Source organism: Panthera uncia (assembly GCF_023721935.1).
Source record: "Panthera uncia isolate 11264 chromosome B3 unlocalized genomic scaffold, Puncia_PCG_1.0 HiC_scaffold_1, whole genome shotgun sequence".
Lineage (NCBI taxonomy): Eukaryota > Metazoa > Chordata > Mammalia > Carnivora > Felidae > Panthera > Panthera uncia.
This window is the reverse complement of record NW_026057582.1, coordinates 125,209,200-125,464,196: the sequence shown is the minus strand read 5'-3', so window position 1 is coordinate 125,464,196 and position 254,997 is coordinate 125,209,200. Positions and strand designations below refer to the sequence as shown.

The window sequence follows — 254,997 nt, the reverse complement described above, 5'->3', positions numbered from 1 at the left end:
TTTATTTATTTATTTATTTATTTATTTATTTATTTATTTATTTATTTATTTTATTTAGGGATATAAGCCCTTTGTTATAGGCTATGAATATTTTCTCCCAATTTGTCAGTTGGCTTTTTGTGATACTTTTGTCAGGCAAAATTTTATTATTTTATATAGTCAAATTTATCAAGCTTTTATTATGAATTTTGAGTTAAATTTAGGATCCTTTTCCCTACACCAAAGTTAGAGAGGAATCACCAATGTTTTCTTCTAGTATTAGTATAGTTTCATCTTTTATATTTAGATTCCTAAAAACCCATTTGGAGTTTATTCTTAGGTATGGGTCTTATATTCTCCAAATGGCTATCTAGTTGTCCAACAGCCATTTATTAAAAAGTTCATCTTTATCCCATTGATTTGAGATGCTACATTGACAGCATATATTAAATTTCTTTATGTATTTGGGTTTAATTCTGTGTTTCCTATTTTTATTCTATCATGACCACAAATTTTAAAAGGCTCTCAACACTGCCCCAAAATGCAACTACAATCCCCTAGTATTGTTGACGTCCTCATTTTCTGACATCACTACATTTGACCCTTGAATAACATGAGTTTGAACTCAAGGAGGTCCACTTCTACATGGACTTTTCTCAATAAATACAGTACAATGATGTAATTGTATTTTCTCTTCATGATTTTCTTAACATTTTCTCAAGCTTACTTTATTGTAAGAATACAGTGTATATACTAATACATATACAAAATATGTGTTAATCAACTGTGTTATCAGTAAGGCTTCTAGTCAACAGTAGGCTATTAGTAGTTAAGTTTTGGGGTAGTCATGTTCTACAAGGATTTTCGACTTGCTGGGGGTCAGTGCCCCTAATCCCCATGTTCAAGGATCAACTGTATTTTACTCTTTCTCTATTCGAACCTCCAAGACTACCTCTTTTTCTTGCCAGCTTATTACTTCCTGTCACATTTTCCATTGAAAACATAGATGCAATCAAATGAGACCTACCTGATCTTCCCACCATGAAATCCAGGAATCTACCTGCATCTGTACCCATGTGCTCTGCCTTCCCTCCAGGTGCAATGGATGGACTCTCTGCTCTTATCTATGGCCAAGACTTTCATGTTGTATATTGGAACCCATCACCTCTCTCCCCCTCAATGTCTTCACCCCTGAAACTATCCCCTCTCTGGTAGCAGCAATTTCTACCTCCCTCCTACATCTTTCTCATCAGCATAAAAGCATGCCTTTTGATCACCCATTTCAAAAACCTGACAGAACCAAACTCCTCAGTTATTACCCCTCTGTCTATCTGTAACACTTATTAGAGCCCACAAAGATCATCAAATCCCCTCCACAGTGCTGTACATAATTTTTATTATTTTATCTATATGATAATGACCTCAAAAACATGGGAAGGCGCTGATCTACATGGATCCAAGAATGAGAACAGGTGCTGAAGTCTTTAGTGGATGAGAGGGAGAGACCAGAAGATCTGTAGATAATGCAATAAAAAAAGGGTAAGTAGATTATGGAGTTTTGAAAGGATTTAGGGAAGAAGGGTTGAATAATGATCTCAAAGTGGCAATAAGGAACAAGGATAACACCGTAACTGCCTGGACTACTGATAAATGGGCTGTCTCTCTTTTCCAACTACTCAGCTGAGATAACACACTGAAAACCAGGGAGCCTAGCACTTGACACATAAGGGAAGGTAATGTTTGTTGAACCAGATCAACTACAGGCCTCACATACAGCTGTCTTGCAGCATATGGAATTTAGTGGACTTATTTCCAAGCCCCTGCAAGAAAATCTGCCTCTTCTGACTTCCTGTCCCATGACTGATTCCAGTTCACAAATTTGGAGTCCACCAACAGCCCCGCTCCCTTGAATCTGCCTGTAAACCAATCTTGCCCCCGCATGCCACCATTTTGGCTGCCCCTCTTCTAACTCTGGCCTATGAACTTCTGCTCTGGCCATAATGGAATAACAGAGACCAGATGTATTCTTTCACCTCAAACAAAGAATTACACAAAAGATAGAAGACACTGGACAAAAGAGTGCAGGAGAGTGATTCCTGGGGAAAGAGAAATAAACCAAGTATAACTGGGAAGTGCCCTACCTCATTGCCTGAAAAGTTTCCAGACCAGAGCACAGAGCACAGTGATCTTGCCAAGTTGAAGAGAGAGAGTCTGAAGTTCAAGGAGGCCAAGGCATCTAGAATTGTGGGGACAGAATATGGGGAAAGGAGGAGAAGAGAGATCCCCTAAGTCTCTGGCTGAGTACTGAGCTGCACTAGCATGTGAGAAAATCACAGAGACTAGGAAAAGAACCAACAGAGGAAAGTAGGTGGAACCATTCCCATGCTTATGCAGGGCTAGGAATAACCTGCTTTTCCACCAGCCAGAACAGTGAGACCTCTTACACCACAGCATTGAGTAGAGTCTTCACAAGTATCTCATCATACTAGTGGGGTTGAATTAGCCCTAGACTAAAGGCTGCTCTAGACTTGCCCTAATGGAGTATAAAAGCAAGTCTCAAAAGGATCAAACTGATTTCAAACCCCAAAGCCAAAAAATATTTAAAGGAAGACAACAAGATCTAGCACCCAGCAACATATACTTCACCATGTGAAGCATCCAGCCGAAAATTACCTAACATGCAGGAAAACAAGAAAATACAATCCATAACCAGAAAAAAAAAAAAAAATCTACAAATAGACCCAGAATGAAACACATGATAGAATTATCAGATAAGGACTTTAAAACAGCTATTATAAATACACTCCACATGTTTGAAAATATGAGAAATGATGAAAAATGGAAGTCATAAAAGAAAACCCAAATAGAACTTCTACAGATGAAAAATACCTCTAGTACAAGATGTACTGAATATCCCAATTAGATATTATAAAGGAAATGGCAACAGAAATTGTCCAAGATAAAACAGAAAGACAAAGAAAAATGTATAAGCATCAGTTAGTTGTGAGACATCAAATGACCTAATATATGGGTAATTGGACTGGAATAATCAGAAAAAAATATTTGCAGAAATAATGGCTTGAATTTTTCCAAATTACATGAAACCATATAAACCTGCAGATCCAAGAAGCTTGATTAACCCCCAATAAAGAATTATGAAAACAACTATACCCAAGCTCCTCATGATCAAATTACATCACCTCTTTAAGGCCTCTCCTCTCCCAAACTAGGAGATTACTATTCTTAAAGTCAGTGCTCAACTATACTATCTCTACCATCCAAAGATTTTCAATAGCTTCCCACTGTCCATCAAATAATCGTCCATCCAAGTCACTTGTCCATCCAAGCCACTTACAGAATTCAAGGTTGTCTATAACCTAGCTCCAACTATTACTGCAGCATTTTCCCACATTTCTGTTTGCTTGCACTTCTTCACTCCAGGCTACTAGGCTACTCATAGTTCCCTGTTCACAAGATCTCCCTGGCTTCCAGCCTCCACTGGAGAGCATATTATGAAATCCCTCCCTCCTTTCAGGTGTCAACTAAGGAAATGCCACCTTCTCTAGAAAACTTTTCTTATCACCCATGTATCATCTTATCCCTTTTCTTCTCATGGGGTCAGCATGTTCTCCCCTATCACCACCTTAATATAAGTTTTATCTTTCCCACTAGATTATAAGTACCTTAAGGGTATTAAGTACCTTGAGGGCCGGGTCTTGTTTTCACATAGCCTCTTGGCTCTGAAAGGTTTGGGAATAAATGCATGGTAGCACATGTTCCTTACTCAGGGTGGTGAATGTGTTTTAAAATAACCTGGTATTTCCTGAAGATGTAGGAAGACCCCCTCCCAGATCACTACTGTAGGAGTCCCTCAGGGCTCTTGCACAACAGAAGCAGGGATGGAAGAGGGCAGAGGGCACAAATTGGAGCTGCACATCACCATCATGCCATCCTTCCCAGGGCTGTGGGGCCTGACCGTGCCGGGGGGCAGGGAGGGTGACCCCAAGTCTCCTCAGCAGCTCCACTGTACCCAGGAGCTGTTCTCCTGGAGAACAGGCAAAAATGGATCCTGTCCCCTACCCCACCCTCATGCCTCTGCTTGGCCTGGTGATGCCAGAAGTACCTCCTCTCCAGAAATAAGCTTGGAGGAACCCTACCCAAGGTGTTCAGTACTGCAAGGAATTGGCTAAGGAAGGCTACTTTACTGATGCAAATGAGGCTTATTTCTCACAGTCAAGGCTCACTGGCACCACTGGCTCGCTAGCACCACCCAGAAAACAGGCAGGTAAATGCATAGGGTTCTTATCACTGCATGGCCAGTACCCTATTGTGGACCAGAAGAAATCTTCTCAATCTTCTCTTCTCTCAATTCTGTCCCCTACTAAAACCCTGCCTTGGGAAGCACAGAGCAGCAAGGCCCCAAGCAAAGGGGTTAAAGAGCACAGGGTCCCAAGCCAGTCAGCCTGGGTGGGACTCCCAGCCTTCCCATTTAAAAGTTATGTGATCTTAGCTTAGTTTTTCCATTAGTAAGACAGGAATAGGAAGTGCCAACCTCCCGAGGATATTGTAAGGATGAAATGGATTGATGTATAAAGCTCTTGGAACATTGTCTGGCATCTAATGAGTGCCATGAATTAAATGATGATTGTTTTTATTCTGTGCTGCATCCTAGTCTTTTCCCAAAGAGAAATCTTCACATCTGTTTGGGTCCTTCCTATAGCCAGGCTCAGCCTCCCACCTTATCAACCCAAGTGGAAACTGTCTCAATTCAATGACTTTAGACATGTGCCCTCCCACCTCTCCCTATCCACACTGCATTCTACTAGGCCTTACACGAAGCTGTGGCCATCTCCCAGGTGATCTCTTCCAGATCAGCCTTCCTCACCTCTGCGGGGCACCCCAACCAGCACCTGGCAGAGGCAGTGCTCCATATATGTCACTTGAATAAATGGATGAATTAGTCCACTGGGATGAATTAGTCCATCCCATTGCCTTCTCTTGACACTCCCTCCAGGACACCAGATGTCCTGCCAAAATACAGGGACAGATACCCTGATCTGCTAGGGAAAACAAACATTTTTAAACCCCATCTCACACACAAATGGTTATAACTCTTTCAAGACAACCATTTCCACAGAGAGCTCCTGGCTTGTGTCAGAAGGAAGCTTTGAAGGAATGGTAGAAAACAGGCCAGGAGGGGGAAGTAGAAGCTTCTCTGCTCCTCATTTAAAAAGTGACATGAAAGCAGACTACTATGAACAACTAAGTCAACAAATGGACAAATTAGAATAAATGGAAAAAAAAGTAAAAACATATAACCTACCAATACTGAATCAGGAAGAAACAGAAAATCTGAACTGATCAATTATTAGTAAAGAGATTGAATCAGTAAAAATCTGCCAAAGAAGAAAAACCCAGGACCAGGTGGCTTCAGAGTGAATTTTACCAAACATTTAAAGAATTAACACCAATCCTTCTCAAATTTAAAAAAAAAAAAAGAAAAAATCAAAGAGGAGGGAGCATTTCCAAACTTACTTTACAAGGCCAGCATTACCTGACCAAAGCCAGAAAAGGACACCATACGAACCAATATCCCTATGAATATAGGTGCAAAATTTCTCAATAAAATACTAAGAAACCAAATTTAGCAGCACATTTTGGGATCGCTCACCATGATCAAGTGGGATTTATTTCAGGGATGGAAGGTGGTTCAACATACGCAAATCAATCAGTGTGATACACCTTATTAACAAAATGAAGGATAAAAATCATATGATCATCTCAATAGATGGAGAAAAAACATTTGATAAAATTCAACATCCATTCAAGATAAAAACTCTTAACAATTTAGGTGTAGAAGGAATGTACCTCAGCATAATAAGGGCATATATAACAAGCCCACAGCTAACATTATGCCTAGTGATAAAAGGGTGAAAGCTTTTTCTCTAAGATCAGGAATAAAACAAGGGTGCCCACTCTTGCTACTCTTATTTAACGTAGTACTGGAAGCTCTAGCCAGAGCAATCAGGGAAGAAAAAAATTAAATAAAAAGCATGAAATTGAAAGAAAAAAAAAGTAAAATTGTCTCTATTTGTAGATGACATGATTTTCTATACATAAAATCCTAAAGACTCCATCAAAAAAACTGTTAGATCTAATCAGTGAATTCAGTAAAGTTCCAAGATACAAAATTAACACATGGTAACATATTTATACACTAACAAGGAATTATATGAAAAGAAATAAAATTATCCCATTTACAATAACATTAAAAACAAAGAATAAATTCAACCAAGGAGGTGAAAGATCTCTACACTTAACACAAAACATTGATGAAAGAAACAGAAGATAAAAATAAATGGAAAGGTATCCTGTGTCCATGAATTGGAAGATTTAATACTGTTTACATTTCCATATTATTCAAAGCCGTCTAGAGATTCAATACTATCCCTATCAAGATTCCAATGGCAAATTTTACAGAAGCAGAAAAAAAATCCTACAATTTATATGGAAGCACAAAAGACTTAATAGCCAAAGGAATCCTGAAAAAGAAGTATAAAGCAGGGGCATCACACTTCCCGATTTCAAGCTATATTATAAAACGACAGTAATTAAAATAGTATGGTAAACGCATGAAAACAGATACAGACCAACAGAACAGAAGCGAAAACCCAGAAATCCACCCCTGTATATACAGCCAAGTAATATTTGAGAAGGGAGCCAAGAATACTCAATGGTGAAAAGATAGTCTCCTTAATAAATGGTGCTGAGAAACCTGGATATTTACATGTAAAAGAATAAAGGTAGATCCCTATCTTGTTCCACTCACAAAAATTAACTCAAAACGGATTAAAGACTTGAACGTAAGAGCAGAATCCATAAAACTACTAGAAGAATACATAGGTGGTAAGCTCCTTGACACTGGTCATGGCACTGGTTTTCTGGATATGACATCAAGAGCATATGCAACAGAAGCAAAAATAAATAAGTGGGACTATATCAAACTAAAAAGCTTCTGCACAGCAAAAGAAAATAGATCAACAAAATGAAAAGACAACCTACAGAATGAGAAAAAATATTTGCAAGCCATATATCCAATAAGGAGTTAGTAGCCAAAATATGTAAAGAACTCACACAACTCAGTTGCAAAATATATTTAAGTACATATATATATATATATATATGACATATTATATATACACCCTTACATATTATAATATATATGCTATTATATATTACATGTCATATATATAATCATAATATATATATATATATATATGACAGTTAAAAATGGGCAAAGCACCTGAATAGACATTTTTCTAAATAAGGTATACAAGTGGCCAACAGGTACATGAAAAGGTCCTCAACATCGCTAATCATTGGAGAGATGCAAATCAAAACCACAATGAGATACCACTCCATATCTGTGAGAACAGCTATCATCAAAAAGATAAGAGACCATAAATAAGAGATGTAGAGAAAAAAGAATCTTTATCATTCTCCCTCAACCCCAGGCAGACTTCACTATTAACAGAGGCAGTTTAAAGAACTGTTGTTTCAGAGGAAGGACTGTGACCCTTCCTCGGCTGGGCAGTCCTGCTCGGAGCGACCCTGAGGCTTCTGCTGAGTCTCCACAGCCTTGTTGCCCCAGAGTAAAACGGGAGCATCATTTGCCTGATGACGTAGTTTCCCTAGGTGCCCACAATGTTGGGCACTATTGTTCAACCAAAAGGACTGAAGACTACCTATCAAATCTGTTTCTTTAAAATACTAACACACTAAAAATGTAGTAAAATGTGTACAAAATGAGCTTCATGGTCTCTCTTATGCATACTTAATAAAGGCACTCTAAAGCACATTGTGCAGACCAATCAGTGAGACTGTGCTGGTTTACCACTTCTGTTTTTCACCTGTTGGGATAACCTTGAACACAAGCCCTGGGCACGTCTCGCCCCCTAGACACGGACACCTCCACCTTCTCCAACACTGTTGTACCATCTCTTCATTCTGAATCACCACCCCCAAAATTAAAAAACAAAGAGAGGAATCAATTTTCCTTCACAGAAGAAATTATTTTATTCCATTTGAAAAAAGTAAAGGATACAGATAATTATTCTTTGCCTGGCAAAAGCCATTTTCCCATGGGACTCAGCTCTGCCTGGTGAAGTTAATGGTGACACATTAGAGAAACCTGTGGCCTCCAGGGGCACAGTGAGCACAGACATTTGGCTGGAAGAGCATTCACATGATCAAAACATTTCCTGGAGCAAAGACTCACAAGCTCATTTTATCGTGAAGACCACTGTGGTTTTGAAGAAAACATTTAACTTTGAAGATACTTTAAATTTACTAATTGAACCCAGGGCAAATCATTTTTCACATAGCTGAGAGGAGAAAAATTAGAAGCCCATCTCAAGTATTCTTCTGCTACACTTCCCTCCTCTTACACAATGAAATCTTCTCAACTTATCTCTAGGTCTGATGTGTCAAATGACATAAATCACACTCAAAGCTCCCTATCTGTGCAGTGGGTCTTCCTCCCTGGTGGCAGGCTTCTCCGAGGTTAAGCCACCAGCCACGTAAGCCCATTTCCACTCTTCCTTGGGACCGAGATGGATTCTGGCCACGCAGGCTCTGAACCCTCACCCCACACACCCCTGCTGCACCTGCAAGGCCTCAGAGGCTGACCCGGACCTTTCCAGAGCCTCCACATTGAGCACAACTGCTGCTGTGTAGAAGAGACAGGAAAACCTCAGGCTGATGGGTGCCTGACCCCTCTTTAATGGCCTCCACAGCAAGGGTCACCATGAGGCCCTCCATTAAGTGTTTGGTCTTTAACATCATAAGCTGCACTATACAGAGAGCGTATTTACCCAAAGAAAAACACTGAGTCCCTTTCTAGTGCAATGGTTCTAGAATTCCTTAGAATCAAGGAAGCTGCAGGAAGCATACCCGTCCTCCCTGCACTTCCTTTCCAGGTACACACAGGGGCTGCTGCTCTCAGCAACACTGGACTGGTGACTGTTCACCCTTAGAAGCATCACACGTTGGGACCTCGGTGATAGGCACTCATTCTTCTCTCTGCACCTACTCAGCTCCAGACACTGGCAACAATTCCTTCTAAGAATGCTAACTTAGGGAATCTGGTTAGCCACTGCAGTGAGAATACACCCCAGGTGAAACTGAGCAACAGCCCCAAGTGTTCCAGCCAAGACGTGCTGGACACAGCATGCAGCAGCTTAAAACAGGCCTGTGCGTCACTAAGTTAGTTCTGGAACTACAAAGAACAGAACTGCCGTTTACTCAATATTAGAGCAATTTGGATTTAGGGCATTTTCAATTCTAGAAAGGACACTGCCTCAAAAAAGCTAACTGGTGGGGCAAATATGAAGTAGGGCCAGTTATAATGGTTATCTGTCAGACTCCAAAACAGGGTGATATTCAAAGCTACTGGACAGCTCCTTTGCCAGGGAGACAAAGAACATCATTTGTCAGTTGGTCATCCCTTCACAGCAGGCAGGGGACACCGCACACAGCCAAGTGACCAAAGCTGACCCCAGAGGCTCCCACACTGAAGGTCCAAGGCCGCTCTTCAACTTCCGAACACATCCAACTTGGGGGCCCACACAGTGCCAGTCCACAACATACCTTCAAGAAGTGGCACCTGCCACGTGAAAATGTTTCTCTTGCTGTTAACTTCTGGATGTAGGAGGCTGAGGGTGCTGGTGTTTTCGCTCCCACAGCCTTGGGTTAGGCGAGCCTACTCCCCAAGGTGAGTGTTACTGAGAACACAATGGTGTTTTCTGAAACGTGTCCGTATGTCACAGAAAAGGAAATGCGGCCCCCAAGGCTCTGGCTGATGGCAGGTGATGCATGTTAGGAGGTCAAATGCTGACACTGGCCGGATACTTTAGGAACAACGATGGCTAGTTCCCTGCCCGGGTGGTGTGACTGAACTGGCTGTCTGAAGAGGGGATGGTTGGCACTGGGACGGCTAATCTGGGGGCTTGCCCTGGAACTGCACTCACGGTCATCGAGCCATTGGGGACAGTAGTTGTGTTCAAGCTGCTGGGGATCTCGCCAGTAGCCTGTATTTTAAAATAGACCAAATAAAACACTGGTAAAACAATCCCAATTAGAAGCATGATAAAAACAGCATTCCACCACTGAATCCCACAGTCTGCACCGTTTGTTGGTGTCTTCGGAGGCGCTGGAAGCAGCGGCTGACTGGAGGTCTCTCCACAGCAACTTTCATTTAAAAAGATTTCTGACTGCACGGCGCGCTCAATATTCTGGTCAATGCCCTTAAAGAAATCCGTCAGTGGGCTGGACAGGGCACTGGCGCCTACAGCTGCCCTGTCTGGGTCTGGCAGCTCCTCGAAGGTCACTCTAGTCTCTGAGGATGGGCTTGGGACGGGTCTGAGTTCTTTGTGGGTCTCTGTTAGGATCCCATGATTTTTCACTGGGATCTTAATAGATTTCAAAGCATATAAATCTTGTTCTCTGATGAAGTTGTTGACTTTCTTGATATCTGCGACCTAGGGAAGTCATGAAGACAAACATCATGAACTATGTAAACTCCTTAGAACTAATATCCAAAAAGTAGCTCTTTCCGAAAGAGGATCCAAGCCCACCCCCCCTTTAGGACCCTGATGAATACTGGAAAACTGCACCAGCACACATAATGAGTTTAGGCTGAATAACTGTTTTTTCGCTTTAACTCAGCCTTATCACAGTTCTGAGCAGATTTACAAGTTTGAATAACGTACAATCGGTTTTTGGAAAAGCGTTTTTTGTTTGTGTACAGTGTGACTGCAACAAAATGTTTTTAGGTGAAACCCAGTCATGGTACTAAAAATGCTATAGTAGCCCTTTCTACTTCTTCTAACTTCTGAGGCAACAATGCCCCCGTCTGGCTGACTTCCCTCCCACATCAGAACCCAGTACAGTAGCTGATTACATTAGCGATCGCCAAACCAAACCTCAGCCAGCTTGACACTCAGAACCGACTTTAACTGTAATTTTGTTTTAAGAGGTTAAGTCCTCATGATTCTACCATGTTTTCATGCCCAGAAGTACTGTATGGTATATAAACTTATTTTGTAAATAAAAGCAATCGAGAGTTAATTCACTTTGAGGGTTTCCTAACACTTATGATACTTAGTAACACGTAGGGAATCACACGGATCTAGCTGGAAAGTACGGACTGAAATCTCCTATTCAATATTAGGACTCCAGGAGAAGAGGCAGCACTGTGGGTTTCACAAAGTAACAAAGAGCAAGACAAATCTTAAGGGAGGGGTGGTGCAAAATTTAAGTCAAACCCTCCCTCAAGCTAATGTCTGGAACTTAATGAAAGTGTCAGAGATGGACTTTAAGGTTTTAACTCCTAAGTCCACTTTAACTAGAGTGTAACTACGGCCAACAGACCTTTAGACAGCACCTTTTTCAAATCAATCATCTCCATTATTTTACTTATTAAGCAATTGTTTTTATCATCTAGTTGAACTGGGGCCCTGGACATGTTTAATTTACCATGTCCTGAAACTAAAGCATAAGGTGCTTGAGACCTTTTTGTCTTTGCCCTTCATAAACTAAACACCAAAATTTATTTACTTTCAATAGGAAAACTGATTACTTATTGGAGGCATTATATGTACAGTCTTCATGGCTTAATTAAGCCCACTTTTCTAAGAAGCCCACTGCATCCACTCAGATCTTTGTAGGGTAGGATTCATTTGCGGCCCATGTTCAATAAACCATACAGTATGCCTACTAGAAGCTGGTTAGAGAGTCAAATATAAATCTCAGTACAATTGAGAGACCACTATGTGTCCCTAGGAGTTCAGCCTGTGTATTTCCTCTGGGAAATACCACAATATCCTATACAATGTGTTTAGCCATTTGAACCTTGTTAGATAAATAACAAGACACTTTAAGGAAGAAAAGATTTTTAAAACAAATTGGTTAGACAGCCTTAGAGGAGGCCATAGAAAGTTATAACACAGTGTTATTAGCAAAATGAAATAAAAAGTTTCAATCTAGGAGAAAATGCAGCAATTCTATAAATACTTTCCTACTTACTTTGCCATGTTAATCACTCTGAATGCTAAAAACATAATTAAAGAGAGAAACAGGGTTATACAGATACACAGCGCACACAGGCTAGATCATGCAGTTCTAAAACAGAGAACGTCAAACTTGACCAATCCAATAGGCTGCAACCAGCAAGAAAGGGTCAGAAAAAGAGAAGTAGCCAAAAAAAAAAAAAAAACCAATCCTACCAAACAAATCTTGGATAAATTCTGCATGGCATCTTTGGCCCTGGCAAGTCTTAAACAAAATATGCTCAAAAGAAAAACTATATAAAAAAGGTTTCCGAAAATACTTGGAGGGACAGGGAGAGAAGTGCTCTGCAGAGAGAGAACTGGCCCAACACCTGAGATTCCTAACCCTCACTTTTTATGACCCCAAGGTTCAGAACTCAAAGTATGTCACCTGCGTTCCATCTCGGGCCAGATGAGAAACCCCTTCACCAATACCACAGGCCTCTGGACACCACCCCTGGCGGGGGGGGGGGGGGTCATGAAGGGGCAGCAAGGGCCCCCACCCTTCAGTGAGGTCCTCTGTTCCTCTAACTACACAGGAGCCACCTTCACCCGGGGTTTCTTACTTTGCAGCCATACTGAAGAGCGAGCTTGTTGAGGCTGTCCTCCTGGGCCAGTTCCCGCTGAAGCAGCACCACGTCCCCCGCTCCTGGCTGGTGAGGGTGGGGGGCACCCTTCTTCTGGCGCTCCTTGCCCCGGGGCCGCAGAGCCACGCGGTGGGACTCTTCCTCAGAGGAGTCCCCTGAGTCCCCACCACCGTTCTCAAACATGTAAACGTGGCTGGTCGGAGTCCTACAGACAATGGCTGGGCCTTGGAAGGTCTTGGTTAACACTTCCTTCTGCCTCATTTTCTTAACTGAAAACCAAACCCCAGGGTTAATTCCACACAAGGCACATCCATTCCTCTTGCGGCTACAGTACAGGTAAAGGACTTATTGCTAGAGAAATTACTCCCATCCCCTTCCACTATAAATACTCGACATATACCGTCAGTACAAAAAAGGATGTGTTTTACGCTAGCTCAGATGGAGGGTGAGGGACAGGTAATTGCCTAATTGCACACTTTCTGCATAGAAAATGAAAAGAATCGCGGGGCACCTGGGTGGCTCAGTCGGTTAGGGGTCTGACTTCAGCTCAGGTCATGATCTTGAGGTCTGTGAGTTCCAGCCCCGTGTCGGGCTCTGTGCTGACAGCTCAGAGCCTGCAGCCTGCTTCCATTCTCTGTTTCCTTCTCTCTCTCTGCCCCTCCCCCGCTCGTGCTGTTTCTCTCTCTCAAAAATAAAAAAAAAAGAATAAAATAAAAAAAGAATCCCTCTTTCCCTCTTATTCCTCATCCAGAGCCGTGTCTCCCCAAAACCCATACAGATAAAGAAACTTCCATTTGGGTGTCAGAGGAGTAGAGAAGCTACCAAGATCCCCCCCCCCCCCCGCCCCCACCAAGCAGAGAGGTTCCCACCCTCCCTGTTCTGTGAATCTTAACTCGGAACTTTGGACAAAACAATTCTTGTTCATTACTTTACACATTCCAAAGTATCCTCACCAAGAAGGTCAAGACTTAGGGCTCTTGCTTATGAGATCTAGGAGAGCACAATACTCTCGATTTCAAGTGCTGAAAGCTTGAATTACACAGTATGCGGGGCAAGTTGGGGAGAAAATCCTTGTCGAGCTAAGAAATTCGTCCAGTTTCTCGCAGGTCCCTCTGCCTTCGTTACATCCCACGTCTGGTTTTTATTTTCACCTCCTGCCAAGTGCCAAAGCCACACTACCCCCTCTCCCCTCTCCAAACTGTCCGAATGAGGTTCCAGACACGAAATCTCAAACACGGGGAATGACAGCCTCCGAAAGAGCTGGCATCAGAGCCCGGGGGGGGGGGCTTCGGGGACAGCCGGTGGCCCCCCCGCGGCCGTGCCGCCCACCCCCTCCAACGCGCACCCTACAGACCCACGGGCCCGGAGGAGGGAGGCGGCGGGCGCCTGAGGACCGGCCGGCCTCCCCGTCAGAGCTCGGGGCCTGCGAGGGGCCCCGGCTGCTCCCAGGCCTCAGTTTCCCTCAGCGCTCCTTCCGTGCCAGGAGGGCGGTCCCCAAACGGGCGCTGACAAAAACAAAACGGGGCGCGGCCCGCTCCTAGGCTTAGATGGGCGGGACCCCAACATTCCCCAAAGACACGACCTCCGACCTCTGCCCTCCAACCCCGAACAACTTCCAGCCAGCCCCCGACGGTGGCGGTCACTGCCCCTCCAGAGGCAGGAAGCTGGCCCACCCGCGAGCCGACCAGCTGGGCGAAGCAGCCGCGCCACTGAGGGCCCGTGCTGTCCCCCACCCAGGACCGCGGCCCCTCCTGCAAACCCCGGTACCTCAGCGCCCGGGATCCGCCGAGACTCGCCGCCGCCGCCGCCGCCGCCGCCGTACCTGCTGATTGGCTGAGAAAATCAGCAGGTCTCCAGGGGGCGGGGACGGCGAGACAGCCAATGAAATCAGCGCCGCGCAGGCTCTGGAATGAGCCGGGTTGAGCTAAGTCGGTACCGGAAGCTCAGCCCGGGGGCGGGGCCTGGGCGGGGCGGGGCTCCAGCTGTCCGACACGACTCTGGCCCCGCCCTCCGGCCTGCCACGGCGGCACCAGCTGGTCCTAGCTGCAGGTTTTGCTTCTGCTGTAGGCTGTAAGACCCCTTACCACCCTCTCCCGGTCCTCTGCTGACCCTCAGCTTCCTCACCTGTAGAAGAGGCCTGTGTGTCAATGTTGTTTAACGAGGGGGTGGATTCCCAGGAGAGCGGGTGTCCCCTGCTGAGGCCTCCCGCTGCGAAGCGGCTCCTCTAGGCTGGAAGGACCCGGGGTCTCCACATCTTGAGTCCTTACCACCACAGGAGGCGTTTGCCCCGGCCCGCTCAGGAAGACACAAAGTCCACCAAAGTAAAACACCGAACCTCGACAACACGGACCAAAACAACACCATTTACCCAATGTCGATGGTGGAGGACTCCTTAAGCCTAATAGTGATGGGTGAACACTCTCATGCACGAAAGCACAAAGGTTTAAAACTTCAACCCCCCAAAAGGAAACCAAAATTAAAAATCAGACCGTAACCAGGGGTAAATAATTGCAACATACACCACTGAAGATTAATATCCTTAACTGAGACAAACCTCATCGAATTAATGAGAAAGTCATGAAGAGCCCAGTAGATAAATGGGTGGGGACAATTCACCAAAGAATACAAATGATTAATAGGGAAGAAAAATGAAACCTCAGTAGCAATCAAATTAAACTACAAAGCAAAAGGATGAAAACAAAAATATCTCTCCCTTTTTAGGCTTTCCATCCTAGTCAAAATAAAAGTGAAATTCCTTATCTTGGGAGACAAAGCCCAGGATGATGTGAGGGCTTCAGTCCATTCTGTGCCATTTACTCATTCTTTTTAGCCCGTCTCCCTTTTTCTGCTGGATTTTAAACACCCAGATCTCCCACCCCTGGTCCTTCACAGGAATGTCCTTCTTTCAGCTGCTGGTACAGTTGGACTTTCTGACCCCCAGGCCTCAGATTAGTCACTTTCTCAGCAGAGCCCTCCCTGTTCCCCCCATATACCAAGGCTCTCCCTCCATTTACTTGTTAATTGCCAGTTAATTTACTTGTTTAATTGCCAGAATCCTCCTGTCCCTAATTATCACCTGTTGCTCACCACAACCTGTGTCCAATTCAAAGCCTACACTCAGTAAAGACTGGTTCAACAGGAGAACCATTAAGTGACTTGACCTGGGCTACACAGGAGCTACACAGGAGGGCAGTGGCAGCAGCAAAATCCAAATCCTAATGTGTCTGACTCCAAAAGCCCAGCTGGCAGCCACAGCTGTACTCCTGGCCCAGAGGGCTTGGTCATGGCCCGGTGGATTTGGCAAGTCTAGGTATCAGAATCTAAGAGTGTGATTACCGGAGAGAGAAGTCAGAGCAGAATCTGCAAAGCTGAATTAACATAGCCACTCCCTGATCAGTTACACGTGTTTCTTTCCTTCAGCAGTCTAATAAAAAACAAATCCAAACCCCACTCCCAACCTCCCTCCCCCCCCAAATCCAGGTTCAAGAGAGATTTTATTTGAAAAGATTATTGCAAAGGGAGAAGAAGATTGTTGCAGGAGGGAGAACCCTCTGATTATAAGGTCTGTAAGCATCTCAGGAGTTAGGCAGAAAAGGGCTTTTCTTTTATAGAGAGAGATGAACAAGGCTAGAAGGAGCCAGGTGCAAGGAAGTAGAATAAAAGGGTGGCAGAATTGGGTATTAGACATGAAAACATTCTCCCCGAGGCCAGCCTATTCTCGAGAGGGATTGTATGCTGGCTCAGGCTGAATGTGGGCTAAAGTCCATTCGGGCACCTGGATGAAGGAGAGAGGCTTAATGGAATTTCAGTTAACAAGCATTTTGTTCTGATTGATCAGAGGGGACAAGGGGCTCAGCTAATCATTTATGAGGCAAAGAAACAGAATTTAGAGGGTCTGTGTCTCACCTTGTCACAGGTAAACAAGGATGGCATCCATGAGTCTTAATTTAAGTCATATGGGGAAAGAAGGGTTCTTTGCAATAAGCCGTTTTCCAGAACACAATGGGTGGGTGGGGATGGGGAGATCTTAACCTTCTCCGTTTTCCAGGAGCACAGGGCGTGGTGAAGTCAAGCTTCTGTCTGTGGATCTATCTCCCCATCTCAAGCCCTGGAGCACAGTGGTGAGTAAAACTCTGCAGCCTCTCATGGGGCTTACACTTCTTAAGATGAGCCACAACAAAGACATACTTAGAAAGAGCATGACAGATTATGCTAGATCCTTGAAAAAAGAAAAACTAGGTCATATGCGTTAACGAAAATTACCCAAACTTCATAAAGGCCAAAGGATGGTTGTGTGTTCTTCCGGTATCACGCTGGAGCTTGGGTAGTGAGTCTGCCCAAGAATAATCTGATTCTCTAAAGCAACAGTTCTCAAAAATGTGGTCCATCTGATCCGGGGGACCCCCGAGACCTTCTCACTGGGTCTATGAGGTCAAAACTATCTTCATAGCAATGCCAACATTATTTTCCTTTTCTACTTCATTCTCTGTTGATAGACAAGTAATTTAGCTAACATATATTGAGTCCATACTGGATATAAGGCCACACAACACTCCTGCCAGGTAAGTATTATTACAATCCCCAAATTACAGATGGACAAACTGAGTGCAACAGAAATCGCAAGATGCCTACCCGATACCCATTCTAGCCTTTTGCTTCGGAAAAGAACCCCAATATTATTTGGGGCAGCAATGTGCCACGCTGACAGCTTCTTGCAGTGGGGTGTGACTGTGAAGAAGTTTCAGACAATGGATCCTAAGAGGAAAATGTTGGGTGGGACTTCTGACAAAGCTTTTCAAAGGCAGACATCGGGAAAAGCTCTGTATAGTATGGGTGTTCTTTCTACCCTCTTCCCGCTGCCTGGGATGAAGATGTGATGGTAAGGGCACCTGCACTCATATCGGACATTGAAGCAACTTTGGAGGTGGAGCCCATGTGCTCAGGACAGCAAAGCAGAAAAGATGGAAAGTGTGTAGGAAAGAACTAAATGTCCCCATTGTTTAAGAGATTAAGATTTCTGTTAGGGGCAGCGATGCAATTCCTGAGTTAGATATTTGGGCACAGAGGTTTTATGTCCTAGATGTCATGGCTAGCAAGTACAAGAGGCAGAATTCAACCCCAGACGGTGACTACAAAAGCCCACGTTCTTATAAAGGCTTCTGGGCAGAACTCCGTTTTGCTTTCTCCGCTGGCCCAGCTCAGCCAGGATGCCTACTGACTTGATTCTGAAGGAACTAACAGTTCCTTCAGAAACATACTCTAGTTTTCTCTCCAGGCCCTTGGCTAGGTTGGCTGAGATGCAGGTGAGGTCAGAGAGGAGGTGCTCGAGCCACACGGCTCCCCCTCTGCACTGCGTCAGGGTCACATCCACCAAGGACAGTCCCATGGCTCCGTCGCTGAGACAGCTGCGATCCATCCTCCACAAGCCGGCAGGCCTACTCAGATGCCCCTCAAACTCCTGCCAAACCTAGAGCATCCTGTCTGTCCCCTGTGACAGCCTGCTGTGGACTGAATTGTGTCTCCACTAAATTCAGATGTTGAAATCCTAACCCCCGATGTAACTGTATTTGGACATAGGGCCTATAAGGAGGTAATTAAGGTTAAACAGGGTCATAAGGGTGGGGCCCTGATCCAACAGAATTAGTGTCCTTGTAAAAAGAGACACCAGAGAGCTTGCTCTCACTGTCTCTCCTTCCCTGCTCACGCCCAGAGGAAAGACCATGCAAGGATGCAGCAAGAAGGTGGCCGGATCTGAACCAGAATCTGAACCCTGATGGACCTTGGTCTTGGAATTCCAGATTCCAGAACTGTAAGAAATAAATTGCTGTTGTGTAAGCCATCCAGTCTGTTGTGTAAGCCATCCAGTCTATGGCAGCCCGAACTAAGACACCGACCTTCTCCCTGGAAGGGCAGAGGATGGAAGGGAACAGATGCTGAGTGGCTGACTTCTACTAGATATTGCAAAACTCCACTGGGCAGAGAGCAGAGATTTGTACTGGCAAAGTCATTAGAATTTCTTAGGCCGCAACTTCTCATTTTAGAGAGAGGAATTTAAGACCCAGAGACATAGGGGACTTGCCTGACAGTGCACAGCAGGTTAGCTGTAGCCTTGAAGCCCGGGGGAAGATGAATGTGTTTATTTTTTATTTTTATTTTTTAATTTTTTTAATTTTTTTACATTTTATTTATTTTTCAGAGACAGAGCACAAGTGGGAGAGGGGCAGAGAGAGAGAGGGAGACACAGAATCTGAAGCAGGTTCCAGGCCTGAGCTGATAGCACACAGCCCGATGCGGGGCTCGAACTCACAAACCATGAGATCATGACCCGAGCCGAAGTCGGATGCTTAACCAACTGAGCCACCCGGGCACCCCAAGATGAATGTGTTTAAAACTAGCGCTGCACTTACCAGCTGTGTGACCTCGATCCAGACCTGTAAGCCTTCTGGGCCTCGGTCCCCTCCTCTATGGTCTCGCTCCCTATGCTTGGAACATTTTCAGTTTATGTCTGTTGTCTTAGCACAATTATGAACACCCCTTCGCTTTTCATAGTTTGGACACACCCTCTACCTCTCTTGAGGGCAGTCTGCAAGGCAAAGGCTCCCCACCCACCCCTTAGAAGATGCTGCTAGCTCATCACAGAGGCCCAGGCAGTTGTCAGACCTCTGTGTGGAGTCCCCCAAGACAGCCTTAGGAGTTCGTTGGAGAGTGGTAGGGAAGAAGAGTCTGAAAAATATATTGCATTTAGAACAGCAAAAAAAAAAAAAAATCATTAAAAAGTAAAAAAGCTTAGGGGTGCCCAGACGGCTCAGTTGTTTGGGCATCTGACTGTTTGTTGGTTTGGCTCAGGTCATGATCTTGTGGTTTGTGGGTTCAAGCCCCACATCGGGCTTTGAGCTGGTGGTGCAGAGCTTGTTTGGGATTCTCTTTCTCTCCCTTTCTCTGTTCCTCCCCTGCTTGTGTTCTCTCTCTGTCTCTCAAAATAAATAAACTTTAAAAATAAGTTAAAACATATATAATAAATATAATAAATTGGATAAAAATATTTGCTCTCTTTGATATATTAGTATCCTTAATAAAAAAAAAAGGCATTCAGATCTCAATATGAAAAAAAAAAAAACCAGTCCATAGAAAAATTGCCAAATGATGCAAACAATTTACTAAAGAAATGCACATAGAGAAAAGGTGATGGGGCACCTGGGTGGCTCAGTTGGTTAAGCGTCCGACTCTTGATTTCAGCTCAGGTCATGATCTTGCGGTTTGTGTGATAGAGCCTCGTGTTGGGCTCTGTGCTGGCAACGAGGGGAGGGGTCTGCTTGGGATTCCCTCTTTCCCTCTCCCTCTGCCCCTCCCCCACTCATGCTGTCTTTCTGGCTCAAAATAAAATTTAAAAAGTTCAAACAAAAAAAAAAAAGAAAAAGGTGTTAATTTGACAGATGGTCAAATAGTGGAAATTCACATAGCTGAAAGAAGCTGGAAAAAGTCAAATCTAAACGCATGTGTTTGCATAGGTGAGGAAAGAGTGCTCTCAGCACCTGTAGGTGGGAGTTTCAATTGGGACATTGGTAGCATTATGCAGCAATAACTTTTACATTGTGCATATTCTTTGATCTTGTCTCTCATGTTTTGGAATTTGCCAAGAAATAAGTAGGACATGTAAAAAGATTCCTTACAAGGCTGTTCTTAATGGTGAGAGGTGAAACAACAACATCAACAACAAATGTCCAACAGGAGGGGATTAGGTTGAATTCATGTAGCTCATTTATGAAATGAAATAAAGCATACTTGTTTAAAATGAGTACTTCTTGTAGAAGTAACAGTTATTCACATGGAAGGATGTTTATGAATAACAAGCACTTTAAAAAATCTCTAGAAAACAGGGGATGCTGGATAGCTCAGTCCGTTGAGTGTCCCAACTCTTGGCTTCCGCTCAGGTCACCATCTCGCCATTCCTGAGTTTGAGCCCCTCATCAGGCTATGTGCGGACGGTGCAGGGCTTGCTTTGGATTCTCTGTCTTTCTCTCTCTCTCTGCCCCTCCCTTTCTCTCTCTTTCTCAAAAAATAAATAAACATTAAAAAAATAAAAATCTCTAGAAAAAAGAGTAAGGGACATACATCACCCCACACACATCTGAAGGTTGTAAAGCAGAATGCTCAATAGTGGTTATTCCTGGGTGATGTAATAATTGCCTTATTTATGCGTGCTTGCATTTTTGTCATTCTTTTTTTTAATTTTTCTTTAGTTATTTTTGAGAAAGAGAGCGCACACAGGTGGGGTAGGAACAGAGAGAGAGAGAGAGAGAGAGAGAGAGAAATGGAATCTGAAGCAGGCTCCAAGCTCTGAGCCATCAGCACAGAGCCCAACCCGGGGCTCGAAGCCACGAATTGTGAGATCATGACCTGAGCCCAAATCAGATGTTTAATCGACTGAACCACCCAGGTGCCCCGAGTGCTTGCATTTTTAAACTTGTCTCTGCCACACGTGTTTACTCCTGTTATGAGGAGGTGGTACACCAAACAGTGGTTAAAGCTGCAGGTTCGTGCTGAAGTTGGACATCAAACTTTGTTACAGCCAAATGTTCTACCCTTGCACTAGACCCCCTCAGATGTCCAGTTCTGAAGCCAGCACCGGCCCTTAGGATTAACAGGAAAATTCTGTGACCTCTGTAAGCCCCAGTTTTTTTGTCTATAAAATGAGATCAGAGATAGATAGATCCTGCTACTCACCAGGTGCTTGGCATACAATGAACATTCTGGGAATGTGAGATATTATTACTATGACAGGGGAAACCATAAAGGTATAAAAGTCAATTTTTCTTTATTTTTTTTTTCAACGTTTTTTTATTTTTGGGACAGAGAGAGACAGAGCATGAACGGGGGAGGGGCAGAGAGAGAGGGAGACACAGAATCAGAAACAGGCTCCAGGCTCCGAGCCATCAGCCTAGAGCCTGACACGGGGCTCGAACTCACGGACCGCGAGATCGTGACCTGGCTGAAGTCGGACGCTTAACCGACTGCGCCATCCAGGCGCCCCTCAATTTTTCTTTAAATAATACATTCCTAACTTAGGGAGCTGGAGGTGGTTTGTGAGGATCGGATCTGTTCTGATTTGGGAACAGGTTTCTCGGGTGAGTTTTAAACATGTTTGTCAGGAGCTTTATTTGTATCGGATACAGTCTCCCCCTGGACTAAAGTATGAGGAGTTGCCCAAGAACAGGAGCCTGATGAGCCAGGCAAGCTGTCCTAGGCAATGTGGGGTGGGGTGGGGTGGGGTGGGGGGAACACTGAGTGCCTGACCTGAGCTCCCGGGTCATCCCAGGCTGACTTTCCCCCTGGCCCTCCCCTTCCCTCCCACCTGGAGCCTGGGTCTGCTTTGTCACTGCCGCCTTGGTGGGAACTCAGGGTCCATTCTGGTTTCCCTAAAGAGCCACATCTACAAGACCTAGGTATATACAGCAGAGTGTTTAAAGATTTCATAAATGTGTCTTACTTTCATTTTGCCCCTCTCAGTAGCAAAACCTCAGCCACCCCCTCCCCCTGCAATTTTCCAATCCTTTGCTTCCTCCCTTGCCAAACTTTAAGCTCAGTTCTGGTTTTCCTGGCCACACCCGGGAATTAGGCCCAGGTTCAGAGAACCCGATGCAACAGTTCCATGGTCTCCAGCTCTTCCCAGTGCCCTGGAGTCATGCAGGGGACAGAAATTTTATCATTTTTATAAGAATTACATGCTGGGACAGCTGGATGGCTCAGTTGGTTAAGCGTCTGACTCTTTCAACGTTTTTTTTTTTTTTTTTTTTTTTTTTTTGGGACAGAGAGAGACAGAGCATGAACGGGGGAGGGTCACAGAGAGAGGGAGACACAGAATCGGAAACAGGCTCCAGGCTCCGGGCCATCAGCCCAGAGCCTGGCGTCTGACTCTTGATTTCAGCTCAGGTCATGATCTCATAGTTCGTGGGATCAAGCTCCACGTCAGGCTCTGGGCAATGACAACGTGGAGCCTGCTTGGGATTCTCTTTCTCTGTCTCTTTCTGCCCCTCCCCTGCTTGCATGCTCTCTCTCTCTCTCTCTCTCTCAAAATAAATAAACATTTTTAAAAAATTGTTTAGGGGCACCTGGGTGGCTCAGTCAGTTAAGCGTCTGACTTCAGCTCAGGTCATGATCTCGCAGTCCGTGAGTTCCAGCCCCACATTGGGCTCTGTGCTGACAGCTCTGAGCCTGGAGCCTGTTTCTGATTCTGTGTCTCCCCCTCTCTCTGCCCCTCCCCTGCTTGTGGTCTCTCTCTGTCTCTCAAAAAGTGAATAAATGTTAAAAAAATTATAAAAAATTGTTTACAAAAAGAACTGCATGCTAAAGCAATACAATTTTAGATATATTAGGTTACAGAAAATATTACTAAAATCAATTTCACTTTTTCTTTGGTTATTTAAAAAAATTTTTTTAAATGCTTATTTATTTCTGAGAGAGACAGAGTACAAGCAGGAGAAGAGCAGAGAGGGAGGGAGACCTAGAATCAGAAGCAGGCTCCAGGCTCTGAGCTGTCAGCACAGAGCCCAGCATGGGGCTTGAACTCATGAACCATAAGATCAGGACCTGTGCTGAAGTTGGATGCTTAACCTACTGAGCCACCCAGGCACACCTCTTTTGGCTATTTTCTCATGTGGCTACTAGAAATTTAAAAATTGCATCAGGTTCACATTACATTCCCACTGCCTGTGGTGTCTGAAATCCACGGTTCAGAGCCTGCCTTGATCTGAGGGCCACCTTGTTCTTTCTCCAAATGGTCCCGTTTAACAGCAAATATCCTGAACATTTGCATCAGGTCGTAGCTCTGCCAGGAGGTTGATAGCTAGGGAGGGGATGTAGAGAGGCAGGCATGGTGCCAAAGAGACTCTTTTTTTTGCACCCCCTTCTTCTGCCTTCCCAGACACTCCAGCTGGGACCCTTGGAGCTGAAGGCAGCCCACAGGTGGTGTGGGTCTACTGAGTAGGTGGGAAGTCTCTCAGCTAAAGACTCAGGGGCACCATTCCAGGGGCAGGTCTAAGGGAAAGCTACATCCGGTGATATTTCAGAGAGCAGAGGGTGAATTCTCCACGCCAGGAGCCTCAGCTGGAAGCAGCACCCCGAACCAGGGTCTGAGGAGGGAGGGAAACTAGAGACCACGGGAAAGGAGGGGCCCTGGGCTCCTCAGCCAAGCATCCTCCAGAGGAAGATTTGCCATCACGGTTTGCTGGCTGGAAGGACGTTTTGGTTGAAGTTCTGTGTCGTTTCAGATCAGGGTACAAATCTGTGAAACTCCAGGTACCTCTGGTAATGCCACTCATTGGGACCCCCATGCTGCACAAGATTTGATTACATACACAAGTAGGTCTGGGTCCCTCAGTGGGACTGTTCTAGACTGAAAACAGACTTCAAGCTGATGCGTCCTATATGCGCATAGTAGGTGTTCAATGCCAGGTTGTAAACATCTTGTTAACCCCATGCTTAGAACCCAGAAGGGGCTCAACAAAACATATTTAACTGATTTGAATATGTACTCAACTAAACCTCCTGAAGCACAAAGCTGCTGCTGACTGAGGGTTCTGCTATGTCTCTAACCTTTTCAGCATTATTTCCAGCCTCCAACCTTTTCAGGGAAAAGTACTCCTGTATTAGTTGGGATTTAACCAAGAAACTACTCAGAATACTCACATTGCAGGGAACTGCATGCTGAGATTGGGGTCACAGGTGATGGATAAGCAAAGGGGGGAGGGCATTAGGACAACCCAGAGGGTACCACCACTTCTCTAGGCTGGGGCCAGAAGACGGGCTGATGTCATGGGAGTCCAGGGAACCACAAGGAGCCTGTTCAGTGGAAGCTGAAAGCTTAGAGGAGACGGAATTGGCTGTGGAGCTACCTTGTGAGGCAGGAAGGAAGGGAGGGGACATGTTCAGACCTCTTACCTCCGCCCAGGGTCAGCCTTGCTGCTGCTATGCAAAGCAAAATGAGAGAGGGCAAGGGGTGGCTTGGGGGTGTTCTGGCCCAAGGCCAGTATGACCTCCAATTGTCCTAACTTTTGAAAGGGTCTTGGAGGAACTGAACAGCCTGTTACAGGCTGAATTGTGCCTCCTATTAAATTCATGTGTTGAAGAACAAACCCTAGAGCCTCAGAATGTAACCTTATTTGGAGATAAGGTCTTTAAAAAGGTGATTCATTGAAAGGAGACAATTAGGGTGGGTCCTAATCCAATCTGACTTGTGTCCTTATAAGAAGAGGAAATTTGGACACACAGACAGGGGTGTGTACACGGAGGAAAGACCTTGTGAAGACACAGGAAAAAAAAAATTCAGCCATCTACAAACCAAAGAAACCAGCACTGCAGATCTCAGACTTCCAGCTTCCAGAACTGTGAGGAGATAAATCTGTTGTTGAAGCCACCCTGTGTGTTATGTTTGTCATGGCAGCCTGAGCTGACGAAAATTGCCCAAGATTCCGTGTTGCCAGAGGAGTCAGAATTCAGCACAAATCCATCCCCAGAGTGCAGGGAACCCACTTTTTTAACTGACAGCAGTACAAAAATGCCACCCAGATGTCCAAAGGAACCTCTCCTGCCTCCCCCACTCATCCCTGCTGGGAGGAATCACAGACTGGTGTGTGTGTGTGTGTGTGTGTGTGTACATGTGCACACTACTGGTATCTATGAAGCTTGTTAAACATCCTACATTGCACAGGAATGCTCCCCGCCCAACAAAAAAATTATCCAGCTCACAATGTTAATAGTGCCACCCCCAGAGACCTGTGTTACAGTAAAGCTCCATGTCTATAAGCCCACCATGTGCTTGAGACATCCCAGTAGGCTTTTGGTCTTTTACATTTTAACATGAACAGATAGATAATCATCAATTAGCAAACATTTGAAGAAAGTCTCTGACATGAATGGCAGTGATCGGAACTACAGAGAAAAAGCAACGTGGGTAAAACAGATTATACAGGGAGAAGAATATTGAAGAACTGTTAAAAGAAATGAAGGGAAGGAAGGAGGGAAATAAAGACAGACAGGCAACCTGAGGGAAAGAAAGGAGGAAATGAAAGAAGGTGCCAGATCCATGGGACGAGAACAGGATACCGTTAAAAATGGATATTCCAAAAACAAGCAAGAACTTTTGAGAATTAAAAATGTGACAGTGGAAATAATAAACTCTAAATAGTTTAGAATACAAAGTTAAGAAATTCTTCCAGGGGCGCCTGGGTGGCTCAGTCGGTTGTGACCAACTTCGGCTCAGGTCATGATCTCATGATTTGTGAGTTCAAGCCTTGCGTCGGGCTCTGTGCTGGAGCCTGGAGCCTGCTTCTGAATCTGTGTCTCCCTCTCTCTCTGCCCCTCCCCCATTCATGCTCTGTATCTCTCTGTCTCAGAAATAAATAAACATTAAAAAAAAAAAAAGAAATTCTTCCAGAAAGGAAAGCAAAAATCAGAGTTGGAAGATAAGAGGGAAAAAATGTAAGAAAACTAGGGGGCCAGTCCAGGAAGTTTAATATCAAAATAAGAGCAGTTTCATAAAGACAGGACAGGTAAAATGGAGGGGAAGAAATCATCAAAAATATATTCTAAGAAAACCTCCAAATAAAGAATACGAGTATTCAGCTTGAAAGGATGAAAGAGATCCACATCCAGGTACTTCATGGAGACATTTTCAAATACTGGTGACTAAGTATGATATTGTGATTTATACTAAGAAATAGGGGCGCTTGGGTGGTGGTTAAACGTCTGACTCTTGATCTCGGCTCAGGTCATGATCTCACAGTTCGTAAGTTTGAGCCCTATGACAGGCTCTGTGCTAATAGCACCGAGCCTGCTTGAGATTCTCTCTCTCCCCCTCTCTCTGCCCCTCCCTACCTCTCTCTCTCTCTCTCAAAATAAATAGGTAAACTTAAAAAAAATTGTTATAATAAGAAATATGTATTTGGTCTTCAACCCTGTTCCTGGCTCAGAGCCTCCAAAACGCTTGGGATTTCTCAAGTATTGAGAGTAACAGTTTGTTATGTTAATGAGGTGGATTTTGGGAAAGATGGAGCCTGTTTTCCAGGAGAACCAAACATGTGACTAGAAGGTTGGAACTTTCAGTCCCATTCCCCTGACCTCTGGGAAGAGGAGAGGGGCTGGAGGCTAAATCAATACCGAACGACCACTGATTTAATCAATCATGCCTATGTAATGACCTCCATCGAAACGCAAAAGGGTTCAGAGAGCTTCCAGGTTGGTGAACATGGGGAGATTTGGGGACAGTGGTGGGCTGGGAGAGGAAATGAAAGCTCTGTGCCCATTCCCTACACCTTGCCCTGTGCACCTCTTCCATCTGGCTGTTCCTGAGTGATGTCCTTTTATAATAAACTGCTAATCTAGTAGGTAAAAAATTTATCTGAATTCTGTGAGTCACTCCAATAAATTAACCTAACCTGAGGAGGAGGTCTTCGGAACCTCTGATTTATAGCCTGTCAGACATACAGGTAACAACATGGACTTGCAACTGGCACCTGAAGTTCAAGAAGGAGGTCATGGGAACCTCCAGTCTGTAGCTGGTCAGTCAGAAGCACAGGTAACAACCTGGCTTACAACTGATGTCTCTGGCAGTCTTGTAGGACTGAACCCTTACCTATGGAATCTGATGCTGCTATCCCTAGGTAGATAGTGTCAGAATTGAACTGAATTCTAGGACACCCAGCTGGTGTCCTGAGAATTGTTGTGTGGGGACTGCCTCCCTTGTGCTCCCCACCCCTGGTCCCCATCCTCATACATTGAAATTGGGTCCAGGAACCTAACTTACAATGAGACTATCTTATGGGCCTCAAAAGGGCAATGAAAAAAAACCACAGCATATTCAAAGAATGGGGATAAGAATGGCTTCAGACTTCTCACTATCACACTGTAAGAAGACAATTAAAACAGTTTCTTCAAAATTATGAAGAGAAATGATTTTCAATCTAGAATTTTTAGATCCAAAGTATCAATAAGTGATAATATGGAATAAAAGCATTTTTAGACATGTAGGATCCTCTAGAATTTACCTCCCAGATACCTTTTCGTAGGATGATACTGAAGGATAGGCTCCTGTAAAACAAGGGAATAAAACAAAAGCAGTGAAAGGACATCCAGGAAACAGAGACTCCATCACAGGAGAGAAGATGTGGTGAAGGGTGTATATGAGATGTTGGGGGGCAAGTCAAATGTGTCTGAATGTATTAAAAGACACTAGCAGAGAGTTTAGAATTAGATTTTTGACAGAAACATTGAAAACTAAGCAAAAATTTAAAACCTCAACTATTATGATTCCAGGATAAACAAAAACTAGTGCAGAATCTAATATTCAGAGTGTTCTGCTATATGACTCAGTTGTGAAGACCATGCTGATCTAACCCAGTCATAACTCTATAGGGGACACACAAAGGGGGTGTCAGTGGTGCCGTGGGGCACGAGATCCCCATATTGCACAACCTTAACTGCAATTTGTGGCAGCTAGTGGACAAGGTATGTTGTAGGTTGCATTGTGTTCCCCCCACCACTAAAAAAAAGAAACTTTTTGGAGTCCTAACTCCCAGAATCTCAGAATGTGACCTTATTTGGAAATAGGGTCTTTATAGGGATAATCCAATTAAAATGAGCTCATCAGGGTGGGCCCTGATCCAATATGACTGGTGTCCTTACAAAAAGGGGAAATATGGACACAGAGATAGATGTACACAGAAGGAAGACAATGTGAAGAGACACCAGGAGAAAATGACCATCTACAAGCCAAGGAGAGAGGCCTGGAACAGATCCTTCCCTCAGGGCCCTCAAAAGGAATCAACCCTACTGACACCTTGACCTTGGACTTCCAGTCTCCAGAACAGTGAGACAATAAATTTCTTTTGTTTAAGCCCCTCCAGGCTGTGGTGCCCTAGGAAATGAATACATAGTATGAATAAAAATAATCCTCATCTTCTGAACTGGGAAGTTGCTATAGACTGAATGATTGTGTTGCCCCAAAATTCATATTCTGAAACCTAATCCCTAGTATGATGGTATTTAGAGGTGGAGCATCTGGGAGGTGATTAGGTCATGAGGGGGAAGCCCTCATGAATGGGATTAGTGCTTTTATTAAAAAAACGAGAAAGAAAGAGAGAGAAATGATCTATCAGGTGAGGACATAGAAGGAAGGTGTCTATCTGCAAATCAAGGAGAGGGCTCTCACCAGGAATTGAATTGGTGAGCACCTTAATCTTGGACATCCTAGCCCCAGAATTGTGAAAAATCAATGTCTGTATTTTTAAGCCTCCTAGTTTATGGTATTTTTGTTATAGCAGCCTGAGCTGACTAATACCCCACCCTGGTTTCTCACCCATGACGTTGACATAGTACCATGGCAACATGCCAGAGATTATTAGTGCCTCACTTCCCACCAGTGATGGGGTCTTCACTGCTGGTCAACAGGTGATCCAGCTCCAAAATCTCAGGAAAAGAGACCCACCAGAATCTTGAAGCAGCTCATCCCAGATGAAGTGAATTTATCAAATCAAGTGGACCCAAGTGGCTCAACGGGTGGACAGTTGTGGGTGTTGTGGTAAAACACACCCTCCTAGCTGCCAAGATGATCACTGATGGGTCAGAGCTGAGTCTGCCTGAGGTTAGGTCCCATCCTGGGGGGCATCACAATGACTGATTAATGTTGAAGTACAAAGGCCTGTCCCTTGAGCTCAATTCTGGACAACTCTGAAAAGCCTATCAGGCCCCAGTTCTCCAAGGGTTGGCCGAGGCCTCCTTATGAGATAATTCCCAAGAGCATTTTCCAATAACCCTCCTGTTCACCAATTTCAACCTTAGCGTTTTGTTTCTCAAAAATTCAGACCTGAAACACTGCTGTTCAAGGTGTGAATAAAACATAATTCATCTAACCTGTCAATGGCATTCATTTTGTTTCCTAGTTTTCAAATATAAAAACTGCTATAGTTAACGTCCATGTAAATATAGTCTCCCACAGGTATGGGTTCTTTTATTATAGAGTCCCAGGAATGGGAATGCTAGATTTAAGAGTATGTGTAGATTTCATTATACAAGGTATTGCCAGGTTGTTTTCCAAAAAGGGGGGAAACAATTCACATTTCAGCAATGATCTTCAGAGAACCCCTTTCCCTGCATCTTTGCCCAAAATACATATTAACACTTACAGTGTTTGTTGTTGTTAGAGAGAGAGAGAGAGAAATGAGTAGGGGAGAGGAGCAGATTGAGAGGGAGAGAGAGAGAATCTTAAGCAGGCTCCATGTTCAGCACAGAGCCCAACTCGGGGCTCAATCATGGAATCGTGACCTGAGCTGAAATCAAGAGAGTGACGCTCAACTGACTGAGCCACCCAGGCTCCCCAGCACTAATATTGTTTTTAATGAGTCTTATGGGTATTAAGTGATATGTTGTTCCTTTAATGTAAATTTTTCTAGCAACTCACAAGTTTGAACACCTTTTTATATTAATCATTTAAATTTATTCTTCTGTGAATTGCTGTGTTAATTGGGTTAGGTTCAGCTACATATAGTAGAAAACCCCGAAATAATAGAGGCTTAAATTGAATAGAGGTTTGTGCATCTCCTGTAAAAGGATTCTGGAGGTAGGAACTGCAAGGTTGATATTGTGGCGTTAAAAACTTGTTCAGTGACTCAGAACTGGAATTTATTTTTGTATATGGTATAAAATAGGGTCCAGCTTGATAATGTTCCAGATAGATGACCAACTGTGCCAGAACCATTTGTTAAGTCGCTCGTCCTTTTCCTGCTGAGTTGAAATTCCATCTTTGGTGAGCATTAAAGTAATACACACAATGGGATCTATTTGGGGACATTTTTGGTAAGATGAACTTTTAAACTTCATGACTTAACTTGAAACAAATGAGTTTCACACCCTCTTTCTCTGCCTCTTCAAAGGGTGACTTGTGTACGACTGGTAACAATCTGGAAAAGACCAGATGTGAAGCATGTGGCTATCTTACTGAGGCATTCATGCTTTGCTTTTTGGATAACCTGATACAAGGCCTTGGCCTGTGTCACAGATAGTTTTGTAGCTGGCCCAACATCAGTTTGGGTGATGAATGGTCCATTGATGAGCAGGCCACTCACATGTTCAAGTGAGTCACGCTCTAGCTTCCTGGCCATATGCCCAAAGGCCACCTTCAGGCTCCAGTGTTAGAGGGTAGATTTTGGATCCTGCCCACACCACCCACACCCAGAGTGGTGTTCCCCTGGCAGTGGTAGTGAGCACCAAATTCTTCTACCCTCGTAACTGCCCCCCAAGACTGCTGTTATGAGGTGCTCTTGTTGTGATCTCCATGTTACAAATGAGGAATGTGGAGAGTAGAAAGACAGAGTACCTCACATGGCACACCCAGTAGCAGAGGTGGACAGCTAACGGCAGAGCACCCCCCGCCTCAGTTAACTCCAGGCTGTGTCCGCCCACTCACTTGAGTGTGAAGACAGATGGACAGCATGGGCATTCTTGTCGCATGTGCTCCAAAAAAACTCAGGCCCAATCTGATCTTGGGTCAGGCTGCCATGTGGCAAAAGAAGGGGCAGAAGGGTTCCAGGGCTCTGAAGGAGCCTCTGTATTGGCTTCCCGTGCTGCAGTGTGGATGAAAAGTGGGGGGCCAAAATAAAGAGGGTGACCAGCCTGCCCCATGGCCAAGCTCAGCTCAGGCCTGAGCTGCACCATGTAGGGTGGGAGAGAGTGGCCCCAAACATCCTGGGTCTGAAGTGGCCACTTGCAACTGGAAGTAAATGTAAAATCTTGCTCACTGGTATAGAGCATCTCTCCCTCCATGCCCCCCCCCCCCATCCTCCTGTCCTCTCTGCCCCTTTAAGGAAAAAGGTGAGTGTTCTGGAAAACTTCAGGAATGGGAGGGAGAAATTTTTGTGGCTCTGTTGAATAAAGGTGCCCAATTCACCATCATACCTGGTCCTGTGGGTGAAGGAGGTGCCATATTCAACTAATGGGGTTTGGAATCTTCCTCATTAAGGAAAATGCCCTGCCCTGGTGTGGCTGTCCCAAGTGCCTTAAATTTAACTGATGCTGAGTGTGCCATCCCTTGCCGGACTGCTCTGCCCATGATCTGATCGCTGTTCCTCCTCGCCCTTGTCCATTGTCAACAGCAGATGATCATCCAGCTCCTGCGCTTCTATGTAGTGAAGGGTTAACTCATCAGGCCTGGCTTGTCCAAATGCCACACCCCCCAAAGGTCTTCAGAACTGGCCCTTGACCAGCTCCTGGGGTGTAACATCTGAGTGTCTGAATACCCTGCCTGAAGAGTGTCTTTGATTACCTGGGGCCTTGGGCCACAGCACATATTTGATGTTAACAATGTGATTTATGGTGGGGGGCTTGGGTCATGATGTATTAGTTTGACCTTTGAGGCTGAAGACTGAGTAAAGTCAGTCACATGGACATCCCATGCCTACATAACTGGACCCCAGCAAAACCTCTGGACACCATGGTTAAGGTGAGCTTCCCTTTGCACATGTTGTCACATGTCACTGCTAGAAGAATTTAGCACTATCCACATGACTCCACTGGGTGAGGACAACAGGAAGCTTGCACCTGGTTCCTCCTGGACTCTGCCTTATGTGTCTTTTCATTTGTGGATTCTAATCTATATCCTTTTGCTGTAAAAACCTGTCACCATGAGTATAACAGCTTTTGTGAGTTCTGTGGGTCATTCTAGCAAATTATTGCCACTGAGGGTGGTCATGGGGATACCCTGGCATAACCCCCCACACTAACCACCTGTTAATCCCTCTGGATGACTTCCTTACACACTCCATCATTCTGTGGCTTGGACAAATGTCATCTGGCTGGTGGTGTGGACAAACAAGACACATAAGACAGGTGGCCTGAGGCCAGTCATCCCTGCAGAAACAAGGGCTAGACTGAATTATTCAAACTGAACTGAACTGGAGAGTCATGTCAGAAGCTCTGTCAGCCTGTGCCCAGGCTGATGGAGGATTTGGGTTGAACTTTTGATAACAATTGTAAACAGATTTTCTTTTCAGGAACACCCTGCCTTGGAATCCTACTTCTTCGTGGAGGCCAGGTAGGCATTAACTTCTCCGTCTTCCCCAAACACAGATACTTGGACCCTAGAGGTGTTCATGAGAGACCTCAAATATTTAAGGAAATACCACCAGTAGACCATGTAGCCCTCCAATGACTTCCGAGATCTTTCTAAAATGAGATGACCCTTGGTTACTCAAGGAAGTTTCCTGGAGGGATAACAGACTCATTATTTTAGGTACAGCATGCAGGCAGTTTTCCCTACAAGCGAGGTCATCTAGTAGAAAGGGTGGTACAAAATTTGTCCCTGGCTTCAGCTGAAGTGATCAGTGATACGACTTTTGGTCCTAAAAGTGTTTAGTCTCAACACATATGTGTCCGGCATGGCTCTAAGTGACGGGTAACTTCTCACAGAACTTGCACTAAGGTCCTTGAGAAGGGCCTCCAAGACCACCCCTGAAATCCTTGGGGCCAGATAGAATTTGGAATCCCAAAGTTTTGTTTATTTTAGACACGATTTTAGAAGTTTGTATTATATAAAACCCTGGCAGGATTTGGAAGAGCATCTTGTTATTTTTTTAATGTTTATTTATTTATTTTGAGAGCAAGAGTGAGCGGAGGGGGGGACAGAGAGAGGGAGAGAGAGAATCCCAAGCAGGCTTCTCACTGTCAGCACAGAGCCCAGTGTGGGGCTTGAGCCCACGAGTGGTGAGATCATGATCTGAGCTGAAATCAAGAGCTGCACGAGCAACTGACCGAGCCACCCCGGTGCCCTGAACATCTTGTTATTAAGCACATTTATATTTTTGTAGCAAAACATATGAATCGCCCTACAAGTGAAAGTAAATGAGGGATATGAATGACCTCAGGTCAATATAGAAGGTCTTGCCCTCAATTTATTATACTTTTCTCCCTTTCTTTGGATCTTTCTGGATTGTGAGGTTGTGGACCTGTTTTATCACCCCCATTTTACAGATGAGGAAACGAAGACACAGAGAGGTGAAGTAACCTGCCTGAGGTCACAGCTAAGGTCTGAATCAGGATTCAAAGGCAGCAGTCTGGCCCCAAGTCCCAGATCTGTGCTCTTGTGACCCACTGTCACAGCAATGGCAAGATCGGTGGTATGCCTATTCACTGGCTGGAGATGTCCTCTGGGCCCCCTCTGGCCTGGAGTGAGCCCTCTGTCCCATTTTGCACATCCCAGGCTCTGGGCTACAGGCCCCCTTAGCCGACTGGCTCCTGGGGAACCCTGTCCCCCCAGAAAGAACTAGCCAGGCCCAAGGCCTCAGGGCTTCCAGGTGTCTAAGCCAGCGCATCAGCAGCCCCTTCCCAGACTCTGTGTTCTGCTGCTGGAATACAGATCCATGGTGATCCCAGCACCAAGCCTGGGCCATTTGCTTTGAACGAGGCAAATATGATTTACTTAGATCAGGCTGCTTGGGCTTTTTTTTTTTTTTTTTAAGTTTATTTATTTTGCGAGAGACAGAGATGGTGTGAGTGGAGTAGGGGTAGAAAGAGTGAGGGAGAGAGAAAACCCCAACTAGGCTCCGTGCTGTCAGCCCAGAGCCCCATGTGGGGCTTGAACTCACCCAGGCGCCCAGGCTGCCTGGGCTTTTAAAACCACTTCAGGGGCTCCTGGGTGGCTCAGTTGGTTAAGCGTCCGACTCTTGGTTTTGGCTCAGGTCATGATCTCATGGGTTTGTGGGTTCGAGCCCCATGTCAGGCTGACATGGAGCCTGCTTGGGATTCTCTGTCTCCCTCTCTATCTGCCTCTCCCCACTCATGCTGTCTCTGTCTCTCTCTCAAAAAAGAAAGAAACAAACAAACCCCAAAAAACAAAAAAAATCTTATAAAACACTTCACATTCCCATGCCCTCTTGGCCTTTTCCTCTGCAGCTTTTAGGTAGACGAAGGCAATGGAAAGGATGAGTAGACATTTGCTCTGTGGAGGTCGGGGCCACCCCTGTGTTCCCCCTCTCCTGTACCAAATGTCATTCCTCTTCTGTCCCCTCCTCACAATGGACACAGGAGTGCCCGGGTTTCCATCCACCCCCAGGGGAACCATGTCGGCTCTCACCTAGGCCATCCTATGAGCTCTCTCCATTTTATTCCCCTGACACCTAAAATGATTTTTTTTTTTCTGGAAATCTGGGTGCCAAAACTGGCCAGGGTGTTGCTAAAGTACAGCATGGCAGTGATGGGGGTTGGGAGGAATTTTTTTATGCCTCCCCCCAAACTGTGCCCCAAGCTGGGGTCTACTTTTTTAAGGGTAGCTGTGGAAATCAAGAGAAAAAAAATCCTGGGAATATTGCTTTGGAAACCTAACCTGGTGCTGTCTTGTGGAAACTTAAGGGACAGTCTTTCATGGAGGAGTGCCAGGGGCACTGAGGCAGGCTGTGGCCTCTCTCTCTCCTGAGTCTCCTAAGCACCCGCTTGAAGTACCAACCCAGGGTCTCCCCTACTGGACCAGTGTTTTCCAGACTTCTATGACCATGTTTGTCACCTGGGGCTCATGTCCATACCTACAGCTGAGATCCATTTTAATTTTCTTTTTAATGTTTGTATTTATTTATTTATTTATTTATTTATGAGAGAGAGAGAGAGAGAGAGAGAGAGAGAGAGAACACAAGCAGGGGAGAAGCAGAGAGAGAGAGGGAGACCCAGAATCTGAAGCAGGCTCCAGGCTCTGAGCTGTCAGCACAGAGCCCCACGCAGGGCTCAAACTCATGAACCGCAAGATCATGACCTGAGCTAAAGTTGGATGCTTCACTGAGCCGAGATCCATTTAAATGGACTACCCCTGGGGGCATCTGGGTGGCTCAGTGGGTTAAGTGTCTGACTTCCACTCAGGTTATGATGTCATGGTTTTGTGGGTTTGAGCCCCACACCACCCTCTGCGCAGGCAGCTTGGGGCTTGCTTGAGATTCTCTCACTCCGTCCCCTTTTTGCCCTTCCCCCACTCGCACTATCTCTGCCTCTCTCAAATTTAAAAAATAAAAAAATAAAAAAAAACTTAAGAAAAGAAAGAAAAGAAAAGCAAGCTTTAGCACATAATCTTACCCTGGATGCCAGTTACATTTTTTATGTAATCATTTCAGCTGCATTCAGCATTTCTCTGCTCCCCAGATGGCTGGGGTCAAGAGGCCAGTGTGATGAGCCCCGTACTTACCCCCTGGATCGGGCTCCTTCTCTAGCAAATTCTTCCCTGGCTGTTGGCCTGGCTTCTTCCTTGGGGCGGTCCTATACAGCCTTTCTTCCTTTTTGCCCCCAGGAGAAGTAAATCTTCATTGTTTTCCCCCCAGGGAGATCTGCACTTACTCCCTAATGGAAATTTAAGCATCCTAAAGTTCCTCCTGGCTTCTGCTTTATTACCTTAGGGTAAAATGCTCATCTGTTTTTAAGGAAGACCTTTCAATTTTGTTTAAGGGCTTGAACCCAGTCCCAGCCCAATCCAGAATGATTTGATCACATTAGGATTGCAGCCAGACAAGACATTAGCATCCCCCCTCTGCTTTTTGTTGATAAAGAAAACTCCTTTGTACCCTATGCCTGACATATAGGCTTGGATCTGAGTTTCTGGGACCTGGAACTCATAACTTTGGGGAGAGGGATCCTCCTGATGAAAAATAAATAAAGTGAGAAGGACGGGATTTGATGTGGGGCCTCCGGCAAGTGAGGGTCCCTGAAGCTTCAGTGTCACTGTAAGTCTATCTATGCTGACATGTGTGTTTTATATATTCTTTTGGACCCTTTCTTCACTCTGTATCATCATTTCATGACAAGAAGAGCAGTAAATATTTGCTGAAGGTCTGCCCCCTACAGCCGGCACTTTGCCTACGCTACCCTGTGTGATCTCCCCACCACCAGCCAGAAGGTAGCGATACTTCTGTTTTATAGTATCTGTACATTAGATAGATCCTTACCTTCCCTACGGGTTAAAAAAAAAAAAAAAGGTTATCTTTCCCAGTAATTCCAGAAACAGGTCTGGAAGGGCTCTGAGTGGCTTGAGCTGGGCCATGCTGAGCTGCCTTAACCCCATGGCTTGATGGTGGGGGTGATGGGTGGGTGGTTCCCCCAGGGGACATTAGAATGTTGTCATCAGAAGGGAGTGGCCATAGAGTGGACAGAAACTGTGACTGTGGTCCCCAAGGGTTCCTGGCCATGATGCACTTCATGTGCTCTGGAGGGTAGATCATAAGAGGGTGCAAAAGTGCTCAGCTTGGGTGACCTGGCTCAAATGCAGAAGGGCAGGGTTGGGGTCCAAGATAGTAAGTTCCAAATAACTCCATTGTAGGTGGGGTGGAAGGAGCACTGTGTTCACCCCAACCACCTGTGTGAACTTGAACAAAGTTCATAATCTCTCTGGTCCTCAGTTTGCCCAATAGAGAAAAAGAGCCAATAATATCTGTTGGCCAGCAAGGGGGAGGTGAGGGCCCTCCGTTCCCCAGCTCCCACTGCAGGAAACTCCATTAAAGTCTTCCACCTGGGAGGCACGGGTGGCTCAGTGGGTTAAGTGTCCGACTCTCTGTTTTGGCTCAGGTCGTGATCTCAAGGTTCGTGAGTGCAAGCCCCACACTGGGCTCTGTGCTGACAGTGTGAAGCCTGCTTGAGATTCTCTCTCTCTGCCTCTCCCCTACTCACTCTCTCTTTCTCTCAAAATAAATAAATACACTTAAAAAAAAAAAAAAGTTAAAGTCTCACCCCTGGCTTCTCTTCACTGTTCCCCCCATCCTTCCCCACCTCAAGCCGGTGGCTCATCTCACTGCCAAGTGTGGGGGAAGAAGTTAGGCATGCTTGTGCTGCCTCTCTCCTCTGTTGGGGGGATGGCCCACTATGTATCTCTGGCCTCTAAACCAGACAGGGCTTGGGCCATCTGTCTCAGTCTGGGATGTGGTATTAGGACCACCTGTCTGCAGATGTAAGCCACATTTTACAATTATGGGATATCTTAACTTCCAGTTGGGTGACTCCTGTCTAGCTTCCAGTAGGCTCTAGGAGGAGGGTCTCCCTTCAGCCCCAGCTCCCTGTGGGCTGTGGAAAGGAGCAAGTCTAGCATGTAGTAGCTGCTCAGCAAATATTATCCTGCTGTATGTGGTTCTCCCCACGCAGGTCCCACTTCTGGTGGAATCAGAAGCTCCCCTTTCTTCTCAAGGGTCCCAGATGACACTCAGGGGTCCCTGTGATTCTGTTGGAATGGCGTCTTCTGGCTGGGAAGAAGGCCAAGGAGAGGCCCCTGGCTGTCCCCTCTCATTGGCCCAAGAAAGCACTTACAATGTGAAGGCCCTGGGTGTGGGGTCTAAAGGGTCAGCAGGGCAGGGGTCCTGGAGGGACCATGTGCCCCCCCTCTATAGCCAGGCGGGGTGGGCAGAGGGACCCTGAGTGATGACTGTTAAGGGGAAGGAAAGCAGACCAGGGTAGTTGCCATCACCTGGCCCTGTGTAGAGAGGCCCCATGCAGGCGAGTGCATCATGAGAATCACCCTTGGGGCACCTGTCAAGGCAGCAGAGGGGGGCACCATCCTCCTCAATGATGTTACCGAGCACTTACATGTGCCAGGGTGGCTCTGGGGCCACTGTATGAGTTCCTTCATTTTGCATGTGAGGTCAGCATGATTCTCCCCAATTTACAGATGAAGAAGCTGAGATTCAGTGGCTTGCTCCTGCCCAGCTCCTCCACGACTGTGTCTTTGGCCCACAGCCTAAGGCCTTGGAGAAAGAAATGAGTGTCTGTGGGTCAGGGCACTTGTGTAATACATGCAGACTGTCCCACAAAATGCTTTGTGAACATCCTAATTTGTTCCCATAACTGGGGACTTCCCAGAGAAAAGCCATGTGATGTTGAGGCCCAGGTTTTATAACACCTTCTCTACTTCTGCTCGGGACAAGTGTTGTGGAGCATGTGTCCAAAAAGACCATCTGGCCTGGATCCAAGTTCTCCTGGTAAAATGACTTCCCAGACCCTCCCATCACTGTGATGGGTTGAACTGTGCCCTTCAAGCAGGTATATGTGTTGAAATCCTGACCCCCAGCACCTCAAAATGTGGCCCCAGTTGGAAATAGGGTCATTGAAGATGTAGTTAGTTGAGTGGAGTCATAGGGTGGGCCCCTAATTCAGTATGAACTGGCATCCTTATGAAAAGGGGGAATTTGGACACAGAGACAGACATACACAGAGACAGAACACTGTGTGAACATAAAGGCAGAGGTTGGGGTGATGCTCCTACAAGCTGAGGAACCCCAAAGTTGCCAGCAAACTACCAGAAGGTAAGCAACAGGCCTGGAACGGAAGCTCCCTTCCCCAGAAGGGATCGGCACAGCCAGCACCTTGGCCCCAGCCTTCCAGCCTCCAGAGCAGTGAGACAAGACATTTCTTTTGGTTGAGGCCCCCAGTCTGTGGTACCTTGTTACAGCACTGCTCACAAATGGACAGTAATCTCACCACCACTCAGTGGCCTCAGTGGGCCCCCAGGCTCCGTTCAGAGGGGTTCTCTGCTGCGGACTAGAAATACCCTGTTGCTGCTCTGAGCAGATGCCGACAAGGCCTCACAGGCCGTCATTAGCCTCCTGTTTGCTCTGGCTGACATTCCCCCTTTCTCTTTTCCCAAAACAAACTTGGCTTCTCTGAGGCTCGTTAATTTCTGTTTACAGAGAAGCTCAGTGTATAAATACTCTCCTAGCTGTTAAAAGGGCTGCTTCTTTTACCTCAGGGTCTTTGTGTCAAGTTAATTATCCTGAGGAAATTTCCAGGCCCTCCCTTTCCAAATGACTTCCTGGCAGCATCTGTGAACAGCCAGCCCTCCCCGAGGCCCCGACAAAGAGAGGGGTGGGAGGTGCCCTCCTCCTTGCTAACAAACAGAATCTTGGAGAACATGGTATGTTTCAGGGGGCTGCTTGAACAAACTATTCAACTGTTGTAAAGAGTCCTGAATTGGTGGAAGGGATTCCCCAGCTTTGAGACAGATCTAGGGGATCCTTCCCACAGGCATCGTAAGAAACAATGCACACAGGTCATGATTGATTAGTGTCCCTCCGCGGGGGGCTGGTTTAATGAACTGTACATCCATGCGTCGCAGCTGTATAAACTGTGTAAGTGCTTCAGGAGTAGATAAGGAAAGGTCAGCTGGTGTATTGTGACATGAACAAACAGTGAAAAACAGTGGCGAGAGTGTGCTATTGTGTGAGAAAGAGAGAAAGTTCAGGTATGAATTTGTATTTCCTTCTGTTATGGCCACACCAAAAAGCAGTAAAAGGGGCTGTGAAGGTTAATTTTACACCATGGTGATACTCATCATTTGTTCAAACGCCAGTCTAGATATCGCTGCGAAGCCATTTTTTTTAGATGAGATTACCATTTATATCCATAGACTTTGAGAAAACAGGTTACCATCCACAATGTGGGTGGGCCTCATCCAATCAGTTGAAGGCACTGAGAACAAAGACTGAGGTTCCCTGGAGAAAAGAGAATTCTGCTTCTGGACTGCCTTTTGAGTCAAGCTGTGACACCACCTCTTTCCTGGGTCTCTACCCTGCTGGTCTACCTTGTACAATTTGGACTTGACAGCCCCCACGAGCACATGAGCCAAGTCCTTACTCTCTCTGTCTCCTCTCCACGTTGGTTCATGTTTCTCTGAGGAAACCAGACTAAGACAACGGTTACCCAGGGTAAACTATTAGGATCAGGACAAAAGTAGGAGTGAGATCAAGGAGGATAGGACTGGAGCAAGATTGTTTGATGTACTCCTTTTTATATCATGATTTAAAAAAATTTTTTTTAAATGTTTATTTTTGAGAGAGAGAGAGCGCGCGAGTGAGCACAAGCAGGGGAGGGGCAGAGAGAGAGGGAGGGACAGAATCCGAAGCAGGCTCCAGGCTCTGAGCTGTCAGCACAGAGCCCGACTTGGGGCTTGAGCTCACGAACCGTGAGATCATGACCTGAGCCAAAGTCCAATGCTCAACTGACTGAGCCACCCAAGCACCCCTATAGATCATTACTTTTGAAGCATATAAATGTATTACATATTAAAAATGTATAAAATAACTAAATAGATAAATGGATAAATACATACACACAGAGAAATATTATTCACCCGTAAAAGGAAGAAAATCTTGCCATTTATGATGATATGGATGGCACTTGAGGGCATTGCAACCAGTGAAATAAGTCAGAGAAAGACAATACTGCGTGATCTCACCAATATGTGGAATCTAAAAAAGCCAGACTCATAAACACAGCAAACAGACGTGGTTGTCAGAGGTAGGTGGGATGGGTGAAGGTAGTGAAGGTACAAACTTTCAGTTATAAGATGAATAAGCCACGGGGATGTAATGTACAGCAAGGTGTGTATAGTTAATAATACTGTATTGCAGGGGTACCTGGGTGGCTTAGTCAGTTAAGCATCTGACTTCAGCTCAGGTCATGACCTCACGGTTTGTGAGCTGGACCCCCGCATCGGGCTCTGTGCTGACAGCTCGGAGCCTGGAGCCTGCTTCGGATTCTGTGTCTCCCTCTCTCTCTGCCCCTCCCCCTCTTGTGCTCTGTCTTGCTCTCTCTCAAAAATAAATAAACATTAAAAACACAATACTGTATTGCATATTTGAAAGCTGTTAAGATAACAAAGTTTTCATCACAAAAAATTGTAATTATGTATGGTGATGGATGTTAACTGAATGCATTGTGATCATTTTACAATGTACACACATATAAAATCATTGCATTGTATACCTAAAATGAATACAATATTATATGTCAATTACATCTCACTTAGGGAGCCAAAACATAAGAGACTCTTAAAAACTGAGAACAAACTGAGGGTTGATGGGGGGTGGGAGGGAGGGGAGGGTGGGTGATGGGTATTGAGGAGGCACCTGTTGGGATGAGCACTGGGTGTCGTATGGAAACCAATTTGACAATACATTTCACAGTAAAAAAAATTACATCTTAATTAAAGAGAAAAGCAAATAGAAGAACTTGAGGATGGGCACACGGCTGGTGTGGTTCTGGAACATGTCACGATTTTGCTCTAAAGCCAACGGTGACTAGTAGTGGACGGCTTGTAATTCTGTTTAGCAAAAGAGGCCCCTCCAGGGTGGACTCCGTGGAAGATCAAGAACCCCAGGTGTATAGCCCAGCTCATCTGGGGCTTCACATGGGCTCTGTTACCATCCATTTAGAGGAGACAGGACGTACCACCAAACCTGTCTTGAGTGTCTGCAGAGGTGCCAGCCACACTTCAAGTTCAGTTTCCAAACAACGGGGCATGACATTGGCTGGTGGCCATCACAAGGTGTTGTGCTGCCCAGACCCACGAGTGATGGGTCAGACTCTCCTGAGAAACTGCCATGGGCTAAGCCCACAACATACACGCTGAGCCCAGGGACACAGTGGCAATGAGAGAGACCACTTATCCTCACAGAGCTCATGTGGTGAAGGAGACAGGAGGTAATGTAAATACAGTCTGGGAGGACAAAGGGCTGCTGTCTCGCTCAGTGTGGAAGATGGAGCTCTTTTATAGAGGGGATGGGGGGGTGGCTTACCCGAGTGGGTGGCATGAGAGAATGAGAAGGAGCCGGCTGGGTGAGGAGTCGGTGCAGGAGGGACCCCCTTGCTGGGTGCAGAGGAGATACAGCACAGCTCACCTGTTTTCGTTCTGCCTTTCACGTGCCAAGGGCGCTGAGGAGGAAACCAAGTCCAGGAGGGAGAAGTGAGCTGTTCAAGGTTTGCACACCCAGCTGTGCGTGCTTCTAATCTCAGCGGGGGAGCGGTTCTCTGATTGCTTCTGGTTGTAGCTTCTGGAAGCTGTCAGAAGCCGCAGCTGTGCACAGTTGAGTGGCGAGGCACGGGCTCTGGGGTCAGAGCTGCCCGGGGTTCAAACCCGGCTCTGCCACTTCCTAGCTGCGTACCCTTGAGTCAGCTGTGGGACTTCTCCGAGTCTCCTCTCTTGAGGATTAGATATGATACTTTGGTGCTCTCTATGTGACAGTTACTCTACACTTTGTTCGTGTCATTTATGTAGAAAAGAGAATGAAACAGGGCAGGGAGTACATGTAGCAGAAGGGCACAGGAGAGGTTTCACAGGCAGAATTTTGAAGGGATTTCAACTGGTCCTTTGGAACCTCTGGAATGAGGGTTCTACCCCATGGACAGTCCCTGGGCCGGCATCCTTGGCATCCCCCAGGAAGCTAGAAATGCAGGACCTAAGGCCACACCTGGGAACACTGAACCAGAATTTACATTTGGACACTTGGGTTGGTGTGTACCCCGATTTCAACCAAGAAGCACTGCTCTACTGCTGGGGCCACTACCCATGTCCTTTGGCCTCAGCCAGTCTGGCTCCTGTCCCTCCCTCCACCAAGCTAGCATCCCCAGCTTCCCTCTGGTTCCCTCTGAGGAGTCCTCCTGTGCTTTGCTTTGCTGTCACCTCATGCACGCCCTACTTCATCAGACACCTCCCTCTCTAAGCGATATGAGTTGGAGAACAGGCAAAGAAGGAAGGACTCCAGCCGTAGGAACCATGGTGGGTGCAAGGAGACCCCATTTCTTCCTCTTCTGGTGACAAGAGAGTGGGGGGAGATGTGTCCCCTGAATGGACCTAGAGGCAAGGAGACTCAGACCCTCCTTGGTCCAGAGTTCTGTAAGGAGGCCCTTAGGGGGCTCATAGCCTCAGAGCTGAAGAAATGGGGCATGGCATGACTGGGAAGGAAATGGGAGCCCCCCACCCCAGCCCTCTGAAGCCCTCAGAAAGTGCAGAAGAACTCCTCATGGAGGAACTTTGGTGGACAGACAGAAGCCATAGGGCCATTTGAGCAATGGGCATGTGCCTGGAGAGTCATGTTGTGTCCCATACCTTGGCCAGGCTGAGGGGACTTGGGAGAGGTGGTCCTTAGCAAGATAAGGGCTGGAGTAACACTACACTCTGCCTCCAGAGGAGGCATCTCCCAAGGGAGATGTGAGCAGAGGCCACCAAAATTGCTTAGAGGCAGCTCCCTGTGGACCTTCTGTCTCCCCATGTCCTTACCCTGGACTCAGGATAAGCACCCAGGAGAGGGGAAAGAGTAGCTCAGACAAACCTCAGCCCCCTCCCCACCTTCAGGTGGCTGGGTCCTGTCTCTGGCTGGCACTACGGGAGGGAGAGGAGTTTTTTGTTTTTTGTTTTTTTAATTTTTTTTAACGTTTATTTATTTTTGAGACAGAGAGAGACAGAGCATGAATGGGGGAGGGTCAGAGAGAGAGGGAGACACAGAATCTGAAACAGGCTCCAGGCTCTGAGCTGTCAGCACAGAGCCCGACGCGGGGCTCAAACTCACAGACCGCGAGATCATGACCTGAGCTGAAGTCGGACGCTCAACCGACTGAGCCACCCAGGCGCCCCTAGAGAGGAGTTTTTTATGGAATTTGAGAGTAAAGATTCGACACACGAACAAAACCAAAAGAGAAAAAAAAACTTTTCTCTAACTGTGACTTCCTGCCAGACTCTTTTCCTTTCTTCTTCTGGTCCCTATCAAGCTTCTGGAAAGGTTTTCTGCCCTTGCTCCTTCACTTCTTCATCTCTCACAGTTTCTCAGCCCAAAGGAGATTCAGATTACTAAAATCAGGGATGAAAGAGGTGATATGGTTACCAGCCTTACAAAAATAAAACAGAGCAGAAGGGAAGAGATAAACAATTGTATGCCAGCAAATTATATATGTAACTACAGGAAGTAGACAAATTCCTAGGAAGACACAAACTGTTGAAACTGACTGAAGAAGAAATAGAAAATTGAAAAGACCTATAACAAGTAAAGCAATAGTCAGTAATAAAGAAACTTCCTACAACAACCCAAGGCCAAGTGGCTTCCCTGGTGAATTCTATCAAATGTTTAAAGGATAAACAACACAAACCTTTTACAGATTCTACCTGAAAATAGAGGACAAAACTATTCTTAACTCATTCTGTGAAGTCAGTATTACCCTGATACCAAAACCAAAGCTGTAATAAGAAAACTGTAAACCCCACACTATGGAGAGATCCCAAATGTCCATTGACTGATGAATGGATAATGAGGTATTCAATGGAATATTACTCAGCCTTTAAAAAGAAGGAAATCTTGCCATTTGCAATGGCATGGATAGAGCTAAGATGTATTATGCTAAGCAAAATAAGTCAATCAGAGAAAGACAAATACCATATGATTTCACTCATGTAGAATTTAAGAAATAAAACAGATGAGCATATGGGAAGGCAGGGAGAGAAGAGAAAGAAACAAACTGCAAGAGACTCTTAATGATAGAGAACACACTATGGGTTGATGGAGGGAGGTGGGTGAGAGATGGGCTAGATGGGTGATGGATACTAAGGGGGGTGCTTGTTGTGATGAGCACCGGGTTGTATGTAAGTGATGGATCACTGAATTCTCCTGACCAATATTGCACTGTATGTTAACTAAAATTTAAATTTAAAAAAGGAAAAAAAAGAGAAAACTACAAACCAATGACACTTAAAAGTATAGATACAAAAATCCTCAACAGAATATTAGCAAACTGAATCCAGCAGCTTATAAAAAGGATTAGAGAACATGACACAATGAGATTTGTCCCAGGAATCAACATATAAAAGGTTGGCTCAACACACGAAAATCAATCAACATAACACAACATATTAATTAACACACATGATCATTTCAATAGACACAGCAGAAGCATTTAACAAAATCCAACATCCTTTCACAATAAACACATTCAACAAACTAGAAATTCAAGGGAAATTTATCAGCCTTATAAATAGCATCTGTGGAGACTCCATATCTAACATCATACTTAATGATGAAAGACTGACAGCTACCCCTTAAGATAAGAAACAAGACAAGAATATCTGCTCTTGGGGCACCATATTCCTATCTCCGTTACTTCACCTGCATGATTTTTGACAGAGCACTTATCACCATCTAAAATATCATATATTTTGGGGGAGGGGAAGGGGTAAAAAAAGTTACAGAGAGGGAGGGAGGCAAACCATAAGAGACTTTTAAATACCGAGAACAAAATGAGGGTTGATGGGGGGTGGGGGAGAGGGGAAAGTGGGGGGTGGGCATTGAAGAGGTCACCTGTTGGGATGAGCACTGGGTGTTGTATGGAGACCAATTTGACAATAAATTATATTTAATATTTAAAAAATCATATATTTTACTCAAGTTTGGGGGCACCTGGGTGGCTCAGTTGGTTAAGCAATTGATTTTGGCTCAGGTCATGATCTCATGGTTCGTGGGTGTAAGCCCTGCATTGGGCTCTGCGTTGACAGTGCAGAGCCTTCTTGGGAGTCTCTCTCTCTCTCTCTCTCTCTCTCTGCTCCACGCTCTCTCTCTCTCTCATATTCTCAAAATAAATAAATAAACTTTTAAAAAAATCTTAAAAAAAAGAATATCTTCTCTTGCCACTTCTGTTCAACATTGTAGTGGAGGTTCTGGCTAGGGAAACTAGGCAAGAAGATGAAATAAAAGGCATTCAGATTGACAATAACGAAGTAAAACTATCTCTGTTTGCTGATGATAGGATTTTGTACATAAAAAAATCTCTTCTCAATATCCATGAAGAAACTATTAGAGTTTAGGCAATGTTGCATAATACAAGATCAGTATATAAAAATCAGTTGTATTGAAGATACACTAGCAATGAACATTCCAAAAATGAAATTAAGAAACAATCACACAATAGCATCAAAAAGAATAAAGCACTTATGAAGAAAATTAACAAAAGAAGCACAAGACTTATACACCAAAAAAATAGAGAATTAAAAAGGATCTAAATAAATGAAAAGGTATCTCATGTTCATTGATATGAATATTTAACATTTCTTAAGATAGCAACTCCCCAAATTGGTCTATGGATTCAATGCAACCCTCTTAAAATTCCACCTCTCTTCTTACTGCAAATATAGACAACCTGATCTTAGAATTCATACAGAAATTCAAGGGACCCAGAAGATCCAAAACAATACTGAAAAATAAGAACACGATTGGAGGACTCAAGAATTCCTGATTTCAAAACCTTCTACAAAGCTACAATAATCAAAACTGGCATAAGAATAGACATGCAGATCAACGGAATAGAAGTGACAGTCCAGAAAAGTCCTCACATTAAAAGTCAATTCATTTTTGACAAGGATATCAAGGCTATTCAGTGGACAAAAGAACAGTCCTTTCTAAAAATAGTGTTGGGACAACTGCTTATCCACATTTAAAAAAATATGAATTTTCATCTGTACTGCACACCATAGACAGAAACATTAACTGAAAATGGATCTGAAATCTAAATCTAAGAGCTAAAGTTATAAAATTCTTAGAAGAAAACATAGTTTTAAAAATTTGTGATCTTGGATTAGGCAAAGTTTTCTTGGATATGACACTAAAAGCATAAGCAATCAAAGAAATCAAAGAAAAAATGTACAAATTGGATTTCATCAAAACTGAAAACACTGTACCTAACCTAGCACCACCAAGAAAGTGAAAAGATAGCTCATACACTAGAAGAAAATATTTGCAATTCATATATCCATATATCCAGGTATATATCCATATATGCATATATCCAGAATAATGTATAAGGAATTCATACAATAAAAAGACAAAAAAAATCACTAAAAATAGAGAATTTGAATAGACATTTTCCCAAAGAATATAAGGAGCCAATAAGGATGTGGAGAAATTGGACCTCTCATAAATCCCTGATGTGAATATAAAATGGTGTAGCTGTTCTGAAAAAGTTTGGCAGTTCCTAAAAAAGTCAGACATCTAGTGTAATAATATGATCCAGCAATTCCACTTCTAGGTATATACACAAGAGAATTTATAACATATGTTTATGTGCATATGTACATATGTACAAAAATGTGTATATAAGTACTCATAGCAGCATTATTCATAATAGCCAAAAACAAAGAAACAATCCAAATGTCCATCAACTGATGAATGTGTAAACATAATGTGGTAAACCCACAGAATAGAATATTATTGAGCCATAAAAAGCATTAACACATGCTACAACCTGGATGAATCTTGGAAACAGTAATGAAATGTTAGTGAAAAAGAAGGGAAAGAAGCCGGACACAAAAAGCCATGCATTGTATGGTTCCATTTACATGAAATGTCAAGAATAGGCAAACCCATAGAGGCGTAAAGTAGATTAGTGGTTGGCAGAGGCTATGACGAGTGTGGAACAGGAATTGACTTCTTAATGGGTACAGGTTTATTTTTGTGGAGGGGTGATAAAAACGTTCTGGGATTAGACAGTGGTGATCGTTGGATAACTTGGCAAATATACTGAAAGAAACATTGGGTTTTATCCTTTAAAATGGTGACTTTTATACTATCTGGATTATGCATCAAAAAAAAAAGTCTGGAATCCAATCTAGGGTCACACATTGCATTCACTTGTTATGTCTCTTTAATCTTAGTTTAAAACAACTCTCTCCTTACCCTTCTCTCATTTTCCCCTCCATAACATTGACATTTTTGAAGAGTCCAGGCCAGTTACCTTGTAGAACGTCCTACAGTCTAGATTTGGCTTGTTTCCTCATGAGTGGTTTCAGTTTATACATTTTTGGGGGGGTAAGATTCTTGTCTTAATATTTGTTATTGGTAACACACAAATACAATAGATTTTTATAGTGATCTTGTAGCCAGTGGCCTTGGCAAAGTCTTTTATTAATTTTAATGTCCTGTCTGTTTTTATTACATTTGTATGCACACAATCATGTTATCTGTGAATAATGACAGTTTTATTTCTTCCTTTTCAGTCCTTATCCTTTGATTATTTTTCTTGCCTTATTGCAACAGCTATTTCCCCAATCTCCTAACACTAACCACAGTGTTTTCCATCTCTGTAATTTCATTATTTCAAGAATATTATATAAACTGAATCAAACAATATATAATCTTTGATATTTTTTTTCTTACTCAGCATACTTCCCTTGAGGTCCATCCAAGTCCTTGCATGCCAATATCCATATGATTTTTAGAATCATATTGCATAGATCTATTTGAGGAGAACTGACATCTTCCAACATCGAGTATACCAATGAGTTTAGCATATCCTTTAACCTATTTATATCTTTAAGTTTTTCTTTCAATATTATCATATGATTTTCTTCTTTTTTTCTCTGCTAATATAGTAAATAACTCTGCTTTTAAGTCCCTCTTTTCCTATGCTTTGGAAGAATTTGTTGAAGATTAGTGATATTTCTTTCTTAATTGGGATAATTCACTGGAAAAACTATTTGCATCTGGTTTTGGGGCAGTTTTTTAATTAGAATATAGGTATTTTTAAGTTTCTATTGGTAATGAGTTTCTCAGTGCTGTTTGTCTTTAAACCTCCCTATCTCTCCTTCACTTTTTGAAGGATACTTCACTGGGTATAGAATTCCAGCTTGCCAGTTATTTTTAATAATGCCAGTCCTTGTTTCCTGATTTCCTGGTGTCCATTGTTTCTGTTTCAAAGTCAGTTATCACTTTAATGTTGCTCATTTGAAGGTATTTTTTTTTCCTGAATGGTTTTATGTTTTTTTTTCTCTTTATCTGTTTTTCATCAGTTCATTTGCTTTTATTCTTCTTGGGAATTACAGTGCTGCCTTAACCTGTGACTTGATTTTTTTTAATCAGTTTTTGCAAATTCTCTGCTTTTATTTTTTTCAAATAGTATTTCTGCCCTACTCTCTCTTCTCCTTTACTTCTGGGACTCGAAAATACAAATATGCTAGATATTTTCACCATATCCTAGATACCTCTTAAATTCTTTTCTCTATTTTCCAACCTTTTGTCTTCCTGTGCCTTTGTGTGGACATTTTCCTCTGATCCATCTTCCAATTCACTAATTCTTTCTTCAGTTAAATTCAAGCTCTTATTAAACCCATCTGTTGCGTTCATATTTTTTATTATTTTTTAATTTTAGAATTTCTATTTTGAATCCTTTTTATGCTTTCTCATTTGCTGCTGAAATTGTATTTTAATTAATTGAACCAATTAATTATAGCTATATTGAGGTTTGTTTCTGATAACTTCAAATCCTGGATGTTCCATAAGTCTGTTTTGGCTGTTCATTGATTTTTTAAAATATTTTTTAATTTATTTAGAGATGGAGAGAGAGTGTACTGGGGGAGAAGCAGAGAGAGAGGGAGAGAGAGAATCCTAAGCAGGCTCTGCACTGTTAGTGCCCAGAGCCCAGCATAGGGCTGGATCTCAGGAACCATGAGATCATGACCTGAGCTGAAATCAGACACTTAACTGACTGAGCCACACAGGCAATCTGTGTTCATTGATTATTTTGAATTTTGCTAATATCCTCAGTTACTCCTGGCTATTTTTGATTGAATGCTGGACATTATAAGTAAAAAAACTTAAGAGATAATTCGAGGCTCTGGATTATTGCATCTACATTTTAAGAGGATTACTTTTCTGCACTCAGCTAGACTACAGTCACTGGAAATTCCAGGGTGTATTAATCTAATCAGGGATTGATATGATTTTGAAGCTGGGCTTCAGTTCCTCTGAAGGGTGGTATCTTTTTAATATTCTGTGGTCAAGATGGCCTCAAATTATGGGCTAACTTCTCTGGGATTTCCTTCCTACCCCACAATTTCTCACTGGTTTGTTAGCTCTCAATGTCAGGCTTTCCTATTGTTATAGGGAGGTAAGTGGTCTGATCCACAGAGTCATTACTGGGCACAGAACCTACCTCACAGCAGCTTGTTTCTTGGCATGTTCTGTGACTTTTGATTACAAAGTTAGGTCCTTGTAACTATCTTTGAGAATTTTTTAAGGCCTGGGGTTAAGTCTTTCCCAGAGAATTTATGTTTGCTTTTGGTAGGTGCCAGAATTACCAACATTATTTATTTATTTATTTATTTATTTATTTATTTATTTTAATATGAAATTTATTGTCAAATTGGTTTCCATACAACAGCCAGTGCTCATCCCAACGGGTGCCCTCCTCAATACCCATCACCCACCCATCCCTCCCTCCCACCCTCCATAAACCCTGTTTGTTCTCAGTTTTTAGGAGTCTCTTATGTTTTGGCTCCCTCCCTAACCATTTTTTTTCCTTCCCGTCCCCCCATGGTCTTCCGCTAAGTTTCTCAGGATCCACACAGGGGAGAAAACATATGGAATCTGTCCTTCTCTGCATGACTTATTTCACTTAGTATAACACTCTCCAGTTCCATCCACGTTGCTGCAAAAGGCCATATTTCATTCTTTCTCATTGCCATGTAGTAAGAATGACCAACTTTAAATCACTTTAAACTAAAATTTCCATTTGGGATTCCTTTTGTTTTTGAAGAGAGTATGAATCCTCATTTCCTACCCTATGGACTAGGTAAGTGGTTAACATTTTTTTCAGGGAGAATGCATTACTCCTTTTCTTTTTCTGTGGTCACCAACTGAAAGTGTTGATCTTCAAGAGTCCTTGCTTTATGCAGGAGACTCTGATGGGAAGTTTTCCCCCAAACAACCAGCATCTTCTACTTTTGTCTCTTGTGCCCAGGATAGCCCAGTGTAAATGGGGCTCTAGGCTGTGTGGGGGAGTGGGCACTCAGCACCGGATTTAGAGTCAATAGACCTAGGTTTGCCTCTCAGCTCCACCATAAACCAATTGTTCCATGCAGACACTTGCAGTTTTATTTTTTTTAATTTTAATTTAATTTATTTATTTTTTAATTTACATGCAAGTTAGTTAGCATATAGTGCGACAATGATTTCAGGAGTAGATTCCTTAATGTCTCTTACCCACTTAGCCCATCCCCCCTCCCACAACCCCTCCAGCAACCCTCTGTTTGTTCTCCATATTTAAGAGTCTGTTATGTATTTGTCCCCCTCCCTGTTTTTATATTGTTTTTGCTTCTCTTCCCTTATGTTCATCTGTTTTGTATCTTAAAGTCTTCATATGCATGAACTCATATGATACTTGTCTTTCTCTGACTAATTTCGCTTAGCATAATACCCTCTGGTTCCTTCCACATAGTTGCAAATGGCAAGATTTCATTCTTTTTGATTACCGAATACTCCATTGTATATATATATATATATATATATATATATACCACATTCATCCATCGATGGACATTTGGGCTCTTTCCATACTTTGGCTATTGTCAATAGGGGTGTTATAAACAGTGAGGTGCATGTACCCCTTCGAAACAGCACACCTGTATCCCTTGGATAAATGCCTAGTAACACTTGCAGTTTTATAAAAAGGGATGTAAAAAGTCTTTGAGTCAATAAATATTAGCTAAGCACCTACTATGTGTAAGAAACTTTTCTAAGTGCTAGGAATACAACAAAAATCTCTACGTGCATATGCATGCCCATATGTATAGTAACCTAATAAAATAAGAAAAAATTGAGTGAAATACATTTTATTTTATTTTTTAAAGTTTATTTACTTATTTTGAGAGAGATAGAGACAGCATGAGCAAGGGAGGGGCAGAGAGAGAGGAAGAGAGAGAGTCCCAAGCAGGCTCTGCATAGTCAGCATGGAGCCCATAGTCAGCATGGGGCTTGAACTCACTAACCATGAGATCATGACCAGAGCTGAAACCAAGAGTTGGATGCTTAACTGACTGAGCCACCCAGGCGCCCCCAAAACTGAGTAAAATATATGATATTTTAGATGGTGATAAGTGCTCTGTCAAAAAATAATGCAGGGGAAGTCAAGGTGATAGGAATATCTGTGTGTGTATGGTGGGGGAGGGCTCATCGGTTCTTTATCCCAAACACCAGCATATGACCTGGCACAGAGTAGTTCGATAAACTTTTGACATAGGAATTAGCAGCTTAGGGGACACCTATCACCATGTATGGCAAATAATAGTAGCTTTTGATTTTAGAATGGCTGTAGTTGTTACTGGATTCTCCACTTTATGCCCAGTTGATGTCAGGTTCACACAGCTGTGCTTGGGCTCAGAAATTATCCGGATGAAAACTGGGATAGAAGTTCAACTCCCTTCCTCCTTCTGTACACCATATCTGCAAATCTACTGAAAAGTCCATACATCTCTTCTCCCCCAGGGAGTAGCATCCAGCTCTGTGGGGCTGACACCTTGCTGTCTGGGTTCTCCCTGATCTCCAAGGAGAGGCAGGGAGCCACAAGTCCAGGGTGACTGCTGCTGAAACCATGCTGGGTACTCAGGTGCGGGCCCAGGTGCCTGCCCAGGTGTGTGCCTCGTGCAGAAGGGGAGTAGCAATTGGCAATACGGCCTGACCATGTGAATAGAGTGAGTGCACCCGGCCGGCAGGGGGCGCTGTGGCGTCACCTTGGGTCCAGTTTGTGAGAGTGCTCCTTCCCGTGGGCTTTTGTCCAAGATCACACAGCTGTTGAGTGGCAGAGCTTGGTTTTAAGTTTGCATCTCTTTGACACCGATGGTTATGGTTTTCTCACTGTCCGGGGCTCAGTTTCCTTGAATGCAGGCTGCCGCTTCTCACTCAGAAAGCCCAGAAAGCCTGGAGTTCTGCCTTGTGACAAATGGCATTAAAATTGACAGAAGAAGCTCCACTGGGTTTTCCAGAGCTTCTATGCTCTCCCCCTCCCCTGGGTTTCAGCATTAACCTGGGGACTTTAAAGAGATGTATGGTTGTAAGCAAGCCTCTGATCCAGGGCCTCTGATTTCTAGGATGTCTCCAAGGCCTGTGCTGGTCAGAAGCTCATGGCGCAGCACACAGCCAGGTGGCAGTGCTGGAAGGCTCCAGGAGGGATTTAGGCATTCAGCTCCAAATATCTGGCGCTCAGAGTCTGAAGTCCCCCACTGTGTCCCTCCCCACGCCAAAAGCCTGGACTTAAATACGAAATCTCCATTGTGGATCAGATGAATCAGCCCTGAGCCAGAGAGACTTGTGATACTACGATGCTCCCGTGATGACAAGCAGTGGACTGGGGGGTATAATAGAAGGTCTGCTAAGGGACTCATCACTCTGCTTGCAGATCCACTTCTAAGTGCCCTGGGGCAGCCATGGGAATGCCCTTGCTTGTCTGCAATTGCTGGCCAGGCTCTTTCTCTTTTTTTCTCCTCTCTCTCTTTGTCCCTCTCCCTTTCTGGGGAGCAAGCTGCCCCCTACCACCCTAAGCCACTGGGTTCTGAATGTTGAAGGGGCCAGAGGGGGTTCTGGTCTCTACTTAGCCACTCTCCCCAGGCAAATCACCTCACCTGGAATGGAGGGTCTTCACATCCCGGTTATACAGGCTGCTGTTAGTACCAGATAAAGGCTTGGGGGAGGGGGAAGGATCTGAAGGTTTCCCTTGATGGTTCATCCAGGGCCAGAGCTTGTCTCTCTTCTGGCCCAAATGGCCTAAGTCACCATCCCTGTCCATCCACCCTCCCCCAGATGCCAAGTCTGTGGCTGGAGGCAGTGTAAGGGGATGGAGAAGTTTGAGGATGAGAATTCTGTCCACCAGAAGGACCCTGGGCTAGAAGAAGATGGGACAGGATGTCCATTTAGAAAGGGAAATGCCACCTTCCAGAAGATGAATGGTGAGAACAGATATCCTTGTTTTGTTCCTGATCTTAAGGAGAAAGCATTCAGTCTTTCACCATTAGTATGTTGCTAGTTTTGTGCTTTTCTTAGGTGCCCTTTGTCAGGCTGAAGAAGTTCCCTTCTGTTCCCAGTTTGTTGAGTGTTTTATCATGAGAGGGTGTTGTATTTTGTCACATGCTTATTTTCAATCTATTGAGATGATGGTATTTTTTTCTTTTATTCTATTAATATTTAAATCTATCAAATTGATTAATATCAATAACATCCTATTACTATATTATTAATATGTAGTATGCTAAATAATGACACCTCAAAGATGTCCAAGTCCTAATCTCTAGAACCGATGAATATATTATTTTACATGGTAAAAGGGAATTTATAGATGTGATTAGGTTAAGGATCCTGAGATGGGGAGATTTTCCAGGATTTTCTGGTTGGAACCAATTTAATCTCAAGGGTTCTTATAGAAGGAGGATAAGAGGATTAGAGTCAGACAGGGTGGCATGATGATGGAAGAGAGACAGATGTCTGAAGATACTAGCCAATTTGTGTTGCTTTTTAAGCCATTAAGTTTGTGGTGATTTGTAATAGCAGCAGTATGAATTAATACAATTACATTGGCTGATTTTTGTCTGTTGAACCAACCTTCCACTCCTGACATAAATCCCACTTGGCTATGGTGTAAAATCCTTTTAATATACTGCTGGAATCTGTTTGTTGGTGTTTTGTTGAGGACTATATTCATAAAGGATATTGATCTATAATTTTTGTTTTCTTGTCCGGTTTTGGTATCAAGGTTATACTGGCCTCCTGGAATGAGTTAGGAAATGTTTCCATCCTTTTCTGTTTTTTGGAAGACTTTGTGAAGGTTTAATGTTAATTTTTAAACATTGGGTAGAACTAACCAGGGGAGCCATCTGGTCCTGGCCTTTTCTTTGTTGGAAGTTTTTTGGTAGCTAGCTTGGTCTCTTTACTTGTTGTAGATGTATTCAGATTTTCTACTTCTTCTTGAATTAGTTTTGGTAGTTTGTGTCATTCTCAAAATTTGTCCATTTCATCTAGTTTACCTAATGTTTCATCATTCAATTATTCATAATATTGCTTATAATACTTTTTATTTCTGTAAGATTGATAATACTGTCACCTCTTTCATTCCTGGTTTTAGGAATTTGAGTCCTCCTTTTTTCTTCTTGATCATGGGAGTTAAAAATTCCTCAATTTTGTCCATCTTCTCAAAGAATTTTCAATTTTGTTCATTTTCTCTTGTTTTTCTATTTTTATTTTTGCTCTTGTTTTTATTATTCTCTACCTTATGCTTTCTTTTAAGCTTAGTTTGCTCATCATTTCTAGTTTCTTAAGGTTGAAGATTAGATTATTTGACATTTTTCTTCTTTTGTTTTTGATGTAGACACTTATAGCTTTGAATTTCTCTCTGGGAACTAGCTCAACTGCATCCCATAAGTTGTGGAATTTTGAGTTATTTTCATTCATTTCAAAGCATGCTCCAATCTCCCTTGTGATTTCTTCTTTAACTCATTGGTTATTTAGGAGTATGTTGTTTAATTTTCACTTACTTGTTGATTCCTCAAATTTCTCTCTGTTACTGATTTCTAATTTCATTTCATTGTGTTAAGAGAACATGCTTTGATTGGAATCCTTTTACATTTATTTAGACTTTTTTAGTGGCCTATATATGGTCCATCCTGGATGATGTTCCATATGTACTTGAGTAGAATGTGTATTCTGTTGTTGGGTAGGAGCTTCTACAGATAGTTGTTAGATCTAATTGGTTAATAGTGTTGTTCAACTCTTCTATTTTCTTGCTGATTTTCTGTCTAGTTGGTGTATTCATTCCTAAAAGTGGGATTTTTCAGTCTCCAACTATTAGTGTTAGTTTTTCTAGTTTTCTCTTATATTCTGTTCAGTTTTGCCTCATCTATGTTGAGACTCTGTTAGGTGTGAATATGTGTATAATGGTTAGATATTCTTGATGGATTGAACCTTTTATCATTATACAATTCCTTGTCTCTAGTAACAATTTTTGTTTTAAATGGTGTACAAAACTTTGCTTCTATATAACTCTGGTCCCTCTTACCTTCTGTAAGCTCCTACTTTCACAAATCACAGCTGTATACGTTGTGCACCCATTAACAGACTTATAATTATTGTTTTACACGGTTGCTTTTTAAATCATCTTCCTAAATGTCTCCTTCATCAATCCTCTGGGAGAAGAAAGGAGTTTCAAACAAAAAGATAAAATCATACTGTTATCTTACTCAGTTTAGGCTGGTATAACAAAATACCATAAGTTGAATGTCTTACACACCATTTAATTCTCACAGTTCTGCAGGTTGGGGAGAACAAGACCAAGATGTCAAGATGGTTGAGTTTTGGGGAACCCTTTTCTGGTTGCAGACAGCCACCTTCTTGCTCTATCCTTTCATGGTGGGGAAAGAGATCTCATGTCTCTTCCTTTTAAAAGTACGGGCATTAATACAACATGAGGGCTCCACCCTCAAGACCTAATTTGACCCCAATTACCACCTCCAAATGCCATCACATGGGGGATTAGGGCTTTGATATGTGACTTCTGGAAGGACACAAACACTCATTCCATGGTAACTGTCTTTTTAATTTACCTATGTAGTTACCTTTACCAGTGCTCTTTATTTTTTTTTTTTAATTTTTTATTCTTTATTTTTGAGAGAGAGACAGTGAAGCAGAGTGCAAGCAGGGGAGGAACAGAGAGAGAGGGAGACACAGAATCCGAAGCAGGATCCAGGCTCTGAGCTGTCAGCGCCGAGCCCGACACAGGGCTAGAACTCACGAACCGCGAGATCATGACCTGAGCTGAAGTCGGACGCCCAACCGACTGAGCCACCCAGGCACCCCAGAGCTCTTTATTTCTAATGTGGGTTCACATTTCTTTGCCACCTGCTTCTTCTGCCTTCTTATTTATTCCTCTTTATTGTCTAATTTATCTCCTTTCCCCACAGTTTCAGGCATCCTTTTATTTCATTCTGTGGGCCTGTAAGAATTTAACTTTCTATCTGCACAACCATTGACTTCTGCCAGTTTTCAAGGTCATGGTTCCCAAGTGTCTCCTCCCCCTGCCCTCATCCCAAGTACAATGTGAGGGCACCTATCTTCCAAGCCATAGAAACATAATTTACTTGAGGAAAAACTGACTTTTAAAAAATATCATATTTTCTATCTTGTCTCTAGAGGCTACGGTAGTAAGTTCTACATTTTCTATTCTACTCTTACCAATTGCTCATAATTAGCAGCCATTAAATAAAGCAGTTGTCCCCTTGAGTAGATATGGGGCTCCAGTAGAGATGTCGTAAAACGCAGGGTAGACTTAGTAATGGATATCTGGTAGGAGCAGACCACCAGGGGTGGCCATTAACACCACATTATTCAGGGCCATTGTTACAGGACTAATTAATTGTGAATTAGAGTTTGAGCCACGTATAACTTAATTGTGGCATGGTGTCACCATTAATCATGTTCTGGAATGCTGAGAAAAGACCAAAGTGAGCTAAAAGTCGAAGGTTTAAGGTTTCTTGAAACAAAGCTCATTTAATGGTATTCATGAGTGAATGACGTATTGTGGTAACCAGTCCTTGGTATTAGTCCAATTCCATTGGTGATCCCAGGGGCTAGATAGCTGCCCAGATGCTGAGCTTTCTGGAAAACAGCGATTAGTATTCAGCATGTGTCTGGGGAGAAACCATATACAGCACATCTTGTATTTTCAAAGATCCAAATGGAGACCAAATGAGAAGGAGAGGTTTAAGATTTCCACATAAAATTCAAAAGTTGTATTAGGCTGAAGAGAGGGGCCAGATTTCCTTGCAGTTGGGGACTTCCTCAGGGTCCCATAGGCCTGGAAAGTGACCTAAACATGAGAGTCAACTTTAGAGGGGCAGGAAACAAAGCAAGCTTGGGGTTGGGGAAACCGCTAAGGTGCTTTTTCATGCTATTGGTCCAGTTATTACCATGAACGGCAATAACACTGGCTTCCGTCTCTTTGGATTTATTATGTATCAGGCTCTGTCCTAGGTGTTTTGTGGACACTAAAGTATATAGTTTCGTTTTCAGGACACTCTTTCATGGTAGGTTGTATTATCTTTATTTTAAGATGAGAAAACCATGTACCACATGTACCTGTGGCACTGAGCACACACAAATTCTGGAGTTAGGGTGGTCATGAATCATCTTACTGCTGCCTCTTCACTGTTCCTGTAAATCCATATTGTGGGACTGGTTCTTTCCCTGGCCCTGGATGAAAACTTTGGCCCATGAATTTTCTGGTCTCTCCTAGGTAATAAAAACAGTTCTCTGGTCACATTCTCAAGTCAAGCAAATCTAAATATTCTCTCAATTCAGCAGTAAAAATATCTAGTTTCATTTAATAATCTAAATTCTGAACTTAGTTAAAATTGAGATTACTCCTTCTCTCACTTGGGCTGGAAACCTCCTTGGAAGAGGGGTCCATGATAAGCCTCCTGAGTTGTTCTCACTTGGCATTCTTCTTCCATTTGCTTGGGGAGGGTGGAGAGAAAAGGGGAGTACGAAAGTTCCCACTCGTCAGGTACTCATGTGGCTATTGAATATAAGCATTCTTTGGGCCTCGGGGGCACTAAAGGCTGACTTTCCTCCTAGATCACTTTAATAGGTTGCTTGGAGATACACACCCACTGTCCCATTATCTGCTGGGATCTCCCATCTGTAGGGCTATGTGGAAGACATCTTTCCTTCATCTGTGGCTGACTTGTGGCTCTTTCCTTAGCTCCTGGATATGGGCAGGTTAGAGTTGGGCCCTTGTGGTCCCCTCACCACATAATGTTCTTGGACAGGACCTGAGCCTCCCCCGTGACCACCCCCCTACCCCAAACTGGCTTTCTTTTACATAGAGCCCACACACTCTGCACACTCTGGAAACGTAGGCTGATCCTGGTGCATCAACCTCTCTTTCATTTTGTCGTCAAGGCAGCTAGGCAGCCTGCTATGAACTGAATTGTGTCCCTCTACCCCCATTTATATGTTGAAATCCTAAGCCCCAATGTGACTGTATTTGGAGATGGGGCCTGTAACAAGGTAATTAAGGTTAAATGAGGTCATAAGGGTGGGGCCCTGATCCAGTAGGATTAATACCATTATAAGACAAGATACCAGAGACTTGTTCTCTCTTCCACTCCCTTTCTCTCTCCTTCCCTCTCTCCCTGTCTCCCTCCCGGCTCAGCATCTAGAGGGAAGACCATGTAGGAACTATGGTGCTGTCTGTAAGCCAGGAAGAGGGCTATAGCCAGAAACCAAACCCTGTTGGGCCTTGACTTGGGGCTTCCAGCCTCCAGGACTGTGAGAAATACATCTCGATCATTTAAGCCACTTGGTCTGAGAGATTTTGTTATGGCAGCCTGCATGGACTGATACATCTCTCTCTCAAGGTTTTTACTTCTCTGGTGTGAGCTGGGCAGCAGTCTACTGTGCCACTCAAGCTTCTGGGTATGTGTTGAATCCTTGAGAGGTCCCCATTTGGCCTCTTTTCCTAGGCCTAAGGGGAGTAGGAGGTACCATCTCCCTCTCCCCATTGACAGGGCCAGAGTGAGGCTCACAGCAGTGTTCCCCAAAGAAATCCTTGAATTATTTACTCATTCATTCATTCATTCATTTATATTTGAAAGAGAGAGAGAGAACATGAACAGGGGAGGGGGCAGAGGGAGAGAGAGAGAAAGACAGAGAGAGAAAATCCCAAACAGGCTTCATTCTCAGCATGGAGCTCAATGTGAGGCTCAATCCCATGACCCTGGGATTGTGACCTGAACTGAAATTGAGTCAGGTGCTCAACTAACTGAGCCACCCAGCACCCCAGGCATCATCAGTATTTTTAGATCCATGAAGTAGGTATGTGGTTAAAAGATGTATAATGGGTTTGACAGTTTTGGCCAGGCACTATCTTAGGCACATGGCATCCAATCTTGATATGGATCCAAACTTCCACATTAATGCCATTTAATACACAGATGGGAAGAAGATCATCTCTGTATTGAATCCAGGTATCTTTAAGATTTGTGGTCTTTCCACAAAAATACTGCACCTGCCTTCTGAAATGGAAGGTTTCTGACTATAGGCTCATGAGGGCAGGGCTGTGTCTGTCACATTTACCACTGTGTCCCTTGACTTCTGGCATACTTAGCACAGAGCCTACGCTATCGTGCAGGTGGTAATTGCCACATGGACATCAACCAGTACAGTGCCAGGCACATAACAAGGGTTCAATAAATAATGTTAACATTGTTGAGTGGAACACTCTAGCACCAGAATGAGGGGTTGGGAATCAGGTAAAAATTCTGGGTTCCTCGGAAGGGTCCAAGGAACCTGTTCAGTGAAAGGAGCCTCCATGGGATGCAGCTGTGAAATATTACTGCCTGAACACTTTCCATGGGGCTAGAGCAGGCCCATTACCATTCGGGTCCAGCTTCTCCTTCTCCCCGCTTTCTCTCAGGCATACATGAGCCATCTCTGCTTCCTCAGGGGCTGTAGTTCCACCTGTCCCCCAAAGGAGACAATTGTCGGAGGACAGAACCACAACGCTGTGAACTGGCTGCAGCCGGTCTGAAGGAACTGGTATCTCAGCTACCCTGGAGGAGAGGAGGCCCTGCCTGGGCCCAGACCTCAGATAAGGCCTCAGTCCATGGTTTGGTGGGTCTTTTTGGCCCTTGGTCAAAGCAAGGACTGGGGGGCCCAGTTTAGGACAGGGGCCGAGGGTCATTGCTGCTTCCAGTTTCACCGCTACAGTGCTGTGTGACCTTGGCAAATATCATTACTCTCTAAACAACCTGGGGTGGGGTGGGGGAGTCTGCTGGCTAATGCGTTGCATGTGTATATTGCAAGGTATAATAAAACAGGCTCTACAAACCATATTTTGTCTTGGAGGGACAAACAGTACAAGCTATTTTAGAAGCATGGCTTAACCAGCTCTTCCAGCTCAGCTCAGAAACTGGCAATCCTGGCATAGTCTCTCAGAAGCAGCAAAGTCTAATTAGGTGTCCTTTTCTGCTTGGAGCCCAGTCTGATCCAAGCAGAAGACAAATATGCTGTTAGGCATCAAGGTCCTACCTCTTGTCCTCATTCATTCATCCAGAATCTTTATGGAGCCCTTCATCTGCACCAGGGCCAAGGGGCGTGAAACTGGAAACATACTGGTTTTTACCTCCAGCTTCAACTCCTGTCACTTCCACCACACTACATGCACCCTGTGTCCCAGCAACTTTTCATCCATCTCTGTTCTATGGCGCACTCTGTCCCTTCTACCAGGAATGCCCTTTTCTCTCTTCTGGCTGCCAAATCCTAACTCTTCCTTCAAGTACCCTCTCTATGAGGTTTTCCTGGGCTCTGTTAAGCAGAGCAAGTCACTCTGTGTTCTTGTCACTGCGAGACGCAAAGACAAGAGCACCTCCCTGGCTTCAGCCTTCCTGCTGCTGAACACAGCCGTGCCCAGTCTGTGCTGACGGATGGCCCTGGTTACTCTGAATTACTCAAAGCCAAATACGACCTCATCTTGAGGTGATTTCACCCATAAATCTGCCTCAGGACCTAGAACCTGTAGCCAGCATTCCTCCAGGCCTCTGTGGGAGCGGTTTTTAGTTCTGAGAAGGTAATGTGCATTGTAGGCTTACCGAAGGCTGGGGTCCAGGGTGGGTAGACCAAAGGTTTGAAAGACCCCAGGAAGCCTGCATGATAGTAAGATAAGAATATATATTTTGGAGTTTGATTTATTAGTGTTTTTTCTTTTCAAGGAGAGTCAGGCTGATTTCCCAACTTAAGAAGGAAGAACAGGCTATGGGTCAGCTGAGAGTGGGTGGGATGAACATGGCAAGGTGGTAAATGGCTGTTGACCATCTGCTTAAACACAACCTATTGACCCATCTGCTCCCCTCCCAGGGAACCCACCCAGCCAGGCAAACAGGCCCTAGAGTATCCACATGTGGGTCCTGCCTGAATCCTCCTGATATAATGTATTAATGGAATATTTAAAGTAGAGCAAGACCAGCAGACCAAGAGACAAAAAGAGAGTTTGTTATTCACAGTTCTCAAAAGGAGGGTGCAGGGCCACATGGGGAAGTGTTAGGGGGTGGATGTAGGCAAAAAGTCTTTACTGTGGTTTCTGCAGGAAGAAATGAGCAAGGCAGGGTAAGCAGAATTAAGATTGCCTAGTTTGAATGATACCAGTGGGCTCTGGAGCATTGGGGCTGTCCCTGGTTGTTCAATACCTGGTCCTTTGGTGATTAGGGCATGGGAGAGTGGCCTGGAGTATGAAAGTGAGAGCCTCACAAAGAAGGTGATTGGGTGTGTGGTGTAGTAGTTGGGGATTTGTTGGTTTGCATGCGGAAAGCACACTCTTGGATAGTCTATCCTGGGATATTCAGATGACCATCTAGGAATTGGCTAGCCCTGGGAGGAGATCTGTTCAACTACTCAGCTCTTTGTAGTGATCAAGCTGCCATAGACAATACATAAACAGGTGGGTGTGCTTGTTCCAATAAAACTTTAACAATAGGCGGTGGGAAGGAATTGGCTGATGGGCCATAGTTTGCAGATTCCTGGCTTAGAGACTTTGCTGTCCATAGGCAAGCATGGGCAGGAGGAGAATGGAAGGAGATGGAAGGACAGGGCTGGAGGGGCAACATGTTGCCTTGAGAGTGAGCCAGGGATGAGCTTTGAGCAGCGAAGCAGTAAAGAGAGTACCAATTAGACCTCAAAGGGTCATTTTGGTATTAGTATGGTGGCCAGAGGTGGAAAAGCTAATGGGGAGGCAACTGAAATGGGCCTGAACCAGAACAGTGTCCACTGCGGGGGGGGGGGGGGGAAAAAGGACAGACTGAAAGGAATTTAAGACAGAAAATGACAAGACTTGGGGATATTCTGTCTATGGGCTGGTTCTCAGGTTTCTGGCTTTTGCAAGAAGGTGTGGATGGTGGGGTCACTCATTGTGATGAGTAGGCTTGGAGAGGGACCATGAATGTGAGAATTGACTCCTGCCCATTGTAGGAGACTCTGGAGAAGGGCAAAGATGAGCTTCCCACTGTATGTTCCATGGGACACTTCTAAGCAGAAGTAGGTATTGGGGCTCTCAGCCCTTGAAGATATTATTCAATTTCCTTCTCACATCTGCCATCAGTTGGCTATTATTCCACAGGGGTTACCTGGCTTTTCTCTTTGGCCGCTTCCAAGATTTGCTCTTCATCCATGATTTCTGCAGTTTCACTACTATGTGTGAGGTACAGATTGATTTCTATTTATTTTGTTCACTATTTGCAGTGCCTTTTGATATAAAAACTCATGTCTTTCTTCAATTTTTGGCCATCCTGAGTATCTCCTCAAAGATGGCTCCTCTGCCATTTCTTCCATTCTCATCTTGGGAGCGCCTATCAGACAAAAGTTGATACCTCTCAAACTGTTTTCACTCTTTCTTAATGACATGTTCATTAAAAAAACAAAACAAAACAAAAAACCCAGAAAACCTTCATTTCTCAATATAGTCTTTTATGTGAAATTCTTCAATCCTACCTTCCAATCATGAATATTCTGATTCCTTCTTCTCTAGGGTTTATCCAGTGTTTTTCACTTTTTCATTCTGCTTGTCAATTATGAGTTTTCTTGTTGGTTCTTTTTCCTATCCTCTTGATTTTGTTTCATGACTTCCAGTTCCTTTAAAAATGTATGTTATTCCTTGATTTCTCTCTTTTGGCATCCTAAAATAGCCATGTAGGAGTCTAGCTCACATCTGCAACTGGCTGTGTGCAGAGAGATATGTCCATCTGCCATGGCCAGGCGGTGTGGTCTAGACAGATAAAACCCCACAGGACTATCCAGTGTAGTTTGACCTGTCAACAGCTTGAAAAGCACAGGTAATGTCATTATGAAGTGACATTTGTCATGAGTGCAATACTGGAGGTGCAGAATTTATTTGATGGGGCTTACAAGGGAGGCACTCAAACTTTGAGAACTTGGCTTCACTGAATTACAGCCATCCGAAAGACAGCAATCTGATTTCTTCTTGGGCAGAGGTTTGTTTATCCTAAATGCTGAGCCAACAGCCCTATTAGTTTTGAACTGACTTAAATATTTTTCCACATTTGGGCAGAGCCACTATTTGCCAAGAGAAGGGTACAACAACATATTGTTATGATTCTCCAAGGACAGGGGACTGTGTATCCTTTCCTCCACCCTACAGCTATCACACTGCTCCATAAAAGTTTATTGACTTACACTGTAAAATGGTCATTTAGCATAGAAGTCATGATATAAATAAATTTTATATTTCATGATCTGTACATTGAGATGGGTGTTGCTTCTGCCTTGGAAGCCTCTGTCCTGAGTGATGTGGCCACTGCTCCAGAGGACACAGGGATCCTGCTGAAATTGCTCTAGGGCCATTTCATAAGCCACAACAGACTGTCTCAAGTTTACCAACTGTGTGGTCACACTTCACATGTAAGCATTGTATTTATGCACGTATGTCTACTAGGTGCATACAGAATACAAATGAAGTATAATATAATATATGTGGATATGTCATATAATTATTTTATAAAAAACAACATTGGAAAAAATCATGAACACATCAAACCAATATTGTTGAACATTTGCAATACTCTCTCTTCCCTGTACTGTATTCCAATTTAATAAAACAGCATCTGGCTTCCACTGAAGTTTCAAAATTTTTCCATATTTGATAGGTCAACAATTACAATAGTATGTTGACCTTGCAATATACTGTTTTAATAACGTGTTAATACATAGCAATCCTTGGATGGAACTTCCAGAATTGCTATTTTATAATCATCCACTGGCATATTAAAACTAACCTCAGTGGCCAGAAAGCCAGTTGCTGATGTGTATCATTAGCTGAAGGATTGTTGCACGTGTGATTGGCACACATAGAATTAAGCTTGAAGTGAGCACCCAGAGACCTCTGAAACTTCTAAAGAACAGCTAGTTTGCAAGGATCCTGGGTGAGTGGTTTGAGAATGCATTTGTAAAGGGTACTTGGCAATCTAAAGACTCAGTGGAAACTCAGTCCCTGGAGGAGCTCGCTGTCCCTAGTGGGCCTTCAGTGAACATTTCTACATCAACAATGGGGTCAAAGTCAGAAATGGACAATCATCTGAAACTTGGGAATGGGAAAAATGTAGAAAGTGAAAAGGAAAAGAGGAATGATGGGTAGAGGAAGGGAGAGAGGGAATAAAAAAATAAAACCGAAGGAGAACATAAGCTAAAGAGGGGTGGAAAGCATGGAGAAGAGAACATTCTGAATGGAGAGAGAGACTTTGGAAGGAGCAGGGAGGAGCCTGTTGGAGACTGCAGGGACACTCCTTTTTCCTGAGCTTCATTTAGGCCAACCTATGTGTCTGTGCACATAATTTCTATGTGTTGGATTTTATGGAAGTGTTAGTCACTGGGTGGGTACCTGGACAGCCCTGGTAGTGTCCTGATCCACATCCTCATCACTCTGATGGAAAGGAGTTTTGTTTTGGCTTGACTAGGGTCTGTCTACCAAGGGACCCTTTGATTTACTGGGCCATTTACATTTTTCCTACAGAAGGATTGAGTCCCCCAGACCTGAATAGTCTTTTCCAAGGGAAACCCTAGCATTCTCCTAAGAAATTCCAGGAGGAGGACCACCTGGGTGGTTCAGTCGGTTACGTGTCAGACTTTGGCTCAGGTCATGATCTCACAGTTCGTGGGTTCGAGCCCTGCATTGGGCTCTGTGCTGTCAGCATGGAGCCTGCTTTGGATCCCCTGTACCTTTCTCTGCTCCTCCCCTGCTCGTGTTCTCTCTCTCTCTCTCTCAAAAATAAATAAACACTAAAAAGAAAAAGAAATTCCAGGAGGAAAACCTAATTTCTTGGTCATTTTTGAGAGTTATCCCCTGGAATGCTGAAGCTGCTCGGGTTCAAAAAGGGGTTGTTTTTCTGAGAAGGGCTTCAAAACCAAGGGGATGACAATGTCATAGTGCATGGGGGAGTAACAAGTGTCCCTGGTCAAGGAAACCCTACAGTGAGCACCCATGTTGCACTGGATCCTGCCAGTCATGGGGACCTGTCCTGACAACTCTATGAGCCTGATGGTTAAACTTTTATTCCAGAAACACCAGATGGTGGCGCCACGTCAAGCTTTACAAAGATCCTCACCAAACCTCAGACTCTGCCTCCTGAATCTGTCACTCTCCTGTTCCAAAGATAAAATGAAAAGGAGAGAAAACAGCTTTGAGATCACCATGGCAACCATCTGGAAACACCTGTCTCTGTTGGCAAAGGGTGGCTGACAAGGGGGAGAATTTGAAAAACTGCAAACATCTTGTTTTCATTGACTTACAGCTAGTTGTCCAAATATTTGTATCATTTGAGGTATATGCAAGAAAAAAAAAGTCATTGAATTCAGAGTGCACTCCTATTATCCAGTACAAACACCTTGTGGTACAATCTGAACTTTCCTGAAAATAATCTAAACAATATACATTGTGACTAGCAAAGGGGAAACATGTTCGCTTAGTGTCTGCATGTGTTGGGCATTAGGGATCTGATGATACATGAGGGGCATGGGTGTTTTGCCCTCGTGGCACTTACTTTCTAGGTGGGAAGACAGACTATATGGTAGTGCAACAGGTCAAGGGAGTCATGATAGGTTATGGCAAGGAATGAGGAAATATGATGAGGAATATGATGAGGAAATAAAGATGGCTGCCGTGACTGGGAAGTCACTTCAGATGGTGTTCAAGGAAAGTCTGAGGAATAAATAACATTTCAGCAGAGGCATTAAGGGTGTAGATAATCAGCCACGGGAAGGTCTGGGCTAGTTGGGGCAACACAAGCAATAGGACCTGCAAAGGCCCAAAGCGGGGAAGAGGGTGGGGGATGATAAGACAGAAAGGAGGCTGTGAGGCTGATGTATATGTGAGAATGACCACGTGGGAGGGAGGACAGCAGGGGCAGGATCACACAGGGCTGTGAGATGAGAAAACTCCAGAGGTGAGAAGCTATTGAAGGGTTTTAAGTGGGGAGGATGCCAGGGTTTATGTTTAGGAGATATTGCTCTGACTGGGTGTGGAGAACATATTGGAAGAAGCCGAAAGGAGGGAGGGGGATGGTCAGGAGGCAGGGTCCTGGTGGGGGTCTGTGACGTGGTGCACAGTGGTGGCAGAGTCAGAGGGAAAGGCAGACAGACTAGAGACATAATTTGGAGGCAGAACCAATGGTATTTATGGCTGCACTGGACTGGGGATAAAAAGGGAAACTGAGGAAACAAGGATGACTTTGAAGTTTTTTTTTCTTTTTTGCCTTTTCTTTTTCTTATCTATTATCTATCTACCATCTGCCTATCAATCTATCATCTATCATCTATGTATTTATGTATGTATGTATGTATGTATCTACTCATCCATCTATCTAAATATGAGTTACTTAACATAGAGTGTAGTCTGGGTTTTAGGAGTAGAATTTAGTGATTCATCACTTACATATAATACCCAGTGCTCATCCCAACAAGTGCCCTCCTAATGTTCACTGCCCATTTAGCCCACCCCCCCAACCACCTCATTAGTGGATAGTGGTGCCATTGAGACGAAGAAACCTCTGGAAGGAGTTTATAAGAGGGAGGAAATTGAGAATTTAATTTCGTAAGATCTAAGCTTGAGGCATGCAGTGGGAGTTGTGCTGTGCTACACAAATCTCCCTCCAGAATCGAGGCCCTCATTCTCCCAGCTCCCTCAGTCTTGGCTGACTCACAGCAGAGTACGTCCCCAGGCCTTGCCCTTGGCAGAAGGGAGGTAACTCTTTATGTTTTTTTAAATTTACTTTTTAGAGAAATAGAGCACAAGAGGGGCAGAGAGAGAGAGAGAGAGAGAGAGGATCTTAAGCAGGGTCCACACTCAGCATGAAGCCTGATGCGGGGCTCAATCTCAGGATCCTGAGATCATGACTTGAGCCGAAATCAAGAGTCAGATGCTTAACCGATTGAGCAACCCAGGCATCCCAGAAGGGAGCTAACTCTTAAGACTACACTTTCCCCAGGGCAGCTGGCAGCAAAATACACAGGCCCACCCCCTTGCATTAGTGTGGGACAACGTTGAAGGGCCATTCCAGCTTCAAAACTCCCTATGGCACCAGCTGAGCTCCTGTTGTGACTGTCAGGGTTCCCTATCTCTCTGTGCCCAACCAACCTTGATGCGCTCGCACCTTTGTTGTGTTCCTGAGGGCACCTCCCCGTGAACCTCCCTCCACAGATCTCCACCTCAGAGACTGGTTCCCAAACATGCAAACTAAGGCAGTTGGTGCCAGGAGCGATCCTAAGGAAGCAGGCCCTAAAATAGGATTTTGGAGTTGCATCTCCTGCCAGCTAGATCAAGGGACCTCATGCCCCTGACATCAGTACGAGTGGCATAATGTCTCAGTCATTTGAAAGACACAGGGAAACAGAAATTATAAAGTGAAGAAATTGAATGGCTATTGCTGAGTGTCCCTGATGCATTGGCAAAAAGCAGTAAGAGTGCTGAGGATGATTAATTTAATCCTTAGTCAATTACATGCTGCACATGGGATCCAAGTTGACAATGCTGCTGGGGACCCAGAGTGTTATCATGGTCCCATTCTAGAGTGAAGGGGGATGAGGTTCAGATAATGAATGGAGTCCTGGTCCAGGTTTGATTCATAGTGGGCCCAGTGGTTCCTTAAGACCACCCAGTGATCATTTCCCCTGTCCCTGAATGGGCACTTGGGGTAGATGAACTAAGTCCTCATCCTGTGGAATAAGGCACCATTATAGTATAGTGGGGAAGTCCAAGTGGAAGCCTGTGATCCTGCCTCCCTCTCTCCAGGCAAGAAAGTGAGTCAATAGCAATATCGCAAAATAGCAATATTGCAATGGTGAATTTCAGCATCATGCTTAAAGACCGAAAGAATGCAGGGGGAGGTTATTCCACCATCTCCCCATAAAAGTCATCAGTCTGGCCCCTGAGAAATTTAGATTTGGTCCTGTCACATGACAGTCTTAACCAAGAATTAGTCACCAATGAGTATGCTGTGCTAGATGTGGTATCCTTTCCAGAGCAGATTAACAAGCTTCAAGATACAAGGTATACAACTTTTAAGCTAGGAAATGCATCCTTTTCCAGTTCTATCAGAAAGGAAGGCCAGAGTAGGTCATGTTCGTGTGTGACAGACAACAGTAGCCATCATGTACTGTCTTCTCCAGGGCTACCTTAACACTCTGTTATAACATAGCCCCAGAGGGCCTGGACTATACAGGCCCTTCACAGAATCCACAGTGATCCACTGTATCCACGATGTCATGTTAATCAGGGCAGAGACATGTAAATTGGAGGCCTCATAAAGACACTTGTGCTCTAGCAGGTGGGAGATTAGCACTGTGAATATTCAAGGACACACCGGATCAGTGACGTTTTTAGGAGTCCAGAGGTCTGGAGCATGTTAGCATGTCCTCAGCAGAGGCAAGGGCCCTTGACTGCATTTTCTTCCCCTACCATTAGGAATGAATCACAGCAAATGGCAAGCATCTTTGGCTTCTGGAGGCAATTCTGGGAGAATCACTCCCAGGCAGTAGGGCTGGGTCTAATGGAACAGGCCACTTGTGCCATGCTGGACTTTAGAACTGCTACGGACAGTAGTTTCTATGGGCCTCCCTTTCCCCTCCTTTTTAAACAGAGAGTATCTACATCGGCTCTCCTGTGCCCATCCCACTCTTTTCTCTTGGGTGTTGGAGGTTGGAAGGAGATAATGTCCCTTCTGAGTTTCATGGTCTTTACATTGAGAGAAATAGTGCTCATGAAGCTGCCTACCTGTACCTGCACCTGACTTAGATGGTGAAATCCAGGGCCTTGAGCCTGAACATGACGTTGAAATGGGATGGAACACTGGGGGGAAGGTGAGCATATTCTGCATGTGGGAGTATATGGCTCTTCCCCCAAATGGCTGCACAAATTCTCATCTCAGTTGCTCTTCCAGGGTCTTGCTGTTGCCCCCAGCAAGACATAGAATCTTTGAACTTAGGTGAGCCTTTGTGACTTCCTCAACTATTAGAGGATGGTGGACGTGATGCTGTTAAATTTTGAGTAGTTACATGAGGTCAGGAGAGTCATGGTCTCTCTCAGAGTGTTTGCCACTGAAACCCTGCCATTGTGCCTCAGGGCTGCCAAGCAGCCCCTTGGAGAGGTCACTTGTAGGTGTTCTGGATAACAGTCCTGGGTGAGGTTCTTAGAGCCAGCATTGGTTGTCAGATATGCAAGCATGGGAGCCTTCTGATAACCCCAGCCTCTCCTCCTTTGAACCACCCCAGCTAAAGCCACATGGAGGGAGCCAGAGGTAAGCTATCCCCACCAAGTCTCAGATTTGGCACACCTCTGAAAGGCCATCCCAGTATCAGAGCTTCCTGTGGGCTTGCCTGTGCACATGGAGAGGTCGTGTATATATATGGAGGTCAAGGGAGAGGTCAGGGCCAAAGATGTTCATTTGGGAGATACCAGAATGTGCATGGTTGTCAAAGTCTCAGGTCTGGGTGACATAGCCTAGGGATAAAGTATATAGAGAGATGGAGGTTAGGGCTGAGCCCTGGGGCATTCCATCACATAGAGTTGGCAGGAAAGGAGATCTAGGAAGGAGTTGGAGGAGGACAAAAGTCAGGACACAGTGGGTCCATAGACAGAAGAGGATGACCCAAAGGAGAGGGCTGCTGAGGACAGGTGTGAAAACGTCTGTGCAATGGGATACCTGAAGGTCAGGTGACCTGAGAATAGTGTTAGTGCAGCACAGGGGGCAGTGCCAGTGGTCTGGAGAGTTCATGGAAATTCCAACCCTAACCCTTCTAGCCTGTGTCCAGAGGTCAATCAACGAACCCACAAAGGAAGTCCTGACCTTTCCCTCCTTGGAGTTCCTGCAGCTCTAGCTCATTCTCTGTTGTTCTGAACTCCAGGCTTGTCGGCTCAATGGGGCTGTGGGCTTCTGAGCTGGTCTTTTGTTCTTTTGTGTTCCATCAGTTCCAGGGAGTGCTTGGTTCCTACTAGAAACCCACTCAACACTTGCTGATTGAGCGCTTGTCAATTTCACCCAAGAAATTGAAATGGCTGAGGACCACCCCAGAGTCTAAGCGGCTTATGGAGAAATCACAAACCATCAGGGCTGTTAGAAGTTCTAGAGAGATCAGAACTCAGAGAAAGGAGGAGAAGATACAGGTGCCTGAGGTAGATGGCTGATCATCAATGAGAATTAAGACAAGCAACAGCTTTCCTAGCAACTGGGGGGCCGTGGGCAGTTTGTCATCTGTTAAACAGTCTTTATTTCACGAGATTTCTGGGGGCTGCTCCAATGTTAAAAGGAAATGCTGTCTGTCGAATGGAGTTCCAAGTTCTTGGCTGGGGAGCTCTTTCTCCTTGATGCCAGGAGGAGATGAGACCCTGTGTAAATTTTGAGTAGTTACATGAGGTCATGTAACTACTCCCATGAGAAGGAGAGGTGACATCCCTGCTCCTGGTCAGGCCAAGACAGGGTCCCAATAACTGCAGCAATCTCAGTTATGGTGGTGTAGTACCCTTGCTGTGTCCTCAGTCTGGGACGATGGTGGGGCCAGGACCCCTGCTCACACCTGCACGAAGAGGGGAGCTGTATGGACCATCAGCAGGGTTGAAGACGGGGGTGCTAAAGACAGACAAGCAGGGTTGCAGGGAGCAGGTGCCTATTCTGACACGACCAGGGCTGGAGCTCTGAGGGGTCCCCTGCAGCAGGGGTCACTGCACCCCCATGGTGCACGGGCGTCTCCGTGAGCGAGGTGGCTGCTGTTCTGCATCAGACACAGACTGACAGCACAGCTGCCAGACCCTCATGTCCCCACCCGCGGTTTTGCAACCACACAGGGGTGAGGCCTGGGACGGAATGATTTGTTAGTGCTCACGCAGGGAGACACAGCCACCCGCCAGAACTGCATTTACCAGCGACCTCTGACCCTGTCCACAGCTGTGGTCGGGACGCTGTTCCAGGCAAGCTATGTGACCACTCGCAGAAGGACAGGCCTCCCTCTGTCAGCCCCGGAGGACTGGTTTTTGTCTCGTACTCCACAGACAGCTTAAAATTGTTATGGAAAAACATTTTATTAACATGTTCAACTCACTTCCAATGAAATGATTAATTTTTCATTTACAGTGGTGTCCAATGTTTGTCTTCTGTTCTTTTTTTTTCTTTCAAAACCAGCACCAAAAAGTAAAACAAAAATACCATGGGTACAGTACGTAATGTAAGTTAACTAATGGAAAATATATACATTTGACTCTGAAATGGAGAAAAGAGAACAAAGCAATGAGATTATTGCTGCTGAGGATCTTTCCCTGTGTTCTGATAATGTCAAGCCATGGTCAGGTGAGAGGGCTTCATTCGCACCCACAAAAGTAGCACCATAAGGTCGTAAGACTCTGTCGTTAGTAACGCGTTTGTGCAATCAAAAAGGTACAGTACTTGAGTGACAGTACAGGGTATTGTGAATAAAGAAACGTCACTGTTGTGATCACAGGGTTTCAATGTCTTCTGTACAAAGTGGAACAAGAGTGCCATCATGGCTTCGCCAAAATCAATCATTGCTTGTGCCATGAACAGAAGGCGGGCTGGTGAATTTCAGAGCAGCAAGTGCCAGCATGAGCTAAAGGAGGTCAGAGAGACATGGACTCTGGGGGAACCAGTGGGTGTTCGATAATAATGAAATCAATTATTTGCATTTTGAGAGGGTGGGGCCCTTGCCAGATGCATCCAGTTGATATAGTCAAGGTAGCCAGTCGGGGGGAATATTCAGAGGCATCCGAGAAAGTGCTAGCCTAGGGGCATGTACATGCCCAGCTTGGGCGGGCCCCGTGGGTTCCTTAGCTGGCTGCCCTGGCTCAGCTCCTCAGCCCCCGAGGCTGCTATCTTTCTGACATTACATGGTGAAGCACAGCCCATTTTGGAACCCTAGCTCCCCAAGAATTTGAGAGTTTTGCAGAAATGGGGTTTGGGGGAGTCTGTCAGTGGCCAAGCCTGAGCTGGGGAGGACAGCGTTTTGCATAGGCTGTGCTGCAACACTGACGGGGTTTACACTGCAGGGTGGATCGCGCTATCCTGGCACTCTCTCAATCAGAGCACCCAAGCAAGCTTCTCAAATACTTCTCGTTGATTCAAGAGGAACCGCACAAATCTCTTGTCATCCCTACCACGTCTCTATCTCTGGAATATTAGAAATCATAAATTGAAACAGCCTGTAAGACGGGGTTGAGAAGGCAGGAGATTTTCTTTTTGTTTTCTTTCTGATTTAAGCTAATGGACCCTAAAGTTGTGACATCATCAAAAACCAAAGCAGATACATAAACACAGCACCAATAAATCAGGAAGAACTTGGAGATGATCCCTGGGACATTGGCATAAGTGAGATTCCCCCGTCTGCAATAAGGGAGAAGGTGGGTTTGTCATGGTAAAGTCCTTGAACATAAGCACCCATCAAACACCCACCAAGCTGGTGAGCAAAACAGGTCTCCTGGCATCTAGGGTCTTTCTCTCCCAGCTCCCAAAGCGGGCAGGGTCCTACCATCTTCTGTGTTCTTGTCATTTCCTCAGACTTCTAGACAGGGCACAGCTCTGTTTTGATAGGTTGCGGGAGGGAAAGACTTTCTTCGTGCTTTTCTGAGGGTCATCCTTGTCTTACTAAGAAGATGGGTCAATACCGACAGCATGACAATAATGGGTCCCCCAAGGTCTGGGCTGTGGGAAGGCTCGGTGCTTGTGCAGTGATCCCGGCCCCCCAGGCCGAGGGGCTTCTGGAGGAAACCAGTCCCATGCCAGGGCAAAGGAGGCAGAGCTTCTAAAAAGAATCAACTTCAGATAGATGGCCAAGGTCAATGGGAAGCCACGTCTAAGGTGCAAAGCTTTATGAAGTACTGACAAGAGTGGAGGCCCCCAGAATGTGGAGGGGCCACACACCCCTGACAAAGCTGTCCTGAGCTCACCTTTATGCCAGGGAACAGTCCCATCACCCAAATGAACAGATGTCCCATTTCATAGCACCTCGAAGAAAGACTTTTCTGTTTCCCTATGTGGTGGACAGTAAGAGTATACAAATTAGATGCCTGCCCAAACCCAAACACTTGCAGAATATTCTCCCCAACACAGGTTTTTACGCAAAACTATGTGGCCCTGGTGTCTTTGGCTGATACAGATTCAGACTGTCAGGGACAAGACTTCCAAGAGAAGGCCCAGGATCTAGAGAACACCTTTTCAGAGATGAGCTGAGAGGCTAAGTGCTGACCCTGGCCCTCTTGGGGGGAGCCATTGGCAGAGGCTCACTGACATCTGTCCTTCTTTCCGGGGTGTCACCGGCTTTCAGAATAAAGCCTGTTTGAACGTGGAATGTCTCACTGGGGGGATAGTCCCCCTGCCCCCGGCACATCAAGCACCGGGAATTCAATCGTCAAAAGAAAGCTGGACAGACGCGCTCAGTGACGTCTCTTTCTTTTGACAACTGTCTGTCAGAGGTGTTCCCTTTGAGGTACACAGAACCTTAGAAATTACAATAATTTTGTGACTCATGCCTATTTTTTTCCTTACCGGAGAAAGCCATCCAGTGGCCATTAACAATATATTAAGTACAAAAGCACTAACAGCAAATGTCAAGTCCACGCTCAAGTTCTATGCGATTGGATTCTCGGGACAGCCTGGTGGGGGGAGCAGCGCTGTGCTCTGGGGGAGGGGGGTCCCGGCCGCAGGACTGGTGCGCTCTTGGGTAGGGAGGCTTTCAACGAGCCATGTCATCAGGATTCAGGCCTCGCGCTGGCGCGTCGAGGGACCCTTGGGCCACGTGTCATGAGCTTGGTGGCGGTGGCAGCGGCTGGCGCATCTTGTTCGCATAGAAGTCCCTGCACGTCTGGCAGCAGCGCTGGTACCACCGCATGTCCTGACAGAGGTTCTTTTCTCGGATGACCCGGCAGTACACTGTCCACTGGTCCCGCGTACATTTGTAGGTCAGAGCGGCTACAGGGACGGTGGAAACAGAAAGCCCAGGGGTTACGGATGGCCCAGGGACATCAGGATGCCTGCGCAGGGGCGGCCTGTGGTCTGACACACTCCGGAGCTGCCCTCACCGACAAGCACACCGGAGCCTTGCGCAAACGGAGGAAATACACCCCCTGCCGGGGCCACGGGATGCCGCTGTTTTCGACAGGGGACACGCTCCTGTGTCTAACCCGACCCCTTGGCAGAGCATGGGTCTGCCTGCTGCTTCCTCAGGGCCAGGGCACTGTGCACCCTGCTTCTCACCTAAGTGGCACTTGCTGTTATTTTTTGGAGAAGGACACCATCGTTGCTGGCATTCATAAAACAGAACGGCACGGGGCGGTGGACATCAAAGGGCCACCAAAGCATAAGCTCGTAGCCTAAGCAAGTGGCCCGAATCTCCTTCAGGGTCATCCTGCAGAGAGAATGTCCTGCCTGAGGGAGGTCTCTGGAGCATACCAAGGAGGTGTGTGCATGCAAAAGCCCGGGGTGCCCCTCTGCCAGTTCAAAGACCCTCCAGTGAAGCAACTTAGAAACCCTCTTCATTCTGGCTGTGTTCCAGTGTTAGGGAAAGGGGCTCTGGGTAGGAAAATATTCCTCAGGGATTTCTATTTGGAAAAGTGGACACCGTCAAAAGGAATCACCAGATTAGTGTTAAATGCTCCTCTTCTCCCTCCTGTGCCACTGAATTAATACTCCACCCTATCAACACCTCTGTTTTCTTCTCAAGTGTTAGCTTGGGGAGCATCCCATGCGAACGTCACCGAGGCTTCGTGAATGTCGCCCCAGCTCCTTCACTTCTGGAAGAACGCACCTCCCTTTGCCCTCCTCGTGCACAGGAGCCCAAAAACATTAACTGAAGACCACCCTCCCGTGTTCCTCATTGTTGGCAGAGGGACTAAGCGGGACGCTTGAGCCGTTGTTGTGTTTGAGGTTGCCGCTAGCAGACGTCTTTTTCATGACAAGGAACGAAATTCCACCTCGGAAACCTCTAACCTTCTACAGAGCTGACAAAAGACCTCTTCAGGGCTCAGCTAGGGCCCAAAGGGGGCTTTCTGGCTTACAGAACTCCCACCTCCCCACCCCAGAAACCGGGGGCCACTCACCGAGGCGAGGGGAGGTGATGGTGTTCACGTTGATCTTGTCATTGCAGACCTCCTGGTGGCACTGTCTGTAGGCTGCTGGCTTCGAGAGGGCGGGGCACTCGTTGCCATGGCGGCCGGTGACCTTGTGCATGCACTGTACTACGCGGGACTGGAGGCCCTTCCCACAGGTTGAGGAGCACTGCCAGATACAGGGACAGCCTGAGCTGGGGGCCTAACCTACACCCAGGAGTCCTTGACAATGGCTTTGCAATGCAGCTGCCCCTCGGTGTCATTCCCAGGGGCTTGGAATAATGCGGGACAAGGGGCTTCACTGCATCCCAGGTGTCTGACAGAAACCTGCTTCGAGATGTTACGGACTGAATGTCTTTTGTCTCCCCAAATCCCTAACTCCCAATGGGATCGTATTTGAAGGTGGGGCTTTTGGGAGGTAGTTAGGTTTAGATGAGGGTATGAGGGCAGAGCCTCCATGATGAGAACTGTGTCTTTATAAAGAGGAAGAGAGACCAGAGTCTGTCTTTCCCCCGTGTGAGGACACGGCCAGGACACGGGCCCTCACCAAGAAACAAATCTGCTAGCACCTTGACCTTAGACTTCTCAGCCTCCAGAATCATAAGAACTAAATGTCTGTGGTTTAAGCCCCCTAGTCTATGGAGTTTCACCCCAGCAGCCTGAGCTAAGATGCAAGACAGTTGCTAAAACATTAATGTATGAGGCCTGCATTTCACTTCCCACCCTCTCTACTCCCATTCCCAGCAGAGAGCTGGGCTTTTGAAATCCTTGAGACAGTGGACAGGGTGGCCTGATGGCACCCAGGAGGCACTGGGCCTGATGACCAAGTGGGTCTTCCCCAGTGCTTTGTGCTGTGGGAGGCTCTGGGGTCTTTGCCTGGTCTTGGTTGTGGAGGGGAGCTCAGGCATGAGTGGGGTCAAATTTCCCGCAAGCCTGGAGGGTCGGGGCTCAGAATCAAGGTGGAGAAAACGAAGCACAATCTTTTTTTTTGCATCACAGAGTCAAGGAATCTCATACTGTTTGTGGCTGACAGCTTTAACTCAGACACCAAATCCCGGGCTGCTGGTAGACCTGGGTTTGCTAAAACCCGCCTGGCGTAGCTCAGCAGACATCCCAGGTTCCCAGTGAGTGGACTCGGTAGGACTTTCCCAAGTCCTGTCTCTCTTTGCATCCCTTTAAAGTGCTCCACAGGGAGACTGTCAGCGACTCAGCTCCGCCACCCTGATCCTGCTCTCCGAACTCCTGGGCACTTGCACGCTCTCCCAGGGGCCCTTGGAACTGTCTCTCCAATAAGCTGGTCGCTTCCAGCCAGAGAGTCAGGTTCCTATGCACTTTCTCCCCATCTGGTGTCCCCTAGCGCCCACACAACCCGTGATTTATGGGGTTCTGAGAGCACTCTGCAAAACTTTAATAAAGCAAAGGCCTCAGGTGCAATAGCCCAGCTGGAGTTAATACCGGCACCTCGGGGTGGAGAAAGGAGAGCGGGGCCTGCCCTCCGAATGCCACATGCGGTGACGACGCCAGGTGCCGTCCGGAGAGTGTGCCTCCCTGTCTCCTCCTCTTTGGGCCGGACCTTGGCCTGTGCTGGAAGGAGGACCTTCCCTCCAGGGGTCTGCGAGGAGTCACCAGGCACAGGCTTGATGGGAGACTGCTGGTACCATTTGTGACCACGTGGGCACTGTCTGCTCCGCAAAGAGCTTTTGTGTGCCAGGTGAATTCCTCTGCAGAATCATGTGGGGTTTTTGTTTTTGTTTTCACTTTAGAAGGATAAAGAGGCTCAGAGGGAATGGTGCTCTGAAGGGGTCTTTGCAAATCAAAAAGGAGGTGGGAAAACCACAAGTGACACCCACTGTGGGCTCTGGCATGTTCAAACCAGAACAGGCACGCTCCCCAACAGGCAAGGCGGGCCCCAGGGCCCCTGCTTTGTGTCTTGCTTCACATCCTATCTTCTGGATACACTAGGCATGGGCTGCTTGTGGGCTTGAGAATTCATTGTGCATTAATGGATGCAGATTTCTGGGCCCCACCCTAAACCTTGGGGGTTGGCACTGGAGCACAAGGGAAGTTTGAGGACTGCTGAGGTGGAGGAGTGAGGTCACATGAGGAGGTCCCACCAACAGGAGACCTTAAACTTAGGACGGCTGCCATAGCAGCAGGACTTATACCTGGGGGGCCTCTGGGGGGGCGGGGAGCTGACAGCAGGTTGGGATCTGTTCTTGGGATTACCTGGTGAGCTTCTAAAAACCTCGGTGTCCCAGGACAATCAATCAATATATGTAGAAGGGGCACCCACAACTGAGAACCTCTGATTTATCCTGAACTTCTGCCCAGTGGCCTGTGTAGTGGAATGAGCTCTCTCTTCTTACAACTGAAGTAGTTGAATATTCATATACAAATACCGTAAAACCTTGGATTGTAACTTGTTCTTCTAGTGCTCTGCAAGATGAGCAAACATTTCTAATAAGTTAAAATTTTTTTTAATGTTTATTTATTTTTGAGACAGAGAAAGACAGGGTGTGAGCAGCAGAGGGGCAGACAAAGAGGGAGACACAGAATCCGAAGCAGGCTCCAGGCTCTGAGCTGTCAGCACAGAGCCTGACATGGGGCTGGAACTCACGAATCACGAGATCATGACCTGAGCCGAAGTCAGACGGACACTCAACTGACTGAGCCACCCAGGCGCCCCTATTATATACCTTTAAATATGAATGTGTAACTACCTGAATAAATTATGTAGTTTATGGAGACATTTGACTAGTCCACCTATACCATTAAAGGTTTTTTATATGTAAGGTGGTTGTAAAATCAAAACAATAAAATAAAATCTACTTCCTGGGAAAATGGGATTACCATGTACTTGGAACCAGATTCCTGTGACTATTTGGCACTCAACTGCCTTTGTGAGGAAAAGAGGTATCTGCAGGCTGATCTACAAGTGACTTCAACATCCTTTTTCTCATCGGATCTTGACTGCACCATGGGCCCTGGAGCCACCTGCTATAGGAGACACACCCGGAAGGAAGAATTAGGAATTACGTGTCTTAATATTCCTTGGAGAGGGGGACCACCCAGGGTGGGACTGGTGGTGGTTGGGGCCCCAGGAAACAGCACAGCCTAATGGAGAAGGTGCCTAAAGCTATGTCTATCTTGCTCCTATGGCACCCCCTGACCGCGAGGTACCCAAAGCCCTGCTGGCTAGGCGGTCGGCCAGGGGTGAGTTACTTCCTGGCCAGGAACCTCAGGAAGTGTTTCGATGTCTTTTGCAGGTGTCATTATTATGTACGTAAAAATCAGGGCAAGAACTCAATCCTGTGGGTCTATTCACACCAAGCGCAAAACTGACAAAGGTCTCTGCCTGAAAATGATCAATGACCATTGTAAAACTCAGGTATTCAGGGTGACCTTGATGGATGGTTTCCTCCTCTGAAAGTTCTTAGTCATGTTTCACATGCTCTGGGGCCAGGAGGTTGGGTGGGGGCAGGGAGAGCATTCATGATGTCCCCCTGCATATGCAGATGGTGTGTTTGCTTATCCTGTGGGTTTGCTTGTAAGGTTCCATAATAAGGTGGAACATTCCACAACAATCTAGAGGCTGCTGGCTACTGAGCTCAGTGGGGGTGTCTGGTCCAAGGTCACACAGTGAGTGAGTGGCAGAGGAGGGACAGGACCCCAGCTGCCCCATTCCATGGACCAAATTCCATCTTCCTGTACGAATTACAGCTTGCACTGGTGGGAGCCTCTATGGGAGCCAGGAAATGAAAAGCTAGGTCACTGCCCAGGTCCACCTCTTATTCATTATCTTTCCTAGTATGGGTCACTGGCCTTTAATTTCCCAGTCTGGAGAAAAGAACTGCTCCATGAGATCATGGAATTCTCTCCAAAGATCCCGCATAGAGACTCAAGGGTCTGTTCTCATGGCTCTCCAGCACCTCTGTGAAGCCGGGCAGGGCCAGGTGACAGGCTGGGGGCCGACCCTCCGCTGCTGTGGGGGCATGTAGGGACCCTGCAGGCCCTGCCCCTCATAGGGATTTGCCTCTCAGATTAGGCTGGGCTAAATTTTAGCTGGAGTCCTAGGAACTCTGCTGTTCCCACAGCGGTGGGCTGTGAAAGGCCTGTACTCATTAAAAAGAACTTTTGAGAACCTTAGAGCATTTGCTTATCCACCTGAATTGTGTGTGAGCCAGCCCCACAGAGGCTGCTTCAATGCCTCAGGTGAGAAGACAAGCACGTAACCAAGTGGCAGGTAAAGAAAGTTCCATTTCAGTCCAGGTGCTGTTAAGCCTGCCCGCCCCTGCCGAACACCCATGGGTAACCACACTCTCCCCGACTGGGGTTTTACTGGGGACAGAGCCATAGGGGCAGCACAGGCCTGTCAGCACACTCCATCCCTGCTTACTCGCTGTGTGACCTCAGGCAAGTTACTTAACCTATCTGAGCCCCAGTTTTTTCATTTGTGGCTTGAGGATAATAAAACTCTCCCTGCAGAATGATTTAGTGATTAGAATCACTTGGACGGGTGACCAGCAGGGAGTCTGGGAGAGAGCGAGCCCTCAACAAGTGCTGCTATTATTATTAACAGTTAGCGCTTGGACAAGAACAGAGAGAGCCGACCAGGGAGTCCCTCAAGCCCAGGAAAACACACTGAGTCACTTGGCCAACTTGCTTAGCTCTCCATGGGGCGGCCATGCCCTGCCTGGCAGCAGGCCGCCACAGACAGGTGTTGCAGGGCCACCCTTGCCCGGCTCCTGGCCCTGATCTGGCAGCTCAGCCAGATGACCTCTGAGAGCACAGTTAGAAGCTGATTTGACCCTGAAGACAAATGTGATTGCAGACAGGTCTGAAGGGTTGCTTTGAACAGCATCCCGTTGTATGTAACTTGAGCTTGCTGCATTCAGGATAACACAGGCGCAGACAATGGGCTCCATATCTGTCTGCCTCCCCTCGGCCTCAATTTTAATTAAACAGTGAGGAGACCACAGTGTCTCCAGATTGCACCGGATTAGCCCCAAGCATTGCTGTGAAGCCATTTTCAGGCTCTTAAAATCCAAGCAAACAGATCTGTAAAAAAACGTATCTGGTCTTGTTAGAAGCACTCTTTCACTGTTGGGTATTTTTTTTTTTTTAGGTCGCTCATTACGTTAACATTTATCGTGACTCCCTGAGACTCGGAAAACAAAGATAGAAATGGAGCAGGGATAAATCCAGCAGAAAAGCTCCCTGCCAGACGACCTGAAGCAGGGTCAGCCCCCTCCCCAGCAAGTGGCCGCAGCCGCACGTCAGAGACTAGGCTTGGTGACCCGCCACCGATCTCAGGGCCCTCCCCTGGCTAGGATGGGGAGTCAAAGACACTTGCAGCGGGAGTTTCACTGGAAAAGCAATAACAAAATCAAAAGTTCTGGTGCACAGAGAGCAAAAGGTTCACGGCAACAAAGAGAAATCTTCAACTTGAATTTACTCATGGGCTTGTGGTGTTAGTTCTGGTGTGGCTATGAAAAAGAGGATTCCCTAAAAGAGTGGGAAGGCCTGTGGTCCCTCAGACCCAAGGACACGGTGGAAGGCTTCCCGCCTCTGCTTCCTTGATGACAATGATGGTGACAATAGCAGTAATAGCAGCCAGGTCCACCTTCTGCATGCCCGCTGAGGGCTGGGCCCTGGACTTAACACCATTCTCGTTAGTCCTTGTTAATCATTCTACTACCAGCGGCTGTGGCCAGGGCAGTGCTCAGAACATAGTAGGTGCACAATAAACACACACCAAATGCGTGAATGGCACCACAAGGAGCACAGGACTGCCTTTCAGAGAGGCCGAATGTGAGGCTTAGGGCGTCCATGTGACTGTTCCCCAGTGACAGCTCCAGGCCCCCCACCCGGCCTCCTCCAGGGCCACACCGCTCCCCGGAGGGGAGGATCCAGGTCTCTGTCACCCCACAGAGGCCTGACCTGATGACATGCTCCACTTCGGTGAGGACTTCCTTCTCTTCACTTCTCGCAGCTATAAAATCACCACTATAAATAACACGGAATCCCAAAGGGGTGTTTTGAGAATTAGCTAAAGGAGGTTGTAAAAACCTCAGGAAGGGGAAAACGCTGCAGGAATGTTTGGTGCTTGCATGAGCCCGGGGTTCCGAAAGGGGCGGGGCGGGGGGGGGGGGGGGGCCTGGCTTCCTCCCCGGGGCTCTGGGGTGAGCAGGAGGCTTGGCAAGGGGGAGCCCTCACCCCATGGTGTAACCGCCCCCACGTTCTCCCGTTCTCCCAGAGCCTGGTGTCTGAGGGGCCAGCCCGCCCCCGGGGCGGGTGTGGATGGCAGAGAATGAGGCAGGGGGTGGGGGAAGAGAATACCCTCCAGATAAAACTCCATTTTGTGTCTGAGAGGCACTTGGCTGGTGAAATGTCAAAAGCTCTTCAAAAGCATTTTTGACAGATTTTCCCCCGACTTGGCATTGAGCAATGCAAACATCGGAAGCTGTTGAAACCTGAAATAGCAGGTTTTAAACAGTAATGAAAATCCCCACTGTCTTTGCTCCAGCCTTGAAACTGGAAATGCTTTCTTAGACACACACACACACACACACACACACACACACACACACACACCCTTCAACTCATACTCCCTCACAAACTGTTTTTCCCTTCTAGCCTCAGCCTTAGCTTCGGGTTTCCCCCAAGTCTCTGAATTTGCAACCTGGCGACCTACAGATTCTGGCTGGGCCACGCCAGCCCGGGAGCCAGAAGGCCAAGTTGACTCCCGAGGAACTGCAAGAGCTCTGGACTGTGCTCTGTGAGCCCGGAGCACAGGGGACTCTGCCTGGCCACTCTGTGTGTCCTTGGGCAGAGGCTGTTATCACTCCGGTAGCTTAGCTCTCCCAGCCCGTCAGTGACTGCGCACAAGATGCTCCACCCCGCTGGAGGAGGCCGGCCCAGGAGCCCAGCAAATGCCGCAGCAGCCCCTCTCCTGCCTCCTAGCCACGCTGTTGCCATGCGCACACACCGGGTCAGGGCACACACTGTTTTATGGGACCTGAACCACATTCAAAGAGCTGCTTTAAGATAACACATATTTGATAGGCCCATGGAAGAAATGGGATTCCACCAGAGATCTGTGGCTGCAGCAGAAGACAATGGCAAAAATAACGAGATGATGATGATGATAGAAACAAGCACCTCCCGGGTGATCTCCCTGTGCCAGGCCTTGGGCTAAGTGCTTTTACAGATGCCCTATAGGGGGGTACCCCTAGACCCAGCTGACAGAGGGTGATGCTGGTTCAAGTTTACAGGAGGCCACAGCCCAGTGGGGGGTGTGGACCTGTGTCATCCTGACCGTCTGCCCTACTTTAGGGTCACTGACGTAGCATGTGTCGAAACAAAAGTGTTCCTTAGGGGCAGCATCTCCTCTGATTCAATGACTAGGTCCAGGTAGTGGTTAAAACCCAGGCTGCAATGCAGGGGGAGCCACCCCCTCTCTCGGATCCCTTGCTCCACACCAAGGCAGCTGGTTTGACAAAGGACACCACTAGGTGAATGGACGGGTCAGAGGCATCAGCTATTATTCAGCTCACTTCATGCAGGCACCTCTCCTCGCAATTTCCGGTGACTCTGCTGCTCTACAGCAAGCCCATTTCTCTCACATGAGCAGGTATGGGTCCTGGACTTTTCTCTGCAAGTCCACGACCCAGTGGCAGGCTCTTTTCACCCACTCAAAGTGCTCCACACCGAGGGGGTATTCTGCCCTCTCTCCCTTCTGCCCCTGCCTGAAACGCGTTGAGATCTGATGACCTTCCTTTCATTGGCTGCTTATGCTCCTCAGAGTAATGTCAAATAGAGAGAGAATTGGCTTATCTGTCTCTTCGCCCACAGTGCTGGCTGCCCGCTGGCTGCCCCAGAGAAGGGCCCTGATATCCCCAATGTCTCACATACTTCCTCTTTGATGTGCAAGTTTCTTTTAATAAGGACTCAACTTTTTATTTCACAAATAAGGGTAGACAACATGTAGGACCGCAGATAGAGGCAAGGGATTGCCATTATGTCAATGACTGATACAAAGCCCTTGGAGAGCAGGTTTAGATGGGGGGTGGTGTGGAGAGAGAGCAGGGAGATACTTGACTTGTTTTTTTTGGGAGGGGGGTGGATCAGTCGGTTGAGTGTCCGACTTCAGCTCAGGTCATGATCTCGCGGTTCATGAGTTTGAGCCTTGCATCAGACTCTGTGCTGTCAGTGCAGAGCCGGCTTCAGATCCTCTGTCCCCCTCTCTCTGGCCCTCCCCCCCTTGTACTCTCTCAAAAATAAATATTAAAAACAAAGCAAAACAAGGGCAGGTAGACACTTGACTTTATACCAAGCATATGCCTATGACGATTAGAGCTGCAGGCCATAGGTCATCTCCTACCCGTTTCAGGTTAGGAATCTAAGCCTCTGAGGTTATTATGCACCTGGAAGAAAGGTGAATTAAGAGCCAGAAGGCAGGGACCAGACTCTTAGCCCTGCTATTTTCTAGCTGTGGGACTTTGGGGAAAAAAGCCACATCACCACTCTGAGTCAGTTTTCTCATCTGTAAAATGAGGATGGGGTCAAATGAGATAATGAGTGAATGTGCTTTGTAAATTTTAAAGCACTGGTGTATGTCAGGGGCCACTGTCACTGGTCCCAACAGGAGCAGTGTCACCCCCTGCCAGCATCCCCATCCACAGTTTTCCCAGGAAGAGGCTGCCTGGGTCCCATAGCACTGTGCTCATACTGGCCCAGTGGGACTCAGGGTGGCCTTCTGCAGTTGGCTCCCTGTCGGTCTGTACCTTGGATGGGTCACTATCCACTCTCATACCCCCAGGGCCCAGAGCGGGTTTTCTGGCACAGATCGGGAGCTCAGGAAATGCTGGTTGAATCCCAGAGTCTTGGCTGCAGGCCCCCAGCTTGGCAGGCAGGCCAGCCTTGCAGAGTGGGGAGTGGGGTCAGACCCCACCAAAACAGGTGCAAGCTTTGGAAGTGGTGTGGGCTGAAAAACTTCCCGTAACAAGCCCCTCTCGCGATGCAAGGTCTGTTCATTGCTAAGGCCATGGAGCTGAAACCCCCATCTCCCTGCCTAGAGCACAGTAAGGCCTCCACCACTGAGTGAGAGGCTCTCCCAGACTTCTTGGGGGTCTGCAGCTCACACACTCTTCATGCTTATTTCTTCCTTTGACCTCCTATGGCCCCTGGGAGGTGCTGTGATTTCCACATCAGTCTGGGGCTCGGGTTTGAGGGGCACACCTGGGGCCTGACTGAGGCCTTGGAGTTAGACCAGCCCCCTTCCATGGGACCTTCGCAGGCACCAGGAAGTCAACGGTCACTTTGATCTCTTCAGTGAAAGGGAAGAGCCATACTCTTAACACAGACAGCCAACGGTTTTCTTTAAAAACACCATCATGATCCCTCCAGAATAATTTGTTTCTAATTAGAAACATCCCGTCATTTCAGCGGTGATTAATGCCTCTGGTCTTGAAACTGAAACATCTCAACTTTTGATCAAAAGTCATGCTATTCTAGAAAGAAATGCGATTTCCTCCTCTCCCATTTTAAGTGACGTCTCCCTCCCCCCGGGTTGAATACCCAGCAGTTAGCGGGTGAAAACAATGATTTGCACAGATCTGGAAATAGCTAATATCCCAGGAGGGTAGCCAGCTGCAGGCCATTTTTCAAACATGGCAGAGCAGTAATAATGCCCTCAGCAGGGATGGGAATGTGAAGCCTGTCCCTCATATGGGACCCCGGTTACGGTTCAGTCATTTGCTGAGGCTGGGGGAAGGGGAGGGGCCCTGCCTTCCCCAGGTTCTGGGTGTTGTTCTCAGGCACCCTCACCCAGCTACAGGAAGGGATGGGTGCCAGCCCCTTCTCAGGGGTGACTGGTCCTTCTTATTTCAGTGAGTGCAGGATGGCACCTGTGGAATGTCCATGGACTGGCTGGTCCCTCACCTCCCTGGAGACGGCTTATCTTTCTCAACGGCACCCGTGGGGCCAAGTAACAGGAGACTGCTTGGATGCAAAATGTCAAAGCTTCCAGACACACTGATGCCCTGACGGCCCTTGAAATTCTATTGACTTTCCTTTGGGGCAACTTGTGTGAAGCCTTCAAAGTCTGGAATGTGGGGAGGTTTGGAGGCTGGTTACAATGGAGAGGGTTTAAAAGTGCACTGACCCTTGGGGCGACTGGGTGGCTCAGTCAGTTAAGTGTCCAACTCTTGACTTCTGCTCGTCATGATCTTGCGGTTCGTGAGTTCAAGCCCTGCATCCAGCTCTGTGCTCACAGTGTGGTGCCTGCTTGGGATTCTCTCTCTCTCTTCTCTCTCTGCCCCTCCTGAGCTTGTTTTCTCTCTCTCTCTCTCTCTCAAGAAAATAAACTTAAAAAAAAATGCACCCACCCCAGGCATGCAACAAGGGGACGGTGCACAAGCTGCAGAGCGGAGACAAGATGTTACTCACAAAGCACATTTAGTCTGAATAAGTGAAAATGTCAGGGTAAGAACCATCCAGTGGAATCCACCAACACTGACCTGATCACCCAGTGAGAGAGGACAAGTATCCCCACGGGATCCTTTCCACTTCTCCAGAGAAGAAATGGGGAAAAACCATGGGCAGATTTCTATTAACTGTACAGATTTCTGTAACTGTGCATGCCAGCCCACCCAGGGATGGCGGTGGCAGGAGGGAGTGGTGGTGAGGCAAACAGGGTGAGGGTCCCACGGCTGAGTTCTGTGCTGTTCCTGCCCCACCACACTTGCTCCCAGTATGTTCATGCATGCACAGACTTCCAGTTCAGTGTCTGTGACGAGTTTTCAGCTTGGGAGAACGAGCCTGCGCCTGGGTCCTGGTTCTGGCCAGATGTGCTGGGGAGGGGGCCGGTGGCACCCACAAATGCTGAGTACTCTCTCCAAAGGCTTTGTGCACACCAATCAGATGCCAGAAGATACCAGCCCTGGATGGCAGCCGAGATCATTCCGTTCCATTATTCTTTCTTGTTTTTACTTTCCTTGATCAGGGATAACTGATCAAGCTGGCTGTGGTAAAAAGTGGGCACGGTGGCCTTCTAATGCCTTCCTTTCCAGAAAGCTGGGAGGTGTTATTTGCCATGGTCTGGCTACTAGAGAAGCAGGCCAGCTAACAGCTCTACCTGGTGGGCTGTGTGTGGGAGTTGGCTGGACCACATACCAGCGTCCTCAGCCAAGGAAGTGCCCCTGAACATCGGAGGAGGGAAAGCCTGAGCTACTAGATCTGGGGCAGTGCCGTGCTAAGCTTCTCAGGCACTAGTCACATTCATTTTCTGGTGTTCTGCAGCTCCTAGTGCCAGGAAGCTCATGGTACTTCAGGAAACAAAAGTGTCCCTCTGGTTCTCAAAACCAGATGGCTATAACGGCTGGAGAAAGCCAAGCCCTGGAGAGCCAACGAACATGTGTAGGGCATGCTGTGGCTCAAAGGCACCGTCACGGGGACTCCGCAGCCCTTCTCGTTCTGTGTCCACTGGTTGGATTGAGCTCTGAACTGGGGTTCAGGAGATTGGACTCTGCCAGAGGGGTGTGGGCACGCCACTCAATCTTGGAGCATCTATTGCTTCTTCAGTGAACCAGGGCTAATGACCCTGGCTGCAGGGCACAGGTACAGAGGTAAACCTCAAAGGGGAAACGATGCCAGGTGCCTTCAGACCCTGATGGGTGCACACAGCCCAGGCCCTAACTGACCACTCCTCCCCTCTGCTTCCTGCGCAGGGATATCTGTGACCATGGAAGCCACCCATCAGTAGCACAGGATGCACTTAGGGTGGTGACCACTAGGACCCTTCCAATTTCCCGAGTATAATGACCGCTTTATTCCAATCCACACCTGGACTTTTGGAGTCCAGATGATGTTACTTTACTATGTTGGGTAGTTGTCCCTCCACATCTTCTGACAGTTCTGACATAGGACACCCACAAATGTTTTCTTATTGGTTAGAACCCAAGCTGTTGATAGCCTGTTTACGTCAAGCTGGGTCTGACATGCTTGGCTACGAGACGGTTTTGGGTATGGTTGTATAAAAGCCTGGGTACTCCTACTGATAAGACAAAGTTAGATGAGATCAGAATGGGTTAGTCCTGGTACCTGTGCCTCACAATGGTGTGAGCCCTGGGTGATAGGTTTGGGGCAGGAAAACGGGCTGAGATGTCCAAGTGCTGAGTCACATATACTAGCACGTTGAAAGCTCTGAGCGTCTCTGCGAAATGGCCAGGGCCAGTGTTAATGATTCTCCATTTCAGAGATAAAGAGACTGAGAGCCAGACAGATTAAGACACATTAAGTGGTGAGTCAGAGCTGTAACTCAGCCCCTTGACGTCTTTCTCACAGGATTCTAGGTTCTAATGGCACTTTTTTTTGTTTGTTTGTTTTGCAAGAGCCTTCAAGTGAAGTTCAAGTGAGACTTCTTCCAATGATAAGACTCATCCTGGCAACTTCATACTAAGCGTTATTACATTCATGGAGAAACCGGACCTACTGGCCTCGGTTCTATTGCTCTGGTCAGATTTTCTGATCAGGGCGTAAATAAACAGGAGGTGTTTTTGGTCGTCCCCAAATTCGCAGTTATCCAGATGCTGCATTTCAGCACAGACAGCAAACTGGAACCGGAGGAATTTGGCTTTTATGCACTCCAATAGTTTGCAGGAGTTTGTATTCAGACTTGTGGGAAGGTGGCCATTTGGGTACCAGATTTGGGGAAGTTTTGCTTTCCAATGGCCAAAGCATCTCTCCTTCCATAAAGCAGAGTCACAAACCAAGAAAGGTACTGCCTGGGCCAGGCAGGTAAATCAAAATGCATAGTGGCTGGAGGAGCCTGGGGAGAGGCTGGAGGACCAGGGTCTGGGGGAAGGTACCAGGCCTGCTTGGCCCCAGTTCGTGGTGGCCACGTGAGGACGCAGGCCACATTGCCCTGTTGCCAGATTTCCAGACGGGGGCCCATCTCCAGACTTTCAGGTGGAATTGTCCTGTTTTTAAATGTTAGTAACTAATTCTAAAATGTTTAAGACATTGTGCAGGCCATGCAAACACCGGAGGCTCTCGGGCCATCAGTGTGCAACCCAGGAGTGAAGAGGCATCGAGAGAAACAAACAGGGAGTTTTCAGTTGCTAAGACCAAAAAGAAACACAAACACACTCTAGGCTGTCATTAGAAATTTTCTTAGAAAATCTGACATTAGCAAATGTCACTAGAAATTCTATAGCTGTTGGGGCACCTGGGTGGCTCAGTCGGTTGAGCATCTGACTTCTGGTTTCAGCTCAGGTGGTCACCTTGCAGCTTTGTGAGATGGATCCCTGCATCCCATCCCAGCTTTGTGAGAATCCGCTTGGGATTCTCTCTCCCTCTCTCTCCGCCCCTCCCCGACTCCCGCTGTCTCTCTCAAAATAAACAAACTTAAAAAAAAAAAGAAATTCTACAGGTGTTGGGAAAATGTTCTTTAGAAGGTGTACTGGCTGGGGCTCACATGTGATGACTTAGCTCAGCCCCTGGTAAACAGGCTTTAGAGGTAACAGGTTGACAGATACCAGGTGAATGAGCAAAAGAAGGGCTAAGCAGGAAAGAAGTTTTTATATCGGGTTTACATTCCTGTGCTATTTAAGCCTCTCTGTCCCCCAGGGGTGCAGGCCAGGCTCTGGAAGAAGGCTCTTCCTTTCTGCCACCCCCAAGGCTCATACCTATCCGCCCCTGCATCATCCAGGCCCTCACCCAAGGGTCCTGAAGTGAATGGAAGTGTTGTTTGCCCATGAGCCCCCTCCACATTTGCCTCAGCCAAGGCTCCTGTGTGTTCACAAGGCTTTTGCCATGGCCGGCGGCCAAGTCCCCCGCAGGATGCTGGGGCACAGCCAGCACGCAGCACAGGACAGCCAACTGGCACCCGGAGCACCCTGCTTCGTGCTGCGGGGGGGCGTTCGGTTTCCTTCCCACTGCATGCAGCCTGGGGTCACCGGCAGGTGCACAGCTTGGAGAGAAAGCGCACTTGCCTGGGTAGACTGGGACCGCCTCGTTGAATCGAGGCGCGTGGTGAGATCTGAGCTCCTGTTTCTAGAGTTCCCTGCAGGGTGGAAACGCAGGCGCGCTGGACTCACCTTGGACCAGTCCCCGGTTTTCCACTCGTAGCAGCCTGAGTAGTCCTCGCACGCCTCCTCTGCTTTCGGCCTCATGGACGCGTCGCATTTTCCTTGCGAGTTGGTGCACGTCACAGTTCGCTTTTGGGTCCCTTTACCACAGGTGGCAGAGCACTGCAAGACACCGGTTGGATGTTTAATCTGGTCTGATTCAGCTCAAGTTCATCAATGCTTGTTAAGTCGCTCCTATGTGCCAGACCCAGTTCTGGGGACGCAAGGGTGAAAAGGATCCTGGTCTTCCGGAGTCTGATGCACCTGGTCCCTTTTGTGACTCCAGATAAGTGGCTGGTGATGGGGGGAGTAGGGAGAGCTCAGGGGCACCCAGAAGACCAAACTAAGAATTTAGTGGCCTACTGCCAGGTCCCAAAGACCAATGCAGTGAGTTCAAGGGGCAAATGCTGCTGAGGACAGACACCAAAGCAAAGATGTGTGAGGCCCCTGGCTCCTCCCGGCTGGCCTGCAGCTATATGCACTCTGTCTGGACCAGCCTGGGGCAAAGGCACAGGTCCAGGGTGGAGAAGGGGGGAGACGCAAAGCCAGGCCACAGGTGACTTTCACGTCAGGCAGGTGGCAAGCTCTTGCAGAGAGCCACAATGACTGTTTTAAGCATGGATGCCAAGAGTGTGATGGAGCCATGTTCCCTGTGGCATTTTACTTTACTTCTTGGGAGACACTTCGAGAGACAGTGTGGGGACGGGGCCCAAGTAGGGCCTGAGGAATGACAAATCATGGGTGAGTCCTGAGAGAGGTCAAGATTCCCATTCCCCCAGGCAGCAAGATACACTGAGTTAGGGATGAGAGATGGAGTGACAAGATGTAAATAGTGCGGTCCTGCGGGGTGTATCTGGAGCCTTCTCCCCGTGAGCTCAGGGAGGGACCTCGCCCGGGCTCAAAGAGGGCTTACCCACCTCCACACCAAGCAGAAGGAAGCCCAGGCAGATTTGTGACCTTGGGAGGACAGGTCTGACAGCGTGCATGATCTGGCCAGCAAGAGGAGACATGGCCATAGACCCATGGAGCCCTCCCTCGTATCTGCCGGGTGCGGAAGCCCTGTCCCCACCACGCAAACAAACATGGAACTCTTGGCCACAGGGGGCTGAAGGCGGTGTTCTGCCAAGATGTACAGACACAAGGAAACCCAGGCTGCCTGGGAATGTTCCTCCCAACTGCTGGGTCCCAGAGCTATGGTGGGGACAGCTCGTGAGTGTAGTAGCCCCAACATGGAGCCCTAGCAATGTGAATGCCTCTTTCATACTTGCTTGATTTATCAGAAATGTACAGCAGTGATATTCTTGAGCTACAATAAACTTGATTTTTAAAAAGTTCTACTGTGTCCCCTGAAAAAATGCACAGAGATCAAATGTTATTCTTTATATTTCCATTATTAATGTTTACCCCAAAATGTTATTTACCTTTATTTATTTATTTTTTTAATGAATTCCCTGTCCCATTTAGCTCTCTGACGGGCCCCTTGGGGTTCTTCCCTTCCCTTCCGTTCCCTTCCCTTCCCTTCCCTCCCCTCCCCTCCCCCCTCCCCTCCCCTCCTTTCTTCCCTCTTTTCTTTTTGAAACTCAGACTGGCTTGTTTTAGAAGAAATATATAGGCAGGGTCATGATCCCACAATTCATAAGTTTGAGTCCCAAGTTGGGCTCTGCACTGACAGCGAGGAACCTGCTTGGGATTCTCTCTCCCTCCCTCTCTCTCTGTCCTTCCCCCACTTTCTCTCTCTTTCTCTCTTTCTCTCTCTCTCTCTCGGTAAATAAAGAAACTTTAGATGAAATACACAGGCTTCAGAACTGGTCACCTAGCAGGGAGCTGGACAGCATGAGTATTTGGTCCTGTGCATGGGTGAGGGACAGCTTAACAGGACCTCAGATACAAGGAGTCGGTCTATGGCAGGTGTTACCTTCCTGGGCAGGCTGGGTTGTGGCCAGGAGGGCTGCTTCAGGGAGCCTGGGTTCCTGAGTCGACCTTCAACTTCTTCTTCTCTGTAAGGTGATGCTCCATGACCATTTCATCAGCCCCACCCTCACCATTTGACGTGTGGGCTCCTCCCTGGCACCGGCACCCACACCACTGGCTCTTTCTCCAACTAGAAGCCTACTTACCACTTATGCCTGAGTTTCTGCATTGTCTTACTCTATTCTGTGTTCCCTATCCTTTTCCCTTGAAGTTCAGATGCTAATGTCCAGTCTGTTTCTTTACCAAACCCTAGCTCAGCCCTTCTGACCACCAGCATTGGCTGGAAGCCTTAAGCCTTGAGAAAGGGGCAGCATTGCAGGTGGGGTTTCCTCTGGGGGACCTAGGAGGGCCATGTTCAGTTTCTCCCTTGGCTTCTGATCCAGGGATGGGGACCAGAAGCCCAGGACAGGAGAGAGTCACTATCTTTTGCCTCCTTCCTGGTTTCTGCTCCTCATTCTAGCAAAGCTGTGAAGAAGGTGGGGTGTAGACAGTAAGGGTGATCAACACTGCTGGCTGAATAAGGGCAACCTTGTTGATCAAATACATTTCTCTGCCATCAGAAACGTAAACCCATTTGTTTCCAGAAGAAATATTAAAGGGGTTGATTCAGCATGTGGTGAAGTAGTAGAAATACGAGTTTGGTGAGCATCTCATGAATGGGGGCGAGATTTGATTCCAAGTTCAATGTGCAGAAAGATGCATTTGGCTCAAGGCTGGGCTGAGCCAGAATTAGACTGATTGGTACAGATGCTATTTCAGCATTAGGATCACATATGCGCAAAGATACAGATGTGAAATTAGAGATATTTCTTTTTTAAAATTTTTTTTGCATTTATTTATTTTTGAGACACAGAGCACAAATGGGGAGGCAGAGAGAGAGAGAGAGAGAGAGAGAGAGAGAGAGACAGAGAGACAGAATCCAAAGCAGGCTCCAAGCTCTGAGCTGTCAGCACAGAGCCTGACACAGGGCTTGAACTCACAAACCGTGAGTGAGATCATGACCTGAGCCAAAGTTGGACACTTAACCGACTGAGCCACCCAGGCGCCCCTAGAGATATTTCTTTAAATCTTGCTTCAGTTGTCTCACCTTTTTCAATCTGGTATTCTTTAACACTATGGTGACAGTTGATAATGTCAGGTTTGGTTATTTTGGTAAGGACTTTTTTTCTCTTTTTTCTATGAGAAAGAATCCAAATGGAAAATGTATGGCTTTGATCTGATTACAGTGTAAATCTTGTTTGGATCAGGAGTCTGGTGATCAAGGATCTTAGGCTCAAGGTGGGTTGGGGGAAGACTGCATTCCTGCCTCTACCCCTCCAGCAAGTAGCCCCCCTCCCTAAAAGAGGTCCCTTGAATGTTTAACTTACAAACCTTAATACATGTAAAAAAAATCAAAATTTTAAACTCTCTCTTTTCTTTAAAATATAATAACGGGCAGGTTAAAGACTCAAGTCTTTAAATGGGTACATGTTAAGATCCGTCTGAAAAGTAATCCCCATTTCAGAGCAGCCAAGGGCAGACTTTTCGTTCATTAAGAATGGGCTGAATACTTTCTTATTCAAAATAATTCCAACTGTTTGGCAATAAAAAGGAACTTTAAAAATATTTTCCACACTGAAGAGTGTCTTGGATTTAGCCTTTCTGACTTTCCTAGAACACATTTGATGGGGGATCTGAGGGAAACTTGCCCTTTGTTCAGCTATTTTTTTGTTTTATGGCCAGTCAAAATCATTAATGCAAAGTCAATGCAAAGCCTTGAAAGATGATATTACCAAAGATAAAATATTTCCAGAATCACTCTTCAGCCTAAGTTAAAACTTAAGGCTTAATTGACCTCTTTCCAACATGTTTTATGGCATGAGGTGTGTGATTCGAACCTGCGCACTAAAAACTGTCCCTTCCAGCATCTGCTTGTCTCTTACAATCTACAAAGACTGACACAGAGTTCAAAGAAAGCCTATGATACCACCTTACCAATCTGATCACACTAAAGTTCAAACGTGTTGAAAGAAAATTAAAAGATTGGTCAGTTGGTCTGTCTGTCTACCTACTTATGTCCACACCTACCCATCTATCCATCCATCCACGCACTCATCCGTCCATCCATCCATCCGTCCATCCGTCCATCCGTCCATCCATCCATCCATCCATCCATCCAACTTTACATGAGAATTGTCATAGGAAATGGGATCAAACTGTGATATATATTATCAAAAACGTATACATGATCAAAACCACATTATCCATGCTTCCTTTAGCCATATTGTTATCTCAGATGGAATTTAAGAATATGTGACTAGAATTCATCTTTTGGTTATCTGGGGGTTGGCGAGGACTGTGATATGTGGTATTGAGTCACAAATACCATGGAGGGAAAGGCACCAATTGGGTGGTGGACAAGGCACAGAGGCCCTGTTGGTGGGTTCAGCACTGGCGACAGCCCAGGCACCCACCTGTGACCACTCAGACGCCTCCCAGATGGACAGGCAGTCCTGGCCTTCACAGCTCTGCACTGGTGCTGGCCGGGGGCCCGGGCAATAGAGGGGCCGCGTGGTGACATGTGTGCCGTTCTGCAGCTGGTACACGCAGGTCACCTCCCGATGCTGGATGCCCTTCTCACAGGTCGCTGAGCAGGGGCTCCATGGGCCTGCCACCCACCTGTCCAGGAGGAGGAAAGACAGTGAAAAAATAACTGGGTGGAAAGGCCAGTTTCCCCGGAGGGCCTTCTGGACAGATCACGGCATCTTGGGTCTGTAGTGTGAGAGAGGGAGATAGACTCAAAGAGCTTTGCAATCAACTTTAGAAATAATTCTGAAGTATTAGGGCAGAGGAAGCCACATGAGTTGAGTAGTTCAATAGCTTATTCAAAACAGAAATCCTTCTGCACACAACACCTCTATGGTTGATTCAATTATTGCTCCCAAGTGGTCACTCTCCTTGTAGCGGGATTCCATATCCCACCCACTGTCTATGACGTGCTTTGTTCAATGGGGTGTGAGTGGACATGAAGCTGGCCATGTCCCAGCAGAAGCTTTGAGTGTGATTATGTGGTTTGGCTCTGGTTCTCCCTGTTTCCTGCCCTCTGCCATGAGAGCAGCAGGTCCCAATACAGGGGATGCTCCAACAGCTGAGCTCTGTAATAACGTGACACCATTTGCTATAAGCCACTGAGATACCGGGCTCATTTGTCACTGCAACAAAACCAGACTGGTATAGCCTATGACAAGGGACACTCCAGGGCCAGCTTGAACACACCAGGACCAGGTACCCCCTGCTTTTCAAAGAGTGGATAGCCCTTTTGGGTGGGGACTGTCACTCTTGAGGAGGCAACTTGTGGGCTGTAACAGAACTGAGCTGTTGCAAGTGCTTGACTAGAACTTGGCCTACCTGCCTTATCTTTCAATGACCCCGGTTCTGCCATGGCTCCTGTTGGCCTTGTGGTGTTGGAAGGAAGCTGAGCAGTTGTAAATCATGATTTCTCAGGACACCGAGTGGGGCTTTGAATGGCCTTTTGGGGACACAAAAGGACTCTCTCCTGTTTGGTCCCTGCATGAGCCTCAAGTCCACCTAGTTCCCAGGAGCTCCCATATTAACAGAATGGCTCAATCTATGCCCATGTCTGATAAACACACTCCTCTTCATCATCATTGAGTCCTAAGTTGCTCAAACCAAATCTGATTATGCTATCCTGTTGTTTAGAAATAACAGCAGTGTTGGGCACCTGGGTGGCTCAGTCGGTTAAGCGTCCCACTCTTGATTTCAGCTCAGGTCATGATCTCAAGGTTCGTGAGATCGGGCCCCGTGTCGAGCTCTGTGCTGACAGTGCAGAGCCTGCTTGAGATTTTCTCTCTTCCTCTCTCTCTGCCTCTCCCTCATTCATGCTATCTAAATAAAACACTTAAAAAAAACCCTAAAAAAATATATCAGCAGTGCCTTTCCACAGGCAGGTCCTTGAAGGGACACTGGATGGTGCCACCCCCCCAATTCTTCTCCAGTTCTAGCTTACTTGCTCATTCACCCATCCTAGCATGGCACATTCACTGAGGGCTTCCCATGTGCTGGGCACTGTCCTAGGTTCTGATGATGAGGCAGTGAACAAGACAAGGCCCTGCCCTACAAATCTTACCATCCTAATGGGAACAGACAGTAAATCAACAAATGTATACAATAGAATATAACACAGTAAACTATATATAACATATATCATATATGAATAGAGGAGATGCCACATGGTAGTAAGTGCTTCAGAGAAAAGTAGGGCAGTGTAGGGAAGGAGGGGGAGGAGGAGGGGGGTGAGCACACAAGTTGGCAGGGACAGCCTCACTGATAAGCTGACGTGTGAGCAGAGCCTGGAAGGAAGCGAGAGAGTAAGCAGAGAAGACTTCCAGGCAGAGGGCACAGTGGGTGCAAAGGCCCTGGGGAGGAGTGTGCTGGCAGGGTTGAGGAGCAGCAAGGAGTCCAGTGTGGCTGGAGAAGGGGGGAGGAGGGAAGAGCAGAGAGAGGGGCATGAGAAGGCACAGGGGGCAGATTCTACAGGCCCTGGCTGGCCACTGTGGCTCTTGTTTGAATAAGATGCAGTCCCAGGGGGTTTGGAGACAGGAGTGACATGCCCTGCAGGGCAGCAGCAAGGAGACCAGGGAGGAGGCCACTGCACCAGTCCAGGCAGGGGATTAGGGTAACTTGTACCAGCTGGGGGTAGTGGTAGTGGTTGGGGTAAATGTTGAGAAGAGGGAGCTCCCCGGGCCCCTCCCTCCACTGCTCCTCCTCATCCCTTAGGGCAAGCTCAGGCCACCTCCTCTGACTTTCAGTCCCCTTGGAAGAGCTCATCACTGTCTTCTATGCCCCCAGGGAATAAATCCAGGGAAGCTTCTCCTCCCAGACCCCTTGCATAAACTGCAGGATGGAAAGGGATGCAAAGGAGTGTGTGTACCCTGGAGTGTGAGGACAAGTGACATGTTGCCTGTAAGTTGCTTACAGCAGCACCTGGCACACATCAGCCCTTATAACTTGTAGCAATTGTTATTCCTTATCTTCTCGGCAGGAGAAGATGAAGTCCCAGAGGGCAGTGAGCAAATCTTGCCCCCATTTCACCACCTGACAACTATTTAAATGACACTGTAAGAACTAAACCCAATCCTTCCCATTTCTCCTTGTTCTGGTCTTTGGAGTGACATGATTGCCTTCCTAAATATTTGAAGATGGCTCTGTTGTTCCCCTTGTAAGTTTTCTCTTATCCCAATCAAAATAATTTGCATGTGGCAGATCTGAATCCTTTCCCTTCTAATTCTCTAATCAGTCACTACTGTTCTCCAAATGGATTGCTTTGTCTTGGGCAAAATGGCCCAGATAGGGTCTGAAAGCAGCAGGAGAGAATGTGATGATTTTCTCTCTCTTTAAGTGGAGGCTCCATGTTTATTAATGCAGCTCAGCTCCTTGCCATTTCTATTTTCCAAACAAAATAGAACTTAGAGGACTCTCAGCCAGATCCCCTTTGTCCTGACCTTTTGCAACTGACTTTGTGAATACAAACGTCAGGCTTTAGGCTGATGACACCTGCTGTTGTGCTGACCCCAGCTGTGAACAGAGCTGTGTCCTCCTCTTGTCTTTTGTATTTGCTGTGCTTCCTGGAGGCCACCCCTGGGAACTGGGACTGCTGTGTCATACTCATGAGAATGTCACCTGCAGGCTTTTGGTCAGAGGGTGCCGGTGTCTCCATCCCTGGGCACACAACCAGAGCATGTGCTCTAGGAAATATGCAAATTGACTCTGATCCACACAAAGGTCTATCTGGGCAGCCAAGGGGATGGGGAAGAGCTGGGAGAGGTTCAGCAGTCCCGCCTCAAATGTCTCCTATGCCTCCTGTTCTATCAGTGACTGGAAAAGTCAGACCCAAGGGGATCAGATTCTTATAGAGCTGTGAGGGATTGCCAATCTTCCCCGTTCCTCCTTCCTTTGCTTCTGGTGTCTCTTGTGCATTTTGGGTGCTTTGCAGCAGTATGACAGAATGGAAAACAGCCTATGTGTCCCTCCTCCCCTTTCCAGAAGAATCCTTTGACCCCCTGCAATGTCCCCTGTTGCTGTTGCCCAGAGTCTGGCAGAGGAATGGGTGACAGAGCCCCACACATGTAGAGATGCATGAAACTGATCTATGGTCGGCCCTGCTCCTTAACTGGAGGGGGGGGGGTTCTCTGTCCCCTGGGGCTGTGTAAAAGCGCTGTCCCTGCTCCTGTCCTTGGGGTGATAGTTACTGTCAGATGTACTGAGGATCTGCTGAGATTCAAAACAAGCTCTGTCTGAGGCCAAGGCACCCTTCCAAACCTCCTGTGGCTCTCACAGATGACCCCACACCTGCAAGTCACACGTAGGGCAGCTCACGGCACATTCCCATCTCCTTGCCCCTCCACCCTTCCTTCTCCCCTCCCACTTCCCAGCTCCACACAGGGTACTGGTTATCCAGACGCAACCATGGCACAACACCTCAGGAGAACGTACGACAAAATATCATTCAGCCTTAAAAAGGAAGGAGATTCGAAAACACACTACGATATGGAGGAGCCATGGGGACATCATGCTGAGTGAAATAAGCCAGTCAGAGAAGGACAAGTCCTGAAGGACTCCACTTACATGAGGTAACTGGAGTAGATTCATAGAGACAGAAAGATGGTGGCCATCAGGTGGGAAGGAATGGGGAGCTAGTGTTTAAGGGATGCAGAGCTGTACGTGAGCAGGAGGTGGGGTTCTGGAGACAGACGGTAGTAATGGGCACTCAGTGTGAATGTGTCTAATGCCACTTAAACTGTACACTTAAACAGGGTTGAGGTGGTAAATGTTATGTGTATTTTCATCACAATTTAATTAAAAAAATTTTAATATATTTTATCGTCAAGTCAGCTAACATACAGTGTATACAGTGTGTTCCTGGTTTTTGGGGTAGATTCCTGTGATTCATTGCTTACATACAACACCCAGTGTTCATCCCAGCAAAGTGCCCAACTAGACAGAGAGTGAGCAGGGGAGGGGCAGAGAGAGAGAGAGGAAGAGAGAGAAGCCCAAGAAGGCTCTGTGCTTGATCCTGCGAACCATGAGATCACGACCTGAGCCAAGAGCCGGGTACTCCTTCAGAATTTAAAGAAGCGATGGTTAGGAACAGGAAGTAAGTGAGAGAAGGACAAGGAAGTGAAGTGTTCTCAAGTCCCAGGGAGGCCATGATGAGCCGGTGAGAAAGGCTGGTGCTCAGCTCTGTGCAGACATCAGGTAACCTCGGAGTATCCCTGAATGGCGTCTTCACCGAGTGCCTGTAGCCCCGCCTGAGGTGCGTGCCCAACCAGCTCCAGGAGAGCTGTTGCCCCACATAGGCACGCAAGCTGCAGGGGATCGGAGCTATTTTTCAGCTAGGCTTGGTTTTGCTCATCTTGACAAACAGCCACATTCCCTCCGTGAGGCTGGGGGAGCAAAAGATGACTTTCTGGAAACTTTGTTGCTGGTGGCTGAAAGAAACCATTTTACCAGCAGCCAGGAAGTCTGCAGGAGGGTCCTCTGTGGAAGAGGAACATCGTGCAAGTAAACATCAGAGTGAAGTCCCACTAATCCCGAGTCCAGGAATGGGAGAAAGGAACTGTGATTCCGTAAAACAATTCATATTACAAGTGCAGCTCAAGCCTGATTGTTTTTTCACTCATGTCCTCTAAGAACCTTAACAGTGACATTTATTAGCTAAGTTTGAGTTTGTAGATCTTCTTAAAAAGCAGTAAAATTCATGCTTCAGGAAGCCCCCATTAACACTTCCTTAGTTTGGGCCACCCTTCCTCGGTTGCTCTCGAGTCTGGAAGGACTGGATTCCTTTCCTGTCCAGCAGGAAACAGACTCAGCTCCTCTGCACATACTTCAAGTTCGATGCTTCTCATCAGATCCTCCAGGCAGCTCAGTCACTGCCTGAGACCTTGTATTCTTTTTTTCTTTTTTTTTTTTTATTGCTGCTGCAGCAAATGACCATAAACTTAGTGGCACAAAACAACACAGATTTATTATTTTACGCTCCTGGAGGTTGGAAATCTGACATGGATCTCACTGGTCTAAAACAAAGATGCTGCCGGGGCTGGCTCCCTCCAGATGCTCTGGGAAGACTTGCCTCTTCCAGCTTCTAGATGCTGCCCCAGTGCCTTGGCGTATGCTCTTGTCGCCATCTTCAACGCCAGCAGCATCTGGCCAAGCCCTTCTCCTATGCTATCACTCCAACATTCTCGTCTGCCTTCTTCCTCCACTTTTAAGAACCTTTGTGATTGCACTGGACCCAAGCAGATGATACAGGATAATCTAGTTTAGGGCCAACTGATTAGCAAGCTGTAGTAGTTTGCTTTTTTTTTTATTGCTGGAAAAAGTACCACAAACTAGGTGGCTTAAAACACCAGAAAGCTATTCTCTCACAGTTCTGCAGGTTCGAAGCCAGAAGGCAAAGTGTCATAGGGTTGCTTCCTTCTGAGGGCTGTGAGGAAGATGTTCTATGCCTCTCTCCTAGGTTCTAATGACAGCTGGCAATTCTTGGTGTCCCTTTGCTTGTATGTGTGTTACTCCATCTCTGCCTCTGTCTTCACATGATGTTCACCCTGTGTCTCCATGTCCTTAAATAGCTGTCTTTGGAAGGACACTAATCAGATTAGATTAGGGGCCCACCCTACCTCAGTGTGACCTCACCTTAACTAATTACAGCTGTAATGACCCTATTTCCAAACAAGGTCACATTCTGAAATACTGACGGCTAGGACTTCAATGTCTTTTTTGGTGTATGTGTGGGGTGGAGATGCAGTTCAACCCATCACACAACTTTATTTCCAATTGCAACCCTCTGATTTCCCTAATTTCCCTTTGACATGTAAAGGGAGTTCCAGGAATTAAGATCGAGATCTCTCTGGTGGGGGGCACTATTCTGCCTACATTCCAGTTCTGAAAATTTCAGCTTCTATTCAAAATTCACTTTCTGTTCAGATCTTGATTTGGCTGAGATTTAAACTAGGTAAAAATCTTGTGAAACCCGCTGCAATGTGACTTAGTTGTTACAAAGAAACAATGACATATTTAGGATCAAGTTCTTTTGACACAGTTATTTTATGTTGACTATCTAGGGAATCTCAAATATAGAGAGCCAGAGAGAGAACACTGGTAGGTCATTTATTTTCAACAACTTCAAACTATAAACAAAACAAAACAAAAAACTGTGAGATGTATTTCAACACAAGATGTGTTGGAGCTAACAAGTGTTGTGTCTAAGGGATTCAGTCAACTTTATGCATCTACAAAACGCATCAGTAAGAAGGATCTGGTATTGGCTGAGCATCGATCTATGCTTAGCTCTGTGCCAGGAATGTTCCCTACATTAGTTAAATTAACCAACGTAAGGAAAACAAGATGCCAGTATGTGATAATCTGAGCAACTGTTATGGAGACAGACAAATGTCAGGCATAGTATCCTATAGGCCACGTGTAAAACATCACAGCATAAAAAGAATGATGGGAAACATCTCAGCCAAGTGTGTGGTCCTTGGGGGAAAGAGAAACATATAAACAGACAATTTCTTCACTATCTTATAAGTGCTGTGGAGGAAGTGGGCCTTGAGTTGGGTCCTGATGGTCAATGTGAAGTTGGCCAACCAAAGAAGCAGGACTGGTGCTCTCATAGAGAGAGACCGCCCATGATCCCATGATATTTAAGCAGCAGGGGGAGGGAGGGAGGAGAGAGAGAGAGAGTGCGAGCGAGCAGCTGCCCAGTTTGGGATGGTTGGTTCTTGAAGAGTACTTAAGGGCGGGTGGAAGAGAGGTTGCCTTGGGTGTCTCAGGTAACCATGAATCTTGGGACAAGATGATGACTTTCACCGAGGCAGTAGTGCAGAAAAACAGATATAAGACTATTTAAGAGTGGGATTGAAAGGGCTTTGGGTATGTGGGGTCAAGGTGATAAAGGGGGCAAGAGTCAAGCTCAGGATTCCAATGGGCTGAGAGGAGTCCAACAGTACCTCCACTGCAAGGGAGAACATGGGGAGAGGATTTAGCTTGGGGGAAGAAGGGTGGGCACCACTTTGAGAGGGTCAGGTTGAGGCAGCCGCTGGGCAGCTGAGTGGTACTGGGAAGGGTCTGAAGGTGCAGTTCTGGAGTTCAGGGGTGGGATCTGGGGTGGAGACACAGGGTTGGAAGTCACCAGCAACAAGGTCATGGTAGAAAGCAAGATAAGAACAACTCACACAGGGAGCTTCTACAGGGAGAAAAGAGGATGGGGGACGGATGGCAGGGGTTGGGGATGCAAGCATCTATGATTGGAATAAGGAGCCAGAGAAGGAGCAGCCAGCAAGGCCAGGGAGGGTGGGAGGACTGTTCAAGAGAAGCCAGGACAGGGTTGGGTTGGAGGAGGCCTGAAAAGCATTCTCTGGATTTAGCCACAAGGAGGTGTTGCTGACACAGGAGAGGTCCCAGGGAGAAGAGGGTGCCAGAAGACAGACTTCGAGAATGCCCCTTCAATAAATCTGGTTTGATGCCTACACAGTGGGGTCCACAGACTCTCAGTCCTGGAGTAATAATGTCTAGGCTTTGGAAACCAGGCCTGTCCTCACGGCAGAGGTAAGGAAGACGTCTCACTACTCTCACTGAGGCTCTGGGCAGGTGGGCTGCACATGGAGGAAGGCTGAGTTAGAAGGTTAGACCTGAGGACTGAGGGGTGGAAGCAAAGGATCCAGAACAGACAGGGAAGTTTCTCTCATGGACACATCTGTCTAGAGGGGCCACCCCTGCCCACTGGCAGTGGCTTTGGGAAAAGTCATCCCAGCACAGATGGCAGAGCGGGAGACCTGTCAGAGACCTGCATAACGTCTAAGACACGGGTCAGGGACTGGGTGAGTAGAGAGAATGTGTGACAGGGATCGCCACTGTCTCCCCTTGGGATTTGGTGGCAGAGTTCAGGCCAACTGGCTCGTGTACCTTGAAAAAGGGTCTGGTCTGAAGAACGATCGTGTCCATCTGTAAGCCATGGAGGACCCAGGCAGTCTGATTTGGAAAACCAGACAGATAGAAGCTCTCCCTTCTCACTCTTTGTCAAGAGAAAGTTGGAAAGCACAGGCTCACCTTTGCCCTCTGGTGGGTCAGCACTATACTCTGTGTGGGCATGGTCACCCCTCTGCTTTGTGGCCTGGTCCTTCCCTGCCGCCATCTTGCTTTCACCTCCCAGAGCTCCCAGGGGAAGGACTTTCTGCATTACAGGTGGAGAGACCACTGGGACACGTGACCAGGCTCACCCGAGACCCACCAGTTATTAAGTAGCGGGGGTTTGTGTGTGTGGTGGGAGGTCCTCTGTGTCCCAATCCAGGGGCTTTGTTTTTCACTTATACAATTATGCTTCTGGTTAGGGTATGCCTGACCAACCTCCCCATGATGCCTGTAAATCACAGGTGCCCACATATTTCAGTCACACATTCTCAAATTCTCAGAAGCCCACATTCAGGACCTGGACTCAAGTCTTCACCAACTCACCAGCCACGTGACCTTGGGCACATCAGTGCTCAAGCCTCAGTTTCCTCCTCTGCACAATGTCAGTAGTACTTTCCTCTCACAGGCTTTGGTGGAGGATTGGCCCACGTGATCTCTGCTTACGTGGTCCAGGCCCAGATGATAAATGCATGGGAGGTAAGATCCCAGGGAAATGGCTGGCATGGAGGAGGCCCCCAGGGATGTGGGTCTCTTCTCCTCCTCCCCTGTGCAGGGCTGCTGTCCATTGGGCTGTGAGGGTGCAGCCAAGGAAACGCAAACACCTTGCTCTGCCTTCCTGTGGATGACAAGGCCTTTCCTAGCACACCTGAAGCTTCTGTCACTGCGTGTGCTGCACGCTTGGGGGTCAGGAGACATGGCAGAGGCCAGCTGGCCAAGTGCCGGACCTCCTGGACTCTCTCCCCAAAACACCACAGAGGACCCTCAGGCAGCAGCAGACTCCCATCTGCCCGAGTCACTCTTGCGTCTCCAGCCAGATTAGAGCCAACAACTCCGTTAAAAAAACAATCAAAACACGACTTCAACACGTGTCATTTATAGTCTCTGAAGATACGTGGCTGCTTTTATGGAACAGATGTCTGTGAAAGAAGGAGCGGGGTGAGGAGGGACAACAGGGGCTTCATGGGCCCAGCTGTGATGCTCTCCCGAGGGGACCAGGGTCATGCTTTACAGCTGCACGTTCGGTTCCAGCTCAGCATTTCTCCATCTACAACTTGAGAATTATGAGTTCTCATATACATTCCCCCGAAAAGTAATACTATTCACATATTTGTTTTTTTAAAGGAGGAAATGAAAACCTGAAGGGCATAATGAGGAACGAATATGCTAGTCTGTGAATGTGAGCTTTTGTGGGCTTGAGGGTGTTAGTCCAGCCCTGAGAACCAAGATGAGTGACTGGCCGGAGCCCGAGAACCTTCCCCATTTTCCTGAAAGGGTCTTTGAATCACTGTGGTTGGTTCTCATTTGCTAGGGAAAAGAAGGCAAAGAGAGGGAGGGGGGATGGAAGGAAGGGAGAGAAAGAGGGAGGAAGGAAGGAATGACGGACAGAATTCCACACTTAGCTAAAATATAGTTTAAGGGAAAATGTGTTAAAAATAGTTTCTCGGGGAGCCTGAGTGACTCAGTCGGTTGAAGGTCTGACTTTGGCTCAGGTCATGATCACATGGTTCATGAGTTCAAGCCCTGCGTCTGGCTCTCTGATGTCAGTGCAGAGCCCGCTTCAGATCCTCTGTCCCCCCCTCTCTCTGCCCCTCCTCTGTTTGTGCTCTCTCTCTCAAAAGTAAATAAACTTAAAAAAAAAAAAAGGTCTCTCTAGGGGAGGTGGGGGAGATGGGCAAAATAGGTGATGGGGATTAAAGACTACACTTATGATGAGAGCTAAGTAATGTATAGAACTGTTGAATCACTATATTGTATACCTGAAACTAATATAACTCTGTATGCTAATTACATTGGACTTAAAATAAAAAACTTGATGAAAAAATGGTTTTTCTAGATATTATACCAGCTAATCCTTTTTGATGGCTTCCTTTGTACTGGGCAATGTTCTCAGCACCTGACATGATTCAACTTACTCGATCCTTACAATGGTCCTATATAAAGCCATCCTACAGATGGGGAAATTGAGGCACAGAGAGGTTAAGTGTCTTGCCCAAGGTCACACACTAGTAAGTGGAAGAATCATAACAGTTCCACTGAAGTGTAAGTCACATAGCATATAATTCATCCACATATGGAGGACAATTCAATATATTCACAGAGTTGTGAAACCACCACCAAAATCAATTTTAGAACACTTTAGTTACCCCCCAAAGAAATCCCTATGCCTTAGCTGCCATCGTACATACCCCCTATTTCCATCCCTCCCAGCCCTACACAATCACTAATCTACTTTCCATCTTTATAGATTTGCCTCTCCTCGACATTTCATATACATGGAATCCTATCACATGTGGTTCTTTGTGACTGGTTTCTTGTTTTAGCATAATGTTTCCAAGGGTCATGTATGTTGTAGCATGGAGCAGTATTTAATTCCCTTTTATTGTTGAATAAATAATATTGTTGCACGGATCTACCACGTTTCATTTATCAGCTCATCAGTTCATGGGCATTTGGGCTGTTTCCATGTTTTGGCTATTATGAATCATATTATGATGAACATCTGTGTATAATTTTTGTATGGATGGCTGTTCTCATTTCTCTTGGGTATATTCCAAGGAGTGGAATTGCTGGATGATATGTTAACTCTAAGTTTAACAATTTAAGGAATTTAAGACTTTTCCAAAGCAGCTGCACCATTCTGCATTCCTGTAGTAGTTAATGAAGGTTCTAAGTGCTCTACATCCTTATACATTTTTGCTAGTGTCTGTCTTTCTGATTATAGTCATCCTGGTGGGTGTAACGTGGTATCTCATTATAGTTTGGTTTTATTGTGGCAAAAGACACATAACATAAAGTTTAACATTTTAACCACTTCTAAGTGTACAGTTCAGCCGCATTCACTACATTCACATTGCTGTACAGCCATCACCACTATCTTCCAAACTTTTCTTCTTCCCAAACTGAAACTGTGGACTCATTAAACAATAACTACCTATGCCCATTTCCCTCCAGCTCCTGGAAGCCATCATGCTTTCTGTCTCTATGACAACTTATATGATACAACTCATATAAGTGGAATCATACAATATTTGTCCTTCCGTGAGTGGTTTATTTAGCATAATTTTCTTCAAGTCTCACTCCTATGGTAGCAGGTGTCAGAATTTCTTCCCTTCTTCAGGCTCATGGTATGTATGTAATACATTTCATTTATTCATTTGTCCATTGATGGACACTTTGGGTTGCTTCCACTATTTGGCTGTTGTGAGTAATGCTGCTATGAACATGGTTGTACAGTATTTTTTTTTTTTTTTGGTCTTTGCTTTCAATTCTTTTGCGTATATACCCAGAAGTGGAATTGTTAAGTGATATGGTAATTCCGTATTTAAATTTTTTGAGGAACGATAATGCTGTTTCTCACAATGACCGCACCACTTGACATTCCAATCAGCAATGTACAAGGGTTCTAATTTTGCCACATCTTCGCTAACACTTGTTTTTGATAGTAACTATCCTAACGGGTGTGAAGTGATTATCTCGTGATTTTGAATGGCATTTCCCTAATGACTAGTGATGTTAAACATCTTTTCATATACTTAGTGACCATTTGTATCTTTTTTTTAAAAATGTTTATTTATTTTTGAGAGAGAGAGGGAGACAGAGCATAAGTGGGGAAGGGGAAGAAAGAGGAAGACACAGAATCTGAAGCAGGCTCCAGGCTCTGAGCTGTCAGCACAGAGTTCAAACAGGGCTTGAATTCATGAACAGTGAGATCATGACCTGAGCTGAAGTTGGATACTCAACTGACTGAACCACCCAGGCGCCCCCTTTTGTAGAAATACATATTTGGAGAAATACATAACTAAGTCCTTAGCCTATTTTTAAATTGGGTTGTTTTTTGTTGTTGATTTATAGGAGTTTTTAAAAATATATTCTGGAAATTACTCCTTTAACAAATATATGATTTGCAAATATTTTCTCCCATTATTGGACTGCCTTTCACTCTGTTGATACTGTCTTCGATGCATAAAAGGTTTTCATTTTGATCAAGTCCAGCTTATCTCATTTTACTTTGTTGTCTGTGCTTTTCTAGTTATATGTAAGAAATCATCACCAAATCCAATATCATGGCCCTTTTTTCCTACGTTTTCTTTTAAGAGTCTTACAGTTTTATCTCTTACATCTAGGTCTTTGATCCACTTTGAGTCAATTTTTGCATATGGTATAAAGTAAGGTCCAACTTCATTCTTTTATATGTATTTACCATTTGTTGGATTTCTTTGTGGTTTTGATTTGTAGTTCTGTGATGGCTGATACTGAGTATCTACTCATGTGCTTATTGGCCATTTTGCAGTCCTTTGGAGAAATGTAGATTCGGATGGTTTGTCCATTTTTAATTGGATTGTCTTTTTTATTACCGAGTTGTGTTATTTATATATTCTAGATACGACTACTTTATCAGATATATGATTTCCAGAATTTTCCTTCAATTCTTTTAATTATCTTTTCATTTTCTCAATGATTTTGAAGCACAAAAGTTTAAAATTTGGATAATGTCTAGTCATCTATTTTTTTTCTTTTGTTGTGGTGATTTTGCTCTCATATATAACAAACCATTGCCTAATCTGGAATCAGGAAGATTTATGCCTATGTTTTCTTGTAATTTTTAAAGCTTTAACTCTTATATTTAGGTCTTTGATTCACTTTGAGTTCACTTTTGTCTGTGGTATAAGCTAGGGATCCAACTTCATTCTTTTGCATCTAAACATCCAGTGTCTCAGCACAATTTGCAGAAAAGGTTCTGTTTACCCATTGAATTGTCTTGGAATCCTTGTCAAAAATCAACTAACAGTAAATGTAAGGGTTTATTTCTAGACACTCAATTATATTCTATTGTTCTTTATGGTCTCTCTTTATGCCAGTACCATACTGTCTTGATTACTCTAAATTTGTAGTAGTTTTTGAAATCAAATAATTTTTCAGTCTTCCACCTTTGTTCTTATTTTTTAATGTTTATTTATTTATTTTGAAAAAGAGAGAGAGACAGAGGGAGAGAAAGAGAGAAAGACAGAGAAAGGGAGTGTAAGTGGGGGAAGGGCAGAGAGAGATGGAAAGAGAATATCCCAAGCAGGCTCCATACTCAGCACAGAGCTTGATGTGGGGCTCAATCTCATGACTATGAGATTATGACCTGAGCTGAAATCAAGACTTGGATGCTTAATCAACTGAGCCACCCAGGGACCCCTGTTCTTAAAGATTGTTTTGACTATTAGGGGTTCTTTGCAATTCCACATAAACTTTAAAATCTGTTTGTGCAATAAAGACAGCTGGAATTTTAATAGGGATTGCGTTATAGCAACCTATACCTATATATTATAGATATAATAGTGAAATTTTAATAGAGATCATGTTATAGCAGTAGATCAATTTGTAGAGTATTTCCATCTTAACAATGTTAAGTCTTCCAGTCCATGAACATGGGATGTATTTAGATATTCAATACTTCTTCAATAACATTTTGTTGGGGCATGGCTCAGTTGGTTAAGCATCCATCTCTTGATCCGACATGTAGCTCGGGTCATTATCTCACAATGTGAGTCTCGCACCAGGCTCTGCACTGACAATGCAAAGCCTGCTTGGGATTCTCTCTCTCCCTCTCTCTCTGCCCCTCCCCACTCATGTTTGCTCTCTCTCTCTCTCTAAAAATAAATAAATAAACCTTAAAAAATGTTTTTTGTTTTCAGTGTAGAAATCTTGTACTTTTTTGTAAAATTTTTTCTAAGTATTTTATTGATTTTGATGTTACAGTAAACGGAACTGCTTTCTTAATTTCCTTTTCAGATAATTCATTGCAAGGGTATGGCTATGTAATAGATTTTTGAATATTGATTTCATATCTAATAACTTTGCTTGCTCAATGCATATATTAGTTTCAGTAGCTTTTTAGTGGATTCTTTAGAAATTTCCTATATATATAAGACCGTGTCATCTGCAAATAGATACAGTTTCACTACTCCAAACCAGATGCCTTTTCAATGTCACTTCATTTTCTTGCCTAATTTCTCTGTCTAGAACCACTGGTACAAAGTTGAAGATAGGTGGTGAAAACAGACATTCTTGTCTTGTTCCTCTCTTAGGGGGAAAACATTCAGTCTCCCTCAAGTATGATGATAGCTGTGGGTTTTTTATAGATGTTCTTTATGAGGTTGAGGAAACTCCCTTCTATTCCTAGTTGGTTGAATTCTTTGACTGTGATGAGTATTGCATTTTGTCAGCTGTTTTGTGTTTGTCAATTGCAATGATAATGCAATCTTGTCTTTTATACTGTTGATGTGGTATGCTACCTTAATTGATTTTCAGATGATAAACTGACATTGCATTCCTGGCATGAGTTCCACTTGGTTATGACGTATAATCCCTTTTATATTGCTGGATTCATTTTACCAATATTTTGTTGAGGATTTTTGTGTCTTTATTGATAAGAGACACTGGTCTGTAGTTTCCTTGTAATGTCTTTGTCTAGTTTTGTTATCAGGGTAACACTGGCCTTATAGAATGAGTTGTAAAGTGCTTCCTCCTCTTCCACTTTTTAGATGAGTTTGTGAAGGACTGATACTAATTCTTTTTTGTATGTTCGGTAAAATTCACCAGTAAAGGCATCTGATCCTGGGCCTTTCTTTGTGGGAAGTTTGATTACTAACTCAGTCTCTTGTTATAGGTCTGTTCAGGTTATCTATTTTTTTCTTCAGTCAGTTTCAATAGTTTGTGCTTCTGGGAATTTGTCCATTTCATCTAAGTAATCTAATTTTCATATCAGTAGCACTTTTATTTTTTCAAAATAGTAGCACCAAATCTCCACATAATAATGGGGAGAATTGGGGTACTTAAGGGGTCACATGTGCCAAAGTCACTGTGTTGTTTGAGAACAGGGTAGTGATTCTGAGTAACATTGACTTTACTAAAACTCTGACAATTAAGATATATGGGAAACATTTAAGGGTAACCATCAGAAGAACAGAAAAACTAATAGAAGGAAAAGAAGGAAATAAGAAATGCTTGCTAGTTTTAAATGTTTTGTAATTTTCGTTACCATTTCTTCTTCTTCTTCTTTTTTTTTTTTTAGAGAGAGAGAGAGTGCATGCAAGTGGGGGAGAGGGACAGAGGGGGAGAGAAAGCGAATCTTACACAGCCTTTACACTCAGTGTGGAGCCCGATGTGGGGCTCAATCCTACAACCTTGGGATCGTTACCTGAGCCAAAATCAAGAATTGGATGTTCAACTGACTTGACCACCTAGGAGCCCCAGTACCATTTCCTTTTTAACCCATGAGTTATATATATTTCTAGTTTCTGAAAATATAGAGTAAGATGGATCACTACTTTTTACCGCTTACTTCCAATGTAATTTTCTTGTGCTCAAGAAACACAATGTGTTTTGTTACCTTGGTCACCATAAATGCAGCCTTGTCAATCAATGGAAAAGGAGTAAACTACCCATTATGAAATGCAGAAGCAACAGATTATCATATGGAAGAAATAAATGCATTGCCTCAACTCATACAGAGAAAGACATTCTGGATAGGTTAAAGCCTTATATATAAGAAAAGCCAAACCTTAAAAGTTCTAGAAGAACATGTAAAGAAATGTATTTATGACTGGCAAGGTAGGGAAGGAATTGTCAAACAAAAGAAGCACAATCCTCAATTAAAAGTTAATCAATGCAACCTACTTAAAGGTAACAGCTTTTACTCAAACACACCATAGATGAAAAGACAGGGCTCAAAGGAAGATATTTATAATCCAGGATGTATAAATCAATTTCTTGTCAATGCTCATAAACCAATTAGGAGCAGATAAATGGCCCAACAAATTAATGGTCAAAGAACAGGAGAATACATCACAGAGGAAGAAATATCAGTATCTTCTTAACATGTGAAAATACTCAATCTCACTACAGAGCAGTGGAGTTAAAAAAATCAAATAGTGATGCACCATTTCCTGCCTACCAGACTGGCAACCCAAAAAAGTCTGATGAAACCAAAATTTGGCCATGACTGGAGTGATGACAGCTCCTCCAGTATTGGTGACATGGTATCTATAAGTAAGCCATTTGAGAAAGTTCAAGCTGCACACATCTTGTGACTCTAATTCAGTTTCTATGGGTACAGTTTCTTGCACACGTGCACAAGAAAACTGGATACGGATGTTCACTGCATAATTGTTTATATAAACCTCCACTGGCAGACTCTCCGAATGTTCACCAATGGCAGAATGACTAAAATACATAAGATGAAATAATACAAAGTCTAGAAAATAGGTGCACCATAGCCACAGTGGCAACATGAACAGATCCCAAAGGCAAAATGAATGGACATATGCTATGACCTTGTTTAAACATGCCAGATTATACTTTTTCTTGTTTGTGGATATATATATAAATACAGTAAACGTTTGAAAATTTGGGTGGGAAGCATACACACCAAAGGGAGGGAAGGAGAATAGGACTGGAGGGGTCAGGGAGGATTATAAATATGTCTGTAATATATTATTACTTAAAACATGGGAAGTGACGGGGCGCCTGGGTGACTCAGTCGGTTGGGCATTCCACTTTGGCTCAGGTCATGATCTTGCGGTTCATGAATTCGAGCCCCATGTCAGGCTCTGTGCTGACAGCTCAGAGCCTGGAGCCTGCTTTGTATTCTGTGTCTCTCTTTCTGTCCCTCCCCCTCTGGTGCTCTGTCTCTCTCTCAAACAAATAAACATTAAAAAATAAATTTAAAAAACCATGGGACATGAAAATGGCAGTTGTGAAGATGTTAAAATTGGGAGGTGCAGTCATAGGTGTTTATTAGTCTCAGTATTTTTCTGTATAAATGAATATGCATACAAGAAAAATACATATACACACCAGAGCTAGGTCAGTATGTACTAACTGACCTTGACTGTAGACAGTGGCCACAGCTGTGGTCAACCAAGAACAATGGTGCCCAGGCCCAGGGGCAGACATCTGTTACCCTGTGGCCACAAAGGTCATGTGCTGCCATATCCTTCCTTTTTAAAAGCAAAGCCGAAAATCCAGAGTCTTTTTGCAATCTCCTTATGTAAAAATGTTGGAAGTGGATTCTAAAACCTTAAGATGCCCGTGTGGGCCAAGCCATGTCTGCTGTGGAATTTGGCCCTGCAGTCTCCAGTCTAGGACTTCACACTTGAATATTCCGGGGAGGTGGCTGTGGTGGTCCAGACTTTAAACCCAAGTAACGAGATGTGTATTTTCCTCCACCTCTTACCTGAGGAGGCCACTCTGCACCATTTGCCTGCCACAAGGGTCCTCCATCATTGCTTTGGTCCCCACGTTCCTGTTCCACGCACATACTAGTTTATCTTTTGATCGGCTGAATAGGTTAGCCCCAAGAAGTCTGTCCTAAGAAGATTAGGAAAAAAGACTCCCCTGGATTAATGATGTGACATGGTTTTCCCAAGACGACAGTCTGAGTAGTACCAATCAGAAATAACACCAAAGTCCTGCACCAAGCGGGCAGCAGAAAACACCCAGTGGCCTGATTAACACCAGCAGGAGTCCCTGCCTGGCCGTCGCAGCTACACAAAATTATTCAACGTGAAAACATGCAAGCAGACCTCCCCAACATTCCTCCGTCACTGCTGCCCCACTTTGGCTATGAAAATGCTCAGAGTTTCACAAGACTCTCTGAAAATGTTCCTAGGGGGAGTTCTCAAGAGCTGCAGTGAGCCAGCTCTGCGTCTTCTGGAAGGGGTACAGAGGGGAAAGGCCGTTGTGTTTGGAGGGACAGAGGCAGGGCTCCAGCACGACCAGCCTGAAGAGCTGGCTGACTCTGGCTCTGAGTTCGCCCTGGGAGGGTTCTGGCACACAGATTTATGAGCAAGAGAATTTATAGCTCTGCCCGCTTCCCCACCCACGACTACCTTTAATTGCAAGCCTCACATTTGCTCCCTGCACCCCTCCCACCAAAAGTGCTCCCTGACTGCCCCAGAGCAGACAGGAGCTAGCCAGACCCTTCAACAACAATCTCCAAGGTGACTCTCTGTTGGTCTATTTCAAATCCCTGGTGCCTCACACCATGCTGCTGTGTTAGAAGTGGTGGCTCTGCTGGTTATGGCTTGTGAAAGATTGTGCCCACTGTGAACCTGAGAAAAAATTCTTCAGGGGTGACAGACATCCAGGCCAGGCCTAGGGGGAGAAGGCTGGGTGATGCGGGACCCAAATACCGTTCAGTGACTGGTGTCCTGCAATGTCTACCCTCCTGCACTAAATGAAATGACTCAGGGTCTTTGGTGAGCATAACTTATCCTAAAAATCCTTAATGCAGCTGATGTCTTTGACACGTTTGACACTGGCCACCACTCTGCCTGATTATTGCTGGCTTTCTCCTTGACTCCTTAGATGCTGACAGCTCTTGCCACCCTGTCTCTGGTCTCTGTGGCCTCCTTCTCCCCAATTCTCTGGATTCTGGCCCTCCCCTTGGTTCAGTCTTTGGCTCTTTTGCTCCCACGGCTCATTTTTCTTTTTCCAGACCTTACTTATGCCACAGTTTCCATAGGTACTTTAATACAGAGGACCCCTGATTCTCCACCTTGGGAATTCTGTCTCTCATTGACAGCTGAGAGAACAGCAGGGAATCCCACCACACCTCTGGCTCTGGGTGGGCGTGGTCATAAACCATTCCTATTTTTCCCACTGACAAGTCCCATGGCCCCTTCTTTCCCAGAGAGCAGCCATGCAGGATGAGGATCCAGTGGGCAGTTCAGAATGCTCCCTCAGCCATGTCCAAGCATTGCCAAGCTAACCTCCACAAGGAATCTCCAATCTGCCTCATTTTCCCATTTCCATGGCCATCCTTGCCTGGGGTATTGTTACACCCTCCTAACTGGTATCCTGTCTTCTTCCCTTCAAGAGATCTGTGCACTTCTTCCATGGCTTCAATCATGTGACTTTCTCACTCTGAAATTTTCAATGGCTCCCTAGGACCTATTGTTTTTTACATCCTGGGCCTGGCAATCAAGGCTCAGTCTGATAATTGAGTCATTCCTTCAGCCCTGCTCCTCCTTCATTCCACCAAAGATTGCAGATGTTTTCAGGAATATATGCAAGCCAACAAAAATAAGACTCTGGGTTAAGGAAAATAAGAATTAGGATAGATCTAAGGTAAGGGGAACCCAGTCATATCCCCTGGGTTCTGGTTGGCCTCACATACCCCTTCCCTCCCCAGACTGTCTCATATTCCCTGACCCAGAGATGTGGATGGGCACTGTTCCTTCTGCTTGGCACACCCTCCTCATTTCTCTCAGTTGGCCAATCTCAAGTGTCTACCCTTCACCATGAACTCTTCTATGAGTTCTAGATGTGCCCTCTTCTACTTCTGGCACTTCTATGGTTCCTAAATGGTCTGAATGATATGGTTTCCCCTGAGAATATCTTCACCTTGCCATAGCTGAGAACCTCCTAGGAGGCAGCAGGTTCTGCTGTTCAGGCTCCCGGGATGAGTCTTTTTTTTTAAGTTTATTTATTCATTTTGAGAGAGAGAGAGAGAGAGAGAGAGAGAGAGAGAGAGAGAGAATCCCAAGCATGCTTCATGTCATCAGCGCAGAGCCCAACGTGGGGCTTGAACTCATGAACTGTGAGACTGTGACCTGCGCTGAAATCAAGAACCACTCCTTGGCTAAGTCTTTGATGACTCTGGCTAATAAACTTCCTCCAGGTTCAGTTTTCCCTTCTGTGAAATGGGGTGAATAGCTCCTATGCATTAATTGCCAGCAATTAATCATACACGGTCAACCTGTTATTGTCCTACATCCCCTTCCGGGATGACTTAGGTCTTCAGTTGGCACATTAAAGAACAGCCCAGGATCTGTGCTCTCCTTCACCCCACACCAAGTACACTGACTTAGCCACACCACTCACAGACCTGCCCACTTCCTCCTCAGGCGTGGATCTCACGAAGGCAGTGTGTTCTGAGTACACCCTAAACTTTGGCTCTAGCACGTTGGAGAGACACTGTGCATTAACGCTGCTGGCTAATAAAACAACCAGCAGTTTCCTATAAAAAGTTACAGTGGGATAAATCCACAATAAAATATTCATGCCCTTTATTTCACTTCACAGAAAGATTCAAACATCCCAACTAAATGGAGTCACAGCAGATGCTGGGCAGATTTTCTTCAGGCAAGCAAATGAGGGACAATAATTAGTCTCAATTAAGTTCTCAATAAATTATGTAACGGAGACCTTTAGCCACTCAGCCCGGAGTGCCTTGCTGGGCCAAAGTCGGTGAACCTGTTCCAAAATGATTTAGAAACTTTGGATTGCTTTGGATAATTCATGTTCTGAGTAAATTGCATAAAGTCTTGGCATGAGAGGAAATAATGAATACCATAACCACTTTCAATTGAAAATAATAATTTGTTAATAATTTTAATAGCTAATGAGCTACAGAAAACATGTCCCTGAGACCTCCAAACAGAAAGGAAAGAAATTAATTTTATTCCTGGATTTATTAAGTCCATGGCATTAAATCACCTACATACTTTTGAGGTTTTTATTCAGCAAGTATTTCAGAATGATCTGTTTCACCAGAACACAGCTTCTTCTCCTTGATTTTAAAAAAGTTTCCTAAGTATCTGTTCAGTGAAGGTGTCTCTAATTGGGCTTTAAGGATATATCATGAAGAGAGGCACACAGGACTGGCTGTCCCCATTATACCTTCCGGAACCTGAGAGGACAGACTTTTAGATAAGTCTTGTCAAACTGAGTTTTGTGACATCTTCTCCCTTGTGCTGTAAGTGTTGCATGTTGTCAATTTTTAGGTGAACGAGATAAAGTTTTATTTAGAAAACTGTAGAGAATGTTCCTCCCCCTGGTGAAATACCTGGGGTCACCAGATTCCTCTCCCTTCATGCTTCAAGGCCTTGGTCACATTCTGCTGTGTGGATTATTCTTGTCCACTTTTGATGGGAAGTTTCTAGCATAGAGCTTTGTGCTCATTGAAGACCCAACAAATGTTTTTTGAGTGTAATTGAATTCATGGTTGTCAATGAAGAAAATTGAGAAGTGATCTGGAGTTTCTTGAAAGGATTTTTGTGCCAGTCTCTAGAGGAATCTCTATCTACACTTTTACTCGTTTTAGGAATCTCTCCTATAGCCATGTTTTTTGTATACTTAGTAGAAATTATAAATATAATCCATGCACACTGTAGAAAATCTGGAAGGTACATGGCAATATAAAACAAGATGACCAAAGAACACATATGATCCTAGTCTCTACCTAAACATATTTTCTTCAATGTTGATGTCATACTCTAAACAAAGTCATTTTGTATTTTGCTTATTTCACTCTTGAGAGCAGGTGCAATTCCTATATGATCAAAAATCTTTCCTCAAGAGTGATTTTTTAATGCTTGCATAACACTCCGTCACACGGATAGAGCCAAATTACTCAACTAGCACATACTTGTTGGACATTTGGGTAGCTGCCAATTTTGTCCATTTTTTGGATGATTTCCAAAGGGTAGAAATTGAAGTCCTGGATCCAAGGTGATGAGTGATGTATTCAGGCAACCAGCAGGGACTGCTAGGATCTGTGTATGATGGCAGCACATTGCACTGTGACTGTTGACATCTGTCCCACTAGGCTGCTGAAGCACCAGCATAGGCATACTTGTTCTCTAGATGATGATGCTTAAAGTATGTGCCCAAGGACACTTGGGCAAGGTCTCTGAAATCCTTCTATATCTGTCTTTAGTGTTTTTTTTTTTTTAAACCAACATACACAACCCTTCAGTTGTCCTTAATGAGGCAGCAGTATCCAGGACACTCGCCCTTGACTCCCATCTCCTTCTTTGGACACACCCAGCTGGTCAAGGTTTCCTTAGCATGTGGCCTTAACAGATACATGCTCCAGTTATAACCTGACCAGCTTCCAGTCAATAACAACACTGATCGAACATTTCTGTATGCCAGATGTCATCATGTGCTGTAGTTCTCACTGGATCCCTAGTCAGATGAGGAAAGAGAGGTTCCTATGAAGTACCCTGCTCAGGATCATGTAGCCAGTGAGCGAGGTGGGTTCTCCCATCATACTCCACCCAGCTCTGGTGTGATACAGCCCAATCACTGCTTCCTGGGACCTCGACACAACTCTACACATATCCTGGCAGGGTGTTTGTCCTGTGTCCCCAGTCATAGGCTCTTCCTACAGGGGCTGGAGCTGCCTTGCTTCTCTTATACTCTTCCACCCAGAGGAAGCTCTGAAGGGCAGATGGGATCCTCTTTATCTTAGGTAAGCCTCGACTGGACACAACATTTGCACATAGAAGGTGCTCAGTTAAGTCTGTCAAATGAGTGAATGAAGGAACAGCTTTAAGCGCTTAGGATGTTTAATGTCGGTGGACACCCCCAGTCTTCCCACTTTTGAGTTACTTCCATATGTGGGTGTGTTGTATCTTGTATATTTTTATTTCTGGGTAGAGGGGGCTTTTGCATTAAAAAACTTTTTTGTTATTAACTTCCAACTTTATTGCTTTGTGATCAAAGGGTCTTATTTGTACTAGTTCTAATTCATGGAGCTTTGATGCTTTCTTTGTGATCAAATATATGATCAGATTTCGTGAGTCTTCTCTGTGCCCTTGAGAAAAAGGTGATTTTCTACTATCTTGGTGTAGTGTTTGAGATATATTACTTGCCTTATCAATTGTGTTGTTTAGATCTTCTATATCCTTCATTATTTTTTAATATTTCTTTTTTTTTTTTTAGTTTATTTATTTGAGAGAGACAGTGTGAGTTGGGGAGGGGAAGAGAGAGAGGGAGAGAGAGAGACAGAATCCCAAGCAGGCTCTGACCTTCCAGTTTGGCGCCTGATGCGGGGCTCAAACCCATGAAACTGTAAGTTCATGACCTGACCTTAAACCAAGAGTTGAATGCTTAACTGACTGAGCCACCCAGGTGCCCCTCTTTCTTTATTTTATATCTACTTGCCACTTGATCTGTCCCACATTGCTAATGGTGTGTTAATTTCTCTTAAACCCAATAAATTTCTCTCCTAATCCCTTTGCATATCCCATGGTTTAGGCTTGAAGTTGTTATGTTATTTGGGGTATAACTATTCATAACTGTTGTATCTTCATTGTTAATATTCCTGTATACACATCTGCTTTAGTCTTAGTTTTACAAATATTAAAATGTTCACAGTCAGTCCTTTGACCAAAATGTCTCTAGGCATCTCCTAGTTAGAGGAAGAGCATCCTATCACGCAGGGGCTGGCCAACTATGGCCTGACTCTTGTTTTTGTAAAGTTTTTGACTTTGACTCTTGTTTTTGTAAAGTTTGACTCTTTGACTCTTGTTTTTGACTCTTGTCCCTTTGACTCTTGTTTTTGTAAAGTTTTATTGGAACACAGTCCTACCTATTGGTTTATATACTGTCTATGGCTGCTTTTATGCTACAAAGATAGAGTGGAATAGTTATGACAGAGATCATATGGCTTGCAGAGCTAAAATATTTAGTATTTTCCCTTTTTAGAAAAAGTTTGCTGAGTTCTGGTCTAGTAGATTCCTCAAGAAGGGCTCATGGGTACAGTATCCTAAGCTCTCACATATTTAAGGCTGTTTTTCTAAAGCTTGATATTTGAAGCACACTTTTGCTGGATAGAAAATCTTCAGTTCATGTTCTTCTTCCTGTTCACGTTCTCCTTCCTGGTCTGCTGTCCTGTCCTGACACCATTCATATTCTTATGATCACTGAGAATTGACACACCTCTACACAAATCCTGGAAGGGTGTGTCAGTCACTGGAGCCACAAGGAGTGGGTGGGGGATGGAAGCAAGGGAGAGCAGAGTGAGTGCCCTGGTTCTGGCAAAAGCCTCACCACTTAACAGCACAGGTTTCTGTGGTGCATCCTGGTCCTGTGGCAGCCCCCACCATGGACCCTTGCCAGAGCAGTCACATGCTCCCTGGACACAGATAAAGGAGACCTGGATCTAGCTGTAGCTCCATGGCGATGGGCCATCACCTTGCCCCTATTTTCCTGCTTCATCCATAGTAACATCATGGAGACTTGCTAAGTGCTCTGCTGACCTGACCCACCACCCCAATAACACTGTCTTACAGGCACTGGTGTTCTCATTAAACCCTCCCTCATCTGGGGCATGCATGCAGCCTTCTCCCTAAAATGCACATAAACCATCTTCCTAAGTCATTAATTTGTCTGCTAGTTGTGCCAGGGGTTGACAGCAGGCTGAGGCTGAATTCCTTGGACCTGCCCATTTATCCATTTGGGAAACTGAAACCCGCCCTCAGAATTTGGCCCCTCTCTCATCAGCCATGACTTCATAGAACCAATCAGCAGAGATTTGGAGGTAACATTTGTAGAGTTCTGTAGCATCTTGGATTGGATTTCCTTCTGGAATGGGGTTTTGGACACTTCTGAAAAATCATGATAATAACAACAGTGATCATAAAAATGACTTATTTAGCACTTACTGTGTGCCAGGAACTGTCCTAAGCAATTTATTTCTACTAACTCATATAATTCTCCTGATAGACCTATTGCAGTAGGTGCTGTGTCTCCCGTTTTACGGAGGCTGAGTGGTCTGGTCTAGATCCCCCAGTGGCAACTGTGGAGCTGTGATGGGACAGGAACCCAGCAGCTGAGCTCTCATCCTTGAACTTGGACACACTTTGCTTCCTGGGGCTCATGCTCTACGTTCCCCATATCGTCCTTGGCTGTCATGCACACACATGTTGGTGTGCTTTTTATTCTGCCTTGTTCCAGTTTTAGCCTCATTCTCCTTGTTAAAAAGCAATATATTGACCTTATCCTTCCCAGTTTTTCTTACTTTGAAGGTTAATTTAACCAACAACAAAAAGCTGCTTTTGTTGAACCCTTCTAAACAGGGCTTAGCTGGCAGGCCTCTGCTTGACTGGCCTGTTTTCTGGCCACGTGTCCCTTTCTCCTGGTGTTATGCTCCTGGGTAGCTTCCTGGGTCTTCACCTGTCTCCCCTTGTATGTCTTGTTATATCTGTCCATGATTATGGAGTCAGAATCAAATCCTCCAGAATTCGCCCTACCTTTTAAGGTGTACTGACCTTCTTTAGCAGATCAGAACTGTCTCTAATTTGACCTTTATTTCTTCTATTTTCCAAAAGCAGAGAGGTCTGTACTTAACCTTGTTGAATTCCCTTTCCTGACTGTGACAAACTGAAAAAATGATATGGTTAGTCATTGCTTCCTAGGTTTCTGTCACTGTCATATAATAATGACTCTTTTCTTATTTGTAAGGATTAAAATGAGGGTGGTGGACCCTTTCACAGCACCTTCATCTGAGAGAAGAGCAAGTGGGCAATGCTTTGTCTATAAGCTTGGGTGACCAGCTGTCTGCACCCCTTACTGCCATCATGTCACTAAAGCTTCTGCTATGCAAGGCCCAGAGCCTCCTTGAGGGTCCTGCTTGCTTTCCTGACTTGGTTAGGGTCTCCAGCCCCAGTTGCTCTTTCCCCTCAATGATCTGGGGTCTGGGCCCCCTTGTCCTCCAGCCCTCAGAAGATGAGCTAACAGACTACCTTTCCTTCCTAGATCGTCCACACCCTCTTTCTACTGGAGGATTTTGGCATCTGCCATTAAATTCAAGTCATGGGACCTAATCCATGAAATCTGGTTATTCTCACCATACTTCCTGAGTTAAAATTTCAAGTAACCTTTGTTACCATATGTTGGTGGCTTTTGGTGTGGTGCCTGGACCAGCATCATTGGAAAGCATCACTGGGATGCAGATTCTCAGGTCCATCTATAGATCTACTGATCAGAAACTCTGGGAGTAGGTCTGGTTATCTGTCAGTTAACAAGCCCCCAGGAGATCCTAGTGCACTAGAACCACTACATATGCTATAAAAACAATCACCTGAGGAGCACTTGGGTGGTTTAGTCGGTTAAGCATCTGACTCCTGACTTCAGCTCAGATCATGATCTCACAGTTCATCGGATTGAGCCCCATGTCAGGCTCTGCACTGACAGCAAAGAGCTTGCTTGGGGTTCTTTCTCTCCCTTTCTCTCTGCCTCTCCTCTGCTCTCTTTCTCTCTCTCTAAAAAAATAATAAACTTAAAAAAATAATCACCTGATTTCTGATTAGCTCTGTGAAAATAGCTGGTCTTCAGGTCACCTTTTGTTCTCCTTGACAACTCACTGGGCAGGTGCAGTTGAAATTTTTTCCCCTCCCTGCTCTCAAGATTTAGTGTAAAGCTCTCTCCAAGTGGCCAGTTTGCGTTTGCTTCCCAGGAAGCGGATTAGGAGTTGTGGAAGGGAAAACACTCCTGAGCTGTGTGCTGGGTGTGGGCCAGAGCACATTCATTACCTCCATGGTGCTAATTTCTGCTCTTAATGCCATCAGGAATTCCTCTTGGAAATTATGTACTTATATTTCACCAGGCTCCTTTCTTCAGTGGTGTGTAATTCCAAATACAGGTTAGCAGGCAGAGGTGATGGCAGGTTCCAGCATTTTGTATCCATCCATGTCAAGCGTAACCTTATTACTTACTCCCCACAATGTCTCCAGCCTGGTTTGTAACAAGCCACCTGGGCATGAGACACCTGTGAAGCTTCTAGTCACGCACCATGCCAGTAACCCAATCGTGGGGTCTGGATGACGCGGAAACCCTTTCATATAATCCCTTTTCCTCCCCAAGTCCTACCTCCATCCTGCTGATAATATTATCTGGAGTTCACAAACACAGCGCTCAGAAACATTCATGATGTCAGAAATGAACCACTCGAGATTTTTCTGTTATTTCAATTTACCCTGAAATACATATAAATTATATAAACTTGTTCTGACAAGAAGGGGAACATTAGCATATACCAGGACCTTCCCCCAATCTTTTATTACCAGGAAAATACTAGCACAGGTTATTTAAATTTTGTAGTTATACACTATTAAAAACGTGGTGTGTGTCCGTGCATGTGTGTGTGTGTGTGGGGGGGTGGGTGCATGTGTGTCTTGTGTCTTAAGAAATGATGGATAATCCATAAAATGCTGGGGTCCAACAGCTGGCTGATGTTTATCATGAATATAGTTTTGTAGCTGAGCAGTGATGATGGTTTTGGCCAGCATTCATCTAGTGCTTACTTGGGATGGAGGAATTTATAGGCATTACTTCATCTAATCTTCTCAAGACTTCTATGAGAGAGGTTCTAACTTCCCAATTTATAGATGGCAAGATCATGTAACTTACCCACGTGTTTGCCTGTAGCTAGTGGTGGGTGCTGGAACCTGACCCATGCTGCAACTGACCAACCAGTGTGTGATCTCAATAACCCCCATGAGAGGCTGCCCCTGGGAAATATGGAGAGAGCAGTTCACTCTTGTCCTCAGTTACCAAGCCTAACAACTTGTGTGTCTTGGTACCTCTACACAATAAGGAAGTAATCATCTTTTCTTCCCAACCTTAAAAATATTCTATTTAAATAAAGGCCAGAGTAAAGCATGCCTGGGAGAAGGACGGATCTAAGGAACTTCTGCAGGAACTGATACTAACAGAATGGATAAGAAGGACTCCTGGGAGGGGTCAAGGTGGGCCTGGATAAAGTCCACCATGGGCTGCACTGAGGATGGGTGAATGATTTAACCAGGGGCTGGTCGAGCACACACCAGCGGTCCAAACCAGCCTCTGACTTCCACCCCCTTGTCAATGGAACACCTATCCAGGTCAGACATGTGCTCCACGGTGGGTAAATGCATATGGTGCTGAACGAAACCTCATCTTCAACACAGTGCTGCTTTACTAGGAGATGAGGAATCCTGTCTCTCTGCATATTAAATAATCCATTCATCCATTCAAGCAACTTACTAGCCCTCTTAAGCTCTGGGCACTGCTGGGTATTGGACAGAGACCAGCATACCCAAGTGTTCCCTGCCCACATGGCACATTGTAGGTGCTCTACAAATATTTGCTGAATGAATGGCATATTGACAAGGTCCTCGTCCTTGTGGAGAAGAGAACAAGATAAAGAAGGGGAACAATAAACAAAGGAATAAACAGAGCCATGCAGACTACTTGGCAGGAGTGACAGACGTGCCTTGCCCATACCTCGTACTTGGCCACAGGAAAACTCACTGTTTGGCCACAGTGGACACACTGGAGGTGTTAGAGGCTACAAATTTGATCCCTAAATGGGCTGGCTTAGCTTTTAACACAGAAAAATCTTAGACCTGGGCCAGACCAGACCTTAGACAGACCACATCTTACCTGTCCAGTCGCTATAAATTGTGTCTTTGCTCATTCAGGTCTCAGTGAGCGTGAGGTTCTCCCGCAGCCTCTCCAAGCCCGTGATTGGCTAGCTGGGGGTCAAGAGTGACTTGTCTTGGTTTCACAGGAAAGCACCCCTGCAAGGATATCTTCCTGCCCCCCAAAACTTGGCACATACACAGGCCTCTGGGAAGCCACCTTCATATTTGAATCTCCTGTTTTAGCTGCCAAAGTCCTGAATTTTAATTTCATTTCCAGCATGAGTCCAGATAACACAAAGAACAAACCAGAAAACTGAACAACTACAGGTCTTCCTCAATTTATGATGGAGTTATGTCCTGACAGACCATCATCAGTTGAAAATACCCTAAGCTGAAAATGCATTGAATAAACCGAACCTACTGAATATCATGGCCCAGCCCAACTTAAATGTGCTCAGAACACTTACATTAGCCCACACTTGGGCAAAATCTAACACAAAGCCTATTTTATAATAAAGTGTTGAACGTCTCATGTGATTTATTGGTTACTGTATTGAAACTAAAGAACAGAATGGTTGTATGGGTGCAGAATGGTCATACATGTGTTGGTCCTTTACCCTCAAGATCGTGTGGGTGATGGAGAGCTGGGGCTTGTTGCTGCTGCCCGGCATCATGAGAGAGGATCATATCATGTGTCACTAGCCTAGGAAAAGATCAAAGTCAAAATTTGTGGGCTGCCTGGGTGGCTCAGTTGGTTAAGCATCCTACTCTTGATTTCTGCTCAGGTCACAATCTCATGGTTCAAGGAATCAAGCCCCATTTTGGGCTCTGTGCTGACAGCGTGGAGCCTGCTTGGGATTCTCTCTCTCTCTCTCTCTCTCTCTCTCTCTCTCTCTTTCTGCTCCCTCCCCTTTTCGCACTCTCTAAAAATAAATAAACATTTTTTTTAAAAGTCAAAATTTTAAGTATGGTTTCTACAGAATGTGTGTTGCTTTCACAGTACTGTAAAGGCAAAAAATCTCATGTGAAACCATGGTAAGTTGGGGACCATCTGTACGGCATTTAGCAAAACTGCTCTAGTGTTTAACTGCAAAACTTCAAACCTCTGGCTGCATGTTTCACTTCCAGAGAAGGGAGCCACCACAGCTTCCTTTTAACCCCCTCACTCTGAGCTGAAGTCTGCTCCAAGGCTATCCACTGCCTTCTCTTGTCCCACTTGTGAATATCTATTTAAAGGTGGCCTGGTCACAAAGGGTTCCTTTTCATGCTATGGTAGAAGCAGGTTGCACTATTTTTAAATAGGAATATATAGCAGGAGCATGTCAGATTTAAAGTCAGAAAACTTGGTTTGAGTTCTGCTATCTGCCTGTATGACCTTGGGTAAGTTTCTTTTCAAAGTCTTCATCTGTAAAGTGAGATGACCAGCCCTTCCCTCCCTTCTCACCTCACCACTGACAGGCAGGAATGGACTGGACCCCTCCTACCCTGCTCTGGATTTCTGCCATCTCCATAATTTACATCATATCAAGAAGAACACAACTTCTCAGTTTTTTTAAAATGTTTATTTATTTATTTTGGGAGAGAGAGAGAGAGAGAGATTGGAAGAGAGAGAGAGAGAGAGAGAGAGAGAGGCAGACAGAGGGAGAGAGAGAGACTCCCAAGCAGGCTCCACACGAATAGTACAGAGCCTGATGCGGTGCTTGATCCCACAGACCATGAGATCATGACCTGAGCCCAAATCAAGAGTCAGATGTTTAACTGACTGAGCCACCCAGGCACCCCACAACTTCTAAGTTTTAAGATTCTCTGCTTTCACGTGTACGACATAGTGATTCAACAATTCTGTATGTTACTCTCAGTGCTCACCACAGTGAGTGTGTCACCACACATTATTGCAATACTATTAACTATATTTTTATGCTATACTTTTCATCTCCACGACTTGATTTCTTTTAAAACTTGAAGTTTGTGCCTCTTAATCTCCTTACCGATTCTACCCATCCCCATCACCCTCCACCTCTCTGGCAAAGACCATTTTGTTCTCTGTATTTATGAGTCTGTTTGTTTTTTTTTTTTCCGTCTGTTTGCTAATGAGTATGGAGTTTTTTTTTTTCTTTGCAGTGATGAAAATGTTCTTCAATTAGAGTGATGTTTGCACAGCTCCGTGAGTTCAAGTACAATTTTAAACGGACGAATTGTAATGGTATGTGAATTATATCTCAATAAAGGTGTTAAGAAAAGATTCTCTGCTTTTACAATAAATTCATTTTCAAACATTCTTTTGGGAGGGAAAGAAGTTTCTCTGAGATTTATAGGAACAGACTGAATTGTCAGTAGGGAAGCAGAAGGACAAGTGAAGAGAGTTTAACCAGCAGCTGATGAGATCACTGGACCCAGAGACATTTCTTTTCAGCTGTCACACCTGATCCGGTTACACTCCAGGAACTGACACTTGTGTTGGTACTTGTTTGGGGGTTAAAATAACCAGGAGAAGCCTGGGTTTGGTAACACATCGTACCACACCCATCACTAAAAGTCTGGAAAAAAAACTCTCATGCTTTGAGAATCGTACAATTGCTGATGCTGAAAGTTCACATCCAAGAGTAACATTCTCATCAGGCTGCCTTTCTTACCGGGACACAGGAATTTTCCAGTACAGTAGCCCTCCTGTTAATAGACTTGCCGGCTCTCACACTAGCTGGACAGCGTCTACTGGATGGTTTTCCTTAGTCTCGCTTTGGTCATGACATCAGCATGCCCCTACGTGTTCGGGGTGGAGGACAGTCTGCTGTTTCCGCCTGCTTGCTGTTGTGTTCCTTTTTTGGTTTTCCTTCTGGTGTCTACGCCATGCTTGGGCGGATCATGTGAGCTGAATCAGGCCAATCAGACCTTATCAGGGAACCTGGATTTAAGTGGAGCAGCTCCTGGAGGGGAGGCAGTGAGTTCACAGTGCCGTGTGGAGCCTGTTGCCTGCAGCTGGCTCTGAGATCCCTTCTCCAAGATATGCTGTTCAGCATCTCTTCAATGTGGGGAGCTACTCCACGTCCTTTCTATGTACTCTTATCTTTTTGCTACATTTGTAGATTCAGTTGCCATTGCCTGGGACCAAAGAACCTTGATGCACATGTTTCCTGAGTCCAGCTTCACTAAAGACAGAACCCAGTGTGTTAGAGAAGCTGGTGGTCTGAGGTCACTTCTGTTGCATTTCTATGCTGTTGGCAGGGCTTTGGAGCAGGTGGGAGTCTCGTGGGGTCAGAAGTACCATTTGTAGACATGTCATTAGCTAACTGGGTGGTCTGCTGCCTCTCGCCATACTTGATCATCTCTTCAGTGGAAGAAAGAGGTCTGAGTACTGAGTGTACTTTTCTGGGAGAGGCATAGGGTCACCTTGCAGGGTGGTGGCCCCTGGAACCTTCTGCCAGGAGCACCTACCTCTAGAAACTCTAGGAAGAGGGACTTCCAAGATCGAAATTCTCCTGGGGAAATAGCCCGGGCACGGAGTTCTCACAGCAATTCACAGGGTGCAGTGGCACATCAAAAGTGTACTAGTTAGGGACGTTGCAATGATGAGCCCCATGTGGCTCTGTGTGATATCCCATTTCCCTTTCTGATGTGACCATGAAGTTCTTCCTCCCTCTAAACTTGCCACGGGCCCTGCTTTGGGAAGTGCTGCTGTTGACCAGCACCAGTGTGTACACATAGCGGAGGCCTGGCCAGCCAGCTGGTAGGAGGGTCACAGGACTTGCCATCTATAATTCCAAGAAGGAAGGACACTCAGAGGCAAGACATGCATTCTTACCTTAAGAGAATCATGAATCCCTGTGGAAGCGAACACCACAGCTGGTCTTGGAACAAAAGACACTGTCATGTACCACTGCTAGTAACTGAACTGGCATTTGTAGCAACCTTATATATTTCAAATTGTGAACCCTTTCCTGTGACGTCTGAAGCTGTTCTCTACAACTCTCTCAGGAAAGGTTCTAAGCCGAACAGGGGAAAGGGCCAGGGATGGCTTCACCCTGTACTGACTTCCTCCACCCATTCTCCATCCTGCCTCCTTGTGTGCCCAACTCCTACTATTAGCCTTACTTCACCAGGATTAAAACCTCTCTCAGGCAGGTGCCTGTGTGGCTCAGTCAGTTGAGCATCTGACTTTGGCTCAGGTCATGATCTTGCAGTTCTTGAGTTTGAGCCCCACGTCGGTCTCTGTGCTGACAGCTCAGAGCCTGGAGTCTGCTTCATATTCTGTGTCTCCCTCTCTCTACCCCTCCCCCACTCACGCTCTGTCTCTCTTTAAATAAAGATATTAAAAAATAAATAAAAATAAAACCTCTTTCAGAAATAGACCCTATAAATTCACTTGGACACAGGAAGAAGGTTAAGAAAAAGGTAAAATTTCTTCCCTCCCAGGGCAATGTCTTTGGCCTACCAAAGAAATCCTTCATTCCATTCCTTCCTTGACACAATGGCTCCTTAGCCTAACTGTGCAGGCACACAGAACTGGAAGGCTAGCTTCCTTGGAGTAGGAGAAGCTGGTATATCTTCCAGCTAACCCCCCCTGTTCTCAGGAAGCACAAGAATAATGCTGTGTACCATAGGGAAACCCCAAGCACTTGAGATATTTGTAAAAAGATCCTCAAGGTACTGAGGGGGCTTAGTTTTTATAAGTGTGATAAGGCTGAGCAAAGGCCAGGCATGCAGGTACACAGCTTTGCTTTAGATGCTCAGAAATAACCTAAGTCCCATGGTGCCACCTCTCACAGGTACCCCTTGGAAGACTTATGGATCCAGCCTGTTTGGGGTCCTTCTAGAAAGGCTCAAGTGGTTTCTTAGGAAGCAATGGATGCATAATGCCACTGTAAGGCATTAGTTATTTAAACAATTTAATACAAATGCTGGGGTATTTCCAGAGCATATGCATTACTCTAATCCAGCAAGAGTGATCCTGTCTTTGTATGAAGGAGTCCTGACCAAAGCCTCTGTCGAGTTCTTTCTTTTTTTATTTTTACATCTATGTGTACAACGTAATGATTCAAAATTTGCTTATATTGCAAAATGTTCATGGCAGTAAGTCTAGCTAACATCTGTTACCATATGTGACCACAGAATTGTTTTTCTTGTGATGAGAACTTTTAAGATTTACTCTCTTAGCAACTTTCAAACATGTGATACAGTATTATTAACTATAATAATAGTTATAATAACTATAATAGCTACAATAATGAGCCATGCTGTACATTACATCCCCAGGACTTATTTTATAACTGGAAGTAGGTACCTTTTGACTTCCTTCACCCATTTCACCCACCCCTCCACCCTCTGCCTCTAGCAACCACCAATCTGTTCTCTGTGTTTAAAAATTTTTGTTTTTGTTTTAGATTCTACATGTAAGTGAGGTCATACAGTATTCATCTTTCTCTGACTTATTTCATTTCACATAATGCCCTCAAAGTCCATCCATGTTGTTGCCAATGCCAAGATTTCATTCTTTTTTTATGGTTGAATAATATTCTACTATCTATTAACTATTCATCTGTCAATGGAAATTTAGGTTGTTTCCATATCTTAGCTATTGTAAATAATGCTGCAATGAACAACGTGCATACACCTTTTTGAGTTAGTGTTTTCATTTTCTTTGGAAAAATACCTAGAAGTGAAATTGCTGGATCATATGGGACTTCTGTTTTTAATTTCTTAGGAACGTCCATACTATTTTCCATAGTGGCTGCACCAATATTCATTCCCACCAACACAAGGGTCCCCTTTTCTCCACATCCTCATCAACACCTGTTATTTCTTGTCTTTCTGCTAATAGCCATTCTAACAGGTGTGAGGTAATATCTCGTTGTGGTTTTAATTTGCATTTCCCTGATGATTAGTGTCATTGGACATCTTTTAACGTACCTGTTGGTCATGTTTGCTTTTGGAAAAATGTCTACTCATATCCTCTGACCAATTTTTTGGTTGGATTTTTTTTTCTTGGTATTGAGTTGTAGGAATTCTCTATATATTTTCGATATTAACCCCTTATCAGAGATACGATTTGCAAATATCTTCTCTCATTCAGTAGGTGGTCTTTCCATTTTTTTTATGGTTTCCTTGGCAGAAGCTTTTTAGTTTGATGTGGTTCCACTTATTAATTTTTCATTTTGTTGTCTTTGCTTTTGGTATCAAATCAAAACAATCACCATCAAGAATGATTGCAAGGAGTTTATTGCCTATGTTTTTTTTCTAGGAGTTTTATGGTTTCAGGTGTTACAGTCAAGTCTTTACACCATTTTGAGTTCTTTTTTTGTGTATGGTGTAAGATTGTAGTCCAATTTCATTCTTTTGTGTGTTGCTGTCCAGTTTCCCCATCTATTGAAGAGACTGTCCTTTCCCCATTGTATATTCTTGGATCCTTTGTTGTAAATTAATTGACCATATATGTGTGGGTTTATTTTTGGATTGTCTATTCTGTTCCATTGATCTGTGTGTCTGTTTTTATACCACTACCACACAGTTTTGATTACTAGCTTTGTAATATAGTTTGAAAACAGGGAGTGTGATGTTTCATTCTTCCTTCTCAAGACTGCTTTGGCTATTTGGGGTCTTTCGTGGTTCCAGACAAATGTTTGGATTGTTTGTTCTAGTTTTGTGGAAAATACCGTTGGAATTTTGATAGGGATTGCATTGAAACTGTAGATCTCTTTGGGTAGTATGAACATTTTAACAATATTAATTCTTCCAATCCATGAGCATGGCATATCTTTCCATTTATTTGTTTTTTCTTTCATGTCTTATAATTCTCAATTTATTCCTAGGTATTTTATCACTTTGATGCAATTATAAATGGGATTTTCTGAATTTCTCTGATAATTATTAGTGTATAGAAATGCAACAGACTTCTGTACATTAATTTTGCAACCTTACTGAATTCATTTGTTCAAACAGGTTTTTTTTTTTTTTTTGGTGGAATCTTTAGGGTTTTCTTTTTTTTTTTAATTTTTTTTTTTTAACGTTTATTTATTTTTGAGACAGGGAGAGACAGCATGAACGGGGGAGGGTCAGAGAGAGAGGGAGACACAGAATCTGAAACAGGCTCCAGGCTCTGAGCTGTCAGCACAGAGCCCGATGCGGGGCTCGAACTCATGGACTGCGAGATCGTGACCTGAGCTGAAGTCGGACGCTTAACTGACTGAGCCACCCAGGCGCCCCTAGGGTTTTCTATATGTAGTACCAGGTCATCTGCAATGACAGTTTTACTTCCCACTTTATAATTTGGATACCTTTTATTTCTTTTTCTTGACTAATTGCCCTGGCTAGGATTTCTAGAATTATGTTGAATAAAAGTGGTGGGAGTAGACATCATTTTCTTGTTCCTGATCTTAGAGGAAAAGCTCTCAATTTTTCACCACAGAGTATGTCAAGTTCTTATTTTAATTGTCTCAACCATGTACACGGTTTGTTCATTCTTATTGTGATGTTTCTGCTTTGAGGTTTGGAGAAGAGGTGCCATGGGTGAGAAGAAAGGGAGAGACAGGGCTTTCCTCAGGGTGGTATTTGACTGATCTGGGTAGGCTAGGGGTCACCGAGAGAATGGGCAGGTCTGTGTGCTCTAGAAGGACCCTTGAAGTAGGGACTCCTAGTTTCAGAGACTGGCTTCCCTTTTCTGTTTATTGAGTCCTTTCTCATCTTGTCCAGTACTAAACTCTGTGATGAAGGTAGGATAGGGGGTTATTAAGCCAGTATCAAATCATTTGACTACTTAGACTACTTGGAACATGGTAGTACATTGTATAGATACTAAAAAGAAATGACCAAGTAAATAAAGTGATGGAGTACCAACTGGCAGTTATTCCCTTCATGTTATGGATGCACAAGCCACTGCTCAGAGACACAGGTGGTCACCCCCAAATTCCCCATCCCCCATTGAGAGGAATGCAAAGCACTAGTTTGTGAGTGGGATTCACTGCCTCTGGATTGAAAACACTGCCTGCTTACTTGTGTGGCTTCACTAATTTGATAATAGGGGGTGGTTTTTTGGTAAGGCCACAAGAATGATGGCTGGCATGGGGAAAAGGACTTTCAGCCTCATTTGCCAGTGTGTTTGGGGAATGGCAGCAATGTTAGGCACATATCTTACTAGAAAGCTCTCTGGAGGAAAGGCATAGAGGACACAGGGAGGCTTGGGAGATAGCCGAGGGGAAAGGTCAATTCAAACAGGATCAATGGGAGGGCGACTGAATGCACCCATCAAATGATCTGACCCAAGAATCTCCAACCAGAGGCTCAGGGAGAGATCTGGCATTTTGTAGTGGGAGAGAATGGAAGAGATCAGCAGCCCATGCATGATAATAGTGGCCATTAAATTAAGATCTGGTGATGCTTGTTTAAGAGGTGACACCTAAGGTATTTCAGCCAATGCTCCTGTCTTGAGCTCCACATATTCTGAGATACCTGGGTTCTGGGTTGGGGCTGGCCCTTCAGCCTCTGTATTCATGGGAACCAGCTAGAGGCCTCTGCTTAGAGCTGAAAGAGCCTGCACTTTTTAAAATGTGCACTTGTGTGTTTATTTTTTAACAGCCTTACGGAGATATAACTATGCCACAGAATTCAGCAATTCAGTGGCCTTTACCACAATCTAGAATATTTTTAATATGCCAAAAAGAAACTCTATGCCTTTTTGCTACCAACCCCCAATTCCTTCTCTCCCCCTTCTCCTCAGGAGAAATATCTATTCAGATCCTTTATAATTGGGTTATGTGTCATTTTATTATTGAGTTGTAATAGTTCTTTATATATTCTAGATAGAAGGCTCTTATCAGATAGATGATTTGAAAATATATTTTCCCATTTGTGGGTTGTCTTTTCATTTGCTTAATTTTTTTTTCACTTTTCTTGATATTTCAGGGTATCTCAGGACACAGTGGGAGCCTATTAGCACATAAGTTTATAATTTTGATTAAACCTAATTTATCTATTTTTCTTTTTTTGCTTGTACTTTTGCTGTCATATCTAATAAATCACACATAATAAAGATTTTTTTCCTGCTTTCTTTCAAGAACTTTATACATTTAGCTCTTTAGGTCTTTGATCATTGGGTTAATTTTCATATATGTGTGAGCCAGGTGTCCATCTTTATTCTTCTATGTGTGGACATAAAGTTGTCACAATACCATTTGTTGAAAAGACTGTTCTTTCCTCATTGAATCCTCTTGGCCACCTTGTCAACAGTCAATGAACAGTAAATGTGAGGGTCTATTTCTGGACTTTCAAATATATACCATGTTATATATGTCTGTCTTTATTGTAACACACTATCTTGATTACTGTAGTTTTGTAGTAAGTTTTAAAGTTGGAAGTATGAGTCTTCCAACTTCGTTCCTCTTTTTAAAGATTTTTTTTGACTATTCAGGGCCCTTTACAATTCCATTTGAATTTCAGGATCAGCTTATCCATTTGTGCAATAAAAATAGCTGGGATTTTGATAGAAATGGCATTGAATCTGTAGATCAATTTGTGGAATATTTCCACCTTCACAATATTAGGTTTTCCAAGCCATGAACATGGTACATCTTTCCATTTATTGAGATATTCTTTAATTTCTTTTAACAATGTTTTGTAGTTTTCAGAGTATGAATTTTGCACCTCTTTCGTTAAATTTATTCTCAAATACTTTATTCTTTTTGATGTTATTGTAAATGGCATTTTTTAAACTTCATTTTTGGTTTGTTCACCATTACTGTATAGCAATACAATTGATTTTAGCTTATTGATCTTATATCTTGCAACCTTACTGAATTTATTGGTTCTAATACTTTTTTTAGCGGATTCCTTAGAATATTCTACATTCAAGATCATGACAGCTGTAAAGAGAGGTAGTTTTACTTCCTCACTTCCAATCTGGATGCCTTTTATTTCATTTTCTTGTCTAAATGTCCTGGCTAGAATCTCCAGTAAAATGTAGAATAGAAGTGGCCAGAATATTGTGTCTTATTCTTGTTCCTAGGGGAAAAACATACAGTCTTTCACCATTAAGTATGATGTTAGTTGTGGATTTCTTATAGATGCCCTTTATCAGGTTGAGGAAATTCTCTTCCAATTCTAGTTTGTTAAATTTTGTTTTGTTTTGTTTGTTTTTTTAAATCACAAAAAGGTCTTGGGTTTTGTCAACAGCTTTTTCTGCATCTATTGAGATAATCATGTTTAAAAAATTATTTCATTGATATAATGTGTTACATTAATTCATTTTCAAATGATCAATCCACCCTGCATTCTTGGGATAAGACCCACTTGGTCATGGCGTATAATCCTTTTTATGTGTTGCTGGATATGGTTTGCTTGCATTTTGTTGAAGATTTTTCATTAATATTTTTTTAATGTTTAATTATTTTGAAAGAGCATGCATGCAAATGGGGGAGGGGCAGAGAGAGGGAGAGAGAGAATCCCAAGCAGGCTCCATGCTGTCAGCACACAGGTGGATGCGGGGCTTGACCTCACAAAAGATCATGACCTGAGCTGATACTGAGTAAGCCACCGACTTTAACCGACTGAGCCACCCAGGTGCCCCTCATCAATGCTCATAAGAGATACTGGTTTGTAGTATTTTTTTCTAGTGATGTCTTTGTCCGGTTTTATTATCTGGGTAATACTGGCTTCATAGAATAAACTGGGAAGTATTCCCTCCTCTTCTATTTTTTTGGAAGAGTTTGTGCAGGATTGGTGTTAATTCTGCTTTAAATATTTGGTAGAATTTGCAAGTGAAGGCTACTGGTCCTGGGTTTTTCTTTTTGGGAAGCTTTTTGATTAGTAATTTAATCTACTTGTTATGGGTCTATTCAGATTTTCTATTTCTTCTTTATTCAATTTTGGTAGCTTGTATCTTTCTAGGAATTTGTCCATTTTATGTTAGTTATCAAATTTATTGGCATACAACTGTTCATAGTATTCCCTTATAACCTCTTTCATTTCTAATTTTAGTAATTTGAGTCTTCTCTCATTTTTTTCTTGGTTGATCTAGCTAAATGTCATTGTTTTATTTTTGTTCTCTTCATATAATCAACTTTTGGTCTGACTTTTTATTGTTTTTCTACTCTGTATTTCAAATATCACCACCCACCCACCCCCAGCGATAAAATTTGCCCTAAGGACTACTTTAGCTGCATTGTCTAACTTTGATATGTTGTATCTTCATTTTCATTCATCTGAAAGCATTTTGTAAACTCCCTCATGATTTCTCTTTGATGCAATTGCTATTTAGGAAGTTTTGTGCTTTTTTTTTTTTTTATTTCCATGCATTTGCAAATTTCCAAAATTTCTTTCTGTTGTTGATTTCTAACTTTATCCCATTAAGGTAAGAGAATATACTTTGCATTATTTCAGTCCCTTTACATTTGTTGAGGTTTATTAAATGGCCTAGATGATGGTCTATCCTGCGGAATGTTTCACACGCACATAAGGAGAATGTATATTCTGCTCTCGTTGGGTAGTGCTCTATAGATACCTCTTAGGTCTAGTAGGTTTATAGTGTTGTTCAAGTCTTATACTTCCTTATTGATATTTTCTAGTTTTAAAAATCCATTACTGAAAGTCTGGCATTAAAGTCTCTAATATGGTTGAACTATTTTTCTCTTTATATTGTATATTTTAGGGCTCTGTTATTAGGTACAGACACATTTATAATTGTTATATCTTTGATGGACTGCCCTATACCATTATAAAATACTTTTTATTTCTAGCAATTTGTTTTGTTTTAAAGTCTATTTTGTCTGGTATTTGTATAGGTACTCCTGATTTAAAAAAACATTTTTTTTTAATGTTTATTTATTTTTGAGACAGAGAGAGACAGAGCATGAGCAGGGGAGGGGCAGAGAGAGAGGGAGACACAGAATCTGAAACGGGCTCCAGGCTCTGAGCTGTCAGCACAGAGCCCGACGCAGGGCTTGAACTCACGCACCATGAAATCATGACCTGAGCTGAAGTCAGACGCTTAACCGACTGAGCCACCCAGGCGCCCCAAGTTATCCTGATAAAAATCGGCGTCCCGATTTTTTATGGTTTCTTTTTGTGACACATCTTTTTCCATCCTTTTACTTCGAAAAGTCTTTGTATACAAATAAGGAGGAAAGAATAATACTTTTCTAGAAAAAATCAGTTATATCTATGGATTATTTATTCCTGTAAGAGAGCCAGCCAGCACAGAACTGTCATCAGTGGCTCTCATGAGAAGGGGCTAATAATCTGGGAAGCTGCCACCAAGCATACCCCAACCTCAGTTCTGAAATATCTCCAGAGATTCTACAAGTCAGAAATACTTCATTGTCTACTCCCACTGTAGAGCCATTCCTTCTTGGTCTGATGTTTTCTTTTTCCCCTAGAACGTGGAGAGTACATATTTCCCTCTCATTTCTTCACTGTGATCTTGGTTGTATTTGTTTTTATTCCTCAGACTGAGTTTCAACTTTGCAATTTACTTGTCCTTTTTTGTAATTGCAGCATAAAAAAAATCAATGCAAACATTGAGTGCTCAATGCTCTTTATATTTTAATACTCAGAAAGTCAGAAAGAGAGAAGGACTTTTAATGGACCCCAGGGTCTACATGTAAAATATTTCTTGACAGGAGAATTCTGTTACCTGTGGAACTCGTATCTCGGAATTCTCTTGTCCTCTGTAATAATCAAAGGACAGGGATGTTCAAATAATCAAATGGTTAAGTATGGCGGAAAAGAAGAAAATTGCATCTTCAAATTCAAAATAGTGCTCTGAAATGCTTTCTCTTTCTCCATCTGGAATGTTTCATAATTTAAACAAATAACTAAAAGCTTCAAAGCTTTACTATTTAATTTAAATATGAGTGAAATTCTGGAATTTGATTAGTGTTGGAAAACAGATCTGGAATCCATATAAATTTCTCCTCACCATTCCCATACCGATAAGGCATGTAAGAGATCAGTAATGCTATTTGCTATCTTTCCTTTTCAGGCACTGTTATTTCATATGGTTTGTGGGGTGCCCCTCATCGTAGACCTGTGGACATATGCTAAGGTGTCTGAAAAGTGGGCCAAGCCTGAAAGAGGGGAGTCCCACTCTGAAGATCCCCAGGCTATCACTGTTGACTTGTAGTAACATACAACCATAGGCCTTGCCCTCCTGCCCACGAGCAGTCCTGCATCATGGGCTCCTTTTCTGCCACAGGGGGCAGTCAGTGCCAAAGGTGGCCTCCTCTGGCCTCCCACATCCAGGGCATGGTAGATAGAGATGTGGCAATTAGATTTACCTGTTTTATTTTCCAAGAAAGCAGTAAACTTAAAAGCTTAACGTTTTAGACTGGCTAGAAATGGATTAAACAATGTTTCTGTTCAGATTTTGGCTGTGTCTAAAGATCCACATGTTCTAGGTTTCATTCTTAAGTCATGATCTCACACACACACACACACACACACACACACACGCGAATATGCTTTCATAAAAACAGGAGGGGTTCCATTCCATTTTAACTAAAACAAGGCACACCTGGTTAAGATAATGAGCAAAGAGGACAAATTTAAAATCCAAATACACTTCCTTACAGATGACTATTCAATTCAACTGGCAGTACAATATTAGATATTCTTTTCTGAATCACTGTAATTCAATGTACAGTACAGTATGTACTGTCTGGGATGAAGTTCAAATCATAAATACTATGGGAAACATCTAATAGCTTGGAATGGCCTTTGCAAGTGGCCAATAAGCTCTAAGAGACTGCAAACATATTAAATCTGGTGAAGCATGAGCTATGTGTTCCAGAATGAGCCCATCTCCCTGCCATACCCCACCTCCTTACTCCAGCACTATCGGGGACTGGGTCTTAAGGAGCTGGCACATGGTGTTACTCTTTGGATGCCAAATGATGGTGGGTGGGGCCTCTTCCCTGCAGACTGTGGTCAGCAAGGTGAAGGCTGCTGGCCACAGTCATAACAGCTGAGCTGATCTGTGATTTCTGCCTCTCCTGCCAATGTCGGGGCCAGATTTGCCGATGTGTTTGTGTTGGTGTGCAAGATGCTGGAGAGAGGCCATCTGCCCTGCGTGTCAGATTCCAGATTCCGTATGGTTATGGCAGGGTTTGGGAGAAGTATCCACAGAGCTAGGGGCAGGATTAGAATAAAGAGGTGCTAATGGTGTGCAGTTGGGAAGGTAAAGGAAACTGTCGGGAACTTGATGGAAAAAGAGGGTTGAAGAAAATTAAAGAAAGATCAGGGGAAATAAAGAAAAATATAAGGGAGAAGACAAACATTGCTGTTGTTTTAAAGGTCAAGGAGTAACAATAATATAGAAAGGCTCTTTCACCTTGCCAGATTCAACAGTGAGTTGCATTTTGGCTCCTTCAATAAAATTTACACCATTGGGATCTTGGGCTCTCCTTCCAGGTTACAGGCTCTGTCTTCCAGTCATGCCCATCCCACCTGAAACAGTCATTTATTCTCCAGATGCTATACATCTCCACACTCACCCCCTTCACTAAGGTCCAGTTTTTACTTACAGATTAAATCTCTTTCTGATTATTTAGCACTAGTTTTCTGAGGCCAATCTCTTCACTTTTCTTCACCTTCATCCATACTGCTATATGTTCTGAAGACAGGTCAACTAGATCACGCTATGCAAGAATTCAAGTTTTATTGTTCAAATATATGTGTGTGTACATACATATGTGCATATGTATATATCTCTATATAACATTTGCATATATAGTGTATGTATGTGTGTATATACATACATGTGTGTGCATCTGTGTGCTTAAATATAAATAAATATAACTAAGATTTATAGGAATTTTAAAATCTATCAGATCACGTTTCTTCAAACAATATTCTTTGATAAGCCATGGCAGTTCATTTTCATGAGTCCACACTTTAAGAATCAGTACAAAGTCAGATGGTTTAAAATATAAACAAACAAACAACAAATAAAACCAGACTAAAAGAGGCATCCAGGCTTTCTTTTCTAGGCTCTGAGACAAATTTCAGGTGCTGTCTTCTATCAATTTCATTTTATCCTCTGCTCTTGGAAACTCCACTCATTCTTTAAGTCTGATTCATATGATTTTACAGAGTCAGGAAGGGGGTCAGAGAGGAAAAAAAGATGACCCAGAAAGGTAGGTCAGAGAGGGGGAGGGAGAAACCAAGTCACATGAGAACAAGGAACCTGTGTGTCTTTCTTACTTCTAAATACTTTGGTACTTAGAACAGGGCCTGGTGAATGGGATGGTACTCAACAAATACATGCCAGATGAGGGAAATTACTGATGTTGTACCGTGCACTTAGGGTCAGGTTGGGTGCTTTTACATTTATTTATTTTTGAGAGACAGAGAGAGAGCACAAGTTGGGGAGGGGCAGAGAGAGAATGAGACACAGCATCTGAAGTAGGCTCCAGGCTCTGAGCTGTCAGTACAGCGCTTGACATGGGACTGGAACTCACAAACTGTGAGACCACGACCTGAGCCGAAAATGGAAGCTTAACTGCTTAGCGATTGAGCCACCCAGGCGCGCCAGGCTGGGTGCTTTTAAAAAGAGTACTGAACAACTGGGCAATAAAAAGTAACTAGGTATAACAACATGTTCTTCTTTGTGTAATAAGAACACGTATTTCCTGAGGCAGTACCTTTAGAACTTGGGCTCATGCTGAGGCTGTGGTCCCAAAGTCCCAGAGGGCAGAGCAAGGGTAAGCAGTAATCTAAGGTGGGGCCAAGTCTGGCCTGCAGACTGTTTTCCTACAACCCAGGAGTTGAAAATAGGTTTTTACATTTTTAAAAGGGTTATAAACAAAACAAAGAAAAACAGACATCAGAAACCTTATGTGGCCTGTAAAACCAAAACTACTTATTATCTAGCCCTTAACAGAAAAAGTTTGCTAACCCTCGTGCTAAGGAGATACTAAAAATGTGCCTCTGAGCTTACTTTTAGTCTAAAGTGTGTTTGGCTTGAACTTGTGTTCAACCACGGTGAGACTGCAGGCCTGTGGTCTGTCAGAATGCTCTGTGAGCACACGCATGCGCGCGCACGCGCGCGCGCACACACGCGCACACACACACACACACACACACACACACACACACACACTCGATGTTCTCCATCCAAACTTAGAGCAGCTCCGTAGCACTGAATTATAGAGTTTATACCTTTGTTAATTCATGCTTGGTGATGTGACTTTTGTAGGTGTTTTCTGACATGATTTTCTCGTTAGAGTTTCACAGTGCAACAAAGTCCCTTCCTAGAATATCTGTGTGTGGCAAAATCATAAAGGTGTTGCATGTAATATGGTGTAATGATCACAGAGCTTTGTTATGGAGCTTTGGATTCATCTGGAATCTAGCTGAAATGCTCAAGGCATAACCTAATTACCTCCCTTCTGTCTTTCATTAAAGCTGGGAAATTTTTGGTCATTGTTTATGATTATTTTCTGCCCTAATCTTCCCCTCTTCCCCTTCTCTGACTCTAATTACATTTATGTTAGGATGCCTGATATTATGGCACAGATCACGGAGTCTCTGTCACTGTCAACAATCTTTTCTTTCCATTTTCCAGATGGATAATTTCTATTCTTCTATCTTTAAGTTCGTTGATTTTTTTTTTTTTTCATCATCTGCTGTTAGGCCCATCAAGTGATTTTTTTAAAAAAATTTCAGACACTATATTTCTCAGTGCTAAAATTTGGTTTGCTTTTAGAGTGTCTCTTTTTTGTGCTTAGGTTTCCTATATGTTCATTGATTGTGGCTATATTTTTTCTTATGTCTTTGAGCATAATTATAATAGCTGCTTTGAAATTATTATCTATTAATCTCAATATATGTGTCCTCTTGGAGTCAGTTTCCTTTAATGTATGGGTCACATGTTTCTGGGTTTTTTTTTTGTATGTCTAGTAATTTTGGACCGTATCTTGAACATTGTGACTGCTATGTTAATCTATAGCAGTGCAGTTCAATAGAATTAACACGAGCCATATATGTAATTTTAATTTTCTATTATCCATATTAAAAAATTAAAAAGAAATTGGTGAATTTTACTAATATATTGCATTTAACCCAATGTATTCAAAATATAACTATTTCAACATGTAATCAGTATTAAAAATTACTAAGATATTTCACAATCTCTTTCTATACTAAACCTTTGAAATCAGGTGTATACTTTTACAGCACATTTCAATTTGGACAACATTGCTACCAAAGATGGTTATGTGCTCAGCACAGTTAGGAGTATCATTAGTGAAGAATATTGAGAGGTGGTCCAATAAAAGTAACCCCATCATTTAAATTCTATTCGTTGGCATTCTGCAGAGATACTGAGGGCCTACTAGGATATGAAGAAGGAAAGAGTACACTGGGCTTCTCTTCCCCATCACATATGTGTCTCAATTCAATCAGAGAAACTCTGATTCCATGTTTTATATTATTTGGCTTATGTGCATAATTTTAGAAATATTTGGACGCTAAAAGAGTTTGAAAACATAAATGATTTTAAAACAGGATTCTTAGAGCACCTGGGTGGCTCACTCAGTTAAGCATCTGACTTGATTTCGGCTCAGGTCATGATCTAATGGTTGTGAGATCGAGTCCTGCATTGGGCTCTGCACTGAGCGTGGAGCCTGCTTGGGATTCTCTCTCTCCCTTTGCCCCTCCCCTGCTTGCACACACACAAAATAAAACAAAATGAAATAAAATAAAGGGTGTCTGGGTAGCTCACTTGGTTAACCGTCTGACTTTGCCTCAGGTCATGATCTCACGGTTTGTGGGTTTGAGCCCCACATTGGGCTCTGTGCTGACAGCTTGGAGCTTGGAGCCTGGAGCCTGCTTCTGATTCTGTGTCTCCCTCTCTCTCTGCCTGTCCCCCGCTCACACTCTGTCTCTCAAAAATAAATAAATGTAAAAAAATAAAATAAAATAAAATAAAATAAAATAATTCTTGAATGGATTCCTAAGATCATTCTTGCTCAGTCATGCCCTTGAGCCCATGCTGACCTCTCCTCTTCTAGATTCACTTATCCTACTTTCCAATATGTCACAGAGCTGGGCTGTCTCTGTGACCTGTCTGATCTTTGAGTCTTCACGGTGGCAAGGCCTTCCTTCTTTGGTCCTGGGTGTGTGTGTGGTTGATTCATTCACCAATTGATGCATTTGTGGGATGGCTGCTCATACCAAAGATGCTCAGGGAGACTTCTGAGAGTGAGCCATTCCTCATGGCCTTCAGTGTTAGGGTGGAATTTTATTCTTTCATTTAAATTGAAGTATAATTAACATACAGCACTATATTAGTTTCACATGTACAACATAACAATTCAATAATTCTATATATTGCTCACCACAATAAGTGTAGTCACCATCTGTCACCAAACAACACCGTTACCATCTTACTGACTATATTCCCTATGCTGCGACTTTTATCTCCATGTCTTATTTATTTTGTAACTGGAAGTTTGTACCTCTTAATCCCCCTCACCTATTTCCCCTTGCCACCCACCTTCATCCTTAAGTTGCCATGGACCACACACAACCCACAGAGTAAGTCTCACCTCTTGCTTTCCCTCTTATCTTCCCTCTCTCACTCATACACGCTTTACCAGTTTGACAAAGCAAAGGAGGTTGGCATGAAAACCAAAATGCTTTGTGAAACTTTTGTGCCAGGTGAGAGGCACAAGTTGGTCTTAAAAAGCTGCCATGTCAAAAGTCCAGCTTCTTTATAAAAGGAAAACATGCAGAGAACCACGAAGCAAAAACCATGTACCGCAACCCAGAGCAGAATGGGAGGCCAGGGGTGATATTACACACTCTAACAACCACAGCGCTATGCAAAGTCTCACTGAAATGGCCGGAAATAAGGAGGCTGAACTGACAAACACGTTTCACACAACTCATCTCGGTTGACAGCCCAAGAAAATTCACTCCAGAGCACATGAGAAACATGGCCACGAAAGCTGGGGTTGGCAACAGACCTCCTGATGGGTTCTAAACAATGTACAGCAAGATCCACACTCACTGGTGTTAGTTTCAGCCACTGAAACAGATCAACCACAGACACTAACCTGTGTTACTTACTCATGGGTTCTCACACTCGGACTTCGATTTCCTTTTTCTCCAAGACAAAATAACTTGGCGGGAGCTGACATGTATCAGTTGAAAGCATGTGATGATTTTTTCTGCATGAGATGTTCTTAGTGGCCTGCTAAAAAATACCTTCTAGCTAGGATTGTACATTTTTATCAGACCTCTCACCAGAAAGTCAGTATTTCGAGCAAGCAGAAATCACTTGCCAACAACAAGAGAATGTGGCAGAGTGAGGTACTGTGGTGTTAACTGTATCTCACCCCCCAACTCATAGGTGCTTCTACCCCAACCCTGGAGGGTCCAAGTTTGAGAACACAGTGACTTACCGTGATTGGCACGGGTGTGAGTTGCACCTTCGGACCTGGGGCTCTGGACGGCTTGCTTGAGGACAGTCACTGTCATTCACCAGAGTTGTGGTCTTGTTAACAATCCGTGTGCAGGACACAATGGTTCTGCGTTCCCCTGGAAACCAAACACAGGGAACTGAGAGGCTGTGGCTACACACACCTGGAAAGGCCGTTCATTGATGAGGATGGAGGAACATTCAGGTGCGTCTTTTGATCAGTTTGCCATTTTAAAGTGGCTGTTGTAATGCTTTATTGGTTGTCAAAGAGAAAGAACCATAAGGTTAGGGATGAGAGTGTGTAAGACATGACAAGGGGCACCATGGGGCAGGAGGAAGATTCTAGAACAGGATCAGAAAGAGGCAACACCTCAGATTAGCTATGTGCTTAGACAGCTTGGGATTCATTGAGGCCAGAGTTCTGATTAGGCTCTTTAATTTCCAACAAAGATTGCCAATCTCTTTATCCGTTCCTTTGATATTTAAAGTCTATGCAGGTCTGGTCTTGATTAATTACCTGTACATCAGCCCTCACCAGAAGATCACGGCTCCCTATTACCGAATTCCTATGTGTTGGAGAGAAGTGAGAAGCAGAGGGGCTGGTCTGAAGGACACACAGACCTGCATCGTCCAGGCAGGCAATCTCGAGCCAATCTGAGAATCTGTTTCGCCAACTACTACTTGTCCAGGGTATCACTTGCATTTGGGAACTTCACTAACTGGTTATCCCAGATGGGTGTAGCCATTCTCTGGGTGTCCCCAAAGCACCCTACACACTGCTTGGTCATGACTTTGCCACGGAGGCAGATGATAGGGAGCAGGGAGGGTAGTTTCTGGAGTCAGGCAGCCTGGGTTCAAACTTGGCTCCATCACTAGCATAATGATCACCGTATCAGCAGCCAGCCACCATGCTTCTGTGCCTCGATCTTCTCAACCAGGCTGGTTTATTAACCCCCATGCCTTAGGGTGTTCCAGGGATGGTTAAAATTAAGCGATACATATAAAGTATTTAGAACAGAGCCTAGCAAGGGTTAACACTCCATGTTAGCTGTATTTTATTTTCATTGTTATTTGGGAAGTATGGCAATAAAAGATTAAGAGGATGTCAAGGACAACTATTTGGACCCCAGATTTCTCGCTTGGTCTCCTGGAGAATTTGTCCTTTAGGGATGCCTCAAAAGTGTGGAGTCCTGAATTATACCATCAACTGTTACTGCCTGCAACTGCAGCCTTGGGTGAGTGCAGAAAGCATGGGGCCGTCTCAAGCCACATTTTTGTTTTGGCTGCAGGTCTGACAATGGTGAGTCATTGGTTGTCATCTGACAACCTGAGAGTCACTGGTGTCATAAAAGAATGCCACTGGGCCAACAGTGACAGCAGAACAGTACCCCCTGCCCCACCCGCCCCCAGCTGAGGGGAGGCTGCTAACTGCTCCATTTGGGCCATGCTTTGTTTGCCCAAGAAAAAAGTCTGGCAGTTAGGGGTATGGGAGTTGCTGGATTTGGAGGTTGCAGGGACATTGGCACAGGGGGACAGCTGAGGGATGGGGGGCTCCTAGGGAGAAGTGCAAAGTGGGACAACGACAGGGCTGATGAGGGTTCCTGAAGCTATGCCAACTGCCAGGGCTGCCTGAGGAACAGGCTAAGAACAAACAGCAAGGGCAGTTAGCCAAGATGTGCAGGAGAAGGAAGGAATTCACAGCTGGCCCTGGCAGTGTCTGATGGCCCAATGATGTTATGGCTAGAATTCCTACCTATTAGAAATGGGACAAGTCACTAAATGGTAAGCGATCCTCTACATATTAGATACCTGACCAACACCATCTTAGCGGTCAATAGCCATGTGGGATTGGGTATTGGTGGGGCCATCCCACTCTCTGGGCTGGCATTCCAGAGTCTAGGTGAACTCTCCATCCTAACTCTGTGCCCATAAAACCCCATACATCCTGTGTCCCACCTCTCATCACTGGGCTGTGTGTCCTATCAGGGTGACAAATTGCCCTGTCCCAAGGGGCTGCTGGCTAAGAGTTCAGAATGGCTTCCTACTGCTCCCCCTAAACCTCCCCGTAATGAATATGGTGCCTTTTGCCGATACTAATTTTTGCAGTATGGCAGTTCCTTCCCTGCAGTAGGCATAGGGGCCGATCACTCTATTTGAGAGGTGAGAAAATTTTAGTATAGATAGGGTAAGTCATTTGCTAATATATGGCAGCAAATTGTGACTCAGCCAGGACTCATGCTCAGAATGTTTCATCAGACTCGTGGGGCTTTTTCCTTCTGCTGTATCCTGTAGTGGGACACCTGTGGCAAAAAGGAAAGAGTATTTTGGGGCAACACATCTGGTTCCCTTCCACCAAACAGTAACAAGTGAAGGTCTATCCTGTTCATCCCCAGGGTCACTCACCTGTCATACCTGTGATGTATCTGCATAGCGGCCAAACCTCCACTCAGGTCAGAGTCCAAGGGCCCTGGGCCATAGGCAAAGCAGCCTTGGGGGCACAGCTCCAACACGGAGGAATTTGGAAGGCTACACAAGTGTTTTGCAGAGAGAGTTCACTGGGGTGTGCTTAAGTTTCCCGGGAAATACAGGTGACGTGGCCAGCCCTTCTCGTGCCCTCTGCACTGGCTGCCGAGTGCCTCGAGTTCACAGCCTTCCTTGAGCAAAACCCCACACCCCATGGGCGCGTGACCCCGGATGCTCACCTCCTCCGCACTGCACGCTGCACCCTTCCCAGCCGCTGTGGGTCCAGATGAACAAAGAGTCCTGGGGTTTTTCCGGCTCGCTTTGATTTTCGGCAGTGTAGTTTACAGGAACGGTGTACTCGTAATGGATTCCATAATTTTGGTCATGAAATAACAACACCTGGATCAGCAGCAAAATAAAAGGCCATTCTGGAATCAAGCGGAAGCATCCGGGCTTGCTGAATTTGCAAACCAGGCCGCCCTTGGGGCTGTCTCTCTACCAGGGTAACCAGTTCGTTTCTGGGTTTCAAAACACGTTCAGTCTAGGGGCACCCCCTTATTTGGGTCTTGGCTTCCTCAGATACTCAACTCAGGGGCTGGAGTGTATGTGGACCATCAGCAGGGAGCTCTGCCCCTTCCCATTGGAGACAGGACCAGTTTGGACGAGGAATTTGGAGACAGGCAAATTTGCGGGCTCTCACTGAACTCTATGTGGAGAGCCCCTCGCTGCAGAGAAAAGAGCCTGTTTCCGCATACTCACCCACGAAGCTGCCCTTGCAGGCAAGAAAGACACAAACATACTGTTTTTCCCTAAAAAGACATGTGAACAAGTAGGGTTATTCTACTTCTTTGAGAATGAACATCACTCTTCATTCCCCTAGCGCCGGTCATTGCCACATGGAAGGCAGGCTCAAGGGCAAACACAGCCCACCACAGAGGAGCCTTGGGGACTTCTGTTTAGGAGTCCAAGGACGCACGAGCCTTCTTGCTGCCACAGGAGTTAGGATGCCGATGCCCACGGGGTGACAGGGGCCTGGCTCGAGGCTGAAAGCTCAAAGTGAGGGGCGGGGAGCCATCCTGCAGCTTGGGGACCCTTGGGTCTGAAATCCTGGTGAGTGAGCAGATGGACGGGCCTGCTCTTCGTATGACAAGGCATCACAAGCCCTGTAAAGACAGAAGTGCTCTCTCAGCTTTGTTTCTCGACACACACGCTTTGGTGCAGAACAAGCCTTCTTGCAGGAGCCTGGCTGGAGGTGATGTGTCTTTGGGTTAGACTCAGAACCAGTGGGTACTTCTGGGTCAAGGCAGCTCTCAAGTTCACTTCCAGGCCTGGAGAAGCAGCAGACAGCTACAGGCTGAGTGTGCTCCACCTGCCTGGACCCGGGGAGGGGACTGCACAGCTCCTGAGCATCTCCCACCCCTCCCAGAGCTTGAGTGGTGGGGTGGGGGTGAGGTGCTAAGAGCAGCCTGAACCGCATACACATCCACTTCTCCAAGAAACAGACGTGCAGTAATGCATTTGGAAAAATGCCTCCAGTTAAAAAAAAAAAAAAAGATAAAAAAAACCTCTTTAAAAGATCTTTATTATCTCAGTATGGGAATAAGACTGGTGAATCAAGAATCCATATGAAACCAATTTCATGCAATTTTGCAGCCACGTATAATTTGTGTGTGTGAGTGTGTAATTGGTTTCAAATGCAGGTCCCCGTGCCTCTTATGGACGCTCCCGACCCTGCAGGCAATGTATGCACCCCAGTTTGGGGACAGCAGACTTCTATTTAGAGGCAGAGGGGCACGTCTCCTTTCTGGATTTAAAAACTTGAAGTAATCATTTTTCAAGAGAAAAAAGTGATTAATAAATATTAAAAACGGTTGGAACTTCAGCTGAGTCTTGCTTATCAGGCACGGTCTGCATGAGTCCAGGCTGCGCGTTTGCTTTGATGGGCTGACGGTTCACTCACAGTTGATGAAAGCATTGGGCAAAGAAGGAAAATATACCCGTCTTAGGGTTTGATAATAAAGCAGATTCATGTGCTAACAGGTGACAGTGCTGTATGACTTTTATCTCGTCTTATGCTTCCTCTTACAACAGGACAGGAGGATTTGTTCTAATCCAGTAATCTATTGCAGGGCAGTGGCTTCAGTATAGGTTCTTGGGCCCCAGAAATCAAACTTGCAGGGCTGCGTCTACAGTGGACTTCGTGGGCTGAGTGCTGGTCGCATGGGCAGGCTGCAGGATGGTTGAAATCATGCATGGAAACCAGTTCACTCTAATCAGTCAGAAGGTGTAGCAGGGGTAGGGCCATCATGGGTGATGTTATACTGGGTGCCCGTGCTCACAGGCAGAGCTGGTCTCCTCAGGGGATTCCCTGAGAAGTGGCCAGGGAATCTTCTGGCTGTCACCTAACCTTGAACGGCTGCAGATTGCCAGAGACCGCAAATTAATGGAGGAAAAAAAAAAAAATTTCCAAGCGGAGACTTTGGCAAGCACAGAGGACAAAATGTGCTTTGATTACAGACGCACAAGCTGCCACAAAATCCGTTCTTTGGAATGAGACATGGAATCAATAATTATGAGCTATCAGAAGTTAGCCATGAGAACTTCTGGACCCTGAGAAAGAAATGGTGGTATCCCCTTCTCTGGAGATCTTTAATGCTTTTACAAGGAAGTATGACCGATGATAAAGTGGTTTACATGGGGTGCCCGCCCGAGACAAGAGGTAAGACAAGGTTGCCCCAACCTGGGCTGACTACCCAGGGAGTAAATCTTCCTGTAGAACCTGGTTCTCCTTCCCGATTCCCGAACTCCTGTTGCAAGCCGAGTCTGGAAAATCTGAGCGACGCTGGTTTGGAAAGAGAGTCAACAGTTCATTTCCAAAAGGTAGTTTCCAATGTGGATATACAAACTGTGGGGCGGATCTGTGCCATCTGATATAAAAACACAGACTCCAAGCGAGGCTGTCTGCTCGATGAGGCCAATTCTCCCTGGCTGCCACATGGCGAAGTATTTCCTTCCTGGAGGCGGTTCCTTTTGAAAAAGATGGTAACTCTCTCTGCCAGTGAAGAGCCAGGGTAAAGTTTTGGGAGGGGGAAATTCTCAGGCATGTGGCAAAAGGGATGAGATAAGAGAAGATGGAGAGAGAGAGGGGGAGGGGGAGGCTTGAGCAGCAGGTGGCCAGGTAACCCACCAGGAGCCAGGTCCCCAGGAACCTCTCCCCAGTTCCCAGGGAAGAAGAGGGCCAGCAGACCCCTTGGAGAATCAGGCTCAAGACAAACACAAAAGCACAGCAAGTTACCATCAGATGCAGTGGTATTTTGGTTGGTCCCTTGGCAGAAATTTTCTCCCACAGGCCCCTTCTAACGTAGCGCACAGTGGTGCCGGCGATCTGGTACTCCCCGGGGAGCTCGATCTTCCAGTCGCTGTTGATGGATCTCTTACTGGTATCTTTCAGGGCTAGGAAGAAAAAGGGGACACCATGGGAACCAGGGGGAGTCAGTCTGGGTGTTCTGAGTGGTGGGGCAGAGGTCTCAGCCTCCGCCTCTATAGGGGAAGGGAGGAGGGTGGCGTGCAGCGATAGAAGGTGAGTTTTCTGTGTACCGGCAACAGAAGCCTGGCTCACAGGGGGCAAACAGCCCAAGGGCCGCAGGACCTGGAGAAACATGAGAAAGAGCGGTTGCGATAGCGGCAGCTTCAAGTGTGGGCTGCCTCAGAATCCACCCACCCAGTGGGGGTGCGGGGAGGAGCGCCAGAGGGTGGAGACAAACACAGCACAATCACACCTTCCTAAACTCCCAGGGGAGAGGGTCTCCTGCCTGGTGGGTGAATTCTATCTTAACATGCCCAAGCCTACCAAGAGGGACTTGCCGCTTTAGCAAAATGCATCAACTCATTTTACTGTTACCTACCTGGGGCTTCTTAAAGTCACAGCCCAGGGGCGCCTGGGTGGCTCGGTCGGGTAAGCGTCCGGCATCGGCTCAGATCATGAACTCACGGCGCGTGGGTTTGAGCCCCGTTTGGGGTTCTGTGCTGACAACTGGGAGCCTGGAGCCTGCTTCGGATTCTGTCTCTGTCTCTCTCTCTGCCCCTCCCCTGCTTGCGCACTCTCTCTCTCTCTCTCTCAAATATAAATTAAGAAAAAATAAAAAAAAAAAAGAGTCGTAAAGTTACAGGTTAATCCGGCTTCTCTTAAGGATTTGATAGCCCTGCACTAGTGAAGTGGATGCCTCCTCAAGAAACCATCGTTACTCTTTTAAGTCTTTCCCAGTTGAGTCTGGGAACCCGGGCTGCCCACAGACAGGACGGCAGAGCTCCACCAGGGCTGTGAGACTAGGGCTCCGTGGGCTTCGGGTTCACTCTCTGCTGGCTCACACCTCCACCGGGTACAAAATGTGTTGGAAGAGACAAAACCAACAGTGTGCTGATCGGCCGGAGCAAAACTGCGGTTTTTCCACACAAGCCACATAGTGATGGTCTGAGGGCTGACGGTGACTCGTTAGTGTCTCCTCGCTTAGGTTTGGAGTCCTGTCGTTCTCATGAGGAGAGCACTCTATGGTGAAAGCCCGTTTTTTTTTGTTTTTTTTTTTTTTTTTTTTTTTGTTGTTGTTGTTGTTGTTGTTGTTTAGGAAAGCAAAGAACTACTCTGGCGGTTAGGAGAAGGTGGCAAATGACAGTAGGTGACACCAAGTCTTATGCCGCCCAAAAAATGAAACTTCAGGGCACCCAGAGTGCAATGCCTCAGTCTCTGTAAATACAGCTGGAGCCCCCGATGCCCCCAATGGCTTGGGGACACTGCTCCGTCCACAATCAGTGAAATCACGTTCCACCCTGCTCCCTCTTCTCTGCTTACGGAGGCCAGAAATAAAACACTTGCATTTAATACCGATTTTGCATATTAAGAGTTGAAGCCAAAAAGGGGCTTCCTGTGAACCCGGAATCCGTGAGCTCCGGGCTGGGTTAGGATCTGGTTGGACCCGGTCCTGGCCAGGCCACAAGCACCTGGGAGACGCTGGGCCTCTGCTTCCTCATCTCCAAGACATGATGGTCCCAGCCCTCACTCCCGCCCAGCAAGGCTCTCCTGGCACACGCAGAGGACATGCATGCTCAGGACTCCTTGCTTATAGGAACTGCCAAGAGAAACTGAGAAAGAAACAGGGAGGGCCGCTTTCCAGCAGAGCAACTTCCAGTTGGGGTTTCATATCCAGGGTGGTTGTGCAGAGCGAGCGGTTGAGGATTACAGGACTCCAGGGAAGGCTTAGAAGAGAGAAGGCTCTACTTCTTGGAATCAAATGTTTCCCTTCAAGAAATTCTACCTGCTACTGACATTTCCTGGCTCCTAAAAGGAAGTGAGAGTATCGGGATACTCACAATTTCTGCTTCCTCAGCCACCACCTAAAGCCACCATTTAAGGGCCATGTGCTCTGATTTGGCCCCTCATGTACTTTTACCCATGTAACCTTCCCAACAACTCTCCAAGGTAAAGGATCATTTTGCTCTTTCCTCAGATGAGGAAATGGGGGCCCAGAGAGGTTAAGTTACCTGCCTAAAGTCACACAGCTATTACGAGTAGACACCTGAACCTAAACAGACCAAGCTCAGCACCCTTACCATTCTGGCTATATAAATCCCCATGTTCCTTAGGTTATAACCTCAGTCTAGAGTTTTAGGAAAAATGCCGAGATGGGCAAATGTCACCCTTGTTTTTAAAGAGGACAAATTCCAGGCTCGAAAGGGTACAGGGTCTCACATTCCATATACCCTCCTAAAAATCACTAACTTTGCAGATTTCCAAAGCTTCCAGTGAATGAACAGCCTCAAATGTGTTCGGTAATGTTAATTATTGGGGAATCTAGGTGAAGCCTGTATGGGTGTTCATTGTTCTAATTTCTCCATAGGTTTGGAAAATTGGTTCTTGCACACGCATATGAAAATTTGGTTTCAGAAATCAGTGCAGGCTGGTGGGATGTGGCAGACAGGCCAAAGGAGGGGCCAGAGTCTCAGAAAGAACTGTCTCCGAAAGAACAAGACTGGGAAGCATAGGGAGTGACCCACACATGCCCCCCCAACCCCCTCCCCCCCCTCAGTCCCTCACGCTTTTCTGAGGGCCTCCTAGCAGGTGCTAAGCACACAGCTCCTGCCCTCAGCCAGCTCCCTGTATGGAAGGTGAGAGAATGGATGAACACAACACAGTTTCATAGACTCTGTGGCAGAGGTGAGTTCGGGGCCCCCATATGTGTGTGCGGGGGACAGGGACAGGGGCAGATGGGGAAGACTGTCTGAAAGCAACGCAGAGGCAGGGAGAAGTAGTGGCCTGGGAGCGCCTGGTAGGCAAGGACTGGATGGCATGGATCCTGACCTGGGCGGCCATGACTGATGTTCCTGTGGTGGGCTGGTGGAGAGAGGAAGGCTCTGTGTGGAGTAGAGGGAGGCAAAGGCATTTTCTTTTTCCCTAGAAGTTTGGCTGAGCAAAGGAGGTGAGGTAAAGAGTGGCTCTAGAGGGTGGAGAAGGGGAGAGAAGTTTCAGTGTTCCTGTTATTGGGGTGGGGGATTTGAGCATGTCAAGACTCCCCCTCCCTGCCCCTCCCCCCCCCGCCCCGTAACTTGGGGTTAGAGGGATGAACAGAAGAGTTTCTTTAGAGCTACATGCTGACCACCAGCATGCTTGGGCCCATCTCAGAGAACCCACTGCCCACACAGACACCAGAGGCACTCTGGGGTGACTGTGCTCCTTGTCGGGGCCTACCCACATGTGCCTGCTGACTCCCCCACTCAGTGCCCAGGGTTGGGGCCTTGGGTTTAAGACTTGGGGCCCTGACCTTCTTCTCAGGTTATGGCTGCTATGAATCGTGTGTTGTTGTCTGGCATTTATTTCTTCAAGTAACAACCTGGGGTTGCCTTTGGGGATATGTTCTTCCTCTAGCCATGCTGGGCAGACCCCAAACTCACCCCAGTTCCAGGCATGGACCCATCACCCAACCCTGGACAGTGAGAGTCAGTCCCAAGACTTCGTTCACCTTGGGAAGCAGCAGCCTTCTTACCACAGAATTGCCCAGAGACTCGATGTAAGTCTGGGTTACCAGTACATGGGAAGAGGCCCCCAGAATAAGGTCAACTGAGAGAGGACAGCAGTGCCCAGGGGAGAGAGAGAATATTTTCCCATGATATCATTTAGAGCTCCTGGATCCAGCTGTGCCTGAAGCTGATGCTCAGCAACTGAGAACTGGGTTTTGCTTTCACATTTGCTTTTTGGAGGTCAGTTAAAAAAAAAAAAATACTAACCATGATAGGGGCAGAGCAGTTTGGGAAAGATTACTAGTGTGGACTCCTAGAAAGCACGCTAGGATCCTTACTAGCGTTAAGCTTAGTAGCCAGAGATTTAGAAGGTCTGACATTATCTATGCTTTAAACTGTCTCCCAGGCCTCTGCTCCTGTCCGACACTAATGTTCAGGATGAGGTGACTCTTTCTCACTCAGCCTTGTTTGTGCATTTCCCCGCCCTTTGTGGGAAGCACTTTAAAGTGACTTAGTGAATTATAAACTGAAAACTTGAAAGCTACCCGGCCTCCATGCCAGAAGTCAAACATCTGGGGGGTCAGGAGTGGGAAGGACTGGGAAAAGTGAGGGAGGGCACACCTGGAGATGATTATGAAACCATCTACAGAAACAGTGCGCAGAGGTGTGGGGGCCAGCCTGGGGAGCCCTGCTTCTGCTGGCAGAGGCACCCACTGTGGGTGAGATGCAGGGGACAGATGTCCAGCCAGCTGGGGCTTGGGGCTCATCAGCCTCCGATCACCAGAGGTTGTCCCTGTCAGAAAGGGGAGGTGCTGAGAGGGGTAGGTGGAGGAGACCTTGCAGGAGGTCCTCTGCTTTGGAGGAGTGGGTGTGGTCAAAGAATTGGGGGAAAGGAAGTGAGGGGGCAGGCTGTGGCTAGCAGGCTATGCCAGAACAAGGCCAGCAGCCGACTGGGGAAGAACACGTCAGTCAGTGGAACATTGGCAACCAGCCCCCTTAGGAAAGAAGCCTAGATCTAGAGTGCTTGTTGCTCCCATGGGGTCAATGCCCCCACCATGGAGGCTTTCAAGTAATCTGTGTGCCCTCAGTGAACGCAGACCTCCTCCAAGCCACATGCCGCTGCTAGGGCACCCCCATGAGCTCTGGAAGTACCTGTCTTTGTTCTGGAGGTCTTTGTTCTGGAGCTGCTGACTTGGTGAAGTCTCCCACTATCACAGCTTTGGGGGTGGGTGGGTGGGGCTCTCACGTCCCCAGAATGAATAAACTTTGCGTGTCCAAGCTCTGCTTGTGGCCACCTCCACGGGCGGCTGCAAGCTTCCAGGCACTGCAAACATGGTTTCGCAACTGCCACTTGGCACCCCCATCCTCAGGACAGTTTGATCGTGATGACCATACTTTCTGAATTTTACAGTGGGAGGAAAAACACAGAGTTAAAAGTAGGAGCTCAGCAATCCCAAGAAGCATGGAGATCGCCTCAAACCTACTGACTTCGGGTGAGTAATTTAGTCAGCAAGATTGAAAATTTGCAAGGTTTTTGCTGGGGTCCAGCGGTGACCCTGGAACTTCCTGCTGAAATCGGAATTTAGCACCTGAGATTCCTTCAAAAGGGAGGGACAGTGGCCTCAGAGAATCTCCGAATATCATGATCATTATCAGCAGTGAGTAAATAGGTTCCTTGTGCGTCCAATGAGAAAACCATGTCCTGGGGCCGTGTCAGCTCCAGCTCCAGACAGCGGTAACGCAGACCACCCCTGGCCCATCGCAGCAGCCTCTACCCTGAGCACGCTCCTTCACTCTGCAGGGCTTGCCAGAGCCCGCCAGGAGGAAGCACCAGGGCCCCCCACCCCCCAAGTTGTTGCAGGAATACTTTCTAAGGCCTTGCACATAATGTGGCGTTCCTTTTCTTAAAGAAGGCCCCTCAGTTAAACAAGTTTTGGGCCCCACAAGTTCCTGTCCCTCTCAATCCTGAGGCATCGATGGGTACGGGCAAGGACACCCCTTGTCGTAGGCAGTTTGAGATTTTTAGGCCTAGAAACTCAACAGGGGCTACTGAAATGAAGACAGATGCTTTGATTTGACAGGCAAACGATGGAGTTCAGAACACAGGGAAATCCTGAGCGACCTAATGGGATCTGTGCTGTCTGAAGTTCGGATTCGCTGGGGAGCAAAGTTTCGCTTGCTGGTTCTGCCTGGGTCAGAGGCTGGATGTTTGAAGCCACCGTCTGAAATAGACCAGTGCCTGCTTTTGTGTATTTGGCTCAGGAGCCATTAGAAGCCTTTTGGCAGCTTTTGGAGAGACTTTTGCAGGGATGAGGATGAGCACGTGCTCTTTCTCGCTACCTGTGAAGAACGAAACCTCCTTAACGGCCTGGAACGTGAGGTCATGTGGCAAATGTCCATTTCCATCCCCGGGCCCTTCTTTTGCCCTGTGAACATCTACACATCGTCCCTGGACTTCACTGGGGAGCAAGTGGTGGTGGTGGGGGAAACGGGGACGTTCCTGATGGGAGGGCACAGCTCCCCCTTATAGCTGGCTGGAGGCAGGCACAAGAGGTCCAACCCCATCCCCATGCCCTCCTCTTGCATGGCACTGTGCAGAAGCTGCTTCTTTTTTGTCCTTCTCCCTCTTGGATTCCACTGGAAGACTTGACCCACAGTCAACCTACTTCTAATCCTGGCATCCAGTCAGTTCCTTTTATTTCCACTCACGGTTCTGCCAGCTCTGTTCTTAGCTGTGGATGCAAACTGCAGAGGCATTTCCTGTTCCAGGTGGTTTTGAGCAGAAAGCCAGGCAGCGTGGGCTGAAGGTAGGTGGGGTGAAATTCTTCAGGAACTGCTCCCAGCAAATGTGAGAGTAATTCAAAGTTACACTGGGTTGACTTCCAAAGCACCCAGCCCCGAGTGGAAACAAGGCTTGTTTGAACTAACTTTAGAAACATAATGAGCATGGACCACCTTCGGATTTGCCCTTGCTCACACACCAGGCCCTGGAATCCTGGGATTAAAATGTATGAATAAGATAAGAAGACAAAAGCTGGCTTCCCCCTCTGCAGGAGGCCCGGTGCTTCTGGGGAAGTTGTCCTGAGACACTGAACCAATTTCCTTGGGCTGGAGGTTCGCTTCTTTGAAGTCCACATAAATAAGTCACAGCAATGGGCAGGTTTAACACATGTTAGCCAGGGAAAAGTCGTTTCCCTCTATTGATCTCTGGCTGTAATGGAACACATCAGAGCAATTCCAGGAGGCTCTGTGGATTGCCACAGGCCCAGATGAAATGAGGACCTTTGGACAAGCTGCTGAACCCCTGGAGCCTCAGTTTCTTCCTCAGCGAAATAGGAAAAGCAATACTTTGCAGTACTTAATGCGGGCGGTTAGGGGTCAGGTCTACAGAGCCAAGCAGGGCTCAGTGACTGGGAACCACAAACGTCGATGCTCCTGTTACCTGCATGTGTGGCCCACAGGCTCTGGGAGCTGAGAGGAGCCAATAGGAGAGCTCGCGCCCCCCCCCCCCCCCCCACGATGGGCAGCATCACTATTTACTTGGCCCTAAAGTGGGTTCCAGCAAAACATCTGTGTTTGCTACAGAAGTTGAACAATCTAAAGGATTCTGACATCCTTCTGTCATTCTTAGGTTGCCACAGAAAAGCACAGATAACGTTCCTATTTTGGACAGAAACCTGGGGCTGGGACGTCTCGGAAGCCAGGACCGGAAGCCAAGGGACTCACCTGCAGGGGCACCTGCTGGCCAGCCAATAAGTTGACCTTGGAACTGTGCCAGCTCTGGGGATATTGAGATTATGATTTTTGAATAAGATAAGGGTCAAAGGCAATGTCTGCCTCCCAAAGACACCCGGTGACCCCAGGGGCTAGAAATGTCCTTTCCAGGTAGGCAACGGCTGATGAACCAGTCGGAAAGGGTAACATCTGGGAGTGACCCAAGGTGACAGATGCCAGTGAGGCTGACCCAATTTCCTCAGGTGGGAGGAAAGGGGCGGGGGTGGGCTCTTTGAGAATTTGGTAAAAAGGCCATAGCTCCAAGGAAGCTGCCAGAAGCAGCACAAGGCTGTTTTCGAAAGCATGTATAAGCACTGTTCCATCTGCGGCAACAGCTCAGACAGCTGCAATGAAGGGGGCCAGGCTAGATGGGGACAGCGTCCACACCAGGCAGGTGGAAAAACCACAGGGCTGATGGAGACGGATTTGAGTATGAACCTGTAAGGTTCCACCCCGGCTTAAGGAGCAGCGGTGGCCTCACGGAGGCAGAGTGGACAGCAGAAGAGAAATCTGAAGAGGAGGTGACAGGGTTGCCTGGGACACAGTAGGGGCCCCAGGCGGCTGCTTGCTGGTGAGCCCTGGTGTGGGCACTCAGGAATGAGAGCTCCTGTCCCTACTCCCGCCGTTCCCCAAAGCACATGTGTGAGGATTATCTGAGTGCCTGCAAAGTGTTTTCTTAAGTGACAGGACAGTGGTCTTCGTTGGAAACTTGTCTAAGAGAGGTTTGTTTTATGTCTGTCTAACGAGACTTGGAGTTTCTCAAGTAGAGACCATTTCAAAGAAAGACCTAGATCCTTCTGAAGCTGCAAAGGCAGGAATGTGGATAATGATATAATTAACAAAAAAATTAGTGAGAAAAGCTGAACTAAAAGCATTTCATCAGGAGCTTCATTTGAGCTAAAACAACTTAATTCTTAAGTTTGAAGCCAGAGAGAGAGAGATCGTGTCTTATAAATTCTTTTCAATCTCAAACGGCACCTTGCAACACAGACAGAGGAGATTATAATACGAGAAAGCCCAGGAGAAGGACCTGGGTAGGAGATCAGCCACCTCCAGTTTGAAATCCAACCTGAGACAGAACATAGGAAGGAGAAGGGCTGGCGGGAGGGCACGGGTCACAGCATGTCCCATCCCAGGGGACTAGCAGTAGAGGCAGGCTCTGAGCATCCTGCTGGTCCCCACAGCAGCATAAAGAGCACATCATTCTACTCTGGTGCTCAAGTACCAGGCAGACCTTTGAGAGGGCCAATGGAGAGGCTGGCAGCTAAGCTTAGGATATACTCAGAGGGACTTCTGTGCCCAAGGAGGTGTTCAGTTGAACAATTCTTCGTAGGCTTTAAAAAAAATTTTTTTTTAAACTATTTATTTTTGAGAGAGAGAGAGAGAGAGAGAGAGAGACAGAGACAGAGACAGAGAGAGGGAGGGAGGGAGGGAGGAAGGGGCAGAGAGGGAGGGTGACACAGAATCCAGGCTCTGAGCTGTCAGCACAGAGCCCAATTCGGGGCTCGAGCTGTGAGATCATGAGCGGAGCCAAAGTCGGTCACCCAAACTGACTGAGCCACCCAGGAGCCCCTCTTCTTAGGCTTTAAGTATGGTTCTGTTGAAGGCAATGAGGAAAAATCTGGAATGGAAGCCAATCCTTCTGCAGACAGATGCAGGCATTTGTGCCTGAAGTCAATAGAGGTGGCTGTTAGGAATTTGGGGTACACAACACTCAGTGAAAACCAGGGTTCTTTTGTGCTTCCATTGGATTTAGGGCTATTACTCTTTTTTCCAGCTAAGAAATCATCCCCAGAGCCATCAACAGCCTCCAGGGGCTTCCTCCAAGCCAGGCAACGGGTCTATGCTGTGTAGGCTAAGGCTGCTCTGAGTTCTCTGGGGGTTACTTTGGGGGGCTTTCGCCACCCCAATTCCATCCTTCCTTCCTCTGTCATCTTCCATGACATATCCAAAGCTGGTGGTTCCTCCTGCTCTCCCCCACCCCATCTACTTTGGGGGTGGCTGCACTTTAGCCAAAGACGACAACATTGTGTGGAGTGCTCTGATTACTTCTGTCTTTATGTCTCAAATACCGGTGTAAAAGCCGTGGCCTGGGAGAATGATGCTGGACCAAATAATCAGCCTGATCATGCAAACCTTAGAACATGAACCACGGATCAGATCATTTTCATTTTACCCAGAAAACTGTGGGCAGGTTTATCCTCCACCACGCGGATCCTCCGAGCTCCAGCTGGAATGACAGCAGCTTCAATATAACCTGTAGTGACAGACAAGATACAGGTAAAGCACACCTCCACCCTCCATCAGAGGTCCACGTAGAACCCCCCAGAAAGATCCACCCCTATGGTAACTTCAGAGCCTGTGGAATGGGATGGTCCAGCTCCGAGAAATCAAGTCAACCAACCAAGAGTTGTTCTTTGATGGCCAGCACCGCCCAGCTGCCCAAATTCCAGACAGCACCATTTGTATGTGTTAAGAGTTGAGCTGTCTCTCCCCCACTCCCATTCTTATGTTCAAGTCCTAACCCCCACTATCTCAGAATGTGACTTAATTTGGAAATTAGGCCCTTGCAGATGTAATTCGTTAAGATGAGATCGCACTGGAGTAGGGTGGGCACCTAATCTTATAAAAAGGGGAAACCCGGATGCAGACACGCACACAGAACTCCATGTAAACAGAGGTCAGCATGATGCATCTACAAGCCAAGGGACACCACAGATTGCCAGCAAACCACCAGAAGCTAGGAGAGAGGCACGAAGCAGATTCTTCCTTACAGCAATCCAAAGGAAGCAACCCTGCCCACAATTTGATCTTGGACTTCTAGCTTCTAGAGCCATGAGACAATCAGTGAGGGTCTGTGATTTATGCTACTCAGTTTGTGGTACTTGGTTACAGCAGCCCTAGCAGACTAAGGCAGCCTAGAATCCTAGCAGACTAAGAGAGCCCCTCCAGGGAGCATGGACGCACAGAGCCCCCGGTCACTTCATCTGCTGGAGGTTCCTTTGGTCTTTGCCGGACTTTGAGCTTTTCCTGAATCTGTGGAATGATAGCGGAAGTTAAGCGACTCCCCCAGTGACAAAACCACTCCTTACCACACTGTGCCCCATTTCCTACTTCCATTGACCTTCAGGAATTTCTGCAACTCTCTCAGTGCATGCTTTTGTCTATTTCTTTGAGTATTTCCAGCTATAATGGGAGCCCTTCAGAGGCCAGAGGGCTTCCTCTGCCCATACTCTGACCCGACTTGTACCCAGACAGTGGGTGGATAATGATGATTCAGGGAGGAAATGGCTGAGGCTGCCAGGGAGGAGGTCAGCAACCAGCGGATGCCTGGTTTAACTGTGTCAATAAAGGAACCCAACACTATCGGTGAGATTCTGAAATGCAGGCTGGTAATCATTTTGTTATGATTTTCATTTGGGTTTGGACAAGGGTTATGCGTGTTTGCTTCAGCAATTTAGGTGATCATTCCAAATTAGATTATGAATCTTTCCACTGTGGTTCCTAAATGTGATCATCAGAATCAGCAAGGGAGCTTTAAAAATGAGAGATTTCTGAGCCCAGCTATGTAGAGATTGTGGAAATATCTATTTTTGAGGGGTCTATTTACTCCCTCATTTTCTCCCAGCAAAACTAGCTTCATTTTCGTTATAAAAATAGTACATGATAATTTAAACCACAAAAGGGGGGAAAAAACCCAAAATCAACCTGTACCACATTGCACTACAGAAATGACCCCTAAAAAGGTAATATTTTGGTGGCTAGCCTTTTCAGCATGTTAATGCACATAAAAATACATACATCATTTTACACGAATAGGATATTGTATGTAGTTTTAAAAGGTCAAGGACAACTTTAAGATCGAGTTTTGCTAGGCAATATGTGTCCAAGGTGCAAAATTCAAATTACAAAAGGATATGGTAGAAAGCATGTTTCTTTAATAAGATATATCCTGCACTTAGCTACCATTTGATTATTTACATATTATTACTATTTATAATAATTTGTCTATTTTGGCTTGGTTTCCATAAAGCTAATTGAAACATCCGCTCATATGGCAGTTTTATTTCTTCCTTTCTAATCGTTACGGTTTTAATTTCTTCTCCTTTCACCACCGTGACTGGAACTTACAAAATCACGTTGCATGCAACATGGGACTGTGCCATCCTTGCCTTATTCATGATGTTCACAGGAATGCCTCCAAAGTTGTCCCACTGAAAATGAGGTCTTCATGATAATGTGATAGGTAACAATTATCAGGTTAAGGAAGTTCCCCCTTCGTCCTAGTTTGTTAAAAGCTTTTGTCACAAAGAGGTACTGGAGTGAATCAAGTTCTTTTTTGCCTGTACTGAGGTCATCATATTGTTGTTTTCCCCAAACAATCTGAAGACCTCAGGACAGTTGAACTGTAATCACACTGGTCACGGCTCACATGGCATGTGGGTCAGTATCTCAGCTTTGTCTTTCCTTCACCAACACATTTTACTTAATTGTTATTTCTTTTCCGTTCTGATGTTTTTCTGTAAATCTTTAGTTATAGTTACATTTCTATTATGTGATTTGTCAGCTGTAAGTGAAATTTTTTTTTTAATTTTTTTTTTAACGTTTATTTATTTTTGAGACAGAGAGAGACAGAGCATGAACAGGGGAGGGTCAGAGAGAGGGAGACACAGAATCTGAAACAGGCTCCAGGCTCTGAGCTGTCAGCACAGAGCCCGACGCGGGGCTTGAACTCATGGACCACGAGACCATGACCTGAGCCGAAGTTGGCCGCTTAACCGACTGAGCCACCCAGGCGCCCCTGTAAGTGAAATATTTTAATCCCTGGATATTAAAAGACGAGGAGGGGCTCCTGGGTGGCTCAGTCAGTTAAGCGTCTGACTTTGATTTTCTGCCCGGGTCATGATCTCATGGCTGTGAGATTGAGCCTGTGTCGGGCTCTGTGTTGACAGTAGATAGCCTGCTTGAGATTCTCTCTCTCCCCACCCTCGCTCTCTGTCTGACTCTCCCCTGCTTGCGTGCATACATGTGTTGTCTCTCTCTCTCTCAAAAAAAGAGGAAGTCAGCATAGCTACACTGTGCTCCACTTTCTTATATCTTTTCAATTTTTACTGTATGAATCCTACACTGTATTAATTTATAACATTTATTTTTTGCTAAGATAATTCCTGCAGTTGTTTTAGTCTTAATCTTAAAAATTAATTTAATGTTCATTATGTGTCCCCTCTGCCACAATTTCTTCAGCAAATTCTTATGTCCCTCATGTTTGCACTCTTTGTGATGGGCTTGTGAGAATTATATTTTCTGAAATGTAATATAGTTAAAAATTATTGTTTGTTGTTTTTATACTTGAATGTCAGTTTCATAGCTATAAAATTATTGGCTCACACTTTTAAAAAAAAATTTTTTTTAACGTTTATTTATTTTGGAGACCGAGAGAGAACATGAATGGGGGAGGGTCAGAGAGAGAGGGAGACACAGAATCCGAAACAGGCTCCAGGCTCTGAGCTGTCAGCACACAGCCCGATGCGGGACTCGAACTCACAGACTGAGAGATCATGATCTGAGCCGAAGTCGGACGCCTAACCGACTAAGCCACCCAGGCGTCCCTCTTGGCTCACATTTGCTCTGAGCTCACTGTAGGCGTTGTTCCATTGAATGTCAATGAGGAGAAGATTGAGGCCAATCTGATATTTTCTTTTCATTAGGTTACCTAAAATTGGGATTGAATGCCTACTAGAGTCTTATATTAAAAATCTGATATCTACTGGACTAGTCACCGTTTAGTATAATTTTTTCCCGGGACATGAAGGTATACTATTATTATACTTGTTTGGTTTTCTTTTTCAGGGACACCAAATTAGGCTTGATTTTCTTTTTCTTCCATTGTGTTCATTTAATCTCTTACTCTTTTGATGCTTTTTTTCATTTGCATTTTGCTCGGCTCATTTTTCTCAATCTTGTCCTCCGTGCTTCTTCTTGTGTTCTCAGCAATATCAATTTCCTTGCTTCCACAGGGACTTGGTTTTTGTGATGGATTCATTTTCTTCCTTGACATGTTTCCTCAGCTCTGACAAGTCATGTTTTGTCTCCCTCTGCCACTTCACCATATCTTCATCGGGGTCTTATGTCCTAGTCATGAGTTCTTATTTTATTGAGGATATTGTTTAATCAGTTTTTGGCATTTATAACAGTAACATTTGGTTGCAATTTTCATTTTCTCCTTGGTAACACTTTGCTGGTGGTTATTTTTTTTTAAACATTCATTTGTTCTCCTGCCCTTTATTCCTTTCTTATTGCAGTTATGGATACTGTTCTGATTCTCTTCCTAGATTACTAGTTTTTAAGTGACACAAGTTCTAACTGTATAAGCTGCTTGCAGGAGGCTTATACTGTAGGCAAGGATGGGACAGTGTCGTAGGCAACAGCACTTTTTCTTGATATACAGTAAAAATTACTAGGATGTAAGTTTATGTGTATCAGTGAGTTAATATTTTTTATATATTTTAAATTTATACAAATACACATGTATATTTTCTCATAAGAATTTTATAATACAAGTAAATCTCAAGTCTTCTTAATCTCACTCCCCTTCCTGTGGGAACTGCCACCAACAGTTTGGTGTATATTCATTCAGATATTTTACTATTTATACATATATTCATGCAAACTAAAAATATACTGTGTGGCATTTTCATATTTATATTTGTCTATATTTTACATAAGTGTTAGAGTAACATTATAACTAAATATTGTATTATACTTTTTTTAACATGCTATTTCTTGGAGATCCATGTGAGTGTGTATAGTTATACTTCATTTTTCATTTAAATTGCTATGTAGTTATGTGACTACTCACTTAATGATGGACATTTGTTTCAAATTCGTCATTGTTAGAAACAATGCTATATTATATAAAAATATGCACACAAACCCCTAACAAAACACTAGCAATCTAATCCAGCAACATATAAAAAGGATTGTATACCATGATCAAATAAAATTTGTTCCAGGAATTCAAGGTTAGTTTAATATATAGAAATGAATCAATGAAATCTATATAAAACACAAAAAACCACAAGATCCTTTTAACAGATTCAGAGAAAGCATTTGACAAAATTTAATACCCTTTCATGATAAAAGCACTTAACAAACTAGGAATAAAAGGGAACTTCCTCAACCTGATAAACAGCTCTTAGAAAAACCCACAGCTAACATCAGACTTAATGGTGAAATACTTAAAGCCTTCCCCCTAAAATCAGGAAGAAGACAAGGATGTCCATTCTAGGTACTTCTATGTAGCATTGCATAGGAAGTTCTCTTCATGTCAATTAGGCAAGAAAGCTTTTTAAAAGGCATCCAAATTAGAAAAGAAGTAAAAACATCTCTATTTGCAGATGTCAAGATTTTATATATAAGGAAAATCCTAAAGAATACACTAAAACATATTAAAACAGGTTTAGCAAGGTTATAAGATATGAGATCAGTATACAAGAATCAACTGGATTGCCAGGCATTAGGGCTGAACAGTTAAAAATTAAATTAACAATCTGAATTAAATAGTGTCAAAAAAAATAAAATACTTAGGAATAAACTTCACAAAAGATGTGCAAGATCTCTACACCAAAAACTAGAAAACACTGTTGAAAAGATACTGAAGAAGATCTAAGTAAGTGGAAAGACATTCCATATTCATGGATCAGAAGACTTAATAACGTTAAAATGGAATACTTCACAAATTGATTTACCGATCAACAGTGTGTATAAAAATTCCAGCTCTTTGATTTTGCTTTTTTGCCAAGAATGACAAGTTACTCCTAAAATTCATATGGAAATACAAGGGACCTAGGATACAGAAATCAATACCTAAAAAGAGCAAAGTTGGAGAACTGACACTAACTGATTTTAAGGCTTTCTAGCCAGTTACAGTAATGAGGATAATGTGATACTGGCATAAAGACAGACATTTTTATTAATGGGGTATAATTGAGAATCTAGAAATAAATCCTTTATTGACTTTTTAAAAGCAAAGGTGCAAAGAATATTAAATGGGGAAATAATAGTCTTTTCAACAGTGTTGGGATAACTGGATATCCACATACAAAGGAATGCAGCTAGGTCAGAGGATATGAAAACCCTAACCAAAAAATGGATCAAAGACCAAAATCTAAGAGCTAAGACTATAAAAGTCTTAGAAGGAAACACAGAAGTACAATTTTTTGACCTTGGGTTAGGCAATGGATTCTTAGATATGACTGCAAATGCACAAGCAACTAAAGGAAAAAACCAAAGTAGATTATATCAGAATTTAAAACTTTGTGCTTCCAAAGACACCATCAACAAAGTGAAAAGCAAATTCATTCACTGGAAGAAACAATTTGTAAATCATTTTGATAAAGAAACTATACCAAGAATATATATAAAAGCTTATAACTCAATAATAAAGGGACAAATAATTCCATTTAAAAATAGGCATAGGATTTTAATAGACGTTTTTCTCCAAAGAAGATATATGGTATGAATGGCCACCAGGCACATGAAAAGATTCTCAAAATCATTAGTCATTAGGGAAATGCAAATCAAAACCACCGTGAGATACTTCTTCATACCCACGAAGATGCCTATAACCAAAACAATGAACAAGAAGAGCTGTAGAGAATGTGGAGCAAATGGAGGCCTCATTCATTACCAGCAGGAATGTAAAATGGTAGACACTTTGGAGAAGAGTTTGGCAGTTTCCAAAAAAATTAAACAGAATTACCATATGGCCTACCAATTCTGTTCCTATGTATATAGCCAAGAAAAATGAAAGCACATGTCCATGCAAATACAGATGTTCACATCAGTATTATTCATAATAGCTAAAAAAAGTAGAAACAACTCAAATACCCATCAACTGATGAATGATTTAAAAAATGTGGTATAACCATACAATGGAATGTTATTCAGCAATAAAAAGATGGAAGCCACTGATACATGGCTGTGATGGTTCATATGGGCGAACCCTGAAAATCTTATGCTAAGTTAAAGAAGCCAGTCGCAAAGGCCCACATATCGTATGTGCCATTTATATGAAATGTTCAGAAGAGACAAATATACACAGAAAGTAGTTGCTGAGGGCTGGGGTAGGAGGGAGATGGGGAATGAGTGTTAATGAGTGTAGGACTTCTTTTTAGGATGATTGTGGTGATGGCTGTGCAACTTTGTGCATGTATTAAACACCCACTGAATTGCACATGTTAAATGGGTGAATTTTATGGTGTATGGATTATATTCCAACAAAGATGCTTAAAAAGAAAACCCAATACTGCAGTGAACAGCTTTGCACATGTCTTATTGTGCATATATATGACATCCTACCAGTCAGCTGTGAGAATTGCTGGGTCAAATAAACATCAATTTATGTGTTTATGTATAGCTAAATTACCCTCCATAACAGCTTAACTAATAGATAAGTCAACCAACACTATATGAAGTTTTCTGTTTATTCATAGACTTCTAAATACTTGAAATTATCAATCTTCTTTTTTTATTATTTATTTTTTAAATTTACATCCAAATTAGTTAGCGTATAGTGCAACAATGATTTCAGGAGTAGATTCCTTAAGCCCCTTACCCATTTAGCCCATAACCCCTCCCACAACCCCTCCAGTAACCCTGTTTGTTCTCCATATTTAAGAATATCTTATGTTTTGTTCCCCTCCCTGTTTTTATGTTATTTTTGCTTCCTTTCCCTTATGTTCATCTGTTTTATATCTTAAAGTCCTCATATGAGTGAAGTCATATGATATTTGTTTTTCTGTGGCTAATTTTGCTTAGCATAATACCCTCTAGTTCCATCCACGTTGCAAATGGCAAGATTTCATTCTCTTTGATTGCTGAGTAATACTCCATTGTATATGTATACACCACATCTTCTTTATCCATTCATCCATCAGTGGACATTTGGGCTCTTTTCATACTTTGGCTGTTGTTGATAGTGCTGCTATAAACATTGAGGTGCATGTGTTCCTTCAAAACAGCATACCTGTATCCCTTAGATAAATACCTAGTATTGCAATTTCTGGGTTGTAAGGTAGTTCTATTTTTAATTTTTTGAGGAACCTCCATACTGTTTTCCAGAATGGCTGCACTAGTTTGTATTCCCACAAGCAGTGCATTCTCTGCATCCTCGCCAAAACCTGTTGTTGCCTGAGTTGTTAGCCATTCTGACAGGTGTGAGGTGGTATCTCATTGTGGTTTTGATTTGTATTTCCCTGATGATCAGTGATGTTGAGCATTTTTTCATGTGTTGGTTGGCCATCTGGATGTCTTCCTTGGAGAAGTGTCTGTTCATGTCTTTTGCCCATTTCTTCACTGGGTTATTTGTTTTTTGGGTGTTGAGTTTGGTAAGTTCTTTATAGATTTTGGATACTAACCCTTTATCTGATACACCATTTGCAAACATCTTCTCCCATTCTGTTGGTTGCCTTTTGGTTTTGCTGATTGTTTCCTTCACTGTGCAGAAGCTTTTTATCTTGATGAGGCCCCAATAGCTTATTTTTGCTTTTGTTTCCCTTGCCTCCAGAGACATGTCAAGTAAAAAGTTGCTGTGGCAAAGGTCAAAGAGCTTTTTGCCTGCTTTCTCCTCAAGGATTTAAAAAAAAATTTTTTTTAATGTCTATTTTTGAGAGAGACAGAGAGACAGAGAGAGAGAGAGAGAGACAGAGACAGAGCATGAGTGGGGGAGGGGCAGAGAGTGAGGGAGACAGAATCTGAAGCAGGCTCCAGGCTCTGAGCTGTCAGCACAGAGACCAATGTGGAGCTTGAACCCACGAACCGAGAGATCATGACCTGAGCCGAAGTCGTACGCTTAACCGACTAAGCCACCCAGGTGCCCCATTGCCTCAAGGATTTTGATGGCTTCCTGTCTTACATTTAGGTCTTTTATCCATTTTGAGTTTATTTTTGGGTATGGTGTAAGAAAGTGGTCGAGGTTCATTTTTCTGCATGTCGCTGTCCAGTTTTCCCAGCACCACCTGCAGAAGAGTCTTTATTCCACTGGATATTCTTTCCTGCTTTGTCAACGATTAGTTGGCCATATGTTTGTGGGTCCATTTCTGGGTTCTCCATTCTGTTCATTGATCTGAGTGTCTGCTTTTATGCCAGTACCATACTGTCTTGATGATTACAGCTTTGTAATACAGCTTGAAGTCCATAAATCTTAATATTTGCTAATCTAATAGGTGCAAAAAAATTATGCTGGAGATTTCATTTGCATTTCCCTCACTATTGATGTGGCTTGGCATCTTATTATATATTGGTTGGCTATTTGCAGATCCTTTTCAGTTAACTGCCTTGTTGATAAGCATCACCCATGTTTTCTATTGGCTGGTTTTTTGTTTTTTTGTTTTTTTTTTTAGTTTGATGAGCAGGAATTTTAGAAGTATATCTTAGGGGCACCTGGATGGCTCAGTTGGTTGATGTCCAACTCTTGATTCTAGCTCAGGTCATGATCACAGGGTTGGGGGATTGAGCCCTCCATTGGGGGCCTCACAATGAGCATGGACCCTGCTTAAGATTCTCTCTCTCTCTCTCTCTCTCTCTCTCTCTCTCTCTCTCTCTCTCTCCACCCCTCTCCCCCACTCGTGGGAGCTCTCTAAAATTAAAAAAAAAAGTATATATATATATATATATATATATATATATATACACCTTAGTACTTATCAATATATATTTAATGTTTTGAACCCAAACTCTTTACTTACTAGACTTATTGTAAACATTTTTTCCGTCATTTGTTGGTTTTTTATGAAGCTCTTTATCACATATTTTTAATTTGAGAGACATATTTTTGAGATCTTTTTGTTTTCTGATGGTTTCTTCTTAGAACATTCCATACTAGTTTTATGAATACAGTCACATCTTGGATCTTTTTAAGAACAGTTGGTAGAGATTTTGTATTTCTATTATTTGAGTGATCTTTTCCCATCTTTTCATCTTACCTTGCTCTCCCCTTTGTGTTGAGACTCCTTCAAGAAGGAGGCCAAAGATGGGTTGTCTTTGTATATACAGATGGGGTTTGGTGACCACGAGGGCTGGCTTTCAGCTGAGGGGCAGGGAGCCATTGTTGAGGGCTGACAACCAGAATAGCAGAACGTCAGCTATAGGAGCTGTGTGCCGTGGTGCTGGTCACCAAATATTTCCAGGTCTCTCTCCAGAAATGTTAAGGATGCATCTCCCTACATTCTTAAAATTGTGGGACCATGTGACATACTTTGACCTTAAAAATGTGAGTAAAACTGAGGTGCACATAGGAGCTTTAAGAGCATCAGGACCTGATTTGTTGTGTTCCCTTTTTCCTGCCAAGGTGGCTGTGGCGGCATCTGAACAATAAAATCTGTCAGCCCAGGTCCATGAGTGGCCCAAACACACACACCCTCCTACCTCCCCATGCTGGACATGTAACATGAGCAAGAAATAAACTTTTGTGTTAAGCCACTGAGATGTGGGGGGCTTTCGCATTGAGTCTTGTTTATTGTGGCAAATCCAAATCTATTAATTCAGATTCATATGTGTATGAATGTCCACCTGAGATGTCCTTGTTCTCCTCAGACCTTATCATAGGCTCCTTTTCATTCGTTTTAAGTTGAGCTCAGGAAGACAGGAAGTACTTGTTGTTCAACCAGCCATCTTTGATGGAAAGTTTGGTAGCGTCTGCCACACAGACAGCAAATGTCTGGGCATTGTTACTACAGATCCAGCCCCAGAACTTTCCGAAATACATGTTCTACTTGACTCCCCAGATGTAAACACAGTTCAGCCTGAGGGCAGCGGTTGTCTTACTTCTAGTGCCCTGATCCATCCTGATTCCCAGGCAGGATGACTGGAACCAGCCGGGGTGTGGTCCTCCAACGTGATTCCTTCCAGACACTTCCCCCAGCCACGGAGAAGGGCAGTGTTGGCTCGTCCAAACAGCCTGCTGCACGCGGCCCCTGCACTGTCCAGTCCTCACAGCGTGAGGCAGGGGTTTTTGATTAAAAACAGTTTTTACTCTAGTAATGCTTCTCTACTTGAAAAGTCTGGCCACCAAAAACACAACAAAACACACAGAACCAAACCAAACAACAACAAAACACATCTTTTAGGATTACAACATTGGCTTTTGTGCCACAGATTTCTCTCAGTGAAATCCATTCCTTCTGGGGGAGTTTGAAGACTTATTGGATTCTAGGGATATAAGACAATAAAATGTCAAAAGCAGAGACAAAAACTGTTTGGGGTCAATGTGATTCAAACCCTTCTGGAGAGGAATCTCCATTTAAACCGCAGAACTGACCCGGGAATAAGGATCTGCTTGGAGAGCTGAAGTATTCTCGGAGAGAAGCTGCTGTTAATGGAATCTTTCTATTTTGTGACTAACAAACCTTAGTGTGAACATTACTAGGCTGCTAGAATCTGAGGCACTGGATACATCCACCAAGATCCAGATTAGTTCATTTTCCACATTCCCCAGCAAGGTAGTATGTTTGCAACCAATGTCTGGTCACCATGCCTGTGTTTAAACTTAACTTTGGCACAAATAATAATACCGAAAAGGCACCTGTTTTTTCTCTCTTCTCTCAAGAATGCTGGGGGGTAGAGCAGATGAACAGTGAAAAGCTCAGGGTAGATGAGGCTTATCCTCAGGTGACCCCTGAATAACACAGCAGAGGAATCATTGCCATTCATGGGTTCTGCTAACCTTTCTAAGATGAGCTCCTCTGCTCATGACCTGCAGGGAACCAATCAAAGAGACAATCCCTGAAATGGAAGGCAAGTGTTTTGTCCACAGAGCAAGGAAACCACCTCTACCTCACTGTCCTCTGTCTGATGGCCCCTACTTTGACTCACAGCTCAAAGCCCATGCTGAAGTTGGTGTAAAAAGTGACCAGAAATGGTAAGAGTCCCATCACCAAGTCCCAGAGCACCCTGCTGTCATCCCTCAAACCAGATGGCCCCCTATGCAGAAGCCAGATACCACATGTTGACTAGGCATGAAATATAATTAAAGGGGGGGGGGGTGATTTACTCTAAGAATTCACAAGATAAAGTCACATTTGAGGTAGCGTAGCAGGACTTTATCTTTGGAATAATTTTTCATTCTAGTCTCTGCAATCAAGTAGGAGAAATCCAGTTAGAGGGATGTGATTTGGGTTCATGAGGAAGCCGTGGATAAAATTCAATGCCTTTGCCATCCTCCTGGGAGGACAGGTAATTTTTGCTGTAAGAACGAGTAGTTAGAAGGAACATCAGTGTGATGTTGACTTGAAACCGATCTTAAATCTTCTGAGGAGTTCATATCACCAGGCTATGAACACGTTCCCCTGAAAAATAATTTTTGTCTGAATTCCCCAAGTAGCCTTGCTTTTAGATGATCACTTTTTGTGTTTTTAGTAACATTAACTGTCTTTGAAAGAAAACCATTGAACTGGCAAGGTACCATGATGGAATGCAGGTAAAACTCTGGCTATGTGGCCTGGAGCTCTTTCACAAGATTGTATCAAACATGTAAAAGAAACCAAAGTTCAATATTTTTTTTTTGTAGTTTTCTTATAAAATACTTAGGCTTTTGTGTAAGTTTATAGTTTTCCCTTTTTACAAAAGTTGTTTATGAGAATACCTCTATCTTTATGTTTATCCCTAAGGGCTGTTCTGGGTCTAATTGGAAAGACCTCATTGTTTGGGAAGCCCGGGGGGCCAGACTAATACCCTTGTTCAGTTCCCAGAACGTGAGGTCAGTGTAGGTGGGCCAAAGCAAGGCCATGACCTTATCTCTAGTATGAAGACCAGGAGGATGTTATCCCCTGCCCTTTGGGAAATCCAACCCTGTGGTATGGAGACTTCACTATGGAAGAAAATGCCACCTTCGGCAAATTCTCTGGCACGTCTTCGCATTTTCTGCCGAAGTGTCAGGTGTGGCTGAGAATGAAGACGTATCCATGGCACACTAATGCATGTTTCTGGTCTCCAGTCTCATAACCCTTTACCTTTTAGCTTTAAAATTGGTTTTACTCTACAGTTTTTCTTTTTCGCAATCAGTCCTACACATCAATTATATGTAAGTGATTAATGGCCTTTGTGTTTATCCGTGGCTTCATGCATGACTCATTCCCGTCGACTGTGCTCAGAAAACATTCAGGCATGTAAGCGAGGAAAGAATCCCACACCACACATGTAACCACTGGTACTGCACATAATATATAAACATCTTACATGAGAAACACTTGGGAACAGCCTTTGCCATCACACACGTGGACACCTTCGTACAAGGATTATTCTTGACTGAGGAAAAGAAGTATATTGTACTTGGTTTACATGCACATTTCCAGAACTGAGACTGGTGTTCTTAATTATGGTGGAGAGAAGGCTCATTATTTGTTATCATAGAGGGTAAATTTCTCCACAGAACCTGCATACCCCACACCGAGAGACTTGGCACGTGACAGAGGTTCTAAAGGTAATTACTGAATAAATAAATATGTGACTTGAGGATCCATCCGCACTCAAAAGGGATAGATGACATCACCTTCTCTTTTAAAAATTCATAGTTTAAGGAGGTTCTCTTTGAAAGCAAGGGTAATGCTATTCGGAACCCATAGAGTGGTTCTTGGTGGGGACTTCGGTGGGTACTAGTCTCCTTTGTAGCACTGAGGAGGAGCACAGCAGAAAGATACAAATGTCACAATGACAATTTAGTGAAGGAGGTGAAGGCAGCACACCAAGAACTTCCAAATTTCTAAATTAAAAAACTCCACTGTTTGAACTCAACCAAAGGCTTGAGAATGTGCAAGCCCTCCATCCATCCAGGAAGTAATACGACAGCCAATTCGAGCAGATCCCTCCTATAGCCAAGTTGCTGAGGGCCTCGGTGCTTCAAAGTCAGGAGTCAATAGGCCAGGGGGTGTAATAAACAGCCAACACTGACCTCACAAGGACCCAAGAGGGGGATACCCTGGGGGATGTGGACACGGTCCCTGTGTGGGTCTGCTCTGGATTCTCAGTTCAAGCACTTAGGTGAAAAAACCCAGAAGGGTTCAGGCAAGGGTCAGGACTTCAGATAATTGGGCAAAAATCCTGCATTTGATTACTTGTTATCTTTCTGGTATGGTATTTCTTTTTGATATTTACCCTTAAGGGTGATAAGACATTCCTCCTTTTCCCAATCTTTAGGAGCTGGGCTAAGATGAAAGTTACCTTCCTATCTAAACTGACAGGATTACTGAATCCATCCAGCCACACTTGGAGTCACCCAGATGTTATATGACCTGGGGCTTTATACCAGTCCTAAACTGGGTTTTTCCTTCAGCCTGAAATGCCCTTCCTCCACCCCCACTGTCAGTTAATTTCTACTGGCCTTTTAGGGCTTGGGGACCACCCTCATCTTTCAGCAGGCCTGGGCCAGGTGGCCCAGGAGAATTTGAGGCCCCGCAGCACCCCCCACTGAGATGCTTTGGCCTCACACTCAAGCTGCTTGCCTGGGGGTTCCCTCCCTTGACTGTGACCGACTTGGGGAACCTCTAGCTTTTATTTCTGTACAACTCACGTTCAAAGTGTAGTAGCACTGGGGCACCTGGGTGGCTCAGTCGGCTAAGCGTCCAAACTTCGGCTCAGGTCATGATCTCATGGTTCGTGGTTTCAAACCCCGTGTCAGGGTCTGTGCTGACAGCTCGGAGCCTGGAGCCTGCTTCGAATTCTGGGTCTCCCATTCTCTCTGCCCCTCCCCTGCTCATGCTCTCTCTCTCTCTCTCAAGAACAAACATTAAAAAAATTAAAATGTAGTAGTGTTGAATAAATGTTTGCTGGGTAAGTGGACTATTGGTGACCCTTTGTCAGTATCTCTGTATATGTGCATTCCAGAATGTCAGACCACGATTACAGGGTTGATGAAACTATGTTAAATAGCAATTCATTTATGTGTGAGTGAGCATTTCATGCACATCTTCTGTAAGCAGAATCCACAATGATATAAGCTTCTGCTCACAGACGGTGAACACTTGGGAAAAACAACTTCAGACTTTAAAACAAAGATATGACATCTGGCAACTGCTCAGGACAGAACTTTTCCAGGTGGGTGAGGCTATGGGTGCTTATCTTTCTCTGAAGGTTTGCTAAGGCTTTTGTGCGCCAGAAGCTGGAAGGAAGCACATTAACCACAGGCCTGGGTGGGGGCAGCTACCCCCAGGAGGCTTCCAATGGTTCTCTGTCCCTCCACAGGGGACTGGCTGCCAGAGCCCCAGAATCCTGACCTCCCTGGGAGGAAGCCTACACATTCCTGCCCACATTCCTCCTGTGAACAGGTAGGATGAAGAAAGGGGAGGCAAGAAAAAAAAAAAAGTTACTGTGATTGGAAGAATGCATCTACTCACGATGAGATCAAAGGTCAACAAGCACATGAGACTCCAGGAAAAAACAGAGAACATTTTTTACCCCCATTGGGGTTCTCTTGGAAATGAGCTGCGATGTTGCCTCCAATGGAGATTTTCAAAGGTGTGTGACAGAACCACCCTTAGTGTTCTACTGAATTGCCCCGGGGGCAGGAGCGGGCACAGATGTGTTCAACTTGCCTTCCACATAAGGGAGCAACTGGAGTTAGCTCAGTTTACTGAACAACATTTGATTTAAATAAAAGGTTCTTTTTTTTTTAATGTTTATTTATTTTTGAGAGAGAGAGAGAGCGAAGACCCACGGAGGGTGCAGAGAGAGAGGCAGAGAGAGAGGGAGACACAGAATCCGAAGCAGGTTCCAGACTCTGAGCTGTCAGCATAGAGCCCAACATGGGGCTCAAACTCACAAACCATGAGATTATGATCTGAGCCAAAGTAGAACATTTAACCAACTGAGCCACCCAGGTGCCCCAATTTAAATAAAAGGTTCTAATCTCTCCCCCACTTTTTAAAAAATCAGTACTAAAACTTGCAGAGGTTTTGTTGCTAAGTAGGCAAGGTCAGAGTCTCATGGCAGATTGGAGCTGGGGATCCAAACACAGAAAGTGCCATTAGACATGTCAAAACAAATAGAAATCACCAACATTCCAGAGCAGTGTTGTTCGAGAACTTTCTGCGATGATGGAAATGTTCTCTCTCTGTGCTGTCTGGCACAGGAGCCACTAGCCACCTGTGGCAATGGAACACTTGAAATGTAGCTAGTAGGACCGAGGGCTGAACTTTTAAATTTGTTTAATTATAATTAAAAAAAAATTTAAACATTGATTTAAGAGAGAGTGCACACGCGTGTGTACTCGAGTGGGGCAGGGACAGAGAGGGACACAGAGAACCCCAAGCAGGCTCCTCACTGTCAGTGCAAGGTCCCATGTGGGGCTCAAACTCATGAACCGTGAGATCATGACCTGAGATGAAATCCAGAGTCAGACACTTAACTGACTAAGCCACCCAGACGTCCCTATAACTAAAATTTGAATAGCCTAAAGTGGCCTGTGACTACTGTCCCGGAAGGTGTAGCTTCGGAGGGCACTTTCCCCCCAAACTGACTTGCTCTAGCACTACTTTCCTCAGTTGACCTCAGGAGCCACACAGCAGGCACAGATTCTCACACAAGTGTCCTATTTTGTAGACTGGGCACCTGTCTTTAAAATCCAGAAACCAGGCCTGAAATGCACTTCCTAAGCATAAGTTTAAAATTAAATTTTGTGCTTACATTTGCCTCTGGTTTTGCTTTCACCAGATCCTGCAAAATCCTTGTGCAATAGGTTGCCCTTTCTGCAAGGTATCAAGAAGGAATGTTTCCGCTAGACCAGGTCTTCTATCCAGATAGAGGAGAGGGGGAGCACACACAGACTTCTCCTCTCTGCCTCATTCCCAGAGGCCTGTTCTGTGGGACAGAGAGGATTACCTGTGATTGTGTTCCCCTGTGGGGTAAAATTGAAGGGAAAAGCTTCTATGGAAAGTAATCGTTCAAATTCGAATAGAGACTTTTCAGCTCAGCTCCACCCACCAAGCTACCTTGGTGATGTCGCACTTGGGCGAGCAGACACTCACTAAGGCTCTGAGAAGAGCTCTCTCCCCATTGGACTTGTCTGCTTTATGCTCCCCTCGTTATGTGTCAACCCAGACACATCCCTGAACATCATAAGCTAGTGTCCCCCAGGACAGGCGATCAGAAACCATCTCCCACCTCTGGGCTAAGCAGCCCACAGCTGCGAAGATAGTTCTAGCAGAAAGCCTCCGAAGACCCATCAGCTGAACTTGGATGGACCTCTGTAAGCACAGTGTTGGGGGAGGTCTACATCTGGGAAACAGGAGACTCCTCTCTTCTGCATTCACAGTTGCCAGAGAGGCAGCTCAGACTTCCTGGAACATTCGGCTTCATGCGTGTTTTAGGGATGTGTGTAAATGCGGTCCTACTTTAGCTGACAGAACACTCAGAGAATCTTCTGTCTATAGGTAAAAATGACCTGGCCAAGTGTCACATCGGAAGACAGGCTGATGCAAAGCGCAGGGGAGCCCATTGGGCAGGTCAGGGCAGCACCACTGGCCACCATAGGGAAACCGCTCGCTTCTAGGAACCTAAAGATAATCTGGCTAAACTGTTTTCTCTTTGCCTTTCAGAAATCATAAAACTGAAGGGCCAGGTCACCTATTATCAACTAGAAGGTGTGTGATCATTGGGTTTGGGTAAAGGAATTACAATCTATAAACACCTACAGGCTGTCCTGCAGCGGCAGTAACCCTTGGGGCTCCCCCTCACCCACACCCTCCCCGCCCCCCACGAATGGCCAGGGTCCCCTGTCCCTCGGGCTTCGCACTCACCTGTGCCCCGAGAGTGGCTGAAGTCGCCCTTCACTACGCGGCAGGTCTTGCCGTCACCACTGCAGACCCCACACCGGTCTTCCTTGGCCGCGGACCCGATGATGCCATCACAGCCGATTTTCTGAACAACCAAAGGGCCGGGTTATTCTGTGTCTAAGACTCAGAGGGATCTTCCAGGAGAATCTCTACAGGGCTGACTTCTCCAACAGACCTGGCAGGCATGGTGCCTGGGGCCTGCCGGACTCTCAAAGCCCACGAAAATATTTTATTTCAAGATCAGAAGAGAAGGGGCACCTGGGTGGCTCAGTCGGTTAAGCATCCGACTTCAGCTCAGGTCATGATCTCATGGTTTGTGGGTTTGAGCCCCGCATCAGGCTCTGTGGTGACAGCTTAGAGCCTAGAGCCTGCTCTGGATTCTGTGTCTCCCTCTCTCTCTCAAAAATAAATAAATGCAAAACAAAAATCAAAATCAGAAAAGAAAAAAATGAATAGAATCCAGCTTGTATTATATCTGTTTTTATACCCACATAGTTGCCAGACAGACATATTTTTTTATTATTTTTTACAGAGGAGGGGACCCAGGAAGGCACATATTTATGCCTCCGAAGTCAGACTGAGGCCTGAGGCCTGGCCTTTCTAGCACCTCCTGAGGCAGAGGCCATGCCTCTGACTCCTACACACCCACTGGTGTGGCCACAACTTCACAGAATTCATGTTTCCCTGGGGCTGTGTGGGGCACATGTATCTGGGTTCTAACAGCCAACAGAACAGTGTGCACAAACCACACCGACTTTTCTGTTGAGGCCAGGAAGCCCAGAGCTCCTTGAGACATGGCTGAAGACATGAGACCCCCCCATTTCCCTGTAGAGACTGAGCCCAAGAAGACCCATGTCTCCCAAAACTTTCAAAAAGGCATGTGTGAGGGCAGAGAAGAGTAACCTGACCCAGAGTGGTTCTGGGTGGCACAGCCCAAGTCAGTGTGGGAAAACTGGGAAAAGATTGTGAACTCTTGTTTTTCCTTAAAAAAAAAAAAAAAAAATGCGTGAGAATTTTATATTCCGCAAAAAAACACATCTAACTTTATATTCTGGCGAACACGGAGTATGTGTTGGCTAAATTGCTGAAACTCCACTTTCCCCCCGGAAGTGAGTACTTCCAGAACAAGAACAGAGTTTCTCCACTGCCCCGTGCCCTGCATTAGGGATTGACGGTTCAGGCCATAAGGAAGTCAACAGCCAGATAACTCAGGCCAAGGTGATTTCACTCCTTCCCATGATGCTTGGGTGAATCTGGCCAGGGGCTTCCCTCCTTGCACCCCACTCCAGCAGGGCGTGGAGTGGAGCTGGCTGAACAGTTCATGACCTCCCGGCTCCCCAACTTAATCAGGACCCCCTGCTTCATGATAGGAGTGGGTCTTCAACGGGAATGTGCATCCGCCTCTCTAGGAGGGCTGTCAAGGCACAGACTCCGGGATCCTGTGCCCGGCAGGTCTGGGTGGGCCTGGGGATCATGGAGACCCAGACGCCATCTGCAACACCTGGCTGCACCCAAGAACAGCCTGGAGGAAGACAGGCTGCCACAGTGGACCCGGAGCCTGGAGAACATTGCAGGAGCTGCCTAGATTCATGATCGGGACTGCCGGCTGATTATTGCAAAGTTGCTCGATACAAAATTATATGGGCTAAGAATCCAAGGCAGCCACGATCCAAAATTTTGCTCAACCAGCATGGTCAGCGAGGGCCCTGGCTGCACGTGTGCTGTCAATCTGTGCTGCTCCTTTGGGTTCTAAAGCTCCAGCTTGCTTCCGGCCCCCAAACACTGGCTTCTTTCATGTCATCCTGACATGTCGCCACACGTGGCTTCCCTCTCTCTCAGGTGTTCTGAGCTCTAGACTCTAACGATGTGGATTTCCTGTTATCTTTTAACCACACTCCTGCTGGCTTGCCATCCCTATCTGGTACCTCTGTTAGGGTTTCCTGATTAAATAGCTTCTAGATGTTCTAAGTTAGCATCCCACTTTGTCCAGACCACCTTTCCCCCAGCCACAATGATGGCACCTGACGAATCGAAGGCCACACAGCAAGTTGTTTGGTGGGGCCGGGAGCAGTACCTCACCTCTTGCCTCCCAGCCCTGGCTGCCTGGGAATCTCCCCTGATTGTCTTCAGTCAAGGACCAGGGTCACTGGGAGGCATTCTGGAGAGGGTAGGGCCCCTTCCCAAAGCCTGCTGGGTTTGCAAGAATGTAGAATAAAGAAGCTAAAAGAACACGAGAAAAAGGAAAGTGAAGAGAGCATCTGCGCCAGAATTTCAAAAGGCCACATGCCCTTTGGCTAGGTGATCAGGACAAGGAGGCAAAGTGTGCAGTTGGCAATCTTCCAGAGCAGGAGTTCACTGGGAAGCTGGAAGGACAGATGTGGGAGGTGCTTCAGGGAGGAACAGGGCAAAGACCCCACTGGGAGGAAGGGCACTTAGGAGAACACACACCTTCCTAGATGAACAAACCACTTCTCCCAGAGTCCCCTGAAAGAAGGACCTCGGTGGAAAGAGACAAATGAGAAGGAGAAAAGGCTGTGGATTAAGTGAGCACTTGCAAAGCGCCTGCACAGCCAGACCAGCACTAGGTGCCCTCATGGCCAATCCTGGCAGGAGATGCTGTTGGCCCCAAACAAGCAGAGGCAAGTTAGGGAGCAATTTTCTACTCCTCCTGATATTCTTGCCACGGCTCCCGAAACGTGGCAAAAAGAACATGTACACAATGCAGCAGCAAAGCTCTGACCAGTACTGATTTAGACCTCAGGGGATCCAGAGTTTAAGTAGATATAATGTTTGGCATTGATTTCCCTTTTTTCCGGGAAGAAGTCCAAGTTAGTTGGGAGCCCAGCAAGGCCTGATGTCTGTGGGGCTGCTAGGGCATGCTTGGCCTGCACGGAACTAGCACCTGCCTCTTTTCTGAGAGTCTAGGATATTTCCAGGCAAGCCAGTGCGGCCCATCCTCATCAGTGTCTGTTCCTCTCAGGGGGCCAAATAAAGCATCTAAAGTGCATGGGCTTAGATCTGGATCTGAGACAATGGAGGATCCTTTCTGAAACATGATCACCTGCTTATTTTTTTGATTGGGACAATTGTTCTTGAGAGCTAAAATTAGTCTATGCAGATGGTATGCCCTTTCAGACAAAGTCTTGCTCTGCATGTTCTGGAGAACCTAAAGGGAACAACTCCTCTCAGTCTGACCAGCAGTGGTCAGTTTCTAGGGTAGACCAAAGATCTCCCAGGCCCAGAGCCACAAGATCACGTGGGGTAGCTGTTCTCCAACTCCAGCATGCCAGAATCTCCTGGAGGGCTGGGCGGATCACCCATTGTTAGGGCGGGGCCCACGAATCTGCCTTCCCCAGGGAGTTCTCAGGCAATGCTGTGGGCCCAGGTCAGATTGGGAGACCACTGGGCTAGGTTTGGAGCTCAGAGATAGAGCCCCTCATGGAGACGGCCACTGCCACGGACGCTGAGCTTTCTGTGTCCCGAGGAGGCAGTGTCTACTTAACTGATACCCCCTGTGCCACTGAAAGACCCGAGGCATGAGTTCCCACTGGGAAAGTAACTACTGCTGCCTCCATCCTCTGTCACCCCTGAGCTGAAGCAGTTCTGGGCTGAGGTATCCTGGAGGCATGTGGGGGAGGCCAGCAGAGCAACAAGGACAACAGAGGCTGGTTCCCCTATACTCTCAGGAAGCAGATCCCCCCCTACAATGGTGCCCAGGGCAGGTAAATGATCCATGGGAGGCTCCACCATGACACACTCTCTAGTTACAAAACCCCAAATGCCCTCAACTGAGGGCCTCACGGATCACCTGGATGCTGTTCGGTCCTTCCGCTCACAGGGCGGTTACACTTCTACCCCTCTCCACCAGGGAAACAGAAACTCAGATCTGGAGCCTTTGATAAGCCTTGCTTGTAGGATTCACATCATCTTATGTGTAAAACTGTCAATGGCTGGATACAGGCGGAAAGTGCTCTGCTCTTTTCTCCCCTTTCCCCACCCAGCATCTTGTTTCAATTTTAAAAACCAGCCTCCTTTGCTAAAACTTCACCTCTAAGAGCAAACGTAACTCAGACATGACTTCAAATTGTAGGCTAACTGCCTTCTGGATTAGGGCTAAATTACCCAGGCAGGTAGGCCATAAGCTTCTCTTCCACAAATGTCATGCTCAAGGCTGTGGTCACTATGCATATCCTGAGAATAATTACAGATTTGGATAGGAGCCTCAGTTTACCCATTCTATAAACTGGAATATTAACCTCAACTGGGAGGTTAATAAAAAAAATGACCTCTCCTCTGGCTCACTTCTTGGGACCCTCGTGACAGGTGGGTGCTGTCAGGACAGATGGAGACAGCACACAGACCATCCTCCCCCTAAGGGGATGGGGGACAGCTAGTACCTTATCTGAGCACAGTAGGGCTCAAAAGGTAATTGTCCTTCCACAGAACCCCTGCCCTCTCCAAAAAAGGAAGACAGGGAAGGAGAAAGTAGGCAGGACCACATCCTTCCCCTGGTCCCTCTTCGTGAAACATGCAGAGAGAGCCAGTGTCCAGAGGGTCATCCACAGGTGGGTTCTCCCATAATATCAAGCAGCGCCCCCATGCAGTGGGTCACTGTCTGCCCCAGTGGGCTTCTCAGATCATGTGCAAACAAGGACACATGGTCACCCTTTGTATTAATTCTTCGAGACACCCAAGGGGTCAGCACAGGTTTGTATGTTCTGCCCACTGTCTGGTATTATTTTAGGCACCTAGTGTGTTTGAAGGCAGGGCACACAAGGGATGTCAATGTCTAAGAAGCAGCAATCACAGAGGCAAAGAAGAGACGTCAAACTAACCTGCCAATAGTGGCATTTTCTCCCTTTGCCCCACAGTTAGTGCAAGTGACATAGAATATTTTTGCAAGGGACTGGGATTTTTTTTTTTTTCAAAATGGAAGTTACCAAAGCATAAAACTCATTAATTCTGAATGTTAGAGGAGTTTTAACAATTGTATTTATGAGGACTGGTGTTCTAAGAGGGCAAGATGACCAAACCAAAGCAAACTCCAAACAATGAATTCTAGGATCTTCCTATGCTTTCCTAGCGATCCCTAGCAGTTACTTTTCCACATACACTAGGCATTCCTGCTACCGATTTCTGAGATTTCAGAGCAGGTCTTAAAGTTCCTGGTCAGCATCTGCAGGTCTGAGCCCTGTTCTGCTAACAAACTGGGGTATGTAGGACACCAGGGGAGGACACTGCCGGGGGCATAATTAATCAAAGGCTCAAGATGATAGGGAACTGGTGGGGAAAGCACAAGCTCTTTTTTGGTAGAGGCAGTCCCTGTGAAACACACAAAAAGCCTAGAAAGGCTTTAGGGCTCAGCACGCTGTGCTGGAGGAGGGGACAGGATGAGCCATGGACAGTGCAGCCATTTCTCCCAGACGTGAGAAATATCCATCTTTGGTGATCTGAAACCTGGATTCTGCCCGCAGGATCCTGCCCCTGCTCGGTAGAAGATCACCAGCAACAGACAACCTCCTGGTCACCACATATAGTGGCCATTTCTCCATCTTCTTTGACTTGGTGGCTTTGTCCCCTAATAGACTGTAGTGTCTACTTTTTCTCCACGCTCATGGTCACAGCCCAGTTTAGACCCTCACTATTCGGGACATGACCTATTGTACCTGTTTCCTCCCCTTTGCTGCCAGATTGATCTTCACCTAAGAGATGAGAAGACCCATGGTGGAGTACGTCCACACTTAGGGATTCAAGATGCTCCACGATGACATGACACCTGCTCATCACCTCAGCTTTCCTCCCTCGTCCTCTAAATGCACACTGAACCCAATCTCCTCCCAGTCCCATTGCCTCTCAGCTACATGATTCACCCTAACAACCTCCTACCTGGTTTCCTGGGTTCCATTCCGGCCCCACACAGCTGATTCTCCATAACCAAGGTGGGTTCACACCTCTGCTTCAATCCCTCCACTCCCGACAGAATGAAATCTCGATTCCTGTCATGGCCTGAGGCCCTGTAGGGTGTGGGCCCTGACACCTCTGCCCTCACATCCACTCCTCCAGCACCTGCTGGAGGATCTCCTCTGCTTCTGGAACCTACCAGCCTTGGAGCCACCTTCTGCCTGGATCATTCTGTTCTGTCTTCATGAGGCTGGATCTTCCATAAATGCCATCTCCCTGGAGAGACCCACCATGCCATTCAGTCTTCCTCAGCTACAATCCCCCTCTCAATCTATGAAACCATTTTCTTCTTCACATGGACCAGTCCTTGGAGAGACCATGTTTGTGAGTTTATGTGTTTCTCGTCTGCACATTGCATGGGGACAGGGACCCTCTCAGTCCTGCTCACCGTTGAACGTCTAGCACACGTTAGTGCTTAGCATGTGAAATGTGCTCAATAAATATTTGATGAATGAATGAACCCAGTTCTACCCTATATACTTTCTGCTATGTCTAAACCAAATCTCACTGGCTCTCAATTATGACTTCACCTTTGGTTGTTAGGGTTTTGCTTAAGTCTCATCTTCGGGACGGACTGTAAGCGCATGGAGGGTGGTGTCTTACAATTCTTTGTGTATGGTGGTCCATTAGGCAAATAGAATTACTTGTGGAATTTAGGAGAATTCTAAGACTTCTTGTGATTTCTTGTATTCTTGTCCCCCACACCTGATCCCAGCAGCCAGCATGGTGTTAAGCACATCACAGGTGTTCAATAAATGCACAAGAATGATGCCTTCTTACCGAGCTGGGCCCTGGGCAAACTGGGATCAGGAGACTTTGATTTTCAGAATGGGACCTCTGTCTCTCTCTTATGCACCCTGAGCCAGCCAGCAACCCTTCCCCAGTGGTGAAGTTTATTGTCTCTTATTTGAACTGGGACTTTCTCATATAGGTTTGGATGGCCTTTGTTTTTTTGTTTTCTTTTGACCAGGAATAGAAGCACTTGCACTCTTTAACTTCATAGCTATCTTCCAACTATGCTTCATTCAGTCTCTTCTGTTGGAGGGATGCCACTAACTTCTTGTTTTAATTTTAACTGAATGCTTTTAGGCCAGCGGCACAGCCCCCAGCCCAGTGTTTCCTGGGCTTCTGTGTTAGTTGCACCAACTCCTACTGTGCTTACCTTTTTTTTTTTTTTTTCACTTTACCTTTGTCTTATTAAACTACACATAATTTCCTCAGAATGGATGCATGGAAAATAAAATTTCTAAGTTCTTCTGTGTCTCGTAATTATTTTGTCCACATGCTTGATTGATAATTTAGCTGTGGAGAATTCTATGATTATCCCAATTTTCTGCCAGGGTCAGTTTCTCTGTTTGTTTTTCTTGGTCTTTCTTGTTCCTGCTGCTGGTTTTCTTCAAATAGCTGTTGATCTCCAGTTGACCACTCGTATTTGAGAATGAGGTACAGAAAGGTAGACTGAAAGGGCTCTATATTTGGGGGTGGGAGGGGTCATGTGGCAGGCTTCTATTTGGGACTGGTGGCAGGAAAGCTGGAGTTCACCCCTTAACTCAGGAGGGTGAGTGTGTGCTCAAGTGCCGAGGTCACACATCTGCCTCAGTTGTCCTTATACAGTTTATCACACGACTTTGGAAAGGAGCCCCCTGATACTTTGCATTGAGCTTATCACCTAACAGCCCATCAAGCTCCAAGTGCAGGGCCAGTCGTGATCAGCCATGTTGTATGGCCCTTTGCCTTCTTTCAATTTTCAGTCCACACCTCACTCCCACACTCTGTTCTCAAGTCCTAGACTCCCTTGAGCGTTCTGCTTTCTTTTCCATTGCGACTCTCCTCTTGTTTCATTTCTGGCCTCGGCTGCTTTGTTCCTTCAACGAAACTTCCATCTACTTCCACCCTCCACAAAGAGGTGGTATCTTTCTTTTGTCAAAGGGCCTCTGCTTCTCTTCGCCATCATGGTTTGTGCTATTCTGCATTTACCATCGGTTTAGTGGAGTCCCACGTGAGGCTCCATCTGCCAGCTTAATCCAGAAGTTGCAATGGGAAGTTAATTAGACAAAGGGGGGTGCAGGGAATGACTCCAGCCTTTTTAGGCCCTGCTGTCAGTAAAGGTTCGGCACCAAAAGTCACACACTTCAGAGATGTCAACTGCAGTGTTGTGACATGGGGAGAAGCAGCAACAAGGAAGGTGTTGTTGAAATATAGGCGTAAGCACAAACACCTGTTAGGTTTTCCTACCTGCTTGTTACCTCCTTCTTCACACAGGGGGACTCTGAGGCCAGAGTCTTAGAATTCTCCTAAATTCCACAAGTAATTCTATTTGCCTAATGGACCACTATACACAAAATGGGAGGCCAAGAAACACTGGACAGTGAAAATAGTTCATTGAAATGGGCTCCAGATTCCAGAATCACTAGAGTCCTAAGAGCAGGGGAGCCATCCACCCATGCATCCACTCACTGCTGTTCTCTTTTCAGTATGTAATCAAAGGCTCTCCTCCAAGCCAGCAGCTGGTGGAACACAGATAATTGGACACAGTCCTTCCACCGAGGAAGTTTATGGGACCTGAAAGTCTTTTGGGTGTTTATCAAGCCCAGGATATGCATACGAGTAAGGATCTCAAAGAAGTGGGACCCTAATTGGATGCCTATGAGCATACGTGAGCTGATGAGGCCTTAAAGAATAGCCAAGTGTAACTGGTCTCAGGTTATCTTCAGATCTACCCTTCACTTTGACTCATCGACTGAAGGTCAGTAGCTCTGAGGGAAGTTGTACATTTGAAACGTATGAACTTGATTTCTTTGTCTCTGCAGGTCAACATAGGCACTGTGGATGATGGGAGTCCTGATTTATACAGACTTGCCGAAAAATAGACAATGTTTGTGTTTCTTTCCCCAGCTCGCTCCTACTTTTATGAGTGCTGTTAAGTTTCATTTCAGCATGTGAAATAATTTGTGACTCACTGAAATGAAACTCCACTCAGTCCTCATAAAAGCAGAATAAAATGGTATTTCCATGTTTCGTGTTCTGGTTTGAATCAGCCTGCTCTGTGGAGCTTAGTGGAATCTGCTCAAAATGCCATGTGGGAGCCTCTTGTCCCCTCCATTCCCTACCAGCTCATCACCGTGCTTCTCAAAATTTCCCAGAACTCCTTCTGCCACCCTAAAATAGCAAAATTTATAGCTGAAGGGAACAGAGGAAAAAGCTAGTAAGTGAACCATGGCAGTATTTCTGTAAGTGCTGTCTTACATAAAATGTGGATGATTTCTACCTTTTATCCAATATAATTAGATAATAGTATTGGTGAATAGGTACAGATCCTTTGCTCACTAAACTCAAGATTTTGTTTTATTACTATTCTTCTCTTTAACCAATTTTCTTTGCCTTACTCATTCACAAGTACCACAGGAATCCAAAACATTCTACTTTGGCAATTACTGTAACTAGGTATCGATACTGTACTTGTATTTAATTTCTTATACTCTTATTTAAGTATGCTCAACATTCTTATAAAACTTTATTAACTCTGACTTTACTCATTTGGATTCTTATGAGAACGGACTCCCCAAGGGGCTAAATTTAACCTTTGTAGTTTCTCTCAGAGGAATAAGTGCTGTTAGAAAAATCACAGGTGGTATTTTTAACTTCCGTCAAAAAGTGAGTTTTGCAGGGATTTGACTTCATGAGGTGCTTATGGGTGCATGCTCCCACCACCTACCAGGATGGTGGTCTTCTTGCTAGGACCGGTGGGCTGCCTGGAGGCAGCTGGTACTTGGGAATATCCATGCAGAGGAGATGGCAGTTCTGAGAACTGACAGGTGGGGCAAGGCTCTGATGAGCATGAGCCTGCCCACCTGCCACAGAGCATGGCCAGAGGGGCCACTGTCTGTACCTGTGTGCCCTAGTGCTCCTGTGCTGAGCAGTGGTGCCTGGTTAGTGCTAGTCTCACTTCAGCTGTCAGTAAATGCAATGATCGTTTGAGGCATTTGAGAGAGACTGGGGTGGGGGTTAGGGAAGGGGTGGCATCCGGGAATGGCAAGGCAGGTGTACCCATGTTACTGCCATCACGCCCAAGTGTAGGGCAGGTTCTGGCTTGAAGGCTGGCAGAGACCTGGTAGAGACTTGGGTGGCATCTCACCCATATTGTTCTGACTGAAAAACTGGATATTTTGCTGTCATGGCGCAGGGAAGTTCCCTAACTGAAGAGTGTGCAGTGAGAACCAAGGTCACATGGGGCACCTGGGTGGCTCAATAGGTTGAATGTCCGACTTTGGCTCAGGTCATGATCTCCCAATTCGCAAGTTTGAGCCGTGCGTGGGGCTCTGTGCTGACAACTTGGAGCCTGGAGCCTGTTTCAGATTCTGTGTCTCCCTCTCTTTCTGTCCCTCCCCCCCCCCCCCCCCCCCCCCGACTTGTGCTCTGTCTCTCTCTCAAAAATAAATAAACATTAAAAAAAAAAAAAAGAACCAAGGTCACAGAAGGGACCCATTGGCACTGATCACTTAGAGCTGAAATCATGTCTGGCCACTTAACATTGACCCCACTGGCCAGAAAATTTCAGGACTCTTAGAAATGTCTGCACATTGGCAAGAACATTGCAAAAGATGCTGGCAACAGCCCAGAGGTAGCTCAGATGGTGCCTTCTAAAGGGTACAAGTGCTTTTTACTTGGAAAATTGTCCTAAAGAAATGTTCATCGCCACACTGTAGGATGGGCCCTGGAAGTGTGTAAGTTAGGAAAGAAAAAAATCCTCCACTTGATTTGCTAGCAGATTTATAGGGAAATGCCGGCAATTCCTCATTTTGGTGACAATGATAAGACCTGTGTTCACACCCCCCAAGGCCCTGCACGTTCTCCACGACAATGCTGCAGCCCTGAGGGTCCAACTCCACCACCATCACGGCCTCCTTCCCCAGAAGGATGCCTTGCCAAGACTCTTGGGCACCTAGTGCCTGTCACCCATGCATATCTGGATTTGATAACAAAGCTAGGCAGGGCCAGAGGGGTCTGGATATTGCCAAGCTTTTTTTCTGAAAAATCCCATTTGGGGACTAGTTTGGACTTCGCAGGGAAAAAAAATCCACTAGGGTTGAAATGGCCCCAGGAATCACCTTAGAGGTTGCATTTGTGTGTCTTGCTGCCTGCCTCCCCTTTTACTCTGTCTGTCTTCACTGATTCACCAAAACGCTGCCCTCAGCCATACTTGGGAAGCAGAGAGAACAAGACGCGCTACCTTATGGGGTCAGTCGGTCCCAGGCCTGGAGGCAGGTTTCTGGTGTAAGTATAGTTAGGGGGAATAATAGTTTCTCTCTCCCGTGACCCCTAGACTTTAAAATTTTTCACATGCTTTTAATAGTTCCATGAATCTGGACATCAGAGATGGGTGTTGACTTTGGGAGGTGTGGGCGCCCCGAAGCATCAGTAGCCACATGGCTCCTGGGATGCGGTTTCTCTTTTCCAAGCAAAATGAGAAGACCCCTCAGAAGCCCTTGGTCAGTGGACTCCTTGCTTATTAGTCTCATGCTGCAGATGCTGGTCAATGGAGGCCAAACAAGGAAGAGTGAAAATCAGAGGCAAGCCCTGGTTTTCCTTTCTGTGCCAAATGCACAGCAACCCTGCTATCCATCTGCCTGCTGAGGGCTCTGGGAGCCACCGCCTCCTCCGGCTCTCAGTGGGCTCACCTGCTGAGGACACGGCTGAGGCAGCCTGGCCTCAACCATGAGGAGGGCACATGTCTGTGGCTGAGGGCGAGGACTCTCTCATGACAGGTGCAGACCCAACTGAATCAGCAGGAGATATGGCACATACAGCACAATGGAGGGTGGCATCATCTGAGTCATGGCCCTCTGGGCACACACCCTCTTGACTCCTACCCCAATTCCAGAGGCTGTACACATCAGGAGGATGGCCATTCTGATGGACAAATAGGACTGTTACGCTGGGCCAGGGAGCCTTGAGTCAGGAGGGCCCAGCTTCAGGTGAGCCCCCAGCTCAGGCAGATTTAACGCAGGTGGAAGGTGCACTTCTACCCATCCCCTCTCCCTCCCTCTCTTTTTCCTTTTGTCTTCTTGAATGTTACTTATCATCATTCTAATGAGTTGCAGACATCCAACACCAGGATGGCTTTGGGGACTAAATTGCAGTTGTCCCCAAAGGCAGCATATTGAATTGAATTCCCAGCACATTCAATTCAGCATACTGAACCACCTGTGAAGGAATCTGCTTAGCTCGACGAGATCTTTTGTAGCTGAACAGAACATAGCTTGTCCAAAAACACATGCACGTACATCTTCCAGTCTTACCTTAGCATTCTACCTGTTGTTCCCTTCACCGGAATGGCTAAAGTTATTTTAAGATTTTTGAGATTATGATGTCGCTACTACTCTTCCAGCCACCTCAACTACCAGCTGGCCTATAGATAAGCTTCATGCTCAGTCACTGCTGAGGGAGGGAGGGGTGCCAAGCTGCAGGAGACAGCACCATGGGTGCCTTATGGAGAAACTCCGTTCCCTCCCCAGGGCTCTGCCCCTCCCTGAAACCTTCTGGGGTGAGGGAGGCTCCCCTCCAAAGAAAGCCCCACCAAAGACACAAGGAAAACATGTCACCTGGCACTTGCCGTGCACACAGAGGTCGGTCTCATAGGGCCCACAGGGTGTGCCATCCAGGACTCTGTCGGCCACCAGCAGCGGGGACTCCTTCCCAAGGGGTGAGCAGTAGAGTTCACATGGTTTATCTGAGGAGGGAAAAGGGAAGGTGGACATTGATGTGGGAAGTGGTTTGTGGGCCATGCAAGGTGCAGGTGCATACGGATGGTGGCCCAAATGATGAGAGGTCAGCATGGAATAAAGGTCACAGGAACCTGGCACATTCTCAGAGACATGGACCTGCCCCTTGGAACACTCAACACAACAAATGGAGAAAGACCCTCAGGCACAGGTGAACAACACATGGGTGAGGGCTCTGTGGGCTTTTATTCATCTTATTCTTCCTTTTCTTTAAGACATTAAAAATACCAGGTTGAAAAAGCATTTTGTTGTGTGCTAACATCTAAGTGAGTTGAATATATATGAAGGGTGAGGCTAGGAGCGTCTCTTGTTGTGGGGGCTGGAAAGGGGGAGAAGGTGAATCAGAATGCCTTTGGGTAGGAGGGGGTGTGAGCCCCATGGATGTCTCTACAGCAGTGGCTTTTTACTAAAAGCTTTAGTGCTCCACTGGCTGTTAGATAAAAACTGCAGGGCTGAGATATGTAGCAAGAAGGTCCTGGAAGAAACTGAGCAGGAGTAAAATACAGGAACATAGCAGCCTCTAGGACAACTTGGAAGGGTCATGTCAGAACCAAGAGAGCTCCTAGAACATGACAAGCTCTCATGCCTTTGCCAAAACTCTTCCTTATGCTTGGAAACCTCTCTCTGCACATAGCTTTCTGGGAGATTCCTATCACCCTAGAAGCTTCTACTCCAGAGCTCTCCTCTCATGCCATCTCTGACATGGAATCTCCCTCTGCACTTTGCTTATGCCTCCATTAAAGCCCTTAACTATTATCCTATTGTTTTATAATTGTTTGAGTAACTTCCATATACAAGAGGGTTTCTTATAAGGTGAGTTCCATTGCTAAAAGAGTTTGAAAGGGATGGATTTTAATTATTATCTTTGGATTTGAAGAACTGACAGTACTGGGAGCCCCTGGAGGACAAGGGACTGAGATTTTTCTCTCTTGTCCTCAGGCCAGGTCCAGGATCTGGCTTGCAGAAGGACTTGGTAAATATTTTAATCTTTCCATATAAACTTTAGAATTAGTTTTTCAATATCTACAAAATAACTTCCTGGGATTTTGATTGGGATTGCACTGAATCTATAGGTCAAGTTGACAAGATCAACTGACATGACAATATTGATTCTTGTCATGAATCATTGAAACATGGAATTTCTCCCCATTTAATTTTTTAAATTCATTCCTTACAGTTTTTCTCATATAGATCTTACACATATTTTGTTAGATTTATACCTAAATATTTCATTTCTTGGGTGCTCGTGTAAATGGTATTGTGCTTTTAATTTCAAACTCCATTTGCTCATTGCTGGTATACACAAAAGTGATTTTTGTACATTTACTTTGTATCTTGTAACCTTGCTATAATCATTTACTAATTCCAGGAGTTTTTTTCTTTTCTTCTATTTTTTTTTTGTTTTTGTTGTTGTTGATTCTTTTGGATTTTCTACATAAATCATCATGTCATCTGCAAACAAAGGTAGTTTTATTTTTCTCTTCCCAATTTGTGTATTTTTCATTTCCTTTTCTTGTCTTATTGCATTAGCTAGGACTACCAGTATGATGTTGAAAAGGAGTGGTGAAAAAAAAAAATCCTTGCCTTGTTCTTGATCTTAACAGAAAAATCAAGCTTCTTTTTTTAATAAATGAATGGATTTTGTTCTTCCGTATGTAACTGAGAAAGAGGAATGCACCCTTCTCTCTCTGTGTCACCTCATTCCAATGATGTTTATGTGATTATTTTGCAAGGAAACCTCCAGAGAGAGAAACAGCAGCACGTCTGTGCTGCCTCTGTCAGGCCCTTTGTTTCCACCATGATCTTTCTCCACTGGGTCCTTCCACTGGTTTCAGGTGAGCAAGGGCAGGGGTAGAAAAAGGCTTCTGGAGTTGACTTGGCCTCAGAAGACCTTGACATTCCAGCTGGATAGTTCTTGTCAGAGCAGATGTGCTGTCTCACTCAGGCTCTGCGGCTTTCATGACTGAATGACATTCACTAAACCACCAACATTTTCAGCAGCTTTCCAAAGCTCCTCTCTCATGGAGCTCTGCTGACCAACATGCCGAGTGGGATGTCTTGTCTTATAACACTAGAGAGAAGCTACAGAGGTTCAGTAGAAATGTTCAGCTTGTTTGTTCCAGTTAGTTGTGGGCGGAAACTGCTGTGAAGAGTAGTTTCCCAGGTAAGTAAAGTAATGATGTTTCAATGTTTATTCATTCAAAAAACAGGAATTGAGCCCCTCCACCACACAAGGCACTCTTGTGGCACTTTGGGGAAAGAAAGATGAGTAGTGTATGCTTTTCAAGGCCCTGGTGGTCTAAGGGACAAGTACACAGCAAATCCCAGAAGAGGCAGACTGTGAAAAGCCACATGAAATGGACCTGAGCTGTCAGAGGACAGGGCACTAAGTGGAAAGAATGACCCATTTCCCAGCTAGCAGGCTAGAGGCAGTTGTCCCTCCATTTAAGTGGAATGACCCAGGAAGGCAGCCAGTGGAAGGGGTATGGGAGACTAAAATGTAAACTGAGATCAGGTTCTGGGAGGCTCATCTGACAAAATTTTTGAGGTGCTCTTTGGGACCTTGAGGTTTCCTGTGAGCACCTTGGGGAATGAATGGGAGAATGCAGCACCACAGCCCCCAGTCTGAGTTGATGGGTGTATCTTCTTCACATCCTAGGTAGGCTTCCTCTAATGTTACATTGTAAGGAAGGAAGGGTCCCCTGGGTCCAAGAAATCTGAAAACTACGTATTTTACCTTTAAACTGCCTCAATACTTGGCATAACTGAGCTTTGAAGTGATTTCTACAATAGCAGTAATTATGGTGATGATGTTGATAAAATCACAAATAACATTAATTATATTTCGTGTACAAGGCAGCATGCTAAGTAGTACCTGTGCACTTCAGGTGGGTGCTGTCATTGCTCCATCTTATAGATGAGCATGTGAAGCTCAGAAAAGGTACAGGCTACCCAGAGTCTCTTGATTGGCAAGGCCAGACCCTAGCCTCTTTGTGCCAGCCTAGTTTTCTTTCGGACACTGGGGGCCAAAAAAACCAAGAGACAAAATGGTGTTACTGAAAACAAACCACTAGTTTCATGAATGTTTCTGGCTTCTGAATATACTCTGACTTGAGCAGAAATGGAAATGGGATTTGGGTGAAAAAGTAGAGGGTCTTTTGAGACAAGTTAGAAAGACCAGACTTCGAGGGGTGAAGATTTTGGGGGGCTCTTTGGTGTAAACAGGAAAGTAGAGATTCTCCAAAGCAGGGGGGTTGACCTCAAATGGAGGATTTTTAGCAATGACCCCAGGCAAGAAAGTATACTCAACTCTGTCCACACTGGACTCTTGCAGCTGCAGACACTGTCCTCCTTGGCTTGGGAAGTCTGGGGGCACCCAGACTCCAGAACAGAGTTCAGACATAACACTTCCTTCCTTTGCTCAGACTGAAACTCCATTTGTCCATCTCCTTTTCTGAGGTCTGTGCTCAGAATTTAGGGTACCCCACACCTCTAGGAAGGTGTAGTACTCTCTCCCAAAGGGACTCAGGATAACCTTTATAAAACTTGAGGAGAAGCCCCTCAAAATTCCCTGAATATTCCCATTGGATGGGCAATTAACCTCCAGATAAATAAGGTGCTGTGATTTTCTCTGAGCACAGTATCTTACATTCTTAGTAGTACAGAAGGAGGTCAAATCTTAAAAGCTATACAACCACACACTCCAAAGAAAGCTTAGAGTGTCCCTCTTGGCTGATATGTGCCAAGATGAAATTCTGATTGAGGCTGGACTGTCTGCTGTAAATCCTGGTCTCTCACTGGCCCACTTGTCTCCAGGACTCATATTTTGATGAAGAAACCACACAGGGCAGGGGAGATGAGCTCAGGGGCTTGAGAGCCACCTGATCATATCTGCTCATTGGATGCCTGGAGGACTCCCCCTGGTGCTTCATGATGAAAAGGACACTTGTGGCTACTGGCACTCTTGCTGTTCTCTCTGCCAAGTGGTTACAAGGTCTTACTAAGGTGGAGACACCACTGAATTTTGAGGCCATCACAAGTGCTCACTCCAGCTCTGGCTGGCTATCTTGGGCGGGGGGGGTACATGCTGAGGAGGCTGCTTTGTCCCCTATCCCCAAAGCTGCCCACCATGAGTCCAAAGCCAAGCCTTAGTTGATTGGACCAGAAGCAGCCACTTGACTGTAGTTGTGCCACTCAGTTCTTTTTCTCCACCACAACCTCATAGCCACGCCCCAACTGATTAGACTAAGTGTAGCCACAGGTAGACCAACCAGGGTCTCTCTCTTGAAAAAATCAGCACTAAATTCAGATATGGAACAGCTGTGTCTGTTCATGATTGATGGATCTGAAATAAGTCTATACCCCCTTATCCATAATCCAGAATTCCAAAAAGCTCTGGAAACTGCAAGCATGTTCTTATATTTGTGGCAAACGCATTTGGCAGCAAAACCGGGCTTGACTGACATGAGGCTGTTGGTAGTGTGCAGTATCCTCATTAGAGATTGTTCATGGATTACTTGGTAGAGATATCACATGTGTCCCTGGACTGTGGGGTGCTTCCCAGGGCTCCACTGGGGGTATTAAGTAATATACGGTTGATATACTGTTGTTACCTAACACCAAAAATGTTTGGCCATATCTGGCCCCAAAGCGCTCAGATAAAGGATAAAGGTCCTTTATCAGGAAAGGTGCTGTGGGTGACCCATCAGCCTGCATGTGGACAAATCATGAGAAAGCCAGTCTGCAGGTGGGGGGCAGGAAGATACGACTCACAAACACATTAGTTGTGGTGGGCATGGAGAGGGGGTTCGGATATTTTCAGAGGCCCTGGCCTCAGACCCTCATCTGGGCCCTCGGGATCTGAGACACCCTTCATCTTTGCAACAACTTTCTCTTTTTCATTAAGCAAGTGGAGTCAGCTTGGCCAAACTGCAGTCAGAGAGTCCTTAACCATCATACCCTCCAGCCCCTGGAAGGCTGAGACCCAGAGTGGCTTCTGCCATGCCGGGGAGGCGCTGGGAATGCACCTCCACGTCCAGACATGGCCTTCGCCAAGCCCTCCGACACTTCAGTGGGCATGTGGCCTGCTGGCTTGGGCGGGAAGGACTGAACTCCTGAAGGTTTCTACTTAAATGAGATTCCATGGGGAAAGCAGAAATGGGGTGGGTCTGGCAACAGGGCATCTCAATGGGTTTCTGTCTAAAGGCTTTCCCACCCAGAACTATTTTCTAAGGAGAGCCTTTGTCTTCTTTTAGAGGTGGTATGGATTTGTGGTCCTGAGACCTCTCTTGGAAAATCTACCTCTGCAAGAATTCTTTTTTTTTTTTCAGCAGGAAAAAAAAGAAAAAATATAGCTTCCCCTTTCTTGAACTGTGCGTCACTCGCCAAAGAATTCCGCAGTGATAGCAATGCTATGAATAGGGCAGTCATAATGGGCTTCGAGAGAGCCCAGAGCCCGACCACAGGAATCGTTCCCATCATGGCTGAGCTAGAATTGGGCCTTTTATAAGCTGATTTTTCAGAAGAACGCACTTATAATCTGTATTCTCCCCCTTGCCCTCTGAATTGGCCATTTATTATTTTGTTTTCATCCTTGTTAAATGCTCCTTTCACAAATGCTGGCTTCTGTTTATATTTGACAGGGAAATGAAACCAAATATGCAAGAAGTCATGACAATTCCACCCTGGAGGAGGAGGTGTCAAGCTACCCTTGCAAAGCCCTGAACTTGGGGTCCCTCCTTCAAAGACAAAATGCATACTGCCCGCTAGCTGTCCTTATCAAATAGGGTAGTGCTTTCCAGATCAAAGGCAGTAGCACTCTGGCTATAATTATCGATGGTTTTGGTAGAGAGACATGAAAAGTGAGTGGGCAAGAACATATTCTGAATCCGGCAAGCTTCCCCAAATTGCTGCCCTGAGAAGCTTCTTTGGAGGGGGATCCAGGGCAGACATCAGTTTCAGCCACTGTGATGATAAGAGAACTAAGGAGCTCAGTGATCCAAAAGTGGTTACAAGTAAAATAGAAGCTTAATCTGGACTTGGAGAAATCTGTGGAAAACCAGCCATTTAAGTGGGATTTCTGCATCGAATAAAAGAGGACTGAAAGCTGAAGCAGACCAAGGAAAGAATAACAACTCTGTGTGCATAGCTGGGTGGAAATGGGTGAGTCTTTCTTAGATCTGACCTCTTTTTGCTCCTGACAAGCAGCAGAGGACACGACAGAGGGCCTAGGGGGTCTTTACCCAGCAGGCTGGGATGGCTGATGGTATGGAAACAAGTCTGCTCCGCATCAGAACTGACTGCAGTGCTGGAAACAGCTTCTGCTTGGGGCTTGCTCCCTCCAGATTAGGGGCTTGAATGTGCTCGTGACATGTGGAAGCCTCCTGTGTCTTCCTGCATCTGAGGAATGGCCAGGCAGAGAGAAGTGAGGATCCTGGGCGAGCCCCTGCGTCCAGCTGCATGTGTTCCTTTGGGGAGGGCAAGTCTGCTCGGCCTCCTCTCTCCTTGGTCTGCAGAAACAGCTGAGGGTATGGAGGCCGCTCTTCTCTTGAAGTCTTGGTTATGTGATGGTATACCTACAATCACACAGCTCCAAACGGTGGTGTTCTTTTTTAAAAAGGAAAAGGTCTGGGGAGCTCTCAGATGCTTTTAAATGAGCCCATAGCCGAGCGGGTCGGTATTATCTGCGATGATTTAGAGCATCTCATGTTATTTTACAACTCAGTTCAAAGCACGTGGGTCAGGTTGCTGGGTTAAAAGCGACAGGTCTGAGGCCATTACTCCCTGTGATGCCTGGGTCTACCCCTACAGCTAGGTACACTTGACCCTGTAAGAACAGACTGCAGCATGTAGATTTTAGAAGTTCTTTAAACCACAAAGAAGAAACCTAAGACCTGGCACAGGAACTTCATTCTCCTACAGAAGCCTTAGAGACTCTGTTACTGCAGTTCTTATTAAAGCCTCTTCACTTGACACTTCTGAAGTCATGCTCTCTTACTCGAGTATGGGAAGCCAGATGATAGTTGGTTATTTTCTGAGTCACCTCCTCCAGAACTGGGGTCCCTCCCTGCTTCTTATCAGCTGCAGGGACTCAGATAGGTCCCATGACCCGTAACCTCTCCTCTCTGCATGGCTCATTATGCATATTAATTGAGATGATGTATGCAGAGCTAACCTGTGCCTGGCATATGATGTGCTCAACAAATAGGACCATATTGTCATCATTACAATACAGTCTTATCTCCAGGAGACAAAAGTCAAAAAAACCCTGAACTAGGCCATGGCCACAGGAGGCTGTGTGTGTGGGGGGGGGGGGGGGGGGGGGGGGGGGGGGGCTGGGGGGGAAGGCAGTCTTTATCAATGATAAATAGACATCACAAATCCTACAGACAAGATATACCACCTAGAAGTTTATCAGCCACTGGAAATGCCTGCAGCGGCCCATGGGGAAGCCTCCCTTGAGTTGGGAGAAATCTCTTGGAAGGAAAACGTGACCTGTGCCTATCATCGTCTTCGGCGAGTTGTGAACTGGCCTCCAAACTTTTTTTTTTTTCAAACACTCTAGGCAAAGAGTAAAAGCCAACCCCAAAACGAACCGAGAAAGAAATGCAAGAAAGCATCAACCTTGGAAATAGAGACAGCAGACACAGAGACCCACCATCCTGTCCCTGCAGAGCCTTGCTCTCCTCAAAGCTGGCCCTGGGCCCCTCAGCACATGGCACTGTGCGGCAGGCCGCTAGCACACCCGCCTCGCTGCAAATGGGGGTGCAGGACAATTCTGGTCTGCTGCCCGCCTCACAGCTGCTTTTAAGAAATCTCCCAGGGCTGGGTCATCCAAGTTCAACCCCACTGCTTGAGAAGTGGGCCCACTGCTGCCTGGGGTAGCAGGACTGGAGCGTCCTGTTGGATGGATTGCTGGGAAGGGGGGGCCCTGTGGGTTTTCCCAGGAGGTGTTTACATTCTTGGAGAAGGGGGGGGCACTGTGAAAGGACGTGCCATATGCCTTTACCATCAACCACTACTGCTGTCAGCAGGCCCTTCTTCTTGCTGCTGAGCCGGTCATGCGTCTGGCACTGCTGGTCCCGGAAGCTGGGCAGGCCCTTGGGGCAGGGAAGGTTCTCGCAGACGGCGTGCTCCACACTGGCGCCCAGGCAGTGCGTGCCTCCAGGCCCAGGGCTAGAAGGAAGAGAAAGGTCTGTGTTAACCAGACAGTGCTGTGGAAACAGCAGGGGCGTTTGGATTTTGCCTCTCTTGCCAAAAGGGGGAGGGGCCAGGCAAAGTTTCCAAAGCACCCTCCCTCTGCTCTTACACACCATATCTCGGCAATCCCAGCCCCGTGCTGACGGCATGTTTAAGTGAGCCATCAGAAAAATGCATCCAAGAACTGTAAATCAGGGTCATCTGGAAATAGAATACAGTGAGTATAAGTTCGGCAAGATCCACAAATTGTGTCTTTCATCTGAACCTAAAACTTGGCCATCTGTAACACTGAAAACCCAAAGGGGAATTTTTAGTGTGTGGGTTTTTTTTGTCTGTTTGTTTGTTTTATTTTTCTATAAAACAAAGGCCTTTAAATGGCTCCTGCATACATTCTGGAGGTCGCTAAGTATGAGTAAATAGCTCTTGTTTACTTTATAATAAAAAGAATCAGAATGATTAATTAATTTGTTCATGGGCTTTGGGTGGAGACTGGTCAGATCCGGGCTCTGCAACCTTTGCTGGGGCAAGCGTGAGACCAAATGTGTCCCAGCTCTGTGCTTAGACTGGGGTTCTAAGCAGTTCCAGAGACTCAGCTGTGTTCTCTGGCCTAGCCCATGTGTGTGAGGGGCACTGAGGAGGAATAACAGGACGCTGGTCCAGCTGTGGCTGAAACGTGGCTCTGCCCACCGCTTCCATGAGGCCCTGGGGTATCCCCATCAGGCTCTGAACCAAGCAACCTCAGTGGCTCCTTTCATTTCCATGAGACCCAAATCACCATGATGGAGTACCGCTGTTTTCTCCCTGTACTTTTTACTGAAATTGAGCATTCAAGAGAAAAGAACACAAATCACAATTGTTTTGCTCAATGGATTCTCACAAATTGCATTTACCTGTTGGCAAGATATTTTTGACACATTAACCATTTCATACTAAGTATTTCTTTTCCTCCCTTTGCCATTCCTTGTGTTTAGACAACTGGAGGCCACCCTCTGATCACATGAGGGGAGATACATCACAGCAGAAGTCCTCAGGCTTTTGTGTCACAAAAGTCTACACCAGGGGCTCTACAAACATTTTTGGCAAAGGGCCAGATGGTGAATATTTCTGTAGGAACTACTCAACTCTGCCACTGTAGCAAAAAAGGAGCCAGAGATGATGCATAAACAAAAGGGCATAACTGTGCGCCAATAACACCTTATTTAGAAAACCAGGTGATGAACCAGATTTGGTCCATGGGCCATTGTTTTCCAGCTCTTTGTCTGCATAAATGTGTTGGAGAAAACATCTGGAATGGGAAGAAAGGCTTCTTTCATACCCCTATGACCATTTCATATACACCAGACATCTCTCTCACCTGGGCATGGTGACAGCCTTGTGAGAGGGTACATACTGGTGGATCCAGAGAGGGACCCTGAGTTCTGATCTCCAAGTTAGGAAATAGCAGAACCTCTCTGAGGTTTACAGGATCTGAGAACAGAGGGAGCTTTTGTTCTGTTCTTTTTCCTTCCCAGAGCACAAGGCAGGCAGCTGGATCTCAGAGAAATGATTGCATGGCATAGAGAGAATCTCAGACAGCCTCCCAAGAACCTAGGGCCTGCATACCAAGTGTGAACAGATGAATGGGTTCCTGTGCCACAAAGCACACTGTGGAAGAAAGAGAGAGGGGAAAAGCCATGCGGACCAGCAGGAGGACATTTTCTTTGTAATAGGCAAGTTCCCATGGCTGGGATCAGAGAAGGGATGGGTAAGGCTACAGATGCTGTATGGTGAGAAGTTCTGGGTTGAATTGTGTCCATCCTAAAATCATATGAAGTCCTAACCCCAATGCCTCAGAATGTGGCCTTATTTAAAAATAGGACCACTGCAGATGTAGTTAATTAAGATGAGATCATACCAGAGCAGGGTGAGTTCCTAATCCAATATGACTAGTCTTGTTATAAAAAGGGGAAATATGGAGATGGAAACACAGAGGGAGAGCACCATGCAGAGATGAAGACAGAAATCAGGGTGATGTTTCTATACTCTAAGGAACGACAAAGATCACCAGCAAGCCACTAAGCAGTTAGGAGAGGTGCAAGGAACAGATTCTCCTTCACAGCCTTCTGAAGGAACCAATCCTTCCAAGACCTTGATCTGGCAATTCTGGCTTCCAGAACTAGAAGCGAAAAAACTTGTGTTGTTTATGCCACCCAGTTAGTAGCAGTTGGTCATGGTAGCCCTAGAGGACAAACATACCAGACGACACAAGGATCACTGAACTTAGCTGCAGACTCAGGGAAAATGGGGCAAAAACTCCGGAAGTGATTAAGAATCCAACATGGACTAGAATGGAGTTCAAAAACACAAATTAAAAAAATCAAAAACACAAATGCAAATGAAAAATTGGTTTCTAGAAAAATAAAGAAAGCTATGTTTTCCTACACAGTTTAGGGTGTGAACTGAGATCTGTGCACATCATGTAATTACGCTCCTGAGATGTCACTGAGCTTTATTTTAGCTTCCATTGTACCCACCTGTGTCAATTGTTTTTTCCAGGTTTGCATCTGACTGACCCTCATAAACCAACTAACTTTATGGTTAATAGCAGGTTGGTGGAGAGGTTAGACAGGATGAGAAAACTCCTGGATCCAGGAGAAAGTGGGCCTGGAGGGATTCCTCATGTGCCTCAGGGTGCTTTCTTCCTGAACTCTGTTTATCTTGTTTCTTCTCCCTGTCCCTTCTCCCACGGGCAAGTCCCCTTTCAGCCACCCATCTAGCTCACTGTCCCATCTTCTCCACCCCCCACCCCGACTCTCTGTCCATCCTTGAGGCCACCTCCACCCTGCAGCCTCTTTTTATTTTCTACCTGGAGCCTGTCCTGACCCGGCTTGGTTCTCTGCTATACTGCTTATTATCAACCTTGTGAAATGGTGAGCTAGATTACTGTCTTCCTCCTACTTTTCTGTAGCTTTTAGCAGAGAAACTTGCACAGGCAAGTTAACAAACCATTAACAAACCGTTAACAAACGGTAGTTAGACTGAGTTGAACTATATTATCAAAATTTATCTTAAAATGACCAAAAGATAGGGGCGCCTGGGTGGCTCAGTTGGTTGAGCGTCCAACTTGGGCCCAGGTCATGATCTTGTGGTTAGTGAGTTTGAGCCCCATGTCGGGCTCTGTGCTGACAGCTCAGAGCCTGGAGCCTGCTTCTGATTCTGTGTCTCCCTCTCTCTGCCCCTGTCCTGCTCATGCTTTGTCTCTCTCTCTCTCTTAAAAATAAACATTAAAAAAAAGAAAATTTTTAAAAAATGACCAAAAGACAGAGCAAGGTCAGGAAGATGGTGGAGTAGGAAGCACCAGGGATCCATTTCTCCACTTAGATGATAATTGTATTGGCAAAAACTGTTTGAAGTGACCATTTTGAAATTCTGGAGTCTGTTTGAAAGCGTGCAACCTCCTGGAAAAAGTTTGGCTGGTAAGCTGTGGTGAATTTAGATAAATTTCAGCCTTTATTGTGGTAGTGGCTATCTGTCCTCCACACTCCAGCCCCACGGCAGGCAGCTGTGCCTGTATTCCTGATGTGGCTGGCTGGAGCCAGGGTGGACAATGAGAACCTTATTCTCCAAATACTGGGGTTCTGTTCTGATTATTCAGTGCTACTTTTGATTTCTGAGATGTGGGGACAGAGGGTGGCCACCATTGTTGCAACTCCTCTGAGCTGAAGTGACTTCCCGGGAATTTCAATGAGAAATACATTTTTCCCTTCTTTTCTCCCTTTTGGGAGTCAGATATTTAAGGATTAAGTCATTAAGAAGCAACTGCACATATGGGAAAATTTAGAAAGCCACCAAGTATGCTCAGGGAAAGATGAAGTCTCATTAAAGGCTTGAGAAGACCTTATACTTTCACTTCAGGTTGATCCACAGCATAGAGAAACTTTTTAACAACAAAGAAACAGCAAATCATGGGACAGGGGGAAGCTGATTATCAAGGCTACATTATAAGATTCGAATGTCCAGTTTTCAACCACAACAACAACAAAATCACAAGGGATACAAAGGGAAAGGAAAGTATGGTCCAATCAAAGGAACAAAATACATAAGCAGAAACTGGGTCTGGGGAAACTCAGATGTTGGGCTTATTAGACAAAGACTTAAAACAACTGTCTTAAAAATGCTCAAAATACTGAAGGAAGATATAAATAAAAATGATGTATGAGAAAATGAGAGTATCAGTAGAGATAGAAATGATGAAAAGTTAAATTCCAGAGTTGAAAAATATAATAACAGAAATGAAAAATTCACCAGGTGGTTCAAAAGCAGATTTAAGCAGGCAAAAGACAGAATCATCAAATTTAAATGTAGAAGAAAGGCATGAATCTACAAATCCAAGAAGCTCAACAAAATCTCAGTAGGATAAATTCACTGATACATTTTTCAACCAAACTGTCAAAAAAAAAAAAAAAAAGAGAGAGAGAGAATCTTAAAAGTAGCAAGAGAGAGTCAACAAACACCACATACAAGACAATCTCAATAAATTATGAGCCTATTTCTCATTAGAAACTTTGGAGACGAGAAGGCAGTGGCTTTATACATTCAAAGTTCTCAAAGAAAAAAAATCTATCAACTAAGAATTCTATATCCAGCAAAACTGTCATTCAAAAAAATGATGGAGAAATTCAGACATTTCCAGATAAGTAAAAATTGAGGACGTTTTTGTTTGTTTTTATTTTTTTAATGTTTATCTTATTTTTGACAGAGAGAGACAGAGCATGAGCAGGGGAGGAGCAGAGAGAGAGGGAGACACAGAATCCGAAGCAGGCTCCAGGCTCCAAGCTGTCAGCACAGAGCCCGACCTGGGGCTCGAACTCACAGACTGTGAGATCATGACCTGAGCCAAAGTCGGACGCTCAACCAACTGAGCCACCCAGGTGCCCCCGTTTGTTTGTTTTTACTACCAGACCTGCTCTACACAAAATACTAGAGAGTCCTTCACAGTTCAAATGAGAAAATGCTAGATGGTGACTTAAGGCCGTATAAGGAATTAAAGATCTCCAGTCAAGGGGCGCCTGGGTGGCGCAGTCGGTTAAGCGTCCGACTTCAGCCAGGTCACGATCTCGCGGTCCGTGAGTTCGAGCCCCGCGTCAGGCTCTGGGCTGATGGCTCGGAGCCTGGAGCCTGTTTCCGATTCTGTGTCTCCCTCTCTCTCTGCCCCTCCCCCGTTCATGCTCTGTCTCTCTCTGTCCCAAAAATAAAATAAAAAACGTTGGAAAAAAAAAAATTAAAAAAAAAAAAAAAAAAAAAAAGATCTCCAGTCAAGCAGGCATGATGCTAAGCTTTGTAAGCACTAGAGTGATGCTAGAGAAAGAACAGACTTTTCTCTCTGGTTCTGGTAATTAATTCCTTTCAGCAGACTCCTGCAGTGGCCTGTGATGCAGGCTACTTCCCAAGGGCAGCATTCATCCCATAGGGCAGCTTCCAAGAACACCAATGCTTTGAGGAAATTCCCAGCCTGGTTTCAGGTGTAGTCTCTCCCTTTGGATAGCTTTCCCTAACACCCCTTAGTGTGACTTTCCAGAGGGTTCTACCAGTGCGCCATCTCTGCAAACTTCTCCCTCATCCAATGAGCCTTAGTTTCATCCACTCCAACAAAGTCCAAGGAATCTCACCCGTGTGTGTGTGTGTGTGTGTGTGTGTGTGTGTATGAGAGAGACAGAGACAGAGAGAGAGAGAGAGAGAGAGAGAGAGAGAAAGAGAGAGAGGGAGGGAGGGAGGGAGGGAGGGAGAAGGAAAGGGAGAGGCAGAGGGAGAGAGGGAGGGAGAGGGAGGGGAGGGAGGGAGAGAGAGATGGGCACCTTCATCTGTATTTGTTCCTTCTTTGGGTACTTTGCCTCAGATCCAATGACAGTGGCCACTTTTATATTTGCTCTTTCAGTGCTCTTCCGGTGTTCTCTTTATCTCTTAGCAGTTAATTCCCATTTGTCCAATCACCTGTTATAGCTAATGTTTTTTTGTTTTTACATTAAAATTTCCTGCTCAAAAAGAAAATGGCCCAAAGCATTGATTTTTCTTGTTTTCCTTTGGGTCATTATTTGAACAACATAGGAAAAAGAGAGAAGCAATCCATGAGTAGCATGATTTCTTACCCAAATCATCCCAGTATGTCAATCCATGGCCAGCCCCTTCCTTCTTCATGACTGTGTCTATAATCTGGGTTATCTGAGAGCTACCATGACACCAGTGATGGCTTCCCAGGTATACACTGGTGTGAGACAACAGAAAGACACCCTCCATATAGGAAGAGAGAGGAGCATCAATGTGTGGGAAGGGTGTGTGTGACAGGGTGGTCCACAAACTGAAGTTCTGTGGTGGGAGGAGTTGGAAGGAGGGGGCCAACTTCACCAAGGAACCCACGTCATGTGAGTGTGCCAAGCTTCACTTGTATGGACACAAGGGCTTTAGGGCATGCTGTATTGGGGTTGGCAGACACAGGCAGGAGAGATCACCCTCCCCATGTCTGAGGAGCAGAGGGCTGAGGTTCTCATTCACTCTGGTAAGATTCTCTTGGCTACGCAGCATGGATAAAATAAAAAGACACCTAGGAAAACCAAAACAACAGAAACCAAGCTTGACATGGCTAAAATGAGGGACAGGTGAAATAACAGAATTCTGGTAGAAAAGAACTGTTCCTTTTTGAGGGCTAAAAGTAGACCTATGTCCTTCCCTCAGCCTTTCCTAAGAGGGCTGCAAGGCACAGACAAGCCTGCCAGGCTCCATAGCCTCACAAGGACTCACGGAAATAGATGGGGATATGACACAGTAATTTGAAATCTCATCTTGAGGTGAGGTGTGGTCAGCTGAGGACACAGGTGAAGAGCTTATATATAAAGAGGCACTTTCACATACACTGCAATTATAGACTAATATGGCCAGAGGGCTTACCTGTTACCTGTTCTTTAGAACCATTACCTTGATAAATCTATGCAAGACATCTGAAGGGGTTTCTGCCTGCATCCTTCAGATGAGGAAATCAAAGATCTAATATGATAGAACAAAGCTCAGTGGGTAAGAGGTGGAGATAAGAAGTGTGATTCCCAAGAGGTTCTGGATGCAGCCGGAGCAGGCTGGCAAGGGGGCTGCCCATCAGCTGTTGTGAGACTGAGAAGCCAGCCTGACCTACGAGTATAGTCAGCTGGGATGTGATGGACTTTTCAAGATGCTTCTCCCACATTAATCCTCAATTTCTACTTGTACTCTGTTGGTTTTTTTAAGTTTATTTATTTATTTTGGGAGAGACAGAGATGGTGTGAGTGGGGGGAGGGGCAGAGAGAGAGAGAGAGAGAGAGAGAGAGAGAGAGAATCCCAACTAAGCTCCACCCTGTCAGTGCAGGGCACGATGCGAGGATCAAACTCATGAAACTGTGAGATTGTGACCTGAGCTGAAACCAAGAGTTGGACATTTAACCAACTGAGCCACCCAGGCGCCCCTCTGTTGGGACTTTATAAACATGAATAAAGTAGAAGATCAGATATAAAATGAAATGACTTGAATGGGCACATCATAAGAAAAGATATCCAAATGGCAAACACAGACACAAACAATGCTCAGCCTCATTACTTGGAAAGGAAATGCCAACGAAAACCCCAGGGAGATACCACTCTACACCCACCAGAAAGGCCAACGTGGAAAAGACTGACAATATGGGGCACTGGTGACGCTGAGAGCAAGTGGAAGCCCACTGTGGCTCATGGCAGTGGATATGGTAGGGTTGCTCTGCAAAACCACACCCTCCTTCGGTCACATACACGCACGTTAGGAGGCAATGACTCCTTCCCGCTGTGTGAACATACACCTGCCCAACACACACACTTGACTAGATGGGCAGTACTGCAGCAGGAAGCATGCTCTAGAACAGGTGCCCGTTTCTCTATGTTATACCTTGATAAAGATTTTTTTTTAATGTTTATTTACTTTTGAGAGAAAGAGAGAGAGAGACAGAGGCATGAGCAGGGGAGGGGCAGAGATGGAGACACAGAATCTGAAGCAGGCTCTAGGCTCTGAGCTGTCAGCACAGAGCCTGACATGGGGCTCGAACTCACAACTGAGATCACGGACTGAGCCGAAGTCAGACGCTTAACCGACTGAGCCACCCAGGTAACCCCCTTGATAAGGATGTTTAAAAATAAGGACAAACAATAAGGTAGAGAGGCTTTGGTGAGAGACTGAAAGTGTGGAGAGACAGGTGAGCTCCTGCAGGGCAGGACTGTGGCTTGTTAGGACGGGGTCTGAAGTGCCTTGGGCAGACCCCAGGGCAGAGCAGGGACAAGGCAAGGGGTCACTGAGATGAACAGGAACCCAAGGCACTTTCCCTCAGGGGTGGATAAACACATAGAATCAGGATAAGAGGAAGACACTCCAACTGAGTGACACATGTTTTTTGCTCTGTTCTACTCAATGAAGATAGATTATAAGATAAAGTCACAAAAGTGGTTCAGACCTGCTCACCATCTGGAGGCACAGACTGCTTAACGGACAGCAGCTCCAGGTGTCAGGGGTAGGGTGGGGCTGCTAACGCCCTTTCAGGGCAGCAGACATCCCAGGTTTAAGGCCTCCCCTTTGAGGTATCCAAGTAACACATGTAACTTAGGCTCAAGTGTAGAAGACTGAGATTTTTAAAAATCCATCCGTGGGAACACCAGGTCACTGGCATTTTGAAAGTAGACACGTGGGGGCTTTGCTTTGGAAGCAAAAGCAAGTATAGGCATATAGCTTCATGTCCCACCCCAAGGCTTCCTGCTTGGTCTTAGGCTGACTGCTCTCCTTCTGGATGCTCATGGGGTGATGCTGTGTGCTAACCCTAGCGCATTCCGTATCTATGCTACACTCACCTTCTGGTCCTTCTCTGACAGAGCGGGCTTCTCACACAAGACCATCTGAACCCTTTCTCCTGACCCTACGTCTCCAGCCCTCTCCCTGAAACACAAGCCTCCTGATGGGGTACCAGAATTCAAATTGGAGATGAACTTTCTGCCTTGCAGTCTTTTGGCAGAAACTACCACCCACAGTGACACAAAATTATGGCAGGAAGGGGCGAGCCCAGGAAGCTGGATTAAAAACACGGATGGTCCCCAAGGCCTTGATGTCAGCTGGCAAGAAATATGAATTCCAAGAGCTGTAAAGACCAAGGCTAGGGAGAGAAAAAGGTGGGGTGGGGGAGCGGACTCTCTTGCCAGTATTTTTGGACAGTGAATAAACCAGCTGCAGAAGACGGGGAAGGAGCCAGGAATACAAAGTGAGGTGGGGGGGGGGGGGTTGGGTAGGGAGAGGTTGGTGGGAGCGTTCCAAGTCCGAGATGTTCATAGCAGTGTGATTCGGACATCCTTGGGAAATCTCAAGGCAGCGAGCCTGGTGATTTAAGGAGTGAGCCAGGCAGAGGACATTGTTTTGGTCAGAGATTGGCTCCAGGTCCTCGATCAGCTGTGCTTTGTAACAATCACCACGTCAGGCTTCTCTGCCGAAACAGGTTAACAACTGTTGCCTGGACTTCGTAAAACGCTGTCTGCATCTCCCCCGGAAACACCTGGGGCTGCTGCTAAACCACCCACCCAAGGACTGGGCCCTTCTCTTCCCATTCACCTGGGGTGGTTCCCTGAAAGGGAAGGAACCCTATAGAAACTACCTGGGGGAAAGAGCCTGTTGTTGCTTTCCAGAACGGAAAACAGATCTATGCTGTTATTACGAAAGGTTGGACAGGCTACCAAGGCATAAATATTACAGATGCAAAGACATAGTGTTTCTGTCACATGGAGTAAACAAGGCTGGGCTACATTTTGGACTTTGTTCTTGAGAGGGCCCTGAGCCTCCCTAGCTGTGGCCTACAACCTCGCCAGGGTTGGGCAGGTGTGTGAGAAGGTGACCCTCATGTGTAGGGGAACCTGAACCCCACTCATGGCTGTTCACGGCATCTAGGCCTCAGTGAGGTGAGACAGTACAAGAAAGGGGAGGCTAGCGCGTGATCTACCTTCTTGGCATAATAATTTACAATAACCTTTGTGTTTGGGGGGGAGAACAGTATGAAGTGTGTCTTCTGGGGCAGTAGAAAAGCAGAGACTGCTTTTTCTCAGCCAGCATGCATCCATGTGATGAGGTAGGAAGCGGATATCATTGAGGACCGTTCTGCTATAAGCACGGAAAGGAAAATGGTGCCCAGACAGGTGTGGCCTTCGTGGAGCCCAGAGGCCAGTGGGGGGAGGACAGAGTGAAAACAAGCGAGCAAGTACAAAAGAGTAATTACAAATTGTTATCATACCTGTAAAGTAGAAAGAGGGTGCTGAGAGAGAGGGTAAAGCAGGCACCCAGTCTGGTGCAAGGTGCTCAGGAAGGAGGCCTGAGAGGACATTTAGTTAGAGACCCAAGGAGAGACACAGGCAAGCTGGGGAGAGGGAAAGGAATACTGACAAGTGTTTGGAGCCTGAAGTGCTGTATCTGAGGACAAAAAGGAAGCTGCAGTGAGTTGAATGGTGGTCCCTTCCCCTCCAAGATAATCCTACTCAGAACCTTCGAATGTGACCTTAATTGGAAAGAGGGTCTTGGTTGATGTAATTAAGGATCTCTTGGGGTGCCTGGGTGGCTCAGTCAGTTGGGCATCCGACTTTGGCTCAGGTCATGATCTGGTTCATGAGTTCAAGCCCCACATCGGGCTCTGTGCTGACAGCTTGGAGCCTGGAGCCTGCTTAGGATTCTGTGTCTCCCTCTCAAAATAAATAAACATTAAAAACAAAACAAAACAAAAGGATCTCTTAATCATGAGATGAGGTCATCCTGAATTAGGGTAGGCCCTAAATCCAACTACAGGGGTCTTTAGGAGAGGAGAAGACACACCAAGAAGACCATGTGAAGACAGAGGCAGAGACCAGAGGCAAGTCTACAGGGGCAAAGAATGCCAAAGGGCACCGGAAGCCACCAGAAGGTCAGGGAGAGGCATGGGTGGGATGAATTCTTCAATTTCAAGAAGGAATCAATCCTGCCAATACCTTGATTTCAGACTTCTGGTTTCTACAATGGGGAGAGGAGGATAAATTTCTGTTTAAGACACCAAGTTGTGGTCAGTTATTACAGCAGCCCCAGGAAATGAATACAGAGGCTATGGTCAAGAGTATGGATTTTATTCTAAGTGCAGAGGGAAATGATTGACAGGGCTGAAGCAGGAAGAAATATAACTGGATTTATGCTTAAGTGGATCTCTCTGGCTCTGTGTGGGAAATGAATCTGGGGGACAAGGAGCATGTGGGAAGCAGGGAGGCCAGTGCAAAACGTCTGAAAGAACAATGGAGCCTCGTTGCTAGGTTCTAAACCAGCTGTGTGACCATGGGCAAGTTCCCTAACCTTTCTACCACTCAATTTCTAATCAGTGGAGCCAAAAAGAATACCTATCCTCATAGGGCAGCATTTTTACATGATTCACTTTCTGTAAATGCATAGGAGGGAGCGTGGCACACGGTGTGGGCTCACTGTATTTGCCATTCTTCCCCTGAGAGGACACGGAGGAGGAAGAGAGGGGACAAGAGGACCACTCACAGACTCAGGGGCTTTGGACTGTGGCAATGTCACAGAGGGTGGTGCTATGAACTGAGTGGGGAAGTGGGCTGGGAGGAGAGATCAGTTTGGGAAGGGTCAGGTCCAGGAGAAGACCAAGGGAAGTCGGCGAGGACTTTTTAATCTGTTTTTGCTTGTCACTATAAGCCTATAACTAGCTGAGTCCTTAGTCCAGAGTCAGAGCCTTGTCAAGGTGTGTGAAGGCACCATGTTGGAAAGGTGTCATTGCGAAGGGGAACAGGAGCCAGGAGACATGAGAGCACCAGTATTCTTTTTCTGGTCCTTCTACCATTGCCTGCCCCACGGGATGTTGTTGGATGACAGAGATCAGACATAAAGACTTCCCTCTCAGGGATGTGTCAGTGCCCATAACCATCTGATGTGCTAAGACCTGCATACCCCTCAGTGGCCTGTTTGTGGTAGCTTGACAACCCCCCCCCCCCATTCCTCAATGATAATACACAGGAAGAGGGGCAAGGAGAGAGAAAGTCCATGACCACCACTGGGTGGGGAGGAAGGGCACCTGATAAAGAAGAGGAATGGAAGATTTTTACAACTTTGGGATTTCTGGAACAGCCTCTCTCTTGAGGCCACTGGGTGTGGAGGGATAGGGTGAGGACCCAGCCCATGAAATCCCACAGCAGGTCAGGCCAGGGAAGCACGTTAACTTGGCTTTCTGAACTAGGGGTTCTTTAGGAGTGGGTGGGCAGAAAGCAGCTGGGATGAGAACAGTGGGTAGAGCCAAGGCATGGGGGATGCCTTAGCCAACATCATGCCAAGAAAACAAAGTCAGGGCCCTTAAAAGTTGTGCCCAATGCATCTGCTCAGCATCGATGACATCTTATTCTTGTAAGGGGTGTCCTTACCTGAATACAATCCAATTGTCAACTGTCTCTGGGCACAGGGTCCTTCTGGGCATTTAAAGGTTCTGATAGGCCCCTACTATGACATTTCCTGGGTGACATCTGGTGTGGAATGCTGTGCCAAAGGAGACCAATCCTCGGCTAGAGTACAGGAGCTCCAGATGCAAACATGACGCATCCATGACAGCTATGTATTACAACAAAGCCTTTCCGTGTAAATCACCCTCCTCTGAGCCTCAAACAGTGCTGTGAGTTAGGGGGCAGGGCACACAGTCTCATCCCATCCCTAATCTTCCATTAGTGCTAATATAAAGAAGGACCATATACTAAAGACAGACCATGTATGTTATATGTATGCCCATGAATTATTCCAACTTCAGACAGAGACACAGGTAATAGCCATCACCTGCTATAGGGAGTGGCCCTGGGACTTGAAGCCTTCTCTGTTTCACTTTGAAGTCCAGCTCTTCCCACCATACTGTGCCAGCTCCCTCTAATGGCAAAACTGATACCCAGAGGGAAGAAGGGGCTTCCTTGAGGACACACGACCCACAATTAAGCCAGGCCTAAATCTCTGCATCCTGATTCCAAATCCAGAGCTCTCTTCTCAGGGCCACAGATGAAACTATTTTAACTTCCTCACAGAGCCATGAATAAATAGAAACCTCTATTAATTTCTCACCATTTAGCAAAACAGGCTTTCTAACCTTCTATACATCTGTGATGGTTACTTTTATGTGTTGATGTGACTGGCCACAGGGTGTGCAGATGAAAGGTTATTTCTGGGTGTGTCTGTGAGGGTTTCTGGATGAGGCTGGCATGCGGGCCTGTGGACGCAGTAACGTAGATGGCCCTCCCTAATGGGCATTGTCCAATCCCTAAAGGTCTGAATAGAACAAAAGGCAGAAGAAGAAGGAATTCACACACGCACCCTGTGCCCCTACCCCCACTAGGACCTCTCTTCTCATCTTCTCTTGCCCTCCCCTGGGATTTCACCATCAGCTCCTTTGGGTCTCAGGCCTTCAGACCTGACTGGATGACATCACCAGCTTTCCTGGGTCTCCAGCTTGCAGATGGCAGATCGTGGGACCCCCTCGGCCTCCATAATTATATGAGCCAAGTTCTCATCAAGATTCATACATATATTCGTTGATTCTGTTTCTCTGGAGGATCCCAGTATAGCCTCTATGCTTTTAATTAAGAAGTCATTCCTAAAAGATTAAAGACACACCTATTATTTTTCAGCCACTCTGCTAAATACCGGAAGGAAAAGTTTTAACAAGACACAGTATGTGATGCCAATTCTTATAGCACTACTGGGGGAAAAACAGTGTTCTTGACGTTGACTAAACTGTGTGCATGTTTTCCTTTAATCGGGAAGTTCTTGACCTTGGCTGTCCATTGGGTTCACCTGGAGAGATTTAAAACATCCAGTTCCTGGGTCCCATCCCCAGAATTTGTGAATTAATTGGTCTGGGATACAGCCTGGGCTTCAGGATTTTTAAACACAGGAGGGATTTGCTAATTATTCATCACCATGACTTAATTATGGATATAAAGCATTTCTTTTTCACTGATAATTTATAACTTTCTCTTTTTGAAGTGAATGTGATGAAGCTGATGGCACACAGGACATGAAACAGACTCTTTTAAGAAATACTAAAAATGGGAAATTTCAGAGGAGACGAGAAACACCTGTGGGCAAGGAATTTTTATAATTAAGCACAACATCTACCCCTGAGCTTTCTGGAGCAAATGTGCCAAGAACAAGAGGGGTCATGGTGTCTTCTAGGTCAATAAAAGGAAGCTTATAAGATAAAACACAAGAACAAAACAAAACAAAACAAAAAAACCCAAAAAACAATTTTCTCTCAAATCGTTCTAAAAGGACCCATGAAAAGTATCTGGATGTACAGGACAGCTGAAACCCCAGGTGCTTTGTGACTCATCAACAGCCAGGCAGCTCCCAGATCAGCTAAGAGCCAATCGAAAGGTGAGCCTCTCTTTCGAAGGTCCACAGGCCTCCCCGGAAGGTCCCCTAAGGAAGCTGCAGGCCAGGGGAGTGTGTCACCCAGCTGTCTCAGGACAGCTTTCTAGCAAGGCCCACGTGAGGAGTAAGGAGCCATGGGACTCAGGGTATCTGTGCTCACAGAAAGAGCTCTGTCGAAGTTGAGGTGGCCTATGACACACTCAACACCCTGCGTCCGTGGCCCTTGGAGGGACTTGGTCTTCCTTCCGCTCAAATTCTCGCAGGAGACAGACCCTCCTTTGCCTAAGGCAGGAAGAGCTGCTGCTGGGAAACCCCGATCAAGGCACCCTGGAGAATGCCTGCTCAAGGGGAACTTACGGGGGGTTGTCACATTTCCTCTGCCGGAAGCGGGCTCCCGTCCCACACGTCCGGCTGCACATGCTCCACGCGCCCCAGGGGCTCCAGTCTCCGTCCACGTGCTCCGGGATGGGTGTCTTGCTCACGCACTCCCCTGCGCGGCACCACTGAAACACAGCAGGGGGGCCCCAGGGGCCCTCAGTGCCCAAGGATCAAACCTGCTCACTCACCCGGTAACTTGCGATTCCCACCACGTGAAAAAGCACCTTGCCGTCCCAAATTGCCTTCTGTAATTCACGTACGAGCAGACCGTTTTGGGGCATGCATGCTTCTTAGCTCTAGCGACCTTTCTTCCTCACTCAACCTGACACCTGTACACCTGTGGCATTTGCAGCGTGCCCTAAAATCCCACGTGACATGTGCTCCGTTGGAGTTTTCTAAGTTCTCAGAAAAAGGATTAGTTCACATGGCTTATGGAGAGACCTGAATTTCTGCCAACTTTCCTGACTGGGAGTGCATCTCTCTGGAAGGCTGAGTCTCCTGGCTTTGTGGTTTTGAACTTCAAAGTTGGGTTTGGTGCTTCGGAGATGACACCGTAAGTTCCACATGGGTGAACCTTGGCTCCAAGGATAAGGGAAAGCCAATCCTCTAAAATGGAAGTTTCCCAACATGTGTGGCACATCCAGGGCAGGACAGGTGATTTAGTGGTTCCCAACCACGGCATCTCATTCATTCCTTGCAGGAAGACTAAGAGAACTCTGCGGCTGCTGGCCCTGAACACCTCTCCTCTCCAACACCAATCTCTCCGGTTAATGAAGATCAGGCCTACAGGCTTGCTCTCTTAAACTTGAGCTAGAAGTGAGCAACACAGTTCTCATAGAATTTATTTTATGATAGCCCTTTGTGTATGGCGAGCGATCCTGTTTTTCTATGTATGGTTTATTGACGTGCAAGTTTTAAGTAAATTCACTTGTATGACAAAAAGAGTCGATTGAACAAAAATAGCAAGTGGTTCTTGTATCTTATCAGCAGAAAAAGGAGAGGTGATGTGGGTGCCCCTCTTTTCCCAGAGTGGGCTCCATGGGCATTTCTGGGGCAGCCCAGAGGGTGCTTCAGGTACTCCTGAGTAAAGCACAGACCACTGCCCTTCAGGAGAGACGCCCAATGCTCAGGAGATGGGGGCTGGGGGAGGGCAGTGGGAGGCGGGGGTTACCTTGTCTGCCCCACACTCAGTGCCGTCCAGGGGAGGGTCCAGCTTGGTCTTGCAGGACGTATCTCCTTCCACCAGGCACCACAGTCCAGCGCACATCAGATGCTGCTGACAAGGGAAGGAAGGTAACTGCCTAGAGCACCACACACAGGTCACTACTGGGGGCAGAAGGTGGGGCTTGATGACTGGTTTGGATTGAGAATTTGAAACATGAAGGGAAGGAGGGTCATGAGTCTGGATGTGAAGAAAAAAAATATATGTGCATCATTCAACTGGTTCATTTTAACTCAACAAAATTCTGTGCCTTTATTTCCCATGCTTGTCTCATGGGGATTCAGTTCGGCAATTCCTGCATTAGCTATTGAGGGCCTAGGAGTTGTCCGATGCAGGGCGCAGGCTGGGAGCCAGTAACAAACACATACTTTCCATTTAATGTAGGAAGGTATGAGGCAGACACCCATGGGTCAGACCGAGTGCATAGGAAAGGAATCTCTCCATCCTAACCTCACCAAGGAGGGCTTGCCGGAAAAGGCAGCTTCAGAGCTGAGGCTGGAGGGGCCACTGTGCAGGCCCAGAATTGAGACCCCCAAGGGGTTAAAGAAGGCTTTCCATTCTCCCTGTGGTCACCTGCTTTCTAGCTCAGCTGCATTATGCCTAATTTCTTATAGTGTTTCACCTAAAGAATTTCTTAACTGCACAAATAATTGAAATAATTCTATTTAAGAATAGGCATTTAAAAACAGACTCCCATTTGTATTAATAGGAAACCTGCATGTAGACAGAGTGCTCAAGATGGGACTATTTATGAAAATAGCTGGATACATGGCCAGTGTCCTCCCTGGCTGCTTCAGTCTCCCTTGCAGGACTCGGAGAAGACAGCACACTCACCGGCTGCTGCTTCCCCAGTCTCTCTGCTGGAGGCCATCCCCTGACCACGGAGCAACCGTCAGTCATGGGGATGGGAGCTGGACACCCCATCTCCTTGGGTGCAATGGCTCTGAGGCCAGCGCCACACTTCTCTCTGAGGGTCCCGGTGGGATGGTCCCATTGTCCATGCAGTCGCCTGCCCATCAGTGTACTTTGGACTTGCCACCCTCCTCTCCCTTCCCTGCCCCCTCACGGTGCTTCCTGGGATCACTTCCCAGATAAACTACTTGCACCCAAATCCTCGCCTCGTGGTCTGAAAATTGAGAACAGATGTACAGAAGGCTCTTTTAAAGACACAGCACTTCTGGGATGCCAAGCCCAAGCACACGGGGAAAAGGTCTGAGCCGCAGTAGGGAGATATCACCCTCCCGGGCGTGGCCGGGGCACCTGCGGGTACATTTTGGGCAGGGTGAGGGTCAAGGGTCCTTGCTCAGGATAGTCACAGTGGGGCTCACAAAGGGTGTGCTGTGCTTTGTGTAGAGTTCTGCTGTTCCAAGTAATCTCAAACATCTGCATAGAATAGTGTGCACTGTGCTGTCTCAAGTCAAAAAATATTTAGAAGCTGAAGAGACAATAGGAGAAACAGGGAAGGAAAACAGGGCTGGAGGGGCTTTGACAAAGAGCTCACAGAGCGCAAGCTCTTGCTCATTTTTTCAAGTGTGTCGAAGCCACTCCATGCCCTTAAAGAAATTGATGATTCAAGGGGAATAGTGTGCCCGTGGGTTCAGGAAAACCCCTGTGTTCCCATTATTGTTCAGTTCTCAGCGGACCGGTAAAAAGATGAGAACTCTGAGCACAACCCCAGCTGGTCCCATAAAGACAGACTGCACCTCATTAAATGTTTGATTCCATGCACCTTGACCTCGGAGCTCTTCGAGAGTGTGGTGTCAGCGCGTGGACATGTGTTCATGAGAACAAGGCTGACCCGGCAGGTAATTTATGGGTAGGAGTGCTTGGGATTAGGAGACACACCTGCCCCATCAAGAGGGAGAGGAGGAAGGCGGTGTGAACGGTTTGTTATGCACTTTATAGACCATGAATTCCCATAAAACTTTTCTAGCCATCAAAGAAAAGGAGATGAGTCTGGCAAAGACTTTCAAGAACACAAAAAGTAGTAACCATAAAGGCCAAAAGAAGTGAATTATATTATGTTAAAATGAAGAACTTCTGTGTATCAAGAGACAACCATAAGAAAGTGAGAGAGGATATTTGCAATAAAAGGGAGAGATACTTATAACGCATGGAGCCAACAAAGGATTTGTATCAAGAATATCTGTAAAAACACGAAAGCTCCCACAGACAATTAAGAAAATAGCCCAGTAGAAAAATGGGCAAAAAACTTGAACACTTTACAAACAAGGACATTTAAACTTAAGGATGGGGTGCCTAGCTGGCTCAATTGGTGGAGCGTGTGACTCTTGATGTTGGGGTTGTGAATTTGAGCCCTACGTTGGGTGTAGAGATCACTTAAAAAAAAACAAAACATAACGATGGCCAATAAACATATGAGCAGGTGCTTAATTTCATCAGCCACTACCACTTGGTACCTCTACACATGCACCAGAATGGCTAGAATGACAGAGACAGAGAATACAAAGTGTTGGCAAGGATGTGGTATGATATGAATGCTCTAAAACTGATGCTGAGCTTCTAACTTGGTTCAACAACTCTGGAAAACTCTTTGGCAGTACTTACTAACACTGAAGACATGCACATTCTAACACTCAACAATTCCACTCTGACGTATGCATCGGACAGAAATGTGTGTATCCCATTTTTATGAGGTTTAAAAACAAATAAGATAAAATTATCGTTTTCTGTGAGTCAGGATAGTGGATACCTTTCTGTGTTTAGTTTAAAAACAAAGACAAGGGAGTTGAGCGGAAAAGGCAACTTTAGAGCTGCAGCCTCTGATCCCAGCTCAGCCACCAGCACTGCCGTGTGTGCCCAAGCTAAGCAATCACCCTTCTGTGATTCCTTGTGAGTACAGGACAAATGGTAAGGACTGCATTAATGCTTGTCACTGCAGTGCCTGTGAGATAGCTGGCATTCATGTCATGCTTTCCAAATGACCCAGTGCTCTGCCATCTGTAGGACAAAGTCCTCTAACATCTGTCATCCTGAGGACAGCTGTGGAAGGCAGGTAGGGCAGGGCTTTCTCTATTTTTTTCCTTCTTCCCAAAGAACAGGCACATCTTTGTGGAGGTCAAGGGCCTGAGCTGGTCAGAAGCACCAGACTGGGGAGTTCATTTATCAAGGTTCATATTCTGGTCCTTGACCTATGTAGTGGCTCCACACGTGTGTTCACTTTCTAAAAAAGAATCAAGCTCTAAATGTATGACCTGTGCATTTTTTATGCATGCTCAGTATACTATTTATGGTAAAACCACTTACTGAAAGAGAGAAGACAAGAGAGAAATGCATGCTCTGATAATGGAAGATTCTCTGGACCAACCTATCACAAGGTAGAAGCGGGAAAATCAGGGCTTCACAAGGAAAGTACAAGGATAGACCACGTGTGGGGGGAGCCATTCCTCAGAGCAGGAGAAAGACTGCATGGTGGATAGTCTTGCAACTGCTGGTCTCTTTAGGTCAGGACACACACACTGGTCTCATAAGGAGAATGCCTGCTAGCCTGGAAATAGCCCTGACACTCTCCAAAATGAACATCCTATCTATAGCTGGTCCAGGAATAACTCAGAGGTGAACAATTCATAGAAATAATCAGCACAGGATCTGTACTCATTAGTACAAAAAGGGAGAAGTTACGGGAAGGAGAAAGCATGTGAAGAATATTCACTCACTGGATAAAATGATCATAAAATGGCTAAAAATAATGTGCAAGCACATGTGCATTATTATTTTTTAAGAACAAAGTAATTGCATTTTTTTTGGTTTTGTTTCTTGTTTTTTAAGTTTATTTATTTATTTTGAAAGAGAGAGAGCAAGTAGGGGAGGGGCAGAGGGAGAGGGAGAGGGAATTCCAAGTAGGCTCCACACTGTCAGCACGGAGCCTGACACAGGGTTCAAACCCATGAACTGTGAAATCATGACCTGAGCCGAAATGCAGAGTTTGACGCTCAACTGACCGAGCCATGCAGGCACCCCTGTTTTTTCACTTTTTGCACTTGCAAAAGGAAAATACATAAGAACTCAGGGAAATGATGGTCAGGTCAAATGAGATAAAATATTAACCATCAGACTGGCTGGTCTCTCCTAAAGGAGAGAACCAAAGTAATGTAACAGAAAAGGTATTTGAATACAAATTCAAGGGGTGCCTGGGTGGCTCAGTTGGTTAAGAATCTGACTTCGGCTTAGGTCATGATCTCGCGGTTTGTGAGTTCAAGCCCCGTGTAGGGCTCTGTACTAACAGTGTGGAGCCTGCTTGGGCTTCTTTGTCTCCCTCTCTCTCTGCCCCTCCCTTGCTCATGCTGTCTCTCTCTCTCTCTCTCTCTCTCTCTCTCTCTCTCTCTCTCCCTCTCTCTCTCTCTCTCAAAAAATAAACACTAAAAAATGTATATAAATTCAAGACCCTATCCTGAAATGAAAGAATACCTCAGTCTCAGATTGAAAAGCAAAGCCTTGTTCCAGGGAAAATGGCGAAGAATCATGAACACAGAGGCATGTCCTGATAAAAGTTACTGGATTTCAGAGATAAAGCAAAAAATACTTTAGGCAGCCAGGCAAAAAGACCAAGTCACTGATAATGGGAAAAGGTATCAGGCTACATGCAGATTTCTCCATAGCAGCCCTCAATGCTGGAAGGCAATGGAACAATGCTCAGAAAGACACAAGGAAAGAAAATGTAACCCAAGCAACTTCTAGCAACTGAAGTGTTGCCCAAATATTTAGGTTACGGAAAATTATTTTCAAACCTATAAAGAGCTGGATCTTTTTTGGGAGACAATACTAGAGGATGAAATGCAGTGAGCAGAGAAATGAGGGGAAAACCCAAGGATTAGAAGTGAACATGGATCAAAGACACTGACTGAAACGTGGGGACTGAAGTTAGACAACAGAACGCAGAGGCTATAAGCTAATATGAGGCAGAAATAATATAGGTATAAGAACAGGCTAGAAAAGAAGGTTTTATGAGATTGTCCATATACATCAATTTCTTTATTGTTTTTGGCTGGGGGAGTAACAAAACATAACAGATAAATATAGTAACTGAGATATAAGAGCTTTTAAAGGTAAAATGTTAACCACTAAGAAAATAATTAAATTGGGGGGTAGAGGGAATGGAAAGAAGGGGTTTGAAGGTAGAAATTCATCTATTTTATCAAGCTCAAGGAATTAGGATACAGTAAAATAGATAGAAGTTGACCTAAGGCACCTTTTGCTTCCAGCAAATGTCAGACCAAATAGTCTGTGGGAGGCAGGGCTGCTCATCCATTACAAAAGCAGTGAGGTATTGTAATAAAATATCATCCTTATTGCTGCGCTCACCAGAAGTAAAGGAACTATTCAAGAAAGCAAACACAAAATACACACATAGCTATATCTCTACATACATACAACATAGTCCAATCTGGGGGTAAGCACATAGAAGAGGTGCATTCCCTTGAGGGCCAGCAATGATCTTGATACTACAGTTGGGAGAGTAAGTCTGGAATCTGGAAGGATTGGTGACATCCCTGGCTTTGGTTGAGACAAATATAAATTCTCTCTGAAGGAAAGCAAATCACCATTCAGCCTCTCACAATTCCACGGTGGTAGTCAATAAAAGTAAACTTACAATGAAACATGGAAACATGAATGACAGCTGGCAGAAGACACAAACACAAGACTTAAACTTTCAAAGTGTTTAGATAACAGAATGATCAGATACAGAATATAGAATATCTATAAAATGTTTAAAGAACTAGAAGATGAGATCACATACACAAGCTGGCAGGAAGATACTATTGAGTATGACCAGGCTAATCTGAAAAAGAAACTAAAAAGAACCTTTTAAAAACTGAATGTATAATTGTTGAAGAAAAGCAATAGATTCTGACATCATTGAAAGACAGAATGAGTGACTGGAAAATAGATGTGAATAAATTATACACAGTACAGTATGGAGAGAAAAGGAATTGGGAAATACTAAAAAGAAAAAAAAATGGGTTAAGAGATAAGAAAGAAAAATACTGATGTATGTGTCTAATCATAGTCCCAGAAGGAGAGAATAGAAAGAATGGGAGACAGGAAGTATTTGAGAAGAAAATAGCTGACATAGAACATGTATCATATAGAATAATGAGTTCCCATACTTAGTGGGGGGCAGTCTTCTATTACAGCCCAACAACCCCTCCTCCTGCTACTCATACTGTAAGTGTAACGCCCTCCTCTTGTACATTTGATGAAACTACCAGCTTGCTTTGGATCCATATAATGCAGCAAAAATCACAGGATGTCATTTGAAACAATTCTTGGGCTAATGGGAAAGTCATAATGAAAGTTGCAAATGATAAAGAAAATAATGAAGGTGAAGTGCTAGATATCATGACAAATGAAGAAAGAGTCTCAAATACTCATAGACAATAAGGAAAATAAATTAAGTATCCATTTGAAAAAGTTTGAAAGGGGAAAAACATAAATCTATAAGAAAGCAGAATAAATTAATGATGAGGAAAGGAGAAATTTATTATTTAGGAAGAAGAAAAACAATAGGCAAATAGGAGTTGGCTCTTTGGGGGACAAATAAATGGGATAAACCGCTAGTTAATCTATTTAAGAAAAAGGGGAGAAAGCAGGAATAACAGAAAAAGAAAAGAAAAGAAAAGAAAAGAAAGAAAGAAAGAAAGAAAGAAAAGAAAGAGAGAGAAAAGAAAGGAAAGGAGGAAGGAAAGAAGGAAAGAAAATAATCAAAATGTAAAGGAAATTAAAAAAATAATCAGTGATCACTGAGCTCAATTCTATTACATAAGCTTAAGATGAGATGATTTCCTAACAGCATATAAATTAATAGATCTATTTTTGAGAATAGACTAAAAATGTATACAGACTAGTTAATACAGAAGACCTAGGGAAGCTTGCCAATGAGCTACCCTTTCTGAAAACCTCTGGTTTCTTAGCAGCATTTTCCATAGGGGGATTCTATTTAGTCTTTAAGAAACAGATAATACCAATGCATTCAAACTGTTTAATGGCATACAAAAGGAGGGAAAGCTTTCCTTATTCTTTGTATTAATCAATATGACTTTGAAACCAAACTGAACAGGGCAGGAAAGGAGAAAAGCTTCATACCAAACTCATTTATGAACACTACTGTAAAAATCCTAAATAAAAGTGAAGCATGCACCATGACCAAGAAAGCTTTACTCTGAGAACCTGAAGATGGTTTAATATTAGAAAATCTGCTAATATAATTTGCCACATTAATAATTCAAAGACAGAACTCATCCATTCCTCATTATGGATGCAGAGAAGACATTTACTAAAATTTAATCATAACCTCTTATTAAAGTTCTTAACAATATAAATAAATGGATACTTTCTTCACTTGATAAATACCTATCTCATGGAGAAACATCAGAAGAATTTCTCATTAATGCTTCTGATGTATAGAATGTATATTATTACAGTTTTTATTTTAGATGAGAAAAGAATGGATATTATCACACTTTTTATTTTAGATGAGAGAGAGAATTAGGGGCTAATATAGAATTATATAACTAAAAACCCAAATGACTCAATTAAAGAACTATTATAATCTCTAGAAGAATTCAGTCAGATGGCTGGACATAAAATGAAAATACAGTAATCAAAGTTCTTTATAAATATCAAATACAACCAGTTTTAAAGATATAATGGAATATGGGATTGCAAGCTGGTGCAGCCACTCTGGAAAACAGTATGGAGGTTCCTCAAAAAACTAAAAATAGAACAACCCTACGACCCAGCAATTGCACTACTAGGCATTTATCCACAGGATACAGGTGTGCTGTTTCTAAGGGATACATGCACCTCCATGTTTATAGCAGCACTATCGACAATAGCCAAAGTATAGAAAGAACCCAAATTTCCATCAATGGATGAATGGATAAATAAACACACACACACACACAACAGAGTATTACTCAGCAATCAAAAAGAATGCAATCTTGCCATTTGCAACTACATGGATGGAACTGGAGGGTATTATGCTAAGCGAAATTAGTCAGAGGAAGACAAAAATCATATGACTTCACTCATATGAGGACTTTAAGAGACAAAACAGATGAACATAAGGGAAGGGAAACAAAAATAATATAAAAACAGGGAAGGGGACAAAACAGAAGAGGCTCATAAATATGGAGAACAAACTGAGGGTTACGGGAGGGGTTGTGGGAGGGGGGATGGGCTAAATGGGTAAGGGGCACTAAGGAATCTACTCCTGAAATCATTGTTGCACTATATGATAACTAATTTGGATATAAATTTTAAAAAATAAAAAATAAAAGATATAATGGAATAAAAGACACCATTAAAATAGAAAAAAAATATACTATAGAAATAAATATATTAAGAAACTTATAAAATATACATAAAGAAAAATTTTAAATTTCCTTGAGGGAGGGAGGATGTCTTGAATGGATGTAAAGAAATACTATGTAGGAAAACTCAAGAGTATAAAGGTATTATTTTTCCCTGAGTTAGTGTCTAAAATAATATAATTGAATTTAAAATACCAACATAATTTGGAACTAAACAAGCAGATTCTAAAGACCATATGAAGAAACAAACAAATAATAGCCTGGAAAACTGTGGAAAAGCATATGGTTAGTGCATTAAAATATAAAATAATGGCCGTGTAAATATTAAGAGGTACATGATTATATTAGTGGAACAGGCTGGGAAATCCAGAAATATATTTTTTAAATGAGAAATAAAGAAGTATAATGTATTATAAAGATGGCATTTCGAATTTATGGGGAGGTATGAATTAATCAGTAAATGGTATGGAGCCACCTGAGGGGCCATCTGGAAACCAACTGAGGTTGGATCCCTACTTCACATCTTACACTAAAATAAATGATTGCTGTATTAAGGATTTAAACACAAAAATGAAATCATAAAAGTACTAGAAGATATGATACAAATTAAGTTTATTTACAATTTAGTAATGGGAAAGACCTTTCAAACCATGACATAAAACCCAGAAGACTAAAGATATTGATATATTTGACTTTACACACACACACACACACACACACACACACACACACACACTTCTGCTTGACATAAAATGATTTTAAAGAAGTAAAAAACAAACATCAAAAAAATCTGTAACTCATATTTCATCTAAAGGGCCAATTTCCTTAATCTATAAAATTTCCAACAAATCACTAAAAAAATCAATAATCCAAAAGATTTAAAAATACAGTCCACAGAAAAGACAACCCAACTGGTTTTTTAGTATATGAAAAAAATACTCAAACGCATCAATAAAGAAAGTGTCATTTAACCTGCAAGACTCATTTCCTAAATGCTCAGATTGGCAAAGACCAGAGAGGCTAAGCAGATATGGGAAAACAGGCACTTCCATATGTTGTTTATGAGAGTGTAAATAGAGAAGCCTCTTTGGAGAGCAATCTGACAATATCTATCAAGGACTGAGGCATGTACATAATTTCATCTAGAGTTCAAAGACAGGCAAAATTAATCTGTGGGGTCACAAAGAAAGACAGTGAGGGTACCTGGGTGGCTCAGTCAGTTAAGTGACTTCAGCCCAGGTCATGATCTCACAGTGTGTGGGTTTGAGCCCCGCATCCGGCTCTGTGTTGACAGCTCAGAGCCTGGAGTCTCCTTCAGATTCTGTGTCTCCCTCTCTCTCTGCCCCTCCCCTGCTAGCACTCTCTCTCTGTCTCTCACAAATGAATAAAAACGTTAAAAAATTAAAAAAAAAAAAGGAAAGAGTGATTATTGCTGAGGGTTACAGAGTAGAAGGGAACTTCAAGGAAGCTTCTGGAATTGAAGAAATGCTGTATTTATTTATTTTTTTAATGTTTATTTCTTTTGAGAGAGAGAGAGCATATATGTGAGCATGAGTTAGGGAGGCGCAAAGAGAGAGGCAAAGAGAGAATCCCAAGCAGGCTCCACAACGTCAGCGCAGAGCCCAATGGGGGCTCAATCCCACAAACTATGAGATCATGACCTGAGCCAAAATCAACAGATGCTTAACCAACTGAGTCACCCAGGTGCCCCAGAAATGCTGTATTTCTTGATGTGTAGGTTATACCGGTGTGTTCAGTTTATAAAACACACACACACACACACACACACACACACACATACACAAGAATGTAACTGTACACTTAGGATTTGAACTTTTCTGTGTTTCATGTTGTGTTATACATAGGTGAATAAAACTCCAAAAATTACATACATGCAAAAATAGCCTTTTATCCACTTGTAGGCATTTATATTGTAGATTAATGGTTGTCAATTAGGGGTGATTTTGCCCCCCTGCAAGATATTTGACAATGTGTGAAGACATTTTTTGGTTGTCACAACTAGGGGAGGCCCCTGACTTATAGTGCAAGAGGCTAATGACGTTGCTAAATATCCTATAGTACATAAGCCCCACTGCAAAGAACAGTCTGGCCCAGATGTCAAGAGTGCTGAGGTCAGGAAACTACAGATAAACTCACTGGTAATGACAAAAAAAAATAAATAAATAAAAAGTAAGTTACAGTGGAGAATCCTCCAAAACACCTTAGCCAGGTGACCAAGGTTAACATCACCAGTATGGCAGTCCCCCTTTATCCATAGGGGATGTGTTCCATGACCCCTAGTGGATGCCTGAAACTATGGAGAATACTAACCCTATGGACCCTTATATATACTGTTATTTCCCGTATGTACATCCCTATGACAAAGCTTAATTTATAAATTAGGCACAGTAAGAGAGAGAGAACATTAGCAAAACAGAACAATTATAACAATATACTGTAATAAAAGTTATGTGAATGTAGCCTCTCTCTCTCAAAATATCTTATTGTACTCACCCTTCTTCTTCATGTGATGGATGTGAGATGATAAAATGCCCACGTGATGAGATAAAGGAACATCATCACTTCATGATGTGGGCATTGTGACATAATGAGAGGCTACGGGTGCCCTTCTGACCACGTCAGAAGGGTCATCCGCTTCAGACCGCGGTTGACTGTGGGTAACTGAAACCATGGAAAGCAAAACTGCAGATAAGGGGGCACCACTGCCATAAGATGTATGGTGGGCCCCTTCCCAATAATGCATCGCCTCAATATCATCATGAGGAAACATCAGATAAATCCAAATTGCAAACGTAATTGACTAATACTGTTCAAGTGATGAGGTCATGAGAGACAGAGACCAAGGAACTACCACAGACCGGAGGAGACCAAGAGACAGGACAACTAAATGCAAAACAGGATGCCGGTACAGAAAGAAGGACATTGGTGGGAAAAGCGGTGAAATCTGCATGCACTTTAGTAAATAACATTGTACTGGGATTAACAACCTGGTTTTGATAATGATTCTATGATTCTGTAAGATGCTGACACAGAAGGAAGCTGGGGGAAAGGCATATGCTTTCTGGACTAGTTTTGTAACTCTTCTTAAGTCTAAACCTACCTCCCAACAAAAAGTTAAAAAAATAACACAATCTGTAGTAAAGGGGGGGGGGAAGGATGAGGCAACTCTATTTACACTGGTACTGAACAACTCTGAACAACTCTAAAGCGTAGTTAAGAGGAAAAAAAGATACGCAACAGTATGGTAGGATGCTAATATTTGTATGAAAAAGGAGAAAGCAAATATGCAAACATACAAATTTTGAATTTCACACCTTGTGCATAGATTTCTTATTCAGAAAACAAATTCATTCCCAAGTCACACTGATAACCAAGCATCTGTGGTAGAGATGGTCTTTGCTATAATTATCTAGTACCCACATGCCTATTTACAAAGCACTGATGAGACAAATTCAAAGATTGGCAATGTGGCTTTTCCAGAGTGAGTTCTTTCTTTTCATCTTCAATTCCACTGCCTCATTCAAGTCCTCGTCCTCTCTCATCTGGACAAATGCAGTCATTTCCTGCAGGTCTTGTGAATGCAGTCTTCCTTGGGCTCAATATGGCTGCAAAATCTTTTTGAAGACACAGATCTCAACTGAACGCATCCCACCACTCCCTTTGGGACTCACTGAAAACCCGTACGACATAGCCCCACTCTTCACTTCGTTTCTGCCCCTCTCCTCTGCCTGCTGCCTCCGCGCACCCCTGCGCTAACTGCACCTGACTACCCACATCCACAGCTCCTCTGTGCCCCTGCCCAGGCTGCTGCTTCTGCTGGGAGAGCCCTCCCAGCCCCTCGTCCAGGCCCACCTCCCTGCAGACTGCACCATGCCACGCTGGAGAAGTGAACAGTAAGCATCACCTGCTGTCTGCCCTCACACAGCTCAGTCCAGGGAAGGAACCAGAAGTGAAGTAAATAAGAGACAGCCATGAAATCATCCTTTGTATTCTTCAAGGCCAAATCCAGGAGCCCCATCTTTGTGAAGTCTTCCCTCCTCTCCTCTATTCCAACCAGCAAGAACCCATCTGGGTTCAATACGCATTCCACACTCAACTGCTGAGTGACCACCCTACGTGTCTCACCTCCCACCCACTTGGTTCCCCTCCATCACGATCTCCCGGGGGGCATCGGCTGTGTTTTAGTGCCTCCTCATTGCATTAGTTGGCACATGTCTGGAAGCACATTGAACATACCCCAAAAAAGCTTTGCTGAATGAGCAAATGAACGCACGAATGAATGAACGAACAAATACATTCACTAGTGAGGCAATGCACAGCTTTGATAGTGTGAGGGAAGAGCTGTCGTATTCTAAGCACTTACGGAGATCAGGCATTAAGCTAAGTACTTCATTACTACTCACACCAACCTTGAGAGACAGAAACTGTCATAAGTCACACTTTGCAGACTGGGACTGCAGAGCTGGGACATCTCCTGGCCCTACAACACATACTCGTTATTCACTGGTTATGATACTGTCTCTTGATGGCTCCCAATTTCCTCTTCTGCTTCCTCCCCCTGCAACCTCGAATCCTCTGCACTAACCAGGCAGGAATGCCCATCATCATCTCGTATTTGCAGGGGAATGGAATGCTCTGGGCCCTCCGCCCACAATGTTGCATTTGCAAGCATTGCCAGGCAACATAGTCTTGGCTCAAAGGAAACGTACAGCCACTGAAGCCACATCAGGGGCGGGGGCACACAGGTTTTCCCTGCTCCTGCACCCGAAACCAGGACACTCTGCTCAAGACCAACTCCTGGATAAGAGGGATAAGGGAGAATTGTGTTTGTAATACACAGGATTTTATCCTGTCCTGGATTTTAAACTTTTTGGTAAATTGGGAAAGAGTAAAGTTTTATAGGGGGGAAAAAAAAGAGGGAAATAAAGTCAGATGGGAAAGCAAAACAGAATGAACAAAAAAACCCTCAAAACCAAACCAAAGCAGATTAAACAGCAGTGGAAAGCCACTGTCCGGGGCAAAGAACAAGGAAAATGAAACAGCTGTCTGGTTCTAGCATCTGTTACCTCCCTGGCTACACTTAAGCATCAACTACATTTTGCAGCAGAATTACTCAAGCGTCTGCAGGACAAACGAGCCAATGCCCAGCTTCCTTCCCCTGGAAGGAAAACACAGGCAAGGTCTGAGTCCCTCGGAAGACAGCACTGCTCCTGCACTCAAGGCTTTGCCATTTTTCTTCAACTGGCGGTGGTCCGTATTAAGTGCTGGGAAGGCTGTTTTGATCCTCTCCCTCCACTGGGCACCCACTGAGTGTTTGGAGAACAGCTCTGTCTCAAAGCAATACTGAAGGCAATGGTTATGTAAAAAGCCTCAGAAATGTGTTGCTGATAACACAAGCCAAAAGGGAGATACAATAAGAGCTGGATGAAAAAAAAGTTACTAAATCCAAATTTTCCACAAGTACTACTGCAGTTTGAAGTCCTCCCCCAGGCTGGCATGCCAGCCCCACTTCTGGAAGGCTCCCTGAGTCCTGAGGTTGGTCACTCCTTCCATGTCCTGTGGGCTGCAGAGATGGTCACCTGGCTGGGGTCACTTTGTGTGTAGGGAGGGTAGGGAGGGGGGACGCTGCCGGGCGAAGGCAGGGTCAGGGCACCCGGTCACGCTCCTGGCAAGGGGTGCAGATGGGGGGGCGGGCAAGAAATGGCAGATAACACTCAACTTGCAAAGTCTGGAGAGCTCTCTGAGGAGGCAGTCTACTGTAAACTTCCAAACACTTCTGGAAAATTGGGGCCATCTGCTGCCAAAGCCCAACAGTTTTGAGAGAGGCTGCAGATGCTGGGCAGTAGGCTGAGACTGAGGCAGGCAGGACAGCTTTCAACCTGGCACCCAACCCAACGTCCTACCGCGTGGCTCTGTCTGTCTGAGAGCAGCAGGGCGAGGCTCTGGTTCCGGCCAGCTGCCCACTCCGGCCAGGTATGCAGCATTAAAGGGGCAGGTTTCATTTAAATCAGCAGTCCCCAAGCCCAGCTGAGTGTGAGATCCACCGGGGAAGTGGTCTTCCAGAGATTCAAAGGCCCAAGATCTGGAGTCGGACGTTACAACTTTTGACATTCTTGGGAGGAGCTTCTAATGACCTGCCAGGATTAGAAGTGACCAACATCAGAGAAAAGAGCACTGTAGTTCCAGATGGAATGTGACACCCTGAGCTTCCTGGACCCCACAGGGGTCTCTAGCCATCAAGATGCCTGTGAGAATCTCTATGGGATCTGGGAAAGTCTGCAAAGAGCTCTTCCGTCCTGGGGCCTGGGGGTGTGCCAAGAGAGAGATACTGATGCTGGAGAGCAATTCCTGGGGCTTCCAGGGTAGCAGGAGGAACGGAAAGGACAACACAAGGAAAGATGCAGAAAAGAAAAGCCGGCCAACAAGACTGCCAGCTACATAATCTGCTCCACTACCACTGGCTCCAGGATGGAAAAAATGGTACTAGCTAACCTTTCCTGAGTGTATACTACGTCCTAAGCACTCTAACTCATTTGTTACTTAGCCCTCGTAATAACCCTATGATGTTTAAGCAGAGCTATTTTCCCCATTTTGCAGACTAGAAAACTGAGGCAGAAGAGACCGTGTAACTTGCTGAAGAGGCAGAGGCTAGACATGACCCTGGGTGCCTGACTTGGGAGGCTCCCTTCTTAACCATTGTGTGTTATGAACAGAACCTCCACCCTGTACTTACAGGCCAAGAGAACTAAATGGGAAGAACGAAGGAGCAAACAATAGGTAGAAAAGAACACATAATACCCTCGAATGTCTATCACCATTCTAGACACTCTCGTCTTCCTGAAACAATTGGCCTATGGCTTCTGTGCTCAATACTTAAAAAAATAGCATGACATGCACATCTTAGGCCAGTGCAAATGCCAAGACATGTAGGCACACCTTTGCTCAAGTCAGTTATAAGGCTGGTGTTCATCATTTCCCAGAACTACCTTCCTTTCCAGGTAGGGCAGTCAGGCATGGGCTTCAGGGCAATGATGGCAGAACGTGCTGCCAAGAAGCTCGTCTGGTAAAGGGATGAGTGGTCATTACACAGCATCTTTCAACTCTGAATCTCCAGGAACTGGGGTGATGAGGGGGCATAGACAAATATCTTTCATGCTGGAAAGAAGTGAGGGCTTTATGAGGCTGTGATCATTGTCGGAACGTTGCCCGAGCTCCCTATTTCTTGCTCTGTCTCCGGGAGCAATGTCATAGTCTTTCTTTCAGTTGGTGATGCCTACGTTTGCCTTTCCTACCCTCTGCCGCACCTTCCAGGATATCTGAGACTCAACAGCTTTAAAGGCTTGTTACATAGTGACTTTGATTTCCAGTGACTTTCCTGACCAAGACAGGAGGAACTTGTAATCATAAAAAAGATGGATTAGGCTAATTGCATAAAGTTCATTTCCCCTTTGTCATAAATATTTACCATCCAATGTTTATAACTTTTGTGTTTGGACTTTCTTGAAATGCTTTATTGAATTAAAAACATCACATTACCATTGGCTAAAAGAGGAGACAGCTATATTTGCCAATAATTACTGCAACAAATGCCAGCTATTGATGCCAATTTTTTTTTTTTGGTAGTTCATATTTCCATAGACAGCTTTGAGGCTTACAATACCAGCATTTTGCAGATGTAATGGTGATGGTGTGGGGATCTCCAGGGCCCTAGACATGAAAATGGACTATATTTTAATTTTTTCTTGGTTCTCTGGTATGCAAATATTTAAGAAGGCAAGAAACCTGGTTAATATTTGAAGTGAGGCTGTTCCCAAAGCAATCATTTTTCTGAAGTTATTTACCCTATGCCCTTGAGAGAGGAAATGGCTTTTAAGTTTGACCTTAAAATGGCCATGAATTGTGTTGAAGAACATACACAAAGACCCAGTCAGGAGGTTGTGTATTTGAAATTCCAGCTAAAGAGTAAAATAGCTCAGGGCAAGCTAGCATTTCCTGTTGGGGAGAGACGGGGGCCTGACATGCCTAGTGCTGGGCACCTGGCCTTGTGCTACGAGGCACCTGGGGAGCCTATAAACACCTTTTCAGAACAATATTTGTCAATGCATTATTATAAAATTCACAAGATTGCCAAGGAAACAAATTTAACTATAATTCGAAATACAAGAATAAATACCAGTTCGTAATATTGTAACATGTATGTATTTCTTTGTCAGCACGTTACCTAAGAAGATCTAGCTGTGGGTCTAATAACCACCATAATTTCAAATATTTTTCTTTCTTTTTTTTTCATTTGAGAGGGAGTAGGGAGGGGGAGAGAAAGCACATAAGTGAGCAGGGGAGGGGGCAGAGGGAGGGGGAGGGGAAAGGGAGGGAGGGAGGGAGGGAGGGAGGGAGGGAGAGAGAGAGAGAGAGAGAGAGAGAGAGAGAGAGAGAGAATCTTAAACAGGCTCCATGCTCAGCGCATAGCACAACATGGGGCTCTATCTCACGACCCTGGGATCAAGACTTGAGCCAAAATCAAAATCAAGAATTGGACACTCAACCGACTGAGCCACCTAGTGCCCCTGTAATTTTAATTTTTTTAGTATTTATTTTTGAGAGAGAGAGAGAGAGAGAGAGAGAGAGAGAGAGAGAGAGGACAGAGTGAGTGGGGGAGTGGCAGAGAGAGAGGGAGACACAGAATCCGAAGCAGGCTCCAGGATCTGAGCTGGCAGCACAGAGCCTGACATGGGGCTCGAACCCATGGAACTGCGGATTCATGACCTGAGCCGAAGTTGGATGCTTACCCGAGTGAGCCACCCAGGCGCCCCTGTAATTTTAAAGTAGCGGTGACAAAACCACAACGAGATACCACCTCACACCTGTCAGAATGGCTAACATTGACAACTCAGGAAACAACAGATGTTGGCAAGGATGTGGAGAAAGGGGAACGCTTTTGCACTTCTGGTGGGAACGCAAACTAGTGCAGCCGCTCTGGAAAACAGTATGGAGGTTCCTCAGGAAGTTAAAAATAGAACTACCCTATGACCCAGCAACTGCACTAGTAGGTAAAGGATACAAAAATGCTGATTCAGAGAGGCACATGCACCCCAATGTTTATAGCCGCACAATCAACAATAGCCAAAGTATGGAAAGAGCCCAATGTCCACCGACTAATGAATGGATAAAGAAGATGTGGTGTATATATACAATGGAATATTACTTCCATGGAATGGAATGAAATCTTACCATTTGCAACAACGTGGATGGAACTAGAGGGTATTATGCTAAGCGAATTAAGTCCATCAGAGAAAGACAAATATATGATTTCACTCATATGTAGAATTTAAGAAACAAAACTGATGAACATAGGGGAAGGGAAGCGACGATAAGATAAAAACAGACAGGGAGACAAACCACGAGAGACTCTTAAATAACAGAGAACAAACTGAGGGTTGCTGGTGGGGTGTTTGCGGGGGGGATGGGCTAAACGGCTGACTGGCATTAAGGAGGGCACTTGTTGGGATGAGCACTGGGTGTTATGTGTAACTGATGAATCACTGAATCCTATTCCCGAAATCATTATTACACAGTATGTTAACTCACTTGGATTTAAATTTAAAAAATAAATTAATAAAGGAATAAAAGTATAAATTGGTGTAACAAAAAATAAAGTAGTGGTGAGTGTAAATGATAATTTGAGATAGCAGCTACAACTGTCACACGATATGAAAAGATCTGTGAGTCCTAATCACGAGACAGTCACAGGTACTGCTAACCCTGCTGTGGCTTCCTGCCAACATCCACAGTTGAAGGAAATACAGCCGATCACCGAACAGCACAGGCATAAGGATGCCGATCCCAACACCAACAAAAATCCACATATAGCTTTCGAACTACTAACAGCTTACTGTTGGAGTCCTTACCAACCACACAAATAGTTGATTACCACATATTTTGTATGTTACATGTATTACATACTGTAGTCTTACAGGAAATTTACTGGAAGTAAAAGAACACGTTAAGAAAATCATAGGAGAAAGTACATTCGTAGTGCTGTACTGGATTTATAAAAAAAAAAAATCCATACATAAGTGGATTCACAGAGTTCACATCTGTGTTGTTCATGGTTTAACCGTAGTCGTTTCAGTTACAGATTGAAGATAACAAAATATGTAAAGTTTCATGATCCTTGTTCACAAACCCTCTGAAATCTATTCGCAGACCCTGGTTCAGAACCCCTGCTTCCACACGATAATAAAGATGTGTTCATGAGAAACACAGCGCTCTTGGGACGACAGGCCTCTACCTTCTGCCAGGGATAAGCTTTTGTTCCTCATAAAAGGCAGAAGCAAAATGAAAACTCTTCCCACCAGGAGTCATGGGTTAGTATTTTCCTCAAAATATAATCTCTCCAGTTCCTTCTCTTCTTATTTTTATGGGTCCATATTCCAGAAAGCAAAAAAGAAAATGTTCAACTCCTCAGCACTGATGTGTTTCATGGTTTCATTCCCTTGGCAGTTTCCAACCTCTGTTACATTTCATTATTATTTTCTTTTGTGTGATAGGCTTAAAGTTCTAGGAATTTCTAAGATAAAAGATACACACACCCTATTTGTCTGGTTGATGTGTAGGTCCTTTTCCAACCTAACCCCCTACTGCTCTGCACAGGAATGCCAGCCGAGGGGCTTGCCAATGAACTTCTTGCCATCTAAAGTCTTTGAGGGAGCCAGGACCTGAGAACATGGACAACGTTCCCACTGCCATGTATGAATGCAGTTTGTAAAGGGAGAGATTCCTTTAGATTTCTGGAGGGTTTTTTTTTTTTTGAATGTTTATTTATTTTTGAGAGACAGAATACGAGCGGGGGAGCAGCAGAGAGAGGGAGACACAGAATCCGAAGCAGGTTCCAGGCTCTAGCTATCAGCACAGAGCCCGACGTGCGGCTTGTACTCACAAACCGTGAGATCATGACCTGAGCTAAAGTCAGATGCTTAACCGATTGAGCCAGCCAGGCACCCCCAGAGTTCTGGAGTTTTAATGGCTTTATGATATTCATTCTTCTAAACTTCCTGGCTTGGAGTGTTTTTCTTTCTTTTTCATGGTATCTAGTAAGTAGTAATTTTTTTTTTTCCTATTAAAGGGGGCCTTACGATACACAGAATTTTGTTGAGAATTGCCTCTGAAATAACCAGAGATACCTTGACGTGTCATGACGTCATGGGTGTGATTATTGTGAAGAAGTCGACAGCTGGAGACATGGGATGAGCACGGGACTACGAGGAGACCCACATCTAAATAGAACAGGTCATGGGCCCTAATGTCAATTGCAACAGCTTCTTAGCATAATGGAATATAAATGTCTATGGACTTATAATTCACCTTTACATAATCAGTTCTAATATACTTAAGGGGTCACAGGGATAAGTGATATATGCTCACATTTTGTTTTCTTTGTTGGCTTATTAGCTATACTTTTGCTGTGTTATTTATTGGTTGATTTACAGTTGGTATTATATATCTTTAACTTATCACAGTCTGTCTTTATGTGCAATTATTCCACCTCATACATAGCATAAAGACCTTACAACAGTATATGACCATTTGCTCCCATTCTGGTCTTTTGTGTGTATATCACACATTTTACATTTACATATGTTATAAACTCTGCATTACTGTATTGGTTTCCTATGGCAAAGCTATTAGTGTTTCCAACTTCTTCTCTAAAAAACATTGCCATAAACACAGTGGCTTAAAATAACACCAATGTCTCATTGTATGGTTCTGGAGGTTAGAAGTCCAAAATCAGTCTCACTGGGCTTAAGTAAAGGTTTTAACAGGGCTGGTTCCATCTGGAGGCTCCAAGGGGAGAATTTGTTTCTCTGAACTTCCAGCTTCTAGAGGCTCCCTTGCTCTCCTTGGTTTATGGCCTCTCCTTGCATGACCCCCACCTCTCATTTTGGCTATCATGTCTCCTCCTGCCTATTCTGATTCCTGCTTCCCCCTTAGTAAGGACCCTTCTCATTACATCAGGCCACCCAGATAATCCAGGAAATGTCCCCATCTCAAGATCTTTAACCTTTTTGTCATATACGATAAAGCTCACAGGTTCTGGGGATTAGGATGCTGGATATGTACCATGACTATATTCTTATTATTTTTTTTTTTTGTAAGAAAGTTGTTTAAATGATCAGTGATCCTTTTTAAAGACATTTGAACATATTTAAATATATCATATATCCACCCATACAGTCACTACTTCCAGGGTTCTTCATTCCTTTGTTCTGCCTGAAAGACTTCCTTTATTTTTTTTTTAAATTTCTTTCTTTACATTTATTTTTGAGAGAGACAGACACAGAGCACAAGCAGGGGAGGGGCAGAGAGAGAGGGAGGGAGACACAGAATCTGAAGCAGGCTCCAGGCTCTGAGCTGTCAGCACAGAGCCCAATGCAGGGTTCAAACCCACAAACTGGGAGGTCATGACCTGAGCCAAAGTTGGATGCTTAACTGACTGAGCCACTCAGCTGTCCCTCCTTTAACATTTCTTCTAACATGGGTTGGCCAGCGACATTTCAGCTTTTCCGCTTTTGCATCATAAAAAGACTCCATTTCACCTTAATTTTTGAAAGAGATTTTTGCTGGGTATAAATTTCTAATGTGACAGGTTTTTCTTTGCCCTCAGTACTTTATTTATTATTTTATTTTTTAAGTTTATTTATTTTGAGACAGAGAGAGCGTGAGTGGGGGAGGGGAAGAGAGGCAGAGGGAGAGAATCCCAAGCAGTCTCCACACTGCCAGCACAGAGCCCGATATGAGGCTTCAACCCACGAAACAGTGAGATCACGACCTGGGCCAAAACCAAGAGTTGGTTGCTTAACCGACAGAGCCACCAAGGTGTCCCTTCTCTCAGCACTTTAAAGATGAGGCTCCACGTCTTTTCTGCTTACATTGTTTTGAATGAGAAATACACTATCTTTTTTACCTCTGTTTATGTGTTCATAACGTTTTTTCCTCTGGCACTTTTAAGACGTTCTCTTTATCATTACTTTTAAGCAGTTGGATTTTGATAAGTGCTGGTCTGGATTTCTTTGTGTTTCTTGTGCTTGGGGTTCACTGAGCTTCTTGGATATGTGGGATTATCATTTTCATCAAGTTTGGAATTTTTTTTAGCTATAGTTTCTTCAAATATTATTTTTGTCCTTGTTCTCTCTCATCTCCTTTTGGGGTGTCAACTGCATATGTATTAGGCCACTTAAAGACCCACAGCTCACTGATGCCATCTTCTTTTTCTTGTCCATAATTTTTTCTCCTTGTGTTTCATTTTGGATAGTTTCAATCACTTTGTCCTCAAGTTCACCAATCATTTCTTCTACAATCTCTCATTTCCCAGCAACCTCATGCAGAATCTCTTTCATCTCCAACAGTGTAGTTTTCATTTCTAGAAGTTTCCTTGGGATCTGTTTTATATCTTCCATATCTCTACTTAATGTGTTAAATCTTTTTGCTACCTTCTTGAACCTGGGACCTGATGATAATTACTATTTTAATGCCCTGTGGTCTGTTAATGCTATCATCTGTGTCTTTCTTGGTCAGTTCTAATTTTTCTCCTCATTATGGATATATTTTTTTGCTCCTTTGAAGGCTTAGTAATTTTTTATTTGATGCTAGATATTGTGAATTTTATTTTGAGTGCTGGATGGTTTTGTATTTCTACAAATATTTTTGAGCTTTGTTCTAGGACTTGGTTAGGTCACCTGGAAACCGTTTAATTTTTTTCAGATTTTGCTTATAAACTTACATAGGTGGCACTGATCAGCATTCAGTATAGGGCTAATTTTGCCATGCTACTGATGCAACGCCCTTATGTGCATTTAAGTGAGCTCCAGAGGTTGTACCTCTAAAATTTTCAGATGGTTCTTTTCCTGGCCTTGGGTAGTTTTCTCACACATACATTGCTGAGTACTAAGCTGAAGATTGATGGAGATCTTGTGCAGATTTCTGAGGTTCTCTTTTTATAAAACTCTCTCTTCTATGGTACTCTGCTCTGTGAACAACTTGTACTCCCAGCTCTGTTTCTTCAACTCAAGAAGACTTGCTTCTTCTCAGTTCTCCCTCCCTGTGTCACAGCCTGGAGACCATCCAGGCAGTAAGCCAGGACAACTAGGGGGCTCAGCCTATGTGCTTCACATCTCTCAAGGTTCATAATTCTTCCTTGCTTGATGTGCAATGTCATGAAAAATCACTGTTACATACAGTTCATTGGATTTCTCAGTTGCTTCAGGTGGGAGGGTAAATCTGGTCCCTTTTACTTTGTCTTGGCCAAAGGCAGAAGTCAAGATAAGAAATTTAAAGGCAACATTGCAACCATGATCATTTTATAATGTGAGATCCACTTTAATCCTCAAGGGCATTAAAGAATAATAATGGTTATAAAGACCTGTGTGGCACTGGATTAAAAGACCTTTCTGATTGGTTCTGGATGTCTCTGGCTACCAAAGGAGTACAGGTTTTACATAATGCTTAATTTTCCATGGCCCTCAGAAGTTCAATACAGAGAAATGCTGATCTAAGAGATGTACACAGACAGATTAGTTCTGTGCTCCAACGGATGGGAATCAGTGTTATCCATAAAGGTAATAATAACATACATATCAGCTCAAAACTTTGGGTGCTGGCATTGTGACAGACCCAGTTCTCAGCGCCTTATGTGTATCAATTAACTCACCAGGAGCCTTGGATTTTTACCAATGAGGGCACTAGTACACAAAGAAAGAGACACACAGAGGTGGTCACTAGGAACCAGCCTGTAGTCAGTCACTATCAGATCTGCCGTGCTGCTTTGGACAGTTTCTTGCCCTGGGAGGAAGCCACAGGACAGATCTGTATTGACCCCTGCAAGATATTTGACAGAGTCTTACATGTACGCTGGTGAACCAGATGGTGAACTGAGGCTTAGAGAATCGATATATTATAATTATACGGGGAGGTCTCTAACAGTTTTTCCTCAACTCAGCTTGCCCACAGGGTCATCAGTGGTTGGATAAAGTCACATAAGAACTTAAATTTTCTGTTTAGGGTTATGGATGGATCCCAGATCAAAACATAGTTACTGAGCACCTACTATGTGCCAGGCACTGACCAAGGTAGGTGGAAAACACTGGGGAGCAAAAGTAAAATTCCTGCCCTTGAAAGGTTTATAATCCAGAAGAGGGAGATTATCAGTAGTCATGACAAACAAATGAATTATACAGCATATTGAAAAATGCTATGTTTATGGGGGTGCCTGGGTGGTTCAGTCAGTTAAGTGTCCGACTTTGGCTCAGGTCAGGATCTTGCAGTTGGTGAGTTCAAGCCTCATATGGGACTCTCTGCTGTCAGCACACCTCCCCACCCTGCTCTCTGCATGTCCCCTGATCTCTCTCTCTCTCTCAAAAATAAATAAACCTAAAGAGGGTTAAGTTTATGAATATAGGGCTTTCCCTTAGGGAATCAGGAGTCCTGGGTGCTCTAAGAGTGGATGGAGGAGGGTTACCCAGTTGAAATTTTAAATAGCAGGTCAGGGCAGGCCTCCTTGAGAAGGTTACCTCGGAAAAAAACAAAATCAAAAAATCAAAAAAAAAAAAAAAAAAAAAAAAGAAAGAAAGAAAAAAGATGAGGGACTTAGTCACGGGGACAAGTGGGAGAAGAGTGTCCAGGCAGAGGAAACAGCCGGCATGAAGCAAAGTGGCCTTGCTAGGAGCATGCCTTCCTGGTTCAAGAAAGAGTGGAAAGGCAATTCAACCGGAATGGAGTAGGGGAAGGGGAGTGCAGAAGGAAATGAGGACCAGGAAGAAGAAGGACTCATACCAGCATCAAAGAGTCAGTGTTACACGGGAACAAGAAAGGAATAATACGACGTATACACGCTCTCCTGTTAGACTGAACACCAACTGAAACATGGACCCGTAAAGGTACAACATGAGGAAATTGATGATAAGACAAGCCTTAGAATCCCACAGCAGGGTGCTGCCTTGGTTTGTCTTTGAGTCATATGGTGTGTCCCAGGCCTAGGGCCAGCACTTCCAAAGTTCTTGGTTCCCAGCTGGCCTTCTGTCTCTCCATTCTCCGACACTGCCTCCTGTGCATTTGTATGGCATTTTCTCCCGTGTGAAGTTACCGCCATCTGTGAGATTCACAATGAAGGAAGCACCCTAGCCTCGCAAGCAGGACAATTTCCACCAGCTTCCCCGAGGCTACTGGCCATCTAAGTCAGCCGTGCTAAGAGGTGCTCTTTCACTCCCCTAAGGAATCACTCCCGCTAGGTACCAGGGGGAGGAAAATGCCCATTTTATATTTTAGTACTGGTGAAACTCTCAGGAAAAGGCAAGGACGAGAACATATTTTGTGGTTCCTGGTGAGGTGTAGGAATAAAATGTTCAGCTTCCCTGTAACTTACAAAATAAGAAGATTTCACTTTATGTAATTGTATCTTGAGCTTCTAGGGAGAATAAAAAGTGACACAGCTGAGCTGACCATTACTTGTTGACATTTTCACTGTCTTCTAGCAAAATGATGCTAGCAGAGGAAAATAAAATACCAGGTCACCTTCCTCCCCTTTGGGGTCTGTGTTTGAATGACTATATGTAGCTTTCCTTTTCTCCTTCAGTAATAGACACACCTGGGCTCACTCTGCAGCCCATTCCTTCCTGGCTGGGTGATCTCAGCCCATTACCTAACCTCTCCTAGCCTCTGTCTTCTCATCTGTTAAATGGCGTTCAAAGCCTCTGCCTCAAGGGTCGCAGCCAGGGTTTCATGTGACAGTGCATGGGAAGCTGACCCTTCCTATTCACTCTCTCCATGTATTCTCTCTGCCTGGGAAATCATGAGCCCCTAGCATAGGCACCTCCCTCCTCCTGTCCCTCCTGGCTCAATTGGTGTGCAATTGGCTCCTAAAAGGCAAACGTGGCTGCAGCTCTCAGGGAGGAGGCAGTCTCTGCCCCACTCTCCGTAACTCCCCATCCATCCTGCCCCTGGTAGGGCCAGTACAGCCTGGCCCGCAACAACCCACCAGCCCCGAGAAGACTCCATGGTGGGCAGAGCGGCTGCTCTGTGTCCCATGACTCAGCTGGGCACTTCCCTCTTCTCCACCCCAGGAGCCCAGGACGTTTCTACTCTTCCTGAATGCTCAGGGTCTTCCCCTGGGGTTTTAATCATATGGATTTCATGCTGTCACCACACCATCCGAGGACCCTTTGAAACCGCCCTTTCTGATGGTTCTGCATCAGCAGGTACTTTAAAGGACTGAAGGCTGGGAAGGGTAAACAGGGTGCCTCTTGGCTGGCATATGGTATGTGAAGGAGAGTCTTAATGGCCAAGGCTGATGGTGAGCACATCAGGCACAAGGGGCAGAGAGCCGGGGATGATCGAGTCCTGGGGCCCACTGCATCTCCTCAGAGAGGCGTCCTTCAACCCTGCTGCTGCTGGGCAGAAGATACAAGGCACAGGGGTGTAAAGTGGGACTCAGCTCTCCATTACTCAGCCTGGACGGGACCCTTGCTGGCACCTCCGCAGGGCAATGGGGGAGGACAACGCTGGGCACAAATGTCCTTTGGGGAAACAGCTAGGAGGAGGTGCTAGCCTGGTTTGGGGGTTTCTGCACCCCAAACGATGGACTGGGGACTCCACCCTGATTTCCCAGACCAACTCCCACATAGCCAGGAAGCTCTCAAGAGGCTGCCTCCTGCCTCCCGCGGTCCAGGCTGACTTGTTCTGCTGGTTGCGACCCCAGGGTCACGTTCTAGAGGCACAGTCTCTGGTGTGTCCCTCTTGGAGATGGTCCTGCCCTGGGCTGGGGTCTCGCTCGGGGAACGTGGCCAGCCCTCCAGCCTCCCTCCCTGGGACCAGATACCATCTTGAGCTCCAGCACTTGGAGAGCCCTCCCTCAGGCCAACTGCCACTGGGTGGCTCCTGAGTCCCACACATCCCCAGCTAGTTCTGCTTCTGTCCTTCTGCTCCAGAATGGCACAGGCTCTGCTCCTCGACCTGAGCCAACTGCCAACGCAGGTTGCTGTGGCCTCCACCTGGTCCATGGCATGGACACCGTGCTGCCCCAGGTCCTGGCACCTCTACCCCAGCATCCGCACCCACAAAAGTGGCCAAGCCACGGCCTGCTGTCAACAGCATGGTGGGGAAAGTGTGTGCTCTGGGGGTGAACAGACCCGAGTCAAATCCCTGCTCTACTACCTGCTAACCAAGCCATTTCGAATGACCGCTGAATCTCTGAGGCTTGGCGTTACCATCTGTACACTGGGGACAGCAACCCAGGGAACCTGTGGTGACGGCTCATCAGGCTCACACGCGTTTAGAAGCCTTAGGACAGGGGTGCCTGGGTGGCTCCGTCGGTCGAGCTTCCGACTTTGGCTCAGGTCATGATCTCACGGTTTGTGAGTTCGAGCCCTGTGTGAGCTCTGCACTGACAATGCAGAGCCCGCTTGGGATTCTCTCTCTCCCTCTCTCTTTGCCACTCCCCTGCTCGCTCTTTCCCTCTCTCAGAATCAATCAACTTAAAAAAAATTAAAAAAAAAAAAAAAAAGCTTCCTGTGTGTGGAAGTGTGTCTATGCACGCATGTAACTGCATGTGTGCATGTGCACACGTGTAGCTCTCTACAGGTACACCTATGCAAATGCCCGCAAGGGCGTACGTAAACACGCGTCAGGGTAAGCGAACAGGTGCGTGCATATACGTGTGCACGTGTGTGTGTGGAGTATGGATACCTGTGTCCTCCAACAGAAGCCAGACGCTCCATCCCAAGCCGGTCCTCCCGCGGCTGCTTACCTCCATGTTTCTGCAGAAGGTGGCATTGGTGCCAAACAGGATCTGGCATTGCTCGTTGGCACTGTAGTGCATGCCTGGCAGCTTGTGAGGGAGACGCACTGCATGCTGGCTCCTGGGGTCTGTGACCAGCAAACAGGTGCTGACTTTCGACCTGAAACAGCCAAGGGGCAAGTTGACTTATAAGGTTACTTCCCAGGTTTTTGTTTTGATTTGTCACTCAAGAGAAGGGGAGAAGGACGCATCTCCGAATTATGTATGGGAAGATGACCCAGGCACTGGACTCTTTTTCTACCTGGCCAAATGCAGATCTTTACTAAGAAGACAATGAGGGCTTAGCAACTAGGAAAGGGCCTGGGAATAATACCCCGTGAGGCTAACGTACTTTTCTCAAGTTTGAGCTTTCTTGGGTGAAAATCTATTTCTGAAATCGATTCCCACAGTATTTTCTTAGAATACATCTTTGAGGGGTGCCTGGGTGGCTCAGTTGGTTAAGTATCCAACTCATGGTTTTGGCCTCTTGGTTTTGGCTCAGGTCATGATCTCACAGTTCGTGGGTTTGAGCTCCGCGTACGGCTCTGTGATGACAGCTGTGGTGTCTGCTTGGGATTCTCTCTCTCCCCCTCTCTCTCTACCCCTCTCCTGCTTCCTATCTTTCCCTTAAATAAATAAACATTAAAACAAAAGAATACGTTTTTGAGCAAAATTATCATGAATAAAGAAAAAAATAGAAGCTAGGGTCATTTTTGCTTTATTTTGAATAAAAAACAAAGTGCTTATTTCCAACTCTGCAGACTCTCTTGGAGAGCCTGTGTCAGGCCATGGAAGCTGACTGGTCTAGGTGTCCTACCTGAGCACACATTCTGCCCTCAGTAAAAACTGGCTGGAGGCACGATTTGCAAAGGAGGTCAGGATTTCTACCGCGATGGAAACATTCACAGATGTTGAGAACAACTCTGAAAAACTGAATTGGGGGCTAAGAGCCTGTGGCTCCCTTAGGAGGTTGAATATTTGAATGCTTTTGCTTTTCAATTCCCAAAAGCAAGGCAGATGGTAGTAGAAAGGAAACCCAGCCTCACCCCAAGATTCTCGAAGAAGAGAGTTGCACGCAAGTATACACAGGCCGACGCTGGCCACCTCCCCGGGGCTCACACACACACAACACTTTAAGAAAGGCAATGGGACCAGCAATGTGTATATAAGCAAATGAAAATATCCTGCCTTGTTTCACTGACCCTTCTGGGGAAAATGAAACAATGTCAAGAGGCTTACAACAACATTTCATGGAGATTCTGTGATAACAAGTACTCAGGAAGAAATAGACGCTATTAAAACTAATGAATCCGTTTTTAAGCCTTGTGTAGCACATAATTTCTCCACCCACAGGAAATATCATGAAAGAAGACCCAGGATAGGGACAGAAGGCAGAGTGATGCCCGGCTTCTGCATCCCGAATTCACGGAGGGTACTTTAATGTGTTACTGAACCGCAAAGCTCCGTACGCAGGTAAGACTCAGTTCCTTCCATCTCCATGTGGTGGACGGACGAATACAACTAAGCACGGAAGTGATCGGGGTCTACCCGTCAATCTGTAAGTTTAACCCTGAGGTCTTGACACTAAGGGATCCTTATGGTACCTGAGCAAAGACTTTGTTTGACAAAGGTCTGAAATCAGATGGCCAGCTCTTCTGTAGCAATCTGCAAGTGGAATGATGCAGATATATTCTGGAAAGAAGGTGGCAGCGAGATAAACACAGCCCATCCTTACATGGGAGGGGGGAGGTGAGCAAGCCCTGCTCCCCAGCAAGTGTGCCCCCTATCAAGGGAAGCAGGCTGAGCGTTAAGGAAGTGACTTTTTCTGTAGCACCCAAGGACACTGCTATGGTGGTATCCACTCAGAGTCAAAGTACTGCAGAGAAACGAAATGGGGTTCTTTTCAAGTCCTGGTCACTGTGCTGATATTCTGTCAATCAATAATGCATTTACGAGTAGCAGCTGGGTGCCCAGCATCCTGGCATATGCACATGTGAGAGGAAGTTTTGGCCAGATATAGGAGACTCTGCGCTGACCACCTCTTTAGGCCAGATCAGAGTTCTAAGCGATTCATTTCTCTTTCCCACACTTACTAAGACCTCAATTATTATTATGTCTTCTGGAAGCACTTGTTTAGAAACATTTTTTTATATTTTTTATTACTTTTTTTTTTTTTTTGAGAGTGGGGGCGGAGCCTGATGCGGGGCTCTCAACCGTGAGACCATTTTCACAACCGTGAAATCAAGAGTCGGACGCTTAACCGACTGAGCCACCCACACATCCCAGAAATATTTTCTATTATAGTGCTTGTACGGAATGATTCAAGGACTTACTTGAGGAAGTTTTCCAGGTCATCTCGGCTGCAGGATGACCAAGAGAGGTCACTGGGGTTCCGGCCTTTTACCCACTCTCCTGACATGATGTGGGATCTGCCAGCGCAGGATGAGTGGTCATCATCATGGTTCATTCCCAAGCTGCCCGAGGAAAAGGAAAAGGAGAGAGGGACGCTTATGCTATAGGCTTTCATCTGCAGTTCCAGGTTCCAGCATACCATGCTAACTTAAATCAGGTCTGAAACACAAAGAGTGACACAGGCTGACACCCAGTACACTATTCTCAACAAAGCAGACCAGCAACCATGAGCTTATAGAGACATTGAGCGATGACTTCCTTACTTAATGAACGAAGACAGAGCAGACACAAGGAGCATTTGCTAAGTAAATGAATAAATGAAAAATTACATTAATGCTGTGATATTATCGTTCTTACACTGTAAACTTCTGATGGTTACTCTTATTTGTGACACTATAATAGACCAATGTTAATGATCTAAGTGTATTGCTGTCCTATGGAGAAGTCATTTGGGAAGGTCTAGTGGGAACCACCCATGACTTTGACTTATATAATAATATCATGGGTGTAAACCTTCAAATCAGTGGAAAATGTGGCTTTTCTGTCTTTCACATCATTATACCTGGGTCCACCAACATCATACCTGTGGCCTCCATGCCCAGTTGTACCTAATAGACACCAGGATGCCTGTCTAGATATATGTGGCTGACCGCACACTAGAAGCTGAACAAGGATCTTAGTTTGCTCACATGCTGTCACTGGGGTAACCTGAGGCACAGAACATACAAGATCAGATGGCCCACACTTTGCTGACCTGTGATATCCAGGGCAGAGATTCACTGTGCAGAAGGACGCCCATCCTTTGCCAACAAGCCCAATGGAGAAAACATGTACTTCCTTTCATTCAAAAATATTTACCAGAGGTTTCCCAAGTGCCAGCTAATGGACTACAAAGACACGACGGTGCACAAAATGCCATCCCTGACTCCAGATCACTGCCTGCCTGGGCAAGGAGACAACACAAACAGAGATAATTATAAAAAGAGGTTCTAAAGGCTTCTCTGGAGCCTCATTTTCCAGTTTCCGTCATACATCTCTGACCATCTTCCATCAATGCCCCCTGCTTGCTGCTTAATCCTGGGGTCTGTCGACAGAGGCCTGCCTGTATTCTTACTCTGCACACCCTCCAAGCCACTCCCATACTCTTGCCAATGGAGACACTCCCTTCACCAATACCATGGGGAGCTGGATTAGCCAAAGCTATCCTAGTCCTTGGAAAACACACCACCTGGCACTCGTGCTCCTGAATCTTCAGACTGGCAGGGCAGTCTCTGATCACCCACATATCTGCTCCTGTGAGTTAAGGGAAAGCTTATCAAGACTTAACTGCATTTATTCTTAAGCCTATTTATGTCAGTAATATTTGCTATTTCAATTAATACATGAAACACGAGAACAAGAGTAGTTGTTTTCATGAAAACTAACTTAGCTCGCTAAAAATAGCCCATTGCCAAATTGGATGTGGGCAAGACAAGTGTAAGAGATGAGGGGAAAAAATATCATAAAAATCTGGTCCAGACTGCTTCACAAGGATCTTTTGTGTTCTACCCAATCTAAAAAAGAAAAAGAAACTGGAATTTGAACTCATTTCATTATAACTTGTGGTTTGTGTGAAGAAGGTGACGTGCGAGGGCAATCAGCAGACACATACCCTCTAAGAAAAAGCGTTCACCGCCACTGCAATATTGGTGAAAAAATTAACATTTTCATGGCTTAAGCTTAAACCAAATGTTCAAGGCACCTAAGTATAATTTCTTTACGTTTCTCCACTTGAACCTTTTTTTTGGTGGGGGGGTGTCAATTGGTCAATTGACCAACTACTACCCTGTCAGAAGAAAGCTTATCTGTGGTGCCATGGACCCATGTGTTGGTGGCCATGTTTTCCCGTGGTCCAGACTGCTCTCCTAGACGTCACCCTGAACAGCACTCTCCCTCTGCATTTCCCAAAAGGCGCTTCCAACTCCCCAGGGCAGTTTTCTATCCCTGGTGGAGTCTCTACCAGTGACTGGCACAGAGTGGGCACTCTGTGAATATTTATTGAATAAACTAGCTATTTAATAATGGAGAAAGCACCACAAAAATCAGAGAATCCATGTCCATTACGAGGGCACTAAGTCTAGCACCATGGCGTCTTGCTCAACAGAATGATGAAAACCTTCTCTGGCTAGATTCAGTCTTGCCCTCTTGCCAAGAAACCAGGTATCCGTCCAGTTCAAGTTAAATGAAGAGCCAAGAAATTGTCAGATAAATCTGACCAATAGGAGTAATTTAGATACGTTTCTATTGGTTACTTCACTGAATAAAATGAGTCCTATTTTTTAGCACCATTGTTCAGCTTTTTAGTTTTTTTCCCTGCTTGTTATCTATCTACGCCAATAGGTATCTACAGCTATCCATCTATCTGCCTATCATCTCTTTGTTTTGTGTTAACTTTTTTTTTTTTTTAACGTTTATTTATTTTTGAGACAGAGAGAGACAGAGCATGAACAGGGGAGGAGCAGAGAGAGAGGGAGACACAGAATCTGAAACAGGCTCCAGGCTCTGAGTGGTCAGCACAGAGCCTGATGCGGGGCTCGAACTCATGGACTGTGAGATCATGACCTGAGCTGAAGTCGGACGCTTAACCGACCAAGCCACCCAGGCATCCCTGTTTTGTGTTAACTTTTGAAGGAAGTGGCTGGTTTTTCAAGTGCCTTTAGCAAAGGATGCTAAAAGCATCTTAAATTTGTCTTAGGGTTTTATCTGATATCTTTAAATGAAACTAGAGATAGGGTTTTTGAAATAAACAGATCTTCTGAAAATTTTGATGGAATTCTGAAAATTTTGATGTACAGGTTCCAGAAAGAAAATGTCTCAGGAAAACAGTGGCTCCGTTCTATCTTCAATGACAAGGTGTAAGCACGGCGCACAGACCAGGTGCAACTGGTCTGCTGTCACCCTTGGGGAATATAGTCCTACAGAGAACCAACCTGTGAGTCAGTTTTTCTTCTAGCTTTGCACTTTTATAAGCCGGTTCCCATCATCCTGGGCTGGGATCCCCTGAGTGGCCACCAGATGGGTTTTTTCAAACAACAAGGATGTTGTTTGGGAAACCACAACGGGAGGAGATCCAAGTCCTGGCAGAATGGCCTCACCACCTATGGAGGAATATTTCATCTGTGACCACTTCTAAGTTTTCTCTCGTGGTCAAGTTGGTCGTAAAATGAAAGAGGTTCCTTTGCTCACACTGCCAGACTCTGCTGGCCAGAGGGCCTGGTCTCTCAGGAGACAAAACTATGTTTAAAACAGTGCTCAGAAAAGCTGACTATGCCGTCGATAACCATATGCCTACACAGTGTGCTATGTTAGTGTTTCACTATGCCGGCCCCAGAGAAGGACTTCCCCAAGGAATGTTCCAGTCAGCAAGATCAGCCAAGAGTGGGATTCTTGGATTTCTCTGGAGCCTGTTTCTAACACAGATCATGCTTGATCTAGTTTAAAATGTTCAAATGCTAACTAAGTGCCTCATAAATTTACAGTTTGATGAACTAGCATTGGGCTGGGAGTCCTGATATTTGAGGTTTACATAAACTACTGTTTAGGCTATTTTTAGATTAAATTCAGGATTACTTGACTGAGAAATGTATGTTGTTTTAGGTTTATGTCCCAGGGCATCTATTACTTCTGGCAACATTATATTTAACAAGAAGGAGTAGCATTAAGCGAACACAGTAATTCTGACTCTAAGTAACAGTGGGGTTAAGGACACGGACATGCCTCATGTCACATGTGACTGAGATTTATCAGACCCAATCACAACTTAATGGCCTTGAGTTGATTTTATCTTAAAACAAGTAACACATTGCTTCTGTATTAGCTTTAGGAAATCCAATATGTACCATGCAGGGAGTTCTAAGAGAATCCCTACAATGTTTCACCCCTCCTAGCTTCACCCCAAATCCTGAAAACCATGGAGACGGCTGTGTATTTTAGGTTTGGTATATCTGCCATCTTGAAAGTGTTGGTTTTACCTGGCTCTGAGTCTGTTTCTCAGAAGCTTTGGGATTTTGACAACAGGTATACAATGAGGTCCCACCTCCCCTCCAAACAGGGAACCTGGGGAAATGGCTCCCGTGACATAGCCTCCACACTGAAGGGGCTGCTGGCCAACCCAGGCCAACCCTGTTAGCCCTGTGGGCATACTGACAGTCCATTTTCAGTAAGTGCTCACTGAAGCACCACTCCGCTGCAGTAATAGGGATGGCTCATGGCAGTTTCTAGGAAGTAGTAGTCAGATTTGTATTAATTCGTATTACTTAACAGTAACAACTAACACATCAGCTTTATACTGGAAGGAAAATTCTCGACTGTCGATACTTCTTTGACAAGAACCACACTGTGCCCTCAATCTTCAGCTACTCAGAAACGTCACTTGCAAGTATTAAAAGTCACTAGGAGTAACAGGTCGCACTCATTTATCCAGCTTAAATTGTCATGATCATCAATAACCCGATTTAGAGGGAACAAAACAAGTAGGCAACAATAACATCAAAATCCTCTCCCCCCCCCCCAGAGGAGGTTTTGTTTGTTTCTGTTTTTGTCCAAGGAAATGAGCCTATCAGCCTTCAGGGATTCAGTAGCAATGCAACCAGCAGAGTAGATCTGGGGTCTCTACAGACTCAGCTTTGCCTCCTACACACACAGGATCATCACAGTAAGAATGATCCTAAGTCACCATGAAGTTTGGATCACCAGTGGGTAAATAATGATCAGCACAGCGTTGGTGTTAAGTGTGCTTTGCTGTAGTGGATTATATCACAGCAGCTGACAATGGTTAAGACACATGCAGTATACACCGTCTCTCTTCACTCGCCAGAGCACAAAAGTAATGAAAACACTCAAGTTCCTGAATTTACGTATAAGGGATTTTGATGTCGGGTATATGAGTCAGGTCTGTCTCCTCCTTCTGCCTGGGCTTGTGTATTGTGTGTTTATCCGTACAGAAGATTCCCATCAAACGGGCTCTAACTTTTCATTGAACAAAAATGCAATTGACTGTGTTGAGAGAGGTCAAGAGAGAAAAAGAAAAGAGAGAAGGCGTGCATAACCTGAGTGATTCTGGCCCTCACTCTGGTCCCTGAGCGTGTACATGTGCGTGTGCAAGAGCCTGCATGTATGTGTGCGTGTGCAAGACCGTGCATCCCCTAAGACAGTGGGACAGCTCTGTGTATCTGCCCTCCTCTCAGGAGGTCTCCGGGCCGCTCTCTGTGAATGCAGCACGACGCTGAGGGTGATTATGGTGTTTCACAACACACATTTGCATGCAACATGGGCACAAGGTATGAAGTTTAAATTTTATCTGATGCTTGAAGAAATGGCTGCCGGTTCCAACAGGGGCAGGAAGATCAGGTGTGACGGCCTTGGTGTCGGGTGCCTGAGGCACACCTCCGAAAAGCAATTTTTAAAGGTAATGTTGATAAGTATTTTCACCTTTTATTCCTGTTTAAGAATCCACTCTGTACAAGCAGTTGCAGTATCACTGGGCCATCATTTGGCCTGAGTATCTTCACTTCTATTTCCATTTGTATCTTTATACCCTCCAGATGAAGCAAACACTTCCTTCATTCTTTTTTGTTTTTATTATTTTGTTTTAATGTTTATTTATTTCTGAGACAGAGAGACAGAGCATGAGTGGGGGAGGGGCAGAGAGAGAAGGGGACACAGAATCTGAAGCAGGCTCCAGGCTCTGAGCTATCAGCACAGAGCCCGATGCGGGGCTTGAACTCACAGACTGCTAGATCATGACCTGAGCCGAAGCCGGACGCTCAACTGACTGAGCCACCCAGGCGCCCCACTTCCTTCATTCTTGATGAGCCCCAAAGGGGCCCTGTAAAACTAGGGTGATGTGCTTCAGGTCACACACCAGGCCAGACTCTTTTTTCTGAGACTATCTTTCCAGGCCAGGTAGACCACAGCAGGCACGGTGGCTCTTGATGATGAGGCTTCTCCCCTTCCGGCACCTTCCCCCATAGACTCCCTTCTGCTTGGACACGTTGCACACAGAGAAGCTGGCTTCCAATTTTCTGATAGTTTAATGAACATATGTAAACAAAGAGATGATACTAATTCAAAGGGATACATGCACCTCTATGTTCATAGCAGCATTATCAACAATAATCAAATTACAGAAGCAGTACGAGTGCCCATCAACAGATGAATGGATAAAGAATATTACTCAGCCATAAAAAGAATGAGAACTTGCCATTTGCGGCAACATGGATGGAGCTAGGAAGTATAATGGTACGTGAAATTAGTCAGAGAAAGACAAATACCATATGATTTCACTCATATGTGGAATTTAAGAAAGAAAACAAATGAACAAAGGGAAAGAGAGAGAGAGAGAGAGAGAGAGAGAGAAACCAAGAAACAGACTCAACCCTAGAGGATAAACTGTTACTAGAGAGGTGGGGTGGGGGGAAATGTGTGAAACAGGTGAAGGGGATTAAGAGCACATTGATCATCATGAATGCTGAGTAAGGGACAGTATTGCTGAATCACTACATTGTACACCTGAGTCTTACATAACAGTGTATGTTAACTAATTTAAAGTAATTAAACTAATTTAGTTAAAATTTAAAACTTAATAAAAAAAAGCTGTGTAGAAAAAAAATTTCTGTTGCAAGTAGATAGTTTATGAGTAGACTTCAATTCAACCCTAGTAGATGATGTAAGTGTAGACACGCCCAAAAACATACACATCCAGTAAAGGGTATCAAGATTTGGATTTCTCTCAAGAACTGTCAAAATGAAAGTCTGATTGTGAGCATGTCTGTTTCAGGATAGTGGTCATCTCGTAATTCCTGTTAAAGGCTTTTGAAATAAAATGAATTCTGAAAGAATCTGCTAACAAGGTGAAGTTTTCAATGATAACATACCTTAAAGAAAAAAGAAAAAGGAAAAAAGAAAGAGATGATATGAAACCCCATTCTCATCATGCAGAAGCAAGTGCTATATTTGAGGGTCCTGGCTTTGGAGTCGCACAGACTTGGATGAGGATTCCAGCAACTGTGCACCTCCAATTCCTCATCTACGACTAAACAGGGACAAAATCTTAATGCCACTCATTTATTTGTTCATTCATTCAACAAATATTCGTCAGGTATCTTCTACAAATAGAAGTCTGGCAGAGGCTAGACCCCTGCCTTCGTGGAGTCTGTATTCTAAAGGACTGGAAGTGAGGCATACGTGGGAACGAACACACACACACACGCTTGAGGGAAGAAGGCTACAGTCCCCAAACTGCAAACCCGGTGCCCTCAGAGAGCCACAGAGTTAACGAGGGAGGTGGGGAGATGCCACACCAAAGGGAAGGTGGGCTCATGGTGAACGGAAAAGGTGCTACTCTGTCAAATGCCTTTAAATTCCATTTTTTGCTGCACCTGGGTGGTTCAGTTGGTTGAGCATCTGACTCCTGGTTTCCACTCAGGTCATGATCTCACAGCTTCGTGGTTCGAGCTCTGCATTGGAATCTGCGCTGGCAGTGTGGAGTCTGCTTGGGATTCTCTCTCTGCCTCCCTCTCTCTCTGCCCCTACCCGACTTGTGCTCTGTCAAAATAAAATAAATAAACTTAAAAAAAATTCCATTTTTCTTTTGCAGTGAGCTAACTGAATAGAACAGGTCTGTCTTGGCAGATGTGGTGCAGGGACTGGAGTAAGGCCCCTGAAGAGCAGCTTTGTGGGAGCCCCAGAAGCCCAACTGCTCTTGGGAGGCAGTCATCCTGTCCAAGACTGCAGACACCCCCCAGGACACCTGTGAAGGATAATCACTGATGACCACTGGTCTATACCACTCGTTGCCCTTTGTAGGAAGAGCACGAAGATGGGGGTCCATGGCACAGCCTCCCGTTTCTTTACATCTCCCAGCAGCAGATCTAGGTTTGAAAGCACACACCAATCACACTCTTGCTTGTTTCTCTGAGCATCCAGCAGCCTGGGGCTGGTGAAGGCTTGAGGCACACAGGCCTGGAGGGCTGAAGCTATTGCCATCTTAGTGAAAACCGTTTCCTGGCTCTGATAACTCCTACTGGCTCTCCAGCCCCCGTGCTTCTGGTCCTTCCCTCACCTCCCCAACCCATGACAAAGATAGTCCTTACACTGTGACATGGGCCACCCTTCCCTGCTCCACCAGGTCTCAGGGCAGGGCAGGGCTGGGCACATGGCAGGGCTCAATAAATGGCTATAGAACAAAAGCAGCACGTGGACATCTAGGTCCATATGACAGCTCACCAAGCACCCAGAATACAGGCTACCTGTGGTCTCCTTCCTCTGCCTCATAAACACAAGGATGACTCCAGGATGGGATGGTCCCCAACATGAACACATGAACAAATGAGAGGCACCTTCTTGGGACATCCATAGCCTTCTGTGCATAGGGCCCTCACTGCTTAAAGCATTCTGTGAGTGTGTCCAGGGAGAATGCTTCCATACGCTTCAATCAAATGATGCTTAAAAATTTTACAAAAAAAATATCTACAAAGGTATGTTGGGTTTCTGACCTGGGAAGATATTCTATAAAAGGGGAGAAGGGCATTTGAAGTGGATTCCTGGTAGACATTCCAAAGATGCTCCGAAAGGTAGCTACATTGATAGAATAAGGACGTACCCTCCCAAGGTGACTACTTAGAAGTGACACCATTGATTCGGATGGAAAGGCTGTAAGTGTTAAGAAAAAATTCCATCTGTGTGGCGCCTGGGTGGCTCGGCCAGTTAAGCCCCTGACTCTTGATTTTGGCTCAGGTCATGATCTCGCGGTTGGTGAGATGAAACCCCACATTGGGCTCTGCACTGACAGTGTAGAGCCTGCTCAGGATTCTCTCTCTCCCTCTCTCTCTTTCTGCCCCTACCCTGCTTGAGCTCTCTCTTTCCCAAAATAAATAAATAAATAAACATTTAGAAGAAAACAGAAACTTTACCTATGACAAGGTAAACAGACTAATAAGCCAATTCTCCTTTCCTCTTTGTGTGTGTGTGTGTGTGTGTTTCCAGAATTATCTCAGATATTTTAAGAACTTCACTCCCATTATGCATTTGGCTTGTTAAGTTCCCCAAAAGGCCTTTCAGTTTGGGACTGCACTCAATGAACTAATTCATTTGGGGAGAACTAGAATCACTAAAGTTTCGAGTCTTGCCATCCTGGGACACAGGCACCTCTTTATCTTTTCAGGCTTTCTTAAGTGACCTCTGGCAAAGTTTTATTTTGTAAAGAAAGGTATTACATTTCTTATTAGCATCATTCCTGGGTATTCCAGATCTTTGGCAGATGTGTGGAATGAGGTTTGCTTATCATTCTTCTGTAACTGATCTGCCTATGTATAGGAAAGCCATAGATTATTCTATATTGGTCTTGTGATTTGCACCATGATGAACACTTATCATTTGCAATAGTCTTGTCAGATGATTCTTTTAAAAAAAATTTTTTTTAAATGCTTTTTATTTTTGAGAGAGAGACAGAGACAGAGTGCAAGTGGGGTAGGGACAGAGAGAGAGGGAGACACAGAATCTGAAGCAGGCTCCAGGCTCTGAGCTGTTAGCACAGAGCCTGATGCGGGGCTTGAACCCACACACTGTGAGATCATGACCTGAGCTGAAGTCGAACACTCAACCGACTGAGCCACCCAGGCGCTCCTGTCAGATGAGTCTTTTACAACATGCAGATAACAACCACTCTGACTCTTCCCTTTCAATGCGTATACCTTTCTTGCCTTATGAAATTTGGCAGACTTCCAAAACAATGTAAAATATTGTTAGTTACCACATGGGCACCTTTACACTGGTCCCAAGTCAAATGGAAATGCTATTAATACATGCACACTGAATACACCTGCTCTAGAGGGCTTCTAGGTAGTTAAACTGGCTCAACTTAAGGACATTTTCTTCTAAATGATCATTTGAGGACTTCTTCACTGCCATTTCAAAGTAAACACTAAGAGAGTTTAACATGGTGGACAGAGTGATGGTCCAAGGAGAAAGAGGTCATTGCTAGTGTTAAAGATTTGCCCTAATTAGTTTGGGGACCTAAGACAAGGTTCCAGTCATATCAGGACTGTCTTCCCATCTGGGAAGTGAGGGGCTTGAACCAGATGACTATTAAAAGGTTTTCCAGTTCAACTGGAACATATTATGTATGCCAAGTGAAATAAGTTAGTCAGAGAAGGACAGATATCATATGTTTTCACTCATATGTGGATCTTGAGAATTTTAACAGAAGACCATGGAGGAAGGAATGGGGGAAAAATAGTTACAAACAGAGAGGGAGGGAGGCAAACCATAAGAGACTCTTGAATACAGAGAACAAACTGAGGGTGGATGGGGAGGTGGGGGAGAGGGGAAAGTGGGTGATGGGCATTGAGGAGGGCGCTTGTTGGGATGAGCACTGGGTGTTACATGTAAGCCAATTTGACAATAAATTATATTATAAATAAATAAACATTTAAAATGATAATAATTTTAAAAAAACAAGGTTTTCTAGTTCAAGATGTAATCATTTCATGATTCTTAATCTGTAGAACTGAATACAATTTAAGGTAGAGTTGCTATTCAGTCTTTTAATAAGAGCTGACTGAACATAATCTTGCACCAGGCATTTTCGGGGCACCAGTTTCACAGCAAGGAGCGGCACACACAGGCCTGCCCGCAGAAATCCCACGGTCTGGCAGGGATCACAGATAAATCAATACGTTCTGACCCATGCTGTCCAGTGAAACTTTCTGTAATGGAGGAAAAATCTCCCTGTGTGCTGTCCAACATGGCCATAGACCACAGGTGGCTACTGAGTGTTTAAAATGTGCTATGTGACCAAAGAATGGAAGTTCTGATGATACAAAATTTTATTTAAGATAAATTTCAAGATCCACCTGTGGCTAAGTGCCACCTCGTTGGACCGTACAGCTGTAGCCAATAATGCCATTGAACTAATTTGAATACCACCATTGTGCTAGGAGCTGTGGATATCATACACTGGTGTAAGAGTATATCCATGTCCACAAATTACTTACAGACTTACAGATTCTGGGAGAAAGAAGACAAGCTGATGACACACCTGGAGAAGAATTAGTGGCCAGGCGTAGCTATCAGGAGCTAAGAGCCATCTTAGAGAAGGGAAACTTCCACACATCGTCTCATAGTGACTTCTTGTACGACCTAACTTACGCCTAGTTTTTCTGCCTGCTGATGGTTATGCTGCTGGTACCACCTGTGAAAAGTCCTCCAAATCCCTGGGCTGGAGGGTGAGGTATTGGAAGAGCCTGGATATCCTCTGAGAGCTTTTCACAGCATCCAAGAAAATGAAAGAACATCAGCCTAAGTCGATTTTGACAAGAAGGTGCCTGGAGAGCAAATAAAATCTCCAACAGAAAGAGGGATGCTTCTTCTGTGCAACTAAACCTGGGACATTCTCAGTATCAAATCCATTTAGTCAAGGAGTGACATAAAAGAGTGTGCCTTTGCTGATTGAAAAAGTGAATGGTAAGATGTTAAGTTCTGTGAGGTTCTCCTTAGCTTTTTAAAAGGAGAACATTTATTGGGGAAAAAAAGAAAACATTATTTTCATTTCAAAGGAAGACTACAAAAGCACTGAGCTCTTCCAAAAATAATCACAGACACAATGAATGCCATCCTGGCCTCAGAGCTGTTGTCCCTTCTGTGGCCTGCTCTGGGGCCTACAATGCCAGAGATGCTCCCAGCCAAGGGTTGGTGTGACCTGTTGAAGTCCAGAATGCTGTGAAGCCCATGTAGACACCATCAGCTCCAGAGGCCAGCAGCATCAATAAGGCTGACATCCCTGTGATGTGCTCCCCCCACCCTCCCAAATTGCATGATGGTTCACTGGGCCTCCTGTTCTCCATCAAGTCTATGGTGGGTCCTCCTTTGGCTTAGCTGTATTTGATGGAGGCATGCATGGGGCATGGGAATGAGGTAGGGAAACTGAAAGACTCCCTAAAAAATCTGCCTGTTGCCCCTTTTCCTGCTTCTACTCTTGCTAGGACTTGAATCCTCACTCCTTTTACCCATGCCTCATAGTACAAATAGTGTATGTCCTCCTTATAGGGGACA

General features: G+C 45.0%; 3 protein-coding genes across 5 annotated transcripts in view; all 3 read right to left on the bottom strand.

Annotated features, from left to right (window-relative positions):
- The window catches only part of LYSMD4 (LysM domain containing 4), a 28,744-nt gene extending 14,258 nt beyond the window's left edge, over positions 1-14,486 (bottom strand). The window contains exons 1-3 of one of the 3 annotated variants that reach the window (XR_007453904.1): positions 12,653-14,432; positions 9,628-10,517; positions 104-1,493 (exon numbers count right to left, since the gene is read on the bottom strand). Coding sequence is in view for 1 of the 3 variants with exons in the window: in XM_049614034.1 (XP_049469991.1) it covers positions 9,906-10,517; positions 12,653-12,934 (894 nt within the window). In the remaining 2 variants the exon portion in view is untranslated. The other 2 variants (XM_049614034.1, XR_007453903.1) reach the window with 2 other exon arrangements.
- Positions 14,487-72,357: 57,871 nt separating this feature from the next.
- LOC125910245 (A disintegrin and metalloproteinase with thrombospondin motifs 17-like) lies at positions 72,358-90,646 on the bottom strand. Its single transcript, XM_049614012.1, has 3 exons — positions 90,502-90,646; positions 76,394-76,571; positions 72,358-75,266 (listed from the first exon to the last, which is right to left on the bottom strand). Exons 1-3 carry the CDS (start codon positions 90,574-90,576, stop codon positions 75,097-75,099), a joined length of 423 nt encoding a protein of 140 aa, XP_049469969.1. The 5' UTR covers positions 90,577-90,646; the 3' UTR covers positions 72,358-75,096.
- A 4,021-nt stretch (positions 90,647-94,667) lies between these two features.
- LOC125910244 (A disintegrin and metalloproteinase with thrombospondin motifs 17-like) lies at positions 94,668-197,535 on the bottom strand. Its single transcript, XM_049614011.1, has 8 exons — positions 197,100-197,535; positions 188,912-189,039; positions 176,313-176,433; positions 158,702-158,782; positions 149,039-149,196; positions 145,983-146,142; positions 143,264-143,399; positions 94,668-95,160 (listed from the first exon to the last, which is right to left on the bottom strand). Exons 1-8 carry the CDS (start codon positions 197,452-197,454, stop codon positions 94,806-94,808), a joined length of 1,494 nt encoding a protein of 497 aa, XP_049469968.1. The 5' UTR covers positions 197,455-197,535; the 3' UTR covers positions 94,668-94,805.
- Between the last annotated feature and the right edge of the window lie 57,462 nt (positions 197,536-254,997).

Coding starts and splice junctions, on each gene's coding strand:
- LOC125910245 (XM_049614012.1), bottom strand. CDS start 90,576: ATGAGGCCGAAAGCAGAGGAGGCGTGCGAGGACTACTCAGGCTGCTAC. Junction 76,572..90,501: donor AAACCGGGGACTGGTCCAAG/GTGAGTCCAGCG, acceptor TGTATCTGGCAG/TGCTCCTCAACCTGTGGGAA. Junction 75,267..76,393: donor CATCACCTCCCCTCGCCTCG/GTGAGTGGCCCC, acceptor CCGTCCCTGTAG/CCGCTCTGACCTACAAATGT.
- LOC125910244 (XM_049614011.1), bottom strand. CDS start 197,454: ATGGCTCACTTAAACATGCCGTCAGCACGGGGCTGGGATTGCCGAGAT. Junction 176,434..188,911: donor GTGTGCACGGCAAGTGCCAG/GTGACATGTTTT, acceptor TTGGTTGTTCAG/AAAATCGGCTGTGATGGCAT. Junction 149,197..158,701: donor ACCTGCCCACAGTTTTCTGG/GTAAAATGAAAA, acceptor TTTTCTTCCTAG/CCCTGAAAGATACCAGTAAG.